We start from the raw sequence: 242,399 nt of genomic DNA on the forward strand, positions 1-242,399 counted from the left end.
ACAACATAATCTCCTTCTTTGGTGTATGGTTCCTCCTTTTTATGCATCCACATACTCCTTTTCCATATATTTATATACTTTTTCTACCTCTTCTTCCCTACTTAATGGAGTTCTTTTATCCTATATTTATTCTACCTCCTTTTTCCTATTTCATAGTGTTCCTCTACCTAATTACCCAATTATACATAACTTATCACAACTAATTTATATTGGGAAAAGTGTGTTTCTGTTATTCACATGAAAAACACCATAAAATAGGAACCCGAGTTTATGAAATACTTATCCAAAAATAATTAACATTTCATGTTTTTTTTTTCTTTTTTTGTCAACAATAATACATTTGACCATTCAGACACTACTTTGATACGAGAAGATATGAAATTTGAATTATTTTTAAAAGATTTTTATTTTATAATTATTTTTATATGAATGTGTGAAAACTCATTTTTTTTTTTTTTTTTTATATTTGTATCAATTACAAATTCAAAGAAAACTATTTTTAAAAAATTTCCTTTTTCAACTTGAATGGTTAAACAGGTATAAATTATCACAATTTATTAAGAAAAAAAAAAGGTTTGTATAAGACTTTTTATTGCCTACTTTTATTTAGAATTACAGGGTAAATAAAGTTATCACAATTTTCCTAAATAAATCTAATCAAACTCAAAAATAGGCTAAAAGATTACAATAGAAAAGAAAAAAAATTATACACATAAATAACTTATAATAAATAAAAATAATGAATTACCTAATTTCAACGCCATTTTTTTTTCTTTTTATAAAAATCGTTTAAAGAAATATAATCATAATTTTTTTTTTAATTTCTCAATAACCATTTAATAAAAATTAGTTTTTATAAATGAATAAAGTATAATTTATTATAGAAATATAGTTTATTTTGAATTCTGACTTTATATAAACTATTATTATAAAAAAAAAATGGCTTGAAACATAAATCAATTTAACATAGATTTTGGTTTAATATAGTTCCCATAAATGAATAAAAATGGATTTTATATATATATATATATATATAAAATTAATTTTGTTACACGAAGAAACTACCAAATTGTTTACAAGACGAGCTTTCTTAGATCTAACCTTTTTACCTTGTGGATAGGAACCTTTTAGGCTTTTACTCAATCCACTCAACTCTCTACCTTATCCATCCTTTGACCCTATCAACTATTTTTGTGTCTCGCCGCATATGTCTAAAATGAAAAATCGATAACAGTGAAAACTATTTTTACACGGATCATAATTTTGGCCCTTTGTTTTTAAAAATCAATTAAAACAATTCTTATTCTCTGTTTTTTTTTTAAAATTATTTTAAGAGAATAATAGTTAAACAATTATAAAGTATTAGAAAATTTTAAAATTAGTTTTTTGTTTTACAAATAGAAAACTGTTTTTAAATGGCTAACAAGCTCATAGTTTTATCACTTTAGTTTCTAACTAAAAATAAAGAAGGAAACAACCAAAAATCTAATTTAATTTTTACATTTATTTAATTTTTTTGAATTTATGAAGAATATTAATGAAATAAAATTAGGTGTTTCTAAAAACAAAAACAATAAATATAATATTTTCAAAAATAATTTTCAAAACCTCAGTCTAATATTCTTGAACTATATTTTGAAAACTGATTAATAAATTTGAGTTTTTATAATTAAATAGGATGTTAATCAGTGCTTCATCCTTAATTTTTGGAAGGAATACGATGATAAATTATTTGAATTAATTGGACGAAAAATTAATTACGAGAAATTCCAACGAGCAACAACCGGGTCTGTAGGAACGCCATTATCCTCTCCCTGTAATCCTCGTATAAGATAACTAAACAGCCTGTTCTGAATTTTCTTTTGCAGTCTCAGCCTTGAGAACAAGCGAGAAGATCAGGAAGAAGATGGGTGATGCAGCAACGGTGGGAGGCGGCGGAGGCTGCTGTAGGTTCGCGTGGCAAGTCCTCCGTGGGGGGTGGTTCATGATACCCGCGGCGTTCTTGGTCATGGCGGGTGCCGGTGCAACTTACCTCTATGGAGTCTACTCCAAAGACATCAAAGCCAGGCTGGGCTACGATCAATCGACGCTCAATCTCTTGGCCTCGATGAAGGATCTGGGTGCCAATGTTGGTATCCCCGCGGGCCTTTTAGCGGAGGTGGCACCCACCTGGGTCGTCCTTCTCGTTGGCTCCATAATGAATTTCGGCGGATACTTTCTCATATGGCTCGCCGTCGTTGGAAAAATACCGAAACCGGCGGTGTGGCATATGTGCATGTACATCTGCCTGGGAGCGAATTCCCAGAATTTCTCCAACACCGGTGCACTCGTCACCTGCGTCAAGAACTTCCCGGAGGCCCGAGGAATGATGTTGGGTCTCATGAAGGGTTTCGTGGGGTTGAGTGGAGCGCTGTTCACACAGCTCTACTATGCAATCTATGGGAACGACTCCACATCCATGATTCTTCTCATTGGGTGGCTTCCGTCGGTGATATCTATTGTTTTCCTTACCACTCTTAGGCCAATGAAGGCCTCCACTCATCCGCGTGTGCTCAATGTTTTGTATCAAAATATGTATGTGACCGTGGCTCTAGCTGCGTTTCTCATGGGCTTAATAATCGCTCAGAAACAAGTTCAATTCTCACAGACTGCCTATATTGGAAGCGCCATCGCTGTCATTGTCCTAATTTTACTGCCCTTTGGTATAGCTGTGAGGGAGGAGCTTCTCGTTTGGAGGGAGAAGAAGCAGCCAGTGGCAGCGCCCACTGATATTGTGATTGCGAAAGAGTCTATGACATTGCCGGAAAGTCCTCAGACTGATACACAAAAGGAAAAAGAGGGGGCTAAAGAGGAAATGCCATGCTATTCATGTACAAACGTCTGCAACAAGCCCAGTAGAGGCGAAGATTATTCCATCTTTCAGGCCCTTCTGAGTACCGATATGATAATTATGTTCGTGGCTATGTGTTGCGGACTGGGCTGCAATTTAACCACAATGAACAACCTCGGCCAGATCGGGGAATCCTTAGGCTATAAAAAGAACACAATCGGCATCTCTGTCTCACTGGCCAGCATCTGGGGCTTTTTCGGGAGAGTTTTCACGGGATTCATATCTGAAACCCTACTCCTGAAGAAAAAAGTTCCCAGAACCCTTTTCATGACAATCTTCCTGCTATTGTCCGCCGTTGGTCAGCTCATGATCGCCTTCCCATTCCCTAATTCAGTGTACATTGCATCGCTGGTAGTCGGGTTCTCTCATGGAGCCCAATTGACACTGGTTTTCACCGTTGTATCTGAGCTTTTCGGACTGAAGTACTACTCTACTCTCTTCAATTGCGGCCAACTTTCCGCCCCTCTGGGATCTTATGTCCTGAGTGTGCTAGTGGTGGGAAAGCTTTACGATAGAGAGGCGGTAAAGCAGCTGGGGCAAAAGAGTATGAAAAGATCAATGACCGAGGAATTGACATGCATTGGAACAAAATGTTACAAGATTTCTTATCTTATATTGGCTTGTACAAACGTCTTTGCAGCTTTCGTTTCGCTGATTCTGGTTTGTCGAACTAGGAAGTTCTACAGCGGGGATATCTATAAGAAGTTTAGGGGCGAGACGGAGAAGAATGAGAATGAAAAGGAAAAGGAAATGGCTGTGACTGCTGGCACCAGAAAGCAGCAAGAAGATTAAAGTAGGAGATCTGAATATTGTTTACACTTTCTTTCTTTTTATTTTTTCTTCTCTCCATCTTTCTTTATCATTTTGGTTAGCCTTTGTATCCTTTTATCAAAACCATCAAGCAATGTTAATTTTTTTTTCTCAGCAAAAATGTAGTGAAAGTATGCATCAAACTAAAAGGCATGGTGTACCTCTATGCCTTGCATATTGAAATTGTCAAAGGATGGGCTATCCTTTGCCCATAAATTTTTTTTTATAGAAAAGTGTTTGGTACCGAAGTAATTAATGAAAGAATAATAATGCTAGAAACGATATTTTATCATATGAAAAAATATAAAATCAAATCAAATATAATTAAAATTTTATATTTTTTAAATTATTTAATCTTATAAAAAGTTAAATTAGTTTTAAGTAGTATATAGCAATAATTTATTAATTTTAAATTTTTTTATTTTTTATTTTTTACTTTTTCATTTTATACCATTTTCTCTATTTTCTTTCCCTTATGTTTTCAAAAAACAAATATAGTTTTAACTTAACTTAAAATATTATCAACAAACATAAAGGAGATTTTGCATAATTTATTAATTTCTTATAGACAATTAATTATTTTCTTCTTCTAAATTAAGTTTTTATACAAAATTGAGTTAGAGGCAAATTATTTTGCTTAATAGTAGCTAGAAGTTCTAATTTTTTGTTTGTAAAATAAAAAGTAGTAATAAATTATTTATAAAAAGCATAACATTTTCAATAAAAAGTATAGATTTATTTTATTTTAAAAAAAATTACTTCAAAAATTTTTTAAGTTGTCGTAATAAAATTTTTTTGATACCTCAATTTTTTAAATAGTTTTTAAAATCGATCATTACTTTTTCAATATAAACTTCTAAAAGTTTTTTTTTATATAAAAGTTACTTCTATTTTATGATTTTAAAAGCAAAAAACAAAATGTATATCCAAAGGAATACTCATTTGTTGCTTCTATAATTGCGACTTCTATAATTTACATTATAATGTTTTACAAAACTTAATGTATATATAGACACTGTGCATTTAGAATATGTCAATGATATAATTGGTTAAAGTTGTATCTTTTAATGATTATTTATAGATCATATTTTCACTTGTTAGTATTAAAACCAATTATAGACCCTCAATTTTGTCCCTTGACACTGACATTTATCCTTTGGGTGTCACCTGCACCCATCGTTCTCATATGGCACCACTAGGGCCCCTTTTGGGCTTAGTCAGTGTCCGAGCCTCGTGTGGGCTTGTCTATGGTCCATTGTGGTGCGTATGTGGTTCATTTTGGAGGGTCATCGTGGCCATTTTCCTAGTCGTTCACATCACCCTATAGGAAGGAAGTGGGGTCATCCCGATGTTTTAGCTTAGTTGGAGTTTATAGGGGCATGTTGAGGTTCGGAGCACTCGGGCTTGTTTTGATCATATCTCCCTTTTTCGAACTCGAAATTGCGCACCATTTTTTTTCATGAATTCCTCACTCTTCCAGGAACATTCTGTCAAATTTTCAAAAATTTTTGCAACCTGTTCGACCGATTGGCATCCAGTTCAACCGGTTCAGCCGGTTCATCAAGTCAGCCGGTGTAAAACACTGATTTTGGTAATTTTGGGACCCAAATCCTACACGGCTCAAGCCCATAAGCTCCATATCGGTTTTTGGCAATGTTGTGGGCCCATTTTGGGCCTTGGTTTGGGTTCCTTGCAGCCCACCACGAATCCATAAGGATTCTTGGTGGTGAAGCAAACTGAAAACTGAAGGGAGTGAGCTAGCCTCGTAAGTGTAAGAGAAATAATGGGGGGGGGGGGGGGGGGGTGTGTTTTCCATGCTGATGGAGGGGATTTCGGTGCTGAAGGGGAAGGAACCCAAGAGGCTCAAATGCTGAGAGGGGTATGAGTATAAAAGGTGAGAAAAAAAAAAGAGGGCACTTTGGAGAGGGGATATTTTGCTGGTGAGAAAAACAGGAGGTTAGGGCACCTTCCGAGTTAAGAGCGTGGGGAAAGCTTCAGCACCGTGGTTATTTTGAAGAGGAGAGCTACAACATCTCATTTTTTGGAGGTCATTATCGGCATACACGGATCATATCTGGTGGAGATTCTTAGGTAAGTAGGCTAAATTTTTTTTACCTGCAGTTTATCTTCATCTTCTTCATATGCGTTTTTTTCCTTCCCCATCATCTTTTATTTCCTTTGATATGAAGATTGTATTGCTTGGGTGTGGGTAATAAAGGCCACACATGATTGTTGTTGATTGGTTATGAATGATTTAGAAACTTTCTGACCAAATTTAAGATTTTTCATCAACCGGTTCAACCGGTTCAGCACCATAGCTGGCTGCCTCTGTCAGCCATGAGGAACCCCTGACCTTTCTTTGTCCGGTTCTCACTCATTCGGGCTCGGAATTGAGAACCGTTTCTTTTGTTTGTTTCCTTATTCAGTTAGAAACTTCCTGGCCAAATTTGGGATTTTTTATCAACCGTCTGAATTGGTTGGGAACCGGTTCAACCGGTTCAGCGCCATAGCTGGCTGCCTCTATCAGCCATGAGGAACCCCTGACCTTTCTTTGTCCGATTCTCACTCATCCGGGCTCGGAATTGAGAACCGTTTCTTTTTTTTGTTTCCTTATTCGGTTAGAAACTTCCTGGACAAATTTGAGATTTTTTATCAACCGTATGAACCGGTTGGGAACCGGTTCAACCGGTTCAGCGCCATAGCCGGCTGCCTCTGTCAGCCATGAGGAACCCCTGACCTTTCTTTGTCCGGTTCTCACTCATCCGAGCTCGGAATTGAGAACCGTTTCTTTTTTTTGTTTCCTTATTCAGTTAGAAACTTCTTGGCCAAATTTTGGATTTTTTGTCAACCGTCTGAACCGGTTGGGAACCGGTTCAGCGCCATAGCTGGCTGCCTCTATCAGCCATGAGGAACCCCTGACCTTTCTTTGTCCGGTTCTCACTCATCCGGGCTCGGAATTGAGAACCGTTTCTTTTGTTTGTTTCCTTATTCAGTTAGAAACTTTCTGGCCAAATTTAGGATTTTTTATCAACCATTTGAACTGGTTGGGAACCGGTTCAACCGGTTCATCACCATAGCTGGCTGCCTCTGTCAGCCATGAAGAACCCCTGACATTTCTTTGTCTGGTTCTCACTCATCCGGGCTCGGAATTGAGAACCGTTTCTTTTGTTTGAATCCTCACTCATTTAAGAGTTTTCTAGAAAAATTTGGGATTTCTTCTCAATAGGTTGTACCAGTTGAGAACTAGTTCAACCTGTTCTGTTGGAGGACTTTAGGTAGCCCTCGATTTTGGCATTTTTCAAGCCCTTATCCATTGGGGCTCAAACCCATTTGCTATAGGGCACTTGTGAGCCATCTTGAAGGTTTAAGTCAGTGTTTGATTTCAGTTAGTATGGGCAATTTTGAAGTTATGGATGGTGTGGTCTAGATGAGTCTAGTTCGATTTGTATGACATTTGGGGAGTCCTTTACCTCATTTCAACCAGCTATCTTCCTTTTTGGCACGAGCTTTGATGTTTGATTTTGAATACATGTTGCGTGGCTGACTCACCCTCTGTTGTAGCACATGGCTAGGGACCACAGGTATGCATCGTTGGTTTTGATTGTTGAATCATATGCATGCATGGTGCTTAATCCTGAATGTTTGTTATGTGTTTATCTGTGTTTGGCTGACCTTTTATGCAGCGCATGGCTGGGGACCACAGGTACGCACCCATTGTTTTGGTTGGTTGAATTCATATGCATGCCAAATACCAATTAGGATTGTGTGATTCATGATATCTATTTAGCCTAAGGTTTCATTTTTGACCCATATGCTCCCACATACCCAATTCATTAGTAGAGACTGAGTTCCGGGCCTAAAGGGGTGCTACCTCGCATGAGGTGCCTTCCTAATGGGTAACCTGATCCCCGGACCCAGAATCTAGTTTTCGCAGACCGCTTTTTCCATACTAGGGTCATTAGGGGTTTTTGTTCTTACTTAATTTTCCCCATTTTAAAAATAAAAATAAAAAGTAAGTGGCGACTCCATACAACACCGTTCCTCACCGGGGGCGGGTTTTTCAAAACTGGAAAACACAACTTTTTCATTCTTTCTTTTCTTTTAAAAGCGAGTCGCGCCGGTCTGGTGGGTCGGGTGAGGGTCCATACCAATCTAAACATGCTCATATATTAAATGCAGAAATAAAGGAAAAATCGAAACATACCTCTGGCCATTGATGGTTTGAGAATCCGGAAATCAAATTTGATATTTGGATAGGTTGAGATGCTTTCAAACCCTTAATCAATCTCAAACGAGAGTGTATATATATATGTTTGAATAAAGATTGGAGGCTTAAAGACCTAACCACAAAGGCTCTATTTATATTTACTCTACCCATCATAGAGTTAATGTCATCATTTATGGTTGTTAATGACAATCAAAAAAGAAAACTAAATCACCAAAAATTCCAAAACATTATGGGTCAGACCCACTTAAGAAAATCTAGCATTATTCTCAAAATTGATGCAAGATTATAGGCTAGATTTCTCAACCCGTTTAGAAAAATCTAACATTCTCCCACTTGGTCCATATATTCCATCATTCACCATAGTAAGAAACAAAATACACAAATCATGACAATAGGTTCCCTAAAACGAGTGTTATCTTCCATGTATCACAATGGATTATGTCTCTTAAACATTTGTCTTCATTACTTAACGAATAAACCCCATGTTTATTCTAGGTCCAAACATAATAAGTAATATTTTTCAATTGAATGAATATGTTGTTAGGATAGAATATTTAAAAGCATGATATGATGTAATAAATTTAGAAATTCATTATTTATTTAATAATTTTCTAATTTCACTTTATATATCCTTATTCTATGTATCATATACTTTATGATCATTCTTGTTTGCATTTTTTGCATTGTACGTGACTTAGGTGTATTAAGAGTTGCACATAAGATCTAAGTCATGGGTTCCTTACAAATAGATGACTTATTCACAGTTGGTTTATGAGCCTAGGTAACCCATTAGAGATTGTAGTGCACCACCTTTTAATTAGAGGGATGGTTGGTCTTGGCTATTGGGATGAGTTTCCCATGGTGAGTACACTAGTGTATATGATTGCACATTGAACAGGACCTATGGTGAGTTATAACTTAAGGCTATCAAGTGGTCTTAACTCCACTAAGTTGTTTCATTGTATTGTCTCTCAACCTTGAGAAAATATTGAGCTTGTGGTGAAATTAGCAGTGGTTTTGACCTACGGGTGAGATCGTAAGTTGATCATATATTCCCTATGGATTGGATCATTATTGATGGAGACCGGTAGTAATAGATATTCTCAATAAAGACATCGTGATATCTATTGGGATTAAGACAGTGTGTCCCATTAGGTGATCTTGAGGAAGTGTGTTCATGAAAACTATGGTCATAGTAGTTCCTTAAGTAGAACTTGACATAAGCTCTTTAAAAGTTAAAATATGTTAATTGAGCACACAATAGAAAGATCTGTAACTCAAGGATAGTAGATGTAGTCTTGAAAGGTTGATAGTTTTCTCCTTGTTAGACTACGGACACCAATTCATGGGGAGACCGAACACAATGAATAGCAGGTCACGGACCCAAAAACTTGGTGCATAGTTGTTATTTACATAAGACATTAGAGTTCAATTGATTTTCTATAGTGGGATATTGAATCAACTTTAGAATTGGACTATGAGAAAGCTAGTATTCCAATAGGTCCTAATGGTCTTTGCTCTGAGCTCATATACCTTGTTGGCATGAGTTATGAGGGTTGGATTGGTTCTAAGTTCACTTTTATGTATAAGGACATTTTGGTAATTACACAAGGTTGCATAGGGGTAAATGAATAAGGTCTTTGGATCATGTTAATTAATTAATTAATTAGTAGGTCCAATTGGGTTAATTAATTAATTAATTAGAACAATTTTAGGCAAGATTAAGTGACCCAAGCCCATGTGGGCTTACGTCACTTAAGCCCACTTAGGAACCTTATAAATACCCTTTAGGAGTTACGGTTTCTATAACTTTTGTCATCCAACATCCAGAGAGATAAATAGTCATAACTTCTACTCTATTTTCCTCTCTATCGGAAGTGTGCCAATATCAAGGTTCAAGTCATTGGGCGAAAGACTTCGGGTTTACAAGACTTCCGCGATTTCGATCTTCATCTTCACCATGTGGATTTGATTAAGGAACATCTAAATCTGAGGTATAGTTTTCATTAGCACTTTCTAGATCCTTTTAAAGTATAAAAATGTTTTTTTTTGTCGCATAAGATTTAGAAAAAACCTAGGATAGTTTTGAATGTTCTTAACTTGATCCAGACTTGGGAAACGGAAAGATCCGGGTTGTTTCCTTCATGTGTACACAAATTAGAAACAAATATAAGAAAATGTTATCACATAAATAAAGTTTCATTACAAATAATATTTGTCCTTACAATGAAAATCATACACAGAAACCAAGTCTTATTCTATCCACATGATCCTTGAATTTCGATGGTGGCATACCTTTTATCAAAAGATCAACTATCATCAATTTAGTGTCAATGTGTTCAATAACAATTGTTTTATCCTTAACATGTTCCCTTATGGCTAAATACTCGATGTCGATGTGTTTGCATTGACTACCACTTTTGTTGTTTTTAACCATAAAAATTGCAACTGAATTGTCATAATATATCTTCAATGGCCTAGAAATTGAATCCACAATTCTAAGCCAAGAAATGAAATTTTTCATCCATACACACCCTACTTTTAATCACCTATTATTATATTGTAAAAACAGGACACAAGTAAGAGAAGGCTTGCCTTATCTTCAACAATGATGAAACTATTAGTTTTTATGGATATATTAGTAGTTAGATTTTATGAAAATATCGGAGGAAATTTTGAAAAAAAACTATCAATAAGATAGAAATTGATGCAAACCCATAGAAATGTTTAAAAACTTCAAGAAGGGTAAAATAAGATAAGATACAGATTTAAGTTGTTTCAAAATTTTGAAATAATATAAAAAAATTTAATATTAAAATTATAAGATATTTAATTTGGATATATTGAAGGATATAAAAAAAATGATAATATATATAATTATTTTTTATGTAAAAATATTCATAATTTCATTTATAAATGTATATTTGTTTTATATTCAATTATTAATAATATGATTAAAATTAACTTAATTAATTTATAATATATTTATGTATATATGTATGTACATTTAAATGTGGTAAGTGCAACCCACCCCATGCTTGAGCACCAGGTTCAATCCCTAGCCTTGTGAGTGAGCTTAAGAGAACTTTTTATGGGTTTAAGATGAGCAATCCCACATCAAAAGTGCAAGAGAAAAATATGATGGATTTAATTTTCGACACCTATAGTAATTGACCGAACTTCTCTGTTGTACCAAGATACTTAGTCTTTTTACATAGTAACTTTAATCAAGAAAAACTAGAGAAAGAATCATTACTACTTTGTAGTACTCTGAGTATCGTCCTTAGGGATTGACTTATGGAAATTGTCAATATTAGAATAAATGAATTACTTTTGTTTAAATCCTAAAGTGAAAAACAATTTGGGAATTATATTCTATGAAATGTGAGTGAGTAAATGAAACTAAATTAATAACAAAATGAATATTGATTTTTAATTCAATTGATTCAAGTTTGGGGCTTTCCACAATCCAACTTAAGATATAGAAATAAAGAGAATAAGGGTTTCTTAAGTAAAGTGATCTTAGGGTTTTGCAATCCTTAGCCGCTCACGATCAACTTGAGTTCTATAACTCAAAATTACATCTGAAACTTCATTTTTTTTTTTAAAGCAGATTTCTAAAACCATCAAATGAATTAGATTGATTACTAGTTTAAGATTTGTCTTTTTAATCCTTCCTACTCCATATAACTTTGTTTTGGGGCAAATAACGATAGGGAAAACGAGGATAACTAAAGATCAAGAATTACCAAGAATCACTAGCATCAGGTAATAACATACTGTATCATTCCTAAACTAACTCACAAGGATAGGATAATTACGATAAAATAAAATTGAGAAATCGTCACACAACCAATAATTAATCTCATTGTTATAATAATTTACCCATTGTCCCTATAGATTTCCTAGCCCTTAGGTTTTCATACTTCAAGCCCCAAGTTGGCTTCTTAGCCTCTCATAGGGGTGATGTCACATTCACAATCCATAATAGGGTAAAAATCCATAATTTAAATAAAACAAAACAAACTAAAAGCAATATATTTAATAAAGAAAAAGGAAAAAAAAAAACCAAAGTTCTCGTCTTCTTCCACCTTCAATGTCAAACTCTCCGAAAAAAAGATCCAAGATCTCTAAAACCTAGAACTAAGTGAGTTTATATATTATCATCAAGTACCTAACATGTGACACACTCTCATTGGCCACTTATCACAAAATAATTATCTAAAAATGATTAAAAAAAAATAATAAAATTATGATTTATAGTCATGTGGAGTCCACTTATGGTGGATGGAGTGCCTTAGATGTGATTCTTGAGCTAGAGGAAGTGAAACATCAAAGTGGCAGTGAGTGAATTCGAAATTGGGGTCATTTCGAATTCATAAGTTGAATTTCAAAATGGTTCTTCAGCTTTGCGCAGTTGTCTTCAAATGGTCATAATTTTTTCATTTCAACTTCAATTTGTACGTCGTTTGAAGTGTTGGACTCCTGACTTCTCAAGATTCAAAACGATATATAGTATATCTAAAATTACTCTAGGAAGTTCTTCAAAATTTATCCTCAAAGTCAGAGTATATGTTACCACCAGATTTTGTGTTCTAAATTTCCATGCAACTAAATCTTGCTTCATGCCTTATTTTTCCATGTTTTCTTGCCTTTTTTTTTTTACTCCATAATGGTCATTTCTCATATTTGAAACTCATGATATCCTCGTCTTACCTTTCCTCATGGTCCATGAGTTTTGACTCACTTATTTCCTCATTTAACCATTTCTTGATCTTTCAAAATCTAAAGTGACTCAACTTGCACCATTTTCTTCCCTTGAACTTGAGATAAATCTCCAAAATATAAGTTAATTTCATGACTAGGGCTTTAACATCGATTTATGTCAAGTTGGATGATTCAAATGTCTTTTTGTGAACAAATCATATTGAATATGTGTCATTATAGCACATATTTTAGCTCCAATCAATAACACTAGAAGTAAGACACCAATAAAAATGTTTACAGAATGTTTTCCAATGTCACGTCTAATCTTTGATTTATCTCTTAAATTTTTCAATTGTATTGCTTTTGTATATGTGCATAATCATCATCATAGTAAGTTAGACTCATGAGCATTAAAATGTGTTTTTCTTGGATATTTTCCAACACAAAGAGATACCGTTATTTTGATCCAAAAACATAGAAATTTTTTATTACTATGAATGTCATTTTTTTAAGCTCGGGTTTTTTTTAATACTCCTCTTCGTGAGGAGAATGGTTATGAAGACTTGTTAATTAAATTAGAAGGGAATGACATGGTTGGGCTCCAAGGCCCATTTCACTAGCCCTAAATGTTTTGAAGGAAAGAAATGCTGACATAGTAGTGGAATATCCACAAAAATTGGGAAAGTTGATGAAATATTAGGAATATCGACGAAAAAGTGGTAAAACAAATGAAAAAGTATTATACCCTTCCGACATGTGATATTTTGACGAAGAATCACCGATATATCCCAACATTTTAAACCTTGATCTTCAAAGGATGAAACGATTCCAAATTAATAAAGAATAATTTTTTTAACTTAAAATATGATTAGATTAAACTCGGGCTCCTTTTTTATCTTTACCAATTTGCTCGAATTGCAAACCTCGCCTAATGGCTTAATATATACAACACCTAATAGATCACACTTAAACAATACTTAGATATATTTAGATGTCATAGAAAACTAACATTATTAAATTAAATTTGACATCAAATGAAGATAAAAAGCCAAAAAAAAAAAAGAAAAGATTGATATGGGAATCCAATATTAGAAACTTTGGATTAAACTTATCCACATGTGAAGAGCTTTGTTTGACTTAGAAAATGGAAATTGATTTATTTATTTTGGAAAAACAGCAAAAAAATTGAACTATATTTTACACAATGGGAAGAAAATTATTTTTAAACACAATTTTAATGTTATTTTTAATTTTAATTTTTAAAATTAAAGAAATATAGTTTTTATCAAATAAATAGAAATTCAATCCCTTATAGTTATCTATGATACATACATTCATAATGCAAATAACATACTTATTTAAGGCATTATTATACATACATGCCCCAATAAATGGAAAATCAATTCTTCGTAATTATTTTCTTTAAGCATGGCATAGTTACTTTAAAAGAAAAAAAAAATTGTCATTTAAAAAATACTGATAAAACTACCAAATGTGACTACACTTCTTAAGGTGCAAAAAGATCCCTTTACTTTCTTTTTATTGAAATTTTTTTATTTAATTAAATTAAAAAATTAAAAAAAATTCTATTTTTTTTATAAAAATATTTATAAAATTAGTCCATAATAAAAGTAGTTATTTTGCTTCTTCTAAAAGCAAAAATTTTAAAAATTATTTCAAACAATTAGTTATTGAAGATGAAACCATAAATATTTTTAAACATATTCTTTAAATATGACCTTTTTAGGTAGGTCCAAACTTAAAATAGGAAGTTTTATCAAATTTATCTTTTTACAATAATAAGATGTGGATTCATTGTATAAAGACGAGAATCCTATGACAATGATTGTTTTCTCTCTTTGGGTTGGCTTGCATTCTTTCTTACTCGGTTAAGGAAACACTCCTTAGATAACATGGTTCCTTTATGAATAAAGCCCGTAAAAAGTCTTAAAAGGTGACTCATTTATGTATTCTGTGGATAGTGTGCAAGGAATGAAATATGTTATCTTTTATAATGCGGATTTCTTGATCCAAATAATGATAAATATTTTGCATGTAATTTGTAATCTTGATTTAGGGTCATTTTTCTCTTGTTAGCTATATTGATCGACTGAGTTCTAAGTGAAGACTAGTGAATGCTCTTTGTTTACTTCCTTGTCCCTTTTGAGTGAGCTTTTGGGATGTTGTGTTAGCCTCACATTTTTTAAATATATAATTTATAATCTTACCTATGAAAAAAATCATTTTAAAATAATAAGTTTTAAAATTAAAATTAGCCAAATAAATTCACAATCCCTTTTGAGTTTTTTTTAAAGAAAGTGTTATTGGCTTTGCAGGGATTCCAAACAAGACATAAGGATATGAAACATCAATTAATTTGAATTTCATTTTTCTCAGATCCGAGAAAGGAGAAAGGGTACAACTGTAACTTCACGTATCTACATTCCACTTCCACTATAAGGATCTCTGGCCAGGGTGGGGGTTCTCAAGTCACACCAAAAGTCTCACTCTCGCCATGTCCGCCCTGCTCTGAAATCTCATTCTCGTCAGAAAATGTCGTATAAGGGAAAGGAGATCGCCGGGAAGGGATCTTCCGGCAAGAGAAAGCGTGATGACGACGACAAGTCTGGTCACCGGAAGCGGAAGAACTCCGCCGTGCTTCAGTTCTTCGAAGATGCTGCAGAAGTGGACAATGATTCGAGCGATGACAGCATTTCTGGTGATGGTATAAACTACGTCTATCTTCATTGTGGCTTTGAGTTTGTGCATGTGTTTGTGAGGATCTTTAAGGGTTTTTGGTGTTAGTTTTTCGTGGTAATTTTCTGCAAATGCTGAAGAATCTGGGTTTCTCTCTCTCTCTCTCTCCCTCTTTTTTGTTTTTGTGGGGTGGGGGAAAGGGGGAAGGGAGTGGGGAATTGAGGTTGTGTAAGGTGATATAGCTTGGATTTAGGGCATTGATGTTTTTTATATTTTATATTTTTGGGTGGGAATTTCCTTGTAGAACTAGGGATTTGATGTATCTTTTTGAACTTGCCTCCAATATGGAAGACTTGAGGGTTTATTTGCTGCATTGAGGTTTCTTACTGTGTGTGTATGTAGTTTGAGGAAAATTGGAGTGTTAGTTTATGCACACATACACACACGGATATATACACAGATTTGATGTATCTTATGGTTTATTTTCTGGTATGTAATTCTGTCATTTTTTTGAAATGATTTACTGAAATGATTTACTGAAATGATTTCCCGCAAGTGCCAAATGATTTAGGGTTTATATGAACAGGTCTATATTTCTTAGGTGTCAGCATTTTTTGTTTTGAGAGTATCGAGGGAATTTGTGTTTACATGTGGTTCTGTTGGCGTGTTTTTGAATATTGTATCTTCCGAGCGATGGTTTATCCTACCTTTCTTTTTCTTTCCTTTTTTCCTCTTCGATATCATGGATTGAACTTTCTGGTCAAAGTGGACAGTTCTTTTCTGGTTAATGCTGGTGAAATTTCTACATGTGGATGCATGTTAGCAATAGACATTTTTGGGCAGTGTTTTGTTGCCATTAATGTATCATCCATTCGGCTAACTATCCTATAAGAACATCCATTGATTTTGGAATCACTCATAGAAATGGAGGTATTTCCTGAGGCCAGAGATTTTCAGGCCCCTTCATGACATGAGGCTTGTATGTATAGAAGCCTGGGTTCCATTGTCAAGTTTGTTCCATTAAATCATCTGTTTGGTAAATGTCAGCGTTATTGGAGTTCTAATCATAATTAACACTTGCTACTTCTGCAAGCTGGAGAGGTAAATGAATGGTGAACATTACTGGGTAAGAAATATTATTTGCTTATTTATTTTTAGTTTTATGGGCATAAGTGGGTAAGAAATCTTAAGAATATAATGGAAACAAAATTTGAAGAACCATGTCAGAGATGTCTCAAATTACTTGAATTCCTATTGAAGTATTATGCAAATAGGAAGGTCTAGGAGATTTATAATTTTACTCTAACTTGAGGTGGTTTTGGTAAAGCATAAAGGAGGTTTTAGTGATACATTGATCTTGTAGTGGTGACTGGTGAAAAAGGATTCATGTAAATGTTAACAAGTTGGGAGTAATTTTTCTGAGTTGAGTTCTCAAAAGTTTTAGAAATGAAAAACACAGGAATTCGGCCACCTTATCATTTAATGTCACCAACTGGTGTCACAAACAATTATTTTCACGTGTAGTGCCTCTAATTCTCTTGTGCAAACATTTCAATATGGGTTTTCACTTTTCACTATTAGAAAACTTGAGCAAAACCGAATGATGGAAATATCTAACATGATGGAAGTATCTAACCATGTATAATCTTTTCAGAACGGGTATCTTAAATTGGTCACATCAAAATATTGGGTTTCCAATGCCTTAAATAATCTGGTTGACTGCTACTGACTGTCTGATAGTATTTTTCTATTTGGATGTGCATTCAAGGGGATGAGTCTAGTTGAGTTAAATATAGGGCTGTTTGAGCTTTGGTTTTGCCCTGAGCTTAGCAAGGCGGCGGTGGTGTTTAAAAAGAAGTTATCACTATGATATTTAATCATTTGAGAGTTTTAGTTTGTATTATTATATTTTCTTATTTCTGTACTAAGGTTGGTGATAGATTAAACCCAATGTAGTGTTCTGACAATGTTACCTGTTCAAAAGAAAAACTTAATCATAAATTACTTGAGAGCGGGCTTGCAGTTTGTTTTGAATGAAAGACTGATGTAGGAAAAGTTACTCTAGCATCTTTCAACTGCTGGATATGTCCTTTTTTTAGCAGTGTTTGAGGAAGGGTGCAAGGTGAGGCATGTGTAGTGCCCATAAAGTAGCTTTTAAGTACATATACATCTTGCAATATCATATCATCCATATTTTAATTCTAGGATCCAAATAAACAGCCATGATAAGTCCAACATTCATGTACTAGTGTTAGTTTAATGCACCAATCAATGAAATTTTGTCACATAAAGTTCTTACGGATTTAATCAAGGGTGTCATTGGGAATGCCCAAACTGCTCATTATTGGATTCCATTGACAGTTTAATTGAGGCTAGGTGGCTTTGTTTGTGTTGCTGTTTTCAATATAGGTCTCTCTCTCTCTCTCCCTCTCTCCCTCTCTTCTTCCCCTCTTCTCTTTTTACATCTTTATGGTGCATCTTGTCTACCCCCTGTGAACACAGGGTATTCCTCCTTTTGTTAGGCGCTTTATATTTCAAACGTAAATAAATACATAAAGTTCTTATGGATTTTGAAACTATCATCCTTGTCTTCTCCTGATAGGAACCATGACATGTCACATTTACAATTTTATAATTTGTTGGCAATTTTTTTCCTTTTAGTGTTATGTTCTGTTAAATAAAAATTTATGATAAGAAATGATATAATCAATACTTTTGTAATTTCTAAAGCCTTATATTTACTAATATATATATATATATATATATATATATATATCAACTTTTGGTACCATTTTTTTTATAGAATATAATGTCACTACACTTTTATAATTTTCTGAAGTCCTACTATGAGGTATAAAATTTACCAATAGATATTTGAACTTTTGGTATCATATTTTTTTTTTTTTTAGGATTTGATATCATATTTTTTCAAAAATTTTATCTTACTATTGGGTAAAAAAAGGTCAGTGGCAATGATGAAAGAATCAATCTTTCAGTAATTATCCAATTTAATATATATATATATTAAAAACAATATTGTTACCAATGTTAAGAAAAATATCGGTATATCCATTGTTTCTTTGGTTCTTCGAAGCAGTGTGAATGGGTTTGCATGTTATAAAAATAATACAATTTTATTCTAATATTGTATTTTTATGGATATTTGAAATTTTGATATGATATTTTTACTTATATGTATGATTACATGTAGATGTTGGATATACAGATAAGAGATCTTAACATCTAGTATGGTATTTGGTTCCATAAACATGCGTAAATATCTTGTCATGCCATATGGAATATTTTAGGCTAACTAATGATATTCTGGAAGGATAAGTGGTGTGGTGATGTCGCTTCTTGTGGTTCTTTCCCTTCTTTGTATGCCTTGGTGGACTCAAACGAGGTTTGGGTGGCGGAGGTGTGGGATTCTTCAAGCGAGGAAGGGGGATGGAATCCTTGATTCTCAAGACCTTTTAATGATTGGGAGGTGAATTTGGTCGAGCGATTCCTTTCGACAATTCAAGGGAAGAGGGTGTTTGTGGATTCGGAGGATAGGATGCTGTGGAAAATGACTAAGAATGGGGAATTTTCTGTTAAGTCCCTTTATGGTGCTTTGGGGACAAGGAATGCAACCCCATTTCCGTGGAACATCATATGGAGCCCTTGTGTGCCTTCCAAAGTGGGCTTTTTTGCTTGAGAAGCATCATGGGGTAAGGTCTTAATGTTGGATTAGTTAAAGAGGAGGGGGTGGACTCTAGCCAATAGATGCTTCCTTTGCCTTGTTGAAGAAGAGTCTATAGACCACATCCTAATTCATTGCTCTAAGGCTAGGGTTTTGTGGGAGTTAATTTTGCTCTCCTTGGTGTGGCGTGGGTTCTTCCTTCGTTGGTTAAAGAGACCCTCCTTTGTTGGAATGGTTCCTTTGTGGGCAAGAAGTGTCAAAAGGTGTGGAAGGCAGCCCCTTTATGTATCTTTTGAACAGTTTGGAAGGAAAGAAACAAGATTGCATTCGAAAATGTGGAGTTTTCGGTTCAAAGAATGAAAAATTCTTTTGTTTGTGATTATTGGCCCTAAGCTAAGTTGTTTATAGATGTAGGTCCATCATCCTTGATTAACTTTTTTGATTGGTTGGGTTCTAGATGAGGGTAGGTAAGTTTTTTGTATCCCCTCTTCTTCTTGGCTTTTGCCTTGAGGTGCCTCTTGTGTACTCCTGGTATGCTTTGGGGTTGACCTTTGGGCGCCCTTTTGTCTTTATATATAATATACTTTTGCCTTTTTACTTATAAAAAAAAATGATAATCAAAAAGTCTATCCTATATTCATGCTTTCAAAGGAAAAGAAGGAAAGATGGAACCAATCTATGAAGCATAAGCAAATAAAGAAAATGTGGATATCTAACTGATTTTGTACAATTTTATATCCAACACACCATGGTGGAGCAATTGGATTCATTAAAATGTCATGGTTTCATATATATCTAAACAAGAATCTGAAATTAAGCAGTTCTCAAGAATCTTCTAAAGCCTAAAATGTCATGCTGGCCTAGTCACAATTTTCATAAAGTTCCTATCTTTCACAAATCATATCTTGTCCTTCCCTCTTTAGTTGTTGTCTACTAGTGGAAACAAACGTTTTTCTCTACAAACTATGTTGAGTTAGATTTTATGGTGCAGGAATACTAGTACTTCACTGGATAATGAATTTCTTGTGAACCACTACCCATGGAAGATGTAAATTCTAGCTGGCTAGTCTGAATTTTTAGACAAAAGCATATTTATAAGATGGGATATGGCAGCATTTGCAGTGCAAAGTTCACTGAACTGCTGGCTTATGATCTATATCATGTTTTGGCTTTTGACGAATAACCTTTCATGATTAAAGTTTTATACACTTCATTGGTGAACCCTTCCATATTCCAAGTGTCAATAGATAATTTACATTTTGTCCAAGGTTGGGGGTTTAGTTTGACCGTGGAGAATTGCATTTTAAATTTCTTTTTGGATTTTATGAATTTTTCATATTGAAGCTTGGTAGCTTTTGGGGTGTTTTGGTAAGAAGATGACTACTAAACCTTGGATCTTGTCTCTGGAAGGAGATTAAGATACTTCAGCAATGCCTGATGGGTATTGGAAGCCTTTTTAGAAGTCAAGAGTATATTTCCTTGGTTGTTGTCCTGGATATTGTGCTGATTTCTTATCTTTTGTAGCAAGCCTAAGAGAGGCCTTTCCTAGGGGCTTAGACATATGTACTTGAGATGGAGCTCATGATGGTTATTAACGAGAAGAGTTTTCTTAGAGTGGTGTGCAAATTATGGAAGCTTCTGACTTACTCCTCTTCAATGATGTTCTTATATTGTAGTTTTCATTTGTTTCCTTTTATTGTATATAGTGTTGTTTTGGAGGATCTCTCGTCATTCTTTTTTCTGTTCTAATTTTAATAAAATTTTAGGTTCTCATTAAAAGAAGTATTCTTTTTTATCTATGTCAGCCTTACTAGTTTTTGGTTATTTTTTAGTTGGTTTGTTGTTTTGCATCACTCAAGTTCTTATTCAATAGTATCTCAATTTTACCTATCACAAAAAAAAAAAAAAAAAAAAAAGTTCTAGAGTCCATGGATTATATTAATGGATGTGCTGATACTTTTGCGCTCTTTTCGCGCCTTTTTAATACAATTTCTTACTCATATATAAAAAAAAAATTAGTGGATGTGCTGATGTTTAGGCATCATGTTTCCTTGTTACGGTAGGGGATAATTTTGGTTTATCTTGCATTACTTCATCCTATCAATGTGTTATATAGATTGATAATTCTGTTTTTTCGTCTTTCGGAACAGATTTTTTGGAGGATGAATTCAATACAGGGCTAAAAGTTAAGAACGAACCTGGAAAAGCCCATAACCTTCCATTTTTCCCCAAAGAAGAGGAGCTGAGCGAGGAAGAACTTGAAAAGATGCTAGAAGAACGTTACAAGGATGGTTCTAAATTTGTTACCTATGCTGAAGATGATTATGAGACGAAAAGATCAGTTCAAAGAAACTCACTTATCCCTTCTATTAAGGATCCAACCATCTGGAAAGTCAAGTGCATGGTACAATGTTTAATAATTTGAGATCTGAATTTGGAATGCCTTGAGCAATCCCTCCTCTTTTGCACTCCTTTCATTTGTTTGAGTTGACCTGAAGAATATCTTGGCTGTAGGTTGGACGGGAGAGGCTTTCAGCTTTCTGTCTTATGCAGAAGTACGTTGACTTGCAGTCACTAGGAACTAAGCTGCAGATAATATCTGCTTTTTCTGTCGAGCATGTAAAGGGTTTTATTTATATTGAAGCTGATAAGCAGTGTGACATTAATGAGGTGTCCTCTCTCTCTATCTCTCTCTCTCTCTCTCTCTCTCTCTCTCTCTCTCACACACACACACACACACACACACACACACATTGCCATTCTCTGTTACTGGAGAAATTGATGATTTGATATTATTAGTACCCATGTTGCTGATAGTGTTGTAAGTGGACTAATATGAATCTATTCAATTTTAACTTCAGGCATGCAAAGGTCTTTGTAGTATATACACAAGCCGAGTGGCACCAGTTCCAAAAAATGAAGTTACCCATTTGCTCTCTGTACGAAGCAAATGCAATGAAATTTCTGAGGGCACATGGGCCCGCATGAAGAATGGGAAATACAAGGGGGACCTAGCTCAGGTACTATTTTCCCAGATTGACCATGCTAGTTTCTTGCTGGTTGTAATACTTATTTCCTGTGTTATTTCTGTAGATTGTTGTGGTGAGTGATGCTCAAAAGAAAGCAACAGTAAAGCTAATCCCAAGAATTGATCTACAGGCGATGGCGGAAATATTTGTAATTTACTTATTGCACAAAATTTTGTCTTTTTCTTCTGAATTTATTTTGTTGGATGTGACATTTTCTTCTATGAAATTATTATATGTGGATGTGTTGTACTATTGCTTTGACTCCATATATAGATTTTTTTTTCCTTTATGGAATCCAAATATCTGAAACAAAAACTAATACCCAACTATTCATGATATTTTTTTGTTATGTGCATTTTACTTGAGCTACTGCCTTGAAAAAATGTATACAAGATGCTGATAAATTACAGAAACTGAAAGTTTATGTGCTACCTTCTAGAGTTATTGCTAGTTAATCAATAATAAACTACGACAAGAAACTTTATACATCTCTTTGTATAAATATCTTGATTAGTTGAAAACCATAACCAATGCTATGCTTGGATCCCTCTTTATACAAACAATGGTATATAACATATGATAAACTGTTATCCAAGGTCCTAGCCTAACTGACATTTCTAGTGTTGCAACACAGTAGTCTGGATTGTTTGTGGCCTTGAGGATTGGCTCAAGTGACAAAGGGTTGGGGTGGGATGTGGGAGTTTCCATGTTTGAGTCCTACCAGGGACCTAAAAAAAGGGAGGATAGAGAGAGGAAGTAAAAATATTATTTATTAAAAAGGAAAAAAGAGCATGCTGAAGCTTGAATTGTGAAGCAACGGAAGCAAAAGCTAATGTTATAGATTTACTTTAAAATGATTTTTATTTTTGGTTTAACCACTTGGTTGATCAGTCTATACTAGTGACTTCATATATGGTTGACAACAAACAGATAAATTGAACCACTCAACTTAGCTTTATCTATATTAGGGTGATATTTTTTTTTTAACACCTGTTCTGCCTTACTAATCCTATCTGCTCCTCCTTTATCTTGTCATTTGACAGCTTCACTTAGAACCACAAGCCTCCTCACTCTATGGTCACAGGAACTAAATAATACAAAATTGGATGTCATGATTTACTGTTTTGCCTACTCTAAACATTCTAAAATGGCCTAAAGAAGGGTATAACCATTATGAGTATTCTGGATGTCTGTTTAGGAAAGGTTACCTCCTCCCTCTTCTTTCTCTCACACATACACACACATGCAGACTTATCTGCTGGCTTTGTCTTTGTACCTTGGTGCGCCCTCTTTTTTGGTGCTGGTAATATATTCTCTTTGCCTATCCAATATATATATACACACACAAGTTTATTTTCATGGGTAGCTTTATGTTATTAAATATGTTAAACTCGTTTTTATTATTTTTTATTCAAGGTTTGGACTTTGTCATAGATGAAAGTGAAAATTGCATGGAAGTAGTGATTGGTCTATGATGTATCATATTGAAAAAGTAAATGTATTCTGGACGTATGTTTAGAAAAGATTACAAATATAAAAGAATTGAAACTTTGAAGATGACACATAAAGACATATATCAACAACACATAGATGTGCAAATGCCTAGTAAAATTTGGAACTAAAAATTATATCTAAAAATTTTAAAAAGTTTATTCTGTGAATTTTTTTAAAAAACCTATACATTCAACTCATATGTTGTTAATTGATCTTTTTAAAATTCTAGCATTCAATGTTTTCATATGGTATGATATGGTTTAAAATCTTTAAATCCTACTATTTTTCATGAAATTGGTTATATATTATTTTATACTTAATGCTTCCAGTGCATATCTACATGCATGTATATATTTTTTTATTTAATTTTTTGTTATATCAAAAACTTATGATATACAATACGATACAAAAAATAGAAAAACATTATATGATATGTCTTAAGTTAACTACTATGAATACAAATGGTAATTGTTATATTAATTCTCATATAGAAAACATAAAAATCTCTCTCCCCTCTACCCCTCTGAATGTGCTATCCTGTCTTTTTACACAAGTTTACTTGCGAGGGTAGCTTTATGCAATTAGATGTCTTAAACTTGTGTTTTTTGAAAGGTTCTAATTTCTTAATGAATAAGAGTCAATAAAAAGCTAGATGTTAAAAATTGTTCTATGTGTTTTTATCTAGAAAGAATCGAAGAGCTCACCCTTTTGTTCCATACACATCTAGTGGTAGGAGTTTGGTCCAAACACAGGCATCACTGACTGCTATATCAAAGTTCATATCCAAGTATCCATACAAAATTACTGGTAGTGTTGGTGCTTAATCATAAAGAAGCTTGCATAGGTATAAATGATCAGGCAAGTTCAGTTACGTGCCTTTATTAGTAGGAGTTTGGTCCGAACACAGGCATCATTGATTGGTATTTCTATACTAGAATGCAAGTATCTATACAAAGTTACTGGTTAGTGTGGTTCTTGATTATAAAGAAGCTGTGGATGTGGGAGGAGACCCCAGCATGTATTAAAATTATTTTGTTCTGAAAATCTTTTCTGACTAGAAACTTTTTGGTTCTTTAAATTCATGAAATTATCTGCCTCAGTTTTTTTTTTTTCTCTTTATCTTTTTAATATAAATATATGTATATATCTATATATATACATCATGAAATGATACATGTTGCAAATACAACTACAGGGTGGGGGAGTTTCTGCCAAGAAGAGAAATAACCCAGCACCAAGATTGATAAGCTCTAGTGAACTTGAGTAATATGCATAATCTCATCTTTTAAAGCTTGTTTTTGGATGTCACATTTTCTGATAGTTTGTCTTCCATTTGTGAAGGGAGTTTCGGCCTCTGATTCAATACAGACGTGACCGTGATACTGGCAAGCTTTTTGAGATTCTTGATGGTCAAATGCTCAAGGATGGATATTTGTACAAAAAAGTGTCCATAGATTCGTTAAACTGCTGGGGTGTGACACCTTCTGAAGAGGAGCTTCACAAGTTTACGCCTTCTAGTAATGAGGAATCTGTTGATTTGGAGTGGCTTTCACAGCTCTATGGTGAACGAAAGCAAAAACGCACCACAAAAAGTGACAAAGGGGGTGAGAAAGGAGAGGGTTCATCTGGTTCTAGTATGGTGAATAGCTTTGAGCTGCATGATCTTGTTTGTTTTGGGTAAGTATGATACAGATAAAGCAGCATTTGTGATTCTGTAACAACTCTTTATATTAATGTGCTTTTAATTCATGTTTGACACCATCGCAGCCGGAAGGATTTTGGAATTGTCATAGGCATGGAGAAAGATGAGAATTACAAGGTATATAATTTAGCTTATATTTTTGCCTCCTGTTAATATATTCTGTGTTTACTTATAAAAAAAAAAAAATTAGCTTATATTCATCCTCTTTCTTCTTTTGTACTTACTTCTTGTGGTTTATTATTTGTTCTAGATTCTAAAAGATGGTCCAGAAGGACCAGTGGTACAGACTGTTGAATTGCACGAGTTAAAGAATCCGCTCTTTGAGAATAAATTTACTGCTTTAGATCAGCACATGAAAACCATATCTATCAACGATACTCTCAAGGTTTTGGAAGGTCCATTAAAGGTTTGACACTATCTAAGATAACCGCCTGAAGTCATCTGTTTTTATATAGTTTATTTTAATGTATAAGCATTTAATGGCTTGAATTTTCTTTTTTTATGATTGTTTGTCTTACTTTGCAGGGTAGGCAAGGACTTGTTAAGAAAATTTACAGAGGGGTCATCTTTTTATATGATGAAAATGAAACGGAAAATAATGGTTATTTCTGCTCTAAATCTCAGATGTGTGAGAAAATTAAGCTATATGGTGATGCTTGTAACGAAAAGGTTGTGACTCATAATCTAGCAGTAGCAGGTCTTCCTCTCTCTCTGCCTGCAGGTTTCTGATTTTGTTTTCTTTTGGTATTTCTCTCCGATTCAGGGTGGTGAATCAGGTCCCTCAGGTTTTGAAGATTTTAATTCATCTCCTAAGTCCCCTCTATCACCTAAGAAACCATGGCAAGCAAGGGAAAATAACCGTGACTGTATGTTCAGTCCTCTCTCTCTCTCTCTCTCTCTCTCTCTCTCTCTATCCATCTATTTCTCTGCTAATTTATGATTTTAATTGCAGTCAACCGAGGGGATAAAGATGGAATGTTCTCTGTTGGTCAGACATTGAGAATCCGAGTTGGTCCACTGAAAGGATACCTCTGCCGTGTCTTAGCCATACGATATTCTGATGTTACAGTGAAGCTTGATTCTCAGCATAAAGTTCTTACAGGTTTGATATAATCTCATACATTATTGTTTTGTTTAGTGTTTTTTCAAATAATGATATAAAATTCTCTCATTTTGTTCTGCAGTTAAATGTGAGCATCTTTCTGAGGTTCGTGGGAGGGGTTTTTCCGTTTCTATAAGGTGCTTTTTATCTATCTAAATTAGTTTTTATTATATTTCTCTCTTTTCTCTCTTTTTTTCTTTTAGTTGGAACTGTTTCTGGAAATTATTCTAATATGCTGATTTTCTCTTTCGAAAGTGACAATCCAGAGTCCAGTTCCCTAAAATCCTTTGGTCTGCTTGGAACTCAAGACAGTGCCAGAGGTATGGTTCTATTCCGTTTCATAGTATGAACAATATCATTTTGTTCTTCAATTTTAATTTGTAATATTTGTTCTCAGGGATAGATGATATGAGTTTTCAACTTTTTTCCCTAGCTTTTATTGCCCATAACTCCTTAAGGTGTATATTGCATATATGCAGCTGTAACTTCAACATTGAAGTTCTGGTCAATAGATTTTTGTCTTAACTTGGTCTATCTTTATTAAGGCTTCTTTAGTTATGCCTATGCTTTGTTTCTGGAAATCATTGTACTATCTTATCTTGTGACAATTTTTGTCCCTTTTTTTTATATTTTTTCTGACGATTGGGTTGATGGTGCTGGCACATCAGCTGAAAGTGATAGGTGGAATACTGGAGAGACATCTGCTGAAAGGTAAATTTTCGTTGATGTCAATTATTTACTCCTGCACCTTGGTATGCAAGTTCAAAACAAAATGACCCTTTTGGTAAAATATGTGTAATATTATATAGAAGGGGGGAGAGAATCTGGGCAGCTTGAGAAAAGAATGTTCAACCTTGCTCTTTTTTCCACATGGTTGCCAAAGAGGGGCATTTTTATTTATTTATTTTTTTAATAAGTAAAAAAAAAACTGTGAAGCCTTCTTTTAACACTCAAGTGGTATAATAATGAAACTGTAACTACAAGCATCATAGCAATGATGCTGTTTCTTATTTAATTTTAAATAAATAGTGATTCTTTAAAATTTAATTTATCAAAGCTTTAAAACGTTTATTTTAAATTTTTATTTAGATGAAATGTTGACATTTTTAGTATAACTTTGATTTGATAAACTAAACGTTTCGAATTGGTCACCAACTATTAGAGCCTTGTTTGACATAGTGGTAGTCTTGTTAGGAGTATTGTTTAACTTCTATGGTTAACAATATAAGTAGAAATAATTACTAACACTGGGTAATTAAATTTTATATTTGGGAACTGTATTTTAAAAATGTTTTCATTAATGATAAGAGTAATTATGTCATTTTTAAAATTTTAATTAAATAAAAATTTGCCTCTTGCATTACCTTTGAGAAAAAAACATGGGTCTTGATACTCCTCCAACATGAAGAAAAACCATCTTATTAAGTGTGAGACCCATGGTTAAAAGCTCTATCCAAGTACTCTTAAAACTTACGCATTATGATTGACCTTTAAAAAATGCTTTTAGTGTTTGAAATCCTCTCCTACAGAGGGTTAAATATATTTTATAAAAATTTGTTCTTTAAATTAAAATACATTTAATTATTTTATCACTGAATTTGTTTTTGATGGGTCCATGGACTATGAGGGAGTGAAAGGGGAAGGCAATCAAAACCCACTGAGTATGATGTTGGTTGATGGCAGTATCGTGGGGTGTTCCTATGGGGTGGAGAGGGTGCTGGTGGTGGATGGAGATGTGAATCAAGGGGTTAGTCTTCTCAACGCAAGGTCTTTAGAGGATGAGGGGAGGCCTGATGAGGACTGGTCCTCAAGTTGCCTTGTTCAGTTCAGCAGTTTTCTGGGCATGCTGACGAAGGGCTTCAAGGAGGAAATTTTAGCCCTCCTCAAAAAGATGTTGAAGAGAAAGGGTCTGAAGGCCCAGGAGGTTGGTTCTAAGGGGAAAAAGATTGGATTTTCAAGGTTTGAAAGAGAATTGTGAAGGTTGGAGTGCTCAGTAAATTTTAATGGTAAAGGAGGCAGAAGAGGTAACGGAAAGGAAAGCTGGGACCATGTTTCTGGTGGTAAATGAAGTTGAAGATTCTCTGTTGGAATGTAAGAGGGGCCGATGATAGCAATGAAAAGAAGAGTCATCAAGTCAGTGGTTAAGTCTCAAAGGGCAGATTTGGTTTGCATCCAGGAAACCAAGATTCAAGTAATGTCTAATAATTTGGTTCGTTAGTTGGGGGTAGGCAGATCCTTGGAGTGGGGTGCTCTGAATTCGTGGGGGTCAGTAGGAGGAATTTTGGTTTTTTGGGACAGTAGGGTGTTAGAATTGATTGGAATGGAGATTGGAGCATTTTCAATTTCCTGTTTGTTTTAAAACTGTGAGGATGGTTTCTGTTGGGTCTTTACAGGGGTGTATGGCCCTTTAGACAGAAGAGCCAGAGAGGTTTTCTGGGAGGAATTAGGGGCGGTAAGAGGTTGTGGTAAAACACTTGGTGTCTAGGCGGAGACTTTAATTCGGTCAGATTTCCAAGAGAGCGGAGCAAGGCCTCAAGGTTGTCCTCAGCTATGAAAAGGTCCTCAGAGGTTATTGAGGATTTGGAGCTTTGGGACCTGCCACTGCAGGGGGGCCTTTTCACTTGGAGGAGTATAAATAATCAGTCGTAGTAAGGATTGGATAGATTCTTAGTCTCCGAGGGTTGGGAATGCCATTTCAACAGGGCTGTACAGTGTCTATTACCTAGACCTGTTTTTGGCCATTTTCCAGTTGTGTTGGACAGTGGTGGTTTGAGGAGAGGGTCGTCCCCTTTCAGATTAGAGAATATGTGGTTGAAGGAAGAGGGTTTTAAAGATTTGTTAAAAACTTGGTGGGAGGGTTTTAGCATTAGAGGTTCCTTGAGTTTCATTTTGACTGAAAAACTGAAAGCTCTAAAGTCTAAAAAGGTGGAACAAAGAGGTCTTTGCCAATGTTACTGTTCACAAGAAATTCGCCTTGAATCAAGTGGATTTTTGGGATGCTGAGGAAGGGACAAGGGCTTTGTCTTTGGAGGAGCAGAATGTTAGGCTGCAGGCTGAGGAGTATAAGAAGTGGGTTCTGATGGAAGAAACTTCCCGGAGGCAAAAATCAACGGAGTCTTGGTTGAAGGAGGGGGATAGGAATATCAATTTTTTTTCCACAAAATGGCTAGTGTTCACAGGAGAAGGAATGCCCTAGTGAAGATTAAATTAAATGGGACTTCGGTATCAGAGGAGAGTGAGATTAAAGATGGGGTGGCTTGGCTTTTCACTCCCTTTTGTTTGAAACAAGGGAGTGGAGACCCCGCTGTGATGGGCTTTCCATTAAGGCTTTAGGAGGGGATGATGCAACTATGCTGGAAGCATCATTCTCTGAGGAGGAGGTGTTAAATGCCCTCTCAGCTCTTAGTGGGGATAAGGCTCCAAGCCCTGCTGGCTTCTCTATGGCTTTTTGGCAAGTCACTTGGGACTTTTTGAAGAGACAGGTGATGGGTTTTTTTAAGGGTTTTCATGAGCATGGAAGATTCATTAAGAGTTTGAAAGCTGCTTTTCTGGTGTTGATTCCTAAGAAAGGGAGGCTGAAGACATTAAGGACTTTAGGTCCATAAGCTTGGTGAGTAGCCTTTACATTCTCCTTCATTGTAATAGAACACGAGTTTTATGGCATCTTCTGTTCTCCCTTTTTGGTGTGTCTTGGGTGCTCCCCTCGGTTAGATAGGCTTTGCTAGGATGACATGGTTTTTTAAAGGAAAAAGGCATGGTGGGTTGCTCTTCTATGCCTTTTTTGGACTGTTTGGAATTAAAGAAATAGTAGGGCATTTGACAATGAGGGGTAGTCGATTCAAGGGTTCAAATTCTCCTTCATTTGTAATCTTTGGGCGTGGTGCAAGTTGTACATAGTTCCTAGTCCTCTTTCTTTTGTAGACTTTGTGGAGTGATTGGGTTCTGGCTAAGGGGGTTGTTGGTATCCCTCTTTGTTTTTGTGTTATCTTAAGGTGTTTCTTTGTATACATCTTGTGTACTTTGGAATGCTGTTTTTTGACGATCTTTTTATAAAATGATTCAGTTTACCTATCAAAAAAAAAAAAATTATCACTGAATTTTAATTTTTATCCTAAAATTAAATGAATGTTCAAATTTAATATTATTTGTGGTGGAATAAAAATTTAGATGAGCACTAAGTTTTAAAGGTGTCATTATGAGGGAATTTAAGTAAAGAGTAACAAAGAGCCTGCATAATCAAGATGCAACTCCTAAATCTGAACTCAGTTTTTGTGGATTGAGTGTCAAATTTGCAATTTTGAAAGCTCCTCTCTAACTGGACAAGAAAGGCAAGATTGAATAATATTCTTTCATGGTGTCTAAATTGTATATATTTTTTTTACCAAAAGGGCCATTTTTGCCATGAACTCTGTGTATACTGTGTTTGCTTTCAATTTAGTATTGGTTTTCACTTAAGTAATGTTCAATCCTTTATTAGTTAATTTGATATACTGGGTATTTGGGAAAAGGAGGTGTTTCCTTACCTAGGTAGTCAGCCAAGCAGTTGATGAGATGCCTTGGATGGAAAGTGTTGAGTGGATAGGTTTGAGACGAAGGCTAAGATTGGAGAATTGACCATGAGCCCTGGGATTGGAGATTCTTGAAAGCTGGGTTTCAATCCTGAATCTGTTTAACAGTGGGTACTTGGCCCTTATATAGGGCATATTGCTAATGGTTGTGTAAGTCCTGTGGCAACAGTGCCAACTAGTGGGCCACTGTAATACTATATCAAGGTGATGCTTAGGATAGTACCCATACTGGGAACTGAGATGGATTAACCCCAACTGTGCTCAAGTGACATCTGGGAGCATGTGGCATCAAATTCACGTTGCCACATGACTCTGTAATAATGTCACTTGAAGTTTGTCCTCACCACACATTTCATGTCCTAGAATGGTTGTCAACTTCTAGTTGTGCAGTCTGGTTTTTGGAACTGCTGAGTTATGATAATTTTTTGCTCCATCTAATATTTTAATCCTTGGCGCATTATGCCCAATTAGTCAAAGTTACCGGCCTGCTGCCCACCTTCTTCTGTTTGTATGCGATTTAGAGCTGATGCTTATGCCTTGCGTGGATGTCAAATTATATCGTCTTGTGAATAGGGTGGGCTGGTGAAGTTAGTTATATTTATTTGAGGATGAATCATCTTAGAGATTTGACTGCATGCTGAACAGTTCATGTTAAATTTGGAAATACATAACTTGCATAATGAATCATGAAGGTCTCGTTTGGATACATTTTTTATTCTTTATGTTGGAAAACAGAAAATTATTGTAATTCTTAAAGCATAGGAACTTTTGTAGGCTTATCTTAACGATTTTTAAAAGCTGTTAAAAAAATTAGGGTATTAAAACCTTTTAATACCTCAAATTTTAAAAATTTTGGAAGCAATTTTTAAGAACATTAAGTCCATACTTTTCAGATCATAGTCCTCTAGAATTCCTAAATTTTATATAGGAGTTGCTACAAATTTTTATTTTTAGAATTGAAAAATAAAAAGTGTATCCAAATGACACCTAAGTTTTTGTTTTGTTAATCAGAGTCAATGACCCGACCTTTGTCTTGTTTGAACCACATTTTTATTAATGCTTCTGAGAAAATTTGTCAACAAAGGGATGTTTTAAAATTTATTAGGTAAAGATTTTGATGGTGAAATTGGGATTTAAAACATACATGCTGTATTTCCTAAGGGTGAAGCTTTTATGGCAAGGGAAATAAAAGAAATTTTCAAATGGTGAAATTGGGATTTAAAGCACACCAGTAGCACCTCCATGCTGTATTCCCTGATGACAACTTCTTATTATATGGGGTGAGCAAATATTTAAAATAAGAGGGAACTATTAATGAGTCTTCCTCTTCTATTGAGGGCATGGAGGAGGGTCATTGTGTTTCTCTGTTAATATCATTTTTATGGACCACATTTGCATTCTACTTGTTGATAGGTTTGGTTGTGAGATGGAGTTTTATGTCTTTTTGGATGGAAATAAATTTATGGCATGGAAGTCTTGAGTGCCCTGGTATCTTATTCATGTGTTGTCATAAAATTATCAGATCTAACATGCAACTAACAGTGTACCTTTTGGCTGTTAATCATTCATCTGCTGATGTTAGTCTGTATAACATGCAACTAACAGTGAGCGCTTTCATGCAGGAGCTCTTGGCCAAGTTTTCCTGCCTCAAACTTTTCGGTCAGTTCTTGCTCTAAATATTGTTGTGCTCATTTTCCCTTTTTTTTTTTGTTCTCTCTCTCTCTCTCTCTCTATGGATGACAAACTTTGTAAGTTCATGAACCATTTTTATGGTTGTAGCTTCAGCCAGAATCCAATTCTGCAAATCCTTTTGGTTCTGTGGATAATGATTCCAAAAAAGGTAAGTAAGAGTACCAAGTTGTCAACTAGGCAACATGTTTAATGGTTGATTCATTACAAATCTGAGACTGATTCTTCTTCTGTTATGATGTGAAGACATGGGTGATGCTTCCTGGGAGATCAAATCAACCCCAAATCAAAAATCATCTTGGGGTGCAGCAACTACTAGTAAAACTGTTGCTGATAGTGATCAAGTTGGAGGCTGGGGAAAAAGTGAAAACAGTTGGAACAAGTCTGCTACTACTGCCTTAGGCAGCAGTGTGGCTGATGGCTGGGAGAAAGCAAAACTATCCAATGTTGATCAGGCAGGCTCTTCAAAAGGTGCTGGAAACAACTGGGGTGATAAAACTGTTGCTGATAGTGATCAGGGTGGAAGCTGGGGAAAAGGTGAAAACTGTTTGGACAAGTCTGCAGCCACAACCAGCTTTGGCAGCAGTGCAACTGATAACTGGGGGAAAGCAAAACTATCCAGCAGTGGTCAGGCAGGCTCTTCAAAAGGTGCTGGAGGTAACTGGGATAATAAAATTGTTGCTGATGGTGATCAGGTTGGTGGCTGGGGAAAAAGTGAAAACTGTTGGAACAGGTCTGCTGTTACAACTGGCTTTGGCAGCAGTGCATCTGATAGCTGGGAGAAATCAAAAGTATCTGATAGTAATCAGGCAGGCTCTCTGAAAGATGCTGGAGACAATTGGGGTAAAGGAAAGAATGTTGCTGGGACGCCATCAAATGGTTGGAATGATGCAACTACTGGGAATGATCAACTAGATGCTTGGGGCAAAGGAAAAAATGTTGGTGAAGCAAGCTGTTGGGAGAAGAGTAAAAGCCCCAGTATTGGTGAGGACCGTTGGAACAATGGTGGTCCTGGGTGGAATCAACAGAAATCTGGGGACAAAAGGGAAGACACTGGTGGAGGTGATGGATCCACTTGGGGCAAAGCTTTGGAGTCCCAAGAAAAAGGCAGTGGTTCAAGTGCAAGTAAAGTGGACTGGAAAAGTTCAGCAGCTAGGCCAGAAAATCAGACTGGAGGGTGGGCCCAGCGAGAAGGTGTAGGTGAAGATGAATCTGGATGGAGAAAAGGTGGATTTAGCAGCCAGGATCAGAAAGGCAGTTGGAACAAACCAAAGACCTTTGATGTGACCAGAGGATCTGCTTGGAATCAACAAGCTGATGGAACTAATGAAGATTTCAAAGGAGGGAGTGATCAAAATGGCAGCTGGGGTAAACCAAATGGTTTTAGCGGGGACAGAGAATTTGATAGGGGTAATGGGTCAGGTGGGAGATGGGGAAGAGGAGGCCGCCGAGGAGGTAGGGATCAATTTGGAATAGGAAGATCATTTGGTCGTGGGCAATCTTCTGGTTGGAATAAGGAGAGTCAAGAAAACACTTGGACTGGTGATGGGGCTTCTTCAGGTAATCAATCTAGTTGGAGCCATGATCGAGCTAGTGGCTGGGGTAAAGGCAAGACTTTTGATGAAGGTAGAAAAGACGGTGGTTGGAAAAGAGAAAATGCATCTCATGAGGATAATGGATCCAGTTGGAGCAAAAAATGGGGTGGTGGTAAAGAGACTAGTGAAAGTGGGGAAAAACATAGCAAATCCAGTGATTGGAGTAATCCAAATGCTTCCAACAAGGATATGTCATCTGGTTGGAATAATAAATTCAATGCAAATGAAGAAACTGGTGGGACTGGAGATCATGACGGTGGTTGGAATAAAAGAAAAGCTCCTGGTGAACATCAAAAAACACCATGGAAAACTAATGAGAGTAATTCGGATGGAAACCCCTCCTCTGGTTTTCAGGGCCAAGATGGTTGGGGTACTCCTAAACCTCCACAAGATAAATCCTCTGGTTGGAATCATAAATCCATTGATAATGAAAAAGATGGTGATGGTAAAGATCAAGGAGATGGTTGGAACAGTAGAAAAACTTCAGATGGCAGCTCTGCAAGCAGATGGGGGCAGAGTAGTGGTTGGAAAAATGGGATAAGTAGTGACGCAGGGGGAAACCAGGATTCTGACTGGGGAAGAAAGAGCAATTGGAACCCAGGAGGTGGAAATGAATATGAAAATGATACTTCTGATAATAGGGAGAGAGGTGGGAATTGGAGGGGAGGTAGAGGTAATTCAGGGAGAGGAGGCTTTGGAGGTAGAGGTGGTTCAGAAAGAGGAGGCTTTGGAGGTAGAGGTGGTTCAGACAGAGGAGGCTTTGGAGGAAGAGGGGGTTCAGACAGAGGAGGCTTTGGAGGAAGAGGGGGTTCAGACAGAGGAGGCTTTAGAGGTAGAGGCCGTTCAGACAGAGGTGGCTTTGGAGGTAGAGGCCGTTCTGACAGGGGTGGTTTTGGAGGTGGAGGCGATTCAGACAGGGGTGGTTTTGGAGGTAGGGGCCGTGGAAGGAGGGATCAAAGTGGTGGCTGGAACAACAGAAACAATTCTGGTGAGAATAATAAGTCCTTTGAATGGAACAAAGGGTCAAACAATAATGGGGAAGGGTGGAAAGGTCATGATGGTGCTGTCAGTTGGGGCCAAGGAGGTGGTGATAAGGGGCCAAGGAATTGGAATTCTGGGACTGGCGGAACTAGCAATCAATATGGGGGTTGGAATAGTGAGGGTTCAGGTTGGAACCATTCAAAAGGGGTTGTAGAAAGTAGTGGTACAGGCTCTCAAGCTGGATCTTGGAACAAGGGAGCTAGCCCTGCTAAAGATTATGGTGGAAGTAGTGTTGAAGCCAGCAATTTAAACAACCAGAGTTCTGGTTGGAACAAAGGGTCAGCTCAGACAAGTGTTGCAGTGGTGAGTAATGATCAAGGAAACGATTGGAAACAATCAAATGCTTCTGGTAAAGGCCAGTGGTCTGCAGGGAACCAGTCAATAGCTGGTGCCCAAGCTGAGGCCTGGGATAAACAGGGATCAGGTTGGAATAGAGGAACAAGTACAGGAAGTGGAAGCATGACAAGAGATGGGGCTGAAACTTGGAATCAATTGAAGGCCCCTGATGGAGCTCAATCATCTGCTTGGAATCAAACAAAAAATTCAAAAGAAGGAACCAGCAATTTTAGGGAAGCGACTGATTCATGGGGTAAAGCTGCGGCAAATTCTTGGGGCAAGGAGAAAGACGGAAGTAGCAAAGGAGGGTGGTGATCACTCTTAAAATTTGGTGTTCGGGAGGTTTGGGGCTTTGTAGATAAAGTACCTTTTTTCTTTTTTCCTCTTTTGGGTTTTGTTTTGGGCAGCAAGGGGGAAAGGTTTTGAACCACAATCTCTTACCATGGTTTTGGTTTGAACTAGTAGCCCCGTTGCAGTGCATGGGAGGATTAGCCTTGTGGGCGGATCTCTTAACAAGGGGCATTATGGTTCCCAGACAATAGATGCACAGAAGTTTTTATGCAATTTTATGACTTGTGTCCATATGCGTATTCCAGTACAAGGTACAATTTGCTGGTAGCTAATACCAACTCTCTTAGCTGATGAGTTGACAACTGCCGAGCATCAAAGCTGTGGGTGAAATTTCACAATTGTCAAATATCGAACAAGTTGCATTATGAAGCATGAAGATTATGATCAACTTGTTCAGTTAAATGCTTCAAGGTGTCCACTTGGAGCCTTGAATTTGTTGCTGGTAAGAATTGCATCGACCTCCGGTGACTAGCATGAATCAAATTAAAATTGCATTAGCGGCTGGAGCCTGGAGGGCTTCTTTGTGGTGGATTTATAACTCTTATAGCCTTCAGCCTCGAATAACAAATTATGGACCAGTATAGGGGGCCAAGTTTGAAGCAGTTGTGTTTGAATCGAAAAACATATTTGCCACATTGTTAGGTAAACAAAATATGAAGATAGAGAGTGTGTTTGGGTACATGGATACCTGGCATGTGAGAAATGAAGTTTGGCAAAAAGATGATTAGGCTCTCTTGTTCTATTTTAATTAGAAAATGTTAAGTGCAGTTAAACGAGGAGATATTACCCAGAAAAGACTCGAAGTGAGCTCCGGAAATTTGTATGGGAAAAACGGATGTTGAAGAAGACATGGAAACCTGGCCCAACAAGATGCATAATGGTTGGAGGTTGGTGGTTGGTTACTCGATTAAAAGCTATGGTTAAACTTCATTTATCAAGCAAAATAGGCCATAATAAGGGCTGCATCAAATTTTTAGGAATCTGAAAGAGACAATTTGATTATGGGAAAAAACGGTGGTCCGTGTGGCAAGTAATGTTAGGTTACAGCACCAAAGCGGTTGCAAGATACATATTTTTCAGCTTTAGTCTCTTAATTTTAGGAAAGTTGTTCAGTATAATCATCAACAGCACACCTAGCTCTACAGCTACTTTATTCTTCTTCTTTTTTTTTTTGGATTATGTTGGCCTCCTTTTATCTATAGGAGCATGGATAATTTGGGCTAGTCATAAGATCATCAATAGCAGAAAATCAGTTACTTTAAAATCATTTACTTTTCTATCCATTTCTCATTTGTTTGGCCTTGGACTCTCCATGGAGACCCAATCTTCGAGGTGCTAACCACGCCTGCAACAACCAACACTAGGTAAATCAAGGTATTTACCTTGAGCCACCCTAACGAGCTCTAATCACAACTGATCTATTCTCCTGCTATCGTTCTATGATTTTGAGTAAACCTTAGATCTTATTATCATTATTCTCTACATATTCCAAACGCTCTTAAAACTAATACTTTGATCAAGATTTGATCATATCCACTTAAGTTGTTGAGTTCATTAAGAAGCATACAATGCTGTCTATGTGCATCATAGACATGAAGACTGAGTATAGGTACTAGCCAATGTAAGACCCATTGGAGAAAGTTGTGACCGGTCTAAGTAAAACCATGTACTCAGTCTTTCAAATTTAGCGAATTTGTTTTACGATTGATGATTTTACATCTATAGGGTTTCTAGGAGACTGTACATAGTTTTCCACATCCGTCACTTGTTAATTATGCAATTGCTCTTTACTTTAATAATTGAATGTTGACATTGATTAAAGAACTAGTAAAAGTATTAAAAATCAAAATTTTGGACTATATCAAGAGGATGACCTATTCACCTACCCCTTTTCCCCTTTTATATATTTTCATAAACCAAAATCCAAACTTTCAGATGCTATATGCTTTATTAAAATCAAAGGTGAAAATATGCTGCTAACACAAATATATGTTAATGACATTATATTTTATGCAATTATATCTCTTTGTCAAAAAAATTTGGAACTGTACATGATAAAAGAGCTTGATTGTTTTCTTGGACTTCAAATCAAGTAGTCGAAGTAAAGGATCTTCATAAATTGAACCAAGTTCATTAAAGACCATTTCAAAAGCTTCAAAATAGAAAATGAAAAAACAATGACTACTCTAATGAGTTCATCCACCAAGCTTAAGGACAAGAAGGGTAAAAATCCATTGACCGAACTTCATATAGGAATATGATAGAATCATTAATTTACCTTACTACCAACAGGCTAGATATTATATTTAATGTAGGTTTATGTGTTAAATTTCAAACATGTCTTGACAAATCTATCTTAGTGTGTCATTAAAAGAATTCTTTGATATGTAAAGGGTACAATTGATCTAGCCTTATGGTATCTTAATTGCACACACTTTGACTCAAGCTATTCAAATGCATATTTTGTTAATTGTTAAATTGATTAAAGAAAACATTAGTAGAACTTATTACTCTAGGTCACTCACTACCTTGGGCAAAGACAGAATTTTGTTGCACTACATATGCTAGAAGTCGTATATAAAGTCGTCAATTTGTGTTGTTCTCAAATTTTATGGATGAAAACTTGGAATTATTTCAATTTCTCCTATTATGATTATGTGCTAGAAAATGTGGTAACACCAATGTCATAAGCATTTCTAAAAATCTGATTCAATGCTCTAAAAGACCAACCCCATTGAGATTTGATATTACTTCCTTAGAGACCATGCACAAAAAGATAATATCACACTAGAATTTGCTAACACTAGTGATCAATTAGTGGATATTTTCACAAAACCACTAAATGAAGATAGATTTGTCAAAATTGAAAAGGTATCACAGCTAATTCAAATTTAAAGATATCACTTGATTCCACCCACTTTTTTCTTGAATTCAACATGCACCTTATCTTAGCTAACATTCATATGCAAGCCAATTGATTACATAATTTTAGTAAATTTGTGCCTGATAATCTTGTCATGCCACATTTTTTAGCAAAAAAACTTGCATACAAATGGTACATAAACCAAAATTAAGATCCCCCGAGAGCACAATTTCAGCTTAGAAAGAGAGCTAGTTGACCAGTTGACTGGTTATAACTTATAACTGAACTGATCGACTAGTGGACCCTAGTGATCAACCACGTTTTTCACTATATTTCTCCTTCCCTCCACTTCATTATCCCTCAAATACCTGAAACCTACTTTGCTTCACCATCCAAATTCTAAAACCCTCCAATTTTCCTTCCAATCCACTTTACTTCTTGTAAAGCCTAAAGGCCCCATAAACCACTTCCAAACCTCATATCTGCACCAAATGACCCCAAAGAAGAATTTTGGTGACAAAGGAAAAGCGAAGAGAGTAGCTGAAGAGACTTCTCAGGAAACCAGGAGAAAAGATAGGTATGGTCCTCTATTGGCATCAGTAGAGTAGCAAGCCTGATTTTCACAGCTATCCTCCTCTAGGCCTAGTGTTTGTTTTTGGTAAGCTCATTCAAGACAGTGTACCCCAGGCTTGTTCAATGTTTTTACTAGGAGATGTAGTACGACTGTACAGGCATGGAAGTCCTATAGATTAGAGACTATGTGAGAAGAGTAAAATTTAGTTGTTTGTTGAAAATTGGAGTGGTATTTTAGTAGTCCCAAATGATGGAGTGTGCATTTGAGACAACAAATGGCCAAAAATTGAAGGGTTTTTAGTTGTAGAGGTCATGAAAAGGATGTGGGACCTGTCATTTTTGCAGCATTTCCTTACTTTTTTAGTAATTCTATTAAACAACCATAAAAGCATATTTTTAAGATCCAGAAACCTACTACTTCATTGGTAGTCTACACAACATAAAATCTAGCTGGCCCCAATCTGGACTGTTCAACTAGCACTAGCAGATACCTGTTCTATTTCTATATACATGCCAGAAATTGCACTCCACTACATGAAAATTTTTGTGGTAGTATTAGCCAGATGGACCTGAATATATGTTTTTGTATCGTTCACTAAATAATGCATGTTTAGAAATATCCATGACCGCAACATGCTGGAATCACACAACTTTTTTCCTATACACATAAATCTCAAACTCTCATAGTGATTCGTTTTCTACAAGAATTGTTAACCAGAAAACTTCCAACTTATTGGGCTAAGTCTTCAATTGATCAAACACTAAACAATATATTAAAACCTACTGATTTATGTTCAAGTCTTGGTTAATACTATTATGCTTGAATTTATATACTGAAGTTATCAAGCTGTACAGAAACAAAATAACAAAAAAAGAATGAAAAGAAAAATGAAATGAGGCACAATTTCCAAGAAAAAAATGAATATTAAAATGAAATTTGTTTCCTTCAGTTTCCTCAGGAGCCAAACAGCATTGTTGAATCACTCAAAAGGAAAATTCCACCATTTGCAAAGAAACAAAAGGAGAAGGGAGAAGAAAAACTTTGAGTGTTACCAGTGGCTGTGGAAGTGGCACCTGAGGAGCATCTGACAGTGAAAATCCAACTTCTCACCCCAAAATCTGTACATCTGATGACCATTCTCTCTCTACTGTGCCTAAGATTCCTGACATCGTTGTGTGGTGGCTGTGCTGAGAGTAAGTGAGATTCCGGTGAACAGCAGTGATCATGCGTAGTGGAGGGCAGTGCCATTAATGTAGCTTGGTGGTGCGGCTGGTGGTGGCATTGAGAAGATGGTTGTGATGGTGAGCATCTGGTAGTTCTCTAACAGGGTGGAGAAGTTGGCAGCAGTGGGTAAGTCCTAGTAACAGCGCTGCTATGCTCTCTCTCTCTCTATTGCACCACAAAAACAACAGAGACGAGAAGGAAAGGTGGCCAACAAATCCTCACCCACTCCAAAACAATTTCTCCCTAGGGTCTCCAACTGAACCCTACCTTTGCTAATGTGGACATATGAGTGTATGAGTGTAGTAAATACCTCAAACAATATTGGAATATTTGGATGCTATCTTGAAGAAGGCCTCAATTGTCAGCTCTCCATTCAACAAAATGAATCCCCTTGCAATGAAACTGATCATATTAACAGCCATTTTTTATCAGACAACTAACTATTCATTGATACAAAATTTTAGATACAAGCTAAGGATGAGAAATCTTTCCGAAATACAAAAGATAATCAAAAGAGAAAATATAAGGGGAAGCAAAATAAATATGCAAACAACAACTGAGACAATAACACATACAAAATATACAACAATGCACAACTCATACTTTTTTGTATCCATCTACTTGGCTGCTTGGCTGCATGTTTAACTAAGCAAATCACATTAATTGCTTTACCCTCCATTTTTGTATCACCAAATGTTAAAATTTAGTTAAAAAAACAGTATCAAAGGTATGTAAAAGTTAAAGTTTGAACAACAAATAAGGACATTCCAAATAAATATCTTAATTCATTAAATGCAGGTTTGGGTTTCTTGGGGATTTTCAGTCATGTATATCACTTTAGATGAGTAATTTCCATGTGTTCCAATCCTATAAAAATCATCTAAATATGTGACTCCAACGGTTGAAATGTCTGAAGAAATTATAATAAAATCATATTACAAGGCGAGAGAAGTTATACCTCATTCACATCAATAATCTGCAAAAAGTCTCCCAAAGTGATGAAATCTCACATTCTTAGCCTCGTTCTTTTGAAACAAGCTGCCAGCATCTATTTACCTCTAAATTGTAGAAAAATATCCAAAAAAGCTTGCCAGCCCATAAAGAACTGAGAGCAGAAGTGGTTTTACCTTGTCAAATTTGGAGTAGGTTCTGGAGTTTGATTTTCAGACTCCAGCAGCTTGACCAGAGCTTCAATGTCAGAGTTCTTGCAGATGGCACCTTCTCATTGAACTATATGCTAAAGGCAACTAATATGGAGGGGGCTCATGGCACTAACTTCTATGGCAATTTGGTTAATCCCATTGGCCATCCAAGTGCTCTTGTGGCAACTTAGGCAACCTATTGGGCTGTCCTGAAGAAAAATTGTAAAAGGAGCCACAAATTTTGGTTCCTAAAGTACCAAAGTATGGAGATCCATCTCAATAGTAAAATTATAGAAAGAAATGCATGCACATTTCAAAAAATAATTTACCAAAGTAGAGAGTTTCCTGATTCCAGTTGAGGCCCCCTCAAAAGAATTGGCCTTATGCAAGAGTCCATTTGTTTCTAAACGCATTCATACTACTGAAAAACAAATTCAATGTTATAAGAAACAAAATTTGCTTAAATAGTAACTCATCATTATTCTACAAACTCATAACCGAAACCATCAAAACTGGTCTCTTGAGTTATCAGACAGATGGAGTGAATGCTGCCTCCTTTTCTTCAGGCAAAAATGGAATAGGTTTGGTAGGGGCAGGAAGGCGCCCAATGCTATCAACTTTATCTCTCTGTTTTGGGGGAGGTCTAGCAGCTTTTGGCAGCAACCTGCCCTTCTTTTCAAACCACTCAGGCTTGAGCAATGCCCGCAAACCCAACTTGTTGTAGTAAACTCTCCTGACTGAACCACCTGCTGCTTCAACTGCTTCCTTCGCCCTGACTGTCACCCTTGAGACCTGTAAAGTTGATTTAGTCCAGTTTTGTGTAGCATCCAAAAAGTGAGGAGCATTATGCACTTTAAACTTTATTGAAGATGGGGGAAATGGAGTTTAATGGCTTATGATTATTTCTTTAATGGAACAATCATGTAGAAGGAATCCTATGATAAACTCAATAACCTAGTGGGGAATTCTAAAACATAATAATTTTCATCCAGTACTGAACTTCACAGAAAAGTCATGGCCTCTTTTGGACAGTTCAAGTGTCAATGGAATATTACTTGTCATGCTTTGGTTAAATTGACCTCTCCCAGTTTATGCAAAAAGAAAATAAAACATAATTAGAGAAATTAGGAAACAAACCATCATAACACAATTGTAAAACATTATAATATCACATTAACCCAATGTGAGGGACTAAGGAATAATTGAATCATAAATGACACAGATGGTGCAGCTATGCTATGATTCCAGAGTCAGCATTGAAGCGCCTAGGTAATTCCAGAGCAATAAATTTAATTTCAACATAAGGTGAAAAGCATGCCTCAGCTGGCTGTCCTAATTCTTTAATAAACAATCAGTATTGAAGTACATTCATATGCCCACCAGTAGAGTGGTGTCATAAGCATCCATAGTTTTCAACTACCAAGAAGCAAATAATTTAATTCCAAAACAAAAATGAAAAATCAGGTAAAAAAGAACGCGCAGAAAAAATGACGGTTCAGGAATAAAGTAGATAAATTGATGTGAACATGGCAGGAAGCTTTGGAATGAAAATTACCTCAAAATGAATTGGCCACTTTATCTCATCAGCACCACGCCCCATCAATCTTACTCCATCTTGAATTTGCTTCCCTATTGCACCTGCGTCCTACAGAGATAGATAACAACAGGACTCGCAAACAAAGTTGACAAAGTGAAGCATTGATGGTAGGCGATTAGGGAATAAAAGGTTAACACACCTTGAGAGTCTTCATGGTAATCAACTCAGAAGAGTCTATTTTTCCCGCATTTATAAGTTTTGCTATCTTTCCCAATCCAACAGGCTGCCATAAAGAATAGAAGAGCGATTTAATCATCGGGTGAGAAGTGAATATGAAAATATGATAATAAGAGCCACTACCAGAGTAGTGATAAATTCCACCCACAAATATCTTCTTTTTTTTTTTTCTTTTTTTTCTTTTTTGTGAGAAACCACAAGATGAATCTTTTTAATGAAAAGGAAGGAGAATTCCGTCCAGACAAATCCCTTATCAAATGCGGGAATCCGTACCATAAAACTCCCAATTTCACCAAGATCCTTTAAATGTTTATAAATTGAACTATAAACCCAGATTCCTAACAAACGGTAGATCATTTCTGCAATGCTCTGTTCAGTCACTGAGGGAAAAAAAAGGGGGAGGATATAAGAGAGGTCAGATTTTCAAAATTGATCTTTTATTGTTCACGACCAGATAAAATAGACTATCAAATCCATCAAGCCTAGTCATTGCAATACGGTGATATGAAGTGCCCATACTCAGCAACCAGAAGGGCAAGCTCTTGTCTCAAAAAAAAAAAATTCCCAGAAGTGACTAAACGTACCCAAACAGTTTGGTTTAGCAAAACCCAGCTTTTCCATTTCCGCACGCTAACAAAAACTACAAGACCCAAATTATCAGTTGCCCATCTTCTTGTCCTTTTGACATATTTTCTCACCAACCAAACAGCGATACATAAATAAAAAAACAATTAAAAAAAGGGAAGGCACACCTGAAATGTGAGGCTAAAGGGATTCTTAAACCCCCGTTTGGGCATGCGACGACGCAACGGCGTTTGACCACCTTCGAACCCAAATTTCATTGTCCCTCTGGCCTTCTGACCCTTGTGACCCCTCCCTGCCGTCTTGCCCAAACCCGACCCAATCCCACGACCCTTCCTTTTCTTCTGCTTCCTGGCCCCCTTGTTATCCCGCAGATCGTTCAAGCTTAGAAGGCTATAGGCTCTAACACTATCAACAGCCCAAATCCCCTTAAGGGTAGGGCTTGCATTAGCGCATTGTAGGGAGTGTAATGGAGGAAATGGTGATGACAATGGGGATTTGGTACCGACGCATTTGGAGGAGACGATTGGAGAAGCATTGAAGAGTGAAGTTGAGAGCAGTGAAGGGAGTCTTCTTCTTAACATATTCCGTCTTCTAGGGTTTTGATCGCACAGAAATCCTAGGGTTTTGGGGTGGGATTCAAAAGGGTTCACTTAGCTCTGAGTCTATGGCTACTGCTTAAACAGAAAATAAATAAATAAATAAATTTAAAGTAATCATTTAATAAAGCATTTTTAATTGAATCAATCGGTTCGAATAAATAAATTTTTTTATTAGTGAATTTAATCCCCTCTATATTTTTATTCGAGTAATCAATTTTTAATGTAAATATCTTTTAATTATTTTAAATATTTTTTTAAAAAATATTTATTTTTATAAGAAAAAAATAATAATATTTTTGTCAAATCAAAGTAAAAAGAAAAGGGTTAGATTTTAAAATTTGAGTTTTGAATGACTTTTTTAATTAAATAATTATTTTTAATTTTATGACATAAATTTCAATTTTACGTGATTGTAATATGATTTCATATATTTATATATTTTAAAAATAGTAATTTTATTATCTAAGGATAAAAATATATAGATTTTAAAAATATATAATTTTATATTACAAATTTATAATTATACTATCATATATATATATATATATATATATAATTAAAATTGAATGTGTTCAACTTTTTTTTTTTTTCGATTTTGTGTTTGATAATATTTCCAAAATAAAATCATTTATAAATAATAATAAATTAAGATTATAAATTAATTAGTTATACAAGTACTAAATTATAAAATAACAAATATTATAAAATAAGTAAAGGTTGTAAGATTTTTTTTTTTTTTTAAAAAAAAGGAAATGCTAATTTCAGTTTGTTGGAATTATTGATTTTTTAAATAAAAAGTTAAAATTAGTATCTTAAAATTAAATTATTGTGAAAAAACTAATAAAAATTCACTAGTAAAAAAGGAAGGTTGTTGAGATTAATCGAGTCACACTATTATTAATAAAAAATCAATAAATTTTAAATAAATGAATATTATATATTATTATTTTGTAAAGAGCAAGGTGATGTTTGTTTTTTGATTGAATATAAAAAATTAAAATATTTGGTTTTTTCTATTTAACTAAAAGAAGCTCGTTGACATTCTCCAACATAATTAAAGTGGACTTATTATTAATATGTTCAATTTAATTATATTGGACAATGTCAATAAATTACTTTTAGTTTAATAAAAAAATTTAAATATTTTAGTTATATTTAACTAAAAAACAAACACCACCTAAGTGATATCTTTATGGATATAATGAGTCATATTGAATGATATTATTAAATATTTTATCAAATGAAGACCAACAAAAAAAAAAACACAATAAAATATTATTTGCAATATTTACACATTTATTATATTTTATTTATTTTTTTATGAATTATTTCATTGTTCTATTCTTTTAAGAAATTTTATTTAATGCAACAACAAATACACGTGACAAAAGTTAATTTCTCGAAAGCTTTCACTTGCTAGATTAATTAGGTGGTGCATTGACCCACACTTATACACTTATTTATAGGTATTTTAAAATTTGTTTATTTGACAAAAATACCCTTATTATTTTTTTTATAAGAATAATAACTTATTTTAAAACCTGTGTAAATACTTCAAATAATTAAGGGTGTTTATGGTAAAAATTAATTAATTTTCAAGTAAAAATATGGAAGATGTTAAATTCATAAATATGAGCATTATTTAATCCTCATAGTCAATTAATAAAAGACCTAATATTCCTTAATGGAAGGGAGCAGTCGTTAACTTTAGCTTAAAAAGGAGGGGAAGAGTGGTTGATCGAACGACGTCGTTCAGGGATGAAGCCCGCTCACGTAGGTGTCCCAGAACACGTTTAGGGGCATCTAACAAAATTCCCCAATTTGGGGCCTCAGTTTGAAGTTAATTACACGTAATCTTCTTATACGGATACATATCACCCTCAAATTTTCTGCCTTTTTCCGACAAAATTCACATCCAACCCGTTTATCTTCACTGATGGTTTCCAATTCTCAATTTATCCGCGTTCTGATTCCTTACAGATTCGATCCGAAGCAGGTACTCTTCTTCCTTTTTTTTTTTAATAATTTAATTTATTTTTCCTGTTTGTCTGCTGAGAAAATTTTCAAATTCTATTGCTTTTTTTTTTCTTTCTTTCAATTATTCGTACTTAAAAAAAATAAGGGTTTTGACCGGTTGGTTGCTTTCTTTTAACGGTTCTGTGTAGGCCGGAATCTAGGGTTAGGGTTTTGGGCTGGGGTTTGAGATGTTTAACAAAATCATAAAGCGGGGTAATCGAAAAGTATCCAAAGCAGAGGCTAACGAAGATGCTTTGTATGGGTATGGAACACCCGGGAATCGAAATATCGGATCAATTCCTACATCGAATGTTGTTGTCAACCACGCCTCACGAACCATGGTTTCTTCGTCTGTCGCCAATTCGGTGCAACAGGCGGTGGCTGTAGCAGTTGCTCCACCCTCCTCTGCTGTGATTGAACCCTTACCCTTGTTGAGAGATATTCCCGTTTCGGAGCGCCCCAACATGTTTTCAAGGAAAATTCAAATCTGTTGCTTTTTGTTTGATTTTTCGGACCCAATGAATTCTCTTCGTGAGAAGGAAATCAAGCGACAAATCCTTGTTGAGCTTGTTGATTTTGTGCAATCGGGAACGGGTAAACTGTCTGAAATCATGCAAGAAGAGTTAATTGGGATGATTTCAGTAAATATTTTCCGGTGTTTACCCCCTGCTTCTCATGAAAATACTGGCTCAGAGAATTTGGAACTTGAAGAGGATGAAACATCTTTGGACCCCTCATGGCCTCACTTGCAAATTGTGTATGAATTACTTTTGAGGTATGTTGTGTCATCTGAGACTGACACTAAGGTTGCAAAGCGGTATATTGATCATACATTTGGTTTGAAACTACTTGATTTGTTTGCCTCAGAGGATCACAGAGAACGGGAGTATTTGAAAACTATACTCCATCGAATATATGGAAAGTTTATGGTTCATCGCCCCTTTATAAGAAAGGCAATTAATAATATTTTTTATCGGTTTATATTTGAGACACAGAAACATAGTGGGATTGGTGAGTTGTTGGAGATTCTTGGGAGTATAATCAATGGGTTTGCATTGCCAATGAAAGAGGAGCATAAATTGTTCCTTGTTCGAGCACTTATACCACTGCATAAGCCAAAGTCAATTTCCATGTATCACCAGCAGTTGTCATATTGCATTACTCAGTTTATTGAGAAAGACTACAAGCTGGCCGATATTGTAATTAGGGGTTTATTGAAGTATTGGCCTGTCATCAACTGTCAAAAGGAGATTCTCTTTCTTGGAGAATTAGAAGAAGTTTTGGAGGGAACACAATCTGCAGAGTTCCAACGCTGCATGGTTCCTCTCTTCAGACAGATAGGACGCTGCCTCAATAGCCCTCAGTTCCAGGTTCACAAATAATTCTCATCTCCTCTAATATCAATAATAGCGTTATTTTTTCCTATATTATGCGTAAACTTGATGTTGTGGTGCTCTTACTCATGAAATATGTTTGATCAGTTTTATTAAAACCAAGACCTTGCTTATTTTTTTGAAACTCAGTCTGAAAGGTAACTTTTTTGAGATTTCAGACTTTTTACTATTGACTATTTTTAAAGTTGTTATTAAAAAAAGAAATCATGTTTGAATGAAAGAAGTGAATTTTTTTTATTTTTTATTTTTTACTTTCTTTAGACTTTTTGCAAGTGTTCATGCAAGACCAAATTACAGATGTGTTCTTTAAGGTATTTAATTGATTTTTTCATTTTCTAATGATAAATTTCAGTATCTTTGGATACTTGGAAATATGTTAGATTACTATTTTTTGTCAAAACATAGTTATTATTTGTTTGCAAGGGCTAAGGCATCTATAGTTACCAATTTTCTGATTTTTTGTTTTAGCATGTAAAAATATACGTAATAGTTAGCAACTTTCAAATATCAATTAAAAAAAAGATATGATCCAAATGAATGCATTAAGTTAAAGTTTAGGTCTATTCAAATTCCAAATAGAAGAACAAATGCCACCTAATCCTGCACTTCACTTATGATTTAAATATAACTTAAGTTTTATGATACCTATTCCCTTCTGTATAAGCCACGTGGGATAACAAAGGGACTTCAATCTTGCCCCACATTTTAAAATTGTGCATGAGATATTGTCAAATAAATGGCACAACTGTATGATATGAGACATTTTGTGTCAACACATTCCACTAACATGAATTGCATCTTGATCTTATTATGAAATAGGATGTTCATAGGATGTGGTACATGTGATATATATTTTCATGCGCATTTGAGTCTTTTTCTTTCTTTTTTGCTGTAAAAAAAACAAAGAAAAAAAAAAGTAATTAAAATGTAACTGGAGGTTAAAATGAAGCATTAAAATTACTTTGTTTTTGTTGGGCATGCTTTTGTGTGCCCTTCTATTAAGTGCTTTATACATATTTTCTGTTTTCCTATTAAAAATAAATAAATAAAATAACTTTATTTGCTCTCTTCTACTTCTAAACAAAATATTTTCTCTATGGCATTTAGAATGCAATGTTATTTGTGTATTTAAGAGTTTAGGCTTTTCTCTAGCATCCGATATTTACCTATGTAGGAAGTGATGTATGCATGCTTTTCTTTCTTTGAGCTTTAGCAACTTTCATAAAATTGAATATTCCTTTATGTTTTGTTTTGAATGTGTATGTGTTTATCAAATGTCCCTTTTCTGTATGCCCAAATCTGTGGCAAGGAGGCTAGAAAAACTGCAAAGAGATTCTTTGTGGGGAGGGAGAAATCTAGAAAGGAAAGCTCACCTTGTCAAATGGGAGGTGGTTTGTGGGGATAAGGAGAAAGGGGGGCTTGGAATAAGGAAGCTAACCCTCTTGAACGAAGCCTTGCTTGGCAAATGGATTTGGAGATTTGCTTGTGATTCTTTGGAAGCAAGTGCTTATGGCGAAGTATGGGTAAGAGGATTTTGGATGGAGGACAAAAAAGGTTGTGGGTGCATTTGGAGTGGGGGTTTGGAAGGAGAGTTTGAAGGAAGCTGGATGGTGCTGGGAAAAATTGGCGTTTAAAGTGGGGAAAGGCAATAATATCAGGTTCTGGACTGATCGTTTTTTTTGTGTGGTTGTGAAGAGGAAAATGTAAATCATATTCTCATACATTGTACAGTGGCCAGAGTGTTGTGGGACTTAGTTTTGGGATTGTTTGGGGTTCAGTGGGTGTTTTCAGAAACTGTAAAGGAGATTTTATTTAGTTGGAGGGGTTCCTTTGTGGGGAAAAAATGGAAAAAACTTTGGAATTTCATTCCGTTGTTTATTTTTTGGACGGTTTGGAAGGAAAATAATAAACTAGCTTTTAGGGGGGGGGGAGTTAGCAATTCAGAGACTTAAATATTCTTTTGTTTGTAGCATATGGGGTTGGGCTAAATTGTATATTGGAGAGGAACCGCATTCCCTAATAGGCTTTCTGGAGTGGTTAGCCTCCAGATAAGGGGTGGTGGGTTTTTTTGGTCTTTTTTTGCTTGGGAGGCCTTAGTAGCCTTGTATACCCCCTGTATACTTTGTGGCTAGTTTGCCTCTTTTTATTGAATTTTGTGCTTGCTTATCAAAAAAAAAAAAGTGTGTACGTGTTTCATGCATTAGATTCCAAACTTTCTAATTAATCCTTTACAGTTGGATTGTACTCATGGTTCCAAGACTCAAAAGCTAAGAAATGTTAGGGTGTGTGTGTGTATGTATTGGGTTGATCCATGTGAGAATCTAAGGATTGGAGAATTGTGCTCATTTAAAGAATGTATTCCAAATTAGGACCTTTATGAGATTACAAAGATCATAAAAAATGGTATTCGATAGTAAACATCCAAAAATATTTAATATGTTGAGGGAACATCACATAAGGCCCATGGTCCACTATTGGTAAGCAAAAATTAGACTTAGGGAACATTTAAAATATAAGTTATAATTCAAGTCCAAAATGCACATACATACTATCTAATACCAAGGCAAAAGGTTAAAAATTGTGAATGGCAAAGGGGTGGGTTTTTTAGGTAACTTGCCTCATCCTACCCCTTATTGATCAAGTATGGGAAAGAGGAAATTTGGGATGTTGCATGTTTGGGTACTTTTTGAAAACTTGAGTCTAGTTTGAAGCAAGACATTGTGTTGTGTGACCTAGACAATTTTTCTCCTTGGTTGTTTTTTGATAGGCTAATAAGAAAATATATTAGAAGCACCTAAGAGGACGTACATTGAAGTACACACAATGTACATAGAATATTCCTACAGGCTAATCAAGGAAAGGGAAAACAAAAAACGAACTCCCTCTTCTTATATATGTATAAATTATATGTTTCACCAATGTGTATCACATCCGAATTATATTTTAAAAATAAATTCATTGTGCATATGATATATGATACAAACAAGACATGGTGGCCTTGATTTCACTTGACTGTTTTTTCCCTTGTTTCGAAGGAAAAAGCTAGTGAATCTTTTTTCCCCCCTAAGGTTAAAATAGACCATCAAAGAACTTTGTGTATTAAAAAATTAAGGGTTAATTTCATTAACCTCCCTTGAGGTTTTAGTTAAATATGCTTGATCTCCATTGGTTTGAAATTTCATCAAATACCTCCCTTATTTTAAGCAAGAGGAGAGGTGAGTTAAAATAACAAATAAAAAGGATAAGGGAATACTAATCAAGTGTATTTAGCCAAAACATCAAGGAAGGTGAATGAAATTAACTTATAAATAAAAAAGACCTTTAGGAAACTCTATTTTGCTTTCTTTTGTTCCCTAAAAAGTAGGTTTCCTTTATGGAATTTAGAAGTTAAGAGCATTTGTGAGCTTAAGGATTCAAGTCTTTTCCAATTTTTATAAAATTGAAGATATCTATTTCTATGGATCTTCCAAATTCAATTTTGTACTTTTCTATTTTTTTTTTTGATAAGTAAAGAGAAGTATATTAAAATGAAAGAGGAAACACCAAACTAGTGTCCTCTAGGTATACAAAGAGTATACAAAAGCAGCCCCTCGATTCAAAACCAAGGAAGCGAGCCGAAACCCCTACCTATAACAAAAGCCTAGCCACTCAATAAAGCTAACCAGAGACCGCGGGCTTAAAACTATAAACATCCTCACCCATGACCACAGATTACATACAAAAGAATGTTTCAACCTTTGGATTGACAACACCTCATTCCCAAAAGCCAACGAATTTCTTTCCTTCCAAACTGTCCAAAATATACATAAGGGGGCCATTTGCCACGCCTTTTTACGGATTTTCCCCACAAAAGCTCCATGCCACCCCAGGAGAGTTTCCTTAACTGTACCAGAGAGAACCCACTCCACCCCAAAGAGAGAAAAAAGAAGATTCCACAATGTCCTCGTCATAACACAATGGAGTAAAAGATGATCCACTGTTTCTTCTTCAGCAAGACAAAGGAAACACCTATTTGCCAAAGAAAAACCCCTCCTCTGAAGTTGGTCTAGAGTTAAGATTTTGCCCTAGGATGCTTCCCACGAGAAAAAGGCTACCTTTGGCGGCACACTTGCTCTCCAAATACCAACATACGGGAACATAGTTGAACCACCAGGCTCCAAAATAGAGTAGAGCGACTTGACTGAAAAGACACCACTTTTAGATGCTGTCCAAACCATCTTATCCTCGTTCTCCCTTTGCACCCTAAAAGCTTGGATTTTAAGCATAAACTGTTCCATCATCTCAATTTCCCAATCGTTCAGCGCCCTTGAGAACAAAGGGGTCCACCCATCCCCTACACCATCTTGGTTCCACACTTCCGATACCTACACATCTTTCGCCTGAGAAATGGCAAAAAGAGAGGGGAAGGATTCGTAGAGAGGCTCATCTCCACACCACTTATCCTTCCAGAATCTCACTCTCCGACCATTGCCCACTCGGAAGGCTAAACTGCTATACATACCCATCCACTCCTTTCTAATAGCTTTCCAAAGCCCTACACCATGCCTCCCTCTTTCGGCCTGAGTACACCAACCCCCCTCCTCTACACCATATTTGTGACTGATCACTTTCTTCCACAACACCTCTCTTTCAATGGCAAAACGCCAATTCCACTTACCCAAGAGAGCTTTATTCATCAACGCTAAGTTTCTTATCCCCAAGCCACCTTTCTTCCTTTCCAAACAAACCATATTCCACCTAACCAGATGAGGCCTCTGATCAAGAGCGCCTCCCCCCCACAGGAAGTCCCTCTGAATCTTCTCCAACCGCATCCTTACTTTTCTGGGCAAAAGGAAAAGAGACATGAAGTAAACCGGCAAACTGGAAAGAGTGCTCCAAATAAGGGTGAGTCTTCCCCCCTTGGAAATATACCGTCTCTTCCACATAGCCAACCTTTTCCTAAACCTCTCTTCAACACAATCCCATACCACCTCTGATTTGAAAGGTGCCCCAAAGGCAAACCCAAATAACTGGAAGGCAGACCGCCCACCTTACAACCCAACTCCAGAGCCAAATCCTCTATATCATTCACCCTCCCCACCGGTATAAGCTCACTCTTCTCCAAGTTAACTTTCAAACCTGAGCAAGCCTCAAACCACATGAGAAGCCAACTTAGATACGTCAACTGATCCTGGGACTCCTCACAAAACACCAAGGTGTCGTCCGCAAAGAGCAAATGAGATATCAACATCCCTTCTCCACCCCTACCTCTAGCCCTCCAACCAGATAAAAAGCCCCCACTGATGGCCCTTCTCATTAAGCAACTAAACACCTCCATAGCTATCACGAACAGATAAGGGGATAGAGGGTCACCTTGTCTCAAACCCCTTGAACTTTGGAAGAATCCGGAAGGAGAGCCATTTATCAGAACGGAGTATCTTACAGTTGAGATACACCACTCTATCCACTTAATCCATCTCTCTCCAAAACCCATTTGCTTTAACACGGCCAACAGAAACTTCCAGCCAACATGATCATAAGCCTTCTCTATATCCAATTTGCACATCACGCCCCCTTGATTGCTTTTCAATCTGGAGTCTACCACCTCATTAACAATCAAAACTGCATCAAGAATTTTGTACTTTTCTATTTGTTTCAACGTGTGAAGAGGAGTCATTTGATATACTTTTCCTATAGTTTGAAAATGTTTTTCTGTTTCTTTGGCATATCTACACATGGTTATACTTTTGTCCATCCAAGAAAAGAATATAGTTAATACCTTTTATATGTCAATGGTTTCATTTTTGTTATGTTGATTAGGGACCAATTGTAACTTCTCCTATATTAGTCGTTAATGGTGGACCTATCAAAACTTTGAGGTTTACTTTAAAATTTTGAAGTTTACTTCTCCTATGTATATTTGGTGATTGTGCATGTTTTTGCTTCTTTGAGCCTTTTTCTTTCACAAAATTGGTTATGTGCTCTTTACTTTTATTTATTGCTCAATGTATGTACATTGTTTTGTGTAACCTATTCCAGCCACAATCGTTTAACTTGTAAAACATTTCTTATATCATTTTTCTATTTTTTTGTATTGTGTATCGTTTTCATATTATGTAGCATAAGTGTTTTATATAGTGAAAAATAAATAAAAGAATATGCACACATGTACATCTATATTAGAGGCATAAGTAGAGAGTAATATATAACCAATTTCATGAAAGATAGTAAGATCTAAAAAGTTAAATCATGTTGTACCATATGAAAGACATTGAATACTAGAGTTTTGAGAAGTTCAATGATTTCTTTTTGCTATGTTGATTAGGGACTAGTCGTAACTTCAATTATATTAGTAGTTAATGGTAGACTAATTGAAATTTGAAGTATGGTTTGAAGTTTTAGAAAGTTTATTTTATGGATTTTATAATGAATTTAGTGCAATTTTGTTCAAGTTTACCTTTAAGTTTACATATATACAACAATTGTGCAAGTTTTTGTTCCTTTGAGTATTGTTTTCTTTCATGAAATTGGTTATACATCTTTTATGTTGTATTTCTTGCTCAATGTATGTGTATTTGTTTCGTGTAACCTATTTGGCCATAGTTGTTAAATTCATAAATGTATCGTGTATCCTAAGCTTTTTTATATGATGAAAAATAAATTAAAAAAATATGCATACATGTACATATATATTAGAAGATGAAGTATGCAATTTCATGAAAGATGGTAGGATTTAAAGAGTTATATGCCATTCCATATGAAGACATTGAATACTAGAGTTTTGAAAAGTTCAATATAATAAAATATAACTTTAATGCATATTTTTTCTTTTTTGATAACCGTGAATGTCCGGGTTAGCTTACGCACACCTCGACTAATCCCACGGGGCTCTGAAGTTAACAACCAGGTAAACCTCCAGTGGCCCTGAGGGGACTCGAACTGGTGACCGTTGGGGAGCAAACCCAAGGCCGGACCAACTGAGCTATCCCTCAGGGTTTATAACTTTAATGCATATGTTTATCATAATCCAATAATAGTGCTCCTGGCTTTAAAAAGAGTTAACATGGAAGTAAGAATGGTGTGGCTTCTTGTGGAAACCCTTTTTATCTTAGGTTAGAGAAATGTTTCTTGTTTAATGAAACTTGTATAATACCATGTTTAATGGTATGAAACTTTTGTAATACCATGTTCAATCAAATGTTTAACTGTCTCATGACTTTAGCTTCTGCTTCTTGCTAAAGTCAAGCAAAAAGCTATCTCAAATGAAGTTTTCTTCGATTTATAACGATGAAAAGGGTTATGATTCACCATATACTACATGATATGGGGAAAAAATCTGGAAGAGACATGAAATGATAACTATGATAGCATCAAGTGTTCCACAAATTATCCCTCCTTGGGTTGCTGCACTTAGCGGAAGTCCAAGTATGCTCCCATGCACATGGGTGTGCCCTCTCTGGCGCTCTTTTGATATATCCTTCATATCCAACAAAGAAAGGAGGAGAAAAAGTTCCACAAATTATCCTTTTGCTCATCAAGTGACATGAGTATGACATTATATCTGATCTTCTAGGGAAGACAACAATATTTTGATCTCTATAACAGCAAACAAATATGGTGGAGGGGATTGGTATTTTTATGAATAGTTTCTGATAAAATTATGGTGTTGAAGTTTGTGGGATTGTGTGGTGGGCATCTTTTTGTTTGTTTGTTTTTTCTTTTTTCCTTTTTTCATTTTGTTTGGTGGTGGGGGGCTTGGAATTGATTGGTTTGGGTTTGATGTATGGAATCTCTTGTATCTTATATTTACAAATATCTTTATTTCTTTCTATCATATTGTCATCTGTGTCCTTTAACTGATGGATTTGGTGTTGAGGGGTTGTCAAAGATATGATTTCAAGCTTTGCTTAATCTTTGATCAGTCTTGTACTCTCAAATTTAGGGTGATGATTCAGTTGTATTCTTGCATGACAATGGGAACCTTTCTGCTCTATTTCTTTTTGCCTTTTCTATGGGTGCTTTAATTTATCCTTTCTACATTTTTATGTATCATAATATTCTGATAATTATTGCAAATCATAATCAATACCAGTTGCACTGCCTGTAGGAATCTCTTTTTTCTCTTTCATCTCTATGAAGACTGATATGTTATCAAAAGATTATATATATATATATATATATATATATATATATATATATATGTTAGGAAGTTTAGCAGAGCAATCCCACCTTAAGAGGATGATTCTCTTAATCGAGAACTAAATTATAATGTAGTTTGAAATTTATGTTAGGAGACACTTTGAGTTGCCAATTGTGTCTCGTGCTATATTAATGGAACTTTCTAGTCTACCAATCCTTGTGGGTTAGTGATTATTAATGCTACCTTGATTGAACTGTGTGAACTTCTTACCGCAGTTGTCTATGCTCAACTCTTGATGATCCCAGATTACCATCCTCAGACTCTCATCTTTCCTCTTTTGGTCATTTACTTTGTCGTTTTGAGTGCAAGTTCCATTTCTTAAAAACTCAGATTGATTGTTGTTCCATGCAGTCAATGCAAATTGCTCTTTTGTTCTAATACTCATGTTAGTCCTCAACATGGCAAATTTCATTTCATTGAGTTTGATTGATTTTATAAGACCACTTGATGGCATATGCACATATTTTTTTTCCCTCAGCTTTTAGTCAATTTTTATTTTTTATTTTTCCCATTATAGTCAACGTGAATTTTTCCTATTGATGGATAGATTTTATAATGACAAATGACCATTGTCCTTTTTATCCCTTCTCTTGTAGCAAATTTGTTTTTCCTTTTTGGCTTATTTTTGCTTATTCTTTATGAAAGTTTGAGATTTTGTGTCACAGAACTACCTAGAGGTGCGAAGGGTGGAGGGTATGCATAGGTAGTCCTTTGTTATTCGCCCAAAAAATTCAACCTTCTTAATTTTTTTGTAAGTTCATTGGTTAGAATATTCTCAATTAACAAATCCAAGGACTTCCAATTGCACATAGGGACATGGGATTTACCTGGAAAACCACCCACAAAGCCTCGTAGAGACTTTGTGGATATAAAAACCACGAGTTTGATATATTATAAAGCAAAATCCACTAATATGAATGATCAAATATACAAATTTACCTAATAGATGTTACTTTCCCTGAGACCTACCCGACTAGAACCTACACCTTTTTTTTTACAGGTAAAATTAGGATAGTATATATAAAAAGAAAAGGGCGCACAAAGGATGACCCAAAACATACAAGAAGTATACAGTAGATGCCTACAAGCATAACCAAAAGAAAAGAGGGGTTGCAAAAAACCTCATCCGCCCTCACCTAGAGCCCATCCAATAAAAAAAAGTTGATTAAAAGTAAAAGTCCATCTATAAACAACTTAGTCCAAGATTAGAAACTATAAGCAAAAGAGTTTTTCAGCCTTTGAGTCGATAACTCCTCATTATCAAAAGCAATTTTATTTCTTTCCTTCCAAATTGTCTAGAAGAGACATAAAGGGGTTGTTTTCCATGCCTTTTTGTGCTTCTTGCCCATACAAGAGCCATGTCATCCAAGAAGATTTTCTCTAACCTCAAGGGTCCCTAGTCACACTAAAGAGAGCAAAATGTAACTACCACAAAACCTTAGCCTACATGCAGTGAATTAGAATGTGGTCTATGGATTCTTCTTTGATGAAGCAAATGAAACATTTGTTTGTTAATGACCACTCCCTCCTCTTCACTTAATCCAAAGTTAAGGCTTTACCCCACGACGTTTCCTAAGCGGAAAAAACCCACCTTGGGAGGTACATGGGGGCTCCAAATGATGCTCCTTGGAAAAAGGGCTGCACCTCCTGACTCCAATGCAATATAAAGGGACTTGACAGAAAACTTCTTGCTTTTTGTCCAAAGCACCCTAAACTTCCTGTTTTTAGTCTTTGTTCAAAGCACCCTATCTTCCAAGTCTATAGACACCCTCTTCTCTTGGATTCTCAAAAGAAACCGCTCCACCAAATCCACCTCTTGATCATTGAAAGGTCTAGAGATACGAGGATTCCAACCACTGTCCTCAATTGTCGAATCCTAAACATCCACCACTCACAGCTCTTTTGAAACCACTTAGGCATAGAAAGAGTGGAAAGAAACACACGAAGTATCGTCTCCACACCACTTATCCTTTCAAAACCTCACCCTTCTATACCCATTGAGAACACAATCCTATTAATTAGGAAATTTCCTTCCTTCCTAATTGCTTTCCATAAGCCCACACCATACCTCTCTCTGACTGCATGAGTGTTCCATCCCCTTCTTTTACCCCATACTTCCCACTAATGATTTGCTTCCAAAGAGTCCCCATTTTGTTCGCAAAGCACCAAAACATTTACATGGAAGGGCCTTATTGAGCGAAGAAAGACATCTAATGCCCAATCCACTCTTCCTCCTATCTGAACAAACAATCGTCCACTTAACTAAGTGAGGCTTTTGCTCAAGGGATCCCCTGCCCCAAAGAAAATCCCTCTAAATCTGCCTTAATCTCAATTTGATCGCCCTTGGCATGCACAATAAGAACATAAGGTAAATAGGCATAATGGATAAAGTGCTCCAAATAAGGGTGATTCTCCCTCCTTTAGAGATAAAATGACTTCTCCACATGACTAATCTCTTGCGAAACCTCTCTTTCCACAGAGCGCCTAAAGCAAGCCCCAAGTAAGAGGAAGGAAGAGCTCCCACTTGACAACCAACCTAGCTCAAGAGCCAAAACATCTATAAGTTCTCAACCCTTCCCATCGATAAAATCTCACTTTTATCCAAACCACATTAGCAACCAACTTAAGTAAGTCATCTAATCTTGCAAAGCATCGCAGAAAACAAGAATATCATTAGCAAACAACAAATGTGAGATTTGGACCCCTTCACCTCCTCTCTTCCCTTTCACCCTACATCTTGACAAAAAAACCCCACCCATAGCTCTCTTGATGAGATTACTGAGAGCCTCCATACCAATCACAAATAAATAGGGCGAGAGAGGGTCCCTTTGCCTCAATCCCCTAGAGCTGTGAAAAAAGCTTGATAGGGTGCAATTGACAAGAACAGAAAACCTCGTAGTAGAGATGCACCGCCTTATCCAACCAGCCCACTTCTCCTTGAAACCCATTTTTGTATCACAAGAAGCAAGTAGTTCCAATTTATGTGATCATACATCTTCTCTATGTCAAGCTTGCAAAGCACACTATGTCCATTCCTTTTCAGCAAAGAGTTTATAGTCTCATTAGTAATCAATGCTGCATCATGAATCTATCTCTCCTCAACAAAAGCATTTTAGGACATATGGATGCACCTTCTTTAACCTATTAGCTAACACTTTGGCCAACAACTTATACATGCCACCCACCAAACTAATAGGCCTAAAGTCTCTAAGTTGGAATTAAAACAAAAAATGTAGCATTCAAGCTCCTTACAAATCTGCCCTACTCATGGAATTCTCTTGAAAATCCCATAGCCTCTTCCTTCACAAACTCCTAATTGAATTGCCAAAATGTCAAAGAGAACCCATCCAAGCCAGGCACTTTGTCCCCCCGCTCATCTCTAGCAAGGCAAACAAAACCTCTTCCACTGAGAATAGCTCCTCCAGCCTTGCAGCATCTTCAGCTCCTAACCTATCAAAATCTAGACCATTTGTACTAGGCCGTCACTCTCCAAGTTCCGTGAGCATTTGTACTAGCTCCTCTGCGACACAGTACCTTTGTGCTCCTTAGTGGACTTCTTAACGACTTAAAGGGATGTGATCCGCTACCACGGAACTCAACAAAGAGTAATCTTTCTTTTGTTAGTGTTGGTTAAGTGCAAAGAATAGTGACGTTATATGCTTAGGACATGTAGAGGAGTGAAAAACTCTGCCAAGAGGAATATTTATATTGGATAAACCTTATTGGATTGTCCAAAACTGTACTCTTCAGTGATCCTGAGTCTTCTAGGGCAGTGTAGATCACATGAAAACATGTAATGTCACAAACCAAAATGAAAGGAGTTAAATTTTCAACTTAACTAAATAATCTAACACTTTATTCCACTGGATACTACCAAAGTTCCTGCACAAAACTCGAAGAGCACATGTTTGCTCATGACCATTTTATCCACTTCATTGCTAGTTTTTGTCATTTCTTAGTTTATTTTTCCTTTTCTTCCATTTGAATCTCTGTAGTGCGGGCTTGAGTTTTTTCTTCTAATACTTGATGAGTCTGAGACTTTCATCTGTTCTTCAGCTAATAGGGCTTTTGTTGAACTTAGGAGTTCTGGGCCCGTCTTAGTCTTTGCCAAACCTTGGACTCTCATTTGGACAGGCCATTGAAGCTTAGTTCACTGCTGGAAATGGTTACACCCCTTCACTTGTTCTATAACCTGGCCACATCATTGTTTTGCAGATTGCCACACTATCTAATATTAGGATGAAAGGGAGAGACTATAATCATGCTCTTGTGAATATGCATGCCTTGCTTACTCAAAGTCATTCCATTTATAGTCTTTGCCAAGCTAAGTAGTTGGGGCTTTTGTTGTTGGGAACTATTCTACAAGTTTTTGCAATTGTCTTGGTTCCTATCAATGATTTTCTTTGAATTTGAATTCTGTTATATGATGTCGTCTGTTCAGATAATTATTGAATTCATTTCAATCTTTTTAAATTGAATATAGATAACTAGAAAGAAGTTATTATTGTTTACTGTGGAGTGTGATTTCAATCTTTCTAATCCAAAGCTGCGTGACAGGTGGCTGAACGAACCTTCTTCTTATGGAACAATGACCACATCGTGAGCTTGATTGCCCAGAACAGGGATGTGATTTTCCCAATCATATTTGAGTCTTTGGAGAAGAACATAAGGGGTCACTGGAACCAGGCGGTCCATGGGATGACTGCTAATGTGCGAAGGATGTTCCTTGAGATGGATGCTGAACTGTTTGAAGTGTGTCACAGGCAGTATTTAGAAAAAGAAGCCAGGGCCCAAGAATTGGAAGAGCAGCGGCAGTTGACATGGAAGAGACTGGAAGCTGTCGCTGCACAGACTGGGGGAGAGGATATGGTCATGGTTAACTGATTTAATTAGGACAAGAAAAAAGAAAAAAAAAAAGCCCTTTTTTTTTTACTTTTTTTTTTTTTCATTTTGGTGGGTATTCTTTTATATCTGCTTGTTCCGGCCATTGAAGATGCATGAAAAAGCAGTGAGTGATGTAAGTTAGAAGGGGAAAAAAAAAATATGTAACAAAGTTTGTGTGAGGACGTGTCTGGGCAGATTATGAATGTTTATGAATATTCTTTTTCTATTATTTCACTTCTCCCACAAGGGAAAAGGCATCAATTTATTTTGTTTTTTCTCTCTTATCTCCTTTACTTGGTGGAGAAGTGCTTTAACTTTTTTATCCAATCTATATTCCTTTCTACTTTTAGGTGAATGGGAGTGGCATTGCGGCAAAATGCTATTTGATTTCAGTGTATAGAGTGCTTGATAAAAACAATCCATCCCAAGTGTTGAGAGCATGAAATTCAGATTCAAATTCAAGGCAAATTCATGTTTAGTTTGCTTGGAGTCTTGTATTGTAAATAAGAGTCATATCCCACCCGAGGGAAGAAAGTCAAATAACGCGGTAAGTGGTGATGTGCATGATGTATTGTGATTCGTGAACCAGCCTCCATCTATTTATTTATGCCCATGATAGCTGTGTCTCTGCATGTGTTGCTGTTGCCGGTTTGTCCATTCCCGCCGACATCCAAACACCCCATGTTGTTACCCCATTATCGCATAAAAGAAAAAACAAATAAAAAAGGAAGAAAAAGTGATCTGAATTTGACATTTGAGGTGAATGCCCACCCATAATTAAACCCCTTATCCCCCATCTTTCCTTCCCACAAAAACCAGATTCAGTGTGAAAAGACCCATAATAAGAATAAGCTTGTTAATGCCGCCCATTTCTTTCCCACATGCCATTCATCATATTAGGTTTTTTTTCTTTTTCTGTTCCTTTAAAATCATTTGCTTTTCTTTAAGCTTCCATTAGAGAAATAATAATAATACATCACCATGGTTGGTGGTAACGTACAAAATTAAGATAATTAAAAGAGAAAAAAACATAGAGATTGTAACTGAGGGTGGCGGTGGTGCGTCGCTCCCGCTCCCACTCCCGAATATCATCCCAAAGTAATCATCGCTGGACCCGTGACCACCATTGTTGCTTATGCTGCTGCTGGTCCCACCACTGCTGAATCCCGGATAGGATACGCCCACGGTGTCATCCCTGTATGACAAATGATGACATCTGGTGGGCTTCACAGTAAAAATAACAAGTGTACAACAGATTCTCTTTCCCTTTTGTGGACATTTTTTCTGAATACAATGACAATAAATCGATGGGGTCTCTCATGTGATTCAGTACACAAGTTTTGCTTTTGAAGATGTTACAACTTTTTTGAATGTCCCTGATTTTCATACAAGGAAGCTCTATGCATGCCATCATATGAGTATACTTCATTCTCAATTGAATCCCACATTTAAAATAAAGGGTATAGGAGTATGAAAAACAGAGAGTTAAAGAGAAGTTGGGGTGATCGAAATTTGAAGAGGAACCCAGTGGGAAAACTTGTGAAAAGTTGACAAGGATATGTGCAAAAAGAATCTGAATGTTGCAAAAGAATTTCTCATTTGACAAATTGCTCCTCTGGAGGCACTTGCATTGATTCAAAACAACCACAGGAAAAGGGGGTTTTGAATGCGATGAGTCGAAAGCATCAATAGGAAAACAAGATAAAAGCATTATCAAATCTTTGTTAGTAGGAGAGTTGAAAGGCTTAGAATATTCGTGTCAGATGTCTTATGTTCCCCCATATAACCCCCCCACCCAAATTGCTCCTCTGGAGGCACTTGCATTGATTCAAAACAGCCACAGGAAAAGGGGGTTTTGAATGTGATGAGGTTGAAAGCATCAATAGGAAAACGAGAGAAAAGCATTATCAAATCTGTGTTAGTACGAGAGTTGAAAGGCTTAGAATATTCGTGTCAGATGTCTTATGTTCCCCCATATAACCCCCCCACCCACCCCCCGGCCTCCTTCAACGCTCATACTACATAAGCAATTTTAAAGTAAAGAGATTCAGATTTTATGAACTCATTTTCGTAAAGGTTACTGGGATTTTTCCGTAAGGTAACAAATATCATGTTCATATCTTCTGGGTAGGGGGGCACACTAACCTAGTGACAAATAACTAAAAGTCTTGAAACAGAGTATGAAGAATAACACTCTGTTTTGAACAATAATACCACCTAGACACGAGAGTATGGAAATAGGGAAGGGTTTTCAATGGGCAATGAACAAAGTCCAGGACTCGAGGGGCAAAAAGTCCACAAACAAGTACTCTCCTCACCTATTTTTAAAGCAATTAGTAGGTTGAGTACAGGACCTTGAACCCAAGTTGTGTAGAGTCCAGTTAATATCAGACGTGAGGTGGGGGAGGAGGGGTCCGATGCAGTTGCATAGAATAAGTGGATCCCACATCAATTGGCTGGAAAGCAAATTGTAAAGAATCTATGAGTCACACTCCCCTACTAACCACCCAAATTCTGACCTGGGCTTTTGCCCTATAATATTCAAAGCAAAAGGCCAATCCTACCCACCTCGCTCTTTACCCACTTTTTCTCTGTTTATACACATGCATGCATGCCCTGTTCTCTCTCTCTCTCTCTCTATTTTCACAGTTTATGGCATGGCCATCCCAGTCCTAGTCCAAATTCAACCTCACCCCTTTTTGAACATCTTAGTGATTTTCCATCCAAAATGGGTGCTTTGGGAACATGAAAAAAAAGGGACCTTTAGATTTACTCTTTTCGAGGGTTTATAGCCCCTGTAGGGCATTAAGGCCCCTTCTTTTAAAGGGGAGAGAGGGTGTGGGTCATTAGGAACAGAAGCCACTGTGGGTGTGGGGTGGGCGCGAGTGTACTCCCAATAATATGAAAAGACTGGCATTTAATTTTTTTACATGGGAACAACAGCAAGGACAGAGCAGGGGGACTATGACGACTCTACTGTAACTCTGCTGTTTGATCAGTTGGATTCCCAAAACACGCATGGTCGCGTGTTCCCATGGAAGTAAAAAAACTAAAAATCGAGTAGGAGTAATATTTCTATGAGGTGCGCCCAGGTTGAAAATAAGAGTGGACATAACATAATGATTCCAACTGCAAACCCCACCCACTTGCCTGACAAATCCAGACATGAAAGCTACTAAGGAAGTACGGCCAGCAGGGATGGAAAAGACAACAAACACCCTTGAAACTAGACCGTTGAGAACCACAGGAAGTAAAATTTAGAACTTGGAGAGACAGTTAAAGTGACAGGTAATTCGATTATAAAATAGAGAAGAAAAGAGAGAGAGAGAAGAGGGGGTTAAGGGGGGAAAGTGGGGGTGGGTACCTGGGGCCACTGAGGGCGCCGGCGTTCATGGTGAGCTGCTGAATGAGAGCGGCGGACTTGGGCTCCACACTGGAAGCCTTGGCGTACTGAGTGCTCAGCCCTACCCCTGATGGCACAAAGAAAGCTCCATTTACCATTACGTCCCCCTCTGTCCTCCAGTTCCATTCTGCCCAATCCTCCTCGTCTGTCTCCACGCGCTTTGTCACCTGTTCCCCCCCCCACATCATCATTAAATTAATAAATATTATTATTATAAGCAAAAAGTATCATCAACAAGATCCAACGCTCCCTCTCTCACTCAAGACAAATATTTCCACCGCTATCATACATGCACCCGCGCCACCCTCCTCAGTCCGCACTGCCTCCTCATTTATTTATCAAATCACCAGTACCGATCAATTAATAACCACCACTGGCGCGTGTTACCCACACGCCACATAGCAGACCAATTCCTAAAGAACAGAACAGGGGTGGTGCAGTGAGGATTCTTAAGTAGGGCGCCGGAGCGAGTGGACGTCAAGCGCCGAATTGTCGTGTGGGATAGATGTTACGTTGGAATACAAGTCAAAACACAGGGGTCACGATACTTTCCTGCTATCATTAAAGAATAATTATCCCTTTTCCGGGATATAAAAATTAATAGTTATAATTGTTAATTTTTTTTTTACCTCCTTGGCGTTAATGTCCCCAGGCGCAGTATAGCGATTACCCTGGCTGTTGATGGTGGGGTTGGCGCTGCCGCCGATGGCATACATCTCCCATTGGGTGAAGTCGTTGTTGACCACGTGGATGTAGCCACGCCGGCAGCGAGGCATACGCTGCACCAGCCCCTCACCGAAGTGGTTGAAGGCTATTGTCACCTGCATCCCGGAGTCCGGCGAGTACTTGTCGTCGTGCCCTAAAAGCATCACCTCGTCATGATGGGAGAAGTAGTTGTTCGATATGGTGATCCCGGTCGAACCCATTATTGCATCAATCAATCCATCCCTACAGTATGACAGCGAGCAATGGTCGATCCAGATCTTCCTCGACCCAAATATGGAGATTCCGTCGCCGTCCGATTTCCCACGCCATCCCACGTGTGTGGGGGATGATCGGATGTCGGCGTTCCCGGAGGGCACGCAGTGGTGAACGTGGACGCCGTGGATGATGACGTTGCTCACGTACTGCAGGGTCATGCAGCCCCTGCCGGTGATGTGCACATTGGCTCCGCGCCCGTCTATGGTCTTGAAGCTGTTGACGATGAGCTCGTACTTGAGTTTGATGAGCATGTTGGTGGAGAAGGTAATCCACAGGGGTTGAGTCTGGATCACAGCGTGCCGGAGAGTGCCCGGAGCGGGGTTGATGGGGTCCTCGTCGGAGGAGTCGGTGACCACATAGAACTGACCGCCCTTGCCGCCCATAGCGTCTTGGCCGAACCCAATGCCGCAGTCGGCGAGGCGCTGCCGGTTGTTTTGCCAGTTGGGGTCGCACCGCCAGCAGTCGTCAACGGGGTTACCGGTGAGACACGACGACCCATCGTTTTCCTGTACAGAGAGCACTTGTCTTCTCGATATGGATACATTGAGTCTCCTGCAAGGAAAAAAACATAAGTTAATAAATGGCCCGTTTGGTTGGTAAGAAAGTGTTGGAAAATAAATGGAAATGGGACTCAAATCGTACTAGAAAGCAACACCATTCAATGAGAGACTACGAAAATTGAACTTGAGTGTTTTCTTCCCCTGTTTTCCCCGCAACTAAAATGGTAAAAATGAGCCAAACCCAGATGGTCTTCAGATTTTGGGGAAAAACAGGGGAAAACAGAGCATCAAAATCTAGAATAAGCCAAACGCCAAAGGAACATTTCCCTTCTCCTGGATCAAAACCCAGAATGTAAAACCCTGCAATGTGCAAAACCCAGGTGGGATTTCTTACGAATACTACCTTTGAACTTCGTCAACAACAACTTCAGGGTTGGGGTGCTGATGGGGGAGAGTGAGATTGAGGTTGAGAGTGGCTCTGATAAGAGGGGAGAGAGAGCAGAGGAGGCATAATAGCAGAATGCAGGTATTAGGAAGCATCCTTGGCACAACAACAATGGCGATGGGTATATGATTACTGTTGCTCCCGTTTCCTCCTGCTGTGCAAAGGACTCAGAAAGAGACGTTCCGCCGTAGAAATGCACCTCAGGAGGCTACAAATTTTGGGAGAACGTGAAGTTCTTAGAGAAAAATAATTTTAAAATAGTGAAATCAATTTAAAACAAATAAAAGAAAATACAAAACCCATGTAAGCAATCGCAGGGTTTTGTGGGCTTAATTTATTTGTCGAAGAAGAATAAGAAGAAAGGAAGAAAAGAGGACCCTAAGGTGCAATGATGGACACCCATGGAGGTTAGCGAGGGAGGCTTCTCTCTCCCCTAAGCTTGCAGTTTCCCTCAGTAATTCACATTCCTATCTTGCTTCCTAAACATCCTGTGAGACGCAAGCCAAAGGAGAGAGAGACTGAGAAGAGAAGGATGGCTTATCCAAAATGGTGAACATTCCCCCCCAACCTCTTTTTGCTGCTGTTAATTTTCCTTCTGTTCAAGATTCTTCCCTCTCATGGAGGTAATATTTTGAAATGCGTTTAGGAGGATTTTTCTTAATTACCAGTTTTTTTTTTTTTTTTTTGAGGGGATGCTTCTATTTTGATATATTATGTACATGGAAAAAAATAATCAAAAGCTGCAACCAAAGTCAAGATTGTCATTTTCAAACAAATAATTTATATCATAAAATTTTTATTAAATATAAAATTAAATAGTACTTATAAAAAAAGCAATAATCTTTTAATTATTATTTTAAATTTTTAAATCTTAATTTTTTTTAACAAACCAGTCCAAAACTTCAAAAACTCTTACCAAGTTTAAAATTTAGTTTTGAGCTTCTCAAAAAATAATTCAAAGAAGCATTAGTTTATTTGGAAAATTTTGGATTTCTTCCAAAGAAACATTGGGAAGATCAAAGATGTATGAAACATTAGTCTTATTGAGAATGCTTCTATATGTGTATCCTCCACAAATGACCTTAGTCTTATAAAATAATAACATAAGGTGTCAATGGTTGTTTTAAAAAACATTTAAAATGAATTATTTTATGTATTGTTGCCATAGCGAGTTGTCGTGTTGTGTTTGTTGACAATTTTGTTTTTTTTCATTCGGCCATTTTTAGACGGTGACAATTTGAAAAAAAAATGTTTTTTTTAATAAGATAGGGTTAAATAGGAAAATTTAAAATATAACTAAAATGTCTTATTTAATTTTTGGTAACTTTGAGATTTTTTAAAAAAATCCTTATTTAATTTTCAGAAAGTTGATATTTTATTTTATTTTTTTAAATTATTTTCTTAATTAATTTTTGATAAATTGATATTTTAACTTTTAAGAAAAAATCATTTTCAACCACTCTTAATCCTATGAGCAATCTAGAGGTGTTGATGTACATTCCCTCAAAGGTTGAGAGGAATTGAAAGGTATCATGTTGTGTATAAATGTTAAAAGAATAAATATTTAGGATAAAACGGTCACATAAATTTGTATACTTTGATTTCAAACCGTGGATAGTGGATTAGAGGTCTTAAACCCTATAATTTTTTTTCTTTATTTCCACAATTAGCATAAATTTTCTACTTAAAAAATATTGTGTCCCTCTTTGATCTTTGACTACTTTGATTATCCTTAATATCTTTTTAAGTTTTAATTTGATTAAATTTATTAGACTCTTATATTATAATCTTTAAAAACACTTATTCACCTCATAATATCATCTTATTGCACAAAAGGTTTTTCACATATTTCAAAGATTTTGTTTTTTTAAGCAAGAAAGGTAAAGCTAAAACTATATTTTATTTTATTTTATTTTCAAGTCACTGTAAATTTGCCTACATGTACTTTTCTATAATTTGGGAAGAAAAATTATTTAGAAATATATCTTTTCTTTAGTATAAAAAATGAAACAAAAGTACTCTAAAAACAAAGCTACGTGAGTGGTAAAGGTTGTGGATCCTATACAATTCAGTCAAAGAAATAACCAAAGTTGCTAGTTGGGACCCTATGTAGTCCTCAGGATATGCTTCCTTTCCTAAAATGGGAAAGTACAAGAAGAAAAAAACAAAGTATAAGAGAAATTCAAATGAAAATAAAAAATATAAATTTAAAATTAATAACTTATTTTTGTACATTACTTTAAATATATTTTCTTTATATAAAAATTAAATAATTTAAAAATACATAAACTTCTAACCAACTTTAATTTTATTTATTTATTTTATATTTTTCATCATAAAAGTAAACATAAAAAATCATTTCTATTGACACTTTTTCCCTTTTATTAGTATTTTTTTTATTAATTAAATATAGCATAAGATTACAATATATTGAGCTTTGAATAATTCATTGAAAACAATAAAATAGGAAATAAAATTGAAAGAAAAAGTGAGAAAAATAAAAAATAAATTTAAAATTAATAAATTATTTGTATATGCTATTTTAAATTCATTTCATTCATTTTAATTCTTATATGTAAAATTTAAATAATTTAAAAATACATAAAAACTTTAACTAATTTGAATTATATTTTATTTTTCTTTCTTATTTTCTACAATAAAATCAAATACAAAAAAAAAAAAAAAAGTCATGGCTGATAACATATTTTTTTCCTTAATACTTTCTCGGAATCAACCATAATATATTTCTAACAAAATATTCAATTCAAGAAACCTTATATTTTCTTGGAATTACGCTTACTTGTTTTTTAGTACAAGTAGCTACGGGGTTTGCTATGACTTTTTACTATCGTCCGACGGTTACTGAGGCTTTTGCTTCTGTTCAATACATAATGACTGAAGCGAACTTCGGTTGGTTAATCCGATCAGTTCATCGATGGTCGGCAAGTATGATGGTCCTAATGATGATCCTTCACGTATTTCGTGTATATCTCACCGGTGGATTTAAAAAACCTCGCGAATTGACTTGGGTTACAGGTGTGGTTCTGGGTGTATTGACCGCATCTTTTGGTGTAACTGGTTATTCTTTACCTCGGGACCAAATTGGTTATTGGGCAGTCAAAATTGTAACAGGTGTACCTGAAGCTATTCCTGTAATAGGATCACCTTTGGTAGAGTTATTACGCGGAAGTGCTAGTGTGGGACAATCCACTTTGACCCGTTTTTATAGTTTACACACTTTTGTATTACCTCTTCTTATTGCCTACACCTACCATAACTCATGAGGTTGAAGTTGACCACTTTAGCACATGGAGTAGTTGTGATTATTATTAGTCTTTGAAATGTGCTTTAAACCCAAAAAAGAAATTAAAATAAAAAATAAAATAATCGAACACTAATCAATGAAACGAGACCAAGCTAATAAACTACTTTTGTCAACCGAAATTTGCCTGGTGGGCAGGATCCATCCACCTACTTCCTGTTTTATTTTGGTCATGTGCTGCTTGGACTTGCATATGATGATTTCGTATCATCCTCCTTAGAGCCCAGAGGCACTTGACTTCATGGAGTTGAAAATTAAAGTAATACTGCATGGTAATGTGGTCTTAAGCTCATAATTATGTCCCTTAACCTTCTTGTATTGTGGATGGTTAGGCAATGCTATGATATGGAACATCGGGTTTAATCCGAAGTCATATTTTGAACACTAGAATAGAGAATAAGAATGAATATTTGAATTATTCTTTAAAACGGTAATAAAAATAAAAATAAAATTATTATGGAAATTAAATTTTTATTTTTCATGTTATTATGATTTACATATCAACGTAGTCTAAAGCATTGCAAATTATAAATAAGAGTAAATCGATTGGTTGGTAACAATGATGCAACTAATGTCCAGTCTTTTTCTATTCTTTTCAAGTGAAGGGCTATTCGATTGCATATGGGGTCGAGGAATTTTTTTTGCAACTTATGAAGCTATTATTGATGCTTTGTTCCATTATTGCAAAGTGTTGATAATGATAATATATTTTTTTCCCTATCCATATTTTTATTATATATATTAAATTTATAAAAAAAAAATACTATGGAAGAATATTTAGACAGAGAGGAGAAGAAAAGGGCAAAAAAAAATGATTGATGCTTCATTTTAGGAGAAATGCAGAGAAATGCTTCTCACCTCTAAAGGGCAAATTGACAGAAACAGAGCATTGAAGGAATGTGGTTAGGCAGATGACTGCAATTAAAGCTCTAGTCCAAGGGATAAGTGCTTTTCTTGACTATGGAGATGTCGCCAAGACTTTTGTGATACACATTCTTTCTAATGCTGGCGTCTTTGAATTTATTATTGGTATTATTTTTTTTTTCCAACCGATGGCTTGACAAAAGATTCAATTTAAGAGGCTTGGGTTCATTTTCTATCCCATGTCATTTTCTTGATTTTTTTGTTTCATAAAAATGGTGGGACATGTTGTGTATAGATATCTGTCTTATCTTTAATAAGATAAAGTTTGGAATGAATATAAACGGATTAAAAAGATATTTGATTTTTTTATTTTTTTTCCAAACCGATGGCTTGACAAAAGATTCAATTTAAGAGGCTTGGGTTCATTTTCTATACCATGTCATTTTCTTGATTTTTTTGTTTCATAAAAATGGTGGGACATGTTGTGTATAGATATCTGTCTTATTTTTAATAAGATAAAGTTTGGAATGAATATAAACGGATTAGAAAGATATTTGATTTTTTTATTTTTTTAAGAAAAACCTTAAATTAGGTTCAAGTATATATCTAGTTGATTCTACCCTTTTTTAAGAACTTAGGGAAAAATCGAATTTAAATAATTGAAACGGGATTGGGATGAGAATGACTCCTTTCCAACCTATCTATGATCATCCTCGATCCCTTATCCCTCCCTTTTATATTAATTTGCATTTAGGCTTATAACTCATCCTAATGGTATCGTCATTTTCTAGAATTTTAAGGTGAACATAAAATATGACTTTTTAATTTATTTTTAACAATTTTTTATCATATGACCATTTAATTTATTTTTAACAATTTTTTATCATATCCTCTAAAAGCAAAAAAGAAATAATAATAATTCTTTAAATGTTAAAAAAAAAATGAGGTAGTAAGATAAAAACAAGGCATAAAAGCAAGTTGACGCATAAATAATTGTAGCGTAAAAGAAGTAATTCAAAGTGGGTAATGATGTGTTTGTTTTATAATAGGACATTGAGTTCAACATTGATTCATAGGGTTGAAAAAGCATGGAATGATGTCCCATATTTTTCCTTTCAGGCCTTGATTTTTGGGCAAAAGATCGTGATTTTGGGGATATCTTAGCATTCAAACAACCATCATATGTTTGTTTCATACCCCACTTCCCAACCATGCGCTCCCACAAAAAGAAAGAAATTATTAGCCTTGGTTTCACTAGGATAGCAATATAACAAAATAAAAAATAATTTAATTTTTAATGTATAAAATAAAATTTTATTTATTTATTAATATATTATATTTGTGAAGCAATATGATATGTATATTGAGTCCAAATTTTGTAAGTTTTAAGTTTTTAAAAAAATTGATAGTTTAACATAATATCAGAGTTTGGTTTGTCAATAAGTCGAATCATATTTTCGTAATTTACATGTTTGTTTTTCATTTGATATTTTTTTCCCTAATTTGTAGTTCCATGGTATCTTTTCACGTGTAAGTATGAAACCACATGCGAGCGAGGATGCTAGAGAGTATAATATGCATATTGAGCTCAATCAAAGTCTTAGGTCTCTTCTGCTACCCGATCTTATCCAATTGACTTTGAAGTGATATTTATTATGATACAAACAAGACTAAGAGAGGCCGAATGTAGGAGATAATCTATGTTCCTACTTCTATACTAAAATTTAGACATAAATTTGTATATCATATTTAAATTTTCTTCAAAATGATTAATTTCATCCAAAATCAAGAATTATTCTTTAATAGGTAGATGAAGTTTAGGATAAGGACTCGAGACGTCAATAAAAGTGGCAAATGTAAGCAAAGGTGAGATGCATTGCCTAGAGACACAAAAAAAAATGATGGAAAGAAAGAAGAGGGAAGTTAGACGTTAGATGGGTTATGACTTATGGGTGTGGTTTAAAGGTACCAAATCATAACTTTTAAGAAACATAGGGGGTGCCATTTGCCTAATGAAAAGGGTTTTCTTTTCTTATTATATTTTTCCTTTTTCCCTTTTCCATAATGGAGTTTGGTGACTCGAGAGTGATGAGAGCTCTTATTTGTAACCAGACAAGTTGCCATCAATCCTATATGTAGAAGTCTGATAGAACTTAGAAGATATACCCATAATCTACATCATTTTCCTCTTTTATTGGTTGGCCTCCCTCCTCAATAAATATACAAAGCAATACAATCAAAAGTTAGGCTTAAAATTTGAATTTAAGATGAGATTTGGGAGAAATCTTTGACTTTTGGGTAATAAAAAAGCTTGCTTTTAATTTTAAAGGTTGATCCACATGGTTGGTTTCTTCTTCATCCTCGGTGGCTTTGATTTTTCATACTCGGATTATTCCCTTTTTGCCTCTTTGCATGTTCAAGTTGCGTTTGATTTCACATGCAAATCGATTTTTCTTTGTTCTCAAAATGTTGCTTTTCGACCTCATTTCCTTTCCATTTCCACTACTTATTTTTTAAATCAAAGATAAAGCATGTTCTCAAACGATGCTTGTTTGACGGAAAGTTTTTAATTAAACATTTTGTAATATGTGTTTTATAAAACTTTAATTTTTCTAATTTTAATAATGGATCGTATAGTACATAGGAATAAAAGTAAAAACAGGATGAGAATAAAGGTAAATCATTATGCGATGATGAAGGGAAATCAAATTTTAATTAAACCGAGATTTGGTTTTCTATAAATATTTTTTTGTTAAAAAGGAATACAATTGATTTATTATGACATCTCGCATAGGATATGGGGAAGATTCTTGGCATTATATAAGTATAGACTATTTTTAATCTTATAGACACGTTTTAAAGTCGTGAGAGTCTTTTTAGGTCTAAAACGGACAATATTTATATGATTAGATGTAAATCGTTACAAATGGTATTAAAGTCAATCTTCAATCTCGATGTAAGGGTTTTGGGGGAAAAAGTTCTTGATGCTATGTAAGTATGAATTCCTTTTAATCTTGTAAACACGTTTTAAAGTCATGAAGTTCTCTTTAGATTTAAAGTAAATAATATCTACATAATTAGGTGCGAGTCGTTATATTTACAATTCAAATTTCTTGTTTTTTTTAATCTTTTAAATCACATCCATCCTTTAATGTCTAGGTTACAATGGTAGTATACAACAACCATAGTTGATAATAAAGTACAGGAATAAAGTAACAAAAGGAGCTGAAAGAACGGAGGTGGTTGATGGAGGTGGCAGCCGCGGTGCACCGCTCCCATGTGTCATTCCAAAGAAATTCCAATCACCATAATTGGACCCAGAAGCAGCACCACCATCACCATCACCATAATTGGACCCAGAAGCAGCACCACCACCAGCATAACCGGGATTAGCCCCAGCAGCAGCACCACCACCACCATCACCATAATTGGACCCAGAAGCAGCACCACCACCAGCATAACCGGAATTAGCCCCAGCACCACCATTATCCCCGTTAGTTCCGCCAACATTGGGTACTGGATCATTTGGTACGCCATTGGGTACTTGACTATTCGGTATGCTATTGGGTACTTGACCATTTGGTATGCCTCCAACTACACTGCTTATCCAAAAAATAAATAAAACAATTATTTCACACATTTTGAAGAAACGAATTAAATTTAAGAAGGTGAGAAGCTTGGAAGAGGCTGACATTGACATACCTGGTGGGAGGAAGGGCACCGGCATTCATGGTGAGTTGATCAATGAAGCCTGCAGATTTGGGCTCCACGCTAGAAGCCATAGCAAACTGAGCACCCAAACCATCGCCAGAGGGCACAAAGTATGCGCCGTTCACCATTATGTCTCCCTCTGTTCTCCAATTCCAACGGGCCCAATCTTCATCTTTTGCATCCATACGCCTCGTCACCTTGTATACATATCCACATTTTATAAATGAAAATGATCGACTAGGATTAGTAGAAAAAAACAAAGTGATGAACCAGGTGACTTGAGTCTACCTCCTTGGCATTTGTGGACGGTGGTGCTGTGTAACGGTTGCCTTGGCTATTAATGGTAGGGCTTGCGCTGCCGCCAATGGCGTAAATCCCCCACTGCGTGTAATCGTTATTCACCACGTGGAAGTACCCCCGCCGGCACCTTGGCATCCTCTGCTCCAGCGCCTCACCGAAGCGATTGAAGGCCACCGTCACTTGCATCCCATCATCCATCTCGTCGCCGTCGCTTCGACCCAGGAGCATCACTTTGTCATGATGCGAGAAGTAGTTGTTTGATAGGGTGATGGCGGTGGAACCCAATGTGGCATCGATCAGGCCATCCTTGCAATAGGAGAGGGAGCAGTGGTCTATCCAGATGTACCTTGACCCCATGATGGATATCCCATCACCGTCCGATTCCGAGGGGACACAATGATGAAGCTGAATGTTGTGTATGATAACATTTGTAACGTATTTGAGGCCAATGCAGCCACCGCCCGTGATTTGAACATTTGCGCCTCGTCCATCGATAGTCTTGTAGCTGTTTACTATAAGCTCTCTCTTGAGTTTTATCAGCATATCACTGGAGAAAATAATCCAAAGTGGCTCGGGTTTGGTGACAGCGTATCGGAGCGAACCCGGATTCCCTGAGTCGGAGTGGTCAGTGACTACATAGACTTGACCACCTTTGCCACCAACTGCGTGCTGACCGAACCCAATCCCACATTCGGCCAGATGTTGGCGATCAGCCTCCCAATTGGGGTCGCACCTCCAACAGTCATCGATGGGGTTGCCGGTGAGACATGAAACCTGGTCATTTTCATGGACACCCAGTAAGCCCCTCCTTGCAAGAGACGCATTCAGTCTCCTGCAACAATCAACATAAACAATGGACAAACAAAATGGGGTACACTGTCAACTGTCAAAGATTAAGCAACACTTTACCTTTGAACTTGTAGAACCACAGCTTCAGGATTGGGGTGTTGATGGGGGAGATCAGTGGCTGTTATAACGGGGCAGAGGCAGCCCAGAAGGCATATAAAGACAATGTGGGTGTTACGAAGCATCTTCCCCAGCAAATAATGCCCAGCGTCCAGTGTACGGAAAGCTGTAAACTTTGAGAAAAAAACTTGATGTGTTTATATAAGAAGAAGATTGGAACACTGTAACATGAAATGGATATGTTAATGTTATCTCAACAAAAAGAAGATGCATAAAGTGATATCTTCATATATTCTTTACTTGTCGAAAAATCATTCCAGGGCAATCCTAGGGACCAACTTCTTCTGAAAAAGAGGTTACTTCTGTCTGAGCTGACTAAAGGGGTTTAAACCATTGTTAGGATCAAAGAGAACAAACACATAACCGTTCACAGGCCCCTTTAGATTAAAAGACTCATTTAGGAACAAATCCCAAGGAGTAGTGATTTGAAGTATAAAGTATTTTCCAAATATGAAGAAGAGCTTTTAGAATCTATGCTTTGACAAAATTCCATATTTTTAACGACTTTCATTTGTATAAAGCTGCAAAATATTTGCGTAAGCTTTCCTGGCTTGAGTGACTCCGGCTACTTAATATCGTTTTTATTATATAATTAGATTACGTTTGGTAATAATTTTGAAAACGCTTTTAATATTTTTAATACTTAAAAATTTTTATTATTAAAATATTAAAAAAATTATAAACATTTTCTATAATCACTTCTAAATGGACTCTTAAAATATATTTGACAGTAATTTTAGAAATTATTTAAGTACTAGAAATGGTAAAAACACTTTTTAGAACCACTGTTAAACACACTCTTAGAGTATGTTTGGTAATGATTCTAAAAAATGTTTTTAATCATTCTGACACTTGAATGATAAAAATTTTCAAATATTAAAAGTATTAAAAACGCTTCTTAAAATCATTGTTAAATGGGCTCTTAGAGTGCATTTGATAGTAATTTTAGAAAGTGATTTTAACTTTTGTAATACTTGGAAATTTTCATACTTGTGTTAAAAATATTATAAACACTTTTTATAGAATACGTTTGACGGTGATTATACTAAAATCACTCTTAATAGTCCGTTTGATAGTGATTTTAAGAAGTGTTTCTAACTTTTTTAGCACTTGAAAATTTTTATCTTTCAAATATTAGAAGTGGTAAAAACACTTCCCAAAATCACTACCAAAGAGGCCGCCTCTTTGGTGGTGATTTTAGAAAGCGTTTTTTATTTTTCTAATACTTTAATATTTTTATCATTTTTTAACACCTCAAAATTTTTATCATTTGAGTGTTAAAAATATTTAAAATATTTTATAAAATCGCTTTTCAACACACTTTTATTTTACATGGTGATATGTCTACAAGTTTAATAGTCTCAACATGTTAATTTTTTAGTCTTTTTTTACACTTTTTTTAGAAAATAATTTTACATAAAAAGCTCTTTTAAAAAAAGGAAAAAAAAAAAGAAAAAAAGAAAGAAAGAAAAAAATCATGTTTCATAAAAGTTAGAACGCGTTTTTAGAAAACTTGAAAAATAACATGTAGTATTTTGTGAAAAATATTTAATAAGTGATTTTTCAAAAATTGTTTATAAAAAATGCTTCAAATATGAAGATCCTTAAACTCATTATAATTTTTTTTTTGTTATTAATGTGTATTATTATTATTATTATTATTATTATTATTATTATTATTATTTTAAATAGAATTTCATAAAGAAGAATATGTTGATGTTGTTACTATTATTATTATTATTATTACTATTTTATAAGCATATTTAATTTAATTATAAGGTTAAAATCCTCTTTAAGAATAAAAAAAGATTAAATTTTGATTTTTAAATGATTCCATAATTTGTTTAATTAACAAAATAAAAAAAATGTCTTAAATTTTCAATACGTCTATTTTGATCCCCACACACATTTATAATAATTTAGTAATAGAGTAATTACAAACACTTATATCCTGCTTCATAACCGTGTTTTTTATAACAATTTTTTGTTTTTCAAAACCAAAAAATAAGAAAACGCGTTTGATATTGAGTAAGCAACACATTTGACAACAAAAAAGTATTAGATGTAAAAATTATTTGGGACAATTGTCTTTTGGATCCAGTTGGACCAAAAAATTAAGATTTGATCCATAAAAGTTGCATAATTGATGGGGATGATATAAAATATGAAGATATCAATATACATTTTAAAACTATTTTCTACCATAATATTTGAGAAACTTTTTTATCTTAATTTTTTTTTAATAATTATTCTGAAAATTTATTATTTTTAGAAAACTATTTTTTTAAAATATATCATTTAAAAAAAATTAACATATTTTTAGTTATTTTTTATATGCACGATTTTAAAAATATATATTTTCCAAGATGTTTGATTTTTAAATAATAATAATTTATTTTTATTTTTTTGAAAAAGGGTGTATTTTTTTCCAAATCACTAAATTATATTAAATTTTATTGAGGTTTGCAAATGGAATAAAATTTAAATTAATCTTTTTCTACGTTTTTTTTTCATAGTTAATAAAGGTCATTTTTAGAAAGATAAAAAATGCATATCCTTTTTCTCAATTTTCATACTTTCTTTAGGTCTTGGGTTTAAATAGTGAACTTATATGGACCAAATCTTAATTTTTGGGCCCAACTAGGTCCAAAACACAATTGTCCCAAATTATTTTTAAACCATATTTAAAAACATTTAAAATAGATTAATATCATTTCAACTTCTTAAAGAGACTTATGTTTTACAAAATATTATAAAACAATTTTTAAAAAATGATTCTCGAAAACTAATTTTCAGAATTGTTGTCACAATTAAAAACTTATAGGTTATGTTTGGTTCCCGGAAAATACTAAAGAAAGAAAAAAATGCAAAGGAAAATGATTTTTTTCATGTTTGGTTGTAGTATGAAAAATATAAAAAAAAAATCAAATATAATTAAAACTAATTAAAAACTTATATATTTTAAAATTATTTAATCTTTATATTAATGAGTTAAAATAAATCAAATGAGTTTGAAGTAAAAAATAAAAATAACTTATCAACTTTTAATCCATTTTTTATTTTCCTTCACTTTTTCTTTCCTTCTATTTTTCCTTTATATTTTCTTTCCCTTATATTTTCCCTCAAATTTTCTGAGAACCAAACATAGCCATAGTAAATTTTAAACCATACTTTATCAAAAGCTCAATCAATTTCTACAGTAATCGAGTTTGTTTTGGCACAATTAAAATTGAATTTACTAGAAGATAAACCAGTCTTGGTAAGTATAAGAGCTTAACAAAGGCAATATTATTCAAGGAATGATACAAGCAGGAATATATAGGTTGCTTGAACTGAAAAATTCATCATCTAATCTTCCCTACTCTGTCGTTTTCATCCAATCCGCTTTGGATCCTTGTGTCCGGCGTGCCATCAATATCAAACTAACCCTCCGACATTATTCCTAAACCCCAATGGCTTGCCCATACCCCACCATTGAGCCCCACTATGCCAAGCCCACTTATAGGTCTCTTCATATATGCCCCATTTTTCAAGCCCATACCCAATGGCAAACGGTGCGGCGTTGTTTCGATTGCTAAACTTACAATCTCGATCATTTCAAGTGTATAATGAAATGTAAGACTTTATTTGGAAAGTGGAAAGTATTTTTTTTTTAAAAAAACATTTCTGAAAAACAATTTACAAATTGATATACGATATTTTGTAAAAGAAAATTTTATTTGGGAATCTAAAAGGGTTTTAACTTGTTTTTTTTTTTTTTTTTTTTTTTTCATATTTTAAGTATTTTTTAAAAATAAATTTTATATGTGGTACTTCATTTTTATTTTTTCTTTATGTTTATATAATTATTTTTTAAAACAATTTTCAAAAAACAAACAAAAATAATTAAAAATAAGTCAAAAATGTTTTATGAAAATACCTTATTTTCTATTTATAAGAACAAAAAAAAAACAAAATAGTTACTAAAAAATGTTTAAGATGGTATTTGCTTTTTTAACTATTTACTAAAAGCAACTTACTTTTAGATTTTAAATTGTTTTTATTTTTATTTTACTTTTTGTTGACTTATTATTTATGTTTTAAATTTGTTATTGAGTATAAAAATTAAAATATTTGGCATTTTTCTCAATGTTAAAAGAAATATATTGATTTTTCTTTATTTCTTAATACTTAATGAAAATAAAATATTTAAAATAAAAATAACTTAATTCTTAACACTATTAAACATTATTTAATTTCAAGTTTTTGTTTAGAATTAAATAAAAAAAAAACACAGCCTAAATATCTATTCGAATATATTGCTTATTTTCTATTTTCAAAATCAGAAATCTCTATATAAACATATAATATCTTATAAAAAAATGTAAAATTACTTTATGTTTTTAAAAATTACTTCTAGATATTGTAAAACTTGAAACAATAATTTTTTTAAATGTTAAATTTTTAAAATAATTTTTAATCATTACTTTTCTAATATAAATCTTTGAAAATTCTAATCTCTTATACAAAAATTATTATTACTTTTTTTATTTAAAAAATAGAAAATAATAACCAAAGGCACTGAGTCATATTCCACGATGAAAGCATACATAAAATCAAAATACTTCTAAACATCGAGTACAAAACAAATATATTCAAGATAAAAACGTGTAAAACATAAGTAATAATACACACATCAATTCATCCATATCTTATCTTGGTGGTTAAAACTATACGATCCTGCCGAAAAATAGATCGATATCAGGAAGATAAGATAAGAAGCTTAACACCTCCAAGTCCCGTTATTAGATTGATTCCGATCGATCCAATACGAAAGCGATACCATTTGATTAATATTTGCTTCCACAAACCTCAACCACATGGTGTAAACACGGGGGGCCGCAAAGATATCGGATAAGGTGTATGAGGGCAAGAAGCAAAGCCCGGATACATTGCCTCCGCACCCAAAAAGTCGCCATAGATTGTTTAACGTTTGTTTAATGTTTGTTTATATGCTTTGCATGGCTCCGAAGTCTGTGTTGAAAATTGAAATGGAGAACCCAAAATCAAAAAAATAAAATAAAATCTGCTTTTTCCCCACCTTGAATCTTAAGGCTATGTTTGGTTCCCGGAAAATTTGAAGGAAAATGCGAGGGAAAGAAAATACAAAGGAAAAATAGAAGGAAAATAAAAAAATAGATTAAAAGTTGATAAATTATTTTTTTTGTTACTTCAAACTCATTTTATTTATTTTAACTCATTAATATAAAGATTAAATAATTTAAAAATACATAAATTTTTAATTAGTTTTAATTATATTTGATTTTCTTTGATATTTTTTATAAGACAATCAAATAAGAGAAAATCATTTTTCTTAATATTTTTTTTTTCTTTTATACTTTTTGAGAACCAAACATAGAAAATCAAAAGTATTGAAGTGGAAATGGAAGTGGAAGGCCCGTGTTTGAAGTGGAAAGGTTCTTGGCCAACGAGGGAAGAAAACTTTTATTTTGGATTTATTCCGTTGTGGGCATCAATGGTCAATTAACCACTCCCATACGTATCTAACAGATTTATCAATCTGTCAATCATGGGTCATGCCTCATGGGTCCCCCTTACTTTCTTTTATTTATTTTTTATTTTTTATTTTTTTATAATGGATGGAATCTTTCTTTCTTTTTTGTTTTTGTTTACTTTTTTCAATGATGCAATTTCCGGGTATATGAATGGACCGACTCTTGACTTCTGAGTTTGAAGGCGAGAGACATGAGAGGATGGTATGTTTAATAATGTTATCCAAATTGAAGACATACTTTCAACATTACGTTTGTATTATATAGTAAATTCAGTGGTTTTTATTACGCATCCCCTTTTTTTTTTTAATTATTATTGTTATAATATGCTTTTAGCAACTTACACTTTCATCTTTCCTCCTTTTTGACAAGAAAGAAGAAAAGACAAATGGAAACCACTTTTAGGGTTTTGTTTGGTTTCGAAAAATTTGGAGAAAAATATATAGGTTATGTTTGATTCCAGAAAGTATATAGGAAAGAAAAAAATGTTAAGAAAAATGATTTTCTTATATTTGATTGTCTTGTAAAATATTTCAAAGAAAATTAAATATAATTAAAATTAGTTAAAAACTTATACATTTTTAAATTATTTAATCTTTATATTGATGAATTAAAATAAATAAAATGAATTTGAAGTAGCAAATAAAAATAATTTATCATCTTTAAATCTATTTTTTATTTTCCTTCACTTTTTCTTTCTTTTGTATTTTCCACCAATTTTTTCGAGAACCAAACATAGTCATATAAGGAAAAGAAGATAGAGAAAAAAAAATTTTAATTAATAAATTATTTTTATATGTGATTTTGAACTTATTTAACTCTTTTTTATATATATAAAGATTAAATAATTTTAAAATATAATTTTTTAACTAATTTTAATTATATTTATTTTTTCTATTTTTTATAGTCAAAGAAATTTATTTTTTAATATTTTTTTTCCTTTCTTGATATTTTTTAGGAACTAGAATTTGTAACTATTAGGATGTGTTAATTAGGCTTGAATTTGGAGGGAAAATGTTTTTACCTCCTTAAGATTTTTTTTGCAAAAAATGCTTAATATTGGCAACAAGAAAAAAGTTGTCAAATTTCATATACAACTAATAAAATTAAAGGTGTAATACACTTTTACCCTCGTAACAATAAACAATAAGATCTATTAATCTTTCAGCATTTTTTGTTCCACAAAGCTTGAGTTTTAGGATTTTAGGGTTTTGAATTTTTAGGTGTACAAGGATTGAGGGTTTCAAAGGAAGAATGAAGAGGAAGGAAGACGGAGAGAGCTTTGTTTCGGTGATTCAAATTACAAATCTTCCCTCACTTATTAAGTCACACTTATTAAGTCACGTACAAAGCATATGACATTTTCATTTAATCAAGTTAATATCGTCCAACAAAAAAAATACAATGCTGATTTTTAAAAAGTTTAATGGAAATTTGTTGGATTTTAAACCTGAAAAGGCAATATGCAAAACACGTCATAGGTTGAAGGGGTAAAGTGTATTAAACCTTAAAATTAATTAATAAATTTTATCAAAATTTTAGGGCTTGTTTGGTATTAAAAATGAGAATTGTTCTAGATTTTTTTAAATAAAGTTATTTTCCCAATGTTTTCTAAAATCAGTTACTTTTTCAAAAAATTAAAATATTATATTCCAGTTTCAAAATTTTAAAAAAACTTTAGCAACTAAATATCATGAAAACTAAAGTACTCATTAATTTTATTTTTGGAAATCAAATTGTTTTTCATGATGTTCAAAATCTTTATGCAGTGCGTATTGAAATAATTAGCCCAATATTTTGGGCGTTGGCCCAAAATGGACCCTATAAGGCCCAGAATTTAAAGCCCATCAGACTCTCTAGATATATGGGCTCAAAATCTCTTAAAATGTATGCCAATGCTATGCATAAATGTTTTCTATTCTCAGTTTTTTTCTAATAATATAATTAGTTTTATTTTAGAATAAAACTATATTATTAAATATGTAAAATTTTAAAAATATTATTAGAAAGTTGAAACCAATTTTAACGGAATTGGAAAGAGAATCAACACATTAGTGGATTTAGAGTGTGTTTGAGAGTAATTCTATGAAGAGTTTTTAGCATTTCTAATAATTGAATGATAAAATTTTTTTAAGTATTAGAAATATTAAAAGTGCTTCATATAATCACTATCAATTGAGTTCTAAGTGATTTTTCAATGCTTTAAGTGATTTTTAAAATTTTAAAAAATGTTTCCCAAATTTTTTCATACATCTAATATTTTTTGAAAAAGAATTTTTAAGTTAAAAACACTTTTCAGAATCATGCTCAAACAAACTCTTAGAATCTGTTTAGTAGTGATTTTAAGAAGTGTTTATAACATCTTTAATACTTGATAGATAAAAATTTTCAAGTGTTATAAAAATTACAAATATTTCCTACAATCATTGTCAAATACACTTTAAAAGTACGTTTGGTAATGATTTTATAAAGTGTTTTTAAACTTTTTAACATTTGAAAATTTTCATTTTTCAAGTATTAAAAAGAATAAAAACACTTTCTATAATTATTACAAAACACACTCTTAATCTGATTTTCAAAAGATTGATTATTTATAATATTAACCTAAATCCAAGTTGTTATGATTATTTATAGAAATAATGAGTGAATAAAAACTTTACAAGGAATAAATAAAAAAAATACTTTACTTACACTTAACAATAATTTTAGGAAGTGCTTTTAGCATAAAAAAAAAAAAAGTATTTGACAAAATTCCAAAAATACTTTTAAAAATTTGAAAAACCACTTACATCATTAAAAAAAATTACTTATACTGTTTTTAATGTAAATCAAAGGTGACTTTCTAAATGAAATATTAGTCCTTTATTGGTACATAACCAAAAATGGGATTAATTATATTAATTCATATACACAATTAATTTTGATTTTTTTTTTAACCTAAATCTATCACATTACTTTATTCCATATATTTATTATTTTTTATTTTAATTTTATTATTTAAACATGATTTTATTTTTTGCATTTTTATTTCAGACTTAGATTTTATATAGTGCACTTTTTGAAAATTGTAAGTGTATGAAATGTACCAAAGTTCCCTGATCTTAATTGTCCTACGATCTCATGCCACCTGTCACTTGCCTTCAGGTTTGGGTAAAGGGAGCCAAATTCCTTTTCAATGCATAGATTCAAAATAGGCTCGGGAAGACGTTGGATTTCCGAAGCTAAGGTCTTCCCATATGATTTTACTCTTTTACCCTCAAACAACTCACATTACTGTTCTCTACCTTTGACGGACACTAAGTTGGAAGTTGAAACTTGGTATCAGAGTTTCAGCGAGCGAGAGAGGGAGAGAGAGAATTGGCCGATTGGGGCCCTTGAGAGTTGTTTAATCTGTCTTCACCATGGAGGGTTTATTGGTTCTCGATCCGGGAGTTGAAGGTACTACATTTTACTAGATTTTTCTCCATTTCTTGATGAATTATTCTAGGGTTTTCTTGCTTCTTTGTAATCTTTATATTTTTAGGTTGTTCTAGGCTTGCCATTTGCTAATCCATGTTGCCTTGCAGTCTTAATCCTTGATTTTTTTTTCCATTTTTTTTTTTCGTGGGAACTTCATTTCTTTTTACCCATTAGGGTTTTTGTTAGGTTTAGAGTTCGTTGAATAATGGATAAGTTTTTTTTGTACCAGTTACGATTTTAGGGTTGGGTTTTTTTTTTTTTTTGAATTGCTAAGAAAGTTTTGTTGGTAGGGTTTGATGAGTTAGAGATTTTATTGTTTTCTCATGTCCTGAAAATCTAGATTCCAGCTCCTATGATTCCTATCTTCTTTTCTAAATTGCTTTTTAGCCAAATGAATTGTTAAGGGTTTTTAGGCGTAGGGTTTGCTGAATGAAGAGAAAATTGTTTTGGATAACAGATAATAAAGCAAAAAGAGAAAAAATGGTGAAAGGATCTTTTGGGAACACACCAAGGAAAAGGCTCGCTGACATTAGCAACTTTCAAGAGAAAAAATCTAAACCCACAACCCAAGTTGAAAAACCGCTGACTATTCCCCCTACTACTAAAGAGTATATCGAGCATCTTCACCAGGTATTGCTCCATTGGTTTCAACTATTTTGCTTCTGGAGTTATTGTGTTCTTCATGTGAAGTGGCTACTTTACCTTATTTGGTTCTTTGGAAATTGTGATCCAGGAAAATATGGCATTGGCAAAGCTTCTTGCAGACCGAAAGTATCCTTTACCTTACATGTTGGAATGAAAGTGTCATGGTTTTTTATTGTTTACATTGACTTTGTTATTCAATTTTTGGAATTTTTTTTTGGCTGGATTTTCTTAATTCAGTTATCAGTAAAATCATTGAAGTGACTGGAATTGAGTTGCAGAAACTCCGAATCAGTTTGCAGAAACTTCAGCAACAGAACTTGCAGCTTGCACAAGCAAACAGCCAGATGTTGGCGGTCTGTTTCCCCAACCCATTTTCAAAACCCTGGTGTTCATTTTGTTTTGAGTGTATATTAGTTTGCTTATGACAGATATTGGTTCTTGGTAAGTGATGGTACTGATTCATATTTCAATAATTGTGCAGGAACTTAATTCAGGCAAAGATAGGGTAAGCTTTACTAGACAACCCATTGGGTTAGAAATGGCCATCCTATTTGATTCCTATTGCAGTTCATTTTTTATGCATTTTTCAGTTAAGAGTACTACATCACGAGCTTGGCTGCAAAAACAGCGTACTTCAAGTGAGAAATTCAGAATTGGAGGTCAGTGTAGCCATTATTGCTACACACGTATGTGAATAAGATCAGTAGTATAGTAAATTGCACCATTGACTTTTATTTAATGGTTGTTTTTCCCAGGAGAAGGCGAAGAAGAAAACATATAAAAAAACTGGCAATCAGGTATTTAAGAAAATTGCATTAGTGGTTACTCAAAATTTGTTTTTTGATCTCAGCATCATATGTTATTTGTACATTTCTCTTTTTCCTACTATAAGGTGGGAACAATCAAGTGTGAGGAGGCAGGGGAATCCTTACAAGAAGATAAAAGTGATGATAAACCTTGTACTACAAAGAGGCGGCAATCAAAAAACCAGTGTAAGTACTGAAATCTGGTAGCCCATTGAGAATTCCTGAATGAATTTCTTTCTGACTTAAGAGTGATCTCTATACTTCATTGATTGCTTGCAGCTATCGTTAACCCGTCTTCTAGCAAACAAGTCCAAGAAAAAGATAAAGCTGAAAACAAAAAGTAGGTTTGTGCATGCTAGTTAATGTTGACAAATGCTTTCTCCTTCTTTTCCCTTTTCTTTCACCAAGATTGAAATAAAGAAAAAGAGAAGGAAAAGAATAAAAACAAAAACAAACTCGTGTTTTTTGTGTTTACAAAACAGGCTGCAGTCAAGACGGCAATCTACTAGGTTTATATCTGTGAAATCTGAACCCACTGAAGACTTGTTTGAGATAGATGATGCCAAATTTCCTGCCTCCCAGCTGCATGATGATCCGATGCATGATAATTGTCCAACTTCCTTGGGTTCATCTGGAAAAAAAGCCAATGGAGATGGTGCCCTTGGAGTTGCAACTCCAGAATTTCGAAGATCATCTTTTGGAAGGCCCTTACGTCGAGCAGCTGAGAAGGTTCAGTCCTACAAGGAAATTCCAATTAATGTAAAGATGCGGAGATCAGAGTGAGTCAATTCTTCCCCTGAGAATATTGTTGAAAAAGAGTAGCAGAAGAGAATGGAGAAGACTGATTTTTCTTTTCTTGCATCCACTGTTTCTTGTGCCCTGTGATATTGTTGCTTTCATGTATTTTTGTTCAACTGACATTCCTGGGATGCATGCTGCTAACCTAACTGTAACTTTCATATCATATTTTCTTTCTCTATCATCTGCGGATGATGCTTACGAAAATGCGTAGGTTGACATAGTTGTATTTCATTGAAATGTATTGAAACAGACTAGATTTCCTGGCAAAGCATGCTCTCTCGTAATTAAAACTGGTTGTAGCATTAAATCTTAGTTTTCTTTGTAACCTTCTGATGTGGGTGAAATTGTATATCCTGATGGGGGGTGGTTGCCTTATCTATGATAGAGTTTATAGATTGGCTAGGGTTGTCATGAAGAGACTTTTGTTTTTTTTGCCCTACCTTTTCTATTTTTGCCTTTTGGCGTCCCTTGTATACGACTTGTGTGCTTTGGTGTGTTTTTAGTTGGTTCTATTAATATAATTCCTTTATTTGCCTATTAAGAAAGAAAAATGAAATCAAGAATCCTGGCAGAACCAAGAGACATCCCTCACAAACACCTTTTTGAAATTGAATTCAAAACATCTCCCATCCACTCCATCCTTTAAGCTTTAGGTGTGTTTGTTTCAAGAATATAGCATGGCTTTTTCATTTTAACGAATTTTTGACACTGCATTTTCAACTTTCAAGCACTTGCTTGAGCATCATGCCTTGATTATTGTGAACTTGAGAACCTTATTCAACTGAGAATCATAGGATTTTCTTAAAAACTTGTTTTTAAGTTAAAAGAACAAAAAAAAAAAAAAAAACTTTTTATTTATTTTTATTTTTTATTTTATGTTTTTTTTTAAAAAAAAACAAGGGTGTTTGGGAAGTTGTTTTTAAAAACATTTCTCAAAAAAAAAAAAAAAAAAAACAAAAACAAAAAAACAAAAAAAACAAAACCAAAAATTCTTTTGGATAAATGAATTTTAGTTGTTTTTAAAAATAAAATTTTTACTTGAATTTTCTTAAAAAATTTGTAAATTCAATAAATATAAAATATTAATGAAATTTAATTCAAGTCTGATTAAAAATAAAAAACATTCTGTAATTAATTAAAACAAAAAATAATTTGTTTGTATTAAAAAATGATACTATTTTAATTATATTATAGGATATGGATATTAACATCTTTTGTAAAGATATAATTGATTTTTTTTTAACTAAAAGTAATCATGGTTAATAATATTTTATTTAAAATGAATTTAAAAACAAGTGTGGTTAATTTTTTATATATAAATAAGTTAGATTTTTTTTTATTATATCTACATATTTAGTAGTGGTGATTGGGTTAGTTTTTAAGTTCTAAATTATTTTTTAAAATTAATAGATTTGTTAAATAATTCAACACATTAAGTGGAAAGATGTTTTCCCTAATTTGTTCCAATTGGCGATCAACAAGGATCAATGGGTGTTTGATGCTTGGGAGGAGGGTGGAGAGGTGGGTAGTTGAAATCCTTTATTTTCAAGACACTTTAACAATTGGGAAATGGAAGAGGTGGAAGGCTTCCTCCGGAAACTCCATCATTTGGTTTTGAATAGAGATGTGGAAGATGTCTCGAGTTGGAAGAATAGCAAGAACGGATCCTTTTATGTTAGATCTATCTACCGTTCCCTCACAAAAGCCTCTAGTGACCCTTTTCCTTGGAGTATTATTTGGAGATCTTGGGCTCCCATGAGGGTAAGCTTTTTTGCTTAGGAAGCGTCTTGGAACAGAATCTTGACCCTTGATCAGCTCAAAAGAAGGGGTTGGAATATGCCAAATAGGTGTTACTTGTGTAAAATGGACCAGGAAACCAATGACCACTTGATCATTTTTTGTAAGAAGGCTATATTGCTATGGAGCTTACTTTTCTCTCTTTTTGATGCGCAATGGGTCCTGTATTCCCCAATCAAAAGGAATTTGATAGGTTGACATGGTGCTTTTGTGAGTAAGAGAAAGGAAAAGGCTTAGAGGCTACCCCTTTTTGTTTAATGTGAACCTTATGGAAGGAAAGAAATGAAAGAGTTTACAATGACACTGAACGATTCGACCAAACTTTAAAACTTTCTTTTTTGTACATTTTTGTGAATTGGGGTAAGGTGTATTTAGAGGATCATTCTTTGTCCTTGATTGATTTTATAGAGTGACTTTTGTCTAGATAGGAGAAAGGTTTTCTTTTTTTCTTTTTGCCTAGCTTCTTGGGCGTTGCTTGTATATTTCGTGTGTACTCATTTCGCCTCTTCTAGGCTTTTCTAATACAATCTCTTTTTTACCTATAAAAAAAAATGTTATTACCAAAAGGCTTAGTAATTTGATGGAAATAAATTTATTTGAAACATTTGCTAGATAAAATATTTGTTAATTGGAATTGTGTATAGAAGGAAAATTTTATGAAAATAGATTTTAAAATTTTGAGAGTAGATATTTTATCAAAATTATTTTTGAAAATTACTCTCAATGGAATTTTAATATTTTCATGTTGGTATTCTCCTATTACACTAGGTTTCCACTTAGGAAATAAATATTTTTGGAAATTTTCAAAGTAAATAATTTATTCATCAAGGAAATTACTAATGGTTTTAAAATGCTCTTATTTATCTCAAAAGACTAAGTGGGAAAGGGTCTTAGGTAAGCCCACAACCTCCATTATCAAGCCCATCTTGATTTGGGTTCGTCACCACCTCCATGGTAGGTTAGCCCTAAAAATTAGGAGATATGAACTTTCCATATGGACGAGACTAGATATGTTTGTAGTGGCCGTCCACCCCCACGATGAGGGTTTTTTACTTGGTGACTTTTATAGTTCAAGGACAATGGTTATTCACTTGACATTGCATATGAAATGGTATAATCACCCCACGTAGTCCCACTTGCATAGTCCATGGGCCAAATAAAAGATATGTTGATTTTGAATTTAGATACCTTTATAGTTAAGGCAGGGAGATCAATCTGAGAAAGTCTCTAACTAGTAATAAGGTCATGACATGCCCCATGTAGGTTTGATTCTTATGATACTAAAATACCTTGCAAAAGGATATGTAACTTGAGAGCACTACATTTTTGCTAAATTAATTATCAAATGTCATGAATGTTCAATTATGTCACATGTTTTGTTATATTATTTTTATAGATATCATATTAGTTCTATTATCACTCTCTTTCTCACAATAGGCTAAGCCCAATTAATCAATTGGACTAATTTGATTCTAGATATAGTAACTAATTGCATGGAAACTAGTTTATGCAGAGCTAGTTATTCCTTATGAACTAACCTAGTAAAAGAAAATAGTGGTATATCAAAGTGGTATTAGACGGATTAAAAGACCAAGTGTCTAATACTTGGATATTTGGATAATATGTTGCAATTATAAAACATGTATATTACTAGATACTTTGACATTCTCTTTTTAGTTTCCAATAGTTATTTTGTGATAAGGGTATGTCAGCTTTTAGGACTGTTATGAATACCAATATTCATATGATCTTAGAGATCTTGCCATTTTCTTTCTGGATGACTAAGGGATTCTCAAATATTATAGGGTGTTCATATGGAAGTCAAAGGTTCTTCTGGTTATTCTCTCAAGAAGAAGAAGAAGAATCATCCTAAATAAGGAAAGTTCAAAAGAAGGAATAAGAAAGCAAACTCAAGGGCAAGAGATTCCTTTGTGACCTTTTAGGACACTAGAAAAGGAATGCCTAGTTTACCTAAAGGAAAAAAAAAAGAAATGTATACCTAAATGAATATTTAGTGGTGGATAATAGTTATGCAAGTGAGTGGGAGATAATATCATCTTTTTTTATATGTATTCCATTATTACTTTGCCAAGTGATGAGAACAATCAGATCTCAGGATTAAACCTAGTACTAATTAAACATTTGTTTTTTAGACCTAGGTCATATTAATCTAAATAGGATCCAAAGACTGATAAAGTCTAGGCTATTTTGATTCCAGAAGATCTTTTAATCTACGAATCTTGTATAGATGGTAAAATTACCAAGATGACTAGAACCAAGGAATGTTTGGAGTTAGTGCATACTAATACGTATGGAACTTTTAGTATCCAGACATGAGAAGGGTATGGGTATTTAATCACTTTTAGAGATGATTACTTTGGGTTTGAATATGTACATAGGAGATATGATGTCTTGCATACATTCATTGAATTTAAGGCAAGATCAAATATCCTATTGAAGTCACTTCGATTAGATCAAGGTAATATGTTTAGTAAGTTTGATTCTTTCCATTAAAGAATGAGATTATTTCCTAGTAAATCAAAGTATAGTAAAAATCATTATCCTAATGAATGATAATTAACAATGGGTCATTAGAAGATCATAAATAAAGTTTGAGAGGCATTTATATATAATTTAGGAGTAAACTAATTGTCAAAGGCAGCTAGTTGTCGATTTGGTCGATTGCTCAATCAACCACCTAGTTAGCAATTATGCAATTAATGTGCTTACAAGTGGCCATTGGGAAACTTACCATTCAATTGGTTGATCTCCTAGTTGAATTAGAAATGTCTCTATAACTCATTACCACTTTGGAAAACTTGGATGTACCTACCAAGGCATTATGGGTCGACTACCAAGGTCCCTTAGCCTCTAATTGAGCTCCTTTTATAAAAAAAATAACATTTACACTCGAAACTCTTTGATTCCATACCTTTTTTAAAACCTTTTATGTATGAAATACATAAATTTTTAGTGGTTTTCATATAAAAAAAAATACTTCATCCAACTTTTGAATGGATTTAAGACAATTTGATTTCAATTGAAATGAAATTTAGAGTGTTAGGTGTTTTAATGAAAATATCCATGCAATCCTAACTTAGTGCACTCACAATCTTATAATGAAATATCTTAAAAATAAATTTGATTAATCTTTTGATTATATCTTCTTCTTAATTGTTCTAAGGGAATGTTCTTATTATGGATCATCTTCTTTAATTACACTTTCTCTTACTTCTTGGAGATGAGAGAAATACTTAAGTTTTAGCATATGAAATGATGTGAATTTTTTAAACCAATGCACTTAGACAGAAAAATCATTAATATCTTTAATATTTGTTTTGTTATCATCAAAATCGAAATCGATCAAGCCTTAATCTAACATAGGCTGTTATGGTCTGTGTCTAACCCTACATAACAACCAAATTTAGTTTGTGAATCTCATTGGACATGAATCATGTGTATGTGGAATTAAGAAAATTTTATGTACTAAAAGTGAACCCACTTTCCCCTGAATGTCGTTTTGAAGCCTAACATGATTATGAATCATTAGGATGGAAATCATGTGCTGGGCTTGGCCTCAAATTTGGGCCTGAATTTTCTCACTCGGGTTGGGCTGGATTTGGACATAACCTATTGACCTCTATCTATCTATCTATATAAATATATTTTTGTGGGTATAATTTATTTAAAATTTAGACCCCAAAACTCTATTTGGCCGTGGTTGAATGGTCCATGCATCCCCGGTGACCCAATCACTACTCTTCCAAAAGGAAAAGGAAGAAAAGGGAAAAAGAAAGGTAAGAGGTGGGGCTAGCATCAATCACCATCTCACATGCAAAGAGAAAAAAGAAAGGGGACAAGCCCCACTACCTTTTTTCTCCCACAATTGGAAACCGCGTGGAGCCACCTTATAATTATATTAATAATAATAATAAAAATAATAATACTCATAATCACAATCCTTAAAAAAATCGCTCAAATTATATAAATATATATTTTTTTCAAAAAAATAAAAATAAAAATAAAAAGGCAGTTGATATCATGGTTTTAGATATCATTGAGAAGTCGATTGGACATCAACTTTGGTCAGGGTAAAATAATCATTAAAAATATATACATGTAAAGAAAAGGGGAGAGCTCCTTTTTGAGATTTTAGTGGGGGGCATGCACAAAAACACAAATGATATGATAAAAAAGATGCAATTGAGTACTAAAACTACCCTCTTTGCTTCAATCAACAACCACCTTCAATTCGGGTAATATTGTTTCATATTTTGAGAAAACTTTGGAATAAATTTTATCATAAAGTTCAATCTAAAGTTACTCTTATTATACTTTCAAAAACTTTATCATATCAAAATTTTTAAATCTCAAAAGTTTGCAAAAGTCTAATTGTACCGACAAACTAGGGATAGACAATCAATGTAAATGCTTATTTTTGGCTTATATGAAAAAAAAAAAAGGTAGAATGAACACGTTTTCAAATAAATTTGAATATGCAAATGTACAAAACTTTTCTGAATATCGGGTTTTTTTTTTTTTTTTTAATGTTTGCTCAAGGCACCGAAAATATATTTATAACATAATCATGATCGTTGAAAGTGTATAATAAAACCTAAACCATTAGATAAAGTCTCAAATGATAAGACCAGAGTGTACATAAGAGTCAATCAAGTACAAATCATGTGATCAAATTACAAAACAATATAATTAAACTTAATGTAGAACAATTAAACCTAAATATATACATGATATGAGCTAATCGTACATGTTTTTTTCTCACCTACTAAACCGGTATCATAATCGGACACGTCGAAATATATATTTTATGAGACTTCGATCAAAAAGGCCAAAGACACGAAGGTAGGAGGGTCTTAGAGATTAGGTGAGGGGACCAACGGGAATTATGCTGCAGTTAAGGACTACAATATTTCATATACTTGGACTTTAAAAATTCTAAGAGTATGTTGGTGAAAGGTACGTTAAAATGATTCTTTCGGTCCCTCTTTTTACAGTTGAGAAAGGGACTCAATTACTTTTTCTACCGTCACAAAACCAACACTACATCATCTCTGCTTTATTTCTATATTTGCATTCACAATTTATCAAACTTTGAAAAAAAAAAAAACCCACTAAAATCAAACATCAAAGCTATTAGACACATCACATTTTTCAATCAATAGATTCTAAAGCATTACTATTATTATATCATGTCATATATAGTATACTAAAATTCATATTCATTGTATCACCTTTTTTTTTTTCTTTTTTTATGAATTAAATACACTTTGTCCTTAGCTTTAGGTTTCCTTTTTTGTCACTTTCTTCTTTTGTATTCAAAATTTAATAATTTCCTTTGGAATTTGCTTACATAATGTTGGTTCATACTTTTTTTATGCAAATTGTGGGAAAAGAAAGAAAGAAAGAAGTGGATAATAGTCACTAAAAGAAGTTAAAATTCAAAATATGAGAAAATTGTAGAGCCTGTTCATTAACTTTTTTTAAAACAATTCTAAAAATTAGTTTTCGAAAACTATTCTTTCATTTTTTAGAACAAAAACATATTTAGAAACCTAAAATGTTTTTAATATATTTTTTAAATATGTTTTAAAAATAATTTTTATATCTACTGTTTTATTTTTAATGATTTTACATATTTGTATAATTATTTTTTTAAATAACTCTAAAAAAACAAGTGAAAGCATCAAGTTTTTAGTTCTTAAGAATAAAAAAAAAAAAGTTTTTGGTTATCAAAAGTGTTTTCTATATTTTTTGTTTTGGAGAATAGAAAACTGTTTTAAAAAACAATTCTCAAATAGATCTGTATTTTTTTTCTTCTTATCTTTATAGGTAAAAATAATCATTTTGAGAGGCAAATGCTAAATTTTGAGTATAAAAGGCAAAGAAACATCATAATATTTAACCAAAATTTTTGTTTACAACATTTTTTTAACATATCAATCATATGATAGAAGAATTCTAGTGATATTCAAAATATGATGACAACGTATGCATGGTAGGGCATGCGGATGAAAGACCTTTAGAAATCGGATACGGCATTGCATGCTTAAATAATAAATAAATAAAATTAAAGTATCTCATTAACTTTCATATTTTTCCCATTTTAAAAAGAATTATTAATAAAATAAAAATGTGAAATTAGAAGAATAAAGAGTGGGATCCACACGCAAGGCATGAGAAATTGTTGACAAACTTACGAGTTAAGAGTTGAAATGGTCAAATGGAAGGCGAATTTGTTTGTATTATAAGGTTCATTTTGTGTCCACAATTGGGTTATTGTGGACCCTATTTCAATATATTGATGGGATATAATTCGGTTCCCTTAGGGTTTCCTAGAAGCAAAAAGTAGGTATCGAATTTGCAACTATTGAAAACAAGACCAATCATAATATGTCATATATACAGTTTTATTCTATTGGTTTATCTTGATCTCATTCTTTCGTATTTTCATTTTATTTATGTGTATATCCGATTACTTAAATTTCATCATATATTTTTAATAATCAAAATCGCTAGTTTGATAGATATCAAATCAGTATCTCATAATTTTCTCAAAAAAGTATTTGAGTTTTACTGTATAAATGTTTATATTTATTTATTGCAATAATAGAGAGTTCATGGTTTCTTAAGAGCGAGTATCATGTTGAAGTGTTCAAAAATCAATTTCAATCATTGAATTTTAAGCTTGGCATTAATTTTTCATTAAAAAAATAATAATAATAACAGAATTTTTGGTTGGAGGGTTAATTTGTGTTTCTTCACTTGGCCCAAAAATCTTACAAGTCAATATGGCCTATATATATAAGGACTGAAATGATATTAGATGTTAGTAAATTAGGCAATTTTGGAAAAGAATGGAGGAAATATGCATTATAATCCATCTTTTTAGTCTTTATTTAATTTTTTATTACTTGGTTTTACACTAGCATGCAGGTGTGAATTTGTGATGGGAAGACTATTATGAAGTTATGAAAGGGGTTTAGAGTTTAGGGTTTAGGGCTTTTGACCCATTTCACATTCCCATCCATACATCTGAAAGTTTTGTCATTGCATGCATAGAATCTAAGAGCATATAGACATCAAGCACTTTGGGTTTCTTGGCTTTTGTGCCTTTGTCCAACCCCCCATGTCCCATGAAGTAAAACGACAAGGAATTTTTGACATCAAACTAGTTCAATTTATTATAAGAATTGAAACTACCTCTTATACAGGCCTCTCCCCCTTTTTCTCTGTGTCTTCTTCCCTCTCTTGTGGTAGGATTCACACAATTGCCATGGAGGATCAATGCAGCACTCCTAGCTGGGTTTACTGCCAGCAAGAAGAGGTGAGAAACTGCTATGGAGTTGGAGCTTATTCTCTCTTGTTAAAGCTGAATTGGGGTCTTTTCCTCTTTCCTGTGTTGTGTGTTTTGATTTTGGAGTAATGGGTGTTTGTTTTTATCTTTGATGGGCAGGACATTGAGGAGCTAAAGCATACCCTCCTCTGCACAACTTTGGAGCTAGAGACAACAGTTTTATCAGCTCAGGAGGAGATTAGAAGAAGAGAGTATGAAGTGAGTCGTATCAATGATCTCCTGAGCAGGACCATCAAGGAGAGAGATGATGCCCAAGCCAGATGCCAAAAGCTAATGTTGGAGAAGCTGATCATGCTCCAGAACCAGCAAGAGGCTGCTGCTGCTGCTGCACCTCCACTTTCTGCAGGGACTTGTAGCAGTGATGATGAGCAAAGAGGGGGTGACTCCTACAATGGTTTTTCGCCTTCCAATTCTGATGAATACATCAGTTTGTCTCCTCGCAAGGAACCGATTTCTCAACCCCAAGCAAACCTCAAGTTGCTGGCTGAGAAGCCACTGCCTGAGAAGGGGAAGCTCTTGCAGGCAGTGTTGGAAGCAGGGCCTCTCCTCCAGACACTACTCCTGGCCGGGCCTCTCCCTCAGTGGCAACACCCCCCACCCCAACTTGATTCCATTGAGATTCCACCAGTGGCCATCCCTTCTCCTCCAACCCCTCCCCTCCTACACCCAGACTCATGTGTCAATGTGAATGCTAGCTTCTGCAAGAAGAGAGGTCAGGCGCCATATGAAGACTCCGAGTCTTCCCCCAACAAAAAGTATCGAAGGGTTGTTCACCATTGACCCTACTCCCAGTTTCCTCACCCCATCGTTCTCAAGCGTGTCCATCCTTTTCATACTGTTAGACATGAAAAAGGGAAATTGAAATGGATGATTGTCATGCATTAATTTGTACTATAATTTTCCTCAGAAATGTAAGATCCTAACTTCTCTAGCAGAGAGGTTGACCCTATTCTAAGAACTTTAGCTTTAGCTTTAACTTCTTTTTTGAACTGTAACCACTCTAATTTTCTTGAAATGGAATTTTAGTTCTCCAAATTAGTATGAAATTCCAATATGTATGTATGTGTGTTGGTACATGAGGGAGCCATGCCATAATCTGAAAATAGTAGTCTAAGGTTGCTACTTCTTGTTATCTTTACCTTATTGCCTATGCCCCAGATATGATACAACTAGAGTAATGATGCTTAGTAAGACCAGAAGAAGTAATTATTAGATCCTCCCACATGAGGTGTACCTACCATCCATGGTGAGTGTTGGCCATTTCACTATCATGAATTATAATGGATTTGAACCAGACATCATGGAAAACTAGGTTCTGTACAGAAAACCCCATATACTAACACAACCCACAAAAGGGTTCACCCCTTGACTGACTCTCCCTCTATCCCTTAGCCCAGCTAGCTTTGAAAAGTTGGCACCAACTCAACAATTGTGGTTCACTGCACATGCTGATGGGGATGTAAAGGTTGGAGTCATTGCTTGATAACTCCACATTCTAGTCAATGGAGAACTAGGAACCTGGAAAAACTTATGGATGTTGCTTTCGGCGAAGCCATTTCCAAGCAGTACACATGCTGATGGGGAGAAGATCCACCATGTCCCTCGGCTCGTGCAGGGTCTGCTGTTGAATTTGGACTCCTGAATAGGCCATAGCATGACTTGATTGTGGTTACCTTGCCAAGCAGATGAACTCCCAGCTATAAGGCATATGCATAGCGTGCCCTACAATGACTTGACCCTGTTAATTTTCTTCCAATTTCGTGTGATGATGAACTCAATTTTGAACCCTTATCCATGACAGAAACAGTCCCAAGGGGTTTGGCCACTTGGGTTATGGGATTCAATAAAGAGTATTGAAAGGGGAAAAACAGAGTGCAGACCAAGTTCAATTGCACCTAATGACAGATAAATCTATCTTTTTCTTTGAGGGGTAGGGCGAAAACAACTAATGAAACTGCCAAGAATTGGAAAATGAGCAGTCCAAGTAATGAACAGCCTGGGCTTGACTCCTTTTTGCCTGCTCATTTGAGCCTGTTCCCTAGCCTTGATGGCTAATAGGCCAGAGTCCAGTGGCACCAGGTCTGGTTAGAAAGCTAGGTGAATCATATCTAGAACTTTGGCTTGCAGATTGAGAACATCTACCTGACACTGTCCCTCTTGCCAAAGTGGGGAAAAGGGACAAAGTAATCAATCTGCTTGTCATGGTACGCTGAAAAAAACCAGAAGAAAAGCATAAAAAACTAAAAACAAAAGAAGAAGAATGAATCTGCATCAGTAGTTTTGATTCCCTCATTCCCTCTTGAATAATGGAGCAGTCAGAGGGTTCTTTCAAGTTGGAGGTGTAGGGGTAATCATTTTAAGCTGGGCACAAGTAGCCAAAAAACATATTCACTTTCTTTCTCTCATCTTCTGTACCTTGCTTTTTAGATAGTATTTTTCTGATTTAATAATTTTGAATTGAGGGCAAAAACTAGAGTTATTAGACCTTGAAAACAATTATTTGGAGCACAAAACATGATGTAGGTAAATTGGCATATATAAATATAATAGCTAAATAACTTCAAATATTAACAACTAAATTTATATACATTCTCTTCCCTTACAATTTGCATAAATATGCCAAAATTTAAATAAAAATTGCTCTCTTTCTATTCCTCCTCTTTCTTGTCTAGTTTAATTTACTATCAATTGCTCTTTAGATGATTCCCACTGCCAAACCAACCTTACATTTTCTAATATTTGATAATCATAAGTACCACCATTAAAAGGGTTATAAAAATCAGACTCTGTATTTGAACAATGACATTAATATAAGTATGTTTAAGTTATAGTTCTTTTACTAATAGAATTTTTTTCATAGGATGTTGTGTCGAAGCGTTTTGGATTATGTATTACATGAAATAAGAATTTAGAAAAAGTGCATACCAACCAAATGGTAGTTCAAGAATCACCTATAAGTGGGGTTTTGGAAATTTTGTAGAGCAGAGGAAAATTTTCTTGCACTAGAAAGCCCACAAATCCACCTTAAATAGACTAATAATTACTTCATTGAAATAACAAGGTAAGTGTACAATTGGGAGATGTAAGATATGCTTAGGTCCCCCCCCCTGTTTTTTTGCCTAGCTATGTTCTTATAGGTATAGTATAGGTTAGTTAGATTTTGAAGTCAAGCTTTAAGCACACTCATTTATTGAATATGGATAAACCATGATGAACATAACTTTAATATAATGGGATGTTGTCATGAATGACTCTAAATTCATAAATTATGATAATTTTCCTTTTGAAATATCATTCCTCGAAAAGGAAAGGATTTGGCTATATATTTTTTCGCTATCTACAAAAAAGACATCTTCGATTAGATGATGTGATGTATACATTTTTCAGTTTTATTATTTATACCCTAATCTCATTGGCTTGTAATTTTAAACTTGAATCTTATTTTGTAGTGGGAAGACCTAAATCTTATCGCATCAGTTTGGGTTCCTTCATTTGTATATACCACTACCATAGCATTTTCCAAAAGAAAATAATAATAATAATAATAAGCTTGTGGGTGGGCTAGAGAACAACACCCTTTCCGTATCAACTCAAATAAAATATGAAAATGCAAGATGCCAACTTAAGTGATAGAGTGTAGTGGTTGATGTGCATGTAGGATAAGTAAAGGAGAATGATGATTAAAATTTGACTAAAACAATGAGTCATGGATATCCCACATCGACCATACCAACCATTTCAATGTTATGAGTGATGAGTAATAATGGGTTTGAACCTGACACCTCCCCCACAAGTGGGTTCACCGTTGGTGGGAGTTAAACTTTCAGACAGCTTTGAAAGTTAGGCACCGAGAGCTTTACAATTGTAAAAGGCTTCACTTCACGCGGAAAGGTTGTGGAAGTCGTACAGGTCGTCGTTGCTTGATCCCGACCTTTCCAGAATCATAAGTCAATGGACTTTAGGAGATGTTTTCATTGGGTGAATCCTGAAAGATAAGTAATGGAAAAAATCAAAGGCGTGAACTGGACTAGTACTGTTAATATTAAGGTCTATGGATTGTCACTTGACTCAGTTAACTAATTGATCTCCATCCGGATTTTATATTCACTTGGCATACAATATCTGACTTATGAACCAGACATCCAACCAGAGAAACATGGAGCCAAGCTTTTGCTTTGTCCTCAACCAATACAAGTCTTTGATCTTCTAGAAGATCACTCTACTTAGAATGCAGCTGTTGAAATCAAAATCACAACAATGAAGGTGATCGTGATTAAAATATGAAAAAGAAAACTTATTGAAATTGTCTGAAGCGTGTAATCGTTGTCCTTTTAAGACTAAATTTCTTCCCCTGGTGTAGTAAGGTCAAGAACGATGATCTTTCTATAGGAAACAATAGCCTACCATGTCTCATGATCCGTTTCAACCACGGACAATCATAAAACTATTTTAAAGTATTTTTTTTTTTTGTCATAACCATTGATTTAAAGGTTATTCTCTATCAAGAAATTTACCTTTTTTATTTTTTATTTTTTATTATTTTTTATTTATTTCTCTTGTCCACCTCCAATGCTGAGATAGTCAACCTTGCTTCATAAATATCCAAGTGGAATTTAACGACCAATGTGTAACACAAAGGCAGTGTGGAATGGCGAAAGCCCAGCTGACAGCGCCAGTTCCATCAAAAGCGGAAAAAGGGCACAAAGTAGGCAGTCTGCTGGTCCAAACGGAGGGATAAAAAAAAAAAAGAAAGGGAAGAAAACAGAGAAAAATGAATCAGCTTCAGAAGTTATAATTTCCTGGTTCCTTCCTGCTGTCCGCTCAGCCTAAAAACTCCAACACACGCTTCTGTATTTCTGTATTTTGTTTGTATCTCCTTTCTGGGGTTGTGAAGAAGTCCAAAACAGCCAGCTAGAGAGGTGTTTGCAAGCAATTGGATTGGCGTACACCGACATTATTGTGGATTTTTTCATTAAGCTTTGGTCAAGGTCATCTAATAAGGTTAAATTTGATTTATAAAAAAAAAAATTATTTTACAAAATTAGTATATAAAAAAAATGATAAAAAATAAAATTATGATACATGGAATATGCGTATCTCATATCTTAGCATGGAATTAACGTATCCCATATGAATAGGATAAGTGATTTTACCAACCATGAGAATAAGATGTAATATATCTTTTCTTATTTTGTCTCATACTATATTCAACCAACCAAATATTGCCTTAAAAGTTTGAGATAAATACACTTATCCTAAGTTTAAAATTTTATCAAATACTTCTTATTTTAAATTAAAGACGAGGTGAGTGAAAACAATAAAATAGAAGAAAAAATAAGGTATTTAATAAAATTTCAAATTAACGGTAACTACATATATTTAACTAAAACCTCAAAAAAGGTGAATGAAATTAACCCTATCTAATAATATGTAAGAAGAAACACAGAGACCGATAACGAAAGTTGATATATTAATCCAATGCATCATGTGTCCTTCACTTGCATGAAAATACAAACTATGAATGACGGCAAAATTGAGTTCATAGGAAACATTTGTCACTTACATAAGGAGGGTTTGAAGATAGTTGGTCATTATACCATAAGCAACATTCTAGTATTCATTTAATCATAACTTAGTCATGAATGAATGAAATAATAAATAAGCATACTAACATAGGAAGTTTGCTTAATTTGATTAATTAAGAAGAGCAAACCATGTTTAATAGCCAAAACCTTGGATTAATGAGTGATCATATGGTAGCACTTGTAACATGTTATATTTGGGAAAGAATTTTGTGTCCCTAGTGGATGGTTTGATGGGCAAAACCTTGGTTGATTGGGTGATCACATGGTGACTTTTGTAACATATTATTTTTGAAAAAGAATTTGTTGTCCCTAGATAGGTTGACACCACTTGATCAGAGTGTGTGGGGTTGATCCAACAAGAGGTAGTTATATTTATTTTCCCCCCTTTTCCTAAGATCTAGAAAAACTAGATGGGTTGACAATTATTGACAAATCATAAGTAGGCAAGATGTGATAAAGATTTTGAGTCAAGGTAGCATATGTAAATTCAAATAGAGTGTGGAACTATTATGGAAACTTTTAAATCTATATTGGGTTTTGTAGCATTACTTTAAAAAATAAAGTGTTAATAAAATTCTCTAATATTTAAATAAATTTTATGGGATTTTAGACATACTTGAAATTCTATCAAAGAAAATTAAATTTTTAAAAGGGTTGTCGATTTTTACCCAATAAAAAGAAAGCCTTGAATTATTTGATCACATATTTATATATGATTAAATTTTAGTTGTTGAAGAAATGTATTGAAAATCAGACTTCTCTACCCATTTCCCCACACAGACAGGTAAAGAAAGATTGTTTGAAATGAAATCAGGATTATCCTTGAGAAACAACCCCAAATAAAAACTACAAACCATTGCATGGGCTGAAATTAGATTCTTCAGTCGTCAAAGAAAATCCTCTAGTCTGCAGCTCCCAGTGTCTAATCCATTTGTTTCCCAGACTGCATGGAAGTTGAAGGTTTATCAGCAAAAAAATTAAACTCCTTTGCAGAAAATCATATGAAATACAGTGAGGAAATATCAGCCTACCAGCATTTCATGATCTCCCATAATCTCTTCTATCAACTCTTGGAGGGGTTTATCAGCACTGTTGGGAACAAGAGCTGCAAATACAGCTGCTTCTAATCCTGCATCCAACCCAGATGAGTAGTATCAAATCTGTTGCATAATGCATTTGAAAATGCATATTCCAGCAGCATAAGTATCTTAAATGAAAATTCGATTCATCAAGACAAAGAACATGATATAAATGTAGGCCTAAACCCTTATCACTTGCTTCTAAGTAAATTCGTAACTCAAACGCGATACAAAAGCTCTCATCTTTTTATCTATCTGCTTATTTGTTGGGTACATGGGGGAGGGTGTTAAGCATGATATACATTGTAGGCCTAAAACCGAATAGTTTAAGCTTTTGGGAAAATCGGTAACTCAATATTCATAATACCAGTTTCTGGAAAGGCATCAATAAACATCATCGTCTCCTCCCCGCTAAGACCAGATAAGAAGCAAATTCGTGGCAGTGCTTTTGCAATCTGCAGGACAGAATATACATTTATTATCCTATCAAAAAGAGAAAAAGAGAAAGAAAAAAAGAATCAGTATGGTTTCACTAGAATATATGTGAAGGGTCATAATTGAGCCAGTGACATCTTATGAGAGTAATTCTTCAGTCTAGGGTCATAATTCTTCCTTCTGCATCTGGATACAAAGGAATTTGTTGATGTATTAGGATTAGTTGAAAATTTTGTTATATTTTTATGGATTAGGATGCAACATACTTTCTTGGGTCTTATTGATGTCAATTCAACTTTGGACTACTTCAGAGTTGGCTTCAGACTATTTTAGAGTTGAATGTTTTTTGAGGTATGCATGCATTTAGGAATGTTAGAGCTAATATAATAGCTAATACATGAAATAAGGATGCATATTATGGGTAAAAGATTGAAAAATGAAAATTGGTGAGCTTGAAAAAATAGGGAAGAACATTCAAACATACCCTAGGGCATTCAAACATCCCTCTAGGCGTTCAATCTATCCCTAAGGAAGTTCAAACATCCCATGCTGCATTCAAATGCCCTCTTTGGGATGTTCAAACATTCGGGCTTCCATTTCCACGATTTGATTCTATTTTTATTTCTAAAATTCTTTTTTGGTAAGTTTACAAAAGCAAAACTCTCCACAATTAAGTCCTAGGATTTTTCAAGTGTAAAAAGGTATGTTTTGATGAAAAATGTGCAAACAAAAGAACAGTCATTCTTAGAGCCCTAAACTCCATCTCTCAAACCTTTCAAGACCATTCTTGAAAAAAATCTTTCAACCATCAAAAGGGTCAAGGATTCGCACCACTTCAAACCTCAATAAGGGGTTTGAGGGATTCATTAAGGAGCACAAGGAGTGTTGTGTCAGGGACATAAAAGAAGAGTATAGGTACTAACTATATAAGACCCTAGGAAGTAGGAGCATTTGGTTAGGTTTGTATACCTTTTTCTCATAATTAGGAAAAGGGGGGGTTTGGCTTAAGGAAGCTAGTCCCGTTGAACAAAGCCTTGTTAGGTAAATGGATATGGAAGTTTGCTTGTGAAAAGGAAAATCTGTGGAAGCAAGTGCTTTTGGCGAAATATGGGCAAGAGGGTTTTGGTTGGAAGACCAAAAAGGTTAATGGGACGTTTGGAGTAGGGATTTGGAAGGAGATTTTGAAGGAAAAAGATTGGTGCTGGGAAAATATGGCTTTTACTATGGGAAATGGTACCAAAATCAGATTTTGGACTGATCTTTGGTGTGGTTGTACAGTGCTGCTCAAAGGTTTCCTCACCTTTATGGGATGACTGCTCATAGAAACGACACGGTAGAAGAAATGTGGGATCAGAATGTCGGCCAAGGAGGTTGGGATTTAAGTTTTGTGAGGGATTTCAATGATTGGGAGTTGGATATGGTAGGTAATTTGCTTCATGTTCTGAGGGGCTATAAACCTACCTCAGAAGAAGATGTAGTTTATTGGAAAGGGGGAAGAAACAGGCAGTTTAAAGTCAAGGAAGCTTACAACTTGGTGGTTAATACCGTGGCTAACAACTTTCCGAAAAGTAACATTTGGGTGGATAAAGTTCCAACTAAAATTTTGTTTTTTGCTTGGGAGGCCACTTGGGGGAAGGTGCTTACGCTAGATAGGCTTCAGAAAAGAGGGTGGCAACTCCCGAACCGTTGCTTCTTGTGTGGCTACGAAGAGGAAACTGTAAATCACATCCTCATACACTGTATAGTGGCAAAAGTCCTGTGGGATATGATCTTTGCTTTGTTTGGTGTTCAGTGGGTCTTTCCAGAAACTGTAAAGGAGGTTTTATTGAGCTGGAGGGGCCCTTTTGTAGGGGAAAAAAGGAAAAATATATGGAAGTCTATCCCGTTGTACATTTTTTGGACTCTTTGGAATGAAAGAAATAGACTAGCTTTTAGGGGGGGTGATAGCAATTCAGAAATTAAAAAATTCTTTTGTCTGTAATTTATGGTGTTAGGCGAGATTGTATAGTGGAGAAAGTTCGTTGTCTCTTATAGGCTTCTTGGAGCGGATAGCCTCCAGATAAGGGCTGGTGGGGTTTTTTTGCTTTCCTTTTGGTTGTGAGGTTTAGCTAGTTTGTATACTCCCTGTATACTTTGTGGCTTTTTGGCCTCTCTTCAATATATTCAGCGCTTATCTATCAAAAAAATAATTAGTAGATTATTTACCGTCAATAGACCAACCTTGGTTTTTTACACCCAAAGATTTTTAGGATGTATTTCCATGCCAAATCCTATGTCTATTTGTGCAATTGAAATTTTTGAGAATGGGATTGATGAACATTATTCATATCAAAATATTAATTGAATAAATGAAATACAAATTTAATTTTGGGTATAATCACTTGGACTACCTATTCACCCTTTCTAGGTAGTTTCATATATCAAGACGAGGTTTTTCAGAATTTCTTGTCTTCTCTTCAAACTGTAAAATACATCAGTTGTATCGCCATTTGGTTATTTTTACACTTACAATTCATGGTATCCTAAAAGAATTTGGAGGTTCATGCTTCAGCTGCAGCAACATATGAATGATTTTGTTTCCCATTTTCTTGTTTTCATTTTGTTGATAACAGTTGTAAATAAATGGACCCCCTGAAAACTATGAACACCCTATATTTGTTCATAAGTTCTTCAAAACTGATTAGAAGATCTTTTCTTTCACCAATTGGTTTCTTTTCACTATAATATTTGGATGAAGTCAGGCATACACATGATCTCTAATTCATAGGCAGAGTGTGGACAAACACAAGGATAAAGACAACTAGCAAGAAAGAAAAAACAACCAGGATGTTAAAATACTCAACCTTCAGTGCTTCCAAATTTGACTGTTTTGTGTTCATTGATTCCCAAAGCGAACGAGTTATCATGTCTTCAGTGCAATAAATAACCTACATAATGAATATTTGGATTAAAATTAGAAAAAAGTAATATGGTAAAACGAAGCTGAGACCTTTGTTATAACTATTTACAATCATCCTCATATATTACAATATGGATTAATCATGGTAAGGTAAACCCTTTTGATCACCTACAGCAACAATGCCAGCAAATAACAAGATGATGGAAGGGAGAATCAAAAAATCCTTTCCGTTTATGATTATTTGAAAGTTAGAAATCACCTAACATAATGGGCCAAAACAACTTCTGATCAATTTCCAGAAGGTACTTTGAAGAATTGATCTATTCCTAAACTTCTTAGCTTAAAAACTGCTTAACACACTCCATGCAAAATCCAAAAGAGAAGAAAATACTGACAAGCACATGCACAAATGGACACAACAGTAAACCCCAATAATTGAAAATACAAATCAAGAAATATTACACTTTTTAAGAATTGCATTTCGGAAATCAAAATTTTTTCAGATTTATTACTAAGCATTTTCTGAAAATTGCATAAGGGGTAAACTTGTTAAAATAACATTTTATACTTAAAAAAGGACATCTCTGTATAAGTTTCCACTTTCCTTCTGGGCCTATTTTGTCAACTCATAAGACACATAAAGGGCTAATAGTAAATAGTTACCTGAAGGAATTCACCATCCAACTCTTTCAAAAGCTGTCGTATCTGCACTAAGAAGACAGAGTTCAGGGTAATAAATGCGTGTGCTCTAGGGAACGTTATTGAAGTAATTCCTAAAGAAGAAAAATCATCTCCTTTTAAAAATTACTGAATAGATGCACATCTCAGTATTCGCAACAAAAGCACTATATCTTTACCCTTACCACTTTTCTTAAAACAGATCCTCAAGCACAGAACACCTATTTTACAAAACATTCTTTCCTGTTGCAGTAATGAACTTAAGACAACGTATGACAAATAGTGAAAACAATTTGATCGAAAGAATTACACATATCCAAATGACATATGCAACTAAGGCACAGCAATTAGGTGACACTTCAGTAGATAAGCTGAGTGATATCTATAAACGGAAAATCATAAAAGCTTCCAGAGCTTACCACATGACATCACTATATGTTGGACTTAAGATTCTCATGAACTTGGTCAACACAGAAAAAATAGATTATATGTTGGGCACTCTTTATTATAAAACCCTTGAACAAAGTAGAGCAGTAACCTGTACAAATATCTGCTCCGAAAGAAGGGAAGAGATAACTCACAAGAAAATGCAAAATATTTGTGCTGCCTGAAGAGGGTTATTTGCAACTGATCAAATTAAGGATGTAATCCAAAATAATGGTATGAATGGAAAATTAGGAATTACCTTCACTTCCTCCTCCACTTCAAAGCCCAAGAGCAATAAGGCCTACATATGAAGAAAAAAAAAATTGAATCTTGAACGTCATTTGAACTCATAAAGATGATGTTGTCTATTAACAACAGATTATGTCTTTATTCCCAATTCAAAGAAAAGATGAGATCTGATTCAAGTATCAGTTCCAGTTCAGGTCTAAATTGAATCCAATTTGTAATTTCAAATTCTCATCAAATTAAGGAAATATTATATTGATGAAACTTGAAATAGGCTGATACTTCAAAATGTTAAAATATAAAAATAAAAAAGGCTCAAAACAAATGTGGGTTTTGTTTTTTAGTTGAATAAGTTTATTTTGAAGTATTGATACATCTGATGATTGTAGGAGAAATATGTATTCATTACAACCAACAGAAACCATAAGCAGTTGCATAACTAAAGAGGAGGAACCGTTGAATAGAGAAAACACATGTCACAATTGGCAAGGAACTAACCAAAACTTACAGGTGGACCATATATAGGATCGTCAGAATTCAAAGGAACAAACTTTGAATCTTCAATTAACTCAGTAGGAATTCCTGTAATATGACATAAGAAAAAATATATAAATGGACAAAACAACAGAGAGATGATTAAAGAATAGGAATATTGAGGAAGAGAATAACTAAGCAACCACCCTCTCTAAATCTCTATTGTCTAAAACATAAAAAAAACACATTACCAATACCCTTCCCTCCCTTTGTTGATATGCCATTGCAAAATTAGATTTCCTTATGGAATAAAGAAAAATATTAGAAATATCTCTATAAATATTCTGTCATAAGGGAGAAAAGTTATAAGATGAAGATAAGTTTGTAAATATTATACATGGTAGATATAGATAAAGAAGAATAGGAGACACTTGGTAAAGCAAGGGAGCGTATCTGAGAGGAGTGAGGGGAGGCTACGGTGTGGGGGTGTGGAAATCCATTAGAAAAGAATGGGAAGGTATTCGTTGTAGATCCCGCTTTATTGTAGGGAATGGGAGAAAGGTCAAGTTTTGAAAGGACTTATGGTGTGAGGACCAAACATTGAGAGAAGCTTTCCCTAATTTATTCTTGTTGGCGGTTAACAAGGATGAGTAGGTGTTAGATGCTTGGGAGGAGGGTGGGGAGTTGGGTAGTTGGAGTCCTCACTTTTCAAGACATTTTAATGATTGGGAAATGGAAGAGGTCGAGGGCTTGTTCCTGAAACTGCAACCTTTGGTCGTGAGAAGAGATGTGGAGGATGTTTTGAGCTGGAAAAAAAGTAAGAATGACATTTTTTTTCTATTAGATCCCTCTACCGCTCCTTCACGAGGGCCTCTAGGGATCCTTTTCCTTGGAGTATTATTTAGAGGTCTTGGGCTCCGATGAGGGTGAGTTTTTTGCTTAGGAAGCGTCTTGGAACAAAATTTCGACCATCGATCAGCTCAAAAGGAAGGGATGGAATATGCCGAATAGGTGCTACTTGTGTAAAGAGAAAGAGGAAACTAGTGACCATCTAATCTTGTTTTGCAAGAAGGCTACAATGTTATGGAGTTTGATCTTCTCTCTTTTTGGTGTGTAATGGGTCTTGCATTCCTTGATTAAAAGGAATTTGCTTGGTTGGCATGGCGCTTTTGTGGACAAGAAAAGGGAAAAGGCATGGAAGGCTGCCCCTTTAAGCTTAATGTGGAATTTATGGAAAGAAAGAAATGAAAAAGTGTTCAATGATATCGAACAGTCCAACCAAGCTTTAAAACATTCTTTTTTTGTATACTTTTGTGAATAGGGTTAGGGTGTATTTAGAAGATCATACTTTGCCTATGATTGATTTATAGAGTGATTGTTTGTCTAGTTAGGGAAAAGGTGTTTTGTCTTTCTTTTTGCCTAGTTTCTTGGGCGATGTTTGTATACTTCGTGTGTACTATTTTCGCCGCTTCTTGGCATTTCTAATACAAGTTCTAATTTACCTATCAAAAAAAAAAAAAAGTAAGGGGGCTTGTGGTTCATGATGTAAATACAAGGAATGGGAAAACATAATATGTTTTGAGGGTAATAGTTTTATTTAGTTTTTGTGCTTTGTGGTATTCTCTATGGTATGGTAGAATGATTATCTATCATTCATGGATATAGACATGGCTGGTTAAACAACATTAAAACCTCATGTGCCTTTTCTGTAGATTGTTTTGTTTTTGTATCTTGCATTAACATGTTTGAATTGAAGCTTCTGTATGCATAACGTATGAAAAACTTGGTTAGAGATTTTTAGAGAAGTTAAAGAGAAATAAGCATATAAGAGAATTACAAAAGGATTTTTAGTTCAAGGTAGAATTAATTATTCCCTCATCGGAATGTGATACAAGAAGCATGTTTTCGCCATCCATAATAAGTGTAGCTTCTCCTATATATTTATTTCACCTTAGAAGGTGGAAACTCTAAAGTGTCTGAACGGCTTGAATTCATAGCACATGAGGGAATCGTATCGCATGACAAGACCATGGTACACAAAGGGAATCGTGGCACATGAAAAAGTATGGCACGTAAGGAAGAGATGGTGTGAACTAAGGATTTGGTTTAGAAAAGTTTCTTGTATCATAAAGAGATGGAAGATTGACTTAATGAACTTTGATCAAGGTAGAGATTGTTGAGAAGTGTGTTAAATGCCTAATTTTCCATTTTCTAAAAAATATTGTTTAGAATATTCCTTATATTGATATGTCATTGTAATATTAGATTTCCTTACAAAATGAGGAAAACTATTAGAAACATCTCTATAAATATTATAAGTCATGAAGGAAAAGGTTATGAGATGAAGATAGACTTGTAAAAACTATATATGGCAAATAAAAATGTGAGGAAGAATAAGAGACATTTGGTGGAGTAAAGAAGTCTATGATTCAAGGTGTAGGTACAAGGAGTAGGGAAATATGAGATATTCTGAAACTTAATAGTTATATCTAATTTCTATCCTCTATAATATTCTCTATAGTACAGTAGAATAATTCCCTCGCATTTGTGGGTGTGGGCATGGTCAGTCAAATCACGTTAAAACCTTATATACCTTTGTATGTGGATTGTTTTATATTTTTCTTCTTGCATTAACATGTTTGCAATGAAACTTCTACATATGTAATGCTTCAAATAAAAAAATTTTAAAAAAAAAAAAAAGCTTAGAATAATAAGATAAAAGTTATATAAAACAATAACTACTTATGTGGCTAATTCAATATCTTATACAAGAATTCATACAACATGTAGGAACATGTTGTATTATGTGGAATGGTGAAGGTTTCTCCCCCAATGAACAAGTGCAAGTAAAAATAACGGTGTTTCTACACATGTTTTTAGTCTATAAACTACTAATGAATGCCTATAATTCCCCTGTTCCCTATATTTTAAACTCTTTATTCACATCAAGAAGTCATCTTTCTACATTCATAAAGCATTGCCCAGGATGATGGTGTTGCCAATATAATCTTAAATAAACCTATAATGACCCATTCCTTCCTATGTAGATATGATTTGTTGTGAGACAAGGCCCAATTTAATCTCAAATAAACATGTAATGCTTGTTACTTTAAAAACACATTTACTTAGTTAAGAGGAGGTTATTGCATATATAGTGTCAAAAACTTGTCTCCCTAGTCAATGTAGGATCTCATAGCCACCACCCTCCCCCTATGTAAACACAATGTCCTCATCATGTTCCATTTGTGTCGAACTACTCCTTCCCATGTAAATATTTTTCGCATTAGGCTGAAGATCGCATAGTTTTAAAATACACCTACATAGTTAAGAGGAGGAACCTACTACATATATAATATCCAAAGTTTTTCTCCCAAGACGATGTGGGATCTCAAAAAACCGTGAACACCAAAAGGTACAACATTAACATGACATCATGAGAGTCTAGTTTTGTTTGTTCATTCCTTCACCAAGCTTGCTTTCCAAAACACAAACTTCCAAGTAAGCACCATCAAAATGGCAATATGCTCAATTTTGTTTTGCTTTTTCCCTAATTCCCACAAAGTGCCTTTCTTAGGAGGGTTTTTTTTTTTTTTGGAAGGAAAATAAACCACCAAATTAGTCAAAGAGATAAAAAGATAAAAAAAAAGGGTTCTCCAAGAAATTCAATTATGCATGCCATAGGATTTTCCTAAAATAATACTCATGCCTACATTATTTTAACCTATGTTACATGGTTTTACGTATGGATATCAAGTGTACGTCTAGGTGTTGGATCTTTTGCATCCCAAAATCATAAGGCACGTGGATTCAATTGAAAAAGATTTCAACTATGGATGTGGCTACTTAAATATGAGATTAATGAAAAATAAATTAATGTTAAACATAAACATAGTAAGATAAGTACAAGTTATCTATGATACTACATAGTTATTGTAGTTAGAAAATATATTTTATTCCTTTTTTATTTTAATAAGATGTTAAGTATTATTTTACTTTGATGTTACTGCTAATTGTACATGAAAAACTATTTATTATAGGTCTTTTATTTTAATAGAATGCAATAAAAATCTTTAAAAAAATATTATAACACATTATTAGTAAATTTTTTAGTCTAGAATTTTAAAAATTCATATTGATTTCATTATAAAAATCTTCTAAAACAAATTCATATGCAAATTTTGATTTTTTTATATTAATTATTATAATTTATCTTTAGATTTTTTAAGATACTAACTTATATATTTATCTTAAGATTTTTTAAGCTATTAATTATTATATTTATTTTTAAATTTTATTTATTATAATTTAAAAAAATTAAGAAAGATAAGCACTTCTTCAGTTACACAAGTTAGAAATTAATTTAAGTATAATTTATAACAAATTAAAGAAAGTGACAAAGTAGTAATGAGCTAAATAGTTATATTCAATGCAATATAAGCGTATCCAACATGAATCTCACACTTGCACCCATGTCATATTATGTTGACATTGGAATTTTTGTTGAAATTAACATATCTATGTATCATAGATTTTAGCTGTAGCACACAACATGCTCAAGGCAAAATAATTGGAAAACAAAACAAATACAGAGCTCTAACTGGAAAACTTTTCAAAAATGAACGGGAAAACCCTATGAAAAAAGGGAATCTTTCAAATAAGGCCAAACAAAGAATTGTAATGATAGTATGCCTTAGACAATACAACTAAATCATCTACCTTGTCACACTTGGGCACAACTAGTGAAATGTAGAACTTCCATGGTGAGGAAACCTTGATGCCCATGCTTCATGTCTTCATTGTGTGAAATTTAGGTAAAGTCTCCCTTTATTTGTTAAAAGGGAAAAATTCCTTTTAATGAAGCAATACTTTTATATTTATAGATGATTATTCTCTTAGCCATAAGTCTATAGACACTAATAGCATGGAATAATAAACTATAATATTTATGCAGCTTATGGCTAATCAAAATCTTCTTTCATTTGTTAAAAAGAAAGAATTCCTTCAAATGGAGCAATAATTCTTTATTGCATATGATTATTCTTGACATAAGTCTCTAGACACTAATAGAATGGAATAGTGAACTATATCTTTGTGTGGCTTCTGACTAATTAGAATGTTGATGCTAACAATATGCTACAATTAAGGAGGCCTTACATAAACCTCAATCTAGATAGTTGAGGTATGTGTTTGATGACTAGCAAATCCATGGATCACCCTTTTCTACATTGGCCAATGGTACCAAAGCTATGACATGGGTTATTGAAAAGTATTGGTTATTGAGTGATGGAATGGTTTGGATTTCCCCTAAAAGTGTAATGGATATTGTGAAAAGAGAGAAAAGGGAGAATCCCTAATTCTTGTTATTGAAAAACTATGAATAATACACATTGGACTTGGGTATATATATACATGTTAGTGGGACCCACAATACAATAAGGAAAGAAAAGGAAAAGGAAAAGTAAATAACCTAAATAACTGTACACTATCTAACACTCCCCCTCAAGCTGGAGCATATATGTTATATGCACCAACCTTGTTACAAATGTATTTAGTTATAGGACCTCTGTGAGATTTAGTAAAAATATATTGATCATTTGAATTGACAAAACTAGTCGCCACACATCCTGATGTGATCTTCTCTCTAATGAAGTGACAGTCAACTTCAATGTGTTTGGTCCTTTCATGGAAAACTGGATTGGATGCAGAAAAATATTCCATAGCATTGTCACTGCGCAACACACGAATAGAAATATTGAACTGGGTTTGGATTTCAGCATAAAATTTCTGGAAAATAGAGAATAATTCAGCTCGATTTTTCATTAAAAATAACCAAATACATCGAGAATAGTCATCAATGAAAGTGACAAAATAATGAAATCCTAAAGTAGACGCAGTCCGACAAGGACCCCAAACATCAATGTGGACAAGTTCAAAAGGAGACTTTGCCCGATTATTTAAACACTTTGGGAACGAGACACGAGTATGTTTCCCAAGCTGACAGGACTCACACGCAAGCGACGACAAAGATAAAAAACAAAGGACCATTTTCTGGAACTTGGATAGACTAAGGTAGCCAAGGCAACTGTGGATGAGGAGGGAAGCATCAGTGGAAATGCAAACTGCAGGAGTTGAAGGCAAGGTAAGGTGATAGAGGCCTTGAGACTCACGTCCTATGCCAATCGTCTTCCCCATACTCCGGTCCTGCAAGGTCACAAATTTATCAGAGAAAGTGATAGAACAGTTAAGAGTACGAGTTATTTTGCTAATGGAAATAAGATTAAAAGGACACTCAGGGGCATAAAGGACAGAATGGAGAGGTAGGGAAGGGAGAGGATGAGCGAAACCAAAACCTTTAGCCATAGTTTGGGAACCATTAGCTAAAGTAACAGTAGGTAAGGAAGAAGTAGTAGTAATAGAAGAGAAAAGATCCTTATTACCAGATATGTGATCAGAAGCGCCAGAATCTAAAATCCAAGATCCAAGAGAAGATGTGTGGGTAAGACAAGCAGAAGCATTACCAGTCTGGGCAACAGAAGCAACAGAAGCTGACTTAGTAGCCTGATAGCGGAGATAGTCATCATACTCACTGTTAGTGAAGGAAATACCCTGAGACATGGAGGAACTGGGAGGATAAGGAGACTGAGGATCAGATGACTGGGCCACATGGGCAGTGCGGGGAGGCCGCCCATGTAACTGATAACACCGATCACGAGTGTGGCCAAGCTTATTGCAATAGGTGCAATGAGGACGTTGGTCTCTACCTCGGTTACCACTGCGTCCTCCTCGAGAGTTAGTTTGAGAAACTAACACAGAAGAATCTGAAGTGTTATAAGATGGCAAAGTCTGAGTGGAGGAGATACGGAAGAGGCGAGCAAACACATCATCCAAGGATGGAATGGAGGAACTGCCAAGAATCTGATTGCGGACGGTCTCGAGATCTGGACGGAGGCCAATAAGCGTAAGAACCATGAAGAACTTGTCAATCTGTATTCGTTGATCCTCAACATCAGTAGTAAGAGGCATCACGGTCAAGAATTCCTCCTTAAGAGAGGCAATCTGGCCAATATAAGTAGATAAATCCATGTCTTGTTGTCTGACATTGACAATAGAAGAAGCCACCTTATAAAGACGTTGGATATCATTCGTGTATAGCCCTTTCGCCTGATTCCAAAATTTAAAGCATGTTTTGTAGGCCCGAAGATGAAGCAGAATCTTAGGATCAACTAATTGTCATAACACACTACATAACTGTGCATTTATCTTCCTCCATTGTACTCTGTCAACCTCAGGGATATCCGCCTCCTGCGTAACAAGGTGATCCTCATAACCTTGACCCATAAACCAAAGCTCCACAAAGGCAAACCAGGACAAATAATTTTCACTGCCAACCAATTTCTCCGAAGTAATCATAGGAGATCCAGATATGACAAAGGATAAATTGGAACTTTTAGTAGCCATATCTACTTATCTGGAGAACGAAATATGTTTGGATTGAAGAGAGCCCTAATACGGCTTCAGATCGCGGCTGAAAGAAGAAAAACTGAGGATCCATGGCTGTGAGAAACCAAATAGTAAAGAAAAATAAATGTGGTACTACTGGAAGGGTAGAAGAACACTTCCTAAGACACGTGCAGGGCTCGGGGTGGAGAGGAAGTCACCGGAGGTCACCGAAAAGGCTGTTTAGAGGGCCGGCGGAGACAAAAAACCCCAAAAAATGCAATTTTAGGGCTCAGATGGCACAAGCATAGATGAAGGGTGGCTAGACGGCGTCAGGTGAGGCTGGAGGTGGAAGCGCGTGGTCGGAAAGTGCTCCATGCGCCCTCACGGGCCGGCGTGTGAGGTTCAGGCCGTCGGAGAAGAAACGCGCGTGGCCGGCGCGTGGATGAGAATCTTCCTCCGGTGCTTTGAAAAAACTTGAAGATCTCCTCCTTGTGTACCTGATGGTATGGTCGGTGTCCGAAAATGACGTCGCCGGAAAAAGGTCGCCAGAAAAGTCGCCGGTGGTGAGGGTTTTCTGACAGTAGTGAGGGTTTTCTGACGGCGATACGGTTGATCGGAAAGCTTTAGGAGATGGGAAAGGTGACTGGAATGAAACACGGTCACTGAAAGATTTCCCAGAATGGATTCACGGATAAACCGAAAATAATTAGGGTTTTTTTCTCCCTAGGCTCCGATACCATGTGAAAAAAGAGAAAATGGAGAATCCCTAATTCTTGTTATTGAAAAACTATATGAATAATACACATTGGACTTGGGTATATATATACATGTTAGTGGGACCCACAATACAATAAGGAAAGAAAAAGAAAAAGAAAAGTAAATAACCTAAATAACTGTACACTATCTAACAGATATGATGGCCAAATCTTTTAGGGTTAGGGACTTTGGAGCTCATCTCAAAGGCAGGGTATTTGGTGTGTGGCTAGCCTCACTTTGATATAGATTATCTAGCAAGGAAGTAACATCAAGATTTTCTAGAAAAGATGGAGAACATTGGAGGCTGTTTGGGATTGACACACTTATTTGCTACCCTTTAGGTTTCCATCATTCATGTCTTTAAGGATAGACATTTCAGTTGTGGGTTGCTAAATGGGAACTTGCAGTTCAAGAAGACAGCTAGGAATATACATCTTGAGTGATGATAGTCTCCTATAGCTTTTGTAGAAGTTAAACTTTGATAGTTGCTTGTGGCTAACCTAGGACAGCTAGGGATTAGAAGAGTGCTTAGAGGTCATACCAATAACACCCTGAGAACATTTTTTGAAACTTACTGCATAAGGTTTTGCCATTGGACCAGAGATGATAGCACTTTTGGACAATTTATTGCAAGCCAAGACCTTGAGTCTCTAATCTTTGGGATGAAGGCAATTCCGCTATTGTCATCTCATGGATGGCCAATAAGGATAGGGGTTTGTGAAAGTATGAAGGGTGGTTTCGTCAAATTGTTGATATCACTCAAGAGTTGGGATGCTTTCTTGGGTTGCTCTCTTAGCCAACCAGAATGCAAATTTTTAAGAAAGCAAAGGTCCAAACAACTACTTCTTAAGAGGGTTTGTTTTTGCCTCCCTAAGTTGTGTAGATGATTTTAGGTGTCATATCCCACATCAAATAAGGGAGAAAATTCTTGACACTATATAAGTATGAGTTTCTCTTAACTAAGTAGATTCGTTTTAAAATCGTGAGAGTCCCTTTGGGTCCAAAGCAGACAATATCTACACAATTGGGTGTGGGTCTTTACAAAAAATATCAGAGTCAATCCCCGACTCTGGTATGGGGGTTTGTTTGGCCCCATGAGGGATGTTTGTCTGTTTGACCCTATAATCCCATGGAACACAATAAGAACGTTGTGTTTGTATGGGAGAGTGTTTGTGATATCCCACATCGAATAGGGGAGAAAGTACCTAACGCTATATAAGTATGGACTCCTCTTAACTATGTAGACGCGTTTTAAAGTCGTGAGAGCCCCTTTGGGTTGAGAGCGGATAATATCTACATAGTTGGATGCGGGTCGTTACATTAGGTATTGTAAATATTCCTTTTTGTCCCTCAATTGTACAACTCATCTCCTTTATATTTTGTAGTATTTTGACTTGTTTTTTTTTTTGATAAGCATAGATTGTATTAAAGGGCAAACCGCCATAAAGCATACAGGGAGTATACAAACGCAGCCACATCCCAAAAATTTTGACTTGTTCTTCTACTCTTTTATCAGTTTTGTATCCTTTGAACAAATTTATCATCGGTTAGTGTACTTGCTAATTCATTTTAATAAATTTTTTGTTTTTGATAAAATAAAAGAAACAATAGTTACTATACTAAATTAATAAATTACAGATCCTTTGCATGATGAAGCTTGCATGAGATAAAAACATGGTTCTAAAAATGTCTCATCCAATGATGAAGAGCATAGTTTCTAATTCCACTTGCATAAGGGAAGTTTCATCCTAGGATTTGGTTCTAGCTAACTCTTACCCAGAAATTCTTTACCATTCTTTTCGTAGTAAAGAGAGTTTTTCTGCATATGCTTCTAAGCATTGCTCATGTAGTTGTTAGATTGCATGATATACATTGTAAGCTTAAATCCTACAAGTTTAAACTTTTAGGAGAATTGGTAGTTCAATATGGTATCAAAGCCTCATTTGACAAGAAGGTCATATGTTTGAACCTCACCACATGTTTATTTCCTTAATTTATTAAGTTTAAAAGAGACTACTTTATTTTCCCAATTTGTTAAACCCACATGTAAGCCCAAAGGAGGCTGCATGTGAGGGAAGGTGTTAAAGTGCATAACATACATTGTGAGCTCAAATCCTATATGCTTAGGCATTTAGGAAAATTGGTAATTCAATGGTGTTGTCACCTAACAATTAATTATTCAACCATTGGAGCTTAATTCAAGAAATTTATCATAGCTGGCTTGCTTGTCACAGGTAGACAGTTGCATTAAGATAGCATCCTAAGTTTGATCTTTGTATATGCTTGGAGGATACCCATTAATTGAGAGGTATGTGATCTAAGCTATTGTACCTAGCATACACGGAAGCATGAGGTGAATGCAGAAAATGGATGCCACAAACTCAGATGCTTAGAGTTTTGACCATCACTGGGTAAGTATGCCATTAATGACAGCTTGAGCTTATCATTGATTCCATTGATTATAGTTTTATGATTTGTCAAATGCAATCCATGAACATCCCAAAGAATCAAACGCTCTGGCCGTATGCAACAGTCTTCAGAAGCCATCAACCAACATGCAGTTGAACCAATCAGAGGAAATAAGGTTGGCTGACTTCCTCAGTATACATGGCTATCTAAAGATTAATTGCTGCAACAATCAACACCTATCATTCAGAACCTTGAAGCAGCAAAAAGGCCAAGCAATTCCATTCTATCTCTAAATATCAAAGCAATCATACAGGGTCTCCCAGGGCTCCAAAGCTCCAATACAATTCTGTATTTCTTCTTTTAAATCTAATTTCTGTTTTCAAAATCAAGGCCCCTCTCTGCCTCTCAACCTGCCTTCAAAACCCTAAACCATTATCCTTCAATAGAAGTCCCTATTGTGATTTTGCTGCTAGTGTTATTCTCATTAGCCCATATTGAAAAAAAAAAATGAAAATCAAACATGAATTTTACCTATCATTATTGCTACGATGTAGAGGCCCTTTTGGCCTATTCCACTCCAGATAGGAACTTCCAGAATTATTATATTCCGTAATGAAACAAGTAAGCAACAAAAACTCAATATCATATTCAACCAAAACCCAAACTGGGAAACAGCCCATAAATGCAGAATTCAACATCACCATGAGCTAAACAGTCAATCCAACAGCAACCCACTATCCAAAAAACCCATGCAAGAGTGAAATAGAAAAAGATGAAGAAAGTGATGAGGGTAAGCACACCTTCGGAAGATGCTCTTGGTGGGTGCTGGAGCTTCAAGGGATGAGCATTCTTTGCTGAAGAATGAGAAGACGTTGAAATTTGTGAAACTACAGATATGTTCAACGGAAAATGCTTTGAAGAGGTGGCAAAGCACAAGCTTTGAAGTGGCACGAGAGCCGAAGCTATCAGCATGACTACCTCTCTGCTTTATCCTCCACAATTCAATCTTTCTGCTATCAAATCCAAATTCTTAGAATTGGGATGGGATCGGCTACTGTGAAGCCCCATCCACTAATTTGTACCCAACACTTTCTAATTTTTATGTTTGGTTAGAAAAAAATTGAAGGAAATTCCGTGGCAAAAAAAATTACATGGAAAAAATTTGAGGAAAGAAAAAGGAAAATGTGCTATAAAGAAAATAGATAATAAAATTTGGAGGAAATAAAAAATAAAAGAGAATAATCATCCAGGAAATTATATTTATATTCATCAAATTTATCTTTACATTCGCTCCATTTACACATCCACTTAAAAATATCAATCTTATTAATATATTCATCAACAAATTTCTAATATACCTACAACATTCATTCATTCATTCATTTTCTTTTCATATTCATCTTCTTCTTTTTTTTTCTTAACTTTTTTCATGCATGTAACAAACCCTAAAAAAAATTATCCTTTAGGATTTATTCTTTTCGGAAATTTTAACAAAACTTACCATAAGAAAATTTGAAAAACAATTAAGAATAATTAAAAATAATTTTAAAGTGAGAAATTATGAAAAGTGCAAAAGAAATTATATATATGTAATGCCCAAAACTCAATTTAGAGGTAGAATTATAATTTATAAATTATTAATTAATTAAAGTAATTTAATAAGGGTAAAAAGTTCTTTTTCGTATTTAAATCCCTTAGGTATAAATTAATTTTTTTTCTATCTTTTCTATTTAAAAAACTCTTTTACATAGAGATCAAAAAAATTAGAGAGTATAGAAAATTAGAGAGTATAGGATTGAAGATTTGGATGTTTAGGGTTTGAAAATCAATTTTTTAGGTAAGATTTTTAATCCTTAAATTAATATTTTATATTCCTTAATTAATTTTAAACATTTTAGATATTTTTTAAAATATCTCAATTTTGATTAAAGTTTGTTTAATTAATTTATATGTAAAAAATGATTAAAAATTTATAAATATAGTTTGATTTATTAATGAAAATCGATAAATTTTAATTACTCAAATAAATAGATCTAAAAATAAATAAAATAAGAATCGCATGATTTTCTGGAACGATGAAGAAAAAAATAATAATAATAATAACGTGGATGTGTGTCGTGTAGCAGGGATAAAAAAAAAAAAAACAATGATGAGTGTGTTCGAACAGGGAAGGAAGAAACAAAAGAAGGAAAAAAAAAAGTGTTATTATTATAATAATAATAATAATAGGTGTAGTTGATGGTGTGAGTAGTGCCGTAGTAGGGTCTTTAAAAGTAATAATAATATATATATATATATATATATATATATATATATATATATATATATATATATATATATATATATATATATATATATATATATATAAAATGGGGTGCGGGGGTGAAAGTGTGGTTAGATGATTATGAGAATAATAATAATAATAATCGTTTTTGTATGGGTTTTAATTTAATTTAAGTATATAAAGAAATAAATAATGAGGGTAAGATTAGGAAAAAAATGAATTTTATAATAATTTGGAAACTCATTAAATTAATTTATTAGTGTTTAGTAAGTTGAAAATAATATTGGCGGTGATAATATTAACATGAGAAATTAATTAGTATTTGTAATACTAAATAAAATATTTTTAGTGTTGTCAAATTTATATCTTTAGATAAATAATAAAAAATAAATACTGCATATGATATTATGCTAGGAGAATAGTAGACTCTTCAAGATTATTCTTCAAGATTTTGAGTATTTATTTGAGGTAAAGGAAATTAATGCAGATTTTTATAAAATAAAATAATTTATTTTTATGTTGAATTTTGAAATGTGTAAAAATATTATTTTTATTTTACGCATGGATCAAATATATGTTTTGTATGGAAAGTATAGTTGAACATTTTTCTTTGTTTGTAAAAAATGAAAAATTGAGAAGATAATGTTTTGTTTTGTAAAATTGAATTAATGAAATAAAGTATTTGACTCTAAATTATATGGCCCTAGTAAACGAGTTATAATTATTGACATTTTCAGCCTTAATTAATAGGTTATAATAGTTGACTTTATAATCACAGTCAACGGATTATAATAGTTGATTTTATGACCCTAGTTAACAAGTTATAATTGTTGACATTTGGTTTTGTTCACTTTAAATAGAACAAAATTGAAACTAGTTACTCAATTATGAAGTCTCACTTAATTGGACACCATTTGTCATACGATAACTAGAGTAAATATATTTTGAATGTATTCGATTTGGTTTTAATGAGAAATTGTTTTGAAATAGATATAAGAAAATTTTGTTAAAAAGTTTGAATGTATTAGCATTTTGAACTCAAAAGTTTGTATGAAAATAAGTATATGTTGTATCTCTTTTTTGCAAGTATGATTGAAAATATTTCATCAATAAAACTGTATTAATGTGTCTTATTGGATTTTGAGTTCATTCCCCTTTGTTGATAATCTTTTAGGTAACCTTGAGCGATGAGTAACCGTTATAAGGGAAATTTGGTTTTATTAGGACATTTGTTTAAATTCTCTTTATTTTGGACATTATTTAAATGTTAAAACTTAATTCTCATTTGAATTATTTTGAGTTTGAAGTTATTTGGACAATAACACTTTTTGGTTGATGTATTAGTTTTTTTTTAAGTTGATACTCGGAGATTTTAGAATTTTGTCTTACTACTTTGAACATGAATTTGGTAATTGGTAAATTTTTAATTACAATACGAATGTTTATATCATTTTCACTTTGAACCTTTAGGTTTGAGGTGTGAAAAGACCGTCATGTCCTTGGAGTGGGTTTGGGAGCATGGCAATATATATAAACTCAATCTATGAAGTCTTGAACTCGAAAGGTTGAACATCATGTAAATATTAAAACCTAAATTATTATTATTATTTAAAGGGAAAATTATCAAAAATGGTGAGCAAGAGTGATAATTTCCTTCCAAGGTTACCATGTTTACAAATTCTTGCTAAGTCCTCAATTAATAATAAACAAAATTGACCATTTCAAAATTCCAATTCTACCCTCTTTTTTTTTTCATCTTTTTCTCTTATTACCACCTAACTTTACTTTTTCTTTTCTCTCTCTTTTCTCCGTTTTTAGGCATTATTATTATTAATATTAAATATTAATATTACTCTTAATATTTTTATTTATGATATTAGTATTTTAAGTTATTGATATTATTGTTAATATCGTTCTTATTAACATTATCTATTATTTTTATTATTAGTACTACTACAAAGAAACCCTAGAAGATAATTTATATTTTTTAATTCTGAAGACTTGTAAATTTTATTAATTTTTTTTTAATCTTTTTATGCTTTATATGTTACATTAAGACTAATTATATTATTATTATTATTAACACGTCATTAATATCGATGATATTAGTCTTATATTATTAATATTCTTAATAAATTAATATTATATCCAAGTTATAGGTATGATGAAAATGCATTGATCTTGGTAATATAGTAGAATAAAATAATGTTTATGGTACTATTAGATTTGTCATAAAATATTAGTACAGAATTTATTGTAGTACCTCTTACGCTCTTAACTTTCTTTGTGTTCGAATGTCATGGACACTTAGATGAATGTAGTTGAGGTATGCACCTTTCTCGATAACAATTGTTTTTAGGAAAGTTGGTAGCGTCTGAAGTCCTACATTTATATATTATACTTACAAAATAAACAAACTAAAAATACTATACATAACAACATGCCTTAATTTATTACAAAATGTAGGTATAATATTTATGTATTGAACTTATAACATAAATATATAAAAAATATGTCACGCCTTAATTTAACTTTTAATAGTTGTAAAATAATTTTTAATTATAATATTTTCTTAATAGTTATATTTGTAAAATTAGTAATGAATTTATGAAATTTATTTAATAAAAATATAAAAACAAATATTTTTATTGTAATATATTCTTAATAGTTATATTGCAAAATTAAACATTTCAACATTTATAAAATTTATATAATAAATAATACAATAATTTTATATTTTTAATTGTTGGAATGAAACAATAATTTGTAAAAATTTTATATTATTTATTATTATTATTATTTTGGATAAGTTATTTATAATATTTTAAAAATAATCATTAATAAAATAATAATTTTAATTAATTATTCTATTAGTTACATGTATTATTATCAATATTATTCTTAATAATAATAATAATAACAATAATAATAATTAAAAAAGAAAAAGACCTAAATTGTAGTTACAACATTTATGTATTAAACTTACAACATAAGTATACTAAAAGTACAATACATTATGACATACCTTCATTTAGCTTTTTAATAATTATGAAAATAATTTTTTATTATAATAATTTCTTAATAGTTATATTATAAAGTTAAATAATTCAAATTTTCTGAAATCTATTTAATAAAAATATAAAAAATATTGTTGTAATATTTTTTTTATAAAATCTTTATAATAAAAAATATAATAAATTTATTTTTTTAATTATTATATTTATTATATGTATTAGTATTAATATTATTGTTATTTGATAGGTTAATAATAATAATAAAAGAAAAGATAAATAAAGAAAAGATAAAATAGCATATATCCAACTTTAAAACGAAAAGTGTGATGGTATATTTGAGTTTTTGTATTTTGAAATCTTTTGAAGACTCCTCAAAGTAGTTGACCCTTCATAGTCATCATGAGATCCAACTCACCGTATATGGTCATTATCCCCATTTTAATATTTTATAAAATAAAACTCCATAGGCTAGGTTTTGTTACAAGAAAATATTAAGTTAAAAAATAATATATTATAAAAAATAATTTTTTCATTTCACAATAAAAATATAAAAAAAAAAAATTAAATATAATTTAAAATTTATACAATTTTAAATTATTTAATCTTATTATAATAAAAAAATAAGTAAATTGAATTTGAAAAAATTATATAAAAATAATTTATTAAATTTAAACTTTTTTTTTCTTCGTATTTCCTTTCATTTTACTTTTTCACCCTATTTAATGATTCAATAAAATTTTCTGTTCGGTTTTGAGCGTGAAATCGAACGGCTACAGTTCCTTTATAATTCAATTAAATATGATAAGTAAAATCCACAACAAGAGTGTGGGTCCCAATGTACTCTTATGCTTACGTGTCGAAAGTAGGGACCACTGAATTGTTAGTATTTGTCTTCTGGTCGAGTTACCAAAAAGAATCATCTTTAGACTCTGTTTGGCAACCTAGAAAAGCGTGCCTGGAATGATAAAGTTATGAAGATGTTTCTTCGCGAACACCAGCTCTTCTAGGGTTTCCTGTGAGTAATTTTCCATTACTTTTTTTTTTGTTGTTGTTCTTCTTCTTCTTAAGTTTTTCCCTTAATTTCTTGTGTGCTATTTGATGCCATATATGGAAGAAATCAGTTGAAGATAATATTTCGAGAATTGGGTATTTTACTTTTGTAAGTGGGTATTGATTTATGTTGCTTTTGTTTCTTGTGAAAATTGTGTAGTTGCAAAATTTTCCGAGTAAATTTCTGGGGGGAAGAAGTGATCATTTTTTCCAAGAACCTGCTTTGAGAAGCTAAAATTTGGGTTGTTAGTGCCGATATTGAAGAAAAATCTTGCTGGGAAAATTGGTTGGTAGCTGTTTCCACCATTTTTCTGTTGCTTGCAATAGAATCATATGTATATGTATAGATGTTTCGTTTAAGGCCACAAGGGAGTCTCTGGATTGCTGGTGGTAATAGCTCAAGCCTCAATATTCATTTTTGTATACACCTTATCTTGTTAGTTTGACACTAGAAACATAGTCATCATAGACCAGGTTCAAGTTGGATGAAATTAATTTGTGTTCAAAGATGTAGAGATGGCAATGGTTGATGGACTAGTTGTGTATGTGCTGGGATTTGGAATTGAAAATATTTGATAAAGCATCATGGTGAATGTTTGATTAGGATCAGAGGCAGTATGATGTTACTTGAAAACACTTGGTAAAGAATCATGGTGAATGTTTGACCAGTTCAGACGCAGTATTAATTAGTTCAGGGGCAGTATGAGGTTACTTGTTTTGAAGGATGAAGAAACCCTTGTAGCTTTATAAGAAGAACCTTGGGTGGTATTGGGATTAGTACTTTCACGTAATAAGATATCCATGTGGAATTAATATTTACAGCCATTTAATTGATTTATGCCAACCAACAGTGGTTTGATAGAAGATACATCTCTTGTTTCTGATCAAAAAAAGAAAAAGAAAAAAACATTGGTTTAATGGAAGAGACTTAGTTTGTTTATTCATTATAGAAAAGGATAAATCTTGTTAGGATTCAGGCTTCCCTAGTGTTTGGACTGGGTACAAGAGATGGCATTGATTTTTTGTTAATGAAATACAAAGAATCTGAGTTATCAGCAAGGTCTAGAGAAACATTATTAACAGTTGTTATGTCATACCTATCAAAAAAAAAACAGTTATAACAACAGGAGCTTGGACTGTTAGTGACCACTATGGTAGCAATTATAAGATAGATGATAGTATCCTTATGTGTGCATGTGTGTGTACTAAAGTATTGAGGAGGAGTTTGGTTCAAGACTAGATGAAGGTTCTAAGAGAGCCAGAGAGAGACAGTAAAGAGCATTGAGTCTGACAGAAGACATTGGTCTATTATTTAACAAACAAGGCCAAACATGCAGCGCAATGGTGAAAAGAATATTTGTTTGTTTCTTCTTTTTTTTTCTAGAAATATTAAATTTTCGAGTGTATTATTCTAAAGAATATTATAAGTGAGGAGGTTCTTACTCAGAATAGTCGATTCATTAATATTCTTGCAACCTCAACTCCTTTCTTGGTTGCCCTCTCTTAAGAGATTCTGTTCTTTATTTGGGCAAATTAATAAGTAAATAACACTAATAAGTCCTTCCCCTGTGCAACACAATTATGAAATAGAGAAAATATTTTGGAAATTGGTAATAATACCACAGAATTTCAAAACAAATTAGAGGGAGGTGAGGATTTGTGAATGAAACTACTTATTCACTTCTAATTGAAATCCAATTCCCTTCTGCTTCACCACTTAGGTTATGAGGATGTATAAAACACGTAAGGCTCTCTCTCTCTCTCTCTCTCTCTAGAGTCTTACGAGCCAAAGAGAAATCTTGGCATGAGTCTCAACTATTTTTTATATGAGCCTTATGAACCAAAGAGAATTCTTGATATGAGCCTTATGACTCACTCTCTCCCTCTCTCTCAGCCTTATGAGCCAGAAGGAATTCTTTATATGAGCCTTATGAGCCTAACTTTGCATCCATGAAAAGGATAAGTTGTTAAACTAATTAGTGATCAATCCACGAGTCCTTTGCATCCATGAAATGGATAGTTTGGTAAACTTGTTGGTGATAAATCCAGCTCAACTGTGAAATGCCCCAGCAATCCAGTACCCACCAGGTTCACTTCTCTTATGTCTTCTTTTCTTTCTCTCTATTTTGTTTCTTTCTTGTATTTGGGTTGGGATAGGGGACTGTTTGGGTGGACTAACCTGTTTTCACTGTTGTTCACAGCTCAATGACTTACCGTATCTCCCATATAACTTTTGCAGACCAAGCATCATCTTCTTCTTTTTTTAGCATATATGTGATCCTGATTTGCAAGAATGGTCTGATGGGGCTCTGCTGGTCTTTAGAGCTAACCAATCTTGATGTAATTAGCAAAGAATTGCACTTAAAAAAGATCTACCAACTGGCTGTGGTCAGCATGAGCAACTGCCTGCCTAGTTGAATATCACAATGAAATACTATGAAGGTTGCATAACTACTAAACCAGGTCAATTGAAATGTTCTATATTTTAATTTTATTTTTTGATAAGTAAATGAATTTCATTAATAAAAAAGAGACGCTAAAATAGCGACTCTAGTATACAATACCTATACACCCGCCATCAAAAGGCCAAAAGACAATGTTTGAGATCAGCTTCTGTCGGTATATATGATAAATGTTAATAGGGTGTACAACACTGATGTCTATGAAGTCAATTCAACCCATTGAAGTCACATCCCATCTATTTGTGTCAACTGCAATCCTTTTTCATCTTCTTCATAATTTTGGACCATGATAATGAATACCATTACTTTTACCGTCTAGTCCCGATTTTAATATTTGGTTTTTGTTTCCTAATTCTGTTGAACTCAACAATCTTTACATCCTAGATCTATTAAAATTGCAGTTCTGGCTTAGTAGTACTTCTTTAGTTTCCAGTGCCCCTACACTAGTATTGTTACTTCAAAATGTGCAATCAGCAGATAACATCTATTATTAGACCAATTTTCTGCATATTTCTAGCCATTTGGTTAAGAGTATGTGAAACATCAATTTTCATAACATGACCAATTTAACAATTTATATTGTACAGGAAGTGAATGTAAGCACTGTAAATCTTGTAAGCATCTTATATGATATATATTACAACTTGGAACCATTTCTAACCATCAATATCTCACAATAATGAGCTTTTGTCTTCTTGCAAAATTTCAGTATTTGGCCTGTTATTAAAACTGATTCAAAAGTGTCAAATCCTTACAAGAGTCCAATGAAGCAGTGGAAGTGATTAAAAAAATATCAATTTTTAAGTAATACAGTTTGCATGAACAAGTAAAGCCCCATAGTTGTGATCTTGATGCTTGAGTGACCAGTGTTAATCCACCACCAACAACTTGTAATGCTCCTGGAAATTTTCATTTGTGACTGAGACACTAAATTGAAGGTGATGTGATGAAAGGGTAGAACACATTAAATAGTAAATTAGTGATTAACAATTATCACAAACTAGAGAATGGATGACCATGTGGAGGAAGGAGTCCTTACCAAATCCCAGAGACATGGCATTTGATCCCTACAAAGTAAGAGGTGCTCATATTTTAATGTCTTTAAACTTTTCCGGTTGCACCCTTCCAAAAAAAAGTACTAATTCTTTTGTATCTGAACTTCATAATTAGTCAGACCATGATTCCTACTTCGTGTTGTTAACCAATATAGATGAAGGTGCATATACTTTGTGGTAATGCATACAGCATATGAATTGGGAGGAGAAGATCGTGCAGTGACAATTGTTTCCTTTGTTGTTGTTGCTGTTCTTGTTGTGTTATTATTGTTATACTTACTAGTATACCATAGAAATATTGTTTACTAGTATACTATAGAAATAAATAAAAAAAGAGTTATTCCTGCCTCTTTCCCCCAAAATATGTTGATCTTTCTCATCATTTTTTATGAAAACAGTGATGAACTGCCATCCACCTCAACAAGATGCATGGGTTCTCCACTGCTGATGGCTTTGTGGAGATAACTGAAGGCTTGGCAGAGATGATAAAGTATTTGGCAAACGAACCCTCAGTAGGACTTTTCTATGTTCAGCAGCACACACAGAATGCAGTGCCCAACCTCATCAATCTCAAGAACAATGTTGTGGAAAAGTCTCATGAAACAGCTTTGCACACTGAAGATTTGGAGGATTCTATTATCATGGTGAATTCAATGAAAGAGTGTGGCTTACCAATTGCAGATGAGATGATAAGAGACATCAAGAAATCTCTAGCTATCATGTCAACGAAACAACCAAGAAGAGGGCTAATCCGAAGCCCTTATTCAAATTTTCAGGCGGGAAGGACTAGTTCTTGGGGTCCAGCCACATGGGGCCGTAGTTCAGTTTTTGCCCAGCAGGAGGGTGAAAGGAGCGATGGTTATTTTTCAACTGTTATAAAATCAGCCAAACAGAAGGCCAGCAATTTTAAATGGCCACAACTTGATCCAAAAGAATTGGGGCAAACCAGGGGTAAGGAACAAGATTCCTTTCCCAGTGTTCCCCTATTAGTTGTGGCTGCCAGCACTGGCTCAACTATACCAGATACTGAAGTTGATGAATTGCCTGTCTCAAGTCACACAGCAGATGACCTACCAGGAGAACCAGCACCTCTTGATGGGAACTTGCCAAGTCATAATTTATTATCAGCTTCCGAAAACTATGATGTTTTCAGGGCTGACAGGGCAGCAAAACTAGAAGAATGGTTGGAAGGAGTTGACAATCCAGATAATTTCGGGGAAGCAAATGGCAAATAACTGCAGTCGAGAAATGATACAAATGAGCTTTAGCTTGAGTGGACTTGGATATTGAAGAAGTCTTAGCTTGTAAATCATGTTGTTTATTATATAACTGTCTGCAGATGATGATTTGTGGTGCTAACGGCTAAGGAAAATTGATTGTTCTTGAAAAAAATAAAAATAAAAATGTTTTCACTTGGATGCTAGCCTGCAGTTTAAAGCAATATCTCTCAACCATGCTCAAGAATTGTGTTTTTGGGTTGGGATTATATTAACGGATAATGGGAATGCCAATACCATTCATCTCAAAGAAGCAAAACCAGATAATGTGATGTGGTTTGTGGTGTATTGATGCTTCTTTTCCTTTTTCCTCAACAATCTCCCAATGCATTCTTTTGGTGATGAGAATTGAGGAGCTATTTACCAAATGCATTCTGCACTTGAAGGTTTTCCAAAGAGGCTTTTGGTAAAGTACGCTAATAGCGAGAGTAGAGATAACATACTGGAGAGTGGAGACGGGCACCCTGCCATTCATGTTTAGCTGTAAAAAGCAGCATTCTGCATGCATAGCTGAGTTCTTTCTGCTCACTGTCTTAAGCTACAACCTGAAATCCATTCTCCTCCTTTTGTTTCCAACTTTTTACTTGTTTATTTTCTCATGCAGAGCCTGATCTAGGAGGCAGACACATAAAGTATGTCCTTCAATAAGATTTAAAATCAAATCATTGTTGAGCTACTTTTAGCCTTTCAAACCAAATCATAAAGTTGCAGAAACTAAACTAAGCGATTTTGCCACTTGGTGAAAAGGAGAATGTGTACCACCCCCCTCCCCAACCAATTCATTGTCACCATGAATTATATGACCTACATCTCAACAACTTTAGATCTTGGCAGAGGCAAATGAATATGCTTACAAATCAAATAAAGGAATAACAATTTTCTTCTTTGAAGGGTGAAAAACTTTTATTAATAGAAAATATACATATAGTACAATTACCATCCAAAAGTAAATAAATACTAGGCATAACTGAAGAGAAATATCATTAAACATTAGCCCCTCTTCAATTATTTGCCATATGCTTCCAATCATCCATCTAATCTTCAGACAGGAGATGCAAGTTGTGTCATACTCAAAGGACTGAACACTCTTCAAAGTGAAGCACAGATCCTAATAGCGAAATAAAGATGTCCATAAGCAGCAATGCTCCACAATTGATGCAGCAGCTTTGCTGGATTGAGATGTCTTCTCATTAATGTTCTGTGATGAACTAACAGTTCAATCATACAGTTTAATAAATCCAAGGAAATTTGTCAATTCTCTGTATTGGTTGAGACAAATATAACAGTTCAATCCTGCATGCTTACAAATCCATTGAAATTTGTCGGTTCTCCATATTGGCTGAGATGAGGGGTGGACCTAGGAAAGATCAGGCCACACACTCTCATTCTAATAATTGAGAGTAACTTGGATCCAGATAATCAGGCCTCAGATTCCTCCGTGCTCAGCTTGGTGGCTTGTAGGTGGCTCAGGCATTGCTCAGAGTCTTCAACTGAGGTATGATACAGAATGTGGCCTTGAGAAGCTCTGATTTATTTGAACATCTTATAGGTGGCTGTGGGAATCCTAAGACATGTTGGCCCCTCACACAAGTAGGATCATCACTTCAAACTGTCAGACCGACCATCAGCTAACATAAATTTTTGCTTCTGCAAGTGTCACAAACAAACTTATCATAAATTTGAGTGATCTCCCAAAAACCATGAATGCCATGTATGGGTCCCACAATGTTGACATCGGCACTTTCTCACAGAATTTGAAGGTTAATCCTTCGAAGTTGAAAAGGAAGACTTAGTTTTCCTTTTAGGAATACAAAAAATATAGAAATAATGTTTAGAGCATGTTTGGATATATTTTTTTGTTTTTGTTTTTAAAACAAAAAGGTCTTATATAGAATATAGAAATTCTACATCTTTCGTGTACTTGAAAATATTTTTAATTTTTTTAAAAATTTAAATAAAAAAATTTCACTTCCACAAGTTTTTGAAATTTTGAAGAGTTTTTAAAAACAGAAGGCAAATTTATGGTTTTTGTATAAATGAGAAATACATCCAAAGGCCACCTTGATAACTTATTTTTTAATGTCAATGAATTACAATGTTATCATATTTGATGTATTGATATTTTTAGTTAAATGATTTTCGTTCTTTGGTTCCGTCTTTAAAAGCTACTACAAAATTGCTTTTTCCTATATATATAGAATCTATATTGAATAACCAATTAGTGAGACAATGAGATCAAGAAATGAATGAAGTCCCAAAATATGGATAACTTGGTAAATAATGCCTTAAAATTATGGCAATACCTTATGGTTATGTGTGTGTGTGTGTGTGTGTGTACATATATATAAATGGTTAAAATTTACATATTTTCATCATATTCTTTTGTTGGGATGAAACAAAAAAGCCAATTTGGTTAATCAACTAATACAAAATTGGATCATCTAAACATTAATTGGAAAACCTAGGAATACATCAATCCCAATCATGTTTCCCCTTATTTTCTCATTTCCTCCTTTTTCCCTCCCCTAGCAGCTGCCTTGCACCACCTTCAGCTCCCTTCCTCAACTCTCCCCTTGTGCTATCTTCATTCATTGTCATTCTTTGATCTTGGCCACTTTTTCTTCAATCTAATCTGGTTTTCTTTTCCCCATCACATTTCATATAAATTTCTTTGTAAGGTCTACATAAAAAATCCATTGTGAGATTGTTTTTATTCTTTTTATATTTGATTAGTTTGTTTCTGACATTGGGTTGATTGGAATATCATGAAGATTTGAGTTTTTTTTCCATCTTTTCCAAATAAAAAGATAATGTTTATCAAAAGAACAAAAGAGAATACACAAGCCTACACCCCCTAACTCCTAACCAATCCCTTCAACGAAACTCAAAAGCAAGATATCTGTACTTCCAAAAAACAGCCTAAATCATTCAAATAAAAAATTGAGAAAAACCACTTTTAAGCAACTGGTTAGAGCACTCTTTTTTCAACTATCTTCCATTACGCTCCCTTTGGATAGACCGAACAAGCAAAGAGACGTTAATTTCCAAACCGTCCTAAGCTGCTTGCCGATACCACTACCATACTGCCCTAATAATATCTCTTTAGCTAACCACTAGAACACCCAGTTAAACCCAAACAAGAAAAGCAAGAGATGCAGACGAAGACAAGCCTGTCTAAACAGGAAAACACACCTTAAAGGGAACCCCTGAGCTCCACACCTCTCTAACAGGAAACGCATGGATCTTGCAGAAAGACAAGGAGTAATACAGATTTAACAGCAAAAATACCATTCTTCAAACTCCATACAATTATCCTCTACATCCACCTCAATGATCATTCACTTGAATGAGTGCCAAAAGTCAACCCAATATATCCATCTCCAATCAATGAAGGATCTCTCAAAAAGGACTTCAATAACTTTGCCCTGTCTTACTGATCAAAAAAAAAAAAAAAAAAAACTTTGCCCTGTCTCCTCAATCCAAAGATCCTTGACTGTTGCATTCTTGTTAGAGGCAATTCTAAATAGAGAAGGAAAACAATCTTTTAAAGCCACTCCACACAATGTACGAACCATAAATTTTAAACTGAAACCATTTCAGATGAAGATACTTGTCCTAGGCCATAAATCCTCCTAGCCATTTCTAATAGCCTTCCACACCCCTTACTGACTTCCTCAGCACCCTGACTTCCTTCACACCCCCCAAACTTTTCCTTGATAAGCAATCCCTCTCATTCACCACTCCTACCTACCTTTACCCTCGCTCTTATTTTCCTATCAAAAATTTACATAGTTGTGTTGTGTTTGAATTCTATCAAGTATGTTCATAGCTTCATATGCTTTGCAACTTATTTCTAGTATAAAAAGGGCATTCTTCTGCATTTACATAGCAGAACCTTGGTTTTGGTTTTTAAAATTGTGATCTTCTAATTTTCTTATAACATTTTCTCTTATATCACATATGGATAGATAGATGTCTGCACATTTCTAAATTTTCAGAAACTGTTAAATTTTCTACCATGATTTCACATTTGCACTTCTATAGTTTATTTGATAGGCAAATAATGTATATATATAATGGCGCCTAAGCAATACCACAGCAAAGCACACATTTGTACTTCTATAGTATAATCTATATTATGGTTTCAACTCTGAAATGTTTCTTCATATGATTTTTTTTTTTTTATCAGAAATAAAGATGAATTCATTATAAATAAAAAGTACACGAGAAGGATGAGGTGTTCTCCTCAGAACTACAAAAAACTTATCAAAATATAACTAGACTCCTACACTATACAAAGAGATCTACACAAAATGGTTTAGACCACACAAATACATAGTTTCTTCACACAATTTATTCATGACAAAATTCCCAGGCACCATCATCATTTGTAATCAAAATTAACTCATCCAAGCAATGGACTGTGTCTTGATATAGAAACATGATAGAACCAAGCCCCTAAGATATTAAATCAAGGTTCAAAGAAAGCATCAAAGCAGGACCTGGTAGCAAGATGAGCATCAACTGTGTTACCTGGACCTCAGAACAAGTTTCGTTCTTCTTTAAGGCAATCATCTCCTTGTGCATTGTGGCCTTCCACTTAGCCTCCAACATGGCTTTTTTATGTCCGGAGGAATAGACAAAAGACACAACTCAACCAGGATGCAAAAGCAAAAGAAGTAGAGAGAGACAAGTGAAATACCAAATTAGAAGTGGCATTTAAGTAGAAACAAAAAAATATAGCAATGGCAAAGTTAGAATTATCAATGACAAGAATAAGAGATGAGTTAAGAATAGAATTACCTAGTTCCAAAGCAGTCTCTTGGTGAGGATAATGTGAAGGGATGATATTAGGATTCCTTCATGCACACCGGCAATTCGCTTTTCCCCCCTACCTCCCCTTTTAGCAAGCTCACATCCCTGACTTTCCAGAGCTTCTTGTGCTTCATGTGAATAAAGAATTATGCCCATTAATGACAAGCACCGAAAAGTTAAGGAAGTGTACCTGTCAAATTTATTTTCTTTCTGTGACAGGTACACTTCCCTGACTTTCCTGTGTTTATTGTACTTCAGGTGAATAAAGAAACATGCCCATTAATGGTGAGCAGAGGCATAGAAGGGAACCAGTCACTTCCTCACTTCCCTTGAAATGTAGAAAGGAAACAAATTAATTTTCTTTTGGTTGTGGGATGATAATATTTGTCAATTTTCTAGGTAAAGATAATAAATATCTCATATATATCTTAATGACAAGGATCAGAATATTGATATCAATAGATGGATCAACCCTGTGAAAATGAGGAAATATCAATTGTCAACAGGATAGCAATGTCACACATTTTGTGAAAGAAACAACAGAAATCATTATCAAAGTTTGGAAATTTTAAATGATACTTTAGGAAATGTTGGTTCATGCAATAATGCATCATTTGGAGTCAAAATATTAATAAAAAATTAGGATTATTTGATTAAAAGGGATAAAACAATCATATATTCAGAAGAACCTGTTGAAAACATGAAATGTAACTTTTTTGGACAAAAATAACCTCAATTTTTCCCCAGCTAGGCAATTTTTTTGAAAAGTTTGAGGGGCAAAAAGGTCAAATAGAGGTTATATTTACAACTTTCAATAAATGGATGTCATTTTTCCAAATGTCGGGACTATCTTGTCACTTTGGCACAAATATTTCATAATATATCCACAACAAGTGTGTAATATATAGCATCAAAATACATGCACCAACTTGTATGCTAGTTTACAAATCTTAATCTTCACTATTTAAAGACAAGAAAACAAAATATATTTCTTTGACAGGTAAATGAGTATATAAAAAGAAACACCAAAAAACGTCCAAAAGTATATAGGAAGTATACAACGGCCGCCAAAGGAGGGGGGGAGTTAGAACTAGTCAATCAATAAAGCTAAAAAGAGACATAGGGCTCACATCTGCGGACAACGTAGACCAAGACTACAAATTACAAACAAAAGAGTTTTTCATCCTTGGACCAAAAGTTCCGCATTATCAAAAGCTTGCAAGTTCCTTTCCTTTCAAACAGTCTAAAATATACATAAGGGGGCCAAGACTTTTTATGGTTTTTACCCAAGAATGACCCATGCCACCCAATGAGTGTCTCTTTAACCAAAGAGGGAAGAACCCATGATGATCCTTGTCTTCAAGACAAGAGAATGAATGTTTAAGCATTATCACAATTAATGTACTCATCTTAATTTCTTACTTATGTCAAAATATTTTTTTTTTGATAAGTAAAGCAAGATATATTAATAAAGAGGCGGAAAGTTACAAGTATACAGGGGGTATACAAAGCAACAACCCCTCTCAAAACCAAAAAAAACAACAAGGCTCACCACCCCTTAGTTGGACGCCAACCATTCCAAAAACCCTATAAGGGACATACGCTCCTCACCAATATACAATCTAGCCCAACTCCACAAACTACAAACAAAAGAATTCTTAAGCTTTTGTATATCTAACATTCCCCCCCTAAAAGCTAGCCTATTTCTTTCCTTCCAGACCGTCCAAAAAATACACAACGGAATGGATTTCCATATCTTTTTCCTTTTCTTTCCCACAAAAGAGCCCCTCCAACTAGTTAAGACCTCCTTTACAGTTTCTGGAAAGACCCACTGCACACCTGATAACCCAAGAACAATATGCCACAGAACTCTGACCACTATACAATGAATAAGAATGTGATTTACAGTTTCTTCTTCACAACCACATAGAAAGCAACGATTGGGTAGCTGCCATCCTCTTTTCTGAAGTCTATCAAGAGTAAGCACCCTCCCCAAGTAGCCTCCCAAGCATAGAATGAGACCTTGGTTGGAACTGAATCCACCCAAATGCATCTAGAAGGAAAGACAAAATCATTGGGTCTTGCCACCAATCTATAGGCTTCTTTGACCCTAAATTTGCCATTCCTTCCTCCTTTCCAACAGACTGCATCTTCCTCCATAGAAGGCTTGTAATCCCTCAGAACATGCAACAAGTTCCCTATCATATTCATCTCCCAATCATTGAAGTCCCTCAAAAATCTTAGATTCCACCCCCCTTGACCAAAATTCTGATCTCACATCTCCTCCACCGTCGCATTCCTATGAGCAGCCATAGCAAATAAATGGGGGAAATTTTGGGACAGCCTTGTACCCTTACACCACACATCAATCCAAAAATTGATTTTGCTTCCCTTGCCAACTATGAACTCCATGTTATCCCAACACCAATCGGTTTCCTTCCATATTTCCTTCCATACCCCCACACCAAAAGCCCCATAAGCCCTCTTTGCTCTCCAACCATGACCCTCTTGCCCATATTTCGCTGTTATCACTTGCTTCCAAAGATCATCTTTATCATAAGCAAATCTCCAAATCCATTTACCAAGCAAAACTTTGTTCAAGAGCACTAGCTTCCTTAAACCTAGTCCTCCTTTGCTCTTATCCTCACAAATCGCCTCCCACTTGATTAGATGAGCTTTCCTTTCCATACTTCCCCCTCCCCAAAGGAAATCTCTTTGAACTTTATCTAATCTCCTAGCCACTGACTTAGGCATGGTGTGGTGGGAATGGACGAGTGGAGGTGGTGGGGTGATGGAGTAGAAGAGTTTGAGAGCTTCTTGGAGGTGGTCGCGAGAGCAGAGAAGGCGAATGTGGTGGAGAAGATTGATGGCTTCAGAATTCAGGCAGACGCCGGCCGTGCTGAAGCCTCGGAAGAAACCAGAAAAAACATCCCCGAGTAACTCAACATCACCCTATGAATCACAAATTCACAGTACATTTGAACGAACTATAGATTTGAAAATATTTTTTCCACTACGTACGAATTATTTTTTAAAACTTTGTTACCTTAATAAAAAATCGAATGAAGTTGTATTTATTTAGGGGAAAGTTGTGTTTTCATGGACCAATTTGTTAAATATATGGTTTTTGGAACCCAGGTTTATGAAATAGCAAAAATATTTTTCAATGTGGAAACTTATATGGGTTTCATGCACTCTGAGCCGGTTGTCTTTTTTCTACCAAGATTGCCCCTCTTAGTATCCAGGTCAGCAACAACTGAAGGGCACGTCAGCACGGGGCTGAAACTGAACGGGTTCAAAGTCGGAACAAAGACATGTGATAGATTGGCATGCTAGCCAAAACGCTTCTTATGAGAGTGATTCTCCCCCCTTTTGATATATATTGCCGTTTCCATCGCGCTAGTCTTCTTCTCACTTTCTCTTCCACCCCATCCCAAACTGAGGTGGCTTTATTAGGAGCCCCTAATGGCAAGCCCAAGTACTGAGAGGGTAGAGAGCCCACCCTACATCCTAATTCCACTGCCATCTCCTCAATCTCCTCCACCACACCAACTGGGATAATTTCACTTTTGTCCAAGTTAATCCTTAAGCCTGAAGCTGCTTCAAACCACAAAAGAATCCAGCTCAAATATGTTAAGTGCTCTTTGTTAGCCTCACAGAACACGATTGTATCATCAGCAAAGAATAGATGGGAAATTTTTAGATTGTGTCTCCTATCCCCCTGAATAGTGCACCCTGAAAGGTAGCCCCCCGTGACCGCCCTCCTAATTAAGGCATCTAGCACTTCCATTCCCAAAACGAATAGGTAAGGAGATAATGGATCCCCTTGACGAAGCCCTTTAGAACTCGGGAAGAATCCAGCTGGAACCCCATTAACTAGAACTGAAAACTTGGCTGAAGATATACAGCTCCACATCCACCCCACCCACTTTGAGCCAAATCCCATTTTGTGAAGAGTCTTCAGCAAGAACTGCCAATTGATGCTGTCATACACTTTCTCAATATCCAACTTACAAATGAGCCCTTTCTCTTTTCTTTTCTGCCATGAGTCTATCACCTCATTCGCAATTAAAGAAGCATCAAGGATTTGCCTACCCATCACAAATGCATTCTGAGTTGGGGCTACCACTTTGTTTAACACTCTCTTGAGTCTATTAGCTAACACTTTAGCCAACAATTTGTATAGCCCCCCCAGGAGACTAATGGGTCTAAAATCTCCCAAATCAGCCGCTCCCCCTTTCTTAGGAATCAGAACCAGGAAAGTGTGATTGAGGCTTTTGAGAAAGGAGCTTTGCTCATGAAACTCCTTAAACATCTCCAAGATCTCCCCTTTCACAAAATCCCAACAACTCTGCCAAAACGCCATAGTAAAGCCATCCGGCCCAGGGGCTTTATCCCCACTCATCTCCATTAAGGCTGAATGAATCTCATTTTCAGAGAACGGGATCTCAAGGCCCTCTGCTTCTTGCTGGCTAATTTGATCTAAATGGATCCTCTCAATATCCGCCTTCCACCCCAAATCTTCTGAGAGCCTCTGTTGATAAGCATTTGCAATCCCCTCCCTTACCTCCTGCTCCTCTTCCAACCAAACCCCATCAATTTTAATTCTGTCCAAAGAGTTGTTGTTACGGTGAGCATTCGCCATCCGATGAAAAAATCCCGTATTTTTATCCCCTTCCTTAAGCCAAACCTCCCTTGAGAGTTGTCTCCAATGACTTTCTTCCAAAAGGACCCATTTTTTATAGCTTTCCTTTGCTTCCTTTTTCAATTCTGTCTCTTCCAAAGACAAACTTCTTTCGCTTTCCACACGGTCCCAATAATCCACTTGCTGCAGGGCTGCACTTTTGTTAACTTCCAGATTTCCAAAAACCTCTCTATTCCAAGCTTTCAGTTTCTGTTTGAGCTCCTTCATCTTTGCTGCCAATCTATAGCTAGCAGTGCCTCTGACCTCAATTTCCCTCCACCAATTCCGGATAAGGTCTAGAAAACCCTCAGCTTTTAACCACATATTTTCGAACCTGAAGGGAGATGGGCCTCTCCTCAGCCCACCTCCTTCAAGCAGAATGGGAAAGTGGTCCGAAACAGGACGAGACAGCCTTCTTTGATTCACCCCACTGAACTGATCTAGCCAGCTAGGAGAAACCAAAAACCTGTCCAATCTTGCCCAGGACTGATTATTCAAGCCCCCGCTCCAAGTAAACACTCCCCCTTGCAACGGGAGATCTACCAGCCCTAATTCATCAATAATATGAGCAAACCTCCTCATGGTTGGGGTTATTCTCCCTTGGCGACTTCTTTCACTTTGGAAGAGGGTACTATTGAAGTCACCCCCTAAGCACCAGGGCTCGTCCCAGATTCCTCTAACAGCCCCAAGCTCTTCCCACAGGCATTCTCTTTCCTCTTTAGTGAATGGGCCATAGACTCCCGTAAACACCCAAACAGCCCCATCTTCCACATTCTTGAATCTACACGACAGGGAGTACTGTCCCTCCTCCCAATCCACAATTTCCAACGACCTTTTATCCCAGCAAATCAACAGACCTCCCGCCGCCCCATCCGCATCCAAAGCCCTCCAATCTAAAAATCTTCCTGTGCCTAAACTTCTCACCACCCCCTCTGACATTGGCTGGATTTTTGTCTCCTGAATACACAGTAAGTCAACTTTTTGATTCCTTATAAAAGTCTTGATAATCTTCCTCTTGGCCCTGTCATTCGCCCCCCTCACATTCCAACTTAACAGCTTTAGCTTCATTAATCTACTGCAAGCTGATCCCCTTTGCCCTGTGAAAGGCTTTTTTGCTTACACCCTTTCTCATAATTAATTGAGCACTCCAGTCTCTTCAATTCCCTTTCAAATTTTGACTTCTCCATCACTTCTTTGCTGTGAATTCTCTCCCGTCTCTTTCTTATTTTGATCAAGAAGTTCAAAATTTCCCTTTCCAACCCTTCTGTCGAAAAACCCAAAAAATGAATGAACTTGGCCAAACTGCTTTCTTCCCATCTATCCTCTTTCTCAGTTCTGACCTCTTGAAGTTCTGTCCTCTCTGAATTCCCCTCCACCCCCCTAGCCAAAATGGGGTCCTTATTGAATTCTACCAAGTCCCAGCATCCATTGCCATCCATTCCGAGACCAACTTCATTACTTTCCTTTTGCAACCCAGAGTGATCGAAAGGCTCCCCCCCCGGAGTCCGATCAAAAGAATACAAGATGAGATGAGAAGACCCATATCCCCTTTCCCTCTCTATCCTTAGCCCAGAAACATACTTATGTCAAAATATTAAATGTTAAAAATGACGCCATTTTTAGTCATTCTATTTTTACATTAGCTTAAACACTTTAATTTTCTTTTCACTGGTAAATATTTCTCTTCTTTGCTTTTCTTTCCTTTTTTTTTAACTTTGTTTTTGTTTTTGTTTTTGGGCCCCCATTTGGATTCAAACCTAGCACCTCCCACAATCCCACCCAACCCCTTAACACCTGAGCCAAGCATCAAAGGCTTCAAAACTTTAATTATTAACCGTTTTGAACTAGATATCAAATGCCAAAAATTCTATTTCAATTAATCTTAATGTTGTCAAATTTATTTCAATGTTGTCAAGGCATCACCTCCTTGAGGGCTCTTAGCGTAGGCCTTCAAAAGGTGGCAAGTCCTTTTCCCTTGTCTTGTCATTTAGATGACCCAAGCGGTCACCTTTGAAAACATCTTATTTTCTTATTATTTTCAAGAAAATGAATTAATTAAATGAATCATGAAATAGGCAAGAAATTAATGAAATAAATGAACTAGGGAGGAAAGTTTATGTAGAATTAAATAGTGTTGTTAAAGGTTTCCCATTTTAGGCGATTAGGTAAGGCAAAGCCATAAAGCTAAGGTTTGCCATCTTTTGAAGGTCTAGACAAGATGTCTTCAAAGAGACATCCATAAATCATGTTTGATTGACCGGATATTGCATGGGATAGGATAAGAGAGGGGATATTATATCTTATCTCATGTTTAGTTGGTGATGGGACACTTATCCTATCCTATGTTCAACCAAACATGGGATAGGAGAAGTGGTAGGATATATCATCCACCCTTTTTTTTTATCCATTCTACATGGATATGTTAATCTCATGCTATGATATGAGATATGCATATCTCATGTATTATAAATTTATTTTTTATCAATTTTTTTTTTCATATACTCATTTTGTAAAATAAGATTTTTTTTTTATCATAAATTAAATTTATGGTTAAAAAAGAAAAAATTAAAAAAATACTTATAAAATAATATTAATATATGTCTTATAATTTATTTTTATATATTAAATAACATAATATAAAAAAAATTATTTATAAAGTTTAAATATTTTAATCATGAATATTATTAAACATAAGAGAAATTTCATTTTTTTTAAATAGAAAATATTGAAATGTTATACAACTTTTATTTTAAACATTGAAAATAATGTATATTTCATATTATTTTTTATTCATTTCACAAATTAAAAATAAACATAATATAACATAACATATCCTATTGGATATACTACCTTAAAATATCATAGGTTCATAAGATATGTATATCCAAGGATATCATATCTCATTGAAAATCATATCCTAAGATATGTATTTCCTATCCAATGGGATATGATATCCTAGGATATGCATGTAAATATCCCATTTTCCCTTTGCTTTTAAGGAAAAGTTTTGTCAATTGAGAACATTCAAGATAGTCATGCTTCTCACTTGCAATTTAAAGTGTGACATTATTGAAATGGGTTGTTGTCTTAGGTTGGTTCAACAAGATTCTAACAGAAGTTTCTTTTGCCATTGGTAGAAGAAGACAAAGGAAGAAATAAGGGATAATCAAAGAGTTGATGGCAATAGAAGGTTGCAAACAGAATAAACAAGGCTTTGCAATGGTGGCCAAAAAGGAGAAAAAAATTCCAGGAATTTTTTTTAGCTTTGATACCATGTTGGAAAATAAGAAATCTTCTTATTCTCTCATTGAAAAAGCAGTACATATATATATATGCACTTGTACGACAATATGGAAACTAAATGAGGCGGTTGACCTACTCTTAAAATTCTTCTACAAAGCCTCTAAATTACAACTTCCCTAATTTACATAGTGAACCAACTAAAATATGCACAAAATCAAGAATAAATAAGCTCCATAAAATCAGGAATCAGTTGTTGAATTCCAATAGACACCTTAAACGATAATCCCAAATACACAAGATGGAGATATGGAGACAATATAGGCCAAAATAATGTACCTGATTGAGCAAAGCTGACATACCTGATGGAGTAGCAAGTCCATGAAAGGATTCAAACTCCTATGAAGAAAGTATGAAATCAAATGCAGTATAAGACCTGCCTGGGTGATGAGACGAGAGGAAAAGCTTATGAAGAGGACACCATGCAGTCAAATGACCCGCCTATAGATTGGTTTTTTCTTCCCAAGCAACCTAGCCCTCTATTGTTACCCATTAGAGTGCTCAACCATGAAATTTTCCTTGTGTGACGGATCTTATGATCACATCTCAGCTTATCCTTTTTCATCCCCTGGTATATCACCTAACATACACCCTTTCACAACTCTCATCCTACTAAAGGTCTACTGGCAGTATAAAACCAGGATAGAATTGTTGCATGTGGAGCTTAAAACATAGCAAGTCTCCAGTCCTCGTCATGAACCCATGAATAAACCTGGTTACAAGTAGAATGGGGTCTTTATACACTTGAATCCATGTCCGACCTTCCTTTGCATTCAAACCCGCAAGGAAGTGAAAGGTCCAATCCTGCTCTATTAACTTCTTGAACTTGGGAACACCTTCCATGCATTACAGTTTCAGATAATAGTCAACTTCTTCCCACTTTTGTCACAAAATATTGATGCAGACTGCATGAGGCTTATCATTTGAGTGGCTTCATGAATATCATTTTTCACTGAATATCTGTCTAATACCATCCATCTTAGACAAGTTTTGAGATACAACATCCAAACTCTTAAGACATCCCAAAGTAACGAGTAAACTTATCACAAATCAGGAGTCACATTGTATGCAGCAACCAAGTAGTGATATTCAAGTTGTAAGCATCGCAAATATAAAAGTTTTTAGTGTCAGGCTCCTTGATTTTCCAGTCTACACCCATCTTCATATAAGTGCAAGGTAGTTACCACCATCCAACTTCATGGTAATAATATGCAAAGTAGGGCTCTGATTTTTGGAGACAAACAAGATGTATTTCTTCCTTACACACAATTACTAAGAATTGCTAACTTAATACAAGACAAAACCCAGTAAAGAATAATGATACTTGTTGAATATAATGTATTTATAGTGTACAATCTTTCTTTCTTTTCTTAATATAGGTCACATATATGGTAGTTAGTTCAACCTAGCCTTATATATATATTTCTCTATTGTAAGAAGTTAATCATATGAATGAGAATTAAGGTTTTCTCTCTCTCTCTTTCAACATGGTATCAAAGCCAAGGGAGAAAACTTTATTCTTTCTAGTTTACCCGTGTAATTAATTCCGGGAATCCGTCCAGTGACCATGTTTCATTCTGGCCACCTTTTCCACCTCCCAAAGTTTTCCGGTCAGCCATATCGTGGTCAGAAAACCCTCATCATCGTCAACATTTTTTCGACGACATTTTCCGATGACTTTTTCGGTGACTCTTTTTTTCCAGCAATATTTTCCGACACCCACCACATCATCAGGAGCGCAAAGAGGAGATCTGCAACTTTTCTCAAAGCACCGGAGCCAAAAACCGATCCACGCGCCTCCCATGCGCCATTTTTCTCCGGCGGCCTGAATCCCACGTGCTGGCGCTTGAGGGCGCGTGGCCCACTTTCTGGAGCCGAGCTTCTACTAGCAGGCTCGTCCGGCGCCGTCTTGCACTTCTAAGCCTCCGTCAGTCCTCTCCAAACCCTACTTCTCCATTTTTTTGGCATTTCAGCCTCCGCAGGTCTTCTTTCAGCCTCCTCCGGCCTCCAACAGCAACTCCCTTCCTTGGCCGAGACTTGTGTGTGCTTTAGGAAGGCCTCTTCTTCATCTCCAATCACTTTTCTCCTTTGTTTGGGTCCCGACATACCAGGTTCTTCTTCCACAACTGTGATCCGACCTCCCTTTAGGGCTCTCTTCGATCCAAACGTGATTCAATCTCAAGTAAAGTGGATATGGCGACTAAAAATCCTATTTTTACATCTGTCATCTCTAGATCTCCTACTATCACATCGGAAAAATTGATTGGTAGTGATTATGATGCCTATCTCCGATATCAGGCAGCCACATCAGCTTCTGTTGCTTCTGTTGCCCAGACCGGTAATGTCTCTGTCTACTTTACTCAGTCTCCTTCTCTTGGCCTCTGGATTCTAGATTTTGGAGCATATGATCATATCTCTGGTAATAAACACCTTTTCTCCTCTATTACTACTACTTCTACCTTACCTACTGTTACTTTAGCTAATGATTCCCAAACTATGGCTAAAGGTATTGGTTTGGCTCATCGTCCCCCTTCTCTACCTCTCTATTCTGTCCTTTATACCCCTAAGTGTCCTTTTAATCTTATTTCCATTAGCAAAATAACTCGCACTCTTAACTGTTCTATCACTTTTTCTGATAAATCTGTGATCTTGCAGGACCGAAGTACGGGGAAGACGATTGGCATAGGGCATGAGTCTCAAGGCCTCTATCACCTCACATCACCTTCATCTCCTGTAGCTTGCATTTCCACCAATGCTCCTCTTCTCATTCACAGTCGTCTAGGTCATCCTAGTCTCTCCAAGTTCCAGAAGATGGTCTCTCGTTTTTCCACTTTGTCCTCGCTTACGTGTGAGTCGTGTCAACTTGGGATACATACTTGTGTCTCGTTCCCAAAGCGTTTGAATAATCGAGCAAAGTCTCCTTTTGAACTTGTCCACACTGATGTTTGGGGTCCGTGTCGGACCACGTCTACTTTAGGATTTCAGTATTTTGTCACTTTCATTGATGACTATTCAAGATGTACGTGGTTATTTTTTATGAAAAATCGAGCTGAGTTATTCTCTATTTTCCATAAATTTTATACTGAAATCCAAACACAATTCAATGTTTCTATTCGAGTGTTACGCAGTGACAATGCTCGGGAATATTTTTCTACACCCTTTACTTCTTTTATGTCCCAACATGGGATCCTCCATTAGTCATCTTGTGCTCATACTCCTCAACAAAATGGGATTGCTGAATGTAAAAATTGACATCTTATTGAGACAGTTCGTACCCTCCTTCTCCATAGTTATGTTCCTTTTCGTTTTTGGGGGGACGTTGTTCTTGCAGCCTGTTACTTGATTAATCGTATGCCCTCATCCATATTACATGACCAAATCACTCATTCCCTCCTTTTTCCTACCCAACCTCTTTATTTTCTTCCTCCTCGTGTCTTTGGTTGTACTTATTTTGTTCATACTCTCACACCTGGACAGGACAAGCTCTCCGCCAAGGCTACGAAATGCATCTTCTTGGGATACTCTCGACTTCTGAAGGGCTATCGTTGTTATTCCCCTGACACTCATCGTTATTTTCTCTCCGTTGATGTCACCTTCTTTGAGGACTCTCCATTCTTCTCATCCTCTAAATCTCTTCCCATTTCTGAAGTATCGTCACTTCCCTATATAGCCCCCCCTTCAGATGCGCCCTCTCGTCCTCTTCAAGTTTATCATCGTCGACATCGTACTGTTGCTCCTCCTCTCTCTTCAGCTGAGGTACCTGATGACTCACCTCTTATCCCACCGATTTCTCCTACCCCGGCCCTATCATCTACTAACCATTTGCCTATTGCTCTTCGGAAAGGTAATCGATCTACTCGTAATCCTCATCCTATTTATAATTTTTTAAGCTACCATCAATTATCTCCATCCTATTCTACCTTTGTCTCTACTTTATCCTCTATTTCTCTTCCTAAGAGCACTAGTGAGACACTTTCTCATCCTGGGTGGCGACAAGCAATGATTGATGAAATGGCTGCTCTGCACTCCAATGGCACATGAGATCTTGTTTCTTTACCTCCTAGTAAATCTACAGTTGGATGTCGTTAGGTCTACACTGTTAAAGTTGGTCCTGATGGTCAGGTTGATCGCCTTAAGGCCCGCTTGGTTGCTAAAAGTTATACTCAGATTTATGGTTGTGACTATGGTGACACCTTCTCTCCTGTTGCCAAGATTGCTTTTGTTCGCTTATTTCTCTCCATGACAACTATGTGTCATTGGCCTCTTTATCAGTTGGATATTAAGAATGTTTTCCTTCATGGTGAACTTCTCGAGGAAGTGTATATGGAGCAACCACCTGGTTTTGTTGCTCAGGAGGAGTCTGGTTTAGTGTGGAAGTTACACCGCTCTCTATATGGCTTGAAACAATCTCCTCAGGCATGGTTTGGGCGTTTTAGTTCAGTTGTTCAAGAGTTTGGAATGCTTCGGAGTGAAGCAGATCATTCAGTTTTCTATCATCATAACTCTTCGAGCCAGTGCATCTATTTGGTAGTTTATGTGGATGACATTGTCATTACAGGCAGTGATGAGGAGGGTATCCAAATACTAAAGCAACACCTTTTCAACCACTTTCAAACCAAAGACTTGGGCAAACTCAAGTACTTTCTGGGACTTGAAATAGCTCAATCCAGTTCAGGTGTGGTTATGTCACAAAGGAAGTATGCCTTAGACATCTTGGAAGAAACAGGTATGTTAGAATGTAAACCTGTTGACACTCCTATGGATCCAAATGTCAAACTTGTACCAGAACAGGGGGAATATCTAAGAGATCCTGGGAGATATCGACGACTTATAGGCAAACTGAACTACCTCACCATCACTCGGCCAGACATCTCTTTTCCTGTGAGTGTGGTTAGTCAATTTCTACAGTCACCATGTGACAACCATTGGAATGTTGTGATCCGCATTCTTGGATATATTAAAGGAACAGCAAGCCAAGGCATGTTGTATGAAGACAGGGGTCATACCCAAATTGTTGGTTACACAGATGCAGACTGGGCTAATTCACCCTCAGATAGGCGTTCCACCTCAAGGTATTGTGTTTTTATTGGAGGTAACTTAACATCCTGGAAGAATAAGAAATAAGATGTAGTGGTCAGATCAAGCGCCGAAGCTAAGTATCGAGCTATGGCTTTGGCAACATGTGAACTCATATGGTTGAGGCAACTCCTTCAGGAGTTGAGATTTGGAAAAGATGAACAGATAAAGCTAGTCTATGACAATCAGGCCGCATTACATATTGCATCCAATCCAGTCTTTCATGAAAGGACCAAGCATATTGAAGTTGATTGTCACTTCATTAGAGAGAAGATTGCATCAGGGTGTGTTGCTACAAGTTTTGTTAATTCCAATGATCAACTCGCAGACATCTTCACTAAATCTCTCAAAGGTCCTAGGATTAAATACATTTGTAACAAGCTTGGTGCATATGACATATATGCTCCAACTTGAGGGGGAGTATTGAATATAATGTATTTATAGTGTACAATCTTTCTTTCCTTTCTTAATATAGGTCACATATATGGTAGTTAGTTCAACCTAGCCTTGTATATATATTTCTCTATCGTAAGAAGTTAATCATATGAATGAGAATTAAGGTTTTCTCTCTCTCTCTTTCAACAATACTATCCAGGAGACCACCAAGTCATAAAAACAATCAGAATGATAAAGGGCCTCTAAATAATTTCCAACAACATCAAATCATCCCCCTTTTATTAGAAAATAGCAATAATAATGTAGCTGTTCCAACAAAAATAGGATCCAGCAATTCAATTCAACCGTTCATACCCATTCCTAAGCCTTGAGCTCTTGTCAATCTCTCTGATCCAATCCAAAGTGATACAAATCCCAAATATGGTCCCAAATAGGAAAAGAATTCATTGTCCCACATTCTGCAGAGACCAAGAAAAGTGTGTGAAAACCGTATCTCCAATCAAAACAAGATTTCAAAGATGGATAGAGGATAAAGAGACAAATATGCTTGTGAGCCTGGACTGCTAATGTTAGCATCTGTAAGAACGATGACATCAGCAAATTCTGTTTTGCTAGGTTCATAGATCATATGATTTCTACTCTGATAGCAATTCCTCATTTGAGTATGAGCAGAAGAAAAGTAGGAGAAAGGGAAAAGGCAAAAAGAATGAGGGAGGATATGGAAGGAGAAAAGTGTCTTATCCTAGAAGTAGAAAAGCATGCAACTACCTAGCCACAACATTTATCCCGCTTCTTACTACCAAATAAATAAAACTGGTGACCAGAGAAAAGAGATTTCTGCTAAGAAAAGAAATTATATCACAAGAAGACTGCAAGTAAAATTTCTTTTACAACAAATAGATTACACACATATATGCAACTATGCTAAATTTCAGTCTCTCTAGTTCACTCCTTGGGTGATTAACAGGAATCTGAACCCTCCTATGCCTTAACCACAAATCAAACTGACCAAAAACAAGTCTGTAACTATCTCAACCAGCATTATTTTACTGGAAAGAAGGGTAAAACAAGAAAAATAAAAACTCCAAGGAGCCATTTTCAGGATCAAGGACATTTATCATGTCTCACCTCTCAACTGAAAGAGGCTGTCTGCTCATTACTTCACCATGTCCAGAGATTAATGCCCTAAAGAAATGAACAAAAAGTTGATGTTAAATCAAAATAGGTGATTTCACATGGTAAAAGAGAAAAGAAAAAAAAAAGGAAGTTTAAACTGTTCAACAAAATGGATCAACTCTATTTAGTTTTCCATATATCCTTTAAACATTTCAACAAAATGGACCACTCTATTAGTATTCCGTATATCCTCTAGAACACAAGCACCAAAGAAATGGAACAATCACCATGGGCATAAATGATAATGAAAAAAATTGAAACCATATTTTCTTATTCTTTTTTCTTTTTCTTGGATTGGCAATACAAACCAGGTGATTTTATGAAATATTGAACTAGAACTGATACTCCAGACATGCAACAAGGTAAACTCATTTCAAATGCTTTAAGAAACATAGAGCATCAAGCCCAAATGCAGTAGAAAACAAAATGGAAGTATCTGATTATATGTAAAATTCAAATTCACAAAAATAAATAAATAGAACAATTAAAGTAAATTTTAGACCCTCCATTCATACATGAGAAGAAAGTGTCAGAAGGTGCATGATGCGTTCCTCTGTTCATACATGAGCAAAAAGTGTCAGAAGGTCCTTGATAAGTGCTCCTACATTTGTCCCATCAGCTTACTCTCTGCCACATTTATATTGGGAGGAGGTACAACGCCACTGTCATTTCCCAAGCCTAAATGGGGATGAAGTTCTGAGCCACCACCATTGCCAATGTTCAAATCAGGAGGAACCGAACTACCATTGTTGCCCATGTTTAAATTGGCAGGAGGAGTGAAGCCACTGCCATTGCCTATGCTTAAATTGGAAGGAGGCAACAAGCCACTGCCACTGGTCATGTTTAAATTAGAAGGAGGCACCAAGCCACTGCCATTGCCCATATTTAAATTGGGACGAGGCACCAAGCCACTCCCATTGCCCATGTTTAAATTGGGAGGAGGCGTTGAGCCACTGCCATTGCGCACAATCAAATTGGAAGGAGGTATTGAGCTGTTACCATTACGCATGTTTGAATTGCGAGGCATCAAGCCACCAACATTGCTCACAACTTTAGCCTTCCTGGAATCAATTAACAAAGATGTATGAGATGGATAAAGCAGATGAAGTAGAGTGAAATCTTTAGTTCATACCTAACAACTTTTCGCTTCGAACCGGCTACTTTAGGCTTCATTCCTTTTCCAAAACAAAAAGAATGTTATCTCAATTTCCATCAAGAACCACCTCATAACAGAAATAAAAAGGTAAAAACTTCAGCTAAGCTCCAAGCACTCACCTGATTTAAGAGCCAAAGATGTTGAAGCTGGTTTGCGGTTTCCCCTCTCTGCCTTTATTGAAGCAATAACAGAATCGGCAGAAGGGCCCAAACCTTTTCTTGCAACTAGTTTCACTCCAAGCTTTTCACAGAGGAAATTCAACCTCATGTCATCACCTCCCCTCACTTCTCTTAGTTCAAGGGCTTGTTGTCTTGACAACAGAGTGTAAATATGAAGCTGCTGCTGATGATTAAAATGTGACTCAAGCTGCTGAAAAAGCAATTTATTTGAATGATTCTGGTCCAGTTTTGAACCTTTTCGTGGCCCAGTAAATGTCACCCTTAAAATTACCATTGACTTGGGATCAGAATTTTTCTTCCCAAAAATAACAGCAAAGCTCCCAAACTCTAAATCAGGCTCCCTGAATAAATCTGCCAGAAGGGAAGCACAAGAATGTGCATTCTTTGATGGGCTTCTTTCAATCTTTATCCGCATGACTCGAGCATTAGCATAGTGAGCCATGTTTGCAGCTTCCCTTAGCCCACTAAGAAAGGCTCCATGCATAGTTGCAGGGTATCGCCTAGTAGTAGCCTCTCCTGCAAAGAAAAGTCTTCCATCCCCCACATTTTCCGCTAAGATGTCATAGTCATCTCCTGATGCCCCCACAGCAACATTTGAGTACGAACCTAGGCTGAAAGGATCACTACCCCATCTGGTACAGACGGTTTGGATAGGCTCTGGAACATTGATTCCTTGTGGTTCGTAAATCCCTGTGTGAATTTACCCGAAAGCCTCATAAGAATCGTTATGTAATTCATTGAAAATTTCCAAAATTTAGGAATTATTAGTATTAGCAGTAATCAGACTATAGAATTCATTAAAAAAAAAACATGATATTAAAAAGGAAAAGGACTCGTGGAAATTTTAAGAAGGTGAAAAGGCAATCCACAAAAGAAGTAAAATAAAGTGCCACTGTCTCAGACTTACAATGAAGTTAACATATAAGTTGTCAATAATGGAAAAACTAGAAACACTAGAGGAAAAGAACTTGTAAATAATGTATTTATGTGCAAAGAATAGCATAATGTGTGTTTACTGAGACATTTCAATTACCATGTTAGATTTCAAAAATTCTTAAAAACTCTCCCATATGGATATCACTTGACAAAACGGATTTAAAACAAGGACATGAAAGGAAGTAAATATGGATACCCCTGAGAATTTGAATAACCCAAGTCACAGCATCAGTAGGTGGCATGCTCTCAAACTTATGTGCAGCTTCTCCTGCTACTAAAGCAATCAAGAGAGGACCACCAGCAACAGTTGCATAGCTGTAGAACAGGAAAAACTCTCCCCGGCGACTTGGATCATCAGACAGATGACCAAATGTGTCAAGATCTGTGCCCCAGAACACATGAGGAAAAAGCATTGCAACCTTATTTAATAAACCAAATCCCAGCCTCTTGATCCCATCAAGCTTTCTTTGAGGCAACTCTGGAATAAATTTGATAGATCCACTCTTCAAAACCCCAAGTGGAACAGTACATAGTGCCATGTCACCCTCAAATACCTGGTTCCCAGCAATCACCTGTACTCCATCACTACCATACCTTATCGTGTGCACAGTTTTTTCATAAAGGATGGGCACATTCTCAGACAAAACCTGAACTAGCCTCCCATTCCCCCCAGGCAAGAAGCAATGGTCCCCTCCCATATCATATGGATCATCTTGGTCCCAGAATGCAAGTGAAAGCTTTGAAAGCAAACCTGCATTTGCATATTCCAAATTTGCAAGATGCCAATTAAACAGGTTCATCTCCTCAGCATTTACAGCATCCCCACACACCTGTCTAAAAGTCTCCAGTGCTGCCCCAAGTGAGACATCCACTGAAACCTCCCCCATTAGCTGTCTTAACTTGCTTGCCTTATCCAAAAGGCGATTAAAATCGGCTTCCACCTTCAAATCCATGTCTGGGTCAACAGGTTTTCCATCCACACTATAAAGCGGGCACTTGTCTCTCACCTTATGAAGGTGATAGCCCAATTGCCGGGCCACAATCCCAAGCGGGTTTCCATGTGTACCAGTTAACACACTACCCCCCAAATCCGCAGCCGCAGTCCTATTCCCTCCCTCCATTTTCTTTGTATAAACCCTTCCACCTGCTCGTTTCCTACCCTCCAAAACAGTTACCTTATACCCAAACCGCATTAATTGTCGGGCTGCAGCCAATCCTGCAAGCCCTGCCCCTATCACAACCACATTCTGCTTACTGGGTTCAGTTGGAATTTTTTCTTTGATTGCATGTGCAACCCCGAAATTAACATATCCATGTGTAACCAAAAAATTATAAGCAGAGTCCAGAAGAATGTGACAATGTGATGGTACTGAACCAAGAAACATCTCTTTTGCAACCCAATTTGACACATTCTCCCGCCATTTCGCTAGAATGTGGTTTCGGATGAGAATATAATTAACTTGCTCGATTCCACCAATTATAGAAAGAACCCCAGCATCAATTTCCTCCTCGGTGAGGGAATCAGCCGGAAAACCAGCCGAAAGTGCAATCAAGGCCTCAGATGTGGCTTCTTTGTTGATAACAATGATTTCATCAGATATATCAGGAACAGCGGTGGTTGAAGAAGTAGGGTTTTCTATACTAAGTTTGGAAAAAGAAGTTGAAGAAGAAGAAGCACCAACAAGATAATTGTTACCGTTGATTGTACCGTTGGAAGTGTGAGGAATTTGAAACACCTGATTCTGTGATGGAGTAAACGTCGCGGCGCTGCGAGGTCTGCCTCGTCTTCTCTTCCTAGGGATGGAAAGCGAAAGAAAGTGGTCCGGATAAGGGTTATGGTTAGAGTTAGGGACAGGGTCAGGATTAGGATTAGGGTTAGGGTTTGAAATTGGGTTCGAATTGGTGTTGGAGCTAGGGTGAGGGTTATTATTAGGATTAGGGTTTGAATGAGGTACAAAAATGGTGTATTGAAGGGGATCCAGAGGAAGAGGAGGGAATGAAGAGAATTCGGAGATTTGATTCGATGGGTCCATACTTCTCTGTTCTTCTACTTTCGCTGAGGCGAGGCTAAGGAAGAAGGAAACTTGCGGTTTGGTTGCTGAGATAGTTTGATATGTGCTGGCTAAATACTTGGCTCCGACGTGGCGTGTTTCTCACTGTTAAGACTTGGCACAGTTACAACGCGCATGCCACCATGGCTTCATCGGTTTTTTTTGGACAAACTTTATATTTAAACTCAAATTTGATATAATAAAATAAAATACTTTTACCTTTAAGTCATGTTTAATTCCTAAAAAAATAGAAAGAAAAAAAAATATTTAAAAAAAATTATTTCAAATTAAATATAATCAACACTAGTTATAAATTTATATTTAAATTTTTTTTTCTCTTTATTTTATTTTTTTTGCATTTTCCCTTAAATTTTTAGGAACCAAACACAACTTAATCAACGCCTAATTGCCCAAAATCCATTACAAGTTCATTCATGTCATTATTTTTTTCAAGTTTTTTTTATATTTTTTATTTTACCAATCCATTGTACCATTTTTTATTTTATTTTTTTGTTATTTTACCTTTGTTCCTTGAGTTAAATATTGAAAATGGGAGTTTTTAGCCATCACTCGAAATGTAGTCAATCAAACAAACATCCATGTGTACTTTTTAACCTTATAACAACTCCCTATACATTAACCAAAGGATGACCAAATGTATGGTTTATGGAACTTTTTGCCTAACTACGAGTCAACCAATATAAATTTGGCCTTAGGAAAACTTACAAATACATACTTGAAAATTATTCAAACTTAAAGCGCTTTTATACAAGTAGTTGAGGAAACTTTTTGTGGAATGTAAGGGTCCATTAGAACCTTCGTATCCAAGTATTCAAAAAATTAATTAAAAAGTTTCGGTTAAGGAAGTTTTTAGCATAATAAACATATCTCTAAACTTAGGAAGAAGTCAGAGGAAATGGACATAAGTGATTGTTAAATTGCTATATATAAATTATTGTTTGCAATCTCTCTTACTCTTTATCTTATCTTCCTTTATTGTTATTTGTATTTAATTCATAATGTTATTTGTTTATATTTGTGCAAAAAAAAATATTGAAAATTGAATAACACATAATTCAGTCCTCTCTTGGATGTATTACTAGACTCAATTAGTTATATACAAAAATTAGTGTCAAAATTAAACCTTTTATTTAGTATTAATTGTCTAAGAAGACATGATTAACTCCTCGAGCTTATATGTTATACATGGATATTTTATTAATAAACTCTTATTCTTTAATGAAAATGATTATAACTATTAAAAAATATAATGAATTGTCAAAATAAATTAACTATAATGATGAAATGTTATTCAAAATAGTTCTTATGTGTAACAACTCATTATAACTATGTATATATTGTTTGCTTTGGGCCTAAAAGAACATCACGATTTTAAAACACGTTTTCATAGTTAAGAAGAACTCATACTTATATAGCATCAGAAACTTCTCCCCTTATCTGATGTGAAATATCACAAATACCCTTCATGCAAACACAATATCCTTGTTGTGTCCCACGGGATTGCGGGGCCAGATTGATAAACTTCTTATATAGGGTCCCCACCAATTTTCTCTCGAATAGTTTTAATTCCACTGTGAGATTTCTTTTTTAATGGTTAATTGTTATGCCTAATGAATATTGTTTAATTTTTGTTCCGATATTTGACATGCATGCGATATATTTTGTATTTGTTATTGTGTACTAACTCTGTTTCATGATAGCTCTTTATTATCTGCTGCCAAGGTACGCCCTCGCTCTCACTTTGTCCATTTATTCATTATCATGACTTGCTTTTGGTTTGTGATCACTTTAGTATCCATTGATTTCCTTACCAATTGTCATACTTGCTTCATCTTATTAGTAGAGACTCATTTTTCTAAGGACTTAGAGGGGTGCTACGGTCTTTACCGTACCTTTCCGATAAGTAACCTGACCCTCGAACCCGATCCGATTTTTAACAGACCTGCTTTCCCAAATAAGGAGTCACACTTAGGGTTTTTCTTTCTTATTTTGTTTACTCTTTAAAAATAAAACAAAAATAAGTGGTGACTCAAAGTTTTTTTCTAAAAATCAAATTTTCACAAAAAAAAAAAAAAACGAGTTTTCGCCATCGAGTGGGAACGCATCGAGAAATGCGGGGCCCACAAAATGGCGACTCCACTGGGAAATCACTAGAGGGTCAAGCTTGAACATAAATTGAGGCAAATCTGGCGTTTGATTGGTCGATCAGTTGGTACTCACCTCTCTTTGTGTGTGTGTTTGCTTAACTATTGATTGCACATTGAGAACTCTTGATATCGATATCCTTGATGCATGATTAGTTATAGTATTCGTTTGAGGCATCGACATGTTGATTATATTGATTGATCATTTCGTTTTTCCTCACATATTGACTCTTCTTGTTGTATGATCACTCTGCTCACCTTGACTTGTACATTTTTCTTGTTGCCTATCTCGTTTATCTTGACATGTTTGATTCTTGGTTATACATTATCTTGATTATCATGGAGCATGCTATCATTACCAGATATTATTCTCGATTAGCTTGTGTGTAGATTTGGATGATATATACCTGTTTTGCATGACTGTTTGTTGCATGACTCCTCTCATTCTGTGTGATTGCATGAGTTGCTTGTCTATGTGGGCCACACATTTATCCCATTATCTCCAATCCTCTGGTTTCGGTCATTTTCTTCATCCCAGCTCTCATTTTTGCAAGTGTGAGACCTTGTGTGTGCTTGTTCTCTAACCGAGCCATAAAATTGGAGTAGGGTTTAGCGACGAGCTATATCGATGTTTGGGAGCATTCTAAAGGTGACCGGCACGTTGATGTCGATTAGAGTCCGATCATTGAAAATCTGTATAACCCAGAGCTAGATTTCAAGATATTTGTGTGGCTAGTGTGTTTTCTTTTAGTTTTATAGGGTTTTCAGATGCACCCACACCACTCACTGTACACTTTAGATTACCACTGAGTGTTGAGAGTTGTGAAAGCTTTCACCATAAGAACCCCCTGGGATGTCGAGGCAGTGCATGTGTGGAGGTGATGACCACCTTGCATAGAAGTGCCCCGTCTTTTCGAAGACGTGCAGAGGGTTGCGTATCATTGGAGGGTACGATCGCTTCTACTAGGGACCTTTTATAGTTTACCCATTTCCTTTTAGGGCCGCCTTGACCTTGTTGGATGAGCTAAAATCCTTTTATTACGGTTCTTTCCTTACACGTGGGTGCATCTGAGGGTTTTCAGAGCCTCTGTGGTCACAGTTTGGATTCGATACTCCCTCTTTAGTTTCCAGTTGAGAGTGCTCAGAGATCGATATGAGTTTAAGTATCGGTTTGATCACCTTTGTCATGTCGCCTTACTTTGGTATTTTCACTCAATGAGTTTGTCTTGTTTTCTTCCTAGGGCTTTCGTTTTTCTTTCTTGGCTCGACACATCATTTCACTTTGCTATCACTTACTTGATGCTTTGTGATATGTTCATTGATTATGATCATCTTTTTACACTGTGCACATATCATGAGCTCAGTACCTCATTCTTTGTTTGATCATTGATTCAATTTTCAACTCGATGCTCATATTGTCATTACGGAAAGGTGAAAGACACATTTTCACATTTACATTTTTTTCGAGAGATTCACTTTGATCACCTTATCATTTTTTCTCTTACGGAGCTTGGGTTGAAGGTTGAATCAAGGATATGTGGTTATAGATGGAGTATTGATCTCGTGGTAGCGTGTTCTTCACACCTCTTTTATCTTGGATTATCGATAGGAATTCTCTAGTCACATTTGTAGCCATCTCACAGTGGACACCTTTATGACTCCAGAGTTCTCATCACAAATCTAGATTTCGGATTGCCACCTCAGGACCATGTGCTTGCATGTTGTACTGTTGTCTTTTAAGGTCTTATCTTGTGTCCTTCATCCATTTCGTTTACTTCAGGGAGTCATTTTAGGAGTTGATTAAGTATGGAGTTACATCCTTGGAGGAGAGTTGGAAGTCGATTGATCAGAGTAGATTCACATCAGAGTTCAGACAGTTCAGTTGAGATGTCAGACGAGCTAGCTGCTACACTTGCTTCTATTCAGGAGTTCATGGTAGGAGTTAGTAGACGTTTGGATCAAATAGAGAGTTCTCACTAGGATCATCATCCAATCGGCATTAGCACTGATGATACAATTCCCCATGTACCTCAAACGGCTCAGGTTCTTCCACTTGGGACTTCACATGGCGTTCCATTCCATTTATCATATCATTGTGAAACTACTCCACCACCTACTGCCATAGTGTTGCCTCCTATGATTCCTACTACTAATAATATTAGATTAACTGAGCAGGAGGCTAGGGTTGAGAGGTTTGAGGCCAGGATGAGATATATCAGATCACAGGATGAAGGTTTGACTTGGGATGATAGGGATGACATACCAGCGGCTAGCTTGCCCGCTAAGTTTCGCATGCCAGACATTGAGCGTTATAGTGGGATTGGTTGTCCTAAGATCCACGTGAGACTATACAACACAGTCATGAGAGCACACGGGATAGATGATGGGCAGTTGGTGGCCCTTTTCCCAATGTCACTTAGTAAGGCAGCTCAGAGGTTTGCTTCAGTTGAGCCTTCAAGACTTCGCACCTGGGAAGATGTGGCTCATGAGTTTCTGACTCAGTTCGCTTTCAGTGTTGATATTGATGTATCTAAACGAGACTTGGAGGCCACCAGACAGAGGTCAGATGAGTTTATTTATTCCTTTGTTAGTTGTTGGAGAGCAAATGTGGCTGGTATGACAGACCGGCTTAAGGAGCAGGATCAGATTGATATGGTTTTTCAGAACCTATAGTCGAGGTTCGCTAGACGCCTTGTGGGCATCCCATTTCAGGATCTTAAGAGTCTAGTTCATGCAGCTTTCAGTGTTAAGGAGGTCATTGCTGGAGAATTATGGACGGATATTGCTCATTCCCCTGACAGTAAGAGGAAAAAGCTAGTTGGATCATCTAGTAGGTCTGGAAAGGTTGACACTATTAGCTATTAACATCAAAGGCCTGCACTTCACTCACCTTATAGGCCTCCTATAGTCAGAGCTCATTTCTCTCATCCATAGTATTAGTATCAGCCGGTTTATGTTCAGCAGCCTTACATTGCTCAGACTAGCATACAGCCACGACCATCACATTCGAGAGCCGCTACTCACCTGCTACCTAGACCATATGCACAGAGACTCGCGAGACTGTTCACTCCATTGGGCATGACTTTGACTAGAACTTTTGAGAAGCTTAGAGATGCTGGTTTGATTGTTCCTTTGGCGCCATGCCCCTTGCCACATCCCATTCCTCCTCATTTCCGCTCACATGAGCATTGCTTATATCATCACATTCAGGGACATGATACTGAGCGTTGTTCAACGCTCCATCATGCGATACAAGACTTGATTGATTCAGGGTTGGTCAACTTGTCTGGGCCAAGTGTGACCACCAATCCCTACTGACCGAAATTCTCTATTGTACCAAAATACTTAGCCTTTTTACGTAGTAACTCTGATCAAGAAAAACTAGAGAAAGAGTCACTACGACTTTTGTAGTATTCCGGGTATCGTCCTCAAGGACTAGCTTATGAAAATTTTCAATACTAGAATAAATGAATTGTTTTTGTTTAAATCCTAAAGTGAAAAACAATATGTGAATAATGAGAAACTAAGTAAAAGAAGTTAAATTAATAAAAAAAATGAATACTGATTTTAAATTCAATTGATTCAAGTTTGGAGTTTTCCACAATCCAACCTAGGATATAGAAATTAGAGAAAACAAGGGTCTTTTAAGTAATATGATCTTAGGGTTTTGGGATCCTTGGCCGCTCGCAATCAAGTTGAGTTCTATAACTCAAAATTGCATCCGAAACCTAATTTTTCATTTTTAAAATAGATTTCTAAAACCATCAAATGAATGAGATTGATTACCAATTTAAGATTTGATTTTTTAACCCTTCCTATTCCTTATAGCTTTATTTAGGGGCAAATAACGATAGGGAAGACGAGGATAACCAATGATCAAGAATTATCAAGAATCACTAGTATCAGGTAATAACCTCCAGTATCATTCCCTAAACGAACTCACAAGGATATGATAAAAAAAATGATAAATTGTCACCCAACCAATAATTAATCTCATTGTTATAATAATTTACCCATTGTCCCTATAGGTTTCCTAACCCTTAGGTTTTCATGCTTCAAGCCCCAAGTTTGCTCTTAGCCTCTCATGGGAGTGATGTCACATTCACAATCCATAATAGGGTAAAAATCCATAATTTGAATAAAAAAAAAACTAAAAACAATATATTTAATAAAGAAGAAAAAGAAAACAAACCAAAGTTATCATATTCTTCCACCTTCAATGTCAAAAACTCCGGAAAAAGATCCAAGATCCCTAAAACCTAGAATTAAGAGAGTTTATATAATACCATCAATTACCTAACATGTGGCACACTCTCATTGGCCACTTATTACAAAATAATTTCCTAAAAACGATTAAAAAATAATAAAATGGTGATTTCTAGTTGTGTGGGGTCCACTTAGGGCGGATGGAGTGCTCTAGATACAATTCCCGAGGTAGCGGAGGCGAAACATCAAAGTGGTAGTGGGTGAATTCAAAATTGGTGTCATTTCAAAGTGGATTTCGAATTCATAAGTTGAATAGATGCAATTCCCGAGGTAGAGGAGGCAAAACATCAAAGTGGCAATGGATGAATTCGAAATTGGTGTTATTTCGAAGTGAATTTCGAATTCATAAGTTGAATTTCAAAATCATTTCGAAATGACCCTCCAGCTTGGTGCAGTTGTCTTCAAATGGCCATAACTTCTTTATTTTAGCTCTGATTTGCACACCATTTGAAGCGTTGGACTCCTGACTTCCCAAGCTTCAAAACAATATATAGTATGTATATAATGGACTCCATAAAGTGCTCTAATTTGTCCTCAAATTCAGAGTATATAATGTCATCAGATTTTTGAATTCTAAATTTCCATGTAGTTGAATCTTGCTTCATGCCTCATTTCCCATGCTTTCTTGCCTTCTTTCTTATTCCATAATGGTCATTTATCATATTCCAAACTTATGATTTCCTCGTCTTGTTTTTCCTTACGTTCAATGAGTCTTGACTCACTTATTTCTTCATTTAGTCATTTCTTGATCTTTCAAAATCTAAAGGCATTCAATTTGCACCATTTTCTTCCCTTGAACCTGAGATAAGTCTCCAAAGTACAAATTAAACTCATGGCTAGGGCCTTAACATTGATTTAGGTCAAGTTGGGTGATTTGAATGTCCTTTGGTGCACAAATCATATCGAATATGTGCCATTAGAGCACATATTTTGGCTCAAATCACCTGTCTACGCATTCTACACATGCAGTTCCTCGTCCTCCTAGCCTTCAGTAGATTGATCTGGATGTTGATGATATTGATGGTCATATGGTATTTTGGGATATTTCGAGTTGAGGACTTGGTTCAATTGACATGGGTACATCATTTTGCAGCGGTTTAGCTCAGAGTACCTTTCATTTTGATTTATGGTTGTCATCAGAGTCGTTCTCGTTTTGTCGAGTCCAATCTTTAGTTCATTAGAGTTGCTTTGTTGAGTCCAGTTTGGTTCAGAGTCGTTGTTTATAATTCATGCTAAGAGTCTAGTCGTTTGTAGTCCTTTATCGCTTCACACATGATGTACTCATTTGGTTCATTTAGTGATGTAATCTTTTTATTTGAGTATGTGTTATTCTCTTTTCTAATGAGTATGTTTTGCATATCTTGCATTGATGTGTGCTATGCTTTCGATATGAGACATATTTTCACTTATGCATCATGATCACTTTGGTCTGACCTATCATGGAGGATATTGAGCCTATTAACCTAGGATTAGGAGATTGACCTAGGGAGTTCGAGACTGTGACCCATTTCACCTTCTAATCAGAGTAGTACCGTATCTATATCCATATCCTGACTTTTCAGACTTGTTGACCTACCCATTTTGAGCTTGACATGACACTACCCTTGGTACCGTTATATGACCTTTACCATCCTTACCCGCTTTCATGTATTACAGTACCATTGCCTGTTCTTTCCATTATTTATTTGATCTGACCGGGTAGTGTCCGAGATGGTTTGACCTGAGATGAGCTTTACACGAGGCTAGATGGATCATGATGAGAGAGTGGCTTGACTGCTTGATGATATTGTTGAGACAGAGGGGTTATCATGGAGCATTCAAATTTGAGCCATTACACATGACTTCAGAGAGTCAGGATGATTAGAGATGGTGATTTTATGAGACGATGGTGAGTGACTTATGGTGATGGAGTGAGGTGATTATCAGAGGACATTGACGGTTATCACAGAGCATCAATGAGAACTTTCACACGATTTTAGAGGAGTTGACATGACTTTGTTGAACGGATGTCAGTCGTTAGTATTGACCATGTGAGATATTGAAAGCACAATGTTCGAGGGTGTGGTCAAATGATGGATGACCATCATTTCATGAGCCTATTTACTTTATCACCCTCGCATATAGAGTTACTCGTTGTTAGCCCATTGAGCCTCACACGAGCACATCACATTTTCTTTCATCACCTCATTTACCTATTACACCGGGTTGGGGACCCTGTAGTGCTTGCATGTTATGATTGGATACGTCATGAGTTCCAGACCTAACATACATATTCAGGCCTCATTTTTCACTCTTCATTGTGATATTTTCCACTTGGACATTATTTCATCACTATTTTCCGATATCACATATCACCACTTGTGATATTCGTTCTCTGTCTTTTCTTTCATCATTGATTACTCGACATTATCCTTGTTTCACCTTGAGTGGTGGTTTTTCACACGTCACTGCATGGAGGATTGTCACATTCTTCCTACCCGTTCGCCTTGCGGGCAGTGGTCCAAATATCTTATTTTGAGAGGTTGTCTTGTTAGTGAGGATTCATATTACATCAGTACATGGGGAGAGTTTATTCATTTGGCTATGTATTTCATGGGCTATCATTCAGTTGCTTCAGAGTATGCGCAATATATATATATATATATATATATATATATGATAACGCATTGTTCATTTTATTATTCTCCATTTGGGCATGTGTATGGACGTGTCAAGTTGCTTCATTGAGTTTATGTGTTAGGGAGAGTTCGCATGAGATCTTATTCTTGAGATTCATCTTGATGTGTATTTTGGGTGAGAGTATGAGTCATCCATTCGATTTTTGTGAGAGAAGTGAGCGACTTTTCTTTAGTATCTCTAGATCCTTGCTCTATCCATCATTCCATCTATTTCGAATGTGACTACTTTCCATACTTTGATGCAAGTTGACCATCATTCACTTTTCTATCCTTTCTGCCTTATTTTATTTTTGTTTTATTCCTCCATTTCACTCTACTTTGTCTTATTTATTTCTTTTCTCATCTTGCTGGATGTTTGACTTGGGTTCAGCATCCACACTTTATTCTTGCTTCTTCGATGTGTCCATTCTTTTATCATCACTTTTCGTGTGGGGACCCCTAGGTCCGGGACTCATGACGTTTTCTATGCATTGCATTTCATGCATGAGGGGTATAAGGATTACATCATTGGGATCTTTGAGCCTAGTTTCCTTTCGTTTCGCTCATCTTATTACCTTGGCCTACATTACATCTCACATCTTAAGACCACCCTGAGGCCATGACTTCACACGTTGTGCTTGATGGCTCACACATGGACAATACTTGAGATTGGTTGTAGATTATTTCTTGGAGCATGACAGATGGGGAGTTGAGGCGATGGATTTACACCGGGGCATACCCTTTTTATCAGTGATGGATTTTTGGAGGTGATATGATCTATATTGGGGCATACCCCACTCATCGATGACTATTTCTTAGTGGGATGACCCTACACCGGGGGCCCAACATATGGAATTTTCTTATTGACTAATTAATTGTTATGCTTGATTGGCTTACTGCACTCTATGACATGCATGCGATTATTCTGTATTTGTGCACTAACTTTGTCTTTTATGATAGCGCTCAGCTTGTGACTAAGGTACGCCTCGTACTCGATTGTGTCTATCGATTTATTTGTTATCATGCGTGTCTTGTTTTCACACATTTGATCACTGTTCGGTATTCATGTTCAATCAATCAATTGTCATACTTGTTTCATCTTATTAATAGAGACCCGTTTTTATAGATTTAGAGGGGTGTTATGGTCTTTACCATACCTTCCCAATAAGTAACCTGACCCCCGAGCCCTAATCTGGTTTTTTTAATAGACCACATTTTCCAAAATAAAGAGTCGTATTTAGGGTTTTCTTTTTTATTTTGTTTTTCTTTAAAAAAAAAACAAAAATAAGTGGCGACTCTAAGTCATTTTTCTAAAAAAATAAAAATAAATCATTTTTCAAATAAAAATCGAGCTCGCCATCGAGTGGAAGCGCATGAGCCGAAATGCGGAGTCCACACATATATTTCACATGTATAAAAAAAAAAAAAAAATTCAACACATAATTTCATTATTAAATTTTCAATAAGTAAATCCTAATAAAAGATGCTATCCATAAATTTCAAAATATAAGTATATATACTACTCAAAAATCTCAACTTTCTATATGAAACAATCATATTTTACATAAGATGTTGGAAAATATAATTATTATATCAAAAGATTACCATGTATTAAACAACTAGAATAAAAAATATCCTAAAATATCACATTTAACACGAGAATATTAAATATAAATATCATAATTTCATGCACCCTAAAAATTCCACATCTATATGTAAAAATTTATACTAATAACAATATAACTTCTAATAATAAGAGTTCATTAAAAAAATATCATGCATTTACCTATTTGTATAGCTTGATATGCAAAATATATATATTTTAATAATATATAAATATTATCTATATGCTTATTGTCATAGTTTTAGGCTATAATATATTTTATTATAACTGTTGGTTATATGAATTTCATAAAGTTGTATAAAATTTATTTTGTTCTTTATATTTTCTAGCTATAAAAAAAGTACATATTAAAAACTTTGACATAACATTCAATTAACACAAAGAATATTAATTTTCTCATTTTCATAACTTCGGGTTATGGATAATAGTATTTATATAATTTCTGGTTATATTTATATAACTTTTAGCTATACAAGTTTTAACAATTATTAATTTACTAACTTTTTCTTTATAATTTGAATAATGTTATAATAACATTAAACAATTGATAATTATGTTATGATATAACTTTTGGTTATACAGCAAAATTTAAAAAATTTATGTACTTTCTAGCTACATGGTTGTTAATTGACAATTTTGTTTTGTATAACTTCTGGTTATACAAGAGAATTAGAAATCGTGTACACAATTTTTTACTATGAAACAATTATTAGTAAAAATTGTTTCAATAATTTATGGTTATGAAAAATGCGTGAATACGAAATAATTTCGGGTTATGATTATTTTGTTAAAATAATAAAATATGTAAATTTGTATACAACTTCAAACTATGAACTATTTTTTATGTAAATTTATGTATAACTCCATACTATGAACTATTCATGTATAACTTTCAGTCACTTAATACAATTAAAAGAAAATATAAGTTAATATATTTCATAGCTTCAGGCTATACTTATTTTGTCAAAATAATAAAATATTTAAATTTATACATAGTTTCAAGTTATGAACTATTTTTTATGTAAATTTGTTCATAACTTTAAGCTATGAACTATTCATTATGTAGATTTGTACACAACTTTATATTATGAACTATTCATTTTATAACTTCTGGCTATATAATATTATTTTGTATAACTTCTAGTTATATTGTATAATTATAAATAAATAATTATGAATTATATACATAACTTCTGATTATGTATTTGTAATTTTGAATTTACACATAACTTTAAGTCATGAACCATTTATCATATGGCTTCTAGCTATACAATGTTGTTTTGTATAAACTCTAATTATATAATATAATTAAAAAGTAATTAGAGATCTTATGCATAATTTTTAGCTATGTATTTGTAATTTTGTAATTTACTCCATAACATCTTGTTATTATTTTGTATATATTTTTCATAACTTTTGGTTATGAAATTTTTTTATATATAGCTTATAGTTATTAAATGATTAAAATTTGTAATTATATGAAATATGATTTACATAACTTTTGACTACGAGATAAAGTAAATAAAAATTATAACAATACAACGTATACTATTCATATTTTATTTGTTGAGAATAAGACTATACCTATAAAAATTTTTGTAGATGAATTCTTCTATTTTCTTTTGTACCTCAAACATTTTTTTATTTTTATTTTCTACCTCGAGTACTCTTCTATTTTTCTACATACTCAAAGCATCATGTTGATAACGTATTATAAAATAAAAGAATAAAGAGAAGACGAGTGAATAAATATAGATATTTAAAGAAAAATAAAATAGAACATAGAAAAAATATATAAAAAAACAAATAAAATAGGGTTAAAAATTTTCTAAACATATTTTTATTTCAAATATAAAAAAAAACTTATTTTAAAAATTATTTTTAAATCTTAATATTTTATAATAATTTTTAAAATAAAAATATATTTAAAATTTCAAAATGCTTTCCACCTATTTTTTATTTTTTTCTAATTTAAAAATAATCTTTATGCATACCATTTTTAATTACCCTTGTTTTTATAATTATTTTTTGAAATTAATGAAAGATTAAGTAGTATTAATTCAAGACAATTATATATATATATGGATATAGTTTGAATTATCAAATATGTTTTCATTCCCAAATAGTCTGAATTTATTCATTTTTTTAATTAAACGAGAGGAGTGGTGGGCGAAGAGACCGCGAGAGAGGCCTTTCTCACTTTGGTTTCACAACCACGGCCCCCTGATCTCTGTCTACTTTCTCTCTCTAGAACGACGACGGTGGTGACACCGGAGGTGGAACCTAGAGTTTCGGAGGAGATCTGTGGAACAATCATGGCAACCTCGACGAGCGGATATCGCAGCTGATGCAGTGCAACCCTTTGTTGGAGCAGGAGGTGCCATTTCTTATCTCTGATTTGTGCGTGTTTCCGTTTTCGAATGAGTTTTGAGATTTTTTGTGCGTGTGTGAGAGTTTTTTTGTTTTTTTTTTTTTGTTTTGCGGGATCGGATTTGGTTTGGTAGGGTTTCGGTGTTGTTTGTGGGGGCGTTGTGGATTTTTGTGCCGTTTTGAGTTGGAAGACTGTGATGATCCAACCCGTACAAATTTGGTTTTCTCCTAATTTCGAATTTGCTTAGTCCAGATATATAGCTCTCTCTCTCTCTATCTGTCAAGGAGATCTGACAACAGGAGCTTAGAGCTCAAAACACTTTCCAAAAAATGCACTATTCCTATCACAACACTAATTCATAGGTACATTCAAATCCGATTCAATCCAGAGCTATGCTATTTGTTTTTTTCCATGTTGTTTTGATGTATCCACTGATTTTCCCTTTATTTGTACAAAACTAGAGGATTGTAAATAATTCTTTATCGTATAGGATCTGATTGTTTTTGATCACTTTCCTCTAGGTTTCACATTGTTTGCATTCGCGATTCATTGTCGTCGGAATTGGATCTAGAGGTTCGTTTTGCTCTGTTTGGATGCTGAGAATCCGGAAAAGTAAAAGGTGGATGAAAAAAAAAAAAGTCAGAAGAAAATTTGACGTTTTATTTTTTCCAACAATTTTATTATCATTTTTCTATTTTGATTTTTGAGAGATGGAACTGAGAAATGATGAAAGGAAATTTCCACTGACCACGTCCTTTCCCAAAAAAAAGGACTGACCAAGTCAATATATATATATATTGGTTTCTCTTGAGTTATATAATTCATTTGAAGTTTAGGATTCATGTTCTGCATTTTTTCCTTCCCTAATTTTTTTTTGGTGACCCAATTGACTGTCATTCAAAAGATGTATTGGTTTGATTCTTACAAATTGACTGACAATTTTTTTGTTGTTACATTTTTTCTGAACTTGAATTTTGTTTGCATTTGTGAAGAATGCATTTTGAGCTCAACTTGTCTGGTTGTGAAGGAAAGATGAAATTGAAGTTATATACGGTTCTGTTGTTGTGGTTTCCAAGAAAATGAACAAATGAGCTCAACTGAGCCTTGCACCATCATTAACTTGAGTTTCCAAGTGATTTTTAGTGTCCTTTTGGATATATTTCCTGTTTTCTGTCTTTAAAAACAGAAAATGGTTGTAGCTTCTATAAAAAATGAAAGAACTCGAGACTTACATCGAAAATGTAATGGTTTTTAAAAATCAAGTTAAAAAATTTTACTACTTCAAATTTAAAAATTTTTTCAAGTAATTTTTAAGGACATAAGGTAAGTTTATACTTTTTATATAATTTTTTTTTTAACTTTTTGTCAAGTAGTTTCTATTTTTGTTTTTAAAAAACAGGAAGTGTATCCAAGCGAAGCCTTAGTTATTTATTTTTAATTTCCATTGAAACTAACTATTAAAATAGAAATTCAATTTTATTTATTTTTTCTTATCTTCATTTTTTTTGGCAACCAAATAGAGCTTTTCAACAGTTTGACTTGGTAAAAATTGGCTTTATGTGAATCTTTGCTTGGCGATACAAAAACTTCTGCAATCCATTTTGATTACATCTGAGGAAGTTATACTCTTTCCTTTTGGTCTGACTTGTCTTACATTGTTTTTTTTTACCACTCTTCTAGTATTGTAACATCTGGTGAGGCGATTGGCTTGAGATGGGAACTTTTGATGGATTGCCTATTTCTCCTGAGAAATCTGTGAGTATATTATTTCATTAAAATTTCAGCGATATCTTTGAGTTGCTCATACTTTTAAGTTCTTTCTCATTTTTTTATTAAGATGTTAGAAGCTAAGGTGTCCATATTTTAATGGTACCATCTTCCCTTTGGATTGTTAAAAGTTGATATATTGAAACTATATAGTAATATCAAATGGATATGGTTGGCAGTGTTACCTTGGTGAATGGCACGACACAGGTGCCATCTGCTGGGTATCTATAAGTGTCAAACTTGTGGATATGTGGAAGTCAGATTGACAAGAAACTGCTATATAAGCATACTAAATTAACATGTGTAATTATTAAGATACAAAAAAAAGAAAACATAAAATTAATGCTAATATATGGTGTGCTTCATTTAAGAGTAAGTGGGTGGAAGTCGCTAGAGTCTTTCTGGAAACTATCCTATACTTCACTTCTCTCTAGTGTTGATTTCTAAGGGCTTTTTGGGTTCACCTTTGAGTTTGACATTCAAGATTTGGCATGATGCCTATTGTTCTATTTGGAAGGAAAATGAGCTTGGGGCAGTGGAGATGGTTTCCTTAAGATTATTTTAAATGTTTGCCTAGGGAGTAACTTAGAAAAAATCTTTGTGGCCGAATGGTTCTCCAACCTAGGAAGGGAAAGGAGCCCTAGGGGAGGAGGGGGGTGGTTGAGATTTTGGCTTTGTTGGAAGGTATAAATGAGGTGAGATCATTAGGTATTGGCATTATCTTAGTGGAAAATGATTTGATCATTGTTCTTAGGGATTTGAATTGAAGTGAGGGTCTCATACATTGGATAGATGGGTTCACAAAATTATTGATCAGTTCAGGGATTTGGTTTGCTATTTCAATTGAATAGTTGGATTAGCCAATTGGATCACAAATCAGTTGGTTAAGAGAGATGCCTCAACATTAGTGGCTTTTGTTTAGGATTTTACACCAACAAGTTGTACCAACTCAAGGATTCTTTGTATCATGGTATTGCTATGGTGTATGCTCTTTGTTGTTTTTCTTGTACTTCAATATTACTGTTATGATGTATACTCCTTAGGAGAACTATTCTTCGTTGTATCCTTAATTCATTTTCAATGAATTGTCTTTTTCGGGTAAAAAAAAAATGATATGTCTGTCTTGTCAATATGTCAATAGTTGTGATAATATCAATGCTAAATTTGTAATTCTCTCTCTATATGGTATACATTTTGATAATTTAAAACCTAACAAAAAATTTATAGATATCGACAAATTGGAGGATTATTTTTGTTCATGATAGTATGAAAATGTGATGTTTGGGAAAGTAGTAGTAGTAAATTGGATATGTTGGGTCTTGGTGACTAGGAAATAGATGAAATGGAGAGATATAGAGGATAAGATGGTTTAGCTAAATTCAAGATGTGACAATTTCTCACTTAAATTTCTTTATGCCTTCTTATCTATTGAAAGATCACAAGCGTTCCCTATAAGGATGGTTTGGAATTCTTGGGTCTTAGTGAGGGTGGGCCTTTTCATATGGGAAGTTACATGGGGGAGGATATTAATATCTGGAGTGGAGGCCCCATATGCATCTTTTGGATGGTTTGGAAGACAAGGAATAAAATGCTTTCGATGATGACGTAATTTCAAAGGCTAAAAAGCGCTTTTATTTGCTTTTTTTGGTTAGAGACTAAGTTGTTCATAGATGATTGTTCTCTTACTACCATTAGTTTTTTTGATTGGTTGAGCTCTTATTAAGGTTCTAGCTCATCCTAATTGTTTGAGCTTTTTGGCGGTGGGTGTTTTGATCTTGTATACCTTGGGTTGCTCTTTTGATGCCTTTTTTTAATGCAAATTTGCTTCTTTATCTATTTAAAAAAAAAAAACCATTCGGCCAACTTCACAAGAGAGGATGGCAAATCTCAAGTAGATGCTATTTGTGCACAGTAGAAGAAGAAACAGTTGATCATATCCTCCTTCATTACACGAATGCAATTATGTTGTGGCAATGCGTTTTTGCTTTATTTGGGATCAAATGGGTGATGCACTTCACAACAAGAGAGGCCCTTTTGGGTTAACACGGATCATTTGTTTGGAAGAAGAGGAAGAAAGCTCAAAAAGTTGCTCCTTTGTGTTTAATTTGGACCATATGGAAAAATAGAAATAGGAGAGCTTTTGAAAATATTGAAAGAGGGGACCAAGTTATCAAGTAATCCTTAATATATATTGTTTTGGGGTGGGTTAGAGTGTACATAGGTGATAGCTTTTTGTTTTTGTTGGACTTCATTGATTAGCTAAGCTCTAAGCAATGTGGGGGAGTTGTTTTTTGTTTATCCTTCAACTTTGATTGGCCTTTTGGTGGCTTTGTATGCACCAAGTATACTTTGTGCCCCCTATTGTTAGGTGCTTTTAATATATTTTATCTTTTCCTATTAAAAAAATTGGATATGTTAGGAGGTATTATTCATGTTCATAATAAAATGAAAATGTGATTTTTTGGAAAGTAGCAATAGGTGTAATGTAATAATATAATAATGTGGAGGATAATAGTGTGGATAATGTGGAGGATTTGGCTTTAGAGTTTTGTTGTAAGGTCAGAGACCTCATTTCCACTTACTTGGGGATGCTGTTGGGTGCTCCTTTCAAGTTCATGGCAGCTTGGGATGTAGTAGAAGAGATGTTTCGGAAGAGATTGGCTTTTTGGAAGAGATAATACATTTCTAAAGGAGGGAGAATCACTTTGATACGAAGCATGTTGTTGAGCTTGCCCATTTATTTCATGTCTATACTCAATGCCAAGGATGGTTAGATTGAGGTTAGAGCAGATTCAGAGGGATTTTCTATGGGGAGGTGGGGTTGTAGTGTGAAAACCTCATTCAGTAAGGTGGGTGACTGTTTGCCTGGATAAAAGAAAAGGGAGATTGTGGGTCAAGTGTCTTTCTACTCTCAACAAGGCTCTTCTTTACAAATGGAGTTGGCACTTTGCGAATGAGAAAGAGGCCTTTTGGAATCAAGTGATCAAGGGAAAGTATGGGAAGGAACGAGGGGGATGGTGTTCTCGGGAAGTAAGGGAGGGGTATGGTGTAGGGTTGTGGAAAGTGATTAGGAAGGATTGACACCTTGTCAGCAGTAGGCTTTCCTTTATGGTGGGTTATAGGCAGAGGGTGAAATTTTGGAATGATAAGTGGTGTGGGGCTACACCTTTATGTGATTTTTTTTTTTATTTTGTTTATTTGCTTTAGCCGTCTCTAAGGAGGCTTGAGTGAAGGATGTCTGAAATTTCTCAAAGGGTGGGGGGAGTTGGAGTCCTCTCTTCTCTAGACCTTTTAATGATTGGAAGTTGGATGAAGTGGAGAGCCTCTTGTTATGTCTGCATGGGAAGAGACTGCATAGGGATGAGGAAGATAAGGTGCTTTGGACGGAGACAAAGAGTGGCGAGTTCTCTCTTAAGTCTCTCTGCAAAGCCTTAGAGTTGGGCTCTTTAGTTTATTTTCCAATGAAAATCATTTGGAATTTGTGGGTGCAACCAAAAGTGAGCTTCTTTGCTTGGGAGGCAACATGGGGAAGAGCTTTAACCTTGGACCAAATTTAGAAAAAAGGATGGTCTTTAGTGAATAGATGTTATATTTTCCAAATGGATGAAGAATCCATAGATCACATACTTCTCCATTGTGTAAAGATAAGGGCTTTATGAGAGATGTTCTTTACTCTTTTTGGGCTATCTTGGGTGCTTTCCTTCTTTAGTTAGGGCAACACTTTTGGGTTGGAATGGGTTCTTTGTGGGTAAAAAGTGTAAGAAAGTTTGGAGAGCAGGTCCCTTGTGCATTTTTTAGATGGTTTGGAAGATAAGGAATAGAATCGTCTTCGAAGACAATGTGCTTTCCATCCAAAGACTAAAAGGATCTTTTGTTTGCTTTCTTTGGTTGGAGACTAAGATGTTTATAAAGGATGGTCCTTCGACACTAATTGTTTTCATTGATTGGTTAGCTCTCATTGAGGGTGGGGATGTTTTTTATACCTCCATTTTGGCAGTTTTTTTTTTTGTTTGACCTATGTGGGGGTGGGTGTATTTATCTTGTATATCATGGGTTGTTATTTTGGCGTCTCTTTTTAATATATATACTCTTCTTTATGTATATATAAAAAAAAAAAAATAATAATGTGATTTCTTCACAAATAAAATAATTAGAAAGGAATAGTGATAATGGTGATAATGTAAAAAATGTAAAAAATAATACTTGGAAAGTAATAGTGTTAATAATGTAATGATCTGATTTCTTAAAAAATAATAATTCAAAAGTAATAGTGATAATGATGATAATGTAAAAAATTTAAGGGGATACCTCTTAACATGTTACAACTTGATTGGTTAGTGGTGTGTAACTAGAGTGTTTGCTTGTTCTCTCTTTGTATTTTCTTATATTTGATTACTTGTAGTCTTGTTTTTCTTTGGTGGGAGGATTCCTCATCCTTCTATTGTATTTCCTTTTTATCAATATATTCCTTTGTCGTTTCCTATAAAAAAAAAAGATAATGTAAAAAATTTAATATTTGAGGAAGGTGTTTTTTCATGGTGGATCTTTTTAATGTATGGTTTGAAATTCAAAGAGTATGTATTAGTATTTTGTTGGAATTAAATGTTGGAACTATTGCTTTGATCCATTTGTGGGTTCATAGGGGTCATCTCCTCCCTTGTGACCACTGCTAGTGACCTTGGTGTGGGGGGCCTGGTATTGGGGAGAGGCCTATTTTTGATGCCATCATTTATGTGTTCTTTTTCAGTTTCTCTTTGTTGCCTTTTCTATTTGGGAGGATTCTCTATTCTTCATTCTGCATTTTCTTTCTTTGTTTCTCATTGGAAAAGTAAAAGCTAAGTCCTAATCATAAAGTGTGCATCAGTACACTTGCTTTCCAAATGATGATATTAAACTTCAAACTGTAGTTGTTATTTACTGCTTTGTGAGCTAGGTTGGACATTTTCAGTTTTCTCCTCTGTTTTCCTCATCTTTCTCTTGTCCTTTTATGGTTAATACAGTATCTAAGGGAAGACCTTTCAAGAATAGATGAGAGTTGGGCTGCTACACGTTTTGATTCACTACCTCATGTTGTCCATATTTTGACATCCAAAGATCGTGAAGGTGAAGCCCAGTTTTTGAAGGAGCAAAGTGACATTATTGAGGAAGTTGTGGATGAAGTAGTGCATGCATATCATAGTGGATTCAACAAAGCAATCCAAAATTATTCTCAGGTTTCTTCTTCGTTTTCTTTTATTATTATTGTTCTTGGTCTTGGTCTTGGTCTTCTTGTACTTGTTCTTGGTCTTCTTATTCTTGTTGTTGTTGTTGTTGTTGTTGTTGTTCTATTATTTCCTCATCTTTTGAGCACATCGATTTTCTATGTATCGCATATTAAAACTTAATGTCAAGGAACGTTGTTTTTTTGATAGGTGTAAGTGTATTAGAATAAAAAGAAGTATACACGATGCATACAAAGCAACTAAAAAACCCAAAAGAAGCATGGGAATACAAAAACCATCAGCTGCATCCTACAAAGAGCCTATCCAGTCCACAAACTCTAACAATGATAATGATCCGTCCCCAATATACAATCTTACCCACTCCCAAAAAAGATTCAAGAAAGATGTTATGTTGACAATGATAATGTCAAGGAAGGTTTTTTAAACATATTTCTATTAAAATTTTTAATTGATGTGAGCATTATTATCATTTCATATGTCTACATGTTATTTTTTCATGGGCAAATATTAAATATGTTAAACAAGTGCCAAGAAAAAGAGGGTTCAACTTATGTGCACATGATGACAATACGTAAACGAGAAGCACCTAAGCCCAAGTGGAGAAATTTATATCACCCCTTAAAAAAAGGGCTTAAACCAAAGTTGGACCTATTTATAAAATCTAGAGTGATTAACTCGTAGCCACCAAAGATACATTTGATGGAGAATCCTTCCTTCTGTAGAGATTTCAGAATGTCTTGTTGCACTTTGCGAGGAACACCAATAGATGCTACAAGAAGCCATTCTTCACTCTTGCTGTCTTTACTTCCCACTGGAATTACTATGCCAACTCAAACCGGTTTCTGTTCCAGTCAAATATCCTGGTCAAGCGGTGTAGGGCAAACACTCATCTGTCTGCTCTGTGTTATGAACTTGTCTGGTGCTTGTTTGGGTAGGGAAGTTTCTTCAATCTCTTGGTCATTTCTCCTTAGTGAGAATGTGTCTGAATTGTCTCTCACAGGTCAGGCCTTTCCCGAGTCTTGAAAACATCCTCAGCAAGAGAGGAAGACCCACAAAATATCAAAGATACAAGCTGCTTTTCATCTTGCATTGAATGAGTTGGCGTTAGTTGAATCCTTATTTTACTTGTGCTTTACTTTTGCTTCTATTAGTACCCCAAACCCCCCAAATGTGATGATCATTTTTTTTTTTTTTTTGATAAGTAAGGATATGCATTAAAAAGGCAAAACGCCGCAAAGCATACAGGAAGTATACAAGGCAACTTAAGCCTCAAAAAACAAAGACAAAAAAATCACCTCCCTCTAAGTGGAAGCTATCCACTCTAGGAAGCCTATAAGGGAGAACGCCTCCTCTCCTACATACAATTTGGCCCAACTCCACAAATTACAAACAAAAAAATTCTTTAACTTTTGAACATTTAAAACCCCCCCCCTAAAAGCTAATCTATTCCTCTCCTTCCACACCGTCCAAAAAATACACAACGGAATGGTATCCCATATCTTTTTCCTTTTCTTTCCCACAAACGTTCCCCTCCAACTAGCTAAAACCTCCTTTACAGTTTCTGGAAAAACCCATTTCACATCAACTAAACCAAAAACAATATCCCATAAGGCTCTAACCACTGTACAATGTATAAGGATATGATTTACACTTTCTTCCTCACAGCCACACAAGAAGCAACGGTTTGACAGTTGAAATCCTCTTCTTTGAAGATTATCCAAAGTTAGCACCTTCCCCCATGTCGCCTCCCAGGCAAAAAAAGCAACCTTAGTTGGCACCCTTGCCACCCAAATACTTCTTGAAGGAAAAACTATATCATCAGACTTTGCCAACAGACTATAAGCTTCCTTGACCCTGTACTGATCACTCTTTCCTTTCCTCCACAGAACTGAGTCTTCTTCCAAGGAGGGTTTGAAACCCCTCAAAATGTGGAGGAAGTCCCCAACCATCTCCAGCTCCCAATCATTGAAATCTCTCACAAAGTGAAGGTTCCAATTTCCTTGACCCAAATTCTAATCCCACATTTCCTCAACCGTTGAATTCCTTTGCGCAGCCATACCAAAGAGATGAGGGAAACACTGAGACAATGAAGTTTCTGAACACCACACATCTGTCCAAAATCGGATCATGTTGCCTTTCCCTACTCGGAATGTCATGTTATCCCAACACCACTCTGATTCTTTCCAAATCTCCTTCCAAACCCCTACTCCAACCGCCCCATTTGCCTTTTTGGGCCTCCAATCAAGACCCTCCTGCCCATACTTCACCTTGATCACTTGTCTCCAGATTATCTTTGTCACAGGCATACCTCCATATCCACTTTCCAAGCAAAGCTTTGTTCAACAAAGCTAGCTTCCTAAGTCCTAGCCCACCATTATCCTTGTCTGTACAAACCACCTCCCACTTAATCAGATGAACTTTTCCCTCCATATGTCCCCCTCCCCACAAAAAATCCCTCTGAAGTTTCTCAATCCTTCTAACCACTATCTTAGGCATTCTGAAAAGGGACATTTGATAGATTGGCATGCTAGCCAAAGTACTTTTTATTAAGGTGACTCTTCCTCCTTTCGAAATATATTGCCGTTTCCAAAGAGCTAGTCTCCTCCTTACTCTCTCCTCCACCCCATCCCATATATAGGGCGCTCTGTTTGGAGCCCCTAAGGGGAGACCCAAGTACTGAGAGGGTAAAGCCCCCACCCTGCAGCCTAGCTCAACCGCCAACTCCTCCAAGTCCATCACGTCTCCAACTGGGATGATTTCACTCTTGGCTAAATTGATCCTTAGGCCTGAAGCCGCCTCAAACCAGAATAAAATCCAATTTAAGTGAGTTAGATGATCCTTTCTAGCCTCACAAAATATGATTGTGTCGTCAGCAAAAAACAAGTGAGAGATGTTCATTGGAGGACCATTTCCACCCCTGATGTTGCATCCTGATAAAAACCCCCCCTCCACAGCTCTCCTAATAAGAACATCTAGCACTTCCATCCCCATAATGAAAAGATAAGGAGACAAAGGATCCCCTTGTCTAAGCCCTTTAGTGCTTAGAAAGAAACCTGCAGGCACTCCATTGACCAACACTGAGAATTTAGCTGAGGATATACACCTCCACATCCACCCCACCCACTTAGCCCCAAAGCCCATCTTTTGTAACACCTTCATCAAGAACTTCCAGTTGATGCTGTCATAGGCTTTCTCTATATCCAATTTGCATATAATACCCCTTCCTTTTTGTTTCTGCCACGTGTCTATCACTTCATTTGCAATTAAAGAGGCATCTAGTATTTGTCTTCCCCTCACAAAGGCATTCTGAGAAATGGACACCACCTTGCCTACTACTTTCTTCAATCTATTAGCTAGCACTTTAGCCAACAACTTGTAAAGCCCCCCCAAGAGACTAATAGGTCTGAAATCTCTAAGATCCTCAGCCCCACATTTCTTGGGAATCAATACCAAGAAAGTATTGTTGAGACTCTTAAGGAAAGAGCTGTGATCATAGAAGTCTTTGAACATTTCTAACAGCTCCTCTTTAACAAACTCCCAACAACTTTGCCAAAATGCCATAGTAAAGCCGTCCGGACCGGGGGCTTTATCCCCATTCATCTCCATCAAAGCCGCATGGATTTCATCTTCTGTAAAGGGCCTCTCCATGTTCTCAGCCTCTTGTAGGCTGATCTGGTCAAACTGAAGATTCCCTATGTCCGCCTTCCACCCCTCCTCTTCTGAAAGCAAACTTTGAAACTCATTAGCAATTCCTTCCCTGATTTCCTTCTCCTCCATCAGCCACACTCCATTGATCTTAATTCTCTCCAAAGAGTTATATCTACGGTGAGCGCTTGCCATGCGATGGAAGAAACCCGTGTTTCTATCCCCCTTCTTCAGCCATATTTCCCTAGAAAGCTGTCTCCAATGCGTTTCCTCCATTAACACCCATTTTCTATAATTATCCTTTGCCTCTTTCTTGAGCTCTGTTTCCTCCACAGTCAGAATTCTTTCACTTTCCTCCCTATCCCAGACTTCCACCTGCTGCAAGGCTAAGGATTTGTTGCTCTCCAGCTGTCCAAAGACTTTTCTATTCCAGACTTTCAATTTCTGTTTGATTTCCTTCATCTTAGTAGCCAATCTGTAACTAGCACTGCCCCTAACCTCAATTCCTTGCCACCAGCTGTGAACTAGATCATTGAAGCCCTCTACCTTCAGCCACATATTTTCAAATCTGAAAGGAGTCGGGCCCCGTCTTATCCCCCCCCCCCCCCCCCCACTAACGTAATTGGAAAATGGTCGGATACCGGACGGGGCAGCCTACACTGATTAATCCCATTGAATTGATCTATCCAGCGGAAACTAGGAACCTGTCCAATCTTGCCCATGCCTGATTGTTTTGTCCCCCATTCCAAGTGAACTCACCCCCCTGAAGGGGAAGGTCCACCAGCCCCAGCTCATCAACAATTTCAGCAAATTTCCTCATTGCTGAATTTATTCCCCTCTGACTACTCCTTTCCCGTGGAAATAGAGTAATATTAAAATCCCCCCCTATACACCAGGGATCTTCCCACAGCCCTCTGATCGCCCCAAGCTCATCCCATAATGCCTCCCTTTCCACTTTGGAAAACAATCCATACACTCCCGTAAAAATCCATATGGCCCCATTCTCAACATTCCGAAATCTGCAAGATAGCGTGAACTGACCCTCTTCCCAATCTAGAATATCCAAAGTCCTTGTATCCCAGCAAATCAGAATTCCTCCCGAAGCCCCTTCCGCATTCACAGCTTTCCAAGCTAGGAATCTTCCGGATCCTAAACTTCTCGCAATGCTGTCCGACATAGCTTGAATTTTTGTCTCCTGAATACATATTACGTCCACCCTCTGGTTCCTTATAAACGTCTTTATAACTTTTCTTTTAGAGCTATCATTTGCTCCCCTCACATTCCAGCTCAGAATTTTCATCTTCATTGGGCAATCACAATCTGGCGCCCTTTGCCCTGTACCGAGCCTTTCTGTTTAATTCCTCCCTCATAATTAATGGAGCATTCCAATCTTTTTAGCTCCCTTTCAAACTTAGATTTTTCCAGTAGCTCTTTACTATGGATTTTCTCTCTTCTTTTTCTGATCTTGGTCAGGAAATTCAGAATTTCCTTTTCCAACCCCTCCGTGGAAAAGCCCAGAAATTGGCTGAATTTCGCCAAACCACTCTCCCATTTGCCCTCCTGCTCACCTCTCTCTGTTTGGGCATCACAAATATCTCCTATCCCAAAAAGCTCCTTGCCCGTATCACTGAGACTTATTTTGGCTCCCAGTTCCTTATCTCCATTTCTTCCTTCATTACAGCCCTCATACACCGTTAACCACATTGAATTATCCTCCCGATCCTTCTCATTCCAGTCCCTAGAATGATCGAAAAACTCCCCCCCCGGGAGTCCGATCAAAATTAAGAGAATTGAGAAGAGAAGACCCCAAAACCCTTTTCCCCCAATAACACAATCCCTTTCCATACCTCATTGCCTCCTCTTTCAGCGCCTTATCTGTCTCTGATATCCCAGCCACTCCATATAGTTTCCTCAGATCCTTAGTCTCCCGTGCAACAAAAGGCTCTGGCACCAGAGGATTACCTGGAGCTGGTCCCGTCGGCAGAGAATCCATCTTCTGGGGGTTAATTTGGACTTGGGCTACTGAAAAGGTTGGGCCTTCCCTTTGTTTTATAACTAACCCAGAACCATTGTTTGGTAACTGGGCTTTTGGCGCCATTGGGCCTACAGAAGAGCAGCCCACTTCATCACGCCTGTGAGACGGGCCAGCTTCTGGGCTAATAGCTACACCTTTCAGCTTCAAGCCCATAGCACCTCTCTTCAGACCAGGCCCATCACCCTCTTTTGCCTGCTTTGGGTTAATAGATGGGCTTAAAATGTGCGGTACACCATTTAGAGCCCAAGATCTGGAAGTCGGGCTTTGAGAAACCCGACCCGACCCAATCCTCTGCTCACCTGTCCCATCAACTGACGGGTGCAGGGTCTCGAGACCCCCACTCACCCACCCCTTTCTCACTCGCTTCTCCGCGCGTGGGATCTCCTTACCCCTGTCCTCACTGCTATGACGACCTTCACTTTGTCTGCAACTCCTCCTTATCACCGGACGACATTCCCACCATAGCGATACAGCATAGACCTCCTCCTCCACTTCAACTTCCAGGACACTCGGTCTAGCTTCGCCTCTCCCTTTCACCAATATTCTAGCCCACTGGAGCTCGCCCATCGTTCTCGTTTGGTCGTCGACTGTGATAAAGCCGCCACATTCGTCCCCCACCTTCTTCAAGATCTCTGGGCTCCAAAGCGAGACAGGGAGTCCAAATAATCTCACCCAAAGTTCCTCTGTCTCGTCCTCCTCTGTCCAACACCCACACCTTGGACTCCAAAAATCCAGCCCTAACTGAATCCCATCTATCCTACGATTTCCTGAGGATACCACACGACGGGCCTCTTCCAGGTCTTCAAAGTCCAGCAAAACCCTTCCCTTATCCAACCTAGCTAGCCCTAAGCTACCCTTAAGCTCCCACGATTTTGCCCAACGTTGTCCCATCTTCTCAAGGTCACCATCTTCCCCTGAGTTGTCAAATCTGCTCGCCACCACACAATGTTCCAATTTCTTTAGCAGTTCTATTGATTCCTCCCTTTTCACCTTCACTGCGATTGCGTTTGGGTTACCCGACAGTGCTCGTTTTGCTATTGATGCATACGATCTCCCCCCAACAATCTTACCCATGTCCTGTTCTCCCTGGGTCTCTGGTTTGCTACCAAAAGAGCCTACCATCTGGTTAATCTTCTCCGCCATGATAATCCATCCCCTTTTATCCCTTCTGCCTCTCGGGATGAAGACGCAGAACCAATTATTCTCTAGATCAGAGACCCCTAGCCGAATAGATCCCCCGCTTCGTTTTTTCCTCGCGACATGGAATACGTTCGGCCCTGCTCCTTCCATTCCCTTCCCCATCTTGCTTCGTTCTCATCCTTTATGCAGAGATTCAGGCCTTCCAGGAAAAACCCTAGGCTGTACGCTCCCAAACGCACCCATGACGAAACCCCTCCCTTCTTCTCCACAATAATAACCTGGATTTTTCCTTTTCTATCTTCCCCGATAATCTCAAACGCCTTGGATTCCACTATGAAGCTGCACTCCTTTCGTCTGCTTCGCGGCGCCGGCCTCTCCTCCCCCTCCTCACCATCGCACTCTCCTACGCACTCTCTCTCGCCTTCTCTCGCTCTCTCTCTCTCACCCATTTTTCTTTGTTAATTATTCTATGATGGCCTAGAAGTCTATAGAGATGACATGTCATGAAGACACGATGATCTTACCTCCCCAAATGTGATGATCATTATGCCAGTCACATTATTGGAAGGAGCTCAATTTATTGATAAGTCTGAACAACTTATGCCAAAACCTCAGATTCACTACATGGTGTATAATGACCCGTTGATTCACCACTTCCTAAGCATATGACTTCAATTAGTTCACTAGTTGCCAAGCACATAACCCAACAGTTTTGTCTAAGAGCTCAATAATATCTTTTCACTTGTAGCAAGTTATTTGTATTGACCTTCAAAAAAGGCTTTATTAGGCTTCCAATTGAAATTGGCTGAAAAAAAATAGAGGCTAGAATCGTGGATTTAAAGAGAGCCAAAAAGAAATATTCTGTAGTAAATTAGTTTAAGAGAATTAATGATGGGAAGACAAGTGCACATAGCAGAGAACATGAGAAGTTCAAGTTCATCAATTTTCAGGTCGATAAGGTTTCACCCAAAATTAAAATTTCAATACTTGGGGAAGGGAGAACACTAGAAGCTTTTGATAGGCAAATAAGAACATATACATATATATGTATATGTGAATACACACACACACATACATATGTTCTTATTTGCCTACCAAAGGTGGGAATTCCCTCCTTAACTGAATTGCAAAGCACAAAGAACCTGCCACCACATTCAATAGGCTCGACAACTACCATCAGCTTTTACGAGGATTCTAGCCCACTGCAAATTGCTGTGGAAAGCTGTATCTTTGTTGACTCCCTACCTCATAAATGCATTGGAAGGCGCACTACCCTCACCCATATCTCACTGAGATGAACCCCATTCCTCAAGCAACCCACAACTGGAGAACATCTTCCCAAAAGAGGCAATTTGCCCATGAACATCTTTCTTCCACTGTGGAGAGGTTTTTCTGCCTTAGAAATCGTCTCAAAATCAAACAAAATGAGTTCACCACCTAAATAGACTAACTTGACATTCCCCTTTAAGCTCCAATTGGGCATTGCCCACCTCTTTAAAGTGGGTAAATCTGGGATGTAATCTGAGGACGTTTTGCAATGACCCACAATACAAACATGAAAGGCCTCTGTTTTTCTTCTTGTGTCACCTTGCCCTACCTGAAGCCACACTGCATCACCAACCTCTGCTTGAGAACTACGTACTATATCAGCAAAAGACTTTTCTTCCACAGGGGCTGCTGAGGCACCCACTGCTCCCTGAAGATGTATTCACTAGATGAATATTTTTAGCCTTGTGGTTAGAAGAAACCCCAAGGCTTATTAACTTCCTAGCAAGAGTGCTCCATCTCCTTGGGTATCCCCTACCTTCAGGGAACACAAGTAAACCTCCTTGCCTCCACAAAGCCAAGCCAACAGAGCATAACAAAAATCTTCCTGTTGTGTTATTCAGGAGTTCCAACAAATCCTCCTTTTTGAAATGCTTTCCTAGAACCTTGAGACAACATTCTTCCACCCCTTCCAGTAAGGTAACTAGGCTTTTTCCCCCGAATCTCATCCAACTTGACTCATTCTCATACAAGCGGTAGATTATTTGTACTATTTCTTGCATTTAGGACTATGAACATAGGCAGTAGAATATTTGTAATTTTGCTCATCTACTTCATGTCCCTTTTTTCAAGGACCAGGCTAAATTGTTCGAGAAGGGACTTCTTTGATGTAATAAGAAGAAACTCAAATCCAAATATCATTTAGTCAAATAGAGAGCATCTATCTTCCAAGCAAGGGGATTGAATATTCATCCTTTCACACTCTTCAGAATGTGGCTTTAGAGACATGGCAAACAAAGGGGCAGTTTAAGAACACTAGAAGTTATGGAGTATAAGAATCTCAAACTGTCATTGCTCTGAATGAATTTGGTAATTAAGCATCAATTCGGTGATAGCCCATCAAAATCTTCCCAAAAAATTAGTTCTTTTTTGTTTTTTTCTTTTGATAGGTGAAGCAAAGTGTGTTTGTATAAAAGGAAACACAACCCCAAATCACACAGGAAGTATACAGCAGTTGCTTAAAGGCTTAATCAAAAGAATGGAGGGGCTACAAAAAACAACTGCTGTATACTTGTTCAGTTACAAATGATTACAAATGAGAAAGTATTTCAACCTTTAATTAGAAGGCTTCTCATTTTGAAATGATCTTCTATTACTTTTTCTTTGAATTGTTCAAAAGATGCATATAGGAGCTGCTCGTCATGCCTTTTTACTCTTTTTACCCATGAAAAAGCCATGCCATCTTGAAAGGGTCTCTTTAATTGAAGAGGAAAGTACCCATGACCCATCGAAAAGAGAATACAACAATTGTGACAAAACCCTTGTCTTTACACAATAAATAAGGATGTGGTTAATGGATTCTTACTCGATATAATAGAGGAAACCCCTTTTTTATGATTGATCCAAAGTTAAATCTTTTCCCCACATGGTTTCCCAAACAAAGAACCCATCTTCCTAAAAAATTAGTTTTTGTACTGTTGCTTATAGAAAAATGACCATGATGAAAAAATTTGAGAAAAACTACGCAATAACTTTCTAAGGATGGCAATGTGACCATGAAACTACAGCATTAGCATCCCATTCATTGGAGTATGACCCATTTGTTGGAAATGAGTCATTGATCTCAGAGAAATCAACCATTAATATCCAGGAAATCAACCATTAATCTCTCCCTTGATTGATGGAAATCCTCTACTGATTTCACCCTTGATTCCAGGGGTTAATTAGCTATCTTTGATTAGTCTAAGACCATTTTAGGAAGTTCTTTTATTTAGTCAACTTTGTAATTAGGTGTACAAATATTTGTAGAATTGATTTATGAAGATTTTGTTTTTTCTTTTCTTAGATTATTTCTTTTGTATATTATATGTATACTCTATTGTGGATATTGTAATAATTTTCAATTGGATTCTAAACCGATATGGTGTCAGAGCCTTTATTGCTCAATCATATACTACCTTCATTGTTGTAACTTGTTCAGTTTTTTTGCAAACCAACTTCACTGCTGGTTTCATTCTTCCTACGCCATACACAAAAATCTTCTTCTTAGACATCTTTATCTTTTTTTTCTAATCTCAATTCCTCTATATTTGCATTCAACAAATATGGTTGATCAATTTTCTACCCAAAATCCTGCAAACAATTCTAGCAAAAGTCTTAAAGGGGAGCAAGTGCTTCCAAGCGAAATCCTTGAGATCTTGAGGAACAACTTGATCTTTTATGCAAGATCATTAGAAAAAATGAGGCGACTTTCAATCCTACTTCCTTTGTATTTGCTCAATCTGGAATACTATTTTAAATTCAAGCTCTTGGATCATTGATTCAGGAGCCACTGATTACATGACCAAAGACTCAAACTGTTTTATTTCTTATGAACCATGTTATGGTGATTAAAAGGTCCAGGTTGCTAATGGATCATTTCTTACCATTCATGGCAAAGGAAATGTCTATAGACCCCCAAATATCACTCGTTTTTCTGTTCTTCATGTGCCTAAAATGTCCTATAATCTGCTATCAGTTTATAAACTCTCAAAAACCAACAATTCTGTTGTATTCCTTGCTTATTTATCAAAAAAAAAAAAAAAAAAAAACCAACAATTCTGTTGTAATTTTCTATCCTAACTATTATGTTTTTTATAACCAAATACTGGGGAAGATGATTGACAATGCTAAGGAGAAGAATGACCTTTATTACCTAGATCCTAAGAAGAAGGAGACACCTTAAGCCCATCAAATAGAGGGAGTTAAAAAAAAAGGAACCTTAGAAGATTTTTGACTGTTACATGAAAGATCAGGGCACCCCGATTTCCATTACATGAGGAAATTATATCCAGATCTACATTTTTGCACACTCAAGTGTGAAATTTGTGAGTCGGCTAAAAATCAAAGGGTGCCATATTCCATTAGTAGTAAAAGAAGTGAAATTCCTTTCTCGGTTATGCATATTGATGTTTAGGGCTCTCAAGGGTGACTTATATTTTTGGTGCTAGATGATTCCTTTGTCTTAGTGATGACTTCAATAGAACTACTTAGATCTACTTACTAAAGGATAAATTTGAAACCATTGTCTTAATGAATTTTTTCTTAATGGTCCAAATGCAATTTAACACTAGGATACATATTCTTATATCTGATAATGGTGAGAGATACTTCAATGAAAGACTTGGAAATTTTTTCTTGGAAAAAGGTGTTATTCATCAATCAAGTTGTGCAGACACTCCCCAACAGAATGGAGTGACAAAATGTAAAAACAAACATCTTCTTGAGGCAACTCGAGCCTTAATGTTTGCTAGAAACGTTCCAAAACATTTATGGGGAGATGCAGTCTTGACAACAACCTACCTTATCAATCGGATGTCTTCAGAGGTACTCAATTTTCAAACTCCCATTAGAACGTTGAAAGAATGTTATTGTCACCTATCTATATTCAATTCTTTACCATGGAAAGTCTTTGGAAGCAGTGTCTTTGTTCATGTCCCTAACAAAGACAGATCTAAGCTTGAGCCATTAAGTGCATTTTCCTTGATATTCTCCAACCCAAAAGGGGTATAAGTGTTACCATCCACCAACCAAAAGGAAGTTTGTTACAATCGATGTGAGTTTTTTTGAATAGCAATCGTATTGTACAAAGACTGACCTTCAAGGGGAGCAAATGGGAGAAAAAGATCAATCACACAACTGGTTAGTCTCATCACCAACGCAAGTTTGGAGAATTCAAGAAAATAGGGAGAACTTGGAGAATCCCTTGAAGACCACTCATGATGATAGACGAACAGTGGATATACAAGTGTATACCATAAGACCTCGGGATCAATCTAGATTGGTGGAAGGCCCTAATTCTTCAAAGCAAAACCAATCATCAACTTTAGATGAAGGTATGGTTTCTATACCCCTTGAATCCAACAATAATCCTTCTAACCCTGCTTCAATCTCTACTCCTCTCTTTGATACTTATCTTGATATTCTTGTAGCAATCCGCAGGGGTGTTAGGAGTTGCACTAAACGCCCTTTGTCAAATTTGTGTCTTTTCTTAGGATTATGGGGACCTATAAGGAATTTACCTCTCATAAAAATTTAGAGTCAATTCTAAGGAATGTTGGAGAAGCCCTTGTTGACTTGAAGTGGAAGAAAGCTATAGAGGAGGAGATGAACGCTCTAACGAAGAATGAGAATTGGGACATTGTTGATTTACCCAAACAAAAACTACCAGTGGGATGCAAATGGTTTTTTTCAATGAAATACAAGGCTTATGGTTCTGTGGAGAGATATAAGGCGTGACTCTTGGCCAAAGGGTACACATAGACCTATAGTATGGACTACCAAGAAACCTTTCCCCTTGTGGCAAAGATGAACTCTATCAGAAATCTACTCTCTCTTACAGCTAATTACAACTAGGCACTATAATAATTTGACGTTAAGAATGCCTTCTTACATGGAAATCTAAGAGAAGAGATCTACATGATCTTCCATCTGGTTTTTGAAAGAATAGTGGAAGGAAATGCAAGCTAAAATAATCTCTATATGATTTGAAAAAATCACCTAGAGCATGGTTTGAAAGATTTGCTCAATCACTCTTGAAATTCGGGTGATGACAATGTGGAAATTCAGAACCTGAAGGTCAAGCTGGCTAAATAATTTCAAATGAAGGATCTAGGTACTCCATGTTATTTTTTGGGAATCAAAGTGGCTAAGTCAAAATAAGGGATTTACATATCCTAAAGGAAATATGTCCTAGATCTTCTCAAGGAAATTGGAATGCTTGGGTGCAAGCCTACAGAAAATCCTATTGATTTGAACCACAAACTCAGTGCAGTTAGAGATGGTGCTCCAGTGGTTAAAAAAAAGGTACCAGAGACTTGCGAGAAGATTAATCCATCTTTCCCACACCAATGACCAAACCCAATATTTCCTACTCTGTAAGTGTGGTTAGTCAGTTCATGCACTCTTCTTTAGAACCTCACATGGAAGTAGTCAAAAGAATATTGCAGTACCTAAAAGCTACTTTGGGAAAAGGACTGTTATTTTCTCAAAATGGTCATATGGATGTGGAGGCATATGCGAATTTTGATTGGGGTGGATCCATGATTGACAGAAGATCCACCTTTGGCTATTGTACTCTTGCTGGAGGTAACTTAGTAACCTAGAGGAGTAAGAAGCAACCTGTGATAGCAAGGTCAAGTGCGGAAGCTGAATATAAGGCCATGACACTAGGAATTTGTGAGCTGATATGGACAAAAGAACTTTCCAAGGGAGTTGCAGATAGAATCAAAGGGTCCTATGAAGCTGTATTGTGATAACAAGGGAATCATTAGCTTTGCACACATCCTGGTGCAACATGATAGAACAAAACATATTGAGATAGACAAACATTGCATAAAAGGGAAAATTGCTAGTGAAATGATTTGTACTCCATTCTGTCTTACTAATCAAAAGGGAAAAAAATTATTTATACTCCATTCATTTCTTTCAAGTTGCAGCTAGTAGATGTCTACACTAAAGGAGCTCTTAATCTAAGGTTTTATTCAATGATCAACAAGTTGGGAATGAAGGATGTTTTTGAACCAACTTCTGGGGGAGTGTTGGAAATCAGTCATTGATCTTAAGGAAATCAACTATTGATCTCAAGGAAATCAACCATTGATCTCTCCCTTGGTTGATGGAAATCATCTACTAAATTCACCTTTAATTCCAGGGGTTAATTGGCTATCTTTGACTAATCTAAGACCATTTTAGGAAGTTCTTTTATTTAGTCATATTTGTAATTAGGCTGACAAATATTTGTAGCACTAATGTAGGAGATCTATGTTTCCTCTTTTCTTAGATTATTTTTTCTTTATAAATATGTATATTCTACTGTGGAAAATGTAACAATTTTCAATCGGATTCTAAACCGATACCATTAATATTCATGATGATCCTATCCCTAAGAAACCCTCTATCCGCTTCCCTACTCAACAAAATGTTTCCAAATTTGAACCCCTCCCCTCTTTGGCTTGTTCAATTGGTCCCAACCAATGAGGGTTTCTTTTCTTGCCCTATCTTGATCAAAGAAGGTTACTATGCAATTTCTTGATCCTAGATACCACTTTGGTTGGAATTTTGAAAATTGAAAGGAAGTAAATGGGGATGTGAAACAAATAAGAGCACATAAAGGTTACTCTATTGTGTGTTAAGGACAAGAAAGATTTTCTTCCAACCATTTGATCTTTGGGAAACGTTGTCTAGTACTATGGCAAATTAGAGGCAAAATTTTATGACAAATCGCTTGTCGTTTACTAATTTAAATTGTGTGGTGGGAAAGAAATGTAAAGGATTTTTGAGACAGGTGGAATACTTTAGAGATGCTATGAGACCTACTTTATTTCTATTCCTCTTTCTGGGCTACTTCTATGAGAGCATTCAAGGGCACTCCTCTCAATGTCATTCCACTTGATTGGTATTTGGTGTGTAGATAAAAAAGGTTTGGATAGGAAGGAGAGGAGCGATACTTTGATTTCTTTCTAAAGGATATCTGTTGACCCCTATGGAGTGATGAGTCGCTTTTTCTTGTATGATCTCATGCGTTACTATACCGATATATAGGTCTCCTCTGTATATTGGAGAAAGTTCACTCACTGATTCTTTTGATCAGTTTCTACAAATTTTGGAAGAATCCCTGATCATGTACTCTTAAACCATATCAAGGCATATTTTGTTTTTTATTAGAAAAAAATGTTGTCTAGGACAAGGTCCTAAGACAGTAACTTTGGGGTTCCCTGTCTTGAGTTAGAAGACCAAATATGACTGGTGCCAATCCAAGACCTTACATTCTAGCAATGTAGGCAACCCTATGATTTGATCTGAATTGCTGTTGTCTAGTACTAGGTCCTAAAATGAAGTAGCTGTGGGGTTCCTCACCTTTTGTGCCCAAGATAACTTTTTGAAGTTCTCTCTCTCTGTCTCTCTCTCTCCCCCCTAAATTGCGCGCCATCCTTGTTTTGCCACAAAGATGTGAAGATTGAAGAGTTTCTGTTATTGCAATAGAAATTCTAGTCTTTAGTCTGGTTGGGACAACTTAGCTCTCACAAATAGGGAGGCTCACAATTACCTTTCTTATTTTCTTGGTTGTTCAGTTTTTGAAATATTTTGACAGATTTCATATCAGGATGATGTTTCTTTTGCTATTATTGAACAAAATTTCCACTTCCTATCAATGCAAAATAGTGATTTTATACTTGGTTGATATTGTATATGTTATCAGCATTTCAGCATTAACTTTCAATGCACTAAAGTTTCTTGGGCACACTATTGATATGATTGTCTTTTAATGTTGGTTTATTATGCTTTTTATTCCTCCTTTTTTTCTGTGGCAAACAAAAAGGAAGTAGTTGGCCCTTATATTCCAATTTATTACTAATTATTTTTCTTTTTCTCCAGATCTTGCGATTGTTCAGTGAATCAGCTGCAAGTATTTCTGTATTAAAGGTTGATTTGGCTGATGCAAAGAAGCTTCTTGGTGCCCGCAATAAGCAACTGCACCAGTTATGGTATCGGTCAGTTACACTGCGGCACATAATTGCCTTGTTAGATCAAGTTGAGGGTATAGCGAAGGTTGGTCTTTTCATTTTTCAAGTCTACATCCTCTATAAAATTCACCTTATGAATATTCTCTCCAGATGGTGACTGTAATGTTTGGATTTAGTATTAATGTCTTTTACCAGAGGATGCATACTGCATCTTATCAAAATCTTAGCATGCCTAGTTTGATAATTGACAATGTGGTTTTCTGTAGCATTTTTAACAATTTGTTAATTAATGCCTAGTTTGGGATGAATGAATTAAAATCAATCCTTTGTGCAATTCATTTGAAGTTATTAGATGCTATAAACTATTTTGTCTTAAAAATTCCACATATGGGTAGAAGTCCATATGCTATATCTATATTTCCCTCTATCTGGGAAGTTGCATCTATGAAAGATAGTTACTGTGGAAAAGTTTTATTTATTTGATTAATTCTTGAAAATAAAGCAGTTTAGTCACTGGTATAATGGCCAGTGAAGCAAAAATTTCCCACCTAAACATCTACCCTCAGCAAAAAACGAAAATGGAAAACAAAAAGGAACCTACCACTCGATTATGCAAATCAGTGAAAAATGGTTGACAACTTGCTGTCATTCATATTCCGTATATATTTTCTGCCTGCAATTTACAAACAAAGAAGTCACTTCCATTTTATTAATCATGTTAGGAAAAACATTAGGCTCTCCTCGAAGCAGATGGAAATACCTTCAAATGGTTTAAAATCTCTTTGCCATTTCCTTAGCACATAACTATGGCCCTTAATGTGCCGAGGTCTTCCTTCATAACATAGATTTGACCTGACATATTTGATAATTGTGCATTTGTTTCATTTTAAGAAACTCGGATACTTTGCCAAAAGAGTCAGAAGCACTCAAGGTTGTCACAATCTCACAGCTCTTCTTCCAAATGTTGGAGGGCCTCTAAATCTTTTAAGACTACTTGACCTTTTTTTACCTGTTATGGAATAAGGTCTGCAATATCCCTCCTTGTTCTCTTATTCTCTTCATAAGATTCATTAGTCCTTGATCTGGACCAAAATCTAATATTCCTCTTTAGTGCATATTTGAGCAACATGCTTATCTTCCTGTTTTGGCACTGCCTTGGGTTGAACTACTAGCGAAATATCTGCACCCATGTGTATAGCAGATGGCTGTGAGTTAAATTGAAAAATTTCAAAATGGGACATACCTTGGATTAATTTCTGGGTTATTCTGTTTGATTAAAAAAAATTTCTGGATTCTTCTGCAGACATCTTGCTTCCTTTTATGGGCTTGCTTAATATTTTCTCCTACTTGTTTGTGATATGTATAATCATCATTCTCCAATACTGTATGGCTACTATGACTAGTTATTTTGGTTTTCTACTAGCTGCTTCAATTCTAATCTCAGTCCTATTTATCGGTCCAAGCAAAGATAACTATATGCACCCGTTAGAGATCTAAAGGGGGAAAAGGTCGACTGAAGAGGAGCTTTTTATAGTGTTGCCATATAAGCCCTCTAGTAAAGCTTTGAATGTTCCCTTCTGCTGTCGGCTTTAGTGTTAGCTTCTGTTGGATATCTGTTTATTATTTTTAGTTAATTGGTGACATTTCTTTTTCTTCTTTGGTCCCTACTGGGATTCAAACCTGGAATTTCTCACATCTGCACTTGAACTCCTTGTCACTTGAGCTAGACCTCAAGGACAGTATTTTTTGTTTTGTACTGTGAACTTTCCACTTTACTGCTAGCACTACAGGGTTTCCATGTAGGTGCCAAACAAATATCAGCAATTTAGCTGTTCAGTATAGAATTATTTCCCTGCCTTACATCTGTTGATTCTGAAGGTATGGTTTTTGCCTTTTTCAAATGTGGCTCAGGTTCCAGCTCGTATTGAGAAGCTCATTGCTGAAAAGCAGTTTTATGCTGCAGTTCAATTGCATGCACAGTCAACATTGATGCTGGAGAGAGAGGGCCTTCAAACGGTTAGTTTTTTAATTTTAATTAATTAATTAATTATTTTTATTTATTATTATCTTTTGTAATAATACCACTTCATTAAAATCAGTGGAGAGAGGTTATCCTTACTAAGCTTTCATCTAACTCATTCGTCTCGTATTTATTTCTTTTGCATGTCCCAAAACATCAACTTCTTTTATATCTTTAAGTTCAATAAATTCTTAGCACATCAGTTTGTTATTCTAGTTGGAGGGAAAGGTCACATTATCACCAAGTATCTTAACAATATTTCTCTTTTTGATATTAAAAAATATGATCATTAAGTATAAGAATGACCTATTATGATATGTTTTTCTGGACTTAAGTGAAGGACACTTCTATGGTTATGTCTAGTCTATGTTTATAGTTCATGTTGTCCAGGTTGGTGCTCTTCAAGATGTTCGATCTGAGTTAACAAAGTTACGGGGAATTATCTTTTATAAAATTTTGGAGGATTTGCATGCTCATCTTTACAACAAGGGCGAATACAGGTATTCTCTTTTTTTCTTTTTATTTTTGAACTCTTAATACCATGTGTATTTTTGCATCCACAATTTTATCTATTTACTTATTTGTAAACAGAGAGGAGTAGGGTGGGTTTTGTTGGAGAGGAGGAGAGGGAGGGGCTTTGTTTGGGGCTGAATGTTGGATATACAATTTCCCATGTTGTTTTCACATGCTATTTTCTGTAGCATTTTGAACTTCTTGAAGAAAGCCATCTCACATTTAAGAAACCTGTTCTTCTTGGATGATTTTTTCTTAATATTTCATCTTTTTTGGGGCATGGGGAGTACATTATATTTTATCTTAGATCTTTCCAATCATTAATATAAGATATTCTCTTGAAAACTATTTTTTTTTTTTTATCTTTTCATGAAACTTATCAGTATGGGCTGATTATACTCTGCAGCTCTGCTGCCTCAAGCATACATGAAAGGGATGATGAAGTGCCAACAACTACTGCTGTTGCTTTTTCAATGAACAGTTCACAACCTTTGTCTCGTAGAACCAGGTTATTGAAAGGTGACAATCAATTTGGCGTTCTTGGACTTGGAGATGGTTATAGGCCAGGATCTATTGATGGAGGGTAAGACTGGATGGTTTCTCTTAACTGAATCCTGCAAGTAACCCTTTCTTTCTCCATACTTTAACATTTCCCACTTTTTTCATTGATTAAAAAGGTCTGCGATGTGCGGAATTTATTTCCAATTTTAATGGTTCTCTTGAAATATAGTATTGTTTCTCCATTGCCAGTTTGAATATTAGGAAATCTTTCTTTTTTATTGTTGTCTTCCTATGCCTCAAGTTTAAAGAGGCTTAGTGGTGAGCGAATGCATTCCTTAAAATAAGTTGGGACAAGTTTCCTTAACTTTTAGACTTCAAATATATGTATTGTAGTTTTGTTCTGGTTACTTTCTTGGAACAAAGTACTTCAGGAAGGTTTTTTTCCCCAATAGACAGGCAAAAAAGTATATTATATGCAACTCCTGTACACAGGTTAGACAAAGGGTGCCAACAGGCAGAGCCAAAGAAGAGAAAACGAAAAACAACTCCCTCAGTAAGAACCCAACCAATCTATAAAATCAACCATACACATTGATGCCCATCTATAAACTTCCTAGTCAAGATCAAGGGAGAATGGAGAAACTTGGGTTTGCGCTATGAAAAATGTATTCAAGTTTTTGTTTGTTTGCCTTTCTCTCCCCTTGCAGCCACTTGGGTCCTGTTAAACCACCAATCTGTAAAAGAAAAAGAATGGTACATAGTAGCTGTGATTTGCTTTTCTATAAATTGGTTCTTGGTATTGAACTGATACGCCTTTGTAAAGTTTTCTCCAGTGTACCCTGGTCAAACCAATAAAATAGAAATGTTAAATTGCTCAAACAGGTTTCTAGTTACTTAGTCATAGTCCAACTTGCCCACACGCATAAGTTTATCAGAAAGCTTGATTAAGTTGCTTATTTTATAATGCTTGCTACTTTTTTTCTGTATCATGCTGCTAAGTTGGATGCATTTCTGAATGTGTTTCTTTTTTCAGTTCATCATTTGATGGCCATGATGAGGAGGGTGCTCTAGAGCTACATGATGAAGCTACCTTGGATGGGTATAATGCAACAACAAAGGTCAATGGTGGTGATGGTAGCCAAAAGGATATTAAAGTTGTTTCTCATCAAATTCCACCATGGCTTTCATATGCCACTCCAGATGAATTTCTTGTATGACCACCATAGCTAAGATATTCAAATCCATTATTAACTTTATTATGGTTTCCCCTTATCTTACAGCTGAGGTTTTGGCTTTTAAATATGGGTTGTAGGAATCAATGAAAAAGAGTGATGCTCCACTCCATGTGAAGTATCTACAGACCATGGTTGAGTGCTTGTGCATGCTTGGTAAAGTTGCAGCTGCTGGTGCTATGATATGGTATTTGTCTCTGATTCACTTCTTTGATTTGACCTGATTCATGATTTCAAAGAATTTATTTCCTTCTAAAGGTGCAATAAGGCAGAACCTTAGATTTCGAGGCATGATACCTATTGTTGTTACATTCATCTCTCACTTTTGCAGACTCCGGATTGATACTGTATTTTGCATTTATTTTAACAGATGGCATTTATGATTGATCTTTCTCTTTATTGCAGCCTATGAAAAAAATAATGGATGTATCTGAAGGATGTTATTGTTGGTGTATCCATTGTTCTATAACTTATAACCTGAGAAAGGGTCTCTAAACTCTTTATAATCTAATCATTGATACTGTCTGCAGCTGTAGTTTCTTAGGTTAGACAGGGGAATGCTTTTTCATTAATTTATTTTTGATTGGCAAAGAGAAATTTATTGAAGTGTTTGTCAAAAAGGAAGGGGGGGAGGGAGGCAACTTATGTACACAGGAAGGATACAAAGAATTCCTCAAAAGAAAAGAGAAGGGGAAAAAAAAACTAACAATAGCTACTCCCTAGTCTAAGATGAAACCATCATTGAAATCCAGCATACAACTAATCACCTGTTCCAGAGGTGCTCTAGACCAATTCAAATGAGACTTATGAATAGTTCTTTGAATTTCTGATCAGAGTGCTCCTCCTCATTAAAGAATCTGCTATTCTGCTCTCTCTAAATCCAACAAAGCAATCGCAGAGGTGGTATCCTCCATACTTTCCTTGCTGCTCATCCATACGCTGAAAAAAATCGTTGCCCTCAAATTGTAGAGACAGAGCCCTCCCTACTCAAATTGCTAAGTCATGGGGAAGGCCAATTACATGGGGTGATCATCCCAGTTTGTCTCACTGCATGGATGACTTTAAGCTATCTACGTATTCACTTTAAGACACCCTTTGCGTACTGGCATGGTCACTTGAGTTGGCTAAGATTTCCCACTAGCTGGAGTTGAAGGGCTTTCTGAGGCAAGGTAAAATTTTCCGTTTCACTGTCTCAGTCAACAAATCTTTAGGATCCATTACAAGTTTGTGTCGAAGGATGTGATCATGCTGATGTGGCTAAAGAGATTATCTGCAAGACTCCTGAACTAGCTCTGGTAGTGAAGTGTGGATGTAGATTTGTGCCCACATGAACTGTTGACTTCCAAGAAATTGGGACATACAAGTATGGACACCATGGAATTTCGCTTGGTTTGCATAACAGAACTGATAATGTTCTGATTGTGCAGGGTTTTATCTGTTAAAACATAGTAACTGAAGCTAATTTTGGCTGATTGATGTAATCAGTTCATTGATGGTCTGCAAGTATGATCCTAGAGAAAGGTTATTTCAGCCAGATTGAGAGGGAGGAGATCAACACCTGACATGCTGTGTTAGTGGCTGATATGTTGCCTGTGGCAGACTTGGGTCTGCTTGCCCATCAGGCTCCAGTGATCCTTCTGTTGGATGGGGCTGCATCCCCAGTTGGGCGATCTCTTAGACTCCTATACAGAAGGTACAAGGAGGGTCAGCTGGGCTCTAAAGCACATGGCAAGCATATTTTTTTCTTCTTGAGCTGAGTTTCCTTCTACTTGGGAAGGTTGATGCAACTGCTTTGAAGTGCATGTGAAGGCTACAATCAACAATCAACTCACAGACTGTTAACGGGGACCTAGCCTTTTATAGTCATGTCTAGTGTTATAGTCATGTGATATTCATGCACCAATATTTATTTATTTATTGTCTATGAGGCAACATGGAGCTTTTTGCCTAGGTTTCAATGCTATTTGAGCTAATTGTTTGTGCCAGTTTTTTGTTATTGCATTCAGATAACCCTCACTTAAAAGAGAGAATGTATTTGGTTAAGTTTCCCTTTATGAGTTGTCATCTTTTTCTTTCATCCTTACTCTGCCCTTATAGTTTTTTCTTTTTTGTTTGTCAATGAATTTCTAAGTGTAAATTTGTACCTTTACTAGAAATCTGCTGGAAGTTCTGTGTGTTTCTACATCCACTGTGGATCTCAGGTTATAATGTTGAGGAGATATTCTTATAATTCGGATCCAACTGTTCGTTCTAGATTCTCTCTTATAACAAACTGTTCATTTCTATGTCCTTGGTTACGACAAGGTATGCCATGTGCATCTTGTAGGAAGGTTGACCATGTTTTAATTCTCTCTATTTACTGTACAAGCTTGTGTTATTGATGCTGTGATGCTCATGGAAGAGGTTAGACTACCTGGATGTGAATCTCTGTTGCTAGAAAGTTGCTTTAATACACCTCTAATCTTGTTGGAACTTTGTCCCATTTAACAGATTGATCACATAGCTTTTTTTGGTTTTCCTGGGTTTTTTTATTTTTAATCAGAATTTTCCTGGGTCATTTCTGTTGATTTACCTTTCTGTCTGATTTTTTTTTATGACGATATTTCAACATCTTTGATTTTGTTTTTTGACAGCCAAAGATTGCGACCTACAATTCATGAGATCATCACATCCAAAATTAAAGCTCATGCAGAACTTGTTAATTCTACAAGATCTGGCATTTGTCGGGCTGCCCATACTGCAACTACTGGTTTACATTATTTGAAGGGACAATTAGAAAGCTATCAGTCACCAAAACAGAAACGTCAGAATGGGATCTCACTGGCTGGAACCTTGTTGGCGGTTAGCCCAGTTTCTCCTGTGATGGCTCCAGCAGGGACAGCACAGACTGCTGCTAAAGAACTTCTTGATTCAATTTTGGACATTGTTGTTCGGATATTTGGTGAGAGATCAAAAGTACTGTCTTCCTTTTCAGAAAAAATTTACGTATGATGTTAGAACTAATTTTCAGAACCATAATCTTTTTAGAGAACCATGTTGTTGTTGGAGAGCTTTTGGAATCAAAAGGCACCCAAGTTGATATGAACACACCCAAGTCAGTGACTGTAGAAGTAAACTGGAACCATGATTCTGAAGCATCTCAAGTAACTGGAGGCTATAGTATTGGCTTTTCTTTGACAGTTTTACAGGTAGCCTTCCTGCATGGTGTCTGTAAGTAGGTTTGATTGATAATCATCTAGTGATTGACTGGTGAATTCTTACTTGCTGACGTAAAAGCTCATCTATGTTTATAAATCTTAGTCAAGAGACTGCCTAAAAATTTTTCTGTGATGTTGTATTTCTTAAATTTTGCATACAGAGTGAATGCCAACAACTCATATGTGAGATTCTGCGGGCAACTCCGGAAGCTGCATCTGCAGATGCTACTGTCCAAACAGCTAGACTTGCAAGCAAGGCTCCTTCCAAAGAAAAGAGGTATTGTACCTCTAGTTTCTTATCTTACTGTGCCTTCTGATTTTCCTCCAGTCATTCTGCTTTTGTTGCTTCAAGTTTTGTTTTCAGTTTCTGCTTGGGGCCTGGGCTTTCTGGCTCCCCTTTTTTGTTGTCTTTAATGTGTATTGCTTGTAAAAGTTTTCTTTTCACTGTAGCTGTTTAATAAGACCATGGTCCTAGGATCAGCCAACCAGGTAGCACAATATTTAGCTCAGTGTGACGGCTCATCTTTAGAGATTTTTGTTTGTGATTTAATGCTTCCCTTTGCTTTTATCTGCATGCTTTCTTTCTTTTTTCTCCTGAGGAATTGCTCATCTTTACTGTATTCATTTTCTTTCTTCTTGTCACGAAGCATTGTTCATCTTTACTGAATTCATTCTCGTTATTATTGAATTGCATGTTTCTTATAAAAAATGCTAGGCATGAGTTGTTATTTACTCAAGCAATTATATTTGGAAACCGACGAGGATACAACAACTACTTGACTCTCGTTAGTTGGATGTTTTCTCATTTTCCATTTTAATTGTGTGACTAACCTATGTAACTTATAAATAAAAGATTATAGACTTCAAATTTACTCTACTAACTTCTATAGTTGCCTATGAGCTTTCAGTTTGCTTCTTTTTCCAGCTTTTAAAATAAAAGATTATAGGCTTCAAATTTAATCTAATAACTTGTGTAGTTGCCTTATGAGCTTTGAACCTGCTTCTTGAAGTCTGAAGTATACTTGCTGGTGCATGCATGAGGAACTTCTGTTCGAAATTCTTTGTCATTTTTAACTTGCATACCAAAAGAAGCCATATGATTCTTTTATTGAGATATTCACTTGATTCAACTTCCTTTCTTTTCCCTTACCCTTTTTGGTGATAGGTACCTCACAAAACTTTCTACTGTGAATGTTCTTCTTATTGAAGAAAATCCTCACTTTCACATGTTTTTATATGGTTCATTGCAAAAGATGTGATAATCATGCAATTTTAGTGGAGTCACTTGAGTGCCAAAGAAACTTTGCATCTTCAAAGTCGGTTTTTTCTTTTATGGGACCACATTTTCTGTTTTTAGCTTTATTTACTGCATAAGATGCCTATTTGCTAGATAGAGTTACAATTTTCCTATTTTATACTCCACTAAAATTATTGTATAGTTGGTTTGCCTTGTATATATCCTGCAAACATTGGCCGTGCCTCCATCTGCCCCTTTAATATTCTTTTTGTTTTTCTATAAAAGAACTATTACATAATCATTTCCCTGATGCTAATGGATTATAGGGATAGGTCAGAAGATGGTCTTACCTTTGCTTTTCGCTTCACGGATGCCACTATATCAGTTCCCAACCAAGGTTTGCTAATTGTACTATTGTAGTATTTGTGTTAGCTGTTATTATTACTAGAAGATGCAAAGTCTTATTCTTTCAATGATAATTGTCATTCTTTATGCTATCCTTGAATTTGATATACTATGATTTCGGTACCCCTAATTCAGAGTTCAGGTGAATTTATACTCAAAATCTCTTTATGAGCAATGGCTATACCATAGGATTGTTAGTAGCATTAATCTAAACTAAGTAACTTTGTTGGTACTCGTGCTGTCAAGCATGAGGGGTGCTCCAATTGTGAGAAAATAAAAATATAGTGATTTCAAGAAGGCATAGCCTACATAGTATGCCAACAATTCCTATTTTATTTACATAATGTACCAACAATTCCTATTTTATTCACATAATATACCAACAGTTCCTATTTTATTTACATAATATACCAACAATACCTATTCATGGTTATTAACTTTTATGGTGGTCTGTCTCCTCTGTTATTTAGGAGTTGACCTTATCCGGCAAGGATGGACCAGGAGGGGTCCTAATGTATTACAAGAAGGTTATGGTTCTGCAGCTATCTTACCTGAGCAAGGCATTTATCTTGCAGCGTCTATATACCGTCCTGTTATTCAGGTTTAAGAGATCAATGCTATTTATCATATATTAGATGACCTCTGCACATAGGTTATCCTTTTTTTAATTTGCCTTGTTCTAATATTATGTGATCTGCAGTTTACAGATAAGATTGCCTCAATGCTGCCAAAAAAGTATTCACAGCTTGGGTAAGCTTATATAAGCTTTGAACCTATTGTACCTTTTGATGTTGAATTTTATATACAGAGAAATTACTTTGCATGAACAATATAATAGTTGTGTAGGCTTTCTGCTTTTCACATTCTTCTCTCTCACAGTATTTTGTCATACTTAGCCTTAATATAATCTTTGTTTGCCTCCCAAAAATTATTGTCATACCTTCCACAAGAAGTCAAATGTTTTAGGCTCTGAATGGTGAAAACCTTTCTCTCTCTCTCTCTCTCTCTATATATATATATATATATATATATGCATGTACATACATACATACACGCACCCACACAAACCAAATTATTATTATTATTGTTATTATTATTTGATAAAGACTAACTATTCATTGATATCTATTTTAAGTTCAAGCGAAGGATGAAAAATTCTTCCAAAATATAAAGAGTGATCAAAATAGAAAACCTAACAAGAGCAGCATAATAACTATATCAGGTAAGTATGAGATAACAGCATATACAAAATCTCATAAAAACCAAATTATCCTCTTTAAGAGAGTCTACTGGCCAGACAAATGGAGATTAAAAGAAATTTGCAGTCAATTTTGACTAGGTAGCCTCTTCCCCTTAAATTCCATGCTTTTTCTCCATTGTCAGGAGTACCTGCTCCATACTTTTCTATATCTTGACAAACTTATCCTGCCAGTTTATTAAAAATTCCTTAAGCTTCAAGGGCATAGCCAAGCTGCTCCTAATAGATAAAATAACAGAAGCCACAGACTCCAACCGTTTGAGTAATAAACTGAAACCTCCCTTTCAGACAAGAATCACCAGTTCACAAGTGCCCACACCCTTTTCATCAACCTGTCAACTGTTAATGTCTTCTCCTCCAACAAAACTCCTCACATAAGAGAATCTCTACAAAAGAAATGCTTCCCCCTCCATTTAAGGCTTTGAAGGACTTAACCTCAAATTCATCCTTTGCTAGGCTCCAAGTCAACCTATCCTCTCTAGTTCCAGAATCCTCACACCCCTAGAAAAGAAGATCCATCAGAAAAGAATCTACTTATTCCAAGTGCTTGTGGAAATTCCTGATAAACGTGGAATTTCCACGTCCCTTACTCTCTTCCCAACTACAGTAGTCTGCCCCCTAGAGAATCTCTATATGCTACAATCCTGAACAGATCTGCATATCAACCCTTAAGAAGGTCTGTGCACTGAGTGTTTGCTAAAATGGTCCTGTGCCCATCACCCATTTTTAGGCAAGTGACTTTCACAAAATCATCCTACCCAGGCCTAAACTTTTACCTAAGTTCCATTCCAAATGGCTCTCACCACCCCACCATCCCTCCCCCGGAATGCTCCTTTCCTCACCAATCTTGCTCCACCACCACTCTGCAATATAATTTACCCCTCCGGCACGTGAATGTCCAGTGACATTTAACCTAAAAGAGCATTGTTCAGTCAATGAAGTCTCCTGATGCCTACACCATCTTCTTGCGAGGCTGATAATCTATCCTTAATGTTACCAAATGTGGTTTTTTTTCCTACACTCAGGAAGTCCCTTATGGATCCTTTCCAATAAGTTTTTTAAATCAATTCCAGGACCAAAAATGTAGACATAAAAATACATAGGTGAACTTTATAAGGTGGCCTTAACCAGTGTCAGTTAGCCCCTTAAGAGAGATAATACGTTGTGTGATATATGATATTGCTTCTTGATTTGAACTGTTTGAGCTGTGGGTATTAGAGTCTTGCAGCATTCATGATCTCTATTCGTTGCTAGTTACTAATCTTTTGGTGCATAATAAGTGCATTTTGCTCATCCTATCTAATGGAAGTGAATTTTATGAAAGGGATGTTGCCAATTCCTCTTTCCAATGTGCCATTTCTTCCATATTAATGCGATTCTGTATTATGGACTACTGAATTTGTAGGAATGATGGCTTGCTAGCTTTTGTGGAGAACTTTGTGAAGGACCACTTTTTACCAACGATGTTTGTAGATTACCGAAAAGGCGTACAGCAAGCTATATCAAGCAAGTTCTACAACCTCCTACATTGGCATTATTTATTGAACTGCCAAACATGCATTAATATTCATCCAATTATTCAATTTATTTGAAATCTGAAAATACATTTATGGGTATCATCATCATCAATGGGTTAGATTTGTTTGTTTAAAGTTGCTCTCTCAAGAGTTAAGGAATACAGTCCCACTAGGAGGCCCTTTTAGGCCTTAACTAGAGTTTGATATGAACACAATGTGTTCATCCATATCATTTCAAAAGGAATACATTATGTTCAACCATATTATTTAAAAAATGTGTTATATAGATATGAAAGCAAGCGCTAGAGATAGTAAACAATAAAAAGAACATATTTCTTCTGGTCTATGATGTGGCTCAAACTTGGAACCTTCCACATTCCCACCTAAATCCCTTATCACTTGAGTCAAGCCTCAAGGGCTTAAAGTAAATATTTACATAAATATCAACATAAGCACCAACGGCAGTGATAAAAAAGAACAAAATTGGAGTTTAATTGTCAAGCTGATGTTGGCATTGATCATATAGACCCTTCATTATTGGACAATGGAGCAATGATGCTGAATTAGATAGAACTAACATTCATTTGGGTTGAGACAATACCTATCATTTTGGATGATTGGTGTAGAGAGTTTTAATTTTTAGTTTTTTACAGGTCCGGCTGCATTTCGGCCACGGTCACATGCTGCTTCTACTTATAGTCCATTGGTTGAGAAGGGTCGGCCTGTCTTACAAGGACTTTTGGCTATAGATTTCTTGGCAAAAGAGGTAAAGTGAAATTTTTGTCTTCCCTATTTTGGAGGGGGGTAATTTTCCTAATATGATCAATTTAATGAAATGTGGATTGACATGTTTATACAGTGAAGTTTCACTTCTTTTGCTCTGCTCTGTAAATAAATAGTTTCTCTTATCAGTTATTTTTACAGTAAGCCTACATAAATTTACTGATTGTATTTTACTCTAGGTGCTTGGTTGGGCTCAAGCAATGCCTAAATTTGCTGGTGACCTTGTGAAGTATGTGCAGACTTTCCTTGAACGAACCTATGAAAGATGTCGGACATCCTACATGGAGGCATGGATTTTATTCTATACCCTTGTGTATTTCCTTGGAATATCATTGCTTGGTTTCATGTTTTATTATATTTTTTGACTTTCTGGACTTCTTATACCATGTTCTGTTCTTCTGCCCTAGTTTTAGCTTGTAATTTGCTAAATTGTATCTGTTCTTGCAGATTTGCTTTTAGTTCATATTGCACATAATTATTTAACTACAAAACAATAAATCTTTCTATATACTGAATCTAAGTTAACCAACACTACATCATACACAATACTTAAGGTTTTAAGTGTTAATTTCATCCTTGACCCACATTCTTTTCTTTCTGTCCTTGTACCCTTGTGACAGCTTCAACTTGATCAAATAACTATTTTATTTCCTAAGGGATCCCACATTTTTTCAAATAAAATTGATACCAAGTGGAGGTATTTTCTTCTCTATATAATGAGTCATCTGTAGGTTAAGAATTTTTGGAACCCTCTCCTAGAGTTTCTTTATTTAAAGCATAAGTTTGACAGTTGTATGCCATGATTCTTGGTCTTGGTATGTTTTTGTTCTCATAAGGTTGTTTATTGTTGAAAGCTCGATTTGTGCAGAAGTTAAGATTCTTTTAACTGGTTAATGCCTCTATTGTTGGCCATATCTATGAGAAGTTAGGATACATGAAATCGGCTTGTCTAGTATGGAAATTTTCATGCTTGATTGTGGAATGTGAGCTAAAGAATAAAAGAAAGAAAAGAAGAATATCCAAATCCAGAGAAAATTCAAAAAGGCTGTGATAGAATGGACATAATCATGGCTCAAGCTGCTCTAGATTGATGTTTGGCTGGCTGTTCAAGATTCCTAAAATGGTTCCTTCATCTTGTGCTCAATGGGCCATTGAAATTTCCAAAGTTTGACAAAATAGGCAAATTCAGATCAAGGGTCAAACTTTAATTTTGAACAGATCTTCTAGTTATAGATGACATGTAATCTGACCAAAAGAAAGAGAGATCTAGAAACTAGATCCAAACAAAAAGAAAATAAGTATTATCATAGTTGGAATACAAAATAAAAATAAAAATTAAGGTCATATGGAGAGGAAGCTTGAAATACTTGCTATTAGCATGTCTCTCGGTTTATTCCTCTCAATTGGAAGTTTAGAACTTATATATTCTCAATGCATAAAAAATTTAATTTCTATAGCGCCCTAATGGAATGAGATTATATGTGATTCAGGTTAGCCCAAAGAGTGGATATGATCTTGATAATATTTTCTCAAATTTTCACAAACTCAATGAACAAATGGAAAAAAAATCACTATGTCTTGACCTTTTCAAGTGAAATGCCCCATTAGGTTGTACACCCCCTCCACTATAGTGGAGAAAGGAGGGGAGAGGGGGTTTGTTTGGGAGGATAGATTAGCAACTAAATAACCTATAAATGTGTGTCTAAATGGAAACAATAAACAAGGTGTAGACAGTTTTGAGGAAGTAACCAATTATTTTTTGATCAGAAACGAAGAAAATTATATTAATAGAAGAAAAGAAACAAGAGAAAGAAGAGATACAAGAGAAAGAGAAGAAAACAAGAGAAGGATGAGAGGTCCTTCCCACAAAAACAAAAACTAAACAAAGTAGAAACCACCCAACTTTAGAAAACTAAAAACAAAGGGAAACCCCAACATTATCAAACTTTTGAAGCGCAAACTGCAACCCAGTTGAGTTGTAAAACACTTAGAGGAACTCCTCTAAAAATTGCAGTACAAGAGCCCCAAAGAGAGGAAAAGAACAGAATTAAGTCCTATAACATCTCTTCCGTTCTTCCCTTGTCCTAAAAAATCCTATTGTTTCTCTCTTGCCACACCATCCATAACAAAGTAAGGCAAGCGATTTGCCAAAGTGTCTTGCCTCTTAATGAATTTCCCAAACCTTTAAAAACAATAACCAACATGTCCTCAATACTCCTTGGAGGGACCTAAGCCAACCCTGCTAGATTGAACAACTTGTGCCAGAGTCCAATGGTAACAGGACAATGAAGAAAAAGGTGGTGGATCGATTCTCCATTTCCTTTGCAAAGAATGCACCATTGAGGACAGAGAGATTTGTAGGGTCTTCTCAATTGCAACTTGTCATTGGTGTTTACCTTCCCATGTACTATTAACTAAGCGAGGGTCTTAACCTTTGAGGGGGCTTTTGAGCTCCACAAGAACTTGGCCGGAAGGAACAAGATAGGATTTGAGACTTTTGACAAGGCTAATAAAAAAGATTTCACTGAAAACAAGTCTAATAATGACAAGGACCACGCTCTTGAATCTGCCAAAGAAGGAGAGAAAAACACTGAACTAAGGGAGGACATTAATCTCTGAAGGAGATCAATTTCTGAATCAGTAAGATTGCGACGAAAATTAAAGTTCCAAGATAGTGGAAAGGAATTGCCAAGGACATTTGAGACAGTGAGGTTTTTCACAGAAATAACTCTATAAAGAACAGCAAATTGAGAGCACAAAGTTTGGTTACCCCACCAAAGATCTTCCCAAAAATGAATTCTCTCCCCATTCCCCACCACTAGGCGGACAAAAGGGGAAAAATTCTGGAAAACTTGAGCAATAGCCTTCCAAGGATATCTGTGTGACCATCTAACCACCATGTTGGCGTCCCATCCATTAGGATGTATCCCATAAATACTCGCAATAACCTTATGCCAAAGACCACTCATTTCTCTAGGGAACCTCCAAAGCCATTTCCCTAAAAGAGTAATATTTCTCAAAGAAGTCTTCCCAAAACCCAAACCTCCCAACTCCTTTGGTCTACTAACAACATCTCATTTGATAAGATGATCTTTCTTCCCTTCCCCCGCCCTAGACCAAAGAAAATCCCTCTGCAGCTTCTCAATCTTTGAGGCTATTGACCCTTTCAAAGCTGATAGGACTGAGAAGTAGGACGCAAGATGGAGGAGACAGAAAGAAAAAGAGTAAGAAAGAGAGAGAGTGAGAGCACGGGAGGAGAGGGAGAGTGGCTGCGTGCGAGTGAGGATGAAGAGAAAGTTTTCCGATCGGGGTCATGGAAACTAGTGAGAGGGAGTAGCTTCGGAGTGGAGTTGAAGTCGTTCGAAGTTGAAGTAGAGGAGAAGAAAGGTAGATTGCAAGCCATTATTGTGGAAAGGAAAAGAGGGATCTCCTCATGGGTCAAGCTAGGATCGGAGAACCTAGGGTTCTTTCTAGACAACCTGTGGTTTTGCATAGAAGACACGAGTACCGGAAAATGGGAAAGAAGTTGGAAGGAAAACAGGAGGTCCTATTTGCTGGTGCGTGATGAGAACAAGGGGGAGTGTTTTCTCCGGTTGGGCGTCGTAGATCCGAAGAAAAAAAGCTTTAACATCTTTATCCCCAAAGGCAGAGGGGTAAGTGATGGTTGGTCTTCAATGGCAGAGACATTGCGAAGCTTGGGGCTAGTCTACGAAAGGAAGGAAAGCCAGTAGGTCGAGGCGACGCTGCTGAAACCCCAGTTGGTAAAATCTTTTGTGAAGGTGGTCCAGATGCCGAGGAATAAGGGTAGAGCAGTGGTGAGGGTGGAGGTTAGAAAAGAGGAGCTGGGCAGAAATTTGAACAAGCTGGGCCATTACCTCGTTGGGTTCTGAAACCCTAGCTTAGAGAGAGGTGAGAAGCTAAGAAAGCTCTTAGCCATGGAAGAATCTCAGTAGGGGGGCTTCTCCTGCTCGTGGAGAGATGGAGTCTCGAGACGGGGTGTTTGGTGGAAGGAGAGAAAAGACGCGAGGCCTAGGTGAGAATTGTGGGATTACCCGTTTCATTATGGGATAGAGCCATTCTGAGAAGAGTAGGGGAGGAATGCGGGGGTTTTTTTGGTAGTTGACACCCAAACAGAGAAGTTGGAAGAATTGCAGTGGGCTAGGATTTTGGTGAAGGTAAACGGCGAGGAGCTTCCTAATGTGGTGGAGATCTAGGTGGAAGAGGTTTGTTACTCGTTAACTTTGTGGTGGGAGGTTAGGCCGTTAATAAGGTTTTTTCCAGCCGGTAAGTGCGGGAAGGAAGTCGGAGCAGGATAAGAGGTTGGGGGTGAGGGTTCTTTACTCGCGGGTAAGCGCGTGGTGGAGGTGGATGAAGGCTCTAGGCTCTGGTTCAGATTGCCGACGGGACGCGGGGGCAGATGAGCGGGTCGGGGCGTCCTTCGGATCCTTCTCAGAGCCTTGATGGGTCATCGGGCCGGTTTCTTGGAGGTCTGTAGTTGCTGGGTGGGCTGTCTAAGTTGGGCCCAATAGAGGAATCGTTTACTCCAACTTTTGGGCTTGTTGGGCCAGTCCCAACTTTGATTGCTTCGATGGAGGCTGGGCTGGTTAGGCCAGTGTCTCAGCCTTTGGTTGAGGAGTCTGGGCCGAAGTTTAGAGGCCCCTCCCAGCCCTCGCTTGAGGCCAGAGCCCAAGGTGGTGGGATCCTTTTCTCGGTTATGTCTGGCCCAAGCTCTTTGGGGTGTCCAAACTCAGAATCCACTAATTTCTGGGTGAAGGATGGCTTGCAAAAGCAAGTTGAAGCTGAACTCCATTCCGAGGTGAGATCGCTAACTGACCATGCTTTGCTTGAGGAAGCCTTGAGGTATGGGATTGTCTCTGACCCTAAAGGAAATTTTGATTTTGGGCTCTCTTCTTCCTTTTTTTTTTTCGGTCGGACTCCAGAGGGGGAGTATTACGACTATTCAAGGGCTGTTTGTGAGACAGTGCAAGGGGAAATACTGTTACGCATGATCAATGCCCCGGGGCTTATAGAGGATGAGATAGTCATTTGTTGGGAGTTTATGGAGATTAGTAACGGATGTAATGAGGAAAGAAGAGCAGAGTGGAGCTCAATTCGAACTAAGCCTCAAGAAGCGAGAGGCTAGGAGGAGATCAGTTGGGAGGAAAGTGATCTGGCAAGGTTCAACAAGTTCTTGGGATTTCTGACAAAGGGTTTGGAAAAGGATATGTTGGATTTTTTGGTTAAAATTAGAAAAAGAAGGGAAAGTATTCGCAACAAAACTCTATTGGAGAAATCTAAATTCGAAAGGGAATTAAAAAGACTGGAATGTTCCATTAACTACGAAAGGGGGAAAAAACATAAATTTGGTTTGCAAAGAAGAGGGTGCCAGATCATGGAAGTCCAATGAAGTTAAGGCTTCTGAGTTGGAATGTTCGTGGAGTTAATGGCAGCTCCAAAAGGAAGGTGGTTAAAGCCCTGATTAGAAGTCAGAGGGTGGACTTGTTCTGCCTCCAGGGGACAAAAATTCAGGCAATGTCGGAGGGTGTGGTGAGAAGCTTGGGCATTGGAAGATTCCTAGATTGGGGTGCCTTGGATGCTTTTGGAGCTGCGGGGGGGGGGGGGGGGGGGGGGGATTTTGATCTGTTGGGATAAAATGACACTTTATGTGCTTGAGATGGAGGTGGGTTAATTTTCAATTTTCTGTAGATTCAGGAATGTGGAGGATGGGTTCGTTTGGATGTTCACAGGAGTGTACGAGCCTTTCTCTAGAGAGGAAAGGGGTTGGTTGTGGGAGGAGTTAGGGGCGATAAGAGGCTTGTGAAATGATCCCTGGTGTTTAGGGGGTGACTTCAACGTCATCCTCTCCCAAAGGGAAAGGAGTAGGCAGGGAAGGCTAACTGGTGCGATGAGAAGGTTCGCTCAGATTGTTGACGAGTTAGAGCTTCTTGACCTTCCTATGCAAGGGGGTTTGCTTACTTGGAATGGGGGTATGAATAATCAGTGGTGGGCAAGACTGGATAGATTCTTAGTGACTCAGAATTGGCTTGATCAATTCAGTGGGATTGTCCAAAGCAGACTGCCTAGACCGACTTCGGACCACTTTCCCATTCTGTTGGAGGGCGGTGGGTTGAGGAGGGGTCCTTCCCCGTTTAGGTTTGAAAATACGTGGCTTAAAGTGGATGGCTTTATCGACCTCATTTGGGGTTGGTGGTAGGGGATTGTGGTGAGAGGGAATGCTAGCTTCAGGCTGGCTACTAAGTTGAAAGAGTTGAAGCAAAGAATCAAAGTCTGGAATAGGGACATGTTTGGAAGGTGGGAAGTCAATAGAAATTCAGCTCTTCAACAAGTTGAATTATGGGATGGGGTGGAAAGCGAGAGGAGCCTCTCAAAAGGGGAAACTAAGCTGAAAAAAGAAGCTAAGGAAACCTATAAAAAGTGGGTCCTGCTGGAAGAAACCCATTGGAGACAATTATCTAGGGAGCTGTGGTTAAAGGAAGGGGATAGGAACACAGACTTCTTTCACAGGATGGCAAACGCCCACCGAAGAAATAATTCCTTGGATAGAATTAAGATTAACGGGGTGTGGTTGACTGAGGAACAGGAGGTGAGGGAGGGGGTTGTTAATGCTTTTCAGCAGTTGCTCTTGGAAGAGCAAGGTTGGAGAGCGGACATGGAGGGGCTGCATCTCCATCTTCTGAATTTCCAAGAAGCTGAAAATTTGGAAGTGCCCTTCTCTGAGGAAGAAATCCATTCTGCCTTGTTGGAGTTGAATGGTGACAAAGCTCCTGGCCCGGATGGTTTCACAGTGGCTTTTTGGCAAGCGTGTTAGGATTTTGTGAAGGAGGAAATCTTGGAGTTGTTCAAGGAGTTTTATGATCAAAGATCCTTTGCCAAAAGCTTGAGCACTACTTTCTAGGTTCTTATTCCAAAGAAAGGGGGTGTTGAGGACTTGGGGGATTTTCGGCCCATTAGCTTTCTAGGGGGTTTGTACAAGTTGTTGGCTAAGGTGTCAAAATATTGTGTGAATGACCGAATACCTTGGCCTTGAGTTTTGTATATTATATATAGACTTTACAAGGATGCTTTACATGGAAAGCAAATAAAAAACAAATAAATTACAGCATGATTCTAGCTCTATACATGTAAACTATAATCTATCAAATAATATATGCTAACTGTACAGAATAATCAATGGAGAAATAAGGAAATATTGTGGGCTAAAATAAGGAAAGAAGGGTGGACTAAATTAAGGAAGGTGTGGACAGCAAGTGTGGGCTAAAATATGGAAGGTGTGGAGGGCTAAAATAAGGAAGGTGTGGAGGGCTAAAATAAGGAAGGTATGGACAGCAAGTGTGGGCTAAAATATGGAAGGTGTGGAGGGCTAAAATAAGGAAGGTGTGAAGGGCTAAAATAAGGAAGGTGTGGACAGCAAAGCTGTCCTTTGACAGCCCCCCTCAAATTGATGCAGGTTGATCAACAAGCATCAATTTGCTACTTAGCAAGCAATGTCGATGACGAGGGAGAGCCTTGGTGAAGATATCAGCTATTTGTAAGTCGGTGGAAATATGTGGAAGAGTGATAACACGAGCTTCAAAGGCTTCACGGATAGAGTGACAGTCTACTTCAATATGCTTTGTGCGCTCATGATAGACAGGATTGGCCGTGATCTGAATAGCGCTTGTATTATCGACATGTAGAGGTGTAGGATCGGTCTCAGAAAAATCTAACTCCGCAAGCAAACCTCGAAGCCAAATGATTTCAGAACAAGCAAGAGACATCGCCCGGTACTCAGATTCTGTAGATGACTTAGAGACTCTGTCTTGCTTCTTACTTTTCCAAGATATCAATGCATCACCTAAGAACACACACCAACCAGTGATGGAGCGACGGGTATCCGCACAACCAGCCCAATCAGCATCACTATAAGCAGCAAGGCGAGTAGAATTGCCTGCAGGGAAGAACAAGCCACGAGTAGAAGTGCCTTGAACATAGCGTATGATCCTACGAACGGCAGCCAAATGAAGATGACGAGGAGTCTGAAGGAACTGGCTGACTTGCTGTACAGCAAAAGAAATGTCCGGTCTAGTAATGGTGAGATAAACAAGGCTACCCACCAACTTCCTGTATAAACTGGGATCAGCAAGTAAGTCGCCCTCCTCTTTGCGAAGCTTGACATTTAATTCCATGGGAGTATCAACAGAAGTAGCCCCTTGTAGACCAGCTGTAGCCACTAAGTCACTCGCATACTTATGTTGATTGAGGGAAATACCAGAGGGACTATGATGCACCTCAAGACCAAGAAAATATGTGAGAGACCCAAGATCTTTCATATGAAAGGACTCGGAGAGATGAGTTTTGAGCTGACCAAGTAAAGCAGAATCGGAACCAGTGATCACAATATCATCAACATAAACCAAAAGAACAACAATACCCATGTCTGATTTCCGAAGAAACAAGGAAGTGTCATACTTGCTCTGCCTGAATGAAAATTGTAATAAAGTGGTGCGGAATTTATCAAACCAGGCTCTCGGAGCCTGTTTGAGACCATAAAGAGAGCGACGAAGCTTACACACATGTGAAGTCGGAGAGGGAAACAATCCCGGGGGTGGCTTCATATAAATACACTCTTTAAGATCCCCATGAAGAAAAGCATTTTTTACATCCATCTGATGTAGTGGCCAATCACTGGAAGCAGCAAGAGCTAGAATCGTACGAACAGTAGTCATTTTAGCCACAGGAGCAAAGGTCTCTTCATAATTGACACCATATTCCTGATTATTCCCAAGTGCAACAAGCCGAGCTTTGTAACGATCCAAACTTCCATCAGATCGGACCTTGACTGAGTAAACCCATTTGCAACCCAGAGGAACAATAGTGGAGGACAGGGCTCAATGTCCCAAGTGTGATTGGCCTCTAGAGCGGCAATTTCTTCCTGCATAGCTTGTCGCCAACAATCATGCTTAGCAGCATGTGAGTAGCATGTGGGAATATCAAATTTGGACAATGCAGCAGTAAGGGCTGAAATAGAATTGCCAGAACTGGAAGAGGGAAATCCATACCTATTCGGAGGTACAGACACTCGAGAAGAGCGACGTACTGAAGGTGCTGCAACTGACTGCATCTGGAGCGTGGTAGGATCAGATATCGGGTGAGCCACTGAAAGAGACTGTGGGCGGGAGCGTCTCGTATACACAATACCTGGTTGAAAGCGAGAACTGACTGGATGAAGATCTGAGAACTGTTGCTCAAAGGAGGGAAGGACCACAGTAGAAGAGGATGACACAGTAGAAGAGGATATAGGAAAGAAATGTTGATTTTCAAAGAAATAACATTCCTAGAAATACGTGTACGATGTAATGTAGGATCATAGCAAACAAATCCCTTTTGACACATATTATATCCCAAGAAGCACATCGAACAGATTGAGCAGATAATTTATGTCGCTCATGAGGAGGTAAATGAACAAAACATACACAACCAAAAATACGAAGGTGATCATAACTAGGTTGCTTAGCAAATAAGCGGAAATAGGGAGACTCCATATGTAGGACTTGAGAAGGTAAACGATTAATTAAGTGAGTAGCAGTTTTTAGAGCCTCTACCCAAAACATGGATGGAACAGAAGATTCTAACAAGAGAGTACGTACCACATCTAAAAGATGACGATTTTTTGCGTTCGGCAACTCCATTTTGTTGAGGAGTAGAGGACATGAACGTTGATGAATAATACCCTTAGAAGCCAAGAATGCTTGAAACTCAATAGACAAATACTCACCACCGGAATCTGTGCGTAATGTCTTAATAGAAGTAGAAAATTGATTGTCAACATACGCTAAAACTCAGTGAAAGTACGAAAGACCTCAGATTTAGAGCGAAGAAAGTAGACCCAAGTAAATCTGCTATGATCATCAATGAAAGTCACATAATATTTAAATTTCTCATGTGAACTAACCGGGGAAGGTCCCCAAACATCACTATGGATAAGATCAAAGCAATGAGATGCTCTACTTGCATGCAAAGGGAAGGGAAGAGTTTACTTTTACCAAGTTTGCAAGAATCACACTCAAGAGATAAAGAATAACGATCCTTATTACCAGGTAAATCAGAGTTCAATACATGAGATAAGATTTGAGTATTGGGATGGCCTAAACGACGATGCCACACCATACTAAGATCTGAAACATTATTACAAGCAAAAGACTTAATAGAAGAAAGTGGAGAAAAATCTGGAACAGGTAAAATAGTGGAAACAAGCGCCCACTTTAGGTCCCTTTGCGATCGGCTTCCCCGTTACCTGGTCCTGCACAACACAACCATTACCAGAAAAATTAACAGCACAATTGTTATCAACTAATTGGCCAACAGAAATAAGATTCGTGGAAAGCTGAGGAGCAAGAAACACGTCAGTGAACTTAGAGGAGGCATCGCCGATAGCAGCTATGGGCAAAGAGCTGCCATTGGCAGTCTGAATGGAAGATTGACCAGCGTAGGGCCGAACATGACACAAAGCGGTGGGATTATTAGTCATGTGATTAGAGGCCCCGAGTCCACGTACCAGAGTTTAGTAGAATTGTTACCTTGAAACCCCATTGCTGATAATGCTGAAATTAATATCTGTTGCACCATTTCTGGGGTGCAGTAATCTGGTGCAGGAGGTGCAGGAATAGAGCACGCAGCTGAAGGAGAGTCGTCTGTTGCAGAAGTTGCTACAGGAGGGATAATAACCGAAGTCTGAAATGCGTGGGCCTGACGATTCTGGGGGCGAATACGACATTCTTTGATAATGTGACCCTTCTTCTTGCAATAAGAACAAAACTTCTTAGGGCAAGTGGCAGCAATATGCCCATATTCCTTGCAGCAAAAACACTGCAAGTTTTTAGAATGCATAGGTGGTCCGCGGCCTTGGGCAGCATAAGCTACAGTTGTCGTCCCGGAACTGCCATGAGATTGCTCCAAAATAGCTTGAGTACTAAGGCGTTGCTCTTCGCGAAGTAACTCACCAAAACAAATATCAAGAGAGGGAACAGGAGATCTATTCAGTAAAGAGGAGCGGACAGATTCATATTCCGGACGTAGTTTCATAAGAAACTGATCACGCCGGGTAGTCGCGTGAATAGTCTGAATAGTTGAAAGAGCAGCAATAGGAACATCCGCTGTAACCAAATCAGCATATTCATGCCAAAGAGTCAGAAATGCTGAGTAGTAGTCCTGGATGGAAAGACTACCATGTTGAAACGTGGCAATCGCATGTTCTAATTGAAAGCGACGAGCATCGTTATCCTGATGATAAACTTTCTTCAAATAAGCCCACATAGATTGAGCAGAGCGATGGGGCCGCAAGTGGGTGACAATATGAGGCTCCACTGAACCAAGAAGCCAAGACATGATGCGTGCATCAAGCACAGCCCATGAAGGAGAAGACCCAACATCCTGAGATTTGTCAAAAGTTGATGGTTTTTCAACATCCGTGCCATCAATATGACCCCAAAGGTCTTTTCCCTTGAGAAAAAGTTCAAATTGAAATGCCCAGGTAGAATAATTTATGCCTGTAAACTTAACACACAGAGGTGCGGAATCCATAGAAAATAAATAGACTTGACCGAAAAAAAATAGAACCCGAGACAAAAGGATGGACCAAAAAAAATCCTAGAAGAAAACTGAACAACCACAGAAATACTGAGAAAAATGGTTGTGGTTGGGTGCAGCACGGATCAACACAGACTTGACCGAAAGATACGAGAGGCACCTCCGAAACCGAAAAGACAGAAAAGAATTTGAGGGAAGAAAAATTAGCAACCTTGCTCTGATACATGTCAAAATATTGTGTGAATGACCGAATACCTTGGCCTTGAGTTTTGTATATTATATATAGACTTTACAAGGATGCTTTACATGGAAAGCAAATAAAAAACAAATAAATTACAGCATGATTCTAGCTCTATACATGTAAACTATAATCTATCAAATAATATATGCTAACTGTACAGAATAATCAATGGAGAAATAAGGAAATATTGTGGGCTAAAATAAGGAAAGAAGGGTGGACTAAATTAAGGAAGGTGTGGACAGCAAGTGTGGGCTAAAATAAGGAAGGTGTGGAGGGCTAAAATAAGGAAGGTATGGACAGCAAGTGTGGGCTAAAATATGGAAGGTGTGGAGGGCTAAAATAAGGAAGGTGTGAAGGGATAAAATAAGGAAGGTGTGGACAGCAAAGCTGTCCTTTGACATAAGGTGCTAGCCAATAGGCTGAAAAAGGTTTTAGGAAAGGTGGTTTCCGAGGATCAAAACGCGTTTGTGAAGGGTAGACAAATTTTGGATGCCTCGCTTATAGCTAATGAGGTGGTTGACTTTTGGCAAAAACGAAAGAGAAAGGGCTGATTTGTAAATTGGACATTGAAAAAGCCTATGACAACATAAATTGGAGTTTTCTAATGAAGGTTTTGCATAAGATGGGCTTTGGGTCTCGGTGGATGGAGTGGATTTGGCGATGCATCTCAACTGCCAAGTTCTTTGTTCTGGTCAATGGGGTGCCTACAGGCTTCTTTTCAAGCACTAAGGGGTTGCGTCAAGGAGACCCTCTTTCTCCTTACCTTTTTGTGTTGGGAATGGAAGTGCTAAGTGCGCTTTTAAGAAGGGCTGCGGATGGGGGGTTCATTTCAGGCTGTAAGCTTCGGGGGGAGGAAGGATGGAGTTAAATGTGTCCCATTTACTCTTTGCTGATGATACAATCATATTTTGTGAAGCAAGGAAAGAGAATCTAACTTTCTTGAGTTGGACTTTGGCTTGGTTTGAGGCTGCTTCCGATTTAAGGATCAATCTGGCCAAAAGCTAATTTTTTCCAATTAGAGAGGTGGAAGAGATTGAGGAAATGGCAGTGGAGCTAGGGTGTAGGGTGGGGTCTTTGCCCACTGTTTATTTGGGGCTGCCTTTAGGAGCCTATCACAAGACTCTTTCTATGTGGGATGGGGTGGAAGAGAGAACGAGGAGAAGATTAGCCTTGTGGAAAAGACAATATATTTCCAAGGGCGGGAGAATCATCCTTATTAAGAGCACGTTGGCTAGCATGCCGATTTACCAATTGTCCCTTTTTCGAATGCCCAAGATTGTAGCAAAAAGGCTGAAAAAATTACAAAGAGACTTCCTTTGGGGAGGGGGAAGCTTGGAAAGGAAAGTCCACTTAATCAATCGGGAGGTGGTGTGCGCTCAAAAGGAGAAGGGTGGTCTAGGCTTAAGGAAGATTATCCTTCTGAACAAGGCCTTGCTAGGAAAATGGGTTTGGAGATTTGCCATTGAAAAGGATAATCTTTGGAAGAAGGTGCTGTTGGTGAAGTATGGCCAGGAGGGTTTTGGATTGAGGACTAATGAGGTTCGTGGGATGTATGGAGTGGGGGTTTGGAATGAGATTTTGAAGGAGGCTTGCTGGTGCTGGGATAATTTCCAATTTAAAGTGGGCAAAGGGACCAAAATTAAGTTTTGGACTGATCATTGGTGTGACAATGCAGCGTTGTCCCAAATCTTCCCCCAGTTATTTACTTTGGCGGTCCATAGGAATGCAACGGTTAATGAAGTGTGGGATTCTAGCTATGGTCAAGGAGGTTGGAACCTCAGATTTTCTAGATACTTTAATGATTGGGAGTTGGATTTGATAGGGGAGTTGCTGATTTTGTTGAGGGATTGCAGGGTATCTTCAGAGGAGGATTCAGTTTTTTGGAAAGGTGGGGGAAGTGGTATTTTTGGGGTTAAGGACGCTTATATTATGCTGGTCACTCCCAATGACTTCGCTTTCCCGAAGAAGAACATTTAGGTGGATAAGGCTCCAACCAAAGTTGCTTTTTTTACTTGGGAGGCCACTTGAGGGAAGATTCTCACCCTGGATAGGCTTCAAAAACGGGGATGGCAGCTCCCCAATCGTTGTTTTTTGTGTGGTTGTGAAGAAGAAACTGTAAATCATATTCTTTTACACTGTACAGTGGTCAGGGTCCTCTGGGAGATCATACTCGCCTTGTTTGGGGTTCCGTGGGTGTTCCCAGAGACAGTTAAAGAGGTGTTGTTCAGTTGGAAGGGCCCTTTTGTGGGGAAAAAAAGGAAAAAGATTTGGAATTCCATTCTGTTGTGTATTTTTTGGACGGTTTGGAAGGAGAGGAATAGGTTAGCTTTTGAGAAAGGGGGGGGGGGGGGGATCTTTAGCTATTCAGAAGCTCAAAAATTCTTTTGATTGTAATTTGTGGAGTTGGGCTCGGGTGTACATTGGTGAGGAGTCCTTGTCTCTCTTAGGCTTTTTGGAGTGGCTAGCGTCCACTTAAGGGCTGGTGAGGTTGTTTGTTTTTTGTGTTTTTTGTTTTAGGCTACTGTGTATACTCCCTGTATGCCTTGTGGCTTTTTGCCGTTTCTTAATCTATTGCTTGCTTATTCATCAAAAAAAAAAAAAAATCTTTGAGGCTATTGATACTGGGATTTTGAAGAGGGAGAGGAAGTAGCTAAGGATGTGAGACAGACTTGACTGAATTAAAGTAATCCTCCCTCCCAAAGACAAAAAGGCATTTTTCCAACCATCTAGCCTCAGGAAGTAACTAATTATAGGAAAAGCAAAGTACTACAATGGGACATGCTTCATAATGCAACAGTATAGTATTGGAGTGTCTGGTTAGACCTTGTAGAAAACTAAAGTAGGTTGATGATTTATCATTGGGATCACTGTAATGCAATTTGAAGATATGGTTCCTAATAGGTGTATGACATACATCAACAATAAATTCTTGCATACTTCCAATTACCTTATAATTCATTCGTTTTTTTGTTTTTCCAGGCAGTTCTTGAGAAGCAGAGTTATATGCTAATTGGGAGGCATGATATTGAGAAATTGATGCGATGTGATCCAGCTAGTGCATGTTTACCAAATCCATTTGGTCAACCAAATATGGAAAGCAATGCCTCTGATGTTGATGTTGAGGTTGAAATGGAACTATGTGATTTGCTGTTGAGTTTGCGGCCGATAAAGCAGGTATTATGTTTGGAGGACATCATTTTGTTTTTGTTTTTGTTCTTTTTTTGATGGAGGACCTTTTTCCATAATTGTTGTTTTCCATTTGTAAGTAGGAGAATGCTGAGTTATAGATGAATTGTTTTTTAATGTATTGAGGCTCTTTAATGAAAATGTAAAGCTTACCCATTGGCGTTCTTTGTTCTCCTCTCTGTCATGCAGGAGAATCTAATTCGTGATGATAACAAACTTATTTTGCTGGCTTCTCTTAGTGATTCATTGGAGTATGTTGCAGACTCAATTGAAAGGCAAGTTTTTATTTCTGATTGCAGTCATGAATTTATGTTAGAGTGATCTTTTGTAAAGTCTCACTTGCAAAGTATATGGGCAAATAGTGAAGTTATGCTAGTATGGACAAGAAATATTAAACTCATATTATTATAAATATATTCATATTATCACCCTATGTTTATACTCTGTACTGAGCAAATGGCATCTGCTGCATTCTTCCATGATCTCTTTTGATTACATCTTTTGAGATCCAAGTCATTGTAATAATGAGAAAATTATGAAATGGTGTAACAACATGTGTATAACTACAATTAATAAATGCAATTGGTCAAGCATTGATGTCCTTTCCCAAGAAAAAAAGGTTTGTTGCTGTTATTTGTTTATTTATTTTAGGAAGCAATGTTATTTAATAGAAAGGGAAACTACATAAAAACATGAGTCATTATTATTATTAATTTTCTTTTGATATGCACATAAAAGCATGAGTTATTGGACATGAAGTATCCTGCTTTCAGCAGTTTGTGCTTTTTCTGAATCACACTGGGCTTTCAGTGGTGTGAATATGACTCATAATTATGACAACTGAGCAGTGAATGGTGCTGCTTTAGATTATGAAAGTCCAAACTTTATAATAATATTTCCTTTATATCGGATTGACTCTTGACCATGAATAACTTCTCCCCCCAGTACATCTCTTTATATATGTGCACATGTGGGATCATGGTTGTAATATTTTTGCTTTCATGGCATAATATCAATTTATAGGTTGGATGCAAGATTACCCAGTTAAGGTTGTGCAGCCACCACCACTGAGTAAAGAATTTCATGGTTCCCATGTTTGTCATTGTATATATTAATTTTTCTGTTGCTTCCAAGACACTACATTGTGAATTTTGATTTCTGGATCACATACTAGTATATGTTAACTGATTGACTTATGACAGTAGGCTTCTTCCTTGCCCAAGTCTTGGCTCACTGCACCAGTTTGTGCATTGAAGTCTATTAAACCTATTTTTACATTTTAATTGTGTTATATGTTTTAGGGGCATGTGCATATGCACTCCGTCTCCATTTTGGGCATTTTCTGCTAGTGATTCTCTTACTTCCTTGATCATAATTATTTTACATGAAACATTTATCTTTTTTTTTGATAAATAAAGGGCAGTATATTAATCAAAAAGAGGAAACACCAAAAACTAGTGCCCTCAAAGTATACAGGTAGTATACACACCGCCTTTCCTTACTTAGAGCCTATCTAGTTTAAAAAACTTACAAGAGAAGAAGGGGTCAAAACTAAGGAAACCTTGACCCAAGACCAAAGATTACATACGAAAGAATATTTCAATCTTTGAAGTGAAAGCTCCTCATTCCCAAAAGCTAATCTATTCCTCTCCTTCCAGACTGACCAAAATATACATAAGGGAGCCATTTGCCAAGCCTTCTTGCGACCTTTCCCCACAAACACTCCATTCCATCCAAGAAGAGTTTCCTTATCTTTGATATTTGCACTTGGGTCATGCCATAAGTATCATCAGAGGCTTGTGTTTTTCATCAGATTCTTTGTTTGAATGAATTGTACATGATGATCTTTACCCGCATGAACTTTTTAAATATATGATGGTAGATGATGTTGACATATGTTGTATTTGTCTCAATAAGGAAAAAAATGTTGTGCATACAGATGTGTGCACACATTTGTGTGTCTTTGTTTTTAAATTCTTTGAAGTAATTCTGAACATGAATTGACCTTCTGAAGAAGCATGCCTTTTGCTTACTGGGAAGGCTGCAACATAATATTCTGGAAGTATCTAGTGAAGCATGCTGTGTTATTCTGTTTCCAGTGCATGTTTGTGTAGGAGGCCCCTTGCCATTCAGCTCACAGGGACTGGGCCCTTAATATACACAATAGAATCTACCTTCTATAGATGCATAAATTTCTCAATTATGGACTCTAGCATTAATATTTGAAGCCCATTAGATCCCTGCATCTCGTCCTATATAATAGAGAACTTAGCTTTTCAAAAAATAGTGGTGGCAAGATATTAACCAAAGCTTATGTGGACCTTCTAATGCAATGTATAGGCTTGGGAATGCATCCATTAGAGCATCTAATCCAGTAGAAGAAAATGGCAAGCAGAAAATGCACCATCATACTCGAACAAGCAGTGCACCTCCTAGGAATCTGGCATCATTTGCTGATGAGTACAGGAAACTGGCAATTGATTGCCTTAAGGTTTTACGTGTAGAGATGCAATTGGAGACAATTTTCCATATGCAGGTTTGTGAAATATACATAGTTTACTAATATTTGCCTCAATTGGAAGTGAGACTTGTACTTAACTTATATAGCACTTCAATTTAAACAGGAAATGACCAGCAGGGAATACTTGGATGACCAAGATGCTGAAGAACCAGATGATTTTATTATTTCACTCACTGCACAGGTCAGTAAGTTTTCCTGCTCCTTTTTTAGGGCAAGTAGCGGCCAATATCACATTGTTGGCCCTGCAAAAGGCATGTTTATATATATTTCAACCTGTCAAAGAGTTGTTATTGCTTTTCTCTTCAGTTATCTCAAATTCTAATCAACTTATTTGTTATCAATTTGCTTGGGATGAAATTCTAATTCCTTTTCCTTGTTAAGGAACCACAAAGGTTGATTTTACTTTGGCTGACACGGTGAGGAGATTTTCAATGATTAGTGAAAAATTCAGTTGAATATATTCTTAGATGAGTGATAGTTGGGTGAGAGTTTTGGGCTTACTGTTGCACTTATGGGATAGGAAATTATTGAAGCAGATGGAGGATACTTGTGAGGGCTTTGTGGCATTTGCAGTGGGCTAGGATCTTTGATAGAAATTACAGTGAATTGCTGCCAAGGTTGTTGCATGTGGTGGTTGGTTTGTCATGCTTTGCAGTGCAATTGTGGTCGGAAATCTCAACTTGGGTGAATCAGATAGTGTTGAGGGCAAGAGAGCTGAAGGTTGAAGAAGGTAGATATGTGTTGGCATGTGTAGAGGGGAGAGTGGGCAAGGAAGTGGGGTTGGTCAAAAAGGGTGCAAAACATGTGTTTCCCGTGAAGCTGAGGCGGTTGCAAAAGACATAAGGGTTGCAGTGGCTGTAAAAGAAGTGGGAACTTTTGGCCTACTGGTAAGGAGGCTGGCTTATATCCTCTTGGGCCTAGAAAAAGAGTCTTAGTGGGCCATGGAGACTCCTCAATCTCTTGTGGATCCTTTAGAGCATTTGAACATTCCTTTAGTTGGGTAGGAGGGTTTTCTGATGGTGGACAGGGCTGATTTGTGTCGAATGAGCCTGTGCAATAATAAAGAGCTATGCCATTGCTTAATGAATGGAGCCCAATTGGATGAAGTGGGTTAGGCCAATGGTAGCTTTAGTGGAAGTGGAGGGCTAAGGGGTGGCCCATCTTTGTTTTCTTTTAAAGAAGGCAAGTCCGTAAGAGGCCTTGAGATGATGGAGTGTCTTTGGTGATAGTGGGACCTTGGGATGAAGATTTCCCTTTGCTTTAGATTTTCTTGATGCATGAAGTTGTCTTGGTGAGCGAGGTGGTGCTTGCTTCAAGGGAAGTAGCAATGTTGTTGTTTGTCGAGGAGGCCCTTTTGGCTGGGGCGACAAGGTTTAGATATTTGTACCCTTTTTCCATTTCTACGGGGGTGAGGCCTTTCCTTTTTCGAATAGGCAGTTGGTTTTTTTTTTTTTTAGTGGGGGGTTGTGGATTGAGCAATAGGGTTGAAATGGTGGAAGGGGCTATGACCACTACTATGATGGGGGACGGTTGAAGATGGCTTTTTTTAGATGGGAGCTCAGTGGAGTTTCTAGAGAATGTTCCGAGTAGTTTAAGGGGATCAGAGGTGGTTGCAAGGAGGGAGAATGAGAGTTTATTAGTGTGATATTCTGTCAGAGGTTGTTGTAAGGGGGCTTAGAGGTTCTTTTCTCAAAGGAAGAAGTATTTTCTGCCTTGTCATGTTTGAGTGGGGGGACAAAGCTCTTGGGCTAGATGGTTTGACTATAGCCTTTTGACAGCATTATTGGGGCTTTATTAAGATTAAGCAATGAGCTTTTTCAAAGAAATTTTCAAGTGGGGTTCCTTTGTAAGAAGTTTAAATGCTACATTTTTTTTTTCACTGATTCCTAATAAAGGAGATGTCGAGGATTTGAAAGATTTCAGGTCTACTAGTTGGGTGGGAGGGCTATCTAAGGTGCTAGCCAAAGTTTTGGCTAATGGGTGGGAGGGCTATCTAAGGTGCTAGCCAAAGTTTTGGCTAATAGGTTGTGGGTAAAGTAGCGTCCAACTTCCAACATGCATTTATGAAGGTTAGAAAAATTCTAGACATGGCTCATCAGCAGAAAATATGGGGAGTAGGAAGGAGGGTGGCGCTTTTGTAAGGTGAGGGAAGCATATGGGGTAGGGTTATGGAAATCCATCAAGATGGAGGGAGACTTGTTAAGCTGCAGAGTTGTCTTTTTTGGTGGGGAATGGCAGGAGGGTGAGGTTTTGGAAGGATAAGTGGTGTGGTGATGAGCCTTTGTGCATCTCTTTTCCTTCCTTGTTGTAGCTTGTTCCAAGGAGGCATGGGTGGAGGAGGTTTGGAACCATTCTTTTGAGGGTGTTAGGCCCTTCGTTTCTCTAGGCGAATCAATGATTGGGAGTTGGAAACCACAGAGCGTTACCTTCTGAGATTGCATGGGAGGAGGGTGTTCTTGGATAGGGATGATGAAGTTCTGTGGACTGAGTCCAAGTATGAGACTTTCTTTGTCAAGACCTTGTACAAGGTGTTGGAGCCAAGAAGGCAAGGTGTCTTCCCAACAAGTGGGGTTTGGAATTCGTGGGTGTAGTCGAGGGTGGTTTTCTTTGTTTGGGAGGCTACTTGGAGGAAGGTTCTAACTTTGGATCACATTCAAAGGAGAGGGTGGTCTTTGGCGAATAGATGTTTCCTATGCCTCAAAGAAGAAGAATCTGTTGATCACGGTCTCTTTCATTGTGATAGAACAAGAGTTTTATGATATCTTTTGTTCTCCTTTTTTGGTGTGTCGTGGGTGCTCCTTTCCTCGGTTAGAGAGGCTTTGCTAAGATGACATGGGTTTTTTGTGGGTAAGAAAAAGAAAAAGGCATGATGAGCTGCTCCTTTATGCTTTTTTTGGACTGTTTGGAAAGAAAGAAATAGTAGGGTGTTTGATAATGAGGGGTGGTCAATTCAAGGGTTCAAATTCTCCTTCATTTGTAATCTTTAGGTGTGGTGCAAGTTGTACATAGTTCGTAGTCCTCTTTCCTTTGTAGACTTTGTGGAGTGGTTGGGTTCAGGTTAAGGGGGTTGTTGTTGGTGTCCCTCTTTGTTTTTGTGTTGCCTTAAGGTGTTTCCTTGTATACATCCTATGTACTTTGGAATGCTCTTTTTGGCGTTTCTTTTTATAAAATGATTATGTTTACCTATTAAAAAAAAAATGATGCCATAGATTCAAGGTATGAGAGTAACTTTCCTAGTCATTTGTAAGCTTGACATAGAGAAAGTTAATGATCATGTTAACTAGGGTTTCTTATTGTTACTCATGGAGAAAATTGGGATTTGGTCAGAGGTGGATGGGATGGATGAAGAAGTGCGTGTCTTCAATTAGCTTTTTGGTCTTAGTTAATGGGACCTCCACAACCCTTAAGGGTAAGGCAGAGAGATCCACTTTCCTTTTATTTATTTGTTTGGCTATGGAGGCATTTGGTCCTTTGGTCATAAAGGAAGTGGTTTAGGGTTTCATTTCTGGGTTCAAAGGAGGAGGAGGGTTGGTGGGTGGGGGGGGGGGGAGGAGGGAGTTAAGGTGACCCATCTATTATACATTGGTGATAACAGCATTTTTTTGTAAGGCAAGCTAAGAGTAGTTGTTTCATTTGAATAGGATTCTCATGTAGCTTAAGGTGATTTTGGGGCTGAAAAAATTCAATCTAGAGAAGAGTGGGCTTAAGGTTGGGAGGCTAGATAATTTGGAAGTGTTGGTATTTGAGATGGGTTGTTGGATGGGGAGACTTCATCCTACTTATTTAGGCTTCATTTGCAAATTGGATATAGAAAAAGCCATGTTTGAGTTGGGTTGTCAAATGAAGAGACTTTCTTCTACTTATTTAGGCTTTGTTTGCAAATTGGATATAGAAAAAGCTTATGATCATATAAATTAGAAGTTCTCCTCTCGATCTTAGAAAAGATGGGATTTGGTCTTAAATGGATAGAGTGGATCCACTTTTACATATCTTCTGTGAGATTGACAGTACTGATCAATGGCACCCCCACAAATTTCTTCTTGACCTCTATAGGCTTGAGGTAGGGGAACCCTTTTTTTTACCCTATCCTTTTGTACTAGTCATGGAAACCCTTAGTTGCCTAATTGAGAAGGCTCAACATGGAGGTTTCATTAATGACTTCAAGATTGAGGGTAATGGGAAAGAAGGGATTCAAATCTCACACCTATTGTTTGCAGACGATACTTTTTTATTTTATGAGGATAATGTAGATCGGTTGAAATATTGGAATAGGATAGTCACTTGCTCTGAGGTGATGTCAGGTTTGAAAATAAACATGCAAAAAATTTAAATTATTCCAGTGTGGGAGGTGGAGGATGTGGATAGAGTGGCTTTTGTTTTTTGTTGCAAGTAGGAGACTTCCTACTTCTTCTATCTAGGTTTACCTCTTGGGGCTCCTCATAAGTCTTGTGGTGTGTGGGATTCAATCGAGGAGAGGTTTAACAGGAAATTGAATGCTTAGAAAAAGTAGTACATGTCCAAAGGAGGAAGACTAGTCCTTATTAAGAGCTCTTTATCAAACTTCCCAACCTATTTTATGTCCCTCTTTCCAATTCCCAGAAAATTCAAGAGACTTTTTGTGGGGAAATATGGAGGAAAGAAGAAAGACATTAGAAAAGGTTGGGAAGATTTTAGCCTTAGATTAGCTATCTGAATAAAAAATGGTTGATGTACAAGATTTTGGTGGGATAGATTACGAGGAAGTTTAAGTTAAAAGACACATTCCCTAAGCTTTTTAGTATAGTCTCCTCAAAAAATGCAAGAGTTGCAGATTTATGGGATGGAGGAGGTGGAGGTGGCCTAATTTTTGGATGTTATTTACCTTTGAAAGTGCAAGAAGGAGAGAACACTTACTTTGGAAAGACAATGTGAGGGGAGGATAAGTTGTAGTACATATCCTTCAGCACTGAGAGTAATTTAGTGCTCCCAGTCAAAGAGATTTGGGGATCTCAAGCTTCCCTTAGAATGCGGTTTTTTGTTTTTTTGGCATGGGACGCTATTTGGGGGAAGATCTTAATCATGGATATGTTAATGAAAAGGGGATGACCTATGGTCGGTAGATGGAGCCTTTGTATAGACAAGGAAGGATCGATTGATCACATCTTGATTCATTATGATAAGACAAGAGTGCTAGGGACTTTTTTGTTAGTAGTCTTTAGCTTGAATGGAAATTTAAGGGGTCATATAAGAAGAGAAGAATTGTTTGGTGCATGACTCCAATTTGTTTATTTTGGTGTATTTGGAAAGAGCGTAACTGGAGGACCTTTTATGATGAAGAACTCTCAAATCAAAGATTAAAGGAGTTCTTCATTACATCACTATTAGAGTGGTCCCATGTTTCATTAAAAATGGCGCTTATATTTTGGATATGTCATATCCTCTTCCTTGTGTATAGCTTGGCTTGTTTTTCATAGGCTAGCCTTGTATATGCTTGGTGCTTGTATTGTGATGTTTTGTGTATATTGGCCCTATACATAGGGTGCACCCCCGCTTTTTGGCACTTCATAATACATGCTTTTGTTGTCTATCAAAAAAAAAATGTTCAGTCCATCTAATTACAACTATTTATTTTTTTTTTAAATTTTCATTAGTTTTTTTAGAGTTTTTAACCTTCTCAACTAGCATATTGCACACATCACCCGATATCGATCCAAGATACCAAAATTGATACTCCTTGGGACTTGCCAAGTCAACAACCGATAATGCGACTTTGAACCATGTTTGCCATAGCAAGCTCAAAAGATGTGAGTCATATATATGTGGGAGCAAGAGGGGAAGAATTGGAGCTCATGTTTATGATTGGGAGTCAGAGATGGCGAAGACCTTTTTGCAGAAACTGCAAAAGCAATTGGAAAAAGGCCTATTTGTCTTTGGGAGGGAGGATTACTTTAATTCAGTCGTGTTTGTCACACATCCCTAGTTACTTCCTCTCCCTATTTAAAATCCCAGCTTCAATTGCTTCAAAGATTGAGAAGATGCAAAGGAATTTTCTGTGGTCTGGGGCAAGGGAAGGGAAGAAAGATCATCTTGTCAGATGGGAGGTTGTTAGCAGACCAAAGGAGTTGGGAGGTTTGGGTTTTGGGAAGATTTCTTTGAGAAATATTGCTCTCTTAGGGAAATGGCTTTGGAGGTTCCCTAGAGAAAGGAGTGGTCTTTGGCATAAGGTTATAGTGAGTATATATGGGACACATCCTAATGGATGGGACGCCAACATGGTGGTTAGATGGTCACACAGATGTCCTTGGAAGGCTATTGCTCAAGTTTTCTAGGAATTTTCCCCTTTTGTTCGTCTAGTGATGGGCAATGGGGAGAGAATTCGCTTTTGGGAAGATCTTTGGTGGGGTAACCAATCTTTGTGCTTGCAATTTGCTGATCTTTATAGAGTTATTTCTGTGAAAAACCTCACTGTTTCAAATGTCCTTGGCAATTCCTTTCCATTGGCTTGGAATTTAAATTTTCGCCGCAATCTTACCGACTCAGAAATTGATCTCCTTCAGAGATTAATGTCCTCCCTCAGTTCAGTGCGTTTCTCTCCTTCTTTGGCTGATTATAGAGCGTGGTCTTTGTCTTCATCAGGCTTGTTTTCAGTGAAATCTTTTTTCTTGGCCTTGTCAAAAGTCTCTAATCCTATTTTGTTCCTTCCGGCCAAGTTTTTGTGGAGTTCAAAAGCCCCTTCAAAGGTTAAGGCCCTCGCTTGGTTAGTAGCTCATGGGAAGGTGAACACCAATGACAAGTTGCAGTTGAGAAGACCTTACAAGTCCCTCTGTCCTCAATGGTGCATTCTTTGCAAAGGAAATGGGGAGTCGATTGATCACCTTTTTCTTCATTGTCCTGTTACCATTGGACTTTGGAACAAGTTGTTCAAGCTAGTTGGGCTGGTCTGGGTCCCTCCAAGGAGGTTTGTGGACATGTTGGTTATTGCTTTTAAAGGCTTGGGGAACTCCTTAAGAGGCAAGACTCTTTGGCAAGTTGCTTGCCTCACTTTGGTTTGGATAGTGTGGCAAGAGCAAAACAATAGGATTTTTGAGGATAAGGGGAGATCGGAAGAGACGTTATGGGATTTGATTTTGTTCTATTCCTCTCTTTGGGCTTCTTGTTCTGCAGCTTTTAGAGGAGTTCCTTTAAATGTGTTACAACTCAACTGGAGTGAGGTTTGCGCTTCAAAAGTTTGAGTTTGGGGGTTTCTCTTTGTTTTTAGCTAATGTTGGGGGTTTTTATGTTCAGATTGTGTAGGAAGGACCTCTCATCCTTCTTGTGGTTTTTTTTGTTTCTTTTTTCTTTCTTTCTCATGTATCTTTCCTTCTATTAATATATTTCTCTTCGTTTCTGATCAAAAAAAAAAAAAGAAACTGCAAAAGCAAGTGGTGATTCAGAACTCTACGGATAGGATGGCTTGGTCAGATTCAAAGAATAGGAAGATCTTAGTTAAAGCATTCTACTCTTTTTTGTCATTAGGAGGTTCATAGCTTTTCCCATCCAAAGTTGTTTGGAACTCATGGATCCTGATTAGGGTGGTATTTTTTTCCATGAGAAGCAACATGGGGAAGAATATTGACTTTGGACCAATTGAATAGGGAGAGGAGTGTCTTTAGGGAACAAGTGTTATGTGTAACAGGGAAGAAGAATCCATTGATAACATTTTTTTACACTGCTTATTAGTTGGAATCTTGTAGCGGCTGATTTTTTCTTTATTTAGGATTGATTGGGTGACCCATTCTTCTATAAGACCAATGTTGTTAAGCTGGAACAGGCTCTTTGTCAGGAAGAGGCGGAAGAAAGTGTAGTTTGTTGCTCATTTATGCCATGTTTTTTATTGGGCAATTTGGTGGCATAAAGTCAGAGGGCTTTTGGAAGTGTGGAAATTTCAGAATAAATGCTCAAATCCTATTTTATGTACAATTTATTTTATTTTATTTTATTTTATATTGTGTTAGGCACTGTATAGGAGGGACATCTATGTCTATGTTGGATTTTGTTGACTGTTTAGGGTCAAATTAGGCATGGTGCGCTTTTCTTTTCTACTTTTTCTTGGTGCCCCTTGTATACCCACACTATACTTGGTGTGCCCTTGTAGTTCTTTTTGAATATCATTTTTAGACAATTTATATAATATTTTGTGCTTATCAGAAAAAAGAAAAAGGAAAAAAAAATCTTAAATGCATCCACAGCATGTAAAACGTTGAGCACATATTTATAGATGCATAGAAAAATGAAGTGTAGTGTGCTGTTTTCTTAGTGAAGTGTCGTGATGGAGTTTGAACATCTTTGCCATTTCCTCTATTATATACGAGGCACTAAATGTGTTATGGGTCAAAATGTTGACCTGGACAGGAAATGCATTTTTTCTTTGTTCCATATACTCGATTTTTTGAAGTACTAAATACTCATGGAAATCTTTGGAAGCAATTCTTACATAGTGTTTCTACTTTAACCCATAGATAACACGGAGGGATGAGGAAATGGCTCCTTTTGTCGCTGGAGTGAAACGGAATTATATATTTGGCGGGATATGTAGTATTGCAGCGAATGCATCAATGAAGGTTTGCATGTTCCCAACAATTTGGGTCAATTTGAAATTTATTCATGCCTTCCATTGCTTATTTTTTAGATTGTAGTTCTAATTGAAATCAATTGTAGTGGCACCTATTATGTTCCTTGTATGCACCATTAATCAGAGAATACAAATGTTTTATAGGCTTTGGCTGACATGAAATCCATCAACCTTTTTGGGGTTCAGCAGATATGTCGGAATTCAATTGCATTGGAACAGGTACATTTTATTCTTTTTTTTTCTTTTTTTCACTTAAAAATGATTGAAATAACATACGCTGTGTGGGCACATCTGCACCTGCTTTGAAAATGCAGCTGCATTTTGTTTATTTCATTGATTGGCATTTACGGAACTTCAAAGAGTTCAAATTTTATGTAGAAAACCATAAACTACCTTGAAATATACAAGCAGCACTGGAACTAAAAGAAAACAGAAAAGGAACTGCACAAGGCATAAAGCAGGATTTAACTGCCATCCAAACTCTGAAATTGAAGAAAAACAAATTTAGTTCTCCTAGTTGGCCGCTTCACCATGCAAAAAAAGTTCTGGGAAAACACTCTTTTAATGCCAAATCAGAGGCCCCAATCCTTCAGAAACTCAATGATTCTGCTCTTTCATTTTGCACGATAGGGAATGTTGTGGGGTGACCCTTTGCACACTCCCTCTAACTTTAACAACAAACTTCCAGTGCCAACTAGGTGATGTGCCCTTCACAGAATGGGGCAACATCCAGCATACTTAGAATAAGAACATTAAGGACCATACACTACATAGACACCCACAATGGTTGAGGATGCGATTCTCAATTCCTCTCTTTATACAAATAATACCAATTAGATAGAGTCTACCCCCTTTTTGATATGCTACATTTCTTCTAAAACTGATGGTATGTTTTTTTCTTTTTTCTTTCTTTTCTTAAACATTTTTTCTCTAGAAAGATAATAACATCTGTCTGAACTGCTTAGTTTTGTAGCTTAAACCTAAAAGTTAGTTCTTTTCTTATTAGTTAAACCTTTTCTCGAGTTATTCTATTGTCTCTAAATAAGTGCATGCATCTTAAAATTTTTCAACCTATCAATATGTTTGTTAGATGGAATGGAGAAGTAGGATCCTTGCAACCAAAACCCAATGGATGGGATGGTTTGTTGAGTTGAGCTGAAGAAAGGAGCATGTGTGCATTTCAGCATGTTTTAGCCATGTTTCCTCCAAAAACACAACTTACAAATTTTATTGAAATTACAGGCCCTGGCAGCTATCCCCTCGATTGACAGTGAAACTGTACAACAGAGATTGGATCGCATTCGCACTTACTATGAACTTCTAAACATGCCATTCGAGGCAAGTTATTTGAACTCATACTCTTTTATCTCATTACCTTTGTGTCACCATCAGATATCACCTTTTAATTTTTGCTTGCAGGCCCTTCTTGCCTTCATCACGGAGCATGAGAATCTATTTACAGCCACAGAGTTAGTGAATACAACTGAACATTTATTTATTTTAGGATGGATAAATGATGTTTAGCTCAGTAACATTCACTATTATCCAATTGACAGGTACACAAATCTTCTAAAGGTCCAGGTCCCAGGAAGGGAGATCCCTGCAGATGCACGAGAGCGGGTATCAGAGATTTTATCCCGTTAGCTTTCTGAAATGTTATTTAGCGGAAATGTATAGGATTACTTTATTCCAGAGGTGGTGCTTGCATGTGTATAGAAACTTGTTTGTTCCTCTATGAAGTTCATTTCCAGTGGATGCAGAAGCCACTTCCATGGAAGTTGCTACCTGGTTGTGCCACCTATGTTGTGGTAAATTTTTGTCAGTTTACTCTTCCAAGCGTGATACTGTTACTTTTGTAATTATAATTTTTTTTTCCAACTACGTAGGGGTTCATTATAATTTATTTGTGTGTAGTGTAAAATATATTTGTGTTGTGTTTTTAGTGTACTCTCTCTAAGATCTGCTGTTGTAGGTTTACCATGTTTGTTTGTTTACATGTACAACATTCATTTTAATCATCGGAAAATTTCCTTTTCCTTATAGAATTGGAAGAAAATAATTTGACTTATATGTAATGGCAGTGTAATTTTGTCGCCACCTTTCTGTAGAGTTGGGTTTGAATTTATGGTCCACATAAACCATAATTTGATTCACCATGTTGGGTGATTGACTGGATGTTGGATTGCATGGACCCTATGTTTGTTTGATCGGCATTGTGATAGAATATATTATCTTATCATTTATTTTATTTCATATTTTGTCAGTGAACATAAATTATTATTATTATTATTATTATTTTTCATCAATTGCAAGAAAATTTTTAATTAAATATTAAATTTGTGGTCTGAGAAAGAGAAGAATTTAAAAAATTACATAGAAACATGTAATATTTTTTATTTACAAGTTTTTAAATATCTTACTTATGAATATTACTAATAAGAAATAAAAGGTTATATATTAAATATAAATTGTAGAAAGATTTTTGGGTAGCATTAACCATGGGAGTTTTGTATTTTTTAAATATTAAGTTATAGGATGGGATATACTTTTTATTTTTAAAAAAAATATAAAAAATTAGGAGGTAATATATTTTGCATTTTATTTTTTTATTTCGATTATAAATAAAATATTTTTATGGCATAACATATTTTATTAAAAATAATACATATAATTATAATTTTTTATTGAATATAATACTTCAGGTTATCATGTCATTCATATCCTATTGAAAATAATTTGTTATCCTATTCATAATGTTTGGATAATTTATTAGAAGTGAGAATAGGAATTAAAATTTTATTATTATTTAATTAAAATCTAATCAAGGTAGAATTTGGATTCTCTTTTCACTTGTACATTGATCACCTTTATTTCCTATTGGTATTTCTAGTATGAATTTGTAGTTTTAGGTGGTGTTTGATTTGTCTTAAATCGAAATGGATCTTGATTTAACTCAAGTCTAAATAATACGGAATAATATAAAGTTCTTAAAACAACTTGCATTAAGATGCAAGTCATTTTTAAAATGATTTGTTTTTAAACTTATCACTTTCTTCGAAGACAAATTTATAGAAAAGGTAATTTCAAAAAAAAAAATTAAATCGTAAAGCAACTTGTATTGAAACTTGAGTTAAAAACAACAAACAATCCTAAAACTAAAATGTGCTAGGATGCTCATCATAGATCGAGTAGATCTTTCATCGACTAACTCTATGGTTACAAGAGAAAGTGTATGATTGATTGTAATACTTTGATCAAGTGTCCAAATATATATATATATATATGAAGTTTTTAGATAGATTTAAAGATGTCTACGTATCTCTATAAATGCTCAGGAGTATAGTATTCTATAGAGTTCTTTGAGTATTCTATAGAATTCTTGAACATAGCCTGGACATAAAATATTCTAGAATTGTAAAAAATCAGCAAGATTCTGGAGAGTTACTATCATGGTGCCTATAAATGATTAATGACCATACAACATCAATCATTTGAACGCTTCTAATGCATTATAAAATGCCTTTGAATGATAGGAGTCTCATTGTTTTAAAACTCTTTTTTTTTTTTTTTATTTATCATCTTTATATCTATCTTTAATTTTAGTTCAATGTTCTTAACAATATTAGTCTTAGTCAATGATCAAATAGACATTGAAGGGTATAACAAAGGTCATTTCATGATTCAAAATAATGGTGCTTTATTGAGAAATTGACACAAGAAGAATATATTTTCAATGAATCTAGAGTCTAAAGTTTGAATACGAGATGTGTATAGAAGGTGAGGCTTTCAAATTCCACCAAATTTGGAGTGGGAATGGAGTGGTTTACTTGTGGTATCTATCACTTTTCTAACTCTTAATTACTGTTTTTTATATCTCTTATCATTTTATCCATGTAAGGGTGTGAAGAAGCACATTCTCTCATGTTCATGATCAAATTTTGAATTTTGATGTGTGCATACTTGTAATAAGTAAAAAAAAAAAACGTTATCTTGTGATGATTGAAATACAAACTCAAATGTCTCAACATCAATAATTTCAATACGTAAAATGAAGTTATCATAAACTTGGTTTTATTTGGATCAAAGTAATACGAAGCAAAGATATTTAATTTATTATTTCTTTACTTATATGTATCACTCTTTTTAAAGGCTTAAATAGAAAATAGTATATTAAGCCTAGCCTCTAGGGCTAGGCTTGAAGAAAGAAAAAACTTCTTGAAAATAAAATTAGATAATGGTTTTTTAAGGACATTAGGATACTTGTTATTAATAAAATAAGTGGATTAGGATTTCACACTTCAGGATTTAAAAAGAGGAATTGTGATTAATAGTCATGGAAAATCCTATGCATTAAGCTTGATGATTGGTAGAAGATGTGGGTAATCTTGAAATTATAGTAATGTTATTGTTGGCGTGGATGAGAGTGAAATTATTTTCTCCGTATTCTACACCCAAAAATTAAAATTCACAAAAATTCTATATTTTTTTAGGAAATGTATGGTCACATGATTTTCCTCCCTTTTTATTTTTATTTTTTTAAATAGGAAAATAAACTAAAAATCATGAGACACTTAATTTTATTTATTTATTGACGATTCTAACAAGTTTTTAAAAATAATTTGCAAGTAAAAAATTATATAAATTATTAAAAGATTTTAGACCAAATGGATATTGAGAGTATCATGATAATACTTGAGAAGTTAATTTATATATGTAATAAAGAAAGTTTGGTTATTTATACATTTTTAAAAAGAATTATTATACATCTTAAAATTTGTCCCAATTTTATTTTTATATTAATTTTAAACTCAATTTTGTTATTAAATTTTAAATCTTAATTACATCTGAATTTTTTTTACTATTGACATTTTAATTTTTAGTTTTTATTGATTTGTGTATTATTTTATTTTTCCTTTAAAAATAAAATAAAAATAAGTGGAAATTTCAAGTTTTTTCTAAAAATCATGTTTTTCACCAAATAAAAAGTAAGTCTCACCGTTTGGATAGAAACGCACATTTCACAATTATATTTGTTTTAATAATTTTATAAGTAAAATATTATTAATGTTTATCATTTATGAAAATATTATTATCTTTAAAAAAATATATAATTTATAAATTTATTAAAGTATTAATATTTATCTTTATCTTTTATAATTTTTAGTAAAATATTATATCGTTTAGCAAAAAATAAATAATTCACCATTTTTGTTATATACATAATTCAAGGTTCGGGTTGGCATGGGCAAGGTTCAATGGGGGCTTGAGTTAAAAAAAAATATTAACTCCAAAATGCTTGGTGGGATTGAACGCTTAGGCAACCAGTCAACACCGAACCTACATATTATTATTTATTTATTATTTTTAAATTATATCATCTATTATTTTATTTACAATTTAAAAAATATATAACTGATAAGGAATAAATTCTAACATTTCTCACTTTTTAATTATCTTAATATATGATTTATAGATTTTTAATTATCTTAAATTAATAAGTTTAGATTCTTTTTAAACTGTGGAAATTTGAGTGTATGAGTTGTCAGTTGACTCAGTTGTCACTTATAATAAGAATTTGAGACATTTAATTTTTAGCCTATTTAATCATATCATTTATATAACATAAATTTTAAAATAATCATTTTACTTAATAACATACGAGAACCTGAATTGTGCACGAGCTTGGGGTGGATTGGTAATTTAACAAAATAATTATAAAGGATAAAAATCAAATAATTAAAATAAAAAGATTATTTTATTTAGGAAGATGAGTGAGTTTGTGAAGTATGTAGAAAAGATAAAAAAAAAAAAAAAAAAAAAAAAAAAAAAAAAAAAAAAAGAGGTGCAAATTGAAATATGAGTGAGTCATAACTATTCAATAGTCGATGTTATGACTTACCATAGGTCCTATTTAATATATAATCATATATCCTAATGTATTCACCATAAGAAATTTATCCCGACCAAGACAAGTCTTTTCTCTGATTAGGAAGTAGTGTGCTATAGTCTCAAATGGATTGTCTAATTCCATGAACAATCGTAAACAACTTATCATCTTATAAAAAGCCTATGACTTTTATTTTCTATGCAATTCTTAATGCACTTTAGTCATGTAAGATGCAAGTGATGCATGCATGAATGCTCAAATAATAAATAACACAATCTAAGTTAAAATTGGAAACCATAAATCGTAATTTATAAATATAATAATAAAAACTTATTCTATTATATCATGTCCTACTTTCAAAGACTACCTTAACAAAAACCACTTAGCATAGGTCAAACCAATCTTTCCTACAAGTATCGAATGGCAAGTGCATGTGCAAGCAAGCAAGTAGTTCTAAGATGGTAGCATGGGTTGTTGAGCTTGAGAATAAGTGACACTACTAAGGAGGTAAGCCTTGGATGTTGCCAACGGGTGACAACAACAACAGGCTGAAGATATCCGAAATTAAAATTTGAATTTGAATTTAAAAGGGTTTCAATTTGAATTCAAATAGTTTGTTCCAAGATATATAGAAAGTTTTTAGTTGATGAAGCCTATAAATAATTTGGCCATCAGCCATTCAAAGCATGAATTGACCAAGAGAGTGTTGGGAGTTTTGCTTAAGAGAAGGCTGAGTATTCTTGTAAATTCTCTTTAGAATAATACAAGTTAGGGAAGAGCTATTTTGTAATTTAGTATTACCTTGTCCCTTTCTTGTTGCTTTCCTTACTGCAATCTCATGCAAGTGAACATAGGTTGGCTTGTGGATTTTGCGGTTTAAATTCTCTATAGTTATTGAAAAGAAAATGCAATTCAGCAAACATTACTCAACAACACTATGTTAGAAGCATTTTTAAGATGAAAGTATGAGTAAATGATACAGAACTTGGAACCAAAAACATTGGGGTGCTTTGCCTCAATGGGTACATAAAATTTCACCCTACCAAGTACAATAGGCAGAATTCAGGCTTGAGCAGTTCATAGGTAGTAAAGAATGTGGGGATTCTGGAAAAAAGAACATCAAGAGGAACTATTCAAACTCAGCTTCGTCTTCTTCATGCCAAACTAACTCAGAAAATAGGAAAAACAAATCCAGAAAAGAGCTGCACTTTCTGCAGTTGGCATTCAGTGCAATTCTTGGAAGTGTAGGAGGCAAGTAGCACGGGGAAAAATTGGAAGCCAATGCTGACCATCCTTCCATATGATTCCACATCTGAGGCTGATGTGCACAAATGACAGAGCTAATCACAGGTTGCATTTCATGCTGGGTTCAAGCATGACTGAGCTGTAGACGGGTATCCTTAAGATCCTTCAGCTAGTTATATCCTTCCAAGCGGGGACTCCAGTGCATAATCATCTACCAACCAGAGCCCAAAGTCACGAAAGCGCTTTATCTTCTTCTCAAAACCTGTGATATAATTGTTATGGATGATAACATGCAACCCCTTTGTTTCTTGCACCCATGTCTGGTTCTTGAAGTATAATCCTCCTGTAGGAAATGCTACCTGGGGAAGCAGGTAGAGATCCACCTGTAGCAAAGTGATCAACGTTATCATTAGATGCTAAATCAGTGGAAGAAACCAATCAATTCCAATTTGAAATTTTATATTAGTAACTCCAGTCATAAATCAGGTAATTCTTCTCCATGCAGCATAAATTTGATCTTGTGTTCAAAGTATGTAACAAATAATATATGAACAAAGCCTTACAGAGGCAGTAGTCTTGGTACATTAATCGTATAGAACATATCCTCTAGAAATACCAACTCATGTGCATCATACAGAGAGAGTAAAGAGCAAAATATTGAAACTTTACTAAAGAATTGACGTTTGGAAAGTGAAGTGGAAATGATAAATTTCTAAAAATCTAATATTTTGGAGGACAGATGACAAAGATTCCCAATCAGTGGCAGAAGTGAACAGCTTTAGGGATTTGAGGGTGATACCTTGAGAAGACAAACTACAAAGATAATAAAAGATGATAGAAGGAAAAAAATTGAGTACATGTATCCTTGAGTCACCACTCTTCTATTTCAGTTGTGCTTGGCATGAAAGAAGGAAAACACTTCTTAACATGCTGCTTGGCTAACAGTACCAAAGAACAATGATGAAGTTTCCACTGCATAGCGTACACAAACTAAGCATCACAATCCTGTTTTATTAACTGAACCATACAAATAAATATGAGTACTGGTTTATTCAAGCTAAAATGGGCCCTATTCAACGGAGGTATATCTATCAAACTAGTATTTCAGCCTCCTAATCAAAGGCTTCCTCTAGGGATGAGGTTGAGCCTCATAATTCCTCATAATTTAAGATGATTAATTAATTGATTAAGGCTAAAAATAATTTTGGAGATTCATATAGTGTAAAGGCAAACAACCATCAATTGAAAGTCCAAGGGAGGGAGGCATATGCTATAAGGGGAGGTTAAGTCTCATAATCCCTCATTATTTAAACAAAATAATAAATTAATTACGAAATATTAAACAATAATTTAAAACAGCTCTGTAGTATACAAGCAACTCAACCATCAACAGAAAAATCAGGGGAGGAGGGAGGGAAAAAATGCAAAGGAATCATGAAAGACCAACTTTAAGAGTAGAGGAAATATTTAATGTAAAATAGAGCTTTCAAAATATATAAACAGATAAATACATTACACATGTAAATGATAAGTGTTAAAGAATAATTATTCTTTTAATCCTTGTTGAGTAGAACTTATTTTCTGGTTAATGCATCAGGCATGTGGGCATATACACAACAGGCTAATGTATGAGACAAACATATTTGAGGTGCAAGAGTAGGCATTGAGCCCCAAGGCATTTCTCTGATCCTCCATTCTTAGGAAGGCGAGCCTTGAGTTCCAAGCCTTGAAGTCACCTTTTAATACATTGCTTTAATAAAATCAAACCCTCACATGCCTTTTCAACATTTTAACTTCAACAATTGCATAAAAATGCATGAACTTCCAATATATAATGATTTAATGGTTCATAAAAATACAAGAAAGGCAGTAACGGGAAGGTGCACAGTACATACCTGTGCTGCAGTTCTGTTCAGTGCCCAGTTAAAGGCAGGCTGATCATTTGATTTCTTCGCATTGGACCATGGCTGAGCTTGAAGTTCCTCAATCCACTCTTTCATAACCAGTTTTGCTCCATCAGTGGGGCGCATGAAAATCATGCAGCTGCATATATAAGTGCGGCCCTTTTTCCCTGGAGGTGGCAAATCATGAGAGTGGTTCAAAGGTTTCACCTGGCCACCCAAAAAGAACAAAAGAAATGGATAAAGCAACCAAAATTGCACACTTTATGCATGATAAGAATATGCACCTTAGGTATTGGATACATTGCACAGTTGTTAGAGCAAGATATCAGGGGCACGTAAAATTGTCTTAATCTGATCGCTAACAAGACCTACAGGAAGTTTAGTCAGGGTACATATGGCAGCTACAAATTGTAGCACAATTATTGAAAAATCTTCTCCAGTTATGCTGACTCTACTCAAATTCATGATACAGTGTCTAAATCCCACCTGTATGGACAGTTCTTGGTTTTCAAGGGTCATTTTGAATACTAATGAGTTGTCTCTCAATTGATTTATGAGGGATGCCTGGAGGACCTCAAAAGCAAGAGTTTGGGAGTTCAATGTGATAGTCAAGTAGGATGGGTTCAGACTTGGGTATTTTGTGATGTAGTGTTCTGATGTTGTCAAAGAGGAAGTTGACTTTGTATCACATTGAACTCAACTAGTATCCTAGCAGATTGATATTTGTCCTCTCAACATCAAAAACATTGGCCCTGCCAATGATAGCACAGGCATAAAATTCCTCTAATAATGGAAAAGAAAAGTAGACATTTCCAGTATATGTAAAATTGGATTTTAGAGTTGATATTGGATAATAAATGGCAGCACACATGAATGACTGTCCCATTCTCCATAGATGGCATAAATTTACAACATAAATGAGACCACACGAAAAGTTAAAAGCAAGTTGGTGTACATACTGCAGTCATGTCATCAGTGAAGTACACATCATGATCTCCTCGCAAATAAGGAAATGGATCAGCCAACCATACCATGTCAACATCATTATACATAACATTGTATCCAAGCTCCAAAATGTACAGTAGGTGGCGAGGCCTTCGAGAAGTAAAATTAAAGAAACCCTGTATAATGAAATCAAGCAATCAAACTTCAAAAATTAATCCCACATTGATGATTGATCAATATCAGCAAGAAATGAAAATGAGAAAGACAAAGTGTATAGCATAAATCCATTCTACCAGGGAACTTCAGATTGAAAAAAAATTACAGGAGCAAATATACCCTACAAACATTGAGAATGCCATTTTTCAAACCAGAATTGAGCTCAAAATACACACCTCCAGTTCCCTCATTTATGTACAGACAGATAAAAATATAGCTCGAAATATACATCTCTAGTTCCCTCATTTATGTAGAGGCTGAGAAAAAAACATGCACAGCACATGAAATGAAAAGATGGGTTCTTTAATGAAGGTTGTTGTTGTGATCATTCTTAGTTCACGTGTTGTAGGGAAGGACAGATGTCACCTCAAATGGAAAAAATAAAATAAAAATAAAGAAAAAAAGGGGGAAGTGTTGAATTCAAAAGCTGGTGTTAAAGATAATAAAGTGAGTTAGAAACCAAACCCATGGACATCTTGGCAGCATCCTGGCTAACTCACCCAACAAAGTAGCATACATCCAATGGGAATTTCCTCAAATTCATGATCATTTGGATTGGTACATATACCAATAACCAACGAAGAATAGAAGCCAACCCACCTATCATATATACAAATACCAGAAATATATATGCTACTATACAAAGGGAAGTAACCCTTCTACTTTCTAGGTTGGTTTTCTGGTACTGATTTTGCTACTAACTCAAACTAATAAAATATAAAAAAGCCTAACCCAGGTATCATGTATAAGGGCCTCCACACATAGAGCATGCAAAACTTCGAACCAAAACACATGACCAGTAATGGAAGTGACGCCAGAAATCCATATCACTAAAAAGAGGGAAACAACCCTCCTACTGCCTGTGAGGTCTTGGTACTGATCTTCAATGACCACAAAATTGAATGGTAGTCAGGAAAAATTTCTCTGTTAGTTCCTAACTTCACCACCAAGATCCTTAAACCACCGAAATAGATTGCAACAAAGAAGGAAAGCATCACAATCACAAGGCTTAACCTCTATGGTTTGAGGGTTTTCACTGTGATCTTGCTTACATGGAGGCTAATAGATTGGCTGATCTTTCACCTGAATTGGGCATTTGTTTGGGGCGTGAGAAAAGTCGGTAATCAAAGCCAAATGCTATATACCTGAGAACCGAACTTATGGGCAACTTGAGCATCTGGGGCAGGCGGAACAAGAACAGCATGGCCAGGCCACCTGTCATTCACAGCATAAAGCGTGGCATAGTCCTCAGCAATCACCAGCACCTTGTCCTGATGCTTTTGCCTGGAAATGCTAATCAACCAATTATTGAGAAACGGCAAATAAGGCTGACTCACTGCACAAACGATCAAAGTCCCGTTCTTGGCCGCAAAGGGGACAGCCTCTTCCAATGTGTACTCTCGCCATTTGGAAACCGAAACTTTGGATCCACCAAACAGGCCATCAGGCGCTCTCATTCCTGGCAGCACAACACCCAATACTACCACCAACGTCAAGAGCACCAAGAGCCCTGTTCGGCCGAAAACGGAGATGGATGTTCCCCAATTTGGCGAGCTGCGGAGCGCAATTGGGTAGGAGTCCGAGAGAAGATGCTGCTGATGCTGCTGCTGCAATTGCTGCCTTTGATGTATGGATGACATTTTTATTATTCTTGTTAATCCGAATTGAGAAACAGCTCCACTACATGAAATGTAATATGAAATCCGGATGGGAAATTGAATGGGGTAGTAGGGTTTATGGGCTTAGATTTAGAGATTTGAGAGTGAAAGCTGAGAGTGTTGATGAAATGGTCAGAGTTAGACTTTTGTCAAAAATGTATAAGCAACACTTTCGCAGTTTTAACGTCCTACAGAAACCGCAGAAGACGTTCCCGCGGATGACAGCACAACGGTGAGGAGGTGTCATAGTAAAGCTCTTTCAATTTGGACCATGTTACAAAATTTTAAAAAAGCAAGAATAAAAAATATCAAAAATATTGAAAGCCTTAGAAGGCCCAAACAAATCCATACGAAGAAGTTCCAAAAGCCTTGATGTTAAAATAATATTTTTATTTTTAAAAAGTTTTTAATTTATTTTTCCATTTTTTCGAAAACAATTTTAAAAACATCTTTTACAAGTTCATATTTATTGAGTCGTATAATAATATTTATACAAACACGAGTCTTTTTCTCCTTATGTCAAAAAGATATAATCCAAATAATACATTATGAATGAATGGAATCGATTTTCCATTTCCATTCTCTTTTCCTATTCCCATCCCCATTCTCATTCTCTATTGGACCAATGTTGATGTGAACATTTACCATATGAGAATGGGCACTGTTATCTGATGAGTAATGAGGTCCTCAGATACTGAGACAAAAGGACAGTATGTAAACTATTCCAAAAGAAGGCCAACATGGAAGAGAATGACCAACAGTCTCCACAGGACTACATCCCATTTACAGTGACAAATTTATACATATATATCCTAACAGTATGGCATTGGATCTGAGCTTCAATTTAGGAATTCCTGTAATAATTAAATTTTACTCTTGCAGTATTCTATGTACATGCATAAATCAATCCAACCACAAGGCATTCTGAAGAAAATATTCTTCTTTTTTTCTGTGTCAAAACTGAATACAAAGTGACCTATATATATACAAGTGGGATTCCTAATCTAAGCCATATAATATGCACAATCACTATCTCTAAGGAAACAATAACTAATTAGGAGAGATTCTCTCATCCATAAAATAGAAAGTATCCTAACACAAGGAGAGATTCTCTCATCCATAAAATAGAAAGTATCCTAACACAATCCTTCTAATCTTGGCACTTAATTACAAATCATAATCCCATATTTCCACACTCCCCCTCAAGTTGGGTGGTAGATGTCTAGCATTCCCAACTTGCTTTTCATGTTTTCGTAGGTGGCCTTTGGAAGCGCTTTTGTCAGAATGTCTGCTGTTTGACGACTTGAAGGAATATACATAAGTCTGATTGTTCCCCCTTCAAGTTTCTCCTTGATGAAGTGACGGTCTATCTCCACGTGCTTGGTTCTGTCGTGTTGAACTGGATTCTTTGCAATACTTATGGTAGCCTTGTTATCACACAAAACTGTCATAGTGGAGTTTGATATAATTCCAAGTTCCTTGAGTATTCTTTGGAGCCACATTCCTTCACATATCCCATGAGCCATTGCCCTGAATTCTGCCTCTGCACTGCTTCTCGCCACTACGGACTGCTTCTTGCTTCTCCAAGTCACCAAGTTTCCCCACACATAGGAACAATACCCAGTAGTTGACCTCCGATCTGTCAAGGATCCTGCCCAATCAGCATCTGTGAATACCTCAACTTCCCTACTTGAGGTTTTCTTGAAGTAGAGTCCTCTACCCGGGCTCTTTTTAAGGTACTGTAAAATTCTGTATACGGCTTTCATGTGTCTTTCAGTGGGATTGTTCATGTAGCGGCTTACCATGCTCACAGCGAAACCAATATCGGGCCTTGTGTGAGTTAAGTAGATCAACTTTCCTACTAACCTCTAGTACCTGTCTTTGTCAGTTGGATGACTGTCATTATCTTTATCAATCTTACCAATAGGATCCATAGGCGTGTCCACTGGCTTACAACCTAGCATTCCAGTCTCCTGAAGTAGATCAAGGACATACTTCCTTTGCGTGACCACAATTCCCTCCTTAGTTCTGCCAATTTCCATGCCAAGAAAGTATCTGAGTTGTCCAAGATCTTTGATTTCAAATTCTCTTGCTAGCAGCTTCTTGAGATTCCCTATCCCTTCTTCATCGTCTCCGGTAATTATAATATCATCAACATAGACAATGAACAAAGTCATTTCACCTTCCTTAGAGTGCTTCATAAACAGTGTGTGATCTGCTTGACATTGGATGAACCCATGTTTTTTCACAACTCTAGTCAGTCGATCAAACCAGGCCCTAGGTGACTGTTTTAGACCGTATAGGGACTTTCTCAGTTTACACACTTTTCCTGAATTTTCTGGAGTTTCCATACTAGGTGGAATCTTCATGTAGACTTCCTCTTCTAGTTCTCCGTTGAGAAATGCATTTTTGACATCAAGTTGGTGCAGATTCCAGTCCAAATTTACTGCAACTG

The 242,399-nt window shown here is 35.9% G+C and overlaps 13 protein-coding genes across 34 annotated transcripts; 7 read left to right on the plus strand and 6 right to left on the minus strand.

The window, feature by feature from the left end:
• The first annotated feature begins 1,881 nt into the window (after positions 1 to 1,881).
• LOC117929196 (protein NUCLEAR FUSION DEFECTIVE 4-like) lies at positions 1,882 to 3,779 on the plus strand. Its single transcript, XM_034849453.1, has one exon. It carries the CDS (start codon positions 1,907 to 1,909, stop codon positions 3,680 to 3,682), a length of 1,776 nt encoding a protein of 591 aa, XP_034705344.1. The 5' UTR covers positions 1,882 to 1,906; the 3' UTR covers positions 3,683 to 3,779.
• Positions 3,780 to 15,137: 11,358 nt separating this feature from the next.
• LOC117928652 (protein RNA-directed DNA methylation 3) lies at positions 15,138 to 36,598 on the plus strand. 4 transcript variants are annotated; one of them, XM_034848607.1, is made up of 18 exons: positions 15,138 to 15,360; positions 21,165 to 21,418; positions 21,529 to 21,684; positions 21,876 to 22,034; positions 22,108 to 22,191; positions 24,733 to 24,800; positions 24,879 to 25,214; positions 25,305 to 25,356; positions 25,490 to 25,645; positions 25,765 to 25,908; positions 26,003 to 26,105; positions 26,192 to 26,341; positions 26,424 to 26,478; positions 26,597 to 26,660; positions 26,982 to 27,052; positions 32,532 to 32,568; positions 32,689 to 32,749; positions 32,845 to 36,598. In XM_034848607.1, exons 1-18 carry the CDS (start codon positions 15,189 to 15,191, stop codon positions 35,883 to 35,885), a joined length of 5,163 nt encoding a protein of 1,720 aa, XP_034704498.1. In that variant the 5' UTR covers positions 15,138 to 15,188; the 3' UTR covers positions 35,886 to 36,598. The 4 variants fall into 4 exon arrangements, with proteins under 4 accessions (XP_034704498.1, XP_034704496.1, XP_034704497.1 ...); XM_034848605.1 differs by lacking the exons at positions 15,138 to 15,360; positions 21,165 to 21,418; positions 21,529 to 21,684; positions 21,876 to 22,034; positions 22,108 to 22,191 and having other exon boundaries at positions 24,697 to 24,800; positions 26,597 to 26,661; positions 27,010 to 27,052; XM_034848606.1 differs by lacking the exons at positions 15,138 to 15,360; positions 21,165 to 21,418; positions 21,529 to 21,684; positions 21,876 to 22,034; positions 22,108 to 22,191 and having other exon boundaries at positions 24,697 to 24,800; positions 26,597 to 26,661; positions 27,010 to 27,052; positions 32,695 to 32,749.
• A 5,414-nt stretch (positions 36,599 to 42,012) lies between these two features.
• On the minus strand, positions 42,013 to 44,744 carry LOC117928654 (50S ribosomal protein L15). The gene is made up of 4 exons (XM_034848608.1): positions 44,251 to 44,744; positions 43,461 to 43,544; positions 43,280 to 43,369; positions 42,013 to 42,516 (listed from the first exon to the last, which is right to left on the minus strand). Exons 1-4 carry the CDS (start codon positions 44,662 to 44,664, stop codon positions 42,253 to 42,255), a joined length of 852 nt encoding a protein of 283 aa, XP_034704499.1. The 5' UTR covers positions 44,665 to 44,744; the 3' UTR covers positions 42,013 to 42,252.
• Positions 44,745 to 46,448: 1,704 nt separating this feature from the next.
• On the plus strand, positions 46,449 to 61,439 carry LOC117928752 (serine/threonine protein phosphatase 2A 57 kDa regulatory subunit B' alpha isoform-like). The gene is made up of 3 exons (XM_034848757.1): positions 46,449 to 46,678; positions 46,848 to 48,068; positions 60,829 to 61,439. The coding sequence occupies exons 2-3, from the start codon at positions 46,887 to 46,889 to the stop codon at positions 61,153 to 61,155; spliced, it is 1,509 nt and encodes a 502-aa protein (XP_034704648.1). The 5' UTR covers positions 46,449 to 46,678; positions 46,848 to 46,886; the 3' UTR covers positions 61,156 to 61,439.
• A 603-nt stretch (positions 61,440 to 62,042) lies between these two features.
• LOC117928754 (probable pectate lyase 5) lies at positions 62,043 to 67,048 on the minus strand. Of its 2 annotated transcripts, XM_034848759.1 has the most exons (5): positions 66,443 to 67,048; positions 65,188 to 66,091; positions 64,520 to 64,725; positions 62,097 to 62,350; positions 62,043 to 62,062 (listed from the first exon to the last, which is right to left on the minus strand). In XM_034848759.1, exons 1-4 carry the CDS (start codon positions 66,577 to 66,579, stop codon positions 62,110 to 62,112), a joined length of 1,488 nt encoding a protein of 495 aa, XP_034704650.1. In that variant the 5' UTR covers positions 66,580 to 67,048; the 3' UTR covers positions 62,043 to 62,062; positions 62,097 to 62,109. The 2 variants fall into 2 exon arrangements, with proteins under 2 accessions (XP_034704650.1, XP_034704649.1); XM_034848758.1 differs by lacking the exon at positions 62,043 to 62,062 and having other exon boundaries at positions 62,078 to 62,350.
• A 6,769-nt stretch (positions 67,049 to 73,817) lies between these two features.
• Positions 73,818 to 75,816, minus strand: LOC117928001 (probable pectate lyase 5). Its single transcript, XM_034847741.1, has 4 exons — positions 75,591 to 75,816; positions 74,670 to 75,513; positions 74,373 to 74,578; positions 73,818 to 74,269 (listed from the first exon to the last, which is right to left on the minus strand). Exons 1-4 carry the CDS (start codon positions 75,710 to 75,712, stop codon positions 73,831 to 73,833), a joined length of 1,611 nt encoding a protein of 536 aa, XP_034703632.1. The 5' UTR covers positions 75,713 to 75,816; the 3' UTR covers positions 73,818 to 73,830.
• Positions 75,817 to 84,476: 8,660 nt separating this feature from the next.
• LOC117927634 (SHUGOSHIN 2) lies at positions 84,477 to 87,222 on the plus strand. Its single transcript, XM_034847257.1, has 10 exons — positions 84,477 to 84,637; positions 85,116 to 85,288; positions 85,392 to 85,429; positions 85,548 to 85,656; positions 85,785 to 85,808; positions 85,894 to 85,962; positions 86,059 to 86,100; positions 86,196 to 86,295; positions 86,389 to 86,449; positions 86,592 to 87,222. The coding sequence occupies exons 1-10, from the start codon at positions 84,601 to 84,603 to the stop codon at positions 86,890 to 86,892; spliced, it is 954 nt and encodes a 317-aa protein (XP_034703148.1). The 5' UTR covers positions 84,477 to 84,600; the 3' UTR covers positions 86,893 to 87,222.
• Positions 87,223 to 95,914: 8,692 nt separating this feature from the next.
• LOC117929229 lies at positions 95,915 to 97,128 on the plus strand. Its single transcript, XM_034849502.1, has 2 exons — positions 95,915 to 96,052; positions 96,182 to 97,128. Exons 1-2 carry the CDS (start codon positions 96,002 to 96,004, stop codon positions 96,860 to 96,862), a joined length of 732 nt encoding a protein of 243 aa, XP_034705393.1. The 5' UTR covers positions 95,915 to 96,001; the 3' UTR covers positions 96,863 to 97,128.
• A 2,609-nt stretch (positions 97,129 to 99,737) lies between these two features.
• LOC117929230 lies at positions 99,738 to 119,539 on the minus strand. 2 transcript variants are annotated; one of them, XR_004653711.1, is made up of 9 exons: positions 119,310 to 119,539; positions 107,939 to 108,012; positions 107,444 to 107,485; positions 106,744 to 106,785; positions 106,025 to 106,108; positions 103,114 to 103,201; positions 102,699 to 102,796; positions 102,522 to 102,610; positions 99,738 to 100,067 (listed from the first exon to the last, which is right to left on the minus strand). XR_004653711.1 is itself a non-coding variant. In XM_034849503.1 (8 exons), exons 1-8 carry the CDS (start codon positions 119,479 to 119,481, stop codon positions 102,590 to 102,592), a joined length of 621 nt encoding a protein of 206 aa, XP_034705394.1. In that variant the 5' UTR covers positions 119,482 to 119,539; the 3' UTR covers positions 102,346 to 102,589. The 2 variants fall into 2 exon arrangements, 1 of the variants encoding a protein (XP_034705394.1); XM_034849503.1 differs by lacking the exon at positions 99,738 to 100,067 and having other exon boundaries at positions 102,346 to 102,610.
• A 5,197-nt stretch (positions 119,540 to 124,736) lies between these two features.
• Positions 124,737 to 129,797, plus strand: LOC117928066. 5 transcript variants are annotated; one of them, XM_034847849.1, is made up of 3 exons: positions 124,737 to 124,822; positions 127,097 to 127,320; positions 128,773 to 129,797. In XM_034847849.1, the coding sequence occupies exon 3, from the start codon at positions 128,800 to 128,802 to the stop codon at positions 129,607 to 129,609; it is 810 nt and encodes a 269-aa protein (XP_034703740.1). In that variant the 5' UTR covers positions 124,737 to 124,822; positions 127,097 to 127,320; positions 128,773 to 128,799; the 3' UTR covers positions 129,610 to 129,797. The 5 variants fall into 5 exon arrangements, with proteins under 5 accessions (XP_034703740.1, XP_034703739.1, XP_034703742.1 ...); XM_034847851.1 differs by having other exon boundaries at positions 124,807 to 124,822; positions 127,059 to 127,320; XM_034847848.1 differs by lacking the exon at positions 127,097 to 127,320.
• Positions 129,798 to 130,532: 735 nt separating this feature from the next.
• On the minus strand, positions 130,533 to 153,461 carry LOC117928064 (protein FLOWERING LOCUS D). 9 transcript variants are annotated; one of them, XM_034847840.1, is made up of 10 exons: positions 151,566 to 153,461; positions 150,374 to 151,123; positions 150,231 to 150,273; positions 149,614 to 150,159; positions 149,051 to 149,107; positions 148,277 to 148,380; positions 134,720 to 134,794; positions 134,455 to 134,656; positions 134,185 to 134,267; positions 130,533 to 131,298 (listed from the first exon to the last, which is right to left on the minus strand). In XM_034847840.1, exons 1-4 carry the CDS (start codon positions 153,400 to 153,402, stop codon positions 149,700 to 149,702), a joined length of 3,090 nt encoding a protein of 1,029 aa, XP_034703731.1. In that variant the 5' UTR covers positions 153,403 to 153,461; the 3' UTR covers positions 130,533 to 131,298; positions 134,185 to 134,267; positions 134,455 to 134,656; positions 134,720 to 134,794; positions 148,277 to 148,380; positions 149,051 to 149,107; positions 149,614 to 149,699. The 9 variants fall into 9 exon arrangements, with proteins under 9 accessions (XP_034703731.1, XP_034703734.1, XP_034703733.1 ...); XM_034847843.1 differs by having other exon boundaries at positions 134,455 to 134,794; positions 149,662 to 150,159; XM_034847842.1 differs by lacking the exon at positions 134,720 to 134,794 and having other exon boundaries at positions 134,455 to 134,594.
• Positions 153,462 to 166,290: 12,829 nt separating this feature from the next.
• LOC117928567 (exocyst complex component SEC8) lies at positions 166,291 to 230,186 on the plus strand. 5 transcript variants are annotated; one of them, XM_034848474.1, is made up of 29 exons: positions 166,291 to 166,509; positions 166,756 to 166,865; positions 167,025 to 167,122; positions 168,184 to 168,258; positions 173,271 to 173,483; positions 189,214 to 189,387; positions 191,214 to 191,318; positions 191,713 to 191,822; positions 192,242 to 192,418; positions 193,370 to 193,547; positions 193,649 to 193,755; positions 196,202 to 196,509; positions 196,596 to 196,756; positions 196,927 to 197,042; positions 198,329 to 198,399; positions 198,878 to 199,008; positions 199,108 to 199,157; positions 201,071 to 201,171; positions 201,836 to 201,948; positions 202,145 to 202,252; positions 216,772 to 216,966; positions 217,168 to 217,253; positions 219,319 to 219,514; positions 219,603 to 219,680; positions 227,977 to 228,078; positions 228,234 to 228,308; positions 229,332 to 229,427; positions 229,509 to 229,558; positions 229,646 to 230,186. In XM_034848474.1, the coding sequence occupies exons 4-29, from the start codon at positions 168,217 to 168,219 to the stop codon at positions 229,731 to 229,733; spliced, it is 3,231 nt and encodes a 1,076-aa protein (XP_034704365.1). In that variant the 5' UTR covers positions 166,291 to 166,509; positions 166,756 to 166,865; positions 167,025 to 167,122; positions 168,184 to 168,216; the 3' UTR covers positions 229,734 to 230,186. The 5 variants fall into 5 exon arrangements, with proteins under 5 accessions (XP_034704365.1, XP_034704368.1, XP_034704364.1 ...); XM_034848477.1 differs by having other exon boundaries at positions 167,025 to 167,076; XM_034848473.1 differs by lacking the exon at positions 166,756 to 166,865.
• A 4,712-nt stretch (positions 230,187 to 234,898) lies between these two features.
• On the minus strand, positions 234,899 to 240,193 carry LOC117927563 (UDP-D-xylose:L-fucose alpha-1,3-D-xylosyltransferase MGP4-like). Its single transcript, XM_034847129.1, has 4 exons — positions 239,432 to 240,193; positions 238,085 to 238,246; positions 237,117 to 237,332; positions 234,899 to 235,604 (listed from the first exon to the last, which is right to left on the minus strand). The coding sequence occupies exons 1-4, from the start codon at positions 239,924 to 239,926 to the stop codon at positions 235,395 to 235,397; spliced, it is 1,083 nt and encodes a 360-aa protein (XP_034703020.1). The 5' UTR covers positions 239,927 to 240,193; the 3' UTR covers positions 234,899 to 235,394.
• Positions 240,194 to 242,399: the final 2,206 nt, after the last annotated feature.

This window comes from Vitis riparia, chromosome 13 (genome assembly GCF_004353265.1).
Source record: "Vitis riparia cultivar Riparia Gloire de Montpellier isolate 1030 chromosome 13, EGFV_Vit.rip_1.0, whole genome shotgun sequence".
NCBI lineage: Eukaryota > Viridiplantae > Streptophyta > Magnoliopsida > Vitales > Vitaceae > Vitis > Vitis riparia.

What these genes read in the sequence shown, in the direction of transcription:
- LOC117929196 (XM_034849453.1), top strand. Translation starts at nt 1,907, where the DNA reads ATGGGTGATGCAGCAACGGTGGGAGGCGGCGGAGGCTGCTGTAGGTTC.
- LOC117928652 (XM_034848607.1), top strand. Translation starts at nt 15,189, where the DNA reads ATGTCGTATAAGGGAAAGGAGATCGCCGGGAAGGGATCTTCCGGCAAG. An exon ending in TCTGGAAAGTCAAGTGCATG is followed by an intron (nt 21,419 to 21,528) that starts GTACAATGTTTA and finishes TCTTGGCTGTAG; the next exon opens with GTTGGACGGGAGAGGCTTTC. An exon ending in TCAGCATAAAGTTCTTACAG is followed by an intron (nt 26,342 to 26,423) that starts GTTTGATATAAT and finishes TTTGTTCTGCAG; the next exon opens with TTAAATGTGAGCATCTTTCT.
- LOC117928654 (XM_034848608.1), bottom strand. Translation starts at nt 44,664, where the DNA reads ATGTTAAGAAGAAGACTCCCTTCACTGCTCTCAACTTCACTCTTCAAT. An exon ending in CCTTTAGCCTCACATTTCAG is followed by an intron (nt 43,545 to 44,250) that starts GTGTGCCTTCCC and finishes TCTTTATGGCAG; the next exon opens with CCTGTTGGATTGGGAAAGAT. An exon ending in TTACCATGAAGACTCTCAAG is followed by an intron (nt 43,370 to 43,460) that starts GTGTGTTAACCT and finishes CTATCTCTGTAG; the next exon opens with GACGCAGGTGCAATAGGGAA.
- LOC117928752 (XM_034848757.1), top strand. Translation starts at nt 46,887, where the DNA reads ATGTTTAACAAAATCATAAAGCGGGGTAATCGAAAAGTATCCAAAGCA. An exon ending in TCAATAGCCCTCAGTTCCAG is followed by an intron (nt 48,069 to 60,828) that starts GTTCACAAATAA and finishes GCTGCGTGACAG; the next exon opens with GTGGCTGAACGAACCTTCTT.
- LOC117928754 (XM_034848759.1), bottom strand. Translation starts at nt 66,579, where the DNA reads ATGCTTCCTAATACCTGCATTCTGCTATTATGCCTCCTCTGCTCTCTC. An exon ending in GTTGTTGACGAAGTTCAAAG is followed by an intron (nt 66,092 to 66,442) that starts GTAGTATTCGTA and finishes TTTTCCTTGCAG; the next exon opens with GAGACTCAATGTATCCATAT. An exon ending in GGGACATTAACGCCAAGGAG is followed by an intron (nt 64,726 to 65,187) that starts GTAAAAAAAAAA and finishes GGGGGGGAACAG; the next exon opens with GTGACAAAGCGCGTGGAGAC.
- LOC117928001 (XM_034847741.1), bottom strand. Translation starts at nt 75,712, where the DNA reads ATGCTTCGTAACACCCACATTGTCTTTATATGCCTTCTGGGCTGCCTC. An exon ending in GTGGTTCTACAAGTTCAAAG is followed by an intron (nt 75,514 to 75,590) that starts GTAAAGTGTTGC and finishes TGATTGTTGCAG; the next exon opens with GAGACTGAATGCGTCTCTTG. An exon ending in GGTGCCCTTCCTCCCACCAG is followed by an intron (nt 74,270 to 74,372) that starts GTATGTCAATGT and finishes TTGGATAAGCAG; the next exon opens with TGTAGTTGGAGGCATACCAA.
- LOC117927634 (XM_034847257.1), top strand. Translation starts at nt 84,601, where the DNA reads ATGGAGGGTTTATTGGTTCTCGATCCGGGAGTTGAAG. An exon ending in AAGCTTCTTGCAGACCGAAA is followed by an intron (nt 85,430 to 85,547) that starts GTATCCTTTACC and finishes TTCAGTTATCAG; the next exon opens with TAAAATCATTGAAGTGACTG. An exon ending in TGAGAAATTCAGAATTGGAG is followed by an intron (nt 85,963 to 86,058) that starts GTCAGTGTAGCC and finishes TGTTTTTCCCAG; the next exon opens with GAGAAGGCGAAGAAGAAAAC.
- LOC117929229 (XM_034849502.1), top strand. Translation starts at nt 96,002, where the DNA reads ATGGAGGATCAATGCAGCACTCCTAGCTGGGTTTACTGCCAGCAAGAA. An exon ending in TTTACTGCCAGCAAGAAGAG is followed by an intron (nt 96,053 to 96,181) that starts GTGAGAAACTGC and finishes TTTGATGGGCAG; the next exon opens with GACATTGAGGAGCTAAAGCA.
- LOC117929230 (XM_034849503.1), bottom strand. Translation starts at nt 119,481, where the DNA reads ATGCTGATAGCTTCGGCTCTCGTGCCACTTCAAAGCTTGTGCTTTGCC. An exon ending in AAGTGGAGGAGGAAGTGAAG is followed by an intron (nt 106,786 to 107,443) that starts GTAATTCCTAAT and finishes TTCTTAGTGCAG; the next exon opens with ATACGACAGCTTTTGAAAGA. An exon ending in TGGATGGTGAATTCCTTCAG is followed by an intron (nt 106,109 to 106,743) that starts GTAACTATTTAC and finishes TTCATTATGTAG; the next exon opens with GTTATTTATTGCACTGAAGA.
- LOC117928066 (XM_034847849.1), top strand. Translation starts at nt 128,800, where the DNA reads ATGCATGGGTTCTCCACTGCTGATGGCTTTGTGGAGATAACTGAAGGC.
- LOC117928064 (XM_034847846.1), bottom strand. Translation starts at nt 153,402, where the DNA reads ATGGACCCATCGAATCAAATCTCCGAATTCTCTTCATTCCCTCCTCTT. An exon ending in GGTTATTCAAATTCTCAGGG is followed by an intron (nt 151,124 to 151,565) that starts GTATCCATATTT and finishes AAATTCACACAG; the next exon opens with GGATTTACGAACCACAAGGA. An exon ending in ATCTTTGGCTCTTAAATCAG is followed by an intron (nt 150,274 to 150,373) that starts GTGAGTGCTTGG and finishes GTTTTGGAAAAG; the next exon opens with GAATGAAGCCTAAAGTAGCC.
- LOC117928567 (XM_034848474.1), top strand. Translation starts at nt 168,217, where the DNA reads ATGGGAACTTTTGATGGATTGCCTATTTCTCCTGAGAAATCT. An exon ending in GCTGCTGGTGCTATGATATG is followed by an intron (nt 193,756 to 196,201) that starts GTATTTGTCTCT and finishes GTTTTTTGACAG; the next exon opens with CCAAAGATTGCGACCTACAA. An exon ending in GTTTGCGGCCGATAAAGCAG is followed by an intron (nt 216,967 to 217,167) that starts GTATTATGTTTG and finishes TCTGTCATGCAG; the next exon opens with GAGAATCTAATTCGTGATGA.
- LOC117927563 (XM_034847129.1), bottom strand. Translation starts at nt 239,926, where the DNA reads ATGTCATCCATACATCAAAGGCAGCAATTGCAGCAGCAGCATCAGCAG. An exon ending in CCCATAAGTTCGGTTCTCAG is followed by an intron (nt 238,247 to 239,431) that starts GTATATAGCATT and finishes TTCATTATACAG; the next exon opens with GGTTTCTTTAATTTTACTTC. An exon ending in TGAACAGAACTGCAGCACAG is followed by an intron (nt 235,605 to 237,116) that starts GTATGTACTGTG and finishes ACTTTGCTACAG; the next exon opens with GTGGATCTCTACCTGCTTCC.